Source organism: Adiantum capillus-veneris, chromosome 19, assembly GCF_014529385.1.
Source record: "Adiantum capillus-veneris isolate H3 chromosome 19, ASM1452938v2, whole genome shotgun sequence".
NCBI classification, from domain to species: domain Eukaryota; kingdom Viridiplantae; phylum Streptophyta; class Polypodiopsida; order Polypodiales; family Pteridaceae; genus Adiantum; species Adiantum capillus-veneris.
The window spans coordinates 97,746,997-98,035,354 of record NC_140949.1 but is presented as its reverse complement, the minus strand read 5'-3'; the positions used below and the strand labels follow the sequence as shown (position 1 = coordinate 98,035,354).

Genomic DNA, 288,358 nt, shown 5'->3' with positions numbered 1-288,358 from the left:
ACCTTTTTCTCCTTAAGGACATAGGGTGGCAACTTGTAACCCTATGGCCCAAGGTCCATACGATACCACCTTAATGGTCTGTTTAAATTCAATGAGTACTCCTGACCCGTCTTTGACGGGGAAGAATTAGGGCCTTGACACACATATACATGCATGTACACGTGCATGCTCACACACACACACACAAAGAGAGGCTAGGCAAGTCGTCTTGAAAGCTAAGTTAGAGCCATATATATCCATATATATATATATATATATAGATGTGTGTGTGTGTGTGTGTGTGTGTCTGTGTGTGTGTATATGTGTGTGTGTATGTATGTGTGTGTGTGTGTGTATATGTGTGTGTGTGTGTGTGTGTGTGTGTGTGTGTGTGTGTGTGTGTGTGTGTGTGTGTGTGTGTGTGTGTGTGTGTGTGTGTGTGTATATGTGTGTGTATATATATATGTGTGTGTGTGTGTGTGTGTGTGTATATATATATATGTGTGTGTGTGTATATATATAAATGTGTGTATATGTATATACATATGTGTGTGTGTGTGTGTGTGTGTGTGTGTGTGTGTGTGTAGCAGTTTTAAATCTATATACATATACGCAAACGAACACTAGCTGTTCACAGACCATAAATTCTAGAAAAGTACAGTGGCATTGCACAATAATTTATTTGCAGTTGAAAATAAATTTTGTACAAGGTAATGAAGATAACAAGATATAGTTCAAGAATCCATAAACCCAAAGTCTGGGATAATTTGCGTCACATTAAGATATCCTCCATTTGTTAAGAACTGGAAAATTTAATCAAGGAAGGTAGCCCTCACCTGCACCCATAGCCACAAGAAAACAATTCGTTAGCACGTGACTGTACGCAGGTGATGCAGGGCATCCCAGTTTTTATCCATGTCACCTTAAAAACACATATCGTTCTTAACAAGTATAGTGTTTAGTTTTGAAATAAACCATTCTTTGGCAATTTTGCCAATCTGAAAAAGGAACTTGCACACCCATAAAGTAGCTATGTATCTGTTTATTCCTCAATTTAATATATATATATATATATCTCTTTTTTTTGAAACATCTTTTGCTACACTAAGTTTTTTGGAGAAACGAAAAACTTCCTTTTTTATCTGATAGGAGAGAATTTCACTCATTTGTGGTAGGTAAAGTTAATCTCAAGCCAAAAACACAGCTCAATTAAGGACAACCTCATCCTTGTGGTTTGAGAACATTTAGAACAGATCCTACTATAAGGAATGATTTTTAAAAACACCTTGAGATATCTTTAAAAAGGATCTTTAAAGATTTTTACACATTTATAAATCTGAGTACACTCCCCCTGTTAAGATTTATATATTTTTTTTTATAAAAAGACTATATTTCTCAAGAAATATTAATGCTTATCATGTCATGTCTGTTATATTGTATCAGTAGCTAGAAATAGACTGTTGTTTTAATTAAAAAATATAAAGCCCTAGGTGAGTCAGTCCTTCGATCAGACTCGAACCTGGTCCGAGACAGATATGACATAAGAAAAACCAAAAAAGATCAGTACAAAAGGGATTTTATACGACTTTCCATAAAACCGAGGTCTTTATAACCTACTCCTAGAAGCACTATTGTATATACTGCAAGATGCTAGGTTAGAGTCAGCTCCTATATATTTTTTTAGTGTTTTTTTTAAAACCAACAAATGAAGACCAACAATTTTTATAGAATAGCCGAGGTTCCAACCCAGCCAAGCCATATAGAACTCAATTTCCCTATTGAAGTAAAGGTAATTCACCGAACAATATAAAAAAGAACATCATCTTATGTGAAAAAACCGTATCTTGGAACCAGCTTTAATAAATCCAGTATGTGCTGCCATACTTTAGCTCCATATACAAACCGAGTATGTATTGCCACTCATATTCAATACCGGATGTGTAGCAACTCTTAGCATTATCACGAATAAGAAAAAGAGCAATAAGAGAAGTCAGGACGCCTTGACAGAAACCTATATTAAGTGCCCTCAAACAGGTGTACCGCAGATCTAATGCAATAGGAACCCAAACAAGAGAGTAAATTTATCAAGTGACTATCATTTTACACAAAGGACAACAGTAAATTAGTGAAGCCATAAACCAAAATATCAAATCAACAGCTCATTTTTTTGTGAATTTCTGGTTTTTTTTAATTTTACAAGAGTTCATTTCATCTATTGAGCAGTTTTTTACCGAATCATAACATCATCGCCCCAATATACAATTCCATTCTAAAAAGTACCATACAGTACACTTTCCTCAGTAGCAAAAACGGCCTCTTACCTGTTTCCCCCTTTTTTTTTAAAACCGAATTTTCATCAGAGAACCAGTTTTACAGCACTGTATACGGCAACCATGCATACTACTCCCATCATTCACAAGAATCCAGGCAGTACTTAGTTTAACTGAGCCATTCACTCAGTTTCCAGAACCAGGTTACAACTTAATTTTTTGTTTATTTTACGACAACGACCATCCTTAGTCATAGATTTATATAAATTCCAAACTGTCACATAGCAAAGATATACCCACGCATACATTAACTCCCAAAGACCTGTAAGTAAAGTATCCGGAACAAGTTTCCATTTCTCATAACTCTATATTACTGGTTTTTTTTAAAAAAAACCATTCACATCTTTTTATCAACAAAGCTTCAGAATGACATATTGGCTTTAGGTTTAATATCCGGAAACAGAATAACTGGTTTTTTTTTTAAAAACATCCAAAAAACAGTTACAGCGAAGCTACACAGAGATTCCCAAATGCAAGACAAAGAATTTTTTATAAAACCTGTAGATTGGGAGACGACGAAGCGTCCATAGTCTCCTTCACATTCTTTTTCGGCATGATTGAGCACACAGTAGAAAGTATCTACTCACCCACACAGTATAGAATGCACACAAGTGAGTACAGCACGATGCCAAGTGAGTAAGAGTACTCACAATTTTAGGGGGCATTTATACTTTGCTGAAGCAAATCGAGAGCAGATCCGCCACTGTCACGGTCCAGCTACAGAGTTACATACGGGCCAGATACTCACGGATAGTCCCAGCTGAAGATCCGGTCTGACCTTACATCAAATTTTTCAACTACACTCACATGCCACCTCAACCCTAGCGCAGGCACAAACGTGTTGCAGGCAGCCCGACACAACAGAGAGTCAGTAAAAATGCGCTACAAAGTGTAAATGGAGAGAGAGATGCTATTTACCTTAAAGCAAGGTCACATCATAAAATATCTAGTCTTATAATGTATACCAACTAGACACACCAATGCCATCGATACCCGGTTCAAATCGACAATCGAGATTTTTTAACCTGGCTCAAGTTTAGTCACACATCCCAATACAAAATCCACACACCCCAATCCTTGGCATATGTCATGCACCCAGCAACTGGGTACAGTATATAGAGATGTTTATTTACCTTAAAGCAAGGTCAAATCAAATAAAGTCGATACCCGGTTCGAATCGACTATCGAGCTTTTCTCAACCAGGCTCAGGTTTATCTCACACATCCCAAGAATCCACAAACCATTATACTCGGCTTAAGTCAAGCATCCAATAACTGGGGTACAGTATACCAGCAAGGAACTAAACAATGTACGATATATTGCATATTAACAACACATTTTTGTGATTAATTTTGACTTCCAATTCTAATTCAAAGTCAAAAAGTGAGTCTATAAAAGCCAGAAGACATTAAAATATAAACCAATCCAAGGTAGCAGTAAGGAGTAACTGTACAAAAGTAATATTCATATCCGCATGTTTGCATATCAGGAGTGCTAAACAAATGGCCTACAATCAAGAACTGGTTTTTTCCATAGCAAAAGCACACCTTTATCAATCAGGTGACTCTACACAGAGAGCAACATTACTCCGTTATGAACTATATCTATTCCCACAATTAGGAACCTCACTATCCCAGACTAAATGGTGGTCATACAAAAGTCGAGTGACTAGTGTAACCCTTTGGGGTCGTGAGCATTTTAGGAACAATATCAGATTGGCTATGGTTACAGAGGCTCTGGGCCTAGGGCCACAGTATTATTACGTAGAACATTCAATGAAGCCAGGTTTTTCAGAGCGGTTATACCTGCTAGCCCAATTCCTTCCATCTCAAAAGATCTATTTGTATTGAAGTTATGGTCATCAATTAACAGGTTATTTTAATTGTACTCCGCGCACACGGGAGTATGGGATGGTCTTGGCAACTCGTATCTTGCCTTTAATAGAGCGCCCAAACACCTGCTATTACTGCGATAGCTGTTTGTGTGATCACGTAATGGGCGGTTTAATAGAGATGTAGATGAGGTGCACCAAAAATACTTATTAGCCCTGCTTCTTTTTGTCCCTTATGAGTCAGAAGAAAGAACTCAAGCTATTTTGTGTGTGTGTGTGTGTGTGTGTGTGTGTGTGTGTGTGTGTGTGTGTGTGTGTGTGTGTGTGTGTGTGTGTGTGTGTGTGTGTGTGTGTGTGTGTGTGTATATATACAGAGAGAGAGAGAGAGCATACCTATATTGACCTTCCAAGTCCCCATCTTTACTCTACGCTTCCAAAAGGTCAGCTTCCTCCTCTCTTCTATCTTGCTCTCTTTCTCTGCTAGTCCTAACAGTTTGGCCAAGTGTATATGCTTTTATATCTCTAAGATCCTTTTTATTTATAGTTTCAAACTTTGAGAGGAAAGAGAGAGAGAGAGAGAGAGAGAGAGAGAGAGAGAGAGAGAGCGATTGACTTGCAAGAACTTGACTCTATAGATAGTATTTTATATGTATATATATATAGTATATATGTAGAGAAAGGATTAGAAAGAAATTACCAAAAACTTTATACAAAATTCATTTGATACATAGTTGCACCTTTCTAAAAAACTCTCCTATGATATAATCATTTACAAACAAACATCTTTTACATAAATGTCAATCTACGTCTTGTCCTATTAATATAAATTGCTCTATAATGAACCCGAAAGACCCATGGTCCATCGTGACAAACATGCGGCTCGTCAGGATGCACGTTTACCAAAATAAACATTCAGAGTCTCCAAGTTTTATACAAAAAACCAAGCAAACCTATTGCATTGATTGAGCGTTGTTGCACAATTGAGCGCACTCTAACTTTTGCCTCATCACGATCAAATGTGATCACATAGTAATCCAAGATACAGGTAAAAAAAAGTAGGATTGTAAAGGGCCATCAATAAATTTGAAGGATAGTAATGATGGTTATAATCAAAAATTTTAATCAAAATTTAAAAGAGGAAAGATTTATACCTTATAATTGTAATCAAAAAATACAAAAATTTAATTACCTGATGACTTCAAAGTCCTCAATAATATGTATAACTTCATTTGCACTCATAGGTCCTCTCTAAATACTAGATCTATGCACCAAAAACCTACAATTAGGACTTATAAATTTACACAAATAAGATCATTATCCTTTTACAAGTATTAAATTGCATACCATAGACAAGTGCTAGAGCTCTATGAAGTACACCGTTGAACGACTCTCTATACCTTTGATTGTGAAGAAATGATTAGTATATTTACAAAGTCTTACTAATATAGAGGATTATGTTTGTGTATGTGTTTAATGTATGTTTGTGTGTGTGTGTGTGTGTGTGTGTGTGTGTGAGAGAGAGAGAGAGAGAGAGAGAGAGAGAGAGAGAGAGAGAGAGAGAGAGAGAGAGAATGTGTGTATATAAATTGCATGTGTGTCTTTATGCATGAGAGTAAAAGTGAGAGAATTTTCCAGTGCTTGTAAAGAGAGGAGAAGGATATAGAGAGTTTGGTGAGAGAAGAGAAGAGAGGATATAGGATATTTTTATCTGAATTAGACGTAGAAGACATGGCATTGGCACTTAAGTACTCCCTTGATTGATCAAGCATATAGCTTAAAGCCAAATTATTTACATATTCATTTCTTGGTGCAAGCTGTTGACCGCCGGGTCAACAACACAACATAACCCAAGTTTCGTATCAAAGTCTTATCTTTTGCGAGTTATGAAATGCTACGGATTATGGCTATAAACGTCATTTGTAATGAGTAGTTATTCTAGTTTCAGAAGCTGAGGTGCAATGGCACTTCCAGATTGTAAATACAAAGCCATTTGACCCTTTCAACCCCATTTTTGGTTAAACCTACGGTAGCCTTAGTATATAAGGTACCTAGATCATTTTGTAAAAGGGAGAAAGACTTTTAATCATAATCAAAACTTTAGCTCTGCCGTCTACTGTGTGTGAGAGAGAAAGAGAGTGAGCGTGAGCTCTATCCTCTAGCTACTCCCAGCTCGCTCAACACATTGGAGATTCGACTGTACCATTGTTGTAGGCTCGAGGAGAGCTACACGACAATGCCAAGCATTCCACGTGGGACGAAGCGCACACGCCGACGCATCTACGAGCTATTTGTGGTCGTAGTATATCAAACGATGTTTGTTTTCTGCGTGCTAGTAGTCTATAAAATTGTGGAGACATAAGCTACACATAGGTACTCATAAATTTCAGTTTCGGGCACTTTCAAAATTCTGCTCTGTCATCCTACGCGTTTTTCGCAGATGGGTTTAGAGGGAGGGTTTTGAGTGTAGAAGCTTAGGGACAGGTGTATCCTAGTGAGGGTATGGTGTTCCTTAAGTTTTGTATGAATCTGGCATGATAGCTATGCCTTTGGTATACGCTCTTATTGGAGTTGAGCAGTTGAACGTGAAGTACATGTTCATGAAAGGTGAGTGCTTGGGTGAAACACGGAAAGAGTGCCTGATGCAAGTGCCAATTATGGGACACTCTATATTCATATGAGAAATTTGTCAACAAAAGCATGCAATGTGAAAGAAGGAAATGATGGGTGTTTCGAGGAATAAATGTAGCACATGTGACATCAAAAGATGTCTCAATAGCTTCCACCTTTCCAAGAAGGGTTTTCGATGTAGAAGTTTCTCCACTCCTATCCCATTGTGCTCAGTACGTGAGTGTCTTTTGGACCTTCTCCTTAAATTCACCAGACTTAAGTACTTAGACTTCGACTCTTTTGCTCACCTATACCATCATGAGCGACACAACGTAAATATGCCCAACTCTTCCAGCTTGAGCAGTACCTAGAATAGCTAAGACGCTTAGACCACAGAGAATATTACTTGAAGCTTTTGGACTAACACCTCACTCATTTTGTGGCTTAGCTACTCGACTCTGACTTGTATGACTTGTCGGTTGCATGTTGACACTGCTTTGTGACAAGTTCTTCGGCTGTTGTAGTGGCTGTTGAGACATACTTCATGAAGTTTCATCATTTCCCTGTACCTTCTTCTTTTTGTAGTGCTCAGGCCTCTCGTCAGTCTTTTCTTCATGTAGATTATGGATTATTTTATTTTTTCTTAATAATAAACAAAGAAAATCTTTAAAAAAACTCAACAAAAGAAAAATCATTCAAATAGAAATCTAAATGCTATGTACACCATACACATGTCCCTAGGGCTCATATATGGATTTTGTCCCCATACTCCTCTGTAACACTATTATGAGGGCATATACTCTAAATTTCGTCAAAAAATTATCACAATAAAACGCAAAAAACAATGCATCTCACAAAACATTGCCCTCTAATATTCATAATATTAGGTCCGCATTCAGAATGCCTCCCCCCTTCCTATTTGGAGTCATCCTTTATGACAGGGTATCTCAAAGGGTATGTGTTGTGCTTGGGCAATTAAAAGTTGTGCCTATGCAGGCCTTGTAATGTAGCCCTATTATGCATACACAGTCAATGCATGGAAAAGATTTATGTTGTGCAAGATGTGGGTATAAGCAATTTGCTTATTGGCATTTGTTGGTGAGGCTTCCTATGCTAAGGAATGTAATGGTCTTTGAAGATCCTGTATCGTTTCTTGATTGAAGCAACTTCCTCTCTTCTAACTGTACTGTAATCATAGGAAGAATTGTAAGAATTCAAGCGGCGATGCACTGACGGCAGTTTTGTTGTTCTTCTTTGGGACCCATTTCTTTGCGATTATTGGCTGTTTTGTTGCTGACGCTCGTTTGGGAACCCATACTTGCCCGTGCTTCGTTTGTGTTTGAAGAGACTTCTTTGGGATCCACCTTTTTGTTGTGTGAGTCTACAGTGGTCTTTGCTTCAGCCCTTGTACGCTTGGTTGGGGACGGGATTCAGGCTTGGAAGTTGATACTATGGTTGTTTTGGAATCCAAATGAATTCCTGACTTTTTTGTGCTAGGATCAACTTCGTTGGAGCCCAAACCTGAGTTGTAAAAGCTTGCGACTTTGTGATATTCTTACCCGTTCGTACACGCTTTCCTTGTTTTTGTTTTGGTGTTGGATCTTGTGATTTGTCATTAGAGATCTTTGTCTTCTTGATCCATATCTGTTTTTGGCCGATCTGGCTTTTTGGTATCCAGATTTGTCGAGCTTTTGGGCTTTCACTGGTTGTCCTGTTCTTTTGACTTGTCATGGTTGTTGCTGAAGGGGTTGGTGATAGTGATGGCCTGAGTTGATGATAGGGGATGTCGTAAGATTCATCACTATCGCTACTATCCTCAGCAAGGTTGACTTCTTGTCCTTTCCCTTGATTTTTTGGCTAGTAGTGGAAAGTTACTGTCTGTTTGTCGTGGGTGGTAGTTTCTTGGAGGACTTTTCTAGCCCATTTATTAGAGCATTGTTAGCTCGTTGCTCTGGTCGTATTCCTCCTAGCTGAGTCTTTGCATCCTTATTAGGAGCCATGTATGAGGATGCTTGTGGTGGTTGTGTCTTCACCGAGGACTTTGGAATCCACTTTTTGTGCACTTTATTCGTGTAGCGATGACATTGATTCCCGGGTCGTTGATCTTCTTGAAGCTCGAAGTGTTCTACAGAGTCATAGAACTCGTCGTCTTCTTCATCTTTTGATTCTCCACATTTCTTTGTTTGCTCCTTATTTCGAGAGCTTGTTGATGTCTGGTTCTCTTCGTTTTCCTGGATTACACTCCCTGCAAAATAAGGAACGACATCATAGCCATTTTCATCACAAAACTTTGTTGTGGGAGCATCCTCCACGGCGCACACGTCCAGAGTAGCCAAGATGTGTTCCCATCCAAAAGGGTCTAACTCTTCTTCAAGAAATGGTTCTGGGATATAGTCCCTATCCTCTATAACCCGCTCTAGGATACATTCCTCACGTTTCAAGCTACCACATTGTGAAGCTCCACACATCCACAGTTCTTTAGGCTTACCTAACCAAGCTGGAAATTGTGATCCTGCTACTGTGGCGGAATCAAACACATCTACCGGTGTTCTCGTCACATCCCTATATCTATGGTCCCTCAAGTTTATCTTTGTTATGGTTTCTATATGTCTCAGGTATATATGGTCATAACCCCAATCTTGGACCATTTTCAATTGTCGCATGAATGGTCTTCCCAGAATGATGTCATAGTTGTTCTTCTTGCCAAAGTCAACAACAGCAAAAGTGTGTTCATATTCAATGCCACAAGAAGTAACAAGTACTTTTTCTAGTAGTCGTAGGGGCTTTTCCTTGTGTCCGTCTGCAAGCTGCAGGGTCATTCGTGTGGATATTAAGGCAGGTTTTCCCCATTTTTTCCAAACCTCTTTGGTTGCAATGGCCACACCAGCTCCACTGTCAAGGATTGCCATGGTTTTTACATTATTGAATTCCACAGGAAAGGTGGTGTTTCCCTCTTCTCCCTCGTAATACTCCCCTACCTTGTTTAATGGCACTGGCCTAGTATTTGGTTGAGGCATTTCAAGCTCTTTGATGCCTTCCTCGATTTGAGTCATTGGGGTTTTTACACCAAATTTCTCTAGACATTTACCCACATTAGCCCACATGTTTGGTCTTATTCTGAGAAACTCGGCTAACATTATTGTACAGGTGACTGGGGTAGATAGAATATCTACTAGCCCTTTTGAATCGATGGCCTTGTTAGGAGACAATCTCTGTGATGGGACTGCAACCACATCTGACTTGGTCTCGTACTCTCCCATGTGGGACGGTAGTGTTCTTAGAGAATGGGGTTGACTATCCATAGATTGTACAGATCCTTTGTCGCCCCAATACGATCGCACATCTAGATTCATTTGAGATCCAGTCTCAAATTCCTCTATTGGTGGTAAAAACACTCCTCGTTCATCACCAGTCTTGTCTACTCGTCTTCTTAGGTCATCGTCTTCTTTGGCCTCTCTGACTTGTTTCCACAATTCCTCAAGACCATCTATCTCTTTACAATCCTCAGGTATAGCTTGGTGAAATCCCTCGGAAGAGTTATCCGTGGTATTCAATACTATCCTTGGTTCTAATGCTGGGTGTTTGAGGTTTGGTCTGTGCTCATGACTAGAATATTGCTCTTTTAGTTCCTGGTTTGGTGGGATTACTTGTGTAGGCATGACACGGATCACATCCTCAGGTTTTGCAATTGGTCGTTCTAGTAAAGCTTGGTCTGTTTGAATCATTTTCTGGCACATTTCAAACCTTTTCTTTTCTAGTTCTGCATAGGGATATGTCATCCACCTGTGTTCTTGGGTTTGGTTGTTTTTGAGCCTTTCATCATAGGCCTTCAAGAGGGCATCTAATGTCTCATTAACCTTCTCTGCCAACACAGATCCTCCTGAACTAGCACTTCTCGATTTCTCATTCGTGGATGGTTCTTCTAGAGGTTTAACCATCTGTGTAAGAGAAGGTGCCTCCTTTTCCTCATGTTGTTTTATCTTCTCCTCAGCTTCGGTAAGTTCTCAGCTAGGGATTTTTGCTCTCGTTCCCTGCGTGCTTTCATCCTAGTCTTTCTAGCTTTCCAACTATTTCGTTTGCTCTTGGTTTTCTAACTAGGTGTGTCTTTGGTCCATCATCTGTCTTTGGACTCATGTCACTTTCCGTGTTCTTTGTCTCTGGATTCTCATCAGGTTTCTTTTGAGCTTGTGCTCTCGTAACCACTTGAACTGGTACGATATTTTTCATTTTCTGAGCTACTAGGTAGCTGAACAATCCCTAATACATTTGTCGTGATGTTCCTTATTTGGTTTGGTTTTTTCGGGCAATCAGGGATCAAGTGAGTGATGCCACACTCAAGACAATAGGCATTTATTTCAGTGATCTCCGTATGAGGACATTGTATGAGGACATTGTTTGACCAAGTGGTTGTCGCGACTTTTGTGACAATCTGTCTCTGGTTGAGGAGATTCTTTTAGCATTTCCGCTTGGCTATAAGCAATCTTTGACCTAGATAAGCCGCTATTTGCAATGAATCGCAATGTCCTTTCATCCATTTCATACCTTCTTTCTTTCGACTGAAACCCAGGAGGTGAAGGTTGTACCGGCCTCACCACTCCATGTGTTTCTCTCACATTTTGTTGCTCCGAAGGGTAGTGCTCACTTTGGTTTCTATACCACATTGTAGCTGGTACTGGCGTTGGTTTATTTGATGCTTCCATCATTGGCATGTATCTCATGTCTACCGGCATTCTAACACCTTGCAACGGAGTTTGTTGTCCTAAGACAAGTTGTGGCCTTAAAACTCTTACTGGTCCTGGTGCATTCCTCGTAATGTATCTAGGTGGAGTAGGTGCTTCTGGAACAGGTTGTACATACCTCTCCCTAGCATTTTCCATGCTATAATAGCACTCTTCCCCCGTATGGTTCGTCCATTTTCTCTCAATTTCACACCACTTCGGATCTCCTGAATTAGACCTTACAAGAGGAATCAACCTTTTGACCAAGTCATCGATAAACTTTTCTTGATCAATAGGTGCTAGAAAGAAAGACTAGGATGAAAGCACGCAGGGAACGAGAGCAAAAATCCCTAGCTGAGAACTTACCGAAGCTGAGGAGAAGATAAAACAACATGAGGAAAAGGAGGCACCTTCTCTTACACAGATGGTTAAACCTCTAGAAGAACCATCCACGGATGAGAAACCGAGAAGTGCTAGTTCAGGAGGATCTGTGTTGGCAGAGAAGGTTAATGAGACATTAGATGCCCTCTTGAAAGCCTATGATGAAAGGCTCAAAAACAACCAAACCCAAGAACACAGGTGGATGACATATCCCTATGCGGAACTAGAAAAGCAAAGGTTTGAAATGTGCCAAAAAATGATTCAAACAGCCCAAGTTTTACTAGAACCACCAGTGCCAAAACCTGAGGATGTGATCCCTGTCATGCCTACACAAGTAATCCCACCAAACCAAGAACTAAAAGAGCCAGATTCTAATCATGAGAATAGACCGAACCTCAAAGACCCAGCATTAGAACCAAGGATAGTACTGAATACCACGGATAACTCTTCCGAGGGACTTCACCAAGCTATACCTGAAGATTGTAAAGAGATAGATGGTCTTGACGAATTCTGGAAACAAGTCAGAGAGGCCAAAGAAGCTGATGACCTAAGAAGACGAGTAGACAAGACTGGTGATGAACGAGGAGTGTTTCTACCACCAATAGAGGAATTTAAGACTGGATCTCAAATGAATCTAGATGTGCGATCGTATTGGGGCGACAAAGGATCTGTACAATCTATGGATAGTCAACCCCATTCGCCAAGAACACTACCGTCCTACATGGGACAGTACGAGACCAAGTCAGATGTGGTTGCAGTCCCATCACAGAGATTGTCTCCCAACAAGGCCATCGATTTGTACAATAATGTTAGCCGAGTTTCTCAGAATAAGACCAAACATGTGGGCTAATGTGGGTAAATGTCTAGAGAAATTTGGTGTAAAAACCCCAATGACTCAAATCGAGGAAGGCATCAAAGAGCTTGAAATGCCTCAACTAAATACTAGGCCAGTGCCATTAAACAAGGTAGGGGAGTATTACAAGGGAGAAGATGGAAACACCACCCTTCCTATGGAATTCAATAATGTAAAAACCATGGCAATCCTTGACGGTGGAGCTGGTGTGGCCATTGCAACCAAAGAGGTTTGGAAAAAATGGGGAAAACCTGCCTTGGTATCCACACAAATGGTCCAAGATTGGGGTTATGACCATATATACCTGAGACATATGGAAACCATAACAAAGATAAACTTGAGGGACCATAGCTATAGGGATGTGATGAGAACACCGGTTGAGGAGTTTAATTCCGCCACAGTAGCAAGATCAAAATTTCCAGCTTGGTTAGGTAAGCCTAAAGAACTGTGGATGTGTGGAGCTTCACAATGTGGTAGATTGAAACGTGAGGAATGTATCCTAGAACGGGTTATAGAGGATAGGGACTATATCCCAGAACCATTTCCTAAAGAAGAGTTAGAGCCTTTTGGATGGGAACACATCTTGACTACTCTGGACGTGTGTGTTGTGGAGGATGCTCCCACAACAAAGTTTTGTGATGAAAATGGCTATGATGTCGTTCCTTATTTTGCAGTGAGTGTAATCCAGGAAAACGAAGAGAATCGGACATCAACAAGCTCTCGAAATAAGGAGCAAACAAAGAAATGTGGAGAATCAAAAGATGAAGAAGACGACGATTCTATGACTCTGTAGAACACTTCGAGCTTCAAGAATATCAACGACCTGGGAATCAATGTCATCGCTACACGAATAAAGTGCACAAAAAGTGGATTCCAAAGTCCTCGGTGAAGACACAGCCACCACAAGCATCCTCATACATGGCTCCTAATAAGGATGCAAAGACTCAGCTAGGAGGAATACGACCAGAGCAACTAGCTAACAATGCTCTAATCAATGGGCTAGAAAAGTCCTCCAAGAAACTACCACCCACGAGCAAACAGACAGTAACTTTCCACTACCAGCCAAAAAATCAGGGAAAGTACAAGAAGTCAACCTTGCTGAGGATAGTAGCGATAGTGATGAATCTTACGACATCCCCTATCATCAACTCAGGCCATCACTATCACCAACCCCTTCAGCAACAACCATGACAGGTCAAAAGAACAGGACAACAAGTCAAAGCCCAAAAGCTCGACAAATCTGGATACCAAAAAGCCAGATCGGCCAAAAACAGATATGGATCAAGAAGACAAAGATCTCTAATGACAAATCAGAAGATCCAACACCAAAACAAAAACAAGGAAAGCGTGCACGAACGGGTAAGAATATCACAAAGTCGCAAGCTTTTACAACTCAGGTTTGGGCTCCAACGAAGTTGATCCAAGCACAAAAAAGTCAGGAATTCATTTGGATTCCAAAACAACCATAGTATCAACTTCCAAGCCTGAATCCCGTCCCCAACCAAGCGTACAAGGGCTGAAGCAAAGACCATTGTAGACTCACACAACAAAAAGGTGGATCCCAAAGAAGTCTCTTCAAACACAAACGAAGCACGGGCAAGTATGGGTTCCCAAACGAGCGTCAGCAACAAAACAGCCAATAATCGCAAAGAAATGGGTCCCAAAGAAGAACAACAAAACTGATGTCAGTGCATCGCCGCTTGAATTCTTACAATTCTTCCTATGATTACAGTACAGTTAGAAGAGATCAAGTTGCGTTTGAGGCAAGCTTTTCCATGCATGGGAACCCCCCATATATTTTTTTTCTCTTTTACCAAAAATATTTCGTTATATAAGTTACTTTTGATTTTTCTTCCCTTTTTCACAAAAGTTTTAGCCTTTATTAAATAAATAAGACTTATGCTAATCAATCATGATGTAGCATAAATAAGTAAGCTTTCTTTGTTGATATCTCTTTTGACCTTAAATATTAAATATATATATTCTAAATTACATTATATAGTTTAGTATTTTCTAATGTATTTTTCATGTATATATATTATTCCACCCTACCAAATATTTTATTCACTAGTTTTCATTTTCAAACCTCAACCCCACTTTCAAATTTCAATAATACCTCCATCTAGATGATTGCCAATCTTTTCAAAACTCTAGGTCATGTTTTCATACAGATGAAGGAGCTTACACTTGAAGGCAAGAGAGAAATCCACTCAAAGGGGACCACGAAGAGACCTTTGCAGCCACAAATAATACATTATTTGGCTGAATTTTTTTAAGTAGAGAAGAACCCCGAATCTGAAGGAGCGTTCAACATGAAAGATGTATCTCGTGATCTCAACTTTTAGCTCAATTTTTTTCAGAATTTTTGGAGTTATGAACACGGAGATATGATTTTTGTAGTGGACCCAAGTTTTCTCGTGTAATGGTGACACAAGCCATCCCCAATTTTCTTCCCTCTAGAATGGCTATGGTTCTACAAGTCTTCAAGCATGATTACAAGAGACAAGGCTCTTTTAATGAGGTCTTGGCTAGTCTAGAGTGATTCTATCACCATTTTTGGAGGATCCATCCTCATCAACAATTATCCACCTTCGACAACCTCTCTTATAATTTTCTTACCTCTCTCTTCTCTCCCTAATAAGCTTATGTCTAGCCAAAGCTAGACTATTGTAAATATCTCCTATCCTCTACATCCTACCCACATTCTCTCATCTTCTCTCTCTATTGACTCTGGTATTTTAAATAATGAGGAAACAAGATGGGAGCCACAGTCACATGCACCCCATTTTCCTAGTCACCATACACACACACCTATCCATATACACTCTTGTGCTACATGCTTGTAGCATAAACCCTAACCACATAATCACAACACCATCATCATCACCATGCACAAAAGATGAGCACCACACCTCCACACCACTTGTAATTAAGGGTTGAAAGCACAATTTCAAGAAGAACAAGGGTGGACACACTCATGATATTCCTCGCCATCAACTCCCATCTCTCCATTATGCCTCCTACGATCTTGTCCCCTTCTCATTTTCCTGCCATACGCTACCTATTGTATTCATCTTTTGCAAGCAATCAACACACTCCATCTTGGTGCCATACTTTGTGTTGCTTTGGATACATCTCATTGTGAGTATGCTATATGCTTGTTCCTTGCCTTTTTTTCTGCTTATGTAAAGGTGTGCGGATTCGCCACCATACACATACACTCTCTCTCTCTCCCTCTCATATTCCTATCTTCTTGCTACTTCCATCTTGAGGTGTGCGGATTCGCCACCTCTTGTATGATAAGTGAGCATACTCGAAAGTTTCCCCTACCTCATTATCTTCCTTACTAACATGCACGAGTAGCAAGCCCATTCTCACTCATTCACCACTCCTCTCACCTTATTCTCCGACCACCCCATTCCACATTTGGGTGTGGATCTTGAAATTGTTTTCCATGGCATGCTTCATTGTGTATATGTATGCGACCTAGCCGCATATCTTGCTAGGTGGTGCCCCTATTGTGTATCCCCCATGATGAGGCCATTGTGCATAGTCTTGGTGTAGAGGCCACCGGGTCTATTTTTCACTTCCGCCTCTCACTTCAATCAAGCAACGATACAGGAGCTTCAAAGACCATTACATTGCTTAGCATAGGAAGCCTCGCCAACAAATGCCAATAAGCAAATTGCTTATACCCACATCTTGCACAACATAAATCTTTTCCATGCATTGATTGTGTATGCATAATAGGGCTACATTACAAGGCCTGCATAGGCACAACTTTTAATTGCACAAGCACAACACATACCCTTTGAGATACCCTGTCGTAAAGGATGACTCCAAATAGGAAGGGGGGACGCATTCTGAATGCGGACCTAATATTATGACTATTAGAAGGCAATGTTTTGTGAGATGCATTGTTTTTTGCATTTTATTGTGATAATTTTTTGACGAAATTTAGAGTATATGCCCTCATAGAAGTGTTACAGAGGAGTATGGGGACAAAATCCATATATGAGCCCCTAGGGACATGTGTATAGTGTACATAGCATTTAGATTTCTATTTGAATGATTTTTCTTTTGTTAAGTTTTTTTTGAGATTTTCTTTGTTTATTATTAAGAAAAAATAAAAAATCCATAATCCACATGAAGAAAAGACTGACGAGAGGCCTGAGCACTACAACGAAAAGAAGGTACAGGGAAACAATGAAACTTCACGAGGCATGTCTCAGCAGCCACTACAACAGCCGAAGAACTTGTCACAAAGCAGTGTCAACATGCAACCGACAAGTCATACAAGTCAAAGTCGAGTAGCTAAGCCACAAAATGAGTGAGGTGTTAGTCCTAAAGCTTTAAGTAATATTCTATGTGGTCTAAGCGTCTTAGCTATTCTAGGTACTGCTCAAGTTGGAAGAGTTGAGCATATTTACGTTGTGTCGCTCATGCTGGTATAGGTGAGCAAAAGAGTCGAAGTCTAGTTTAGGTATATAAACCTTCTCACATTATGATACAATGAGTCAATCCCATGTCATGTGTTAGTTTCATTCTATTTTTGTGACTAGTGTCTAGATGCATCCACTGATGTGCCTCTTGAAGGTGGGTAGTGCTTTGGTGACACTTTTTGCAGTGATGATGAAGGATAGATGGTTTTCGGATGCAACTATGTGCACGATCCATCGGATTCCCAGGTGTACTTCTTCCCTTTGTTTTGGCCTTCCACATTTTTTGTGTTGTTGCATGATTTTCATTGTAGTATGCTAGGAATGCATTGCAATTATGGTGTTGTTACTTGTTGTCAATCTAGATGCTCTTAGGTTTTTAGACCTCTAGTACCTTCTATGCTTCACCACCTCGAATTTTATTTTATTAGTCTGGCTTAAGTAGGTGTCATGACCTTAGGCTACACTTGGTAACTTTATTTGCTGGTTGTAATTGGTAAATTTTTTATTAATGGTAGTGTCCCTTGTGGTGTTTTTGGTTATGAGTTTCTAGTTTATCTCTAGCAAATGTCACATCATTGGTGCATTAAAGGAAATGAAAGTAGTGATGCCTGAGCTTTATGCTTAAGTTGGTACTCAAGAGCTTGAGTCTCCCAGCTACTTTTGGCACATTTACTCACTTAGCACGACCGTTGTTCTATTTTCCAAGCTGGTATGAATACTACAACGTCACAAAAAGAAAGAGTCTTGTGCTCCCAGCTATCTTGTGGGTGCTCCCATACGAGCTTACCCCTGGCAAATATGTCCATAAAACAAATTACACTTCACTCAAATGCCAAAATTGAGTCGTGGATGGATGCCAAGAGTTGGCACGGTTACTATGGTTTTGTATTGCTTATGTGCTGCCGAAATGCTGTCAAAGATTTCCATGGGGAAAACATGTGTTCATTTAGTTGAATGGTAGAGACCCTGCATGGATGCTTTGATGACTTGATGATATTGGTTGTGCATTGGGTTATGTTTTCATTATGTACACATTCTTATGGTTCTTATGACAGCTTCTCTCCGAGAAGGGTGACCTACGTGGCAACTTGGTAGGGGGTCGATGGCCTATACCATTTGTACATAGGGGGTCATGCCTAGTCTCATATGAATAAGGGCTCACTAGTGGCTAGTCGTAGGGGGTCATCGCGACCTACGGCCTACCCATGGTCTTGCCTTGGGCCCAACGCATAGGGGGATATACATATCCTACATGGCTTGTCCAAAACACCCGATCGACGTACTGACTGAAGGAGAAGCGTACTCTTCTCAAACCGGTATGGTTGGTGTTGATATCCTACCACCTGCTAGTATTTTGGAATCCAATTGGAGCTCCGGCTCATGGAGGGCCGCAAAGGTCTGTGGAGACGTCAAGTTGGACCCTGTTGAAGTGAGATTCTCTTCAATCTGTAGTAGGAGCGGATGGGATGGGTGGACCTGGAGAGAGCCCACATCAGGTCCGAGTGCTTCTACAAATGCAAAGTGTTTTGGTAGTTGAGTTATGATTTTTTTTATCATCATCAATACAATGGAATGACTCATATTTACGTGGGGGGTTGTAATTGTATCATTCTCTCTCTCTCTCTCTCTCTCTCTCTCTCTCTCTCTCTCTCTCTCTCTCTCTCTCTCTCTCTCTCTCTCTCTCTCTCTCTCTCTCTCTCTCTCTCTCTCTCTCTCTCTCTCTCTCTCTCTCTCTCTCTCTCTCAGCCATAACTTAGACCTACACACTTTCCTCTCCCAGCCAAAGTGTGGGCTCTCCATTGCGACTCTCATCACTACAATTTTGGAGCATCGAGAGTCACTCATCAGCCATACACATACTACATCACATGTAACTTTGGTCCCATAGGTCATATTTGACCTCCGAGGACGATAATAAAATCTATCTATCTATCTATCTATCTATCTCTCTCTCTCTCTCTCTCTCTCTCTCTCTCTCTCTCTCTCTCTCTCTCTCTCTCTCTCTCTCTCTCTCTCTCTCTCTCTCTCTCTCTCTCTCTCTCTCTTTCTCCTTCTTGTGTCTCAGCATCACTCATTCAGGGGTGGCACTAGACGTTAGGTGCCTCTGGGTGCAGTCAGGCTCATGGATTAAATACCATGCTATGTCAGGCGCAAGAATCCTCCTCCCCAATCATTTTATTTTATTGCTTCCGCACTCTGATGTAATATTGTAAAGAATATGTTGAAAAGGCTCAAGAATTGTACATTTTGTATGGGCCCTTGGGGAGGGGATCTCTCACTTATGATCATTTGATTTTAGCATACCAATCACAATCTCATTAGCTTGTTAGGCATCCTCATGTCTGGAATCATCCACGGATCCTACTTTCTTTTGGAGTATTTAATTTCATAAGTTTTATACAAGTTTTCTCAGTTATTGTTATGTTGAGCAATTACATTTGCCAACGGTTGTATGTGGCTGATCACCCTTACTTTTCTTGATTTATTTTAATCAATTGAGGACAATTGCTCCTCCACTTTGGGGCACGTTATGAAATTATGTATTTTGTGGATTAATTAATTGATTTTCTATTTGCCGTATGATAGTGACTTGTTGAACACACACCTGGACAACACTGGTCGCATCATACCTAGCAGATGGGATGAAGATAATATTATTGTGATTTATGGTGCAGCGGATCAATGACCAAAATAACGAGAGTAGCAGAAGGCATGCAAAACCACAAGACGCATCATGAGTCGATGCGATACACAATTTATCTATTGTAGTGGGATTTGCCAATTTTGTACAAATTGTACACAAAGCGTGAATTAATTCAAGATTATGGTTATCAAAGTAGTTGAAAAGAAATGATTGAAAGCATTGTGGTTAAAAAGGAATGGTTGAAACCCAACGTGGATTGTACACCGCTATTTTTGAGCACACAAGAACTAAATCCATAAGTACGTGCATTACGTGCATGTGGGAGGTGCTCACACATGCACGGGGGGAGATTGCACCCAATCGCATTGTCTCTCTCTCTTTTTCTATTTTTGTGCATGTATTCTATTAATTTTTCCTATCTCTGCTCTCTTCAGCGTGCCCGACCAATTCTGCAACAGTTCTATTTTCATGCGCACGCGTGTGTCTGCACATTGCACACTACGATCCCATCACAGTGGTACCTCTTGATCTATTCCCAAGCATTGAGTGAGCAACCTATATCCCTAAAACAAAACATATATCACAATTAATGATGATTGTCAAGTGCATTTTGATGTTTGCATCTCAGACAATAAATTGTTGCTGCAATTATAGATAGCAGCACTGTGGTTGATAATCTTTGTGGTTAAATGTATTGCCAAAAATCTGTGTATTAAGCCTTTGCAAGGGTCGTGTGAGGTTTTTTGAAGGTGGCTAGTACCGAGGGTGCATACAAATTTGGTGGATTAGGTATTGGAGGGTTCCTTTGACATCCCCATTATTGACTACAAGCTTAGAATGTATGTTATGTGGATAGTATGATGATCATTAGATGTATTTGGAGGTCAAAAAGAGGACCTTGTAAGAAAAAAGGAATTTGTAACATTCTCTCTCCAAAAAAAATATGAAAAGAGTCACAAAAATGCCCTTTTCCATGGAATAAAAAAGTATTCTTCACTAGCCAATTGAGCACGTAACATCTTAACTACCTGCACTGGATAACAACAACATGAAATTGAACATTTGAAAATCTGAAATCCCTTGCCACAAGTTGCTCCCGCTCTCCTTTTCAATGGCTCTCTACTTAGCTTTTCTCATTGCAAGATACACAACTTGTTCTCTATACGCAATGCCAAACTCCCATGTGTCTGTGAGCAATGCCAAGCATCATCTTCACATTGACCTTGAAGCTTATCATGCTCCAGCACAAAAACAACGTGGTGGTCACCTTATATCAACAACTCAAAGGAATGCCCTTAGATGTTGTGGAGCAAAGAATGTAGACATATGGTGTGATGGATCCATCTACCCTCAGGATCCTCAAACCTGCAGTCATCCACCATTCTCAAGCCCAACTTCTCTTCTAAAATTTGTTGGAGATGGCCATACAGGTTTGTTGGGCTACTGCAAATCAATATCAGCACCCCACCAGTTGATGTAGGAATAGCCAATGCACAAAACACCCAAATCCCTCGCTTAATAGACCTATGCAAGGAGCAAGAAGCCAAGATTAAGCAACAAGAACAGGAGATTAAGGGGCTACAATAGCAAGTGAAATAATATAGAAAGAAGGAAACAACTCTTGGACCTCGTCAAAGGAAGCAAAAGTTGCGGAACGTAGAGGATGTTAAGGTTGGTTCAAGAGCCCTCAAGAAAAGGATCAAAGCAATATAGTAAGCTTTTTTGAACTTAAGTACCTTGTCCCATTGTCCTTAAGTACCTTTAGTAATGTTGATTCTTTGTAATTTGGGGTCCTGGTGTAGGGTTGTATTGCAACCTGATAAGGAGAACATCAACTCAAATAGTAACCCAACAAAGCAGATAAAACCTTTGGTTAGCTCGAAGGTTGCAAAAGAACTATTGCAGGAGCAGAAGTTCAAGGTTTTTCAGAAAGATGTGGTAGATCAATTTATTAGCTAGAACACCATATCCATTGAGAATGTAAAGAGTGCTATGGATGAATTTGGCATTAGCCAGAAAGGATATGCCTTCTTGCAGAAGACAGTGATAACTACAATCAAGGCTAAAGGTATCACTCCAAAACTATCGCCAACTACAACAGATGTTTGGAGGCTTCGACATAGACTTAACAAGAAGCAAAATGACTATGTGGGATCCCCATACCACAATACAAACAAATACAAAGGGAAACAATGTACTGTCAAGTATGGTGAACATAAACAACATCTTCATGGACTTGGAGCCTATTATAGAGACGGATAGTGGAGTTCTACAATATCACCCATGCCAAAACAAAGGGTGTTTTGAACTTTGTTTTAAAGATGGATGACTGTGAGATCCTCAATGAGAAGAAGATGGAAAGGGTAGCCATAACTTTAATGGACAGAGCAATGGATAACATGTCGAAGTATGATCTTCTTTATTTTTTTGAACAGTCTGAGATGAATCATTGGTGGCTTGGGTGCTTTCTTGTATGTTCTTTTATCTCTTGTATGTCATATGTGCATCCTGTTACAATAACATCATCTATTATCAGTCTTATTACTCTTGTTTTGGTGTAGGTTTTAAAAGAAGACCATGATATCTTGCACTAGATATTTCAGTAAACTCCCATTCTTGATCATTTATAAGTGGGCAGAGGGGAGGGAAAATAAATCTTGATGTTGGAGATAGCGGCACCTTCTAGGTTGTCTGGCACTTGGCATCTGACTTGAAGACACTAAAGTGTTTGTGCAATTGCAACAAAGGAGCCATGACCTTACCATGCTTGTACTGCATGGAACCATCCAAAATCATTAACCGCAAGTGGTGGACCAAGCTGCCAAACTGGCATTTGCTGGATAAGAGCTTCCAACCTATTTTTGTTATACCACTGACTAATGTTACATTTGCACTTTGCATGCTTTGTGTCGAGTCATAGATAAATTGATCAACCTCTACGTGGGTTTTTTATGGAAGATAAAAAACACGATAGAATGTAGTGATGGGATTATAGCTATTGAGAGGATGTTGTCAAACATGCAGCTTCATGGAGGAAATGTTTAAATTCAGCAGGACCAAAAGCTCTCAACCAATGAGAAGGATCTACGAAGAGAAGTTAAAGTAGGTGGTGTGAAGTCAAGCCGTTTTTTGTCATGCCCAATAAGCAAAACAATCAATAAGCAAAGAACCAATCACATAAGTAGGATAGTATGAGCAATGGAGGAAACTTCACAATACAATTAAGGACCATGAGGCTAAATCTAGAAATGTAAAAGAGGAGGTGTGGCATGCAGTGGACAATATCTTTGAAATGTGAGACAAGGAGTCATGGACAACTGCCGATTGTAAAAAGTTTCAATCACACCTTTAACAATGCAAAAAACACTTTGAAGCAGCTTGGATAGACAACAACATAACACAGTACATGGTACACTACCAAACATGGCATTCATCATGGTATACAAAATGTGTGTATAAGAATTGTTATTGTTCTATGGCAGCACATCATCTATCACCATGTACCATTCTTTATACAAAAGTATGGTGATCCAAGCATATGGAGGACACAAGGTATGGAGAAGTCGCATTATATGAAACGCAATGCATACTTCAGACATACTCAACATGGTGGTGGTAGCCACAAAGGAAATAGCTTTTGTGAACTCTACGATCATCAAAGATAATGCAAGCAATAAGGGAAGTCCAATCAAACACGGAAAAGAAGACTCAAGCATTTAGAAACTCAAATGCTCTTCAAGCACAACAAAGATGGAGAGAGGGACGCCACTTCATTAACCATCGGTGGGTGAAGGAATCATAGAGGGATGCACTATAATAGAGGGAGGCATCATAGAGGGTGAACATGTTCTTTCTTTCTAAGAGGCAAACTAGGCTAGAAGTAGCCACACCCTCACAGACTAGCAATTTTGATGGGGAATAAATTGGCAAACTATTAAAGCCAGTAACTTGATCCAACACCTCCCTAATGCTACACGATATTGCATCTGGATCCAAAAAATCAGTCGGTCCAAGTATAGGACGATGCTTGTCAAGGGGGACCAGTGCATCCTTGTACAAGAAAGATGAAATGCTTGGTGCATGTGGTGGAAAAGTACTAGGCATCAGTGCTTATAGGGGAAGTGGCATTTCTATATGTATGCCACTATCCTTATTTGTATGAGGATTTTCCTCTGCCGATGGTGTTGTGAAATCTATTAAGCGTTTCTTGGATACTCAAGCAAAAATTGCCTGTGTTGATACGCTCGCGATTTTCAATCTCCCAGCAGTACTAAGCTCAGGGTCCACAGAGACTACTTTTTTCCTAGAGCGCCTAAGACCTGCCAAAACATTTCTTGGTGTACGTGTCATAAAAAAAGTGTGCTCTTTGATGCGTATTGGCTTCATATGGGATCAAGAAATTTATAATGCGTGTTGAAGACCAAAGCTAAAAAATAGTATTATCCCGAGCTCAAATAGAGAGCTCCATTGTACGCCTTGACGCGTATCAAATTGTTTTTTTATTAACCGCAGCTTAATGCACGTCAAAGAGTAGAGTTCAATTAATTTGAAGCTCATTGTGAAATTAAAGCCTTACTCATTCCAAAATGAACCTCATTACCAAAGCAGAGCCTTTTTTTATTGATAAATTTTGAACCACATTACAAATGCAGACTCTTGCAGATTACAAAATGAAAAGAGAGGCCAATGTTTTATCTAGCTAGTCACCAGACCATTTGTCCTGTAGGTGCGAATGTTTTATCTAGCTAGTCACCAGACCGTCTGTCGTGTAGGTGTCAATACAGATACGCACTTGTATCTCTTATCTCAATTGCTCTGAGATCGCTCTTTGACAATTTACCATTTTCTATCTGTGCACTGAACATCATGTTGACTCCTTCGGCATAGTCCATGTTGTCTTCTATGCCATAGTTTTTAAAATAGTCTGTTAACCACCTTGGCTTCGTCTCTAAGTAGGTTGAAATGTTAAATGATGGCTGCTTCTCCTCCTCTAGATCTGCTTTTTTCTCTTGCTTGTCTTCTTTAACCTCTTCGTCTTCTCCCCTATCCTCTTCTTCCTCCTCCTCTTTCTTTACTTTTTCTTTCACTAGTTTGTTATTTGAAAAGCCCCCATCTCCAACATGTCTATCTCTATTACCCATAGCTCTCAATGAAATGCATAAATATGTTCCTTTGATCTTTAAATAGCCACAAGTGACTAAAAATATCAAGGCCACAGTTGTATTTTATTGAACAATGTATTTTATTTAAACACAAGTTGTCATCACGATCGCCTATGTTAGAAAATATGTGATGTCTTGTCAACCCAGATGTACTTTAAGGTATCAAGTGGACACAAATGTACTAGAAACAACAAAAGAAATTTCAAACAATTTCTATTGTTCAGAACAGTAACCTCACAAATAGAAAAGAACCACTTCAAGGGCTATTGTACATCAAGATAGGTAAACTATCTTATCATCACTAGGGACATTTATATTTATTTATTCATATATACATATTTATTTATATATACATATAGATATATATACATATACGTGTGCACACACACACACACACGCACACACACATATACATATTCATATACTCAAATATATATATATATATATATATATATATATAAGGAGGAAATCACTTGTGTGACTTGACGCCCAGAGGCTTGTTATCGTTTGAGAATCGTTCCGGTGCACGTCAAGGTGCACAACTACAAGCAAAATTGGGGCTGGCCAGCAGCAAAGTGGTTTCTTTTAGACTTATATTTAACTGCCTCAAAACACTTTCAAATGAACTTAAAATGCGGTGAATGTAATACCTTTTGAACTCGATGGTGCAATCGTCTCCCCTGTATGCATGTCTTCTTCCTCCATCTTTGTGTGGAAGCTGTCTCCCGCTTCTATCTTTAAAACTCTCTCTCTCTCTCTCTCTCTCTCTCTCTCTCTCTCTCTCTCTCTCTCTCTCTCTCTCTCAGCCGTTTTTTGACCTAGTAGGCAGCAGTTCACTCTTTTGACCATAACTTGCTCATCCGAACTCCGATTTAGGTGATCTATAGCCTCAATCGAAGAGCACGAAGCCCTCTACGCATTGATGTAAAGACAGAATTTTTCTGTGTAATGGAAGGCTTTGCTGTAACAGCATCTCAGAACTGAAAAAACTGTCAAAACTTTGCGTTTTTGTTGCCGACTTGAAGGCAATGTCAGACAAAACTCGCAAGGGTGGAAAAGCCACACTCGCCATGGAGAATGATGCAAAATCTCCAAGGAATTTGGATGCTAATCCAACCACATCGTCTACAACAACGGAAGCAATGATCATGGCTTACTTGATCTCGTTACAAGAAACCGTCAACAAGCAAGGTGAAGAGTTGCGCGCACTTGCAATGGAGAATGGTACTTTAAGAGTTCTCGTTGTGGAGAATGAGCACCTCAAGAAGGTTCTTGAAATGCAAACAACACGCTTGATGCATCTTGAGAATGAAGTTCAAGAATGTAAACGCTCTCTTGTGGACATGAATGTAGTGAAAGAGCGCTTGAGCAAAGTTGAGAGTGATCATGTATTGAAAGAGAAAACGATAGATACAATACGACATGATGTATGTGAGATGAGAAATGCATCCAAATCATGGGCTGATATATGTAAGGATAATGTGGTTTCTACATCTCCTATCACGCAAGCCGTTGTCCAAGCAAAGAATGTAGAGAATGTGGACACTCAAGAATTGCAAGAACGACAAAAACGCTCAAAGAACATCGTCATTCGTGGAATCAAGGAGGAAAGCATGGAAACACCCCAATCTCTTGCGGTTGCTATTGAAGAGTTTTTTGCTACACACTTTGGCATGTCAGGAATCATGGCTTATGGTGCACATCGAGTTGGAAAACAAGGAGTCCCTCGCTCGGGAGAAAGACCTATTGTATGTACCATGGCTGATGAGGTAAAGAGAAAGATCATCCTTGACAATGGTTGGATCTACCTCAAAGGAACGGGTTGTAATGTATATGAGGATCGCACTCTTATGCAACAAAATGTACGTCGCAAAGCATACGAGGAAAGAAGCAAGAAGGTTAAGGTATCATCTCAAGAAGAAAAGTCACTTGAGGAGGATGCAAGTCCACCCAACAAATAGGGACACATGATCTATGAGACCAACTCACGCTTGCGAATAAGCTTTTGGAATTGTAACGGGTATCCATGGAATGCGGGAATTGGCATTGATGAGCTTACCAATGACTCCGATGTGATACTTCTTGTCGAAACATGGGAGCATGATGCGCAACGAATTCTTGGATTTGACAAATACGATGTACATTCTTTGATGTGGGCCAAAAATGCAAAGCAACGAAGAGGCCAAGGAGGCGTAGCATGTATGACCAAAAAGGGTTTGAAAGATGTTTCCATTGTCAAAGAAGATAAGTATAAACGCTACTTATGGCTGAAAATCAACCCACCAAATGGTCAAGTCATGTTTGTGGCCGGCTGCTACATTCCTCACTATGACTCCAACTTTTATGCTGGCTTGAATATGGATAGAGATCAGCCCTTTGTTGAACTAGAGGAAGACATTGCTCATTACAAGGATCAAGGTGAAGTCATTGTTTTTGGAGACATGAATGCTCGCACAAATATGTTACAACACAACACACAACAAGTCGACATGCCGCATGTATCAAGAAGAGTGGATGACTCATACATGTATAATCGAAGTTCTAATGATGCAAAAGAAGTGGATCACTATGGAAAGTCACTTCTACATATGTGCAATAGTACCGGAATGCTCATTGCAAATGGTGTATCTCTATGGCAAGGCACCAATGACTTTACATGTAGAAAGCACAATGGTGCTAGCGTGATTGACTATATGTTGTTCTCAGAAGCCACTCTAGAATGCATACAAAGCTTTACACTTGGTGAATGGAATCCGGAATCGGATCATAGGATGTTATGTATTGACCTCAAGTGTGGTAAACGGCCCGAGCATGTAGCCTCCAATCATGATGTGAATCATTTGTACCTACGTCTAGACTTCAAACGAGCACTTATATATGCTGATATGGTGGACCAAATGTTAAGCATGATAGAGCATCAAGGGAGCCCAACATTAGAATGCAAGTGGAAAGTTTTCAAAGAAGTAATTTTCTCTTGTGCGAAGGAATGCTTTTCGGTGAAACACATGTCTTGCAAAAGGTCTAAGAAGGGTAGCACCAAGAAGAAATGGTTTGACATGGAATGTAGTCAAGCCCGAAAACACTTGCTAAGATTGGATGCAATCAAAGACAAGGAAGTTTACTTGGAATGTTCACACACATACAAAGCACTTGTTCAAAAGAAGAGGAGAAGGTGGGAAGTCGAAAAACAACTTCTTTTAGCACAAGAGAAAGCACATGCATGTGGCAAGTTTTGGCAAAATCTAAAAGGCAAGCGCGTTGAGAGCTTTGGTGACTTGACTCTTGAGTATATGTATATGCATTGTAAGAACCTCTATGAGCAACCCAATGTTGATAAGATGGAGGGTTGTAGCTCCCTTCCATTTATGTCTCCCTTCTTTACCATTGAAGATGTATGCCGCGCGCTTGAGAAACTTGCTACTCGCAAGGCAGGTGACCTTCAAGGTGTCAAGGCTGAAATGATTAAATGGACAAGCAAGAAAACACGGTATTGGATATGCGATATGTTTAACCTTGCACTTCAGTATGGCATGCCTCATGATTGGAGTGCAAATTGGATCAAACCTTTGCACAAAGGAGGAGATGTAAACAATGTGAACAACTATCGCACTATAATGGTTGGTTCTTTGATGGCAAAGTTATTTGGATGTATCATGGAGATGAAGATAAGTGAATGGGCTGAAAAGAATGGCAAACGTGCGCTTGGCCAAGCAGATTTTCGAAAGCATCATAGCACTATTGATCACCTTGTCACTCTTCGAGTTCTTATGGAAGCGTCTCGATTGAAAGGAAAAAAGTTGTATTGTTGCTTTGTGGATTTCAAGAAAGCTTTTGACATGGTACCGCGAGGAAATCTTTGGAGACGTATGCAAAGCCTTCAAGTGCCGAGAGAATTTATGCATGCAGTCTTTCGCATCTACCAAAAAGTGATATGTCGATTACGTATGGGAGATGGAATTTCAGAATTTTTTGCAAGCACTATTGGTGTCAAACAAGGATGCCCACTTTCCCCAACCCTCTTTGGGCTACTCATTGATGAATTGGAATACATGGTTCTTGATTTTATGCAACAAGAAGGCATAGAAGAGGTTAAGATTGGAAATGCGGTGATCATGATTTTGCTTTATGCCGATGATGTAGTGCTCTTGGCACATACCTTAGAAGATGCACAAAAGCTTATGAGTGTCTTGGAACGCTTTTGCCTACATAGCGGGCTGATCGTGAATGGATCCAAAACCAAGGTTATGCTTGTAAAGACCCTCAATGACGAAAATCCATGCATTGTATACAACAATGAGAAACTTGAAGTGGTAGATCACTTCAAGTACCTTGGCCTTGAGGTTCCATCCAATCATAAATGGAAGGATTGTGCAATGCGTCGCTTGGAAGCCGGAAAGAGGGCTTATTATGCATTTGAGAACATGTGCAATGCAGGAGAGATCAAGTGTTGGGCTCTCAAAAAGTACCTCTTTGACACATTGGTGACACCGGTGCTTCTTTATGGAGTGGAGGTGTGGGGTGGAAGCATCGGGAAGTCTACTTGGAAAGAGTTTGAGAATGTCCAAAAGCGTTTTCTCACCAACTTTCTCCAAGTCAAGACACAAACACCCTACATGCTCTTACTTCTTGAGTCCGGATCGCTTCCCATTGAGGTCTTGGGCATGGAAAGGGTTGTGGAGTACATGCGTAAGACACAACGTAGCCCTTTGCATCGACTTCCTAGAATCGCATATGAAGCAAGTCAAAAGGTTCAAAAGACATGCAAGAGCAAAATACTAAGTTCGGGGTGGATGCTTGATATCAAGAAATGGTTTGGAAGATGGGATGCATGTCACTTGGTCAAGGATGCATCGATCGACTCCCAAGTTAATGAGGCCTTCTTACAACGCCAATGTATCATGGCTTGGGAGAAATCCGGAGGTTCTCGCTTCAGCCATTACACCACACACGTTGCCCCAAACTACAAATCTCTCTTCTTCTCGGAACGAGGTAACCGAACCCATTCCTACATCCTTGAGCCCATCCCGTTGAGTGCGATCCGCACCATTGCCTCCATTCGTCTTAGCTCCCATTCTCTACGCTGCGAGACAGGACGTTGGGGCACTGGCAAGGAGTGTCATCGACTTTGCACCTTATGCCCTCGTCAAGTGCGAGAGAGTGAGTACCACACACTACTTGAGTGCTCAGCTTTTGACCACATTAGGTCCTCTTTTCCCCATATATTCAGCCATGAGCTCTCCCTACATACCTTCCTCTCCCAACCACGATGTGGACTCTCTATTGCGACGCTCATTTCAGCCATTTTTGAGCATCGAGAGTCACTTATGAACTCCACTCACACCACGTGACATGTTCATTTGGTCCCATAGGTCATATTTGACCTCCCAGGACGATAATAGAACTATCTATCTATCTATCTCTCTCTCTCTCTCTCTCTCTCTCTCTCTCTCTCTCTCTCTCTCTCTCTCTCTCTCTCTCTCTCTCTCTCTCTCTCGATCTCTCGATCTCTAGTTTCTACACAATAAATAAGTTTTTTCTCTCTCTTCTACACAAACACTAACCTTGCATTTTAATTATGTGTTTTTATCGTATGGAAATGTGGCATCATAAGAGGCATTAAATGCAAAAGTGACCCAAATGCATGCAAAATAAGAGTATTTTTGTGTGCACTACTTTTTTGTGTGCAAGCAAGTCGTGACTAACGGAGAGGGAGAGCAAAGTTTGACTGCGCATTTTGCGGGCAAGCGAGTCGCGAGGACTGAGAGAGAGAGAGAGAGAGAGAGAGAGAGAGAGAGAGAGAGAGAGAGAGAGAGAGAGAGAGAGAGAGAGAGAGAGAGCAAAGTTCAACTGCACGTGGAGCACTGTCACGGTAACATCCCCCCCCCTGCTCTCTCTCTCTCTCTCTCTCTCTCTCTCTCTCTCTCTCTCTCTCTCTCTCTCTCTCTCTCTCTCATACACACACACACACACACACACACATCTCTCTCACCGTCTTCTTCAACATATGCTAGGGATGGCAAGTGTTCCTTGGGATGATGATGGAGTGAAAAATATTGTAGCATCACTCGTGGACAAGGGTTTCAAAGAAGATGCTTTGAAACAAATATCAGCATCTGATCAAATTTTGTCAGTCATAGGTGTTCATCATCCTATCGAAGCAGTCAATCTTGTTGGATCCCTCGAAAAAGTTCAAGATCAAAGATCTGTGCTTAATCTCTATTCACAATACCATAAATATGTTGGAAAGGTTCATGCTGAATTTACAGAAATCAAACAGGAAAGTTATGCTACCGGCATCCTTGTACGTGCCGATGGGCTAACAATTACATGTTTGCATGTGGTCAAAACTGATGGTGACCTCAAAAGAAGGAAAGTTGGTCCCCCAACCATCAAGGTGGCCTATCCGTTTGGTTGCACTCGGCTCCGTCGGGATGGGACAGTGGTGTCCTCTCCAATAGAGTTTTATGCAGAGGTTGTCTTTACAGATGAAGACAATGATATGGCACTCCTCTTACCAAGCCCACCTACATGATTCAAAGATCTTGATTTCTTTTAGTGGTGGAGTTTTGGAAATCCTCTTCACACTGATACAATCCTATTGATCTCTTATCCAGGCCTCTTAAAAGAGGAGTACCTTAAGGACAAGGGAACTAAGGCAAGAGACACGCCTAGTTCTTGCATGGGCTTTGCAACTTATGTGAATCCTTCACAATTGGTGTCATCATATACAACCTTGGTTGGATCCTCTGGTGGGTTAGTACTTAATGTGGCTGAGTATAAAGGACACCATGGTATCGGCGTTCACTTGGGTGCCATGTGTGATTTCAAGCCACTGCAAAAGTGGGACCCCAACCAACTTGGTGCCCTCAACCAAAATTTGGAAAACAAAGCTCATCTTGGGATAACAGCAAGAGACGTACCTTCATTTTTACATGCCTTTCGAACTCGTACAAGCATGGCAAAACGAATGGGTCCAAAGGTATAAAACCATTCAAGAAACTTTTGTTGCTATTTCTAGGTCCTTAAGTTTAAGCTAATTGGTTTCTTTCTTTGACAGGCAACAATGACCATAAAGGGTGCAAGGAGTAAGGTAAAATAAGACATTCTATTTTTTTTGGTTATTACGTAATTTTCATTCTCATTTTCTCTTTCCATTAGTAGGATCTTTTTACTTCAAGCAAGAAGAAGAGAAATGAATTTAAAGGGGAGGACAAATTCTCTCTCCTTGGTCAACAACACGTATGTTTTCTACACTAAGTATATCCTTTATTTGCGAGTAAAAAACATGATCGATGTTGTCTTTAATAAGAATGTCAATTTAGCTCCCGTGTTTGTAAGGAGATAAGAGGTAAGGAAAAAATATGATCGATTTTCTCTTTAATAAGAATATCAATTTAGCTCTCGTGTTTGTAAGAAGGAGATAGAGATAAGGAAAGAGTTACTAATTTAATTTTTTTGTAGAACAAAAAATCTCAGGGGAATGATCAAAATTCTTTCGAAAGGAGTGTGGTAGGAGTCATCTAATATATGAGCTATACTTATCACTCATTGAATTGTTCATGCCAACAACGGTTGTAATCACTATTTTATCATATTTTCATGTCATGTTTCATGTCAATAGAGGCCTCTTGGTGTAAGCAACGGGAAGTTGGAACAAAGAAAAGTGGATGAATTACCTCTTTTTGGTCCATGGCCAGTAAGTTCCTCAAGTAGTAGAAAATACTAAAAGTTTAAGCTTAATAAGTATTTCAATTTTCATTTTGTTTTTATTCACAGGGAGATGATGGATATGTTACCGAGTAGGAGAGTGTGTATGTTTCTGTATGTATCTCAAGCTTGCGTTTCTCGATTTACAATGTTCTTTATTATAAATGATTTGCATTTGCATCTGTCCGTCTCTTGTAATGTACAAAGAAGTGTAACTGATTTCATTGTAAATGCTACAAGGATCTTTTGGACTGGATTTCATCTTAGTGTATGGCTAGAATTCAAAGAGTTGATTCTCTTCTTCTCTCTCAGTTTTGGAGAACGGAACTATTACAGGCGAATGTTGTAGCTTAGTAGATAAAGCCATCAAAATCAGTTTTGATTCAATCCCAGAACCAAGAAGAGATATGTTCTTGGATGTGGCCTTGATTTGCATTCCAATGATCTGAGACATTGTATGCATGGTTCATGTGTTTTAGAATGAGTTTCTTGAAATTTGACCTTAATCTTCCTAGTGATGTGGTACTACTGAGTGCCATCTGCAAAGAAGAGAAGGATGAACATGAAATCAGAACGACTCTTAGTGCCAAAAAATCAAGTAGCAGTTTCAAAAATGTTTGCCTTGAAGATCGCCTGATTTGCTGTTGTGTAGTTGATACGGTTGGCATATGATGGTCTCTTGAATTTTTAAAATCTCAAAGTTCATGTGCATGGCTTGTTGTATAAAGACCATTCTGATTGAGAAGCAGCTGTTTTTGTTTCTTTAAAAACAAATCTCTTGTATGTGAAATGTGCAGAGGTAAAGAGGTGTACGTTGGATACATGAAAGTGATTGTCCACCACAAGGGATCTTAATAGTCCCATCATGTGATGAATGGGTAATGCTACAGATAGATAACATGAGGAGTATTATGGTTGGAATTGATGATTGAAGGTGTGTGTTCTCTGATCTTTGGATTCTTGTGGTCAATTCACCTTCTTATGTGCTGGTACTTGTAGAAATTAATTGCATCCAGTCAATCAATTCACCTGACAAACTTGCGTGCCATGTGCCCACCGTAAGAGAGTGGCGCATGCAAGGAGCAAGAAGCGAATTGATGGGCGATGGGCTATTGCGAAGAGGGGGCACCTTCTTCTAGTAGGTGGAAGAGGGCAGCCGTGTGATGGCTTCATGGGCGCAACCTTTGCGTGTGAGGTGGTCCGTCACATGAGTACTTGAAGTGAGCCATCAGATGGGAGCTTTTAGGACAGCCAGAGGTGCTTCTTTCTAGAGAGAGAGAGAGAGAGCAAGAAGATCTATGAAGAGAGAGAGAGAAGGGCAAGCAACGATGGGCTGGTAGCCTTGTTTGCAGATGCATTGGTGGGCGTGCAGACTGGTGGGATTGTGTGTCTGTGTGTGTGAGCATCACCAACAAACAACTGAGAGTGCCTGTGGCGCACAAGTCTGGGCAGAGTGTACCCAAACTTTGTGTGCATGTAAGCAAGAGACAGACGAGTGTGCGGCTAAGTGGAGCAAAGCTAAGCACGTACTTGATGGAGTGAAGAGCATTGCAAGCGAGCTGTGATTGGTTATTCTCCAAGGGCTGCAGTTGTACCTTCTAGAGGGCTGCAACTTTGAGGTATGTTGGTGGACAAAACAGAGCATAGAATATGGTGTTCATGTGTGCTTGAATGCGGATTCACAGCAAGCATGCTAAATTAGATGAAGTGCTCAAGGCGCCTTGGTTCCTGGACAGTCATGAGGATGGTTCTCCTTCTAGTTCCCAAGTGTGGGGAGTGTGTGTGTGTGTGTGTGTGTGCTCGTTCAATGAGCATGCATACAAGTGGGCTTGGGAAGGGGTTCAAATCTATTATGGGCTGCGGCATTCTTCTCTTGGCGACAGATAACCACACATAGATTGGTCTTGCAGATGTGTGTCTTATCTGCAAGGAGAGTGCCTTTAGAGTAGGGTGTGACTGTGGGCAGCGACAAATTAATATATGCAATTGAACTGCAAGCTATGGCGGGTTTGCATGAATGAGGAAACGTCCGATGTATGCGTGCAAGTGTTGCTCGTGTGAGCTGCCTTGTGTTGAAGCTATGCAAGATGTTCGACATTAGGGTAGCATGTGAAGGTCATGTGCTAATTGTGGGCTTTGGTGGGATCGTTTAGACATGCCCAAACTACTACTTCCAATGCATCACACCAGAAAATCATAAACGCTTTGAGGTTTCCAAGCTTCTTGGAATCACGAGAAGTAAAGCTTCAACGAGACACGGAACCCCACTGACATCACATTTTCCTCAACCCAAAATCTCAAAATATAGGACAAAAATGCCATGGAAACTCAATTTGACATTGCCCATAGCAACAAACATGAAGTCGAGGGGTGCAAGGGCAAGCATGCCCATCCAATCCAGCAAGGCAGGGCCAAGCAAAGGTGTTGTAGCAATCCATAAGCTAGCAACTTATGAACCCAAAGTGCATTCTTTATCCACACTTCTCTCAATCTGTTACAAGAGTAATCACTAAGAAAATGTAGCTGATTGGAGCAATTGTTGAAATCCCCTAGCTTTAGCAAGCATGGGACCTCATCAAAGCTTCATAGAATTGTTCTTTGATGACATAAGAGTATGACCACAATACCTACAATAGATCTTCATTTGTGAGCTTGCTTTGATGGAAAAACATGTTATGATTCACATCCAATCCAAACTAGAAGAAAGAGAGAGTAAATGTGTTTACAAGCCAAGAATGGCTTGCGTTATGTTGTGCAATCTATAAAGTCCCCATATGTACACTTGCAATGTACTAGTTTCATACACCTTGCCTCAAACCTAGGAGCTGGATGTACCAACCAGGAACTTTTCATGCATGTTAACCTTAATAACATTGTGCCCCTCAATTTGAGCTTCCATTGAAAGAGGAGATGCTCACAAGAATATCTCGCAAGGACAAGCTGCATATGAAAAATTCATGCGTGATCAAGAAGGGGAATCAAACCCTAGCGAAGGCCCCCTCCAGCCAAGTCACGGAGATGTATACAGCGAAGGCTCCCTCCTGCCAAGTCAAGGAGACAATGAAGAATGCTTTTATCTACCCAACCTAATTGAAGATCGTCCCAACTTGCATGTAACAGATGTGGAAGATGCAGACTTGCTACGTCTCACCTCAAGCATTTGGCCTCAAAACTTCCTTGGCAATTGGGACCTTCTATTTGTTGCGGATTCTCATGCAAATCACACTCCCAACTTGAAGCAAAACATGCCCAAACCCTGTTTCAACATGAAGACATAGTTTCTTAATGTGCACCTTCTGAAGTGCTTCCTTGATCCTGCAGGATACACTTCTATCTTGTTTCTTTACCTCACTTGAGGGGGAGTAATCGTGCTCAAGTTCAATCAAAGTATCAACATGCAGACGTGAATGTGAAGAAAAGGAGAACAAAGAGAAGAAGGATGATGAACGTGTAGCAGATGAAGACAATGCTACTCTTCTACCAAGGATATCATCGACCGTAGATAGCATTATTGTGCATATCATGTTCTTTATGTTCTCAAAGTTCAAAGCATATAGCTTAGGTTCACAATCCTTGTGACCTGAAAAAAATGAGCACACATTTAAGCTTAGATTCATATATCACTATAGCACTCTTAGGAACACACTTGAATCGTATGCAATCACTGTAATGATGTTTGCTCACAATTCCCTGACACGAATATTTTTATTATGGGGGAGTGTTGAGTATAACAAAAATGCCCGATTATAATGTGCGGACACGCGATGTGAAACAACACGCCACACAACCTATAAAACTATTGTAAGAGTCACAATGAGTCACAGCGACTAATAATCAATAAACAGTGAAAAAATTGTATGTGTGAGAAAGAGAGAGCACGCTATGTGGGGCCATGTTTCTATTTTCTATACCTGGCATCCTAGCCCCTAAGAGGTAGGGAGGGAAGCTCACCCTCCCCTCTTCGGCTAAGACACCTGGTGCCCCAACCCCTATCTCTTAGGGGAGGAGCTCCCCTTCCTACCCCTTAGGGGAGGAGCTCCCTAGCCCCTACCCCTTAGGGGAAGAGATCCCCTTCCTACCCCTTAGAGAGGGGAGCTAAGCGCCCCTCCCCTCAACCCATGGGGGGTAGGGATGGAAGCTCTCCCTCCCCTCCCTTCCCCCCCATAGGCTGGGCCGCCAGGTGCCCCAAACCCCAAGGTGTAGGGGTTGGGGAGCTCCTTACGGAGGGGTAGGGGTTGGAGCGCTAGGCGCCTTAGCCCAAGAGGGGCAAAGAGGGGAGGGAGAGCTCCCCTCCCTACCCCTCGGACTGGCACGCCAGGTGCCGCAACCCATGGGGGGTAGGGGCACACTTAGCGCCCCAACCCCTAAGGGGTATGGAGGGAAGTTCTCCCTCCCCTGCCTTATCCCCATAGACTGGGGCGCCAGGCGCCCTAGCCCCTAAGGATGGGAGGGAGAGCTCCCCTCCCTACCCGTCTTGGGCTAGTGCACCAAGCGCCCCAACCCATGGGGGGTAGGGAGGGGAGGGGAGGGGCGCTTAGCGCCCCAACCCCTAAGGGGTAGGGAGGGAAGCTCTCCCTCCCCTCCCTTCCCCCCCATAGGTTGGGGTGCCCCTAAGGGGTAGGGGTAGGGGTTGGGGCGCCAGGCACCTCAACCCAAGAGGGGCAAAGAGGGGAGGGAGAACTTAGAAACCCTCAACGAATGATTCCTTAATCAACATGCAGTAACCCACTCACCATTAGATTCATCACCTTGTGCATTGTGATACAAAACTTCACAAAGAGCATCACATTACACCCACAGCATACTAGAAGGCCACGCCTTCTTCAACCAATATGCACATAGTACCAAGAAAGCCCACCAACAAGAGTACTGCCCATAACAAGATACATCACCCTCGTGATAATATCCATTAAGACTACAAGTACCCCTGCTGCGCACAACCTCTAAGATAAGCAATCTCAGAACCACGTGGATGTGGTCCGCAACTCGAAGAGCAAGCTGCCCCCGGCTCACCTCCCTCATCATTATGCACACACAATACTAGCCATGCTAGTCACTTGTATAGATGCATGCACCAAGCATACGTTACTGATCCAACATGGCATCACCTCCGTACACCACATCAGCCAGTCAACTTTTAGGACCTGTAAAGAAGATGTCGAGGCTACCACGCGGGTGTGGACCCGTTGAATGATGCGTTGTCCAACCTCAGCATCCTTCGAATCAGCCCCGCATTGTCCTTCCTGCTGGTCACTTCATGGTACGGACAATACACCATGCATTGTCCTTCCTGCTGATCACTTCATGGTACAGACAATACACCGCACCCATTGCCCAAACCCGTAACTCTTCTGGAAACCTGCTCATAAACATTACATGACAAGTTTTGCAAAGCTTAGACCAAGCACATGCTCTTGTACATACTTGCCCTTGCTTGTGCGTACACATTCTTTTTGGGCGAGTCGTCGCCACATAACATGGCCACCAATATCCTGTCAAGAACGGGCAACACAACTACATGCTCTTCTAAATTAGAACAAGCCCACAATTAGCACACTACCTTCACATGCTACCCTGATGTCGAACATCCTGCATAGCTTCAACACAAGGCAGCTCACACGAGCAACACTTTCACGCCATACATCGGATTGTTCCTCCATAGCTTGCAATTCACTTGCATATATTAATTTGTACCTGCCCATAGTCACACACCCTACTCTAAAGACACTCTCCTTGCAGATAAGACACACATCTGCATGACCAATCTATACGTGGCTATCCATCGCCAAGAGAAGACTACCGCAGCCCATAATAGATTGAACCCCTGTCCAAGCCCTCTTATTTGCATGCTCACTGAACGAGCACACACACACACTCTACCCACACTTGGAAACTAGAAGCAGAACCATCCTCATGAATTTCCAGGGACCAAGGCACCTTGAGCACTTCATCTAATTTAGCATGCATGCTGTGAATCCGCATTCAAGAAAACATGAACACCATATTCTATGCTCTATTTTGTCCACCAACATACCTCAAAGTTGCAGCCCTCTAGAAGGTACAACCGCAGCCCTTGGAGAAGAACCAATCAAAACTTGCTTGCAATGCTCTTCACTCCATCAAGTACGTGCTCGGCTTTGCTCCACTCAGCCGCACACTCATCGATCTCTTGCTTACATGTCACAAAGTTTGGGTACACTTTGCCCAGACCTGTGCGCCACAGGCACTCTCAGTTGTCTATTGTTGATGCTCAGACACGCACACGCAATCCCACCAGTCTGCACGCCCACCAATGCATCTGCAAACAAGGCTACCAACCCATCGTTGCTTGCCCTTCTCTCTCTCTTCAGAGACTGCCTTGCTCTTTCTCTCTTTAGAAAGAAGCACCTCTAACTGTCCTACAAGCTTCCATCTGATGGATCACTTCAAGCACTCATGTGGCGGAGCACCTCATGCGCAAAGGTTGCGCCCATGAAGCCATCACACGGCTGCCCTCTGCCACCTACTAGAAGAAGGTGCCCCCTCTTCGCAACAACCCATCACCCATCAATCCACCTCTTGCTCCCTACATGCGCCACTCTCTTACGGTGGGCACATGGCACGCAACTCTGTCACGTGAATTGATTAATTGGATGCAATTAATTTCTACAAGTACCAGCACACAAGAAGGTGAATTGACCACAAGAATCCAAAGATCAGAGAACACACACACCTTCAATCATCAATTCCAACCATAATACTCCTCATGTTATCTATCTGTAGCATTACCCATTCATCACATGATGGGACTATTAAGATCCCTTGTGGTGGACAATCACTTTCATGTATCCAACGTACACCTCTGCACATTTCACATACAATAGATTTGTTTTTAAAGAAACAAAAACAACTGCTTCTCAATCAGCAAGGCCTTTATACAACAAGCCATGCACATGAACTTTGAGATTTTTAAAATTCAAGAGGCCATCATATGCCAACCGTATCAACTACACAGCAACAAATCAGGTGATCTTCAAGGCAAACATTTTTGAAACTGCTACTTGAGTTTTTGGCACTAACAGTCGTTTTGATTTCATGTCCATCCTTCTCTTCTTTGCAAATGGCACTCAGTAGTACCACATCACTAGGAAGATTAAGGTCAAATTTCAAGAAACTCATCCAAAAACACATGAACCATGCATACAATGTCTCATATCATTGGAATGCAAATCAAGGCCACATCCAGGAACATATCTCTTCTTGGTTCTGGGATTGAATCAAAACGGATTTTGATGGCTTTATCTACTAAGCTACAGCATTCGCCCGTAATAGTTCCATTCTCCAAAACTGAGAGAGAAGAAGAGAATCAACTCTCTGTATTCTAGCCATACACTAAGATGAAATCCAGTCCAAAAGATCCCTGTAGCATTTACAATGAAATCAATTACACTTCTCTGTACATTAGGAGAGACGGACAGATGCAAATGCAAATCATTTATAATAAAGAATGTTGTGAATCGAGAAACGCAAGCTTGAGATACATATAGAAACATACACACTCTCCTACTCAGTAAGGTATCCATCATCTCCCTGTCAATAAATAAAAAATAAAAATTGAAATACTTATTAAGCTTAAAATTTTAGTATTTTCTACTACTTGAGGAACTTACTGGCCATGGAACAAAAAGAGGTAATTCATCCACTTTTCTTTGTTCCAACTCCCCCTTGCTTGCACCAAGAGGCCTCTATTGACATGAAACATGACATGAAAATATGATAAAATAGTGATTACAACCCTTCTTGGCATGAACAATTCAATGAGTGATAAGTATAGCTCATATATTAGACGACTCCTACCACACTCCTTTCGAAAGAATCTTGATCATTCCCCTGTGACTTTTTGTTTTACAAAAAAATTAAATTAGTAACTCGTCCCTTATCTCTATCTCCTTCTTACAAACACGAGAGCTAAATTGATATTCTTATTAAAGAGAAAATCGATCATATTTTTTCCTTACCTCTTATCTCCTTACAAACACGGGAGCTAAATTGACATTCTTATTAAAGACAACATCGATCATGTTTTTTACTCACAAATAAAGGATATACTTAGTGTAGAAAACATACGTGTTGTTGACCAAGGAGAGAGAATTTGTCCTCCCCTTCAAATTCCTTTCTCTTCTTCTTGCTTAAACTAAAGAGCTCCTACTAAAGGAAAGAGAAAATGAGAATGAAAATTACGTAATAACTCAAAAAATAGAATGTCTTATTTTACCTTACTCTTTGCACCCTTTATGGTCATTGTTGCCTGTCAAAGAAAGAAACCAATTAGCTTAAACTTAAGGACCTAGAAATAGCGACGAAAGTGTCTTGAATGGTTTTATACCTTTCGACCCATTTGTTTTGCCATGCTCCTACGAGTTCGAAAGGCATGTAAAAATGAAGGTACGTCTCTTGCTGTTATCCCAAGATGAGCTTTGTTTTCCAAATTTTGGTTGAGGGCACCTAGTTGGTTGGGGTCCCACTTTTTCAGTGGCTTGAAATCACACATGGCACCCAAGTGAACGCCAATACCATGGTGTCCTTTATACTCAGCCACATTAAGTACTAACCCACCAGAGGATCCAGCCAAGGTTGTATATGATGCCACCAATTGTGAAGGATTCACATAAGTTGCAGAGCCGATGCAAGAACTAGGCATGTCTCCTGCAGATGCTTGGATAAGAGATCAGTAGGATTGTATCGGTGTGAAGAGGATTACCAACACTCCACCAGTAATCTTTGAATCGTGTAGGTGGGCTTGGTAAGAGGAGTGCCATATCATTGTCTTCATCTATAAAGACAACCTCCGCATAAAACTCTATTGGAGAGCACCACTGTCCCATCCCGACGGAGCCGAGTGCAACCAAACGGATAGGCCACCTTGATGGTTGGGGGACCAACTTTCCTTCTTTTGAGGTCACCATCACTTTTGACCACATGCAAACATGTAATTGTTAGCCCATCGGCACGTACAAGGATGCCGGTAGCATAACTTTCCTGTTTGATTTCTGTATCTTTCCAACATATTTATGGTATTGTGAATAGAGATCAAGCACGGATCTCTACTCTTGAACTTTTTTGAGGGATCCAACAAGATTGACTGCTTCGACAAGATGATAAACACCTATGACTGACAAAATTCAATCTACTGATATTTGTTTCAAAGCATCTTCTTTGAAACCCTTGTCCATGAGTGATGCTACAATAGCTTTCACTCCATCATCATCCCAAGGAACACTTGCCATCCCTAGCATATGTTGAAGAAGACGGTGGAAGAGATGTGTGTGTGTGTGTATATAAGAGAGAAAGAGAGAGAGGGGGGGGGGGGGGGGGGGGGGGGAGAATCTTATCGGTCATGACAGTGCTCCACGTGCAGTCGAACTTTGCTCTCTCTCTCTCTCTCTCTCTCTCTCTCTCTCTCTCTCTCTCTCTCTCTCTCTCTCTCTCTCTCTCTCTCTCTCTCTCTCTCTCTCTCTCTCTCTCTCTCTCTCTCTCTCTCTCTCTCTCTTCCCCTCCGTTAGTCGCGACTTGCTTGCACGCAAAACGCGCAGTTGAACTTTGCTTTCCCTCTCCGTTAGTCGCGACTTGCTTGCATGCCAAAAAGTAGTGCACACAAAAATACTCTTATTTTGCATGCATTTGGGTCACTTTTGCATTTAATGCCTCTTATGATGCCACATTTCCATACGGTAAAAACACGTAATTAAAGTGCGAGGTTAGTATTTGAGTAGAAGAGAGAGAAAAACTTATTAATTGTGTAGAAACTAGAGATCAAGGAGAGAGAGAGAGAGAGAGAGAGAGAGAGAGAGATTAATTGTGTAGAAACTAGAGAGAGAGAAACTTAATAGTTGCCTAGAGATAGATAGAGAGAGAGGAGAGACAGAGAGAGAAGGAAATAGTTGGGAGGGAGAGGGAAAGAGAAAGAGAGAGAAAGAAATAGCTGGGAGGGAGAGGGAAAGAGAAAGAGAGGCCGCTTTTTTCTCCGGAAGAAGAGAGTGAGGAGTAAAGTCAGAGCCATTGTGTTTGGGAGAGAGAAAGCGAGAGAGTGACAGAGCCATCTTTGTTGAGAGAGATAGAAAGAGAGAGAGAGAAAGAGAGAGAGAGAGAGAGAGAGAGAGAGAGAGAGAGAGAGAGAGAGAGACATTGTGTTTGAGAAAGAGAAAGCGAGAGAGTGACAGAGCCATCTTTGTTGAGAGAGAGAGAGAGAGAGAGAGAGAGAGAGAGAGTTTTGAAGATAGATGCGGGAGACAGCTTGCACACAAAGATGGAGGAAAAAGATAAGCCTCATATAGAGGAGACGATTGCATCGCCGAGTTCAAAAGGTATTACATTCACCGCATTTTAAGTTCATTTGAAAGTGTTTTGAGGCAGTTAAATATAAGTCTAAAAGAAACTACTTTGCTGCTGGCCAGCCCCAATTCTGCTTGTAGTTGTATGCGTTGACGCGCACCGGAACGATTCTCAAACAATAACAAGCCTCTGGCGTCAAGTCACACAAGTGATTGCATCCTTAAATATATTTATTTATTTATTTATTTATTTATTTATTTATTTATTTATTTATTTATTTATTTATTTATTTATTTACTTACTTATTTATTTCTTTCTTTCTTTCTTTCTTTATTTATTTATTTATTTATTTATGGGTGTGTGTGTGTGTGCGCGTGTGCATGTGTAAATAAAGATTATGTTTAATATATATGTATATATAATTTTTTTTTCTTTTTGAGTATATGAATATGTATACTTGTGTGTGTGTGCGCGCACGTATATGTATATATATCTATATGGATATATAAATAAATATGTATATATGAATAAATAAATATAAATGTCCCTAGTGATGATAAGATAGTTTACCTATCTTGAGGTACAATGGCCCTTCAAGTGGTTCTTTTCTATTTGTGAGGTTACTGTTCTGAACGGTAGAAATTGTTTGAAATTTCTTTTGTTGTTTCTAGTACATTTGTGTCCACTTGATACCTTAAAGTACATCTGGGTTGACAAGACAGCACATATTTTCTAACATAGGCGATCGTAATGACAGCTTGTGTTTAAATAAAATACATTGTTCAATAAAATACAATTGTGGCCTTGATATTTTTAGTCACTTGTGCCTATTTAAAGATCAAAGGAAACATATATCCGCATTTCATTGAGAGCTATGGGTAATAGAGATAGACATGTTGGAGATGGGGGCTCTTCAAATAACAAACTAGTGAAAGAAGAAGTAAAGAAAGAGGAGGAGGAAGAAGAGGATAGGGGAGAAGACGAAGAGGTTAAAGAGGACAAGCAAGAGAAACAAGCGGATGTAGAGGATTAGAAGCAGCCATCATTTAACATTTCAACCTACTTAGAGCAGAAGCCAAGGTGGTTACCATACTATTTTAAAAACTATGGCAAAGAACACGGCATGGACTATGCCGAAGGAGTCAACATGATGTTCAGTGCACATATAGAAAATGATATATTGTCAAAGAGCAATCTCAGAGCAATTGAGATAAGAGATACAGCTGAGTATCTGTATTGAGACCTACAGGACAGATGGTCTAGTGACTAGCTACATAAAACATTCGGACCTACAGGACAGATGGTCTGGTGACTACTAGCTAGATAACACATTGGCCTCTCTTTTCATTTTGTAACCTGCAAGAGTCTGCATTTGTAATGTGGTTCAAAATTAATCAATAAAAAAAGGCTCTGCTTTGGTAATGAGGTTCATTTTGGAATGCGTAAGGCTTTGATTTCACTTTGACACGCATTAAGCTGCGGTTAATAAAAAAACAATCTGATACGCGTCAAGGCGCACAATTGAGCTCTCTATTTGAGCTCGGGACAATACTATTTTTTAGCTTTGGTCTTCAATGCGCATTATAAATTTCATGATCCCATATGAAGCCAATACACATCAAAGAGCACACTTTTTTGCTGACATGTACACCAAGAATTGTTTTGGCAGGTCTCAGGCGCTCTAGGAAAAAAGTAGTCTCTATGGACCCTGAGCTTATTGCGGCTGGGAGATTGAAAATCGCGACCGTATCAACACAGGAAATTTTTGCTTGAATATCCAAGAAACGCTTAATAGATTTCACAACGCCATCTGCAAAGGAAAATCCTCATACAAATAAGGCTAGTGGCATACAGATAGAAATGCCACTTCCCCTGCAAGCACTGATACCTGGTACTTTTCCACCACTTGCACGAAGCACTTCATCTTTCTCTCACAAGGATGCACTGGTGAGCATCGTTCTTTACTTGGACCGACTGATTTTTTGGATCCAAGAGGCAATATCGCGTAGCATTAGGAAGGTGTTGGATCAAGTTACTAGCTTTAATAGTTTGCCAATTTATTCCCCATTGAAATTGCCAAACTGTGAGGGTGCGGCTACTTCTAGCCTAGAACAAAAGAACATGTTCACCCTCTATGATGCCTCCCTCTATTATAGTGCATCCCTCTATGATGCCTTCACCCACCCATGGTTAATGAAGTGGCGTCCCTCTCTCCATCTTTGTTGTGCTTGAAGAGCATTTGAGTTTCTAAATGCTTGAATCTTCTTTTCCCTCTTTGATTGGACTTCCCGTATTGCTTGCATTATCTTTGTTTATCGTAGAGTTCACAAAAGCTCTTTCCTTTGTGGCTAGCACCACCATGTTGAGTATGTCTAAAGTATGCATTGCGTTCCATATAATGCGACTTCTCCATACCTTGTGTGCTCCATATGCTTGGATCGCCGTACTTTTGTATAAAGAATGGTACATGGTTATAGATTATGTGCTGCCATAGAACAATAACAATTCTTATACACACATTTTGTATACCATGATGAATGCCAAGTTTGGTAGTGTACCATGTAGTGTGTCATGTTGTTGTCTATCCAAGCTGCTTCGAAGTGTTTTTTGAATCGGCAGTTGTCCATGACTCCTTGTCACTCATTTCAAAGATATTGTCCACTGCATGCCACACCTCCTCTTTTGCATTTCTAGATTTAGCCTCATGGTCCTTAATTGTATTGTGAAGTTTCCTCCATTGCTCATACTCTATCCTGCTTATGTGATTGGTTCTTTTCTTATTGATTGTTTTGCTGATTGGGCATGACAAAAAACGCCTTGCCTTCACACCACCTACTTTAACTTCTCTTGGTAGATCCTTCTCATTGGTTGAGAGATTTTGGTCCTGCTGAATTTAAACATTTCCTCCATGAAGCTGCATGTTTGACAACATCCTCTCAATAGCTGCAATCCCATCACTACATTCTATCTTGTCTTTTATCTTCCATACAAAACCCACCTAGAGGTTGATCAAATTTACCTATGACTCGACTACAAAGCATGGAAAGTGCAAATGTGAACATTAGTCAGTGGTATAGCAAAAATAGGTTGGAAGCTCTTATCCAGCAAATGCGAGTTTGGCTCTTGGTCCACCACTTGCGGTCAAGGGTTTTGGATGGTTCCATGCAGTACAAGCATGGTAAGGTCATGGCTCCTTTGTTGCAATTGTACAAACACTTTAGTGTCTTCAAGTCAGATGCCAAGTGCCAGACAACCTAGAAGGTGTCTCTATCTCCAACATCAAGAGTTATTTGCCCATCCGTCTGCCCACTTATAATATCAAGAATGGGAGTTTACTAAAATATCCAATGCAAGATATCATGGTCTTCTTTTAAAACCTGCACCAAAACAAGACTAATAAGATTGATAATAGATGATATTATTGTAACAGGATGCACATATGACATACAAGAGATAAAAGGACATACGAGAAAGCACCCAAGCCACCAACGATTCATCTCAGACTATACAAAAAAATAAAGAGGATCATCCTTCGACATGTTAGCCATTGCTCTGTCCATTAAAGTTATGGCTACCCTTTCCATCTTCTTCTCATTGAGGATCTCACACTCATCCATCTTTAAAACAAAGTTCAAAACACCCTTTGTTTTAGCATGGGTGATATTGTAGAACTCCGCCATCCGTCTCTCTGTAACAGGCTCCAAGTCCATGAAGATGTTGTTATGTTCATCATACTTGACAGTACATTGTTTCCTTTTGTATTTGTTTGTAATGTGGTATGGGGATCCCACATAGTCATTTTGCTTCTTGTTAAGTCTATGTCAAAGCCTCCAAACATCTGTAGTAGCTGGCAATAGTTTTGGAGTGATACCTTTAGCCTTGAGTGTAGTCCTCACTGTCTTCTACGAGAAGGCATATCCTTTACGGCTAATGCCACACTCATCCATAGCACTCTGTACATTCTCAATGGATATGGTGTTCTAGCTAATAAGTTGATCCACCACATCTCTCTGCACAACCTTGAACTTCTTCTCCTGTAGTAGTTCTTTTGCAACCTTCGACCTAACCAAAGGTTTTATCTGCTTTGATGGGTTACTGTTTGGGTTGATGTTCTCCTTATCATGTTTCAATACAACCCTACACCAAGACCCCAAATTACAAAGAATCAAGATTGCTAAAGGTACTTAAGGAGAATGGGACAATGGGACAAGGTACTTAAGTACAAAAAAGCTTACTATATTGCTTTGATTCTTTTCTTGATGCCTCTTGAACCAACCTTAACATCCTCTACGTTCCGCAACGTTTGCTTCCTTTGACGAGGTCCAAGAGTTGTTTCCTTTTTTCTATATTGTTTCACTTGCTATTGTAGCCCCTTAATCTCCTGTTCTTGTTGCTTAATCTTGGCTTCTTGCTCGTTGCATAGGTCTATTAGGCGAGGGATTTGGGTGTTTTGTGCATTCACTATTCCTATAGCAGCTGTGGGGGGTGCTGAAATTGATTTGCAGTAGCCCAACAAACCTGCATGGCCATCTCCAAAAAATTTAGAAGAGAAATTGGGCTTGAGAATGGTGGATGACTGCAGGTTTGAGGATCCTGAGGGTAGATGGATCCATCACACCATATGTCTACATTCTTTTCTCCACAACATCTAAGGGCATTCCTTTGAGTTGTTGATATAAGGTGACCACCACATTGTTTTTGTGTTGGAGCATAATAGGCTTCAAGGTCAATGTGAAGATGATGCTTGGCGTTGCTCACAGACACGTGGGAGTTTGGCATTGCGTATAGAGAACAAGTTGTATAGCTTGCAATGAGAAAAGCTTAAGGTGTATGCTTCCAAGTGTAGCCTAAGGTCATGACACCTACTTAAGCCAGAGTAATAAAACAAAACTCGAGGTGGTGAAGCATAGAAGGTACTAGAGGTCTAAAAACGTGAGAGCATCTAGATTGGCAACAAGTAACAACACCATAATTGCATTGCATTCCTAGCATACTACAACGACAATCATGCAACAGCACAAAAAATGTGGAAGGCCAAAAGAAAAAGAAGAAGTACACCTGGGAGTCCGATGGATCGCGCACATAGCTGCATCCGAAAACCATCTGTCCTCCATCATCACTGCAAAATGTGTCACCAAAGCACTACCCACCTCCAAGAGGCACATCAGTGGATGCATCTAGACACTAGTCACAAAAATAGAACGAAACTTACACATGACATAGGTTGTTGTTTCAGGGCACATGATGTGACACATGGGAGGTCAGGTCAGTGATTTAGACTGGTAGGGTGCACTCTGATTGAAGAAGTACTCTTACTCTTTTACTGTTTTGTTTTTTGTTTTGTTTCAACTCAAATGGAGGATTTAGTATACGCTATACAGATACAATCCCGCGAACCAGAAAGTTCAAAGGTCAGGGAAGGAAGATGTAGAGAGTAGCAATCGAATGACAAAGAAGCATTCCCCCCTTTCGTGGGTAGGTCATACCTTTTGAAAAGATGTCTCACTCGTTGAAACCAATTGGGCCAATTGGGAACAAGTGGTGAATGGGGCAACAATGTTGGAATTACGCTAGGTGAAACATCAAGTTGCAACGGTGGTAAGGTACTCTTTCAAGAACAAATATGAGATGGTGAATCAAATAGTGGGAAATGTACAGTGGGCGACGTAGGTGGCACTAAGTTTTCTGAAGAATGTACAATGGTCAAAAGTGATGGTGTAGAAGCTTCGACATCAAATGATGAACTTAATGAAGAACTCGAAGCTTTGGATGATTCCCCTCTTTCGGAGCACGAGAGATATGAGGAAGGGCTGGCAAGTATCGAGATAGACTCCAAGTCTAATGTATCATTTTCAAAAAAATTCTCCTTAGCCCGATCATCCACAAGAATTAGTAGTGTAGGAGTGGATGGCCGATCTCTCACAGATGATGGTGAATGATTTAAGCAAGGTTTAGGAACCCAAATTTGACAATTTCCATCATAGTAGCCCTGGGCTTCTAACAACACTTTAGGTATCCAACACAAGCTAATGCGAAGATTGCAATTGTGGTTGCGCTTGCTATGAGTTTTCCTCCTTGAACTAGGTGGAGAAGGAATCAGAGGAACCTTGGGAACCCATTCATACGTAACTGGTTGCACAATAGGAGCAACCCTTGGGGAAACACTAGTGGTGTCATTTGTAGAGGTTGAATGTGTAGAACCAGCAATATCAATGGAGTTTGATTTAAGCACTTGTGGTTGTGGAGTGTCAACCGTTTGTAGAGGCACAATAATTGATAGCTCGGGCTTTGTCTCTAGAGCAGGAAGGCTCAGAGTTGGCTTTTTCTTTGTGATACATCGAGTCTCCCAATCAATGATACACTTGGTGGCTGACATCCACACGCACCCTAGGCTAATGCTCCCTTCCATAGTACCAACAGGCATGACCAAAAAGTCGTGCACCATTACCCCATTCTCATAAGCGACAGGCATATTCAAGATGCCCAACACTTTAGTCATTTTTTTAGTGATACCCTTGACTGATAAGGTCGGCTTTCCTAATTGACACCACACACCATACGATAATAGAAGGCATTAATGCAGGAGGTTGGTTCATCCAGGCAGTAGTGGGCGGTCGATTTTCCAACATGCGTTTAAGAACTAGGCAATCCTTATATTGATGCCCATACTTACCACATGTATTGCAATACCCCTTAAACTTTGCTCTAAATGTCAGACACTCACTGGAACTATGTGGGATTTACATTCAAGGTCCACCACTTGTCCAACCTATTATCCCTAGTTGCATGAGTGGCTTGATCTCAAGATTCACCACTTGTCCACTCTATGTCATTATATTAATAAGAATTGGGTGTTAAGGTCCACCACTTGTCCAACCTGTAAGGTTATATCTTAAATGGTGTTCTTTTTCACCACTTGGAATACCCGTGATATGCTTTACATGGGGGTTTCATTCCAAGGTCCACCACTTGTCCAAGCTAACTCTTTTGAAACATAGAGAGAAGCAAAGGTCCACCACTTGTCCAAGCTAGGCTCAAATACGCCTCAATTTTAGCACATGCACTGGTAGATTCCGGAGCACATTTGAACACTATCAGTTGGAATGTTTATCAAAAAATACCCGGATTAACTCTACAACCTAGGGAAAGAACATTTATAGGCTTCAATGGCACTGTCAGTATAGCTTCAAGCTATGTAGAACTAATGGATTATGTCAAGGGATTGCCTTGTCCACACAATTTTTTTGTATTACCACCAAATTCTCCTGACAACCAAATCATTTTGGGTACACCATGGCAACGTAAGTATAAAGCTTACTTACATTGGGCAGAAAATCATGTCATTTTTACATCTGGAAAGCAGGTGCGAGCTATTGATTTTTCTTCCCTAGGGGACACATTATATATGTTACCAACAGATAATCAACATCAACCTGATGACTCCATCAACCATCTAGCTGAGCAATTACCACATGATAATTCAGTTGTGGTGATCGAGCTCCCTTCAGTACAAGTCCTCGGGACAAATATACCAATTTCTTGCCCAAAATTCAGTAAAACGTCACCTGATGAATCTACAAGTTCAACAACCCACAAGGTTCTATCGTAGCCCAACAAACAAAAAATCTGGCAACCAAAGAATATCACAACGCCAACAACTCCTCTCATGGAGCCACTTAAAGCAGATACCAAGTCTGTCAAAGCCACTTCATCAAGGGAATTCTTTCAAAACCAAACCAGGAACACAACACCTAGAACGCCACCACGGGGTGCCAAGTCTAAACACAGACGCCATATTTGGGTTCCCAACAACACTATCCGTGTCAATGATTCTTATATATGGGTTCCCAAAGCAGCCCTCTTCATTGAAAAAATTACAAAACAGCACCAAGAAAAGCGTACAACCTCACAAGTCACAACCTAAGACCAACCCACCGCCCGTCATCCGAAAACCATATCTATCTTACAGATGGGTGCCAAAAACATCACTAACAAACAAGGTGGAGACTTCAGCACCACTAATTGTTCAACCTGTGCCACCAATGGTAACACTAACTCCGACGTTACCACCACCACCACCAACCATCCAACAATGTGCGACCATGCTTCAACGGTTACTTCATGGCGTACGCTCACTTACTTCACAACACTTATCCTCATCAGCGAATGCCCTTAAGCATATGGATTAAGACATGCCTCTCCCACAACATTAATTTTTTCCATGCATTGATTGTGTATGCATATGTGCATATGACTAGGGCCCATTACATGGCCTTGCATAGACACAACTTATTTTTCCATGCACATTGCACCCTTGGACAACAGCCGTTCAGGAGGACTCCTACTTGGGGGGGGGGGGGGGGGGGGGGGGGGGGGGGCAGGGGGAGGGCGGCCTAAAGGCTGCTGAGACCCAAGAAATTCTGGAAGAAGAGTCGCTTGCTGCTATAAGGGTCAAGGTCAAGGATGATCTTGCTGCAAAACTATCTGGCCCCGAGCTCGCTGCAGCAGTAGAAGAGGAGATGCTAACATTTGTGGAGCAATGGCAAGAGGCTCTTGATAAATTGGAAGATGAAATTAGCCTTTTACACGAGAGGCTCGATTATGTGGAACCAACAAAGGCATCATTAGTATAGGGTGGTGTTTGCAATTGAAATTTGGGAATATTTCACATTTGATTTTTTGAATCTTACCCATTTCCATTTTTTCCGCCATAAATGAGCCCTTAGGTGTGAGTACACTAGTATATGTGTAAATAATGGATATTTTTAGCTATTTTAACTATTTTTTCTCATTTACTGTGATTTTTTGAGTAAATTGAAAAAAAAAACACAAGGACAAGAAACTCTTCTATTCGAGTCCAAGATTTTATAGGAATCACAAAAAGCAAAAACGGACTTCAAACGCTCAAGCTATGGCCAAAAATGGTTAAAAGCGGAAACCGTCTTTTTTAACCACGGAGACCAAGTTTTGCAAAAGTGATGGATTTTGGTCATACGATGTCCCTTTTCAGAGTTTTTTTGACTCGTTGGTCATCTAACATATGAGGTAGGACTAACGGTGGTCTTGTCAAAAAGTGGTTCGGGGGCCCAAGATATGTATAGTCAAGGACCCTCTTAGAGTCTCATTTGTGTGTGTGTGTGTGTGTGTGTGTGTGTGTGTGTGTGTGTGAGAGAGAGAGAGAGAGAGAGAGAGATACTTTGGAGCCGCCATTCGCATGATTAGTACGCCCTGCATGGTCCACCTCTCTTCACTAGACATGAGAGGTAAGTTCCCTATCTACAACACTTCGTTTCAACACCAATGCATGCGGGAATGGGTGGGTAGAAAGCTAGGCCAGCTAGGTCAGGTAAATCACAAAATGATTGTCCATAATGATTGTCCATGCTCTCTTGGGTGACCCAAACTTGACCAAAACTTGCAGGCAGTTGGCCCTAGGATAGGCTAACATGACCTTAACTTCCAAAGGCCCAAGAAAGACGGCCACTACAAAAAATTCGTGTTTTCTGCATTGCGCCAGGCAATGGCCGACACAACAGTTCCAAGTCAGAGTTGCTTTCAGAGCGTAAAATGATCACATACCACTTCTGACAACCCAATCAATGACACGACATCAAAATGTTCATAGGGAGCACATAGATGTGTATATCTAGATTTAAGTTCATTTTATGCTATAGAGTAGGAAATCGCGATTCTTACACTACTACCCTATACTTGCACACAAGAAGTTTTGGACAAATTCTCACAATAATTCCCACATTGTGACTTACCTCAACATCAGGAGCTTCTGTGAGGGAGGCACCTCATACCTAGCTAGGTATGCGGTGCCTCTCGAGCAGAAGCTCATGATGTTATTATTGTATGAAAAGACTCCGTTTTCCTACATGAGAAAATTTCTAAATCTTCTTGTGAATTGGGGCCAGAGGAGTTCAAGTTTTCTAGAGGATTACCACAGTGTGAAGACTTTATCCCTCAAGTTTCATGGCAAATGGATATTTGCATATGTGATGGGATAACCATGAGACCTAGACAGAGACAGAGAAAAATGGCTCAAGTCACATCCTGATTATCAAGGCCAAATATAGTAGGCCCAACATTATCAAAGCAGCATAGCAAACATGTTCCCCAAGTCTCATGATCATCCAAGTGAAAAAAAGGCTGGGAAGTGATTTTTTCTCAACTCCCACATGATTAGCCAGTTGTAAAACTACAGTCCTCAAGGTTGGATAGAAAACTCAGTTCATTTAGGTGCCCAAGTACCAGAATCAGGTCTGACAAGTGATGGAAAATGACCCAACAGGGACTCCATAACCCCAAATTCAGCTACAGGTGGGTACAGCATCCTATTTCAGTGTTGTTCACATGCACAAAAGGTGTCAATGCTAACAGAGTCCAAAAAGACATAGTGATGTGGAAATTGCAATTTCCACAACAGAGAGCAAACAAGGGCCCAACAGAAATTTTGGAGCACATGTCTAGGATCACCTAAGCCTGTAGGGCATACCTACCAAGTCAGAATGAAGAAATTCCAAAAAAATTGATGAACAGGAGCCAGGGAAGCAGATACAGCTGACAGAAATTGATCCCCTGATCACTCCAGAAGTCCAAAAATTCTCAACTTTGGTCCAGAGGCCTATTTTACAGTGTATATCAAGGGACTGAAGTCCAACTCTGAAAAAAGATGCAAATTCTGAAGTCCTACCTAGGTGGAAATCGCGATATCCTACCCTGTGTGCATGAATTAATCTTTTTCCCACATGTGAAACTTCTACATGTTTTATGTAACTGTTTGGAGTCTACTAAAGTATTTGGAAATCAATAGACTCAGGAAATGGCACTAATATATGAAAAAATGCTTCAAAAGTCACTAAAAATGCTCTACTCTGATTTGAATCTACAGGAGCTATGAAGGCTGATAAGACGCCACCCAAGAGGTGGAGCAAGAAAAAGAAGTTAGATTTCATGCCGGAGTATGTGGTCCCCAAAGACTCAATCAAGGAGTCAATCGCCTACCTGGAAAAGGATGAGATGGAGCTAGAAGGAGCAACCATATATGAGGGTCTGTACAGAGACCCAGCTGGAAATGCTGTAGCAGTTCCTATGACACCACAAGAGGTATACAGAATGATGAACAAGATGGAGATTGAAGCTGCTCTGGAGACGGTGGATCTCCTCAACTATTTCAAAAAGAATCCATGTGGTATCGACATCAGAAGAGCCCATGAATTGTATACCGGCATTAAAGAGGATGGCACAGCAGAGATTTCAAATTTGCCCGCATCTGGGGAGGAACCAAAGCAAAAGATGGTCGTAATGATCACACAGGAAATCATTGTTGAAGCGCTAAGCTTGTCAAAGGAAGGAACAACTCTGAAGACTAAGAAGGACTTGACCACCGAATTCTTCACCAAAAAAGGAGTTGTTGCTACTTTTTCAGATATGGTTTGCAGGGCGAGAGAGACTCCTACCTGCTTATTTATGCATTTTTTCTATTTTGATGAGAAACGCCCATCTAGATTCACCACTCCTAACCATACAGTAGCTATCAATTATACATGGGCAATTGAGCAACCTAACCCAGTTACTTTCAACCATGTTGAATACCTGTTGGAACTGCTGAACAAGGAAGAAGAGAAAAGACACAATCAGCTACCTTGGAGCACCTGAAGTACTGACACGCATAGCATACCAAGCAATTGGTATGACACACAGGTTTCCTGAAGCTCCCACTCAGGAGGAATGGCTCTCTTTTGCAGAACAAGAAGATTTAGAAGTTGTCAAAGCCTAAGAAACAAGGACTAGAGGCAAACGAAAGCTAGAAATGGAAACTAAAGAACAAGGCGATGAAAATGACAAGAAGGTCAAGAAGCCGATGGGATTCCAAGAAGCCAGCTAAGGAAGAGAGAGCCCAGAGAGAGGCTAGATTTGAAAGACTAGCAGAGGAATTCAAGAAAAGAAGAGTGGACTCAGGAGACTTAGAAGAAAAATGGTTTCTAGAAGGGCTAAAGAGAGCATTCCGCGCTAAGAACCCAATGCTATCTGCTACCACACAAGAAGATCTAGACAGATTATATGCATAGATAGAGCAAGAGACAGAGATTGAGGATGCAAGAAAGGCAACCAAGAAGTCTGAAGATGATGAGTCGGAAAGTTTTGAGAAAGAAACAGAGGAAGATACTACCACATCATCGGATGATGATGATAAAGGGGACGACAACAAGGTCGACCACAAACCTACATCTACATCCTCTTCACCTAAATATTTTGCACCACCTTCTACATCCCAACCTGAATAGCCACCCAAAGAAGAAGCCAAGCCTATTGCTGAAAAGACTGAGCAAAAGAAGGAAGGTAAGTCAGAGAAAGAGCAACTTGCTGAAGAAAATGTTGATGGGGATAAACTAGCTGAGGGATTGTCAGCTGAAGAAAAGCAAAGTGATAAAGTGCCTGTTTCAGAAGAAGTCCCTACTCAAACCAAAAATCCAATTGAAGAATAGCTGCCAAGAGATGACACGATCATGGAAGAGCATCCCCAGGAGGTCCAACACGACGACAAAGGCAAGCAAGTGGAGGTAGTCCAAACCCAAGTATGGATACCAATTGAAGGAACCAGTGTCTTTGTTCCTCGATGGCCTATTATGGAAGACCGTTGTTAGCAGCTGCAAAGAATGGTCAGGGATATGTACATCATAGCTGCTCAGAGCCATGATCAAGATGAGCTTAGTCTCATAGTAATGCTCTATGAACTCTCAAAAGCTTATGCATTGCAACAAGAATTGGACAAAGAGGTAGAAGTTGCCAGGATTGAGGCTCAATTGGCAAAACAAGACCTGTTTCAACTACATAGAGAGGTGGTGCCCCTGAAATATGAGCTCAACAAGGCCGTCCTCAATCATCAAGCTGACATGGACTTCATTGTGACTCAAAGTGAACTCATCAATGATGTGGTGGCTCACTCAGATGAAGTGGAAGGAAATCTAGCAATAGCAGAAGCTGAGCTAGAAAATAGAGAAGATGAGATTGCAACTCAGAAGAGATTCATTGAGTGCATAAAGGCTAATCCGAAGGTGGCTAAGTTGTCTGAAGGAGCCAGAACCTCCGCGAATGCCGACAAAAAGATTAAAGAGCTTGAAACGACCTTGAAAATTGAACAGAGCATGTGCAAAGATGACACTGTAATACCCATAAACCTAGAAGAAGCTCTAGAGAAAGAAAATGAAGTCTTAAAGAAGGAAAACGAGGATTTGAAGGCATTTGTCACCTCTTTACAATTGCAATTAGCATGCCGACCTCCTCTAGCTTCCCAACCTGATCCAGACAACCAAGACGGGGATGGTGATGCTGGCAACCCAAAATATCAACCACCTGCAAGCAAACAGAAAACCTGACCACCAACACTAACACAGCAGAGAGCTCTCAAGCGCCACAAGGAAGGAACCCTTCTTCACAACCCACTGAGTCTGAACAAACCACAAAAACTGAGGATGGAAGCAAAGACAAGAAAAAAGTGGTGGAAGGATATGAAGTTGACCCAATAAAGACACTCTGGGAGAATACGCATAGGTTGACAGATCCATTGATTGAAGAACTCAAGGCAAACATCGACATCAAAGATGAAGTCCATTGGCAGAAGGCTATGGAATGGGAAGTGCGGATCCTACATTCACTCAATGTCCAGATCCTTAGGCCCACACAACTCAATGAAGAATGGTATGCCTGCCAACTTCCACTTCCCTTAATTAGATATGAATGTCTCAGGTCGAAAGCGGCAATTACAAAGGAAATGGATGATGCTCCTCCACCAGCTCCGACTTGGCGGAATTGGCAAATTGCATGGCTGAAACATCATCCCCAATATCACATTCACATGCTGAGGGCACCTACACAAACGAGGGACTGTGTCTGTTTTTTCCCAGTAGCACGAGTCAAAACCTGGTAGCTCATGAAGCTCTTCATAAGAAGCACAAAAATTGGCTCAACTACCCTAGCACTGCCAGCACCACTATTAGCTGAGAGAATTGATGAGAAATACATGTTGAAGACTCTCAAAGAAGCAATCACCTTGTTTGAAGGACTGCCATACTTGTCATGCCAAATGCTAAGAAATATTTGCAAAATGATGGTAGCATGTATCACAATGTATCACATGCCTAAAGTGACAAACACTCCTTGGATGTCCTATCTTGAGGGCAACAAAGGATTGGTCTATGATCTAAGTAGGCAACCAGATGAGAAGATAATACATAGGTTCTTCGCCAAATTAATGTTCATGCCTTCCTATTTCATGAACACTTTTGAACAGGCATTTTATACAGGGTTTTTTACATTGAACACAAAGATATTTGGTCCGGAAATCACTGATATGAGAGCACGGTTTGTCAGCTACCATGCCATGGAGCTACAACACTAACTCTATGCCCAAATTTCTTCAAGCGTAGACAAGGAGACCACCAAAGAATACCAGCAAGGGCTTTAACTACTCGCGTCTCGGAGACCCATGTTAGGGACGACATGATTTAGGAGGGGGAAAGTGGTTCAAGATGCCACAGCAGCCACGCTTCAGATGCTGTGATGAGTCTAAGTCCAAGAGTTAAAGCCTTTGTAACATCACGATGTATAAAATTGGATTTGATAAATATTTAGTTTTGTTTCATATTTTTGCCAACCGTATTACGGGGCCAAGTGCTTCCAAATTGTATCTGTCAAATCACATTTTTAGATAGCTTGGTTTACACCAAGTTTGAGCTATATTTTCCCCATGTACATTGAGACCCTTAGCCAGTGTATAAAAGGCAATTATTGTAAAGTTTAACCTAAGTTTTGAAGTTTGGAGATAAGAGAGTTAAGACCTAAAAGAGTACGGGTACGTTGTCTACTTCCCTCTCCCCCTCTTACCTTTACCCTCTTGCATCGCACCGCACCGCACCGCACCCACATTATAGAACCAAGAGCACCATCCACGTAGCCACAACAAGAGCTAAGGGTGGATAGCAACCTTGCAAGCGTCACGTGAAGAACCGAGCGCCGACTCCTACGACCTTCGAGGTGAGTTTTCTCCTCAACCGAGTGTTGAAATGCAATTCCGCCTGTTGTAGATTCTCGACACTTAGGAGCACCCTTAGGTTGTGATTTTCACTGATTTCAGTCACCTGTAAATTGTGTCTGCAAAAAATTGCATTTTTTGCGTGCATGCAATTTTAGGGTTTGGTGTCATGGATGTGTTCTAGATCACCTTAGGATTATGTCTACTAATTTTGAAGAGATTTGGAGTTGGTTTTCTTGTTGTTTTGGATAAGATTGTGAGAGCGGTCAAGGAGGAAAGATTACGTTTTTGGATGAGAGATAGTGGATTTTGTCTAGTGGATTGATTTTGTGTTCAGACAAGAGGTTGAAACCCTCTTGTCATGCCTATTCCCTAGCCAAAGTCACGCCTTCCGCGGTTGACATTTTGCCGTAGGTTCCGTCTTGTCTTCGGATGTGATAGGTAGAGTTGTGGAAGTCACAAACAATAGTTACAAAGATGTGAATAGAACACTGGTAGAAGGAAAGATTATTTGATGATTTGGATTACATCCCAGAACCCTTTCCAAAAGAGAGTATGGAACCCATAGAGTGGACCCAAACATTGGCCACCTTGGATGTGTGTGTCAATGAGGTCACCCCTAAAAATTTGCGATGAAAATGGTCTCGACATAGTTCCAATTTGCATGGTAAATGGATTGCAAGGACAAGACAATCAAGAAACAGAAATGGATGAGAGGTTAGCTCAAGAATTAGAGGAGAGCATGCAGTGTCTACACGTGTAAACAAGATGAGATTTCTATTAGGGATCTAGACACTTGTGCTAAAATGATGGAATCACTCGATGAGAGTGAGGAACCAAATGATGAAAGTTTTTATGATGCAATCAACATAATAGAAGACCTAAACTTGAATGCGGATGACGAAAGGTATGATGATCAAGATAATGAGTCTGAGCCAATGATGGAGAAATTTTTTGATTTCCCTAATCAAAGGCCCAGACGACAAAGGCATTATCAAAATAAATGAATCAAAAAAGAGGTAAGAGAAAAGCCAATGCCACAGCTCAAGGGTTAAACTTCGTATTTGATGCTAGTAGACACCCATGATTGCATAAAGGACATGGTATCGAGTAAATTTTCAAGAATTCCTCAAGAGACTTTAATGTGAAACGCAAGAAGCAAAGGGCCTCTAAGCCACCCGATGAAATAGTAAATCCTAGTGAGATCTTGAAAGAACCTAAATACACAAGGGTTGAACAAAGAAAGAAATATGAGGAGTTGGAAAAGACCTTGAAAGAGGTTTGGACAACTGAAATGGAAAGTGATGAGGAGAGTGAGTCTCGAAAATCCTCTTCCAATCACAGATCATGTACTTGAAAGAGTGGTAGGAAAGAAAGTATTAAGCTTCTTGGATGGATTTTCAAGTTATAACCAATTGGAAATTAGGCTTGAAGATAAATACAAGACTACTTTTGCTACAGAATGGGGAATATATGCATTTTGAGTGATGCCTTGTGGGTTTACGAATGCGCCCGTCACTTTTCAGAGACTAATGTCCCATGCTTTCAAGGACTATCTACGTAAATTTTTGGAAATATACATGGATGATTTGTGTGTATATTCCTTATTTCGTGAGGATCGCATCAAACACCTCCAAAAAGTCTTCAAGAAATACCACACTTATAGGATTTGTCTTAACCCAGAGAAATGTGTCTTCATTGTTAGACTACAAAAAATCTTGGGGCATATTGTATCAAAAAATGTAATATCTATGGATATGGAGAAGATTAAAGTGATTGTGGAACTGCCATGTCTAATAATTGCTAGACATGTTCAGTCTTTTATGGGGCATTGTGGGTATTATCAAAAGCTTATCTACATGTATGTTGTAATTGTTAAACCTCTATATGGATTGATATTAGTATTTGTTTGGACCGATGACTACGAGGAGTCGTTTCAAAAATTGAAACAAGCATTGGTTTCAACACCTCTACTTAAAGTGCCAGATTAGAACAAAATTTTCCATGTGTATGTTGATGCCTCTGCGTTTGCTATAGGATGCATATTGTCACAGCCTGGTGAGAGCAATATGGATTTTCCAATTTGCTATGTCAATTTCTAGCTAAATGTTGTTGAAAAGAATTACACGACCATGAAAAGAGAAGGATTGGGAATGATTGATGTTGTGAAGAAATTCAGGCATTATCTACTAGCCAATCAATTCACTTTCTTTGTGGATCATCAAGCGTTGTTGTATTTGGTGAACAAACCATGCAGCACAGTAATAATTGTTAGATGGTTCTTGTTGGAATTTGACTTCACAGAGGTGGTAAAGTGTGCGCATTTGTCGCACTTGTCGGAGCTGGGGACTTGTCGAGCACTATGTGTGAGCCTTATAGAGCTACAAGCACACAACTGGGTGCCAGCAAGCTCATAGGGAGCGGGGGGTGTGTCACTCACCTCTCGTAGCTACCATCATGGAGGATTCCTTGCCGCAAATAAGTAGGATTTTCCACCGTGCTCAACCGCCTTGCCACTGCAGTGCTGCCGCACAATGCTCTCTCTCTCTCTCTCTCTCTCTCTCTCTCTCTCTCTCTCTCTCTCTCTCTCTCTCTCTCTCTCTCTCTCTCTCTCTCTCTCTCATAAGTACACATTGTAGAGAAGGAGATGGAGACAGACATAAGCAAGAGCACTCTTGATTGTACTATGAGAGAATGCCTGGTTTTTAGGTCTAGGTGACTTTTATATGGGATCGCCCGTTCACACTTGGTCACCCACATTCGGCCAACCTAACCCAAATCATATATATTCTAGTTCCTGGTGCGCCTCTCATTGGCGATCACCCTTATCTTATTCCTACAGGACCGACAAGCCCGACCAATGACTAAACACATAAAATAGTAGCGGGTCCGACAAGCCCGGCCCATGGCTACGTGGAAGTAGAAGTGATTGCCTGGTGGTTAACGTGCTTCCCTTCCTAAAGTAGATTTTGTCCTCCAAAGATATGAATTGGCATTGTAGGAGTCCATGGTAAGAGGTCCTACAACACAAGAAAATTAAACATTGTGAAAGCACAAGGACAACTTGTGATGAAGTGCATTATGTGTGTGTATACATGGTAATCCAGGATGTGCAGAAAAGAATGATTTGCAACATTGCCAATTTAAAACAATTAAGTAGTACCTGCAATGAGTCTATAACTCGAGTTATGGTCTATTAGAGTGGCGTCAAGAGAAGTAAATAGGAGCTAGGGTTAAACTAAGGACTACATTGACCAACATTATATGAAAAATGTTGATTAAGAAGTATCCATTCCTAGGAATACTCATAGGGTTCTGAAGACTAGTGATTGTGTTGCTTAACCCACATAAGTGTGAAAAACATGAAGTTAAAGGAAGTATGTATACGTGTTTTTCTTTTTTAATATTTGTAAATGCTGTGGTCATATTTGCTAGGGATAAGCTCTTTGTGGGAGCACCCAAAGATAGCTAGGAGTTCAAGACTCTGACTTTTTAGCTTTACCAGTTTGGCAAATAGAATTGTGTCATGTAAAGTGAATAAATATGCCACAAGTAGCTAGGAGGCTCGAGGTCTCGAATACCAACTGAAGCATAGAGCTCAGGCACGTGGACTTCCAATGGACTTAGTCACAACTTAGGTGTGATAAGAAAAAGAGAACTATAGCCTCATAGCCTAAAGCATTACTAAGGTCACTACTATTGATCAACCATGTAGCAATTAATGTCAGCAATTAAGTAACTTGGTTTAACCTAAGGTCCTGATACCTACTTAAAGCCAACTAATATGACTAAACTCGAGTGAAGTAACAAGCTATTATTTTATTTTCAAAGAGATAGTGTACAGAAGAGAACTCAAGCTTGTGGCTATGGAGATGGAGATGGGGAGTCACACATGTATCTTCTTGGCTTGAGATTATGAAGTTGAGTCCTCTTCTTTTTCCTCTTGCCTCTCTTATGTTAACTCTTTTGTTAATTGATGTAATTAATTGCTAATTATTTTGTGTGTTAGATTAGCTAATTAGTAATTAGTCTTCTTGGAGCTTCTATGTTCTCCCTCTTGTGTGTATGCTTCATGGAGGGTGTGCACGTGCATGCTACAAGCGCTTCTCTCTATGTGTGCATTCAATTGGTGTAGATTAAGTTGCAATGCTCTCTTCCATTTGCCCCTTGAGTGCTAATTAGTGTGTGTGCTTGTGAGATTAGCTGAGTAGGCTAATTTGCATGTGAATTGATTAGTAGCCACGCTCTTAAAAATGTGTGCATCTTCCGCACTTGTCGAAGCTGGGGACTTGCCGAGCACCATGTGCAAGTCACACAAGGCTACAAGCACACGGTTCTTGGAAAGTCCCCAACTCTAACAAGTGCGACATAGAGCACACTTTTGGCATCATTTCTAGGAAGGATTCCACTCCACAAAGAAGTAAGAGCCACCTCCACACTCAACCGCCTCGCCACCACACGATGCTCGATCACTCTCTCTCTCTCTCTCTCTCTCTCTCTCTCTCCCTCTCTCTCTCTCTCTCTCTCTCTCTCTCTCTCTCTCTCACACACACACACACACACACACACACACACACATACACACACTCTCACAAGTACACATTGTAGATAAGGAGATGGAGACAGACATAAGCAAGAGCACTCTTGATTGCACTATGAGAGAATGACTGGTTTTTGGGTCTAGGTGACTTTTATATGGGCTCTCCCATTCACAGTTGGGTGCCTACATTTGGCCAACCTAACCCAAATCATATATGTTCTAGTTCCTGGTGCACCTCTCATCAGCGATCGATCACCCTTATCTTATTCCTACAGGACCAACAAGACCGGCCAATGACTAAACACATAAATAGTAGCGGGTCCAACAAGCCTGACCCATGGCTACGTGGAAGTAGAAGTGATCGCCTGCTGGTTAACATGCTCCCCTTCTTGAAGTAGATTCCGTCCTTGGAAGATATGTCTATTAGAGTGGTGTCAAGAGAAGTAAACAAGAGCTAGGGTTAAACTAAGGACTAGATTGACCAACATTAATTGAAAAAAGTTTATTAAGAAGTAGTCATTCCTAGGAATACTCATCGGGTTCTGGAGACTAGTGACCGTGTTGTTTAACCCACATAAGTGTGAAAAACATGAAGTTCAAGGAAGTATGTGTATGTGTTGTTTAAGGCCGGATGTTCTGCATGTTCAATAATCTCTGAGTTAGGTTGTTGAGTCCAATACTTCCTAAGTTTTCCCACGTTAACTGGTTTGGTAACTTCAAACCTTGTAGGTCTTTGAGTTTTGTTGATCCATTTTTGTAGAGTCTGAAAAGTTCATATGGGCCAAACCAGCGAGTGGTTAGATTCCTTTTCTTTGTGTCCAATTTTCCTGGGAACCAAAACACCAGTTCCCCCTCCTTGAATTTCCTCTCCTTTATTCGTAGGTCATGATAGGCTTTCGTCTTCCTCTGAGCCACCTCCTGCTCCCATAAAGCCCTCTAGCATTGCTCATCCATCCTTTCCAACTCAATCAATCTTTCATGGAGGTTCTCTTCCAGGTCTAACTAGTGGTCTACTGAGGTACGAAGAGCTAGGAGTGTGAATTCAAATGGTATTATGGCCTCTTGGCCAAATGCTAACCTGAATGGTGTCTGCTTGGTGGTGACTTTGAAGGCCGTTTTGTATGCCCAGAGTGCTTAATTCAAGTGCATATCCAACGACCCTTTCCTGGTTTGTAACATCTTAGTCAGAATCTTTTTCAAAATTTTGTTTGTGCTCTCCGCCTGACCATTGCATCTAGGATAGTGAGTGGTTGATTTCGATGCCTGATGTTGAATACCTCAGTCAGAGCTTCTATGATTTCATTCAAGAAGTGGATGCCCTGATTACTGACTAACAACCATATCTGGTTATTATATTTTCAAAGAGAAATCCAGATGTCTTCTTAACTATATTGTCACTGAGAACCTTTGCTTCTACCCACTTGGTAACGTAGTTTATAGCAGCAATTGTGTACTTGTACTTTTCCATGTTCTTGAATGGCCCCATGAAATCTATCCCCCACTTCATAAATGGTTCCAGTGTGGCTGGACTGGTTGCAGAGGTCCCATGTTGTTGGGCAACGGTCTCCCCAGCCTTTGACACGCGTCGCAACTCTTGGCCCATTTCTGAGAATCTTTGAAGAGACTCTCTCACCAGTACCCACCCTGTAGAAGCTTCTTGGTTGTGACTTCCCCGCCATATGCCCTCCTGCTTCCCTCAAATGAGCCTCCTTGAGGAGTTTCAACCTCTCCCCAACTCATACCCATATCCTCAGTACTCCATCCTTCCTAACTGGTATAATGCCCCTACTGCCCATGTAAAATTTTTGGCTGTCATAATCAGGGCTCGTTTCTGTTTCATGGTCCATCCCACAGGCAATTGCCCGATTCTCAGATATGCTAAAATCTCTAAATGTTAGAGATCACCTTCTATTCTGAACAAGACTGCATCTAGAAGCTCATCATTAATGTTGGTCGTTTCTTCCGCTAGTGTTCCTCTGTCGTCTACGTGTGGATTTGGAGCAAGCACAGAAACAGCGTGAAAATCTTCGTGTCGCTTGTGGATCTGCAGAGGCTCAAATCTATGTTGATCTGGATAGAGGACAAAGCGAAGAAAGACAACAAGCAGAAAGAGAAGCCAATGTTAACCATCCTCCGATGCATGCTCCCGGAGGAGGAGGAAGCGGCGATGGTAAAAGTGGTGATGGTGGAAACAGTAGCAAAAATAGTGGTGGAAGAGGTGCACATGATGATAATCTGCGAGAACCAGATGTAAGTGAAGATGAAAGTGGAATTGAAAGACATAGGAATTGAAGGAGATGACGAGATGATTCAAATGAGGATGTTGAGAAAGCAGATTTGAAGCAGGTGTTCAAGAAAGCTAAAGTCAACGAATTTGATGGTGTTGATAAGACTGGTGAAGATTTGGAAGCCTGAATTGAAGAACTAGAGGACTAATTTGCTCTGAAGAAGTTCCCTAAACAAGCAAAGGTAAAAGTTACCATTGTCCATCTACATAATATTGCAAAACTATGGTGGAAGAGGTACATGAAGCAAAGAACCAAGGTCGAACTTGTTGCATGGAAAGAATTCAAAGCTCAAGCATATAAGCGGTATTCTTCTACACATTATGAGATGGACAAAAATATGGAATTCTATAAGTTTGAACAAGCAATGAGTTGAAATCTATCGAACGATACAACAAACGGCAACAAAAAAAAAAAAAAAAAAACGTTTTCTTTTCTCTTCTTTTGTTATTTACTTTGAATAATATTGATTATCTAGGATAAAAATATGCTTTGGCATTGAGGACAAAGCATCAAAAGATTTTAGTGAGTTGCAATCTGAGTTTCCTTCTGTCCAACTTTGAGGACAAAGTTTTTTTAAGTAGGGAAGAATGTAATAGGTTGGTTTTCTATGATGATAATTTTTGAGTTGTACATGGACATAGTATTTTATCATTTGTCTTAAATCATTTTGAGTCACTTGAAAAGGTTTGGTTTTGATCGAAATTTGTGAGTTTCTCTCAATTGACTAGCAGATTGGTTTGCAGGCAACTTCTGACCACTTAAATGATAGATTTAGGAAAGATTTTGTACTAACCCTAATATATTTTTATGGTTTAGTTTAGTTTTAAATACATGAAAAAGCTTAAAAGGGGTTGGAAAAGTCATGGGGATCCAAAAATATGTTATTTTTTATGCTCAAGCTAAAAATTATGAGGAGACATGCAAAAGTTATGAGCAGAACAAGTTGAAGATAGCCTCAGGATCCCCACAGCTTCTACACATGCAAACCTCCTGAAGACTGCTAATGCTTAAAAGGATGAAGGTGATTGAAGGTGGCTTTCATCGAGATTGAGAGTGAGAGTGCGAGTGCGAGTGCGAGTGTGATACATTTCTATATGCAAGCAAAGAGAAGCGCGAGGGTGGACGGGTGGTACGAGCTCCTTCATCACAGGAGTGTGTCCTAATTGTATACAGAGATTGTGATTTGCTGCATAATAAAGAAGCCGATTCTCGAGATTTTGTGTCTATTCTGTCTTCTCTATCTTCTTGTCTATTGCAAGTATTTGTGATTGTGCGATTCCTGTGACAAAGATGTAGATCTGGAGTACCAGGATATACTTTCCTCCTATACAGACATGCAAGGATTTTATATTCACTTGTTCACAACTTATATGTTGTTAATAACACATGTGAATATGTTAATTACATGTTAAATCCTTTTTGTGTTCTCAAGATAATAGGTTGCAGCTTACGTGGTAATCGACCAAAACCCCACCGGGATTTTGCAAAAATCCGGAGGGCCAGCTGGATTTATAAAAGCCTGGAGGGACGCAGTTTTGTATATATAAGGGGCCCAATGGGCCCCTTGGGATTTCATTCCTGATCCTCCTCTCACTCACAGGTGCTGCACTTGTGTGTGGGTGTGAGTGATTGTGTGTGTACTCGTGCGAGCAACTGCTCACAGTCACAGTGCATGGCTAGATGTGGGCAGTCCGTTGCACGAGGGGTGTGTGCGTATGTAAGGCCATTCTTTGTAATGGTACTTATCGTGGAGCACTTGGTCCCTAACACGAATTTATAGTATCCTATGGTAAGTATGTCACGTCGGAGTGGTAGTAGCCGGTAATGCGGTAATCATAGTATCATTATGTGCGTGATTCGGGCGATACTTGGATGGCAACGTGGCGTGAGTATTTCTTGGATCATAGTTTAATTCATATTATGTCTATTTGTCTTAATGTCTCTCTCAAAATATAAAATAACTCTCAAAAAGTCATTGTCTTTCTTTCACATAAAGTAATTAAAAGATCATTCAAAATGCTACCCTTTCTCTCGAAATGTAGTGCAACTCTCTAGCTCTCTCCCTCTCTTAAAATATAAAACAATTCCAAACATTACTTTTCTCCATCTTTAAGAATTTAGAAAATCATTCACAAATCACAATGTTGCCTAATGTCCTCTCTCTCTCTCTCTCTCTCTCTCTCTCTCTCTCTCTCTCTCTCTCTCTCTCTCTCTCTCTCTCTCTCTCTCACACACACACACACACACACACACACACACACACACTCTCAATGTAGTGTAACTCTCTCACACACACACACTCTCAATGTAGTGTAACTCTCTATCTCTCTGGAAATGTAGTGCAACTCTCTAGCTCTCTCCCTCTCTTAAAATATAAAGCAATTTCAAACATTGCTACCTAATCTCTCTCTCTCTCTCTCTCTCTCTCTCTCTCTCTCTCTCTCTCTCTCTCTCTATCTATCTATCTATCTATCTATGTAGTGTAACTCTCAATCTCTCTCAAAATGTAGTGCAACTCTCTAGCTCTCTCACTCTCTTAAAATATAAAACAATTTCAAACATTACTACCTAATGTCCTCTCTCTCTCTCTCTCTCTCTCTCTCTCTCTCTCTCTCTCTCTCAGGTGGTGTCAAACACCCGTCGTCCTCGAGGATTGATAGACACAACTTTCCTCCATGGACTGTGAGAATCTCGGGTAGTATAGAAAAAATCTTGCTCACGGTGTGCCGGTAATATGTATGGTTCCTTTGTTTTTCATAATGGCTTTGAAGAGTCGACTGACCAAAACCTAGAGGGCTCGTCTCATTGTGGCTCCAGCCCCTTTGTACTCAACCCAGAACCCGTCAACCTTCAACACAACCTGTTAATATACATAGAAGGAAGTATGAAACATAGATTGTCAACATACTATTGTTGTAAGAAATTACCCTCTTGCAAATATGATAGCCGAGCTCATAAATACCAACTACGGTTTCCACATAGCCGAGCTCCTCTTCAATAAGATTTGTGTCTCATGCGCTTGCACATGATTGTTGGCTAAAAGACGATATAATGCAAGAATCTTGGGTCAAACGTAGTGTATCAATTCTGTTGACTCAAAGATGGTGACCATATGCCCACATATTGTTGTACCCGTGTACCTAGAGGTGCAAGAATGAAATATGTAAACTTTAAGCTACACCACTAACATTACATAAAACTCAATATAGATACATGAAAGAAAGACATCTTATCTCTCCATCGCAACTGAATCCAATCTCTCTCTGCTCATCACTCATATCTTCCCCTTCCATGAGTCCACCTCTAATACGGTGGGACAACCATGAAATAATTGAGGGAGGCTCTGTCTTGCAAGATTTTTGACCTCCTCGTCTTCTTTGTGCAATGCAAGTTATTTCACGGTACTCTTCAAAAAATGTAGACATGTTTGTACGTTCCTCGTGTGAGACCTTGAAAGGAATGCCCTTACCACATAATACCTCGTCTGATAGTGTAGTGGGCTCATCCACTGTCCATCTGCGAGGAGCATCCTCATCAACACGCTGAAGGTACTCAGCAAGGTAATACATGCACTCTCCGAGCACCCATTCATCTGATATTGAGCCCTTTGGTTGAGCGCTCTGGCGAACAAGCCCCTTCAGGACTCCCATGAACCTCTCTACTCAAAACATCGAGCGAGTACTAACAACACTTGCAATCTCTATCTCATTCACCAAATGAATTAGTACATGGACTTGAATGTCAAAAAAAGAAGTTGGTAGCTCCTTCTCCATCAGGAAAAGGAGATCAATTTACTCCCTTTTCTTTTGTGCTATTGACAAAACATCTATCTCCTTAGATGTGTTCCATCTAAAAAAATAGACAAACATTAAGTTGAATCCCATTCCAAGCATAGATATAGACATGCACAAAGTACATGCATACCTTGTGAGCTTCCCTAAGCGGTAGATCGTTGCGAACAACATTCATCAGACAACCATCAATGACAAGAGGGAGGACATGCTGCATAAGTCCGTTTTATAATAAAGTTAGACGACTTGCTAGAATAACAACGAGCTACGATAAAAAAGGTCAGATTTACCTTGATGAAATTATGCCAGTCATGTGTTTTCAAGTTGGAAAGACTCGCATAATCCATAGTACATATGTTTTGCAATGATCCACCATATCATGTGGGTGTTTTCAATAGACCGTATCTGCCAATTAATTGTTGAGATCTTCGTGTTTTGTGTTGTAATAATTGTAGCTCTTGCTTTATTTGCGACCACCATGATTTCCACCGACGAGCAAAAGGTCGTTCTTTGTGCCATTCACACAAAGATAATCATTACTGTATCGCAAAATGAAGATGTGACCATCAAGAAAATCAATGAGTTAGATATCTTGATGTGAGACCTCGTTGAGCAGATTTGGGAGAATGCACTGCGTAATCTCCGAAGAGAAGACAACACAGAACTATGCTTCTCCACCACCAAATGCTCTAATTTTTTAGGACACTCCAAACTCCTTTGAACAGTCCACCATTACATCCATACTTTCCCAAGATTGGGCACCCTCTGGTCAAGATTGCGTATGGTATTCATAACTGGCATCATTATATGATACGCATCCATCACACTACTCCACCAATCTCTTTTCATAAGCGATGCCTTCAAGACTTTGATTTTCTTTTTCACTTTTGCAGTCTGAGTGCTCTCCTAGCTATTAAATGCCATACATGTAAATGTAGTTATGAATGCATCTTTGTTTCGCAAAAGAGACTCAAAAGTTTAAAAGTGAGTTCAAAATCTAGTCTTTGCAGGTAGTTTTAACATAGCTGACATGCGAGGTCGAAAAATGTATAATACTCTTTGTCTTTTAAGCAAAAATATCACAAGCTTGTGAGCAGTATCGACAATAGAGACAAACCACTTTGTATCGTCACTTTTATACCAATTTTTTAATACAAGATTCAATGTGTATTGCAACTAGAAGGAAAAACATGTGGGTACCGTTGCTTCAAAATTTTGTTGGCATTCTTGCAGTTCTTTGCATTGTCCATCACAATTTGGACTACTTTTTTGGCATCTACTTCCTCTATCGTAGAGGCAATTACTTTAGCAATATACGAACCAGTCTTAATTGAACCATGCGAATCCATAGTACGAAAAAATGTCTCCCCTCTCGATGAAACAATCATGACATTAATTAGTGGTTTACTTTGTACATTGGACCAGTCGTCGCTAACTATACTACATCCAAAAAGCTCTACATTGCTAAGAATTACTCTTTGCACACGTTCTTTTACTTGTGCATAACATTTCTCTAATAGATCATTCTACATAGCATGCTATGTGGGTGGTGAAAACCATGGTCCAAACTCACCAATTTTCTTCCATGCTCTCTTCCAATGCTCACTATCCACCATCGTCATAGCAATCCCTGAAAAGTAAATCGCCTCAGGAAGAGCGATTTTTGCATCATCGAGCAGACAGTTGTGCAAAATTTCTTGCAATGAATTTTGATGCCTAGACACCTTTCCCAAGTCAAAATGATGCTTCGATGAAGATGCATTGGGTAGAGTTCTTTCTGACTACACATTAGGATTCGGAGTGCAAGCCGACGATGCTTCTGGAGTCTGTTGAGTGGAGATATGAATTTTTGGCATCCTTGAAACATTGACAAAAGATGTGTAGTGTTTACTTGATTCTTTCTTTTGAATTTCTTCCCTCAAGCGTTTGGCCACTACAGTTGCACCAAGGTGGGTACATGCAAAAGGTTTCTTGGGACCACCTAGAAAATGTAACTGATTTTGTTGCCTGGCATAGCTTACACTGCCAATCTATAAATCGATCACCGATGTTAATTGAATATTGCCACTCTATCCCAAATGCCTTCTTTTTTCTACTATTCTGAATTTGGGCTTTATTGCAAGTATCACTAGGTCCAATGCTTTTTTCCATCTGAAATAACCTATTAGAATAATCAAATTATCAATATATAACTAAAGTAACAACAAAGACACTCACGTATTAAAAAAACATACATCTTAACATAAACACGCACTAATTTTGATGATTTCAAGCCTTCTAAAAAGATAAAATGTAGCCATACACAATTTTAAATCTATTAAAAAAATGTAAGTATGTTGTTTATTGTTTCTACTTTAACAAAGAATAGCAACCATGAAAACTCCTGCTAAATCCAAATAATGGCTCAGGATTCAAAGTTCTTAGACTATGATGGATTTTTCTTTTCAACATACTTTACATGTATATCGAAAAATATTGACCTACTTGATTGACAGCTTTGATCTGCCCTCTAAAATGTGTAAAGATATCATTCTTTATGAAACCTCAAGCATCATGGCATGATGAATGTAAGTACTCTTTAAACCACATAAATGTGTGTTTTGAAATTAAGATGCATGTAATTGAAAGCATACATACAATGCACATTGCACACCCAATGAAGGATGCCTTTCGTACCCCATTACAAATACATTACACAAATCAAACCAAGGATCTATGTTTGTTCAATACTCTAGTATAAGACAATAGACCCTTGTCTAGTGTGGATCACATCAAATATCAAGAACCAATACTAGCCCCTAAGTAGGAATCTTGGCTCCATCAAATCGTTTTTATAACAACATAGGAGAGTGAGCACAATATAAATTACTTGTGTTGCTCAAATTCAAGTTGAAGTGACTCCAACTTTGTCCCTAAATCTCCACAATTATTAGCTATGAACCACACTCTATCCCCAATTCAAAGAATTGAGGACTAGTGGCTCACTAGCCTTAGGAGATCCTATAAGGAAAGATAATCATCCCAAATAAGAAAGTTCTTCCCCAAAGGACACTCCTAGCCAACCGGGAGTTCAACAAACACTTTTGGGAAATTTTGTAGGAAAGACGTTACGCCTTGAACAAGGACAATCTTCCCAAAAAGCAAAAAATCCGGATAATCACCCTGCTTTTATAGATAAGACAGTAGCCTGCCGGGTTTTCCAATTTCCCAATGGGATCGCGAGGATTCACAAAGATCTTGGCAGGCCTTGTCGGGGAATTGAGAAGCCTAGCGGGTTTACAGGCAAAGTAGGTTTCAACCGGTTGTTTCTAGAGCTTTGTGAATATTAAATGTGATAACAACAAAAATTATCTTATTAACCTAAGTTATTAACACGTTTACACATTTGTGAACACGCTAATGAAATCCATGCAGACATGGAAAGAGTATCAATGAGATAATATTGTCTGTTATCCTCTATTATGGTAGTTGTACGTAGGCTCTAGCAGTATCTCCTACCTCCAATTCTTCGGTGTTAGCCAAAATAGAATTTGTACCAACAACGCCATCAAACCGCAAATGTGTGTGTCTCTCAATGTGAATGAGCTAGGGGTGGCCTACTACAGAGCTCAGGGGATGTGTCTACTGTGAGGTTATCGAGAATAAGTGTAAGCAACTTTTAAGGTAGCAATCCAAATGATTAGGGGTGTAGAAGAGGAACTACACTACCATCCAAGAAAAGCATCGGGTGACTCTGGATGTAGTCGTATGATGCTTGATATCGTGCATCTTGTGGGTAAACTCCCCAAGAGAGTCCAAAGCACTGAAGTCCCACTACAGTCAATGAACCTTTCTAAGAAGAGATCCAAGATCAAGGAAATGAACATATCTAAGAAGAGATCCAAGATCCTCTCCCTAAATCCATGTAGATGCTCCTGTGTAAGCAAGTGATCTAACATGTTGAGCTTAAGCGGTAAGTGTTTGTCCATCCAAGATGGTGATGTTTTCTCTAGGAATGTTGTGATCCCATATGTTAGTAGCATGGCCATATCTTGTGTGTCCTCCTCTGATGAGTGCATAGGTGTGCCCAAAACAATCCACAAGTCACCACCCCCTTTGGAGTGCGCAACCATCGAAGAATGGCTTGAGTGAATGGATCTCCCAAGGATTGTACTCTTGTAGATGGTCTATGTCTGTAGAGAATAGGAAGTAGTGGAAGCTTGAGTCTTAAGAGAGTCAATTTATTTTCTACTATAGCCATGAAAGCAGGAAGAAGTCAATGTTTTGATTCTGCAGCAATAGAATTTGCATAAGCAAGGGAAGTAGAAGAATCCGGGACGGTCACATTCAATTTCTTTTGTTCTAGAAGATCCAGAGGGAATCCAATGGGACCTGGATTCCATGTGTGCTGGCACAAAGGAATCTGTAGCAGCAGCAAAGAAATTTTATTGCAAGTAGAGCTAGAGGAAAGTAGAGAGATCTGTGAGGGTACAGATCAAGGGCAAGGTCTGCTATTGTATAGGTGTTGTTGGAGTATGCTCCATGAATCTACATGTATAGCAAGTGTAGAAGGAATAGCGGACTTGCATATCTGAAGGTAGCTAGAACAACGAATAATAGCCACAGTGAATTTGGAGGTGTGCAACAATGCTTGGAAGGGAAGTGGATGCATGAGTAGTAATCAAGTCAAATCTACAGTGTATGTTGATTTGAGAATCAATTGTAGCAGGGAAGCAAGCCCGTGTAGAAATTGGAGAAGACCGATTGGGTCAGGCAGCCTAAACCATCATCGGAGTAGCCCATACTGGCTAGCCGGTGAGCTAATTGCTAGCACCATATGTTAATATCCCCTCGGCAGTAGCATCTACACACATGCGTCAGTAGTCCGAGATCTCTCAATGTCTGCATCTCTGTGTAAATGTGAAGGCCCTATTGCTAGCACACAGGTGTAATGAACCCACACCCACCCCCAATTAATTAAACATAGGCAATCTTACTTAGAATTTTCCTAGAACCTTGATTTTATTTTCTCCCAATTAAAAATTTTGAATTTTGTCAAGATCAAAATACTTAGGCCTCCTTCCCATGGTTCACGCGATCGTAGATTTGTAGTGTGGGGACACACTAGTTTTCATTACTACCCATGCACTTGACTAAATTGGATCAGCGAACTCTCGTGGTGTATGTTCAATCAAGCTTTTCATGAGGGCAATATTTGACCTCTTGGCAGCCCTCGCACCCAACACGTAGCCAGGTTTGGCACTACGATAGTTGGATTACAGGTTTCGCAATATTGGAAAGGTTTAGATGGCATGGTGGTCCATCCAAGAAAGCCTGGCTAACCCGGAGGAGCCCACTAAAACCGTTGTCAAGCATTGGAGTCCACGCTTTACAAGAGCTAGGAGAAATATTCTGGGCAAGTATGTAAGCGCCCGATGGGTAGGAGCACATAGTCCATTACATAGTGTTGCATATTGTCTTCACCCTGAATATTGGCATATGGATGTGAATAACCTTGATGAAGAGGTTATTGACGATTTCTATGATGTAGTGGAGCGTTTCTATGAAGATCCAGATAAACATGCAGTAACGGTGACCGAGTTGACCAAATATAAATTAAAAGAAGACAGATTTGCTATGGAGTTTGTACAAAAACTTGCCAAGGAACAGCCTGCTTGGAAATGGTGGATACTAAATGGAGGCAACGTTCCAATATTACGACGATTAGGTGTGAAGGTGCTTGCTCAATGTGCTTCAAACTCAAGTTCGGAACGTAATTGGAGCAATTACAAGTACGTGCATTCTACAAGCAGAAATCGTTTATTAGGCAGTAGAGCTGAGAAGTTGGTGTACATGTACTGCAACGATAAATTGGTGAGGACAATTGAATTAGATGACTATAACAAAGAGATGCCTAAGTGGACATATGACATTACTCGAGAATAGTATTGTATGAAAGAGAATATATATGTTGAAGTAGATGTCCCTCACATGGTTGATAATGGTTGTTCTACGAAAGAGATAGAACAGAACTTGCAGCCCAAACATGGTGTTAGTAAGGCCACTCGCAGATGGTCCTCACAATTAGTGGAATGTCAGTTTTGTGAAGCAGTTCAAAGATACGCTGACCTTGTTGAGTAAATGCCTTTGTATGGCAATGGATGTTCAGATCAAGTGAAGAGAGAGAGAGAGAGTGAGAGAGAGAGAGTATTGAAGTGGATGTTACCATATAAGAGAGAGAGAGAGAGAGAGAGAGAGAGAGAGTTTTGTTGTCAATGCTAACATGTAAGAGAGAGGGAGAGTGAGAGAGATTGTGTTAAATTTTGTCGTTTATATGCTCATGTATACCAAGTTTAAATGATTTTGTAGGATGCCAGTGTGTGGGCTATCTGAAATTGGTGTGTTTTTTTTTAAGAGAGAGAGAGAGAGATGGAGAGAGTTTGTGTTACTTTTGCCATCAATTTTGAGTCAATATGTGTGTGTGTCACACACACACACACACACACACACACACACAAATTGTGTTAAATTTTGTCGTTTGTATGCTCATGTATACCAAGTTCAAATGGTTTAGTAAGGATGCTAGTGTGTGGCCTTTCTAAAATTGGTGTGTGTGTGTGTGCGAGAGAGATTGAGAGAGTTTGCATTTATTTTGTCATCAATTCTGAGCCAATATGTGTGTGCGTCACACACACACACACACACACAGATTGTGTTAAATTTTGTTGTTTTTATGCTTAGTATACCAAGTTCAAATGGTTTTGTAAGGCCTTTCTGAAATTGGTGTGTGCCTGTGATGAGCGAGAGAGAGAGAGAGAGAGAGAGAGAGAGAGAGAGAGAGAGAGAGAGAGAGAGAGAGAGAGAGAGAGAGAGAGAGAGAGAGAGAGAGAGAGAGAGAGAGAGAGAGAGAGAGAGAGAGAGAGAGAGAATTTTGTTGACTCATGAATTATGCTAGCATGGAAGAGAGAGGGAGAGAGAGACAGATAATGTTAAATTTGAGTGAGTGAGAGAGAGAGAGAGAATTTGTGTGCATCATAGAGAGAGGGAGAGAGACCCACACCGTCGATCAAGTGCAAATGTCCATGTTACATTGAGTAAAATACTGTATAACATCTATCAGAGTCCTCAGCACTGTCCTATTGTCATTGCGCGGTCAAACGATCGTGTGCTGCATCAAACATGTCAGGTGATACATGTGCCCGGCCGGAGGACTATGCGTGGAAGAAATAATAACAAATCGGGCATGGCCCGCCCTCAGGACTATATGACACGGGCATGGGGGCATGGGATCTATGGTGAGAGCATCGAGCGCCGTAGATCTTGTCGGCACCGCAAAAAGTAATCTCGGGTATAAAAAGTAATCTCGGGTACCCGAGATTACTTTTGGTCACATTTGGTATAAGAGTAATCTCGGGCCCATACCATCACAATAAACACGCGGGTGCTCGTGGTTAGGGCATGGGAGTCGCAAAGGTGAGGTCAAGGGTTCGAGGGTCGGCCGTGAAGTAATCTCGAGTGCGAAGTAATCTCGGGTGCAAAGTAATCTCGGGTACCCGAGATTACTTTTTCGTGCCCAAGATTACTTTGCCACGATCTACGGCTCTCCTTCATCCCACCATAGATCCCACCCCCTCAATGCCCGTGTTAGATAATCCCCAGGATGGCCCGCTAGTATCGTGCCCGTGTGGAGGTGGTTGCTCCAAACTATTTGGATGCTCGAATGCAGTCAAAGGGGAGCTTTCCTGCCCTTGCCCCTCTAGCTCTGCCAAGTGTCTCCTCAATAGTTTCGCCTCTCTTTGCTTAGCTCTAGCAGAAGAACTATTTGGTGCTTGCCTGCTCTCAGTTGCTTGCTTTGCTTGTTGAGTGCCATGAGTGCTATGCATGCCTCTCACACAAGAAGTATTCTCACGATAATTGCCGCATTGTGACTTACCTCAACATCATGAGCTTCTGTGAGGGAGGCACCGCATGCCTAGCTAGGTACGATTGGGGGCAGGGGATCGCCGGCCCGGGGGGGGGGGGGACGGCGGTCCCTTGCCCCCAATCGTACCTAGCTAGGTATGCGGTGCCTTCGAGCAGAAGCTCATGATGTTATTCATTGTATGAAAAACATTGGAAAAGACTCCGATTTCCTACATGAGAAAATTTCTAAATCTTCTTGTAGATAATCTGCTCAATCTGAGTTTGCAGCTCTTCGACCTTCTGATGGATTGGAAGATCTAGCAATGGCCAGTTGCAACTCGTCCGTTGGCATAGTGATTGATTCGCTACGTAAGTCCTCCACAAAATAGGAAACCGATTAATTGCTCACACAGTGATCAATTACAAAGGGATTTTTCAATAGCTATAGAAATCGGGGTGCCATCTGAGCCATCTCATTAAATTGATCAGGTGATATTTCCAAATTCTTCAGCTGCTCATCAAATTCTAGGATGGTTTTCCTATCTTCCTTCGCGTCCGTCATGTAAGTTGTCGTCCACTCCTTGATCAGGTTTGTATTGATCAAAGGTGCTCCTCCTTCTTGCTCAGTGACTTGTCGGTCCAACTCTTTGCAAGCTCTCTTGCTCAGGACCGTTTGGGTGTCTATGGATGTCGTCCACTCCTTGATCAGGTTTGTATTGATCAAAGGTGCTACTCCTTCTTGCTCAGTGACTTTCCGCCTTCACTCATCTTTTGACTTTCCACCTTCATCTATCTTTTCATTCACTCTTCACTTATGCACTTAATATGTTTTGAAAGAATTTTTATTTTTTTGAGATTGGGGAGACCTAATAGCTTCTTCCATCGATTTGAATCTATAATGGAATTGGCCTATTTAACTTGAGAGTAGCAAAAATTAATGAGAGTACTTTTGATAAATGACTTTGTGAGCATAGCGGGTGAACATAATTGAAGATAGCAACATAATCATTGGCATGAACAATACTTTTTCAAGAGAGAGAATTTAGAGAACATGACAACAATTGAGGACCGGATTTATGTGGAGCCGGTCCCCCCTCCAATAGGCATTTGTATTATGATTTCTCCCATTAAGAGAGACTTGTTACAATACAATCTTTGTGTTCCTTGTGACCTAGGTGATGCAATGAAGATGGAAAGCTTCATGCATCACAAGCATAACATAAACTTGAAGAAAGCTTTAACTATCTCAAGCCTCAGTCCCAAGACCTCAAACACCTTCGAAGGTGGAGAGAGCTAGCAGGGAATGAGGGTAGGGAAAAGGAAGAAGAAACATTTCATAGGAGAAAGAATTAGTATCAAAACTCTTGTTGCTAGCATACAAAATAGCATAGTAATGAAGAAGACGGAGATGGCAAGCTTAAGCATTGAAGCATGGCTCTTGGTTGGATTTGCACTCCATAGCCAAGAGTGTTGGTGTAGGCTCTCAGCCTCTACTTGCTTGGAGAAGGAGAGGGAGCTCTTGCACTTTGCATAGCACACAAGGAGAGTGTTTGTGAGTGTGTATACCCCCTAATCAACCCCCTAGCTTGCTTGGGTTGACCCCCCCTTGTAGCTCATGCTTGAAGCTCATTGGACCCCTCCAGGCCTAGCCAATCACAAGCAGGAGGCATTACAAGCAACAAGGGTAGCCTTGGGACAAGTGTCCCCCTTTCCCCTTTGAGAGAGAGGACTTGATAAATGCAAAATCAATTAATTAAATATCCTAAATTATCATTGGACCCCTTGGGTGGCCAACCAATAGGCTTCAGGCACACCATCAGGGCAACATGAGGAGGAACTTGACAAGTGTCCCTTCTGCTTTCTTTGTACCATGCATGCCTTGTGTGAGTGTGTGGGTGTTCTCTCATCTCCCCTCATGTAGGGCTCGCCCCCTCCTTGTAGGAATTGAATATTTGACTTTTTGACACTTCAAGCCTCTCATCCATAGGCCCAGTTCCCACCACAAGCTTGGCCCTTAAGCACTTTAAGCTTGGGCTGGGTTCTCACCTCAAGTGCAACCCTAGCATCTCAAGTATGTCAAGCACCTCAAGCATCTCAATCATCAAGCACCTCAAGCATCTCAAGCACCTCAATCATCAAGCACCTCAAACACCTCAATCATCAAGCATGACAAGCAGGACTAGCACCTCGAGCTGGGTCGGGTTCCCGTCTCAAGCTCAGCCCTAGCTTACCTAAGGTCAAAGGACTTTTACACACATTATTGGAGGTCTTCAATGAAGCTAACCCTAAGGTCTTATGCTCCATTGGTTAGCCTTGCTCTTTGATAGACCATCTCTCATTTGGACCCCTTTACCATTGGCCCCGTGTTGAGATAGATCTATAAGCACATGTCTATATCTTAACACTTGTTCCCGTTTATTCTCCCACATTAAGTGATCAATTTAATATGAAAAAATCATTCGGGTTGGTTAGATATTAGATATTAGATTTTATGACATTACCTGTCTCTTGAAATCATAGTCGTCCTCGACTATGAGGTAGAAGAGATAAAGCCTTAGTCATTAGTCAATTTTACTTAGTGGGTAGAGAATCCCTTTTTATCCTACGACATCTTTCTAAGATGGATGACTAATCCATTTGGTGCTTGGGAGACATAGCTGTCGCAAGCATGTCTGCTCTTTAGTCCATTTCATTCTCCCAAAGTAGAGTGACAAATTCTACTTGGTGTTTGAGAGACGTCGTCATCACAAACATGATTCTAAGCATGCATACTAGTTAAATTTGTGCACAATTAAAAAGAGGACTAGTCTTATAAGACAAAAACATGAGTCATTTAAAAGAAATTTGTACATTTCCTTACTCTAATGTAGCATTGTAAGCATTGACAAGGTTCATACTATCCTTAAGTTGTATTCCTTGCATCCCTCTAGCATCTTCAAAAGGATAATTTTTGAATTTAATAAGATACCGTCGGATAATCTTACCATATCGTAGTACCTTGTCTTCATGCCGAAGGATAGCTTCGGGTTGTAGCACCTCTTCTTGGTCTTCAACTTCGGGAGGGTCTTCAATAATTGGTTCAGTTGGTGGCTCTCCTTTGTAGGGCTTAAGTAGGCTTACATGAAAGGCATTGTGTATGAGCCAATGGTTGGGCAACTTGAGTTGATAAGCCGTCTCATTGATGGGCTTCAAGATTTGGAAAGGACCATAGTATCTTTTTGCTAGTTTAGCATAATACTTTTGATGGCCCGTAGTATTTTTGCCCGTCGTTTGCCTTAATCGAGCCTTAGGAAACTTGAGTAAGACCCAATCATTTTCTTTGAACATTAAGGCTCTTCTGTGCTTATCAGCAGCAGCTTTTTGCCTTTGTTGAGAGATGGATATAGCCTCCTTAATCTTTTGAAAAGATTCTTGTAGGTCACGGCTATACTCATCGGCGGTGAAGATCTTCCCATGTACTTTGAGTAGCAAGGGACTTTTAGGTCTTCCATCAATGATCTCAAAAGGTGCTTTTCCCGTAGAAGTATGTACAGTATTATTGTAGGCATACTCAGAGGTAAATACTTTTCCCATTGTGAGCGTTGATCTACTTCAGTAACATAAGTCTTGAGTAGATCGAGTATCCTAAGATTGGCTATCTCACTTTGGCCATCCGTTTGAGGGTGATAGGCCGAAGAGAAATCCAATCTTGTTCCTAGATTTTCAAAGGGACCTTTCCAGAAATTACTGGTCATTCTAGGATCTCTATTTGACACGATGGATGTGGGTAATCCATGGTGCTTGAAAATCTGAGATATGAAGAGAGTTGCCATTTGATGTGCCTTAATAGTCTTCTTGACAGGAATAAAATGTGCTTGCTTGCTAAACCTGTCGACTATTGTCTATATTTCTATATTTCCATGGATAGACTTGGGTAATCCAAAAATGAAATCCATGGATATACTCTCCCATGGTGAATTTGGGATAGGCAATGGCTGGAGTAATCCAGGTTGCTTCCCTCTATCATACTTGGTCTTTTGGCATCCTACACATTTTGAAACATACTCTTGTATGTCCACTTTCATGGTAAGCCAATAGAAGTACGTCTCTACTCCTCGGAGAGTAGGTTGAATACCTCTATGCCCCGCATATGGAGGATCATGGGATTCATACATAACTTTCTTACGAAGGGAATGGGTAACACGTAGCCTATTGCCGTGGAGAAGATAACCATCCTGCAAGGTGAATGGTTCCTCTTTCTTTCCCAAAGCAAGGGCTGACATTATGTCTCTAAAGTCAGGGTCAGTAGCATACTCATCTATCATAGAGGATGGATCATTGTGAGTAGCTATAGACACCGCATTAACTTTTGGTTGTCGTGAAAGTGCATCGGCCACTTGATTGTGCTTACCAGCTATGTGAGCAATATGGAAATTAAATTGCCAAAGAAAATTTGCCCACCTCATGAAATACTTGAGACTTTGGTGGCCGGTTGGTAGGATAAATAAAGTCCCCAATAGGTAGTGCTTCCATGTGTCTAGGACATGTAGAACAGCTAAAAGCTCTTTCTCATAAATGCCCAAGACTCATTCATCAGTATTGAGCCTTCGGCTCTCATATGCTATGGCAAGCCCTTCTTGAAGAAAAACTGCTCCAAGGCAATCACCACAAGCATCACATTGGACCTCAAATGGCTTTGAGAGATCCGGAAGCACGAGGACTAGTTCAGAAGTAAGCTTCTCTTTGAGCTTTTCAAAAGCATTTTGCTCCTTAGTAGTCCATACATGATTAACTTTCTTCTTAGTTAAGTCGTGTAGTGGTCCTGCTACTTGAGAGAATTTTTCTATGAAGCGTCTATAGTATGCGCACATACCAATAAAGCTTCTTAGCTCATGTAGATTTCTTGGGTTAGGCCATGATTTTATTACCTCTAACTTTGATGGATCCATATGGATACCATCGTGAGAGATAATATGACCTAGGTATTGAATCTCTTGAAGGAAGAATTCACTTTTCTTTTGGTTGAGAAAAAGCTTGCTCTCCCTCAATGCTTGAAAAATCACTTGGAGATGTTTCTTATGTTCCTCCAAAGACTTGGAGTAGATGATGATATCATCAAAGAACACTCCAGTGAATTTGCGATAAGGTCTAAAAATTTTCTCTATTAGACAATTGAAGGTAGTTGGTGCATTAGTCAAGCCAAAAGGCATGACTAGATATTCATAAAGACCAAATGTTGTGCGAAACGCGGTCTTTAGGATATCTTCATCCACTATCCCTATTTGATGATAGCCACTCTTAAGGTCAATCCTACTGAAGTAGGTAGAGACTTGTAGCTTATCAAATAGATCTTCTACCCGAGGCACGAGAAATCTGTTTTTGATAGTGATATGGTTTAGTGTTCGATAGTCCACACACATACAGTATGTACCATCTTTCTTTTGCACTAAAAGGAGTGGAGAACAAAAGGAGAGGAACTAGGCCTCACCATCCCTTTGTCTACCAATTCCTGCACTTGCCTCATGATCTCCTCTTGTTGAGCATGTGAGACTCGATAAGGAGGTTTGTTAGGCGGTGAGCTTCCTGGAAGGAGCTCAATGTGATGGTCATCATCCCCTCGTGTTGGAGGTAAGTCCATAGGGATATCATCGATGAACACATCTTGGAATCCTTTTAGAAAATTAAACAAGTTTTACTCTTCTTGATTCCTACCATTTACATTTGATGAAACATTAGTATCTTTTAGAGACTCTTTGACAAAAATCATGTACGCAGAAACTGAGCTCTTCATTGACTTATCAAAAGTAAGAGGATTTACAAGTGGAACAGTGCGACCACGCTCACTAGCATCTATATACATATTCTTTCCCCTGTAGGTGAAGTAGATTCTCCTTTCATGGAACTTCATGTTGGCAGCCATGTGATCAAACCATGGTGCCCCTAGGATAGTATCCTCATGTTGGAGAGGAGAGATGAAGAAGTCTTCTTTGTCGACATAGCTTTGGACATGAAGCCTCAACTTCCCAATCAAGGGAGTAACGGAGGCTTGCTGTCCCTTGAAAGCTGTGTCAGCCATTACCATATCTCCCATCTCAAAAGCTTGAATGCCCAACTTGGTGGCCAACTCCATTGATATGAAGTTTAGAATAGAGCCAGGGTCAAACAAGATGAAGGCATCATGCTCTCTTACCTTTCCCCAAGCATAGGAAAGTGATGATCTTTTGCAATGAGCATCCTCTTTTGGAGCTTCAATGGTGGAAGCCCTAGGAGTCTCATTGCGTGTATTCTTCTTGGGGCAAGAACGATAGCCATGTCCTTGCTCCCCACACTTGAAACACTTATGGTCCTTGCGAAAAGCTTCAAGCTCTTCAGGAGAGAGTTTGTTTTTACCTTTGTAAACTCCCTTCTCCTTGGACCGATTGTTGTTGTTGTTGTTGGAAGTGACTTGGAAAGTATTTTGAACATTGGTTTTCCAATTTGCATCATTTTTTCCATGGGCTTGACATTACGTCTAGTCCCTTGATGTAAATTGATGCGTAAAGCAACCATGGTGTGATGGATTACTTCGCTAATAGTACCAGGCCATTGAGAGTTGATGTATTCAGCCATCTCTTCATGTAATCCCGCACAGAATTGCTGCCTTTGGTCGGCAAAGTCTATCTTTTGAAAGACAGTAGCTTTGAGATGTAAATCCCAAAACTTGTCTACGTACTTGTGGATAGACGCATGAGAGAGAAGCTTCAAGTTGCGCCATTCGGTAAGAACTTTGTCCTTTGCATCGCTTGCAAGGAATTGCTTCATGATGGAAACTCATAGAGTTTTCCATGTCTTTGGGGCTTCACCATTGCCACGAAGGCTAGCCCACCATTGACGAGCTGATTTTTGGAAGTGCATAGCTACATGGCATAGCTTGGAGGACTCTGTGAAGCCCTCGTCTCCAAAGGCCGCATCAAATTGCTGGATGAAGGCCAACACTTTGTAACCAAAGGTGCCATCATAGGTGACAAAAGAGATACTCTTTCCTCCCTCCTTGAACTTCTTTAGCTTTTGTGACCTTCTCCATGCAGGAAATGATTTGCAATGTCCTCCCCTCTTGTATGCTCTAGGAGAATAGCCATAACTTTCGTCAGAAGAGGAGGAAGGTGAAGAAGAAGGAGAAGAGGATGACCTCTTCCTAGCCCTTTTCTTTCTTTGTTTCCTCTCTTGCCTTTCAGAGTGATGAGGAGAAGGACTATGTGATGATATTTTCCTCTTGGGAGGAGTGGGCGATCGTCTAGACCGCCGTCTTCGTGGAGCCACATCTTCAAAGGAACTTAAACTTTCATTGCTTTCTTGCTCTTTGGATTCCTCCTCTCGAATGGGAGAGAGTCTTCTTTTGGGGGTCTCTTTAAGAGGCCTCCTAAGCTCTCTCTCCTCTTGGAGAGGAAGGGAAATTCCATCAGCACGAAGTTGTTGAGTAACTTCGGCTTGCAAAGCAGGGTTGCCCATAGCTTGCTGCAACCTAGTGACAAGATAATTCACAAACATGGGAGCATCATCATTAGCATCTTCATGTGCAAAATCAAAGCTATCAATGTTCATTCTACTCTCTTGATTATTGTCAGCCATGTTAACAAAATTTATGTATGTACTTAGTGTATGCTTTGGCAATTCAAAACCTTAGTTGCCAATCCTCTTAGCCTTTGAAAATCGGCTCTTAAGTATCTACACCCACGGCTCAAAGTGGTTAATTATAAAGAGTACAGGAGTAGGTCTTGAAGGAGTACGAGCGGAAGTGCGACGCGAGAGAGAGTGCGAGAAGAAGATCACAACGATATGGTGAACTCGCTCTACTGTAATGTGTAGAGCATAGTGAGTTCTTATTAGGTTTTAACAAAAGAATATGTGTACATACCTGGCGGCCCGCCCACTTAACTGGGCGACCACATTGGGCTTTATATCCCAACAACCTCCCACTTAAAGTCCAATGTGGTACTTTAAGTGTGAGAGAAGCTACTATACAAGCTAATATACAAGAGATGTAGAGAAGTGATGTACTACCCTACACCTAACTGCTTGCGAAAATGCGCAAAGCTCTCTGAGGGAAGTCCTTTTGTAAGTAGATCAGCAGGATTTTCTGTGGTGTGAACTTTGACAAGCTGAAGTTGCTTATCCTCGAGCATTTCCCTGATGAAATGATACTTCACATCCACATGCTTTGTCTTTGAGTGATAAACTGGATTGCGAGCCGATTGTATAGCACTTTCACTATCACAATATAACATAGGCATCTCTTCTTTGATTCCCAAATCTGTTACTAGTCGATTAAGCCAAATTGATTCTTTGCATGCCTCTGATGCTGCAACATATTCAGCCTCTGTAGTAGACTGAGTAACACAATCTTGTAATTTAGAACGCCATGATACTGTTCCACCAGCCAATGTAAAGACATACCCTGACGTAGACCTTCGGTTGTCTAAGTCACCTGCATAATCTGAGTCTGTAAAACCCTTTACACTTAGCTCCTAACTCCCATAGCATATACGCATACTCTTTGTAGCTTTCAGGTATCTCAATATTCCTTTCACTGCCTCCCAATGTTTCTTGCCTGGGTTTGACATGTATCGACTTATTACTCCCACTGCAAATGCAATGTCTGGGCGAGTAGCAATCATTGCATACATCAAACTACCCACTACAGACGCATATGGAATCTTATCCATTTCAGCCTATTCTTCCTCAGACACAGGACAATCTTGTTTGCTAAGTTTCACATATGGTGGCAATGGAACACTCAGTGCCTTTCCCTTCTCCATATTGAAACGTTGCAAAACCTTGTCAATATACTCTGTTTGAGATAACCAAATCAACTTCTTTGATCTGTCTCTCTCAATGCGCATACCAAGTATATGACTTGCCTCACCCATGTCTTTCATGTCAAACGATTTTGCCATCTTTGACTTCAAAGCTGAAATTTCTTCCAAGTGCTTGCCAGCAATCAACATGTCATCCACATACAAAATAAGGATCAGCCAACTACCATCCTTAGCCTTCTTTGTATATAGACAGTGATCGAACTCACTACGTTTGTAGCCTTGAGAAAGCATAAACTTGTGGAATTTATGGTACCATGCCCTCGGTGATTGTTTTAAGCCATAAAGACTCTTTAACAACTGGCATACCCAATCTTCCTTGCCTTTCTCAACAAACCCTTCTGGCTGCTGCATGTAAATTTCCACATCTAAATCACCATGCAAGAACGTTGTCTTGACATCCATTTGGTGCAACACCAAATCTAATATGGCAACCAATGGAAGAAAGCATCTCAATGTAGTCATCTTGACCACCGGAGAGAAGACTTCATCAAAGTCAATGCCTTGTTCTTGCTTAAAGCCCTTGGCAACAAGCCGTGCTTTGTACTTTGGCTGACTATCATGAGCGATGATCTTATACCTTTAAACCCATTTACAGGGTAGAGCCTTTTTGCCCCGTGGTAATTTAACTAGCTTCCATGTCTGGTTTTTATGCAGAGCTGTCATCTCTGACTGCATGGCCAATTGCCAATTCCCGGAGTCCTTCATTTGCACTGCTTCCTTGTAACATGAAGGCTCATTGCAATCAGCCAACATGACATAATTCATAGATGGAACAAACCTATCAGGAGGTCGCGTGACACGTCCAAATCTACGCACAATAGGTGGCTCAGGCTCAGCCACAACCTGTGGTTCCACTCTATCCTGTCCTTGCTCCTCTTGAGCCCTGACCTTTTGTCTTGCACGTGCAGGTCCATCTTCTTGGAAGACAACTCTTCTAATCTCCTCAACCCTCTCTGGTTTAGAATGATATTTGGATTCATTAAAGTGAACATCATTGCTGCAGACAACCTTTCGGGATTCGGGATCCCAAAGTCCGTACCCCATCTCACCAGAATTACCATAGCCTAGAAAGATGCACTTTCTACTCTTTGGCTCAAGTTTGTTCCTAAATTCCTTTGCAACATGAGTATATGCCTCACAGCCAAAGACTCTGAGATGCTTGTATGAGGGCACCTTGCCTGACCATACCATCTCTGGCACTGAATCCTTCTGCAAAACCTTGCTAGGAGATCTATTTACAAGATGAACAACTGTTGATACAGCTTCAGCCCAAAACCCATTTGGCAGTTGTGCATTAGACAACATACTTCTGACCTTCTCTTGTATGGTCCTATTCATCCTCTCAGCAACACCATTTTGAGGAGGATTGTAAGGAGCAGTAAGTTCACGTTTTATACCTTTTGACTCACAAAAGTCCTGAAAGGCCTTTGAAACATACTCTCCACCATTGTCAGTGCGTAAGAATTTAAGCTTCTTGCCACTCTGATTCTCCACAAGTGTCACAAACGTTTTGAAAACACTAAACGCTTCATCCTTGTGCTTGAGAAAGTAAACCCATACTTTCCTCGAGTAATCATCTATAAATGTCATAAAGTAAGAAGCTCCCCCTAGAGATAGGTTAGGCATAGGTCCACACAAATCACTATGAACAAGTGCCAACTGTGTATCTCTTCTACTGCTTCTATGCTTATGTGGCTCCTGTGTTTGCTTACCATACAGACAATGTTCACAAAATTCAAAATCATTAAATGAAAAGCCAGGCAAATAACCAAAACGAGACAAGATTTCCATTCCCTTCTTGGAAATATGTCCTAACCGGCTATGCCACAAAGAAACGTTCGGCTGCTCGGTTACATTGATTACATTTTTAGAGACATTTGATACATAAATCATGTAAAGTCCTCCAGACTTTACTCCATGTGCTACTGTCATAGAACCCTTGGATATCTTCCACATGTTCTGTCCAAAAGTGGTGACGTAGCCAGCATCATCAAGTAAACCTGTGCTGATCAAGCTCTTTGTAATTTCGGGAACATGTCTCACATTCTTCAGCGTGAAAGAAGAGCCATTCTGAAACTTCAATTGAACATCTCCAACACCTAAGATCTCACATGTCTGCCCATTGCATAGCCGAACATGATCTTTAGTGGTCACATAAGAGGTAAACCACTCCTTGTTTGGAGACACATGAAGTGATGCCCCTGAGTCTATAACCCAGTCACTCAGTGCATTTCCATCAGATGCTGTAAGAAGAGCTGAGTCCATTGTATTCTTCAAGAAGTAGATGTCTCCTGACACTAGACTATCATCCTCTACAACAGTGTTTGTCACATTTATTTCTTGAATCTTCACTGAGGACTTGTTCTTCTCACCATGGTCTTCAGCTTTCTCTTTGCCTTTTTCTGCTTTCCATTCTCTGCAGTCTCTTTTCATGTGACCCTTCTTGCCGCAATGGTAGCATTCTATGTCACTCTTGCCTTTAGCACTACGGGACTTGCTACAAGACTGATTCCTCTTTCCACCTTTGTACTTTTCTTTGGTCCTTCCCCTGACAACTAAAGTTGTTCCTTTGCCTTTGTCCATTGTCTTTCTATTGGTTTCTTCAGTAAGCAGACTTCCTTCTACACCTGCTATGTTCAAACCATCTGGAGGTGCAGAATTACTCAAAGTTGTGCGAAAAGTGTCCCAACTTTCCGGCAATGTGATCAACAGGAACATAGCTCTAACAGGTTCATCAAACTTGACACCTTGAGCTGACAACTGACTGTAGATTGTGTTGAATTCATTCAGATGATTGGACATAGTTGTCCCTTCTTTCATCTTCAAATCAACAAGCTTCTTAAGCCAGTATACCTGTGAAGCTGCACTCTGCTTCTCATAAAGATCACTCAGCTTTAACCATGCTTGATAAGCCGACATCTCGTCTGCTACATTGAAGTAAACGCTTTCTGCCAAAGTCAGCATAATGGTAGAAAGTGCCAATTCATCCATTTCGCTCCATTCATCTTCGTCCATATCTTCTGGTTTTATCCCCTTGAGCTTTATAGGTTTTATCTGCTTCTTTTGTACCAACTGGTGCCAAATCTGCTTCTTCCACAATGGGAAATTGGTTCCATCCAACTTCTTGATATTGTAAAGAGCAGTGTCCTGTGATCCAGCCATAGCTACACTTCACAGTGGTTTACTTTCCTGGGAAAAATTCGACAGAGTTTCTCCTGTAAACTGACCTCTGAACCAATATCAACCTATCAAATGAACCAAGAAAGCTTCAGATTCTGCATAAATTTCGGCAGAGTCTCCTTTGTAAAATGGCTCTGGTGTACTCAAAAACAGCTCAAAAAACACTATCTCTCTGACACTGTAAGTTGCGGGTAAACCTGTCCTGCACCTGTACTGTCTCTCGCTGTCCTGTCACTGTCCTGTAAGCATAGACTGTGACAATGCCTCAACGGCAGTAAAGCAAAGATGCAATCCCAACTGTCTAACTCACAGTCAATACATCCTAGCTGCCTATCTAAGGGTGCTCGAGGGATCGCTCCAAGACCTGTATCACCGAAAGGATCTCAACATTCGAGAATCCCCCAGCTCAATAAAACCTCACTCGACCCTTAACAAAGGCTGCAGTAAATCTGACAGTACATAGACTTCCCACAAAGTCATACATCCACAAATTTCCCACTGTATGTTGTAACCGCTGCGGCGGTTGTTTGCTGCGTGACTCACAGCCAGCAAACCCTCAACAGACATACATCATCTCTGACAATACATCCCATGTGGAAATACCTGCAATGTCAGGATGAAATCTGGAATATCAAGCAGCAAACACAAGCTACCTGATGAACTAGTGGATGTCGCCTACAGTCTGTGTGTAGATACGTCCGTGTCGTATGTGACACGCCTCCAACAATTGTGAGCCGTCCTTCGATGTGTAGACAGCCACAAATCAACACTCTGGGAGTGTCGATGTCCTCAGCACCTGCAGTCGTAGGCCGAAAACCCAAATTTGCAGAGTTGGATCTGCAACCGTCGAGACCACGTAGTCGAAAATGGCCTGCGCAGACCTTTGTCGAAGCCGAACGGTGGCCGAGATGACCTCAGAACGAGATTTGGGCCGTGTCTTCGCCTGTCGAATTTCACTCCAATCTGAGTTGGTGACTCTAGCCTCCTGTAGTGCTGCCCCGAGCCTCGATCTGAGCTCTGATACCAATTGAAGGAGTACGAGCAGAAGTGCGACGCGAGAGAGAGTGCAAAAAGAAGAGCACGACGATATGGTGAACTCGCTCTACTGTAATGTGTAGAGCATAGTGAGTTCTTATTAGGTTTTAACAAAAGAATATGTGTACATACCTGGCGGCCCGCCCACTTACCTGGGTGACCACATTGGGCTTTATACCCCAACAGGTCTAACATAGCAGAGTTGCCGAGGGCTAGCTCCTTTCGGACTTCTTATGGATCAATAATGGTAAAGCCATAGGCAAGTCTAAAAAGACTCCATTATAAAGTTCAAAGCTCCCGAGGTGTGCACCATGCCCACATAGTGGGCTCAACAAAACTGATAATAGATCCCACTTCCACTTACCCTAATATAATTAACAACATCAACCATTTATAGGCTACTTAAGGACCTCTCTTCTTAAGCAAGAAAAGGCAAACCAAATGCTCTGATATCAATGTAATGAAATAGGCCTATTTAACTTGAGAGTAGCGGAAATTAATGAGAGTACTTTTGAGAAATGACTTTGTGAGCATAGTGAGTGAACATAATTGAAGATAGCAAAATAATCATAACAATTAGTTAACTTGGCATGAACAATACTTTTGCAAGAGAGAGAATTTAGAGAACATGACAACAACTGAGGACCGGATTTATGTGGAGCTGGTCCCCCCTCCAATAGGCATTTGTATTATGATTTCTCCCATTAAGAGAGACTTGCTACAATACAATCTTTGTGTTCCTTGTGACCTAGGTGATGCAATGAAGATGGAAAGCTTCATGCATCACAAGCATAACATAAACTTGAAGAAAGATTTAACTATCCCAAACCTCAGTCCCAAGACCTCAAACACCTTCGAAGGTGGAGAGAGCTAGCAGGGAATGAGGGTAGGGAAGAAGAAGAAGAAACATTTTATAGGAGAAAGAATTAGTTTCTCACCTATCATAACTCTTGTTGCTAGCATACATAATAGCATAGTAATGAAGAAGACAGAGATGGCAAGCTTAAGAATTGAAGCATGGCTCTTGGTTGGATTTGCACTCCATAGCCAAGAGTGTTGGTGTAGGCTCTCAACCTCTACTTGCTTGGAGAAGGAGAGGGAGCTCTTGCACTTTGCATAGCACACAATGAGAGTGTTTGTGAGTGTGTATACCCCCTAATCAACCCCCTAGCTTGCTTGGGTTGACCCCCCCTTGTAGCTCATGCTTGAAGCTCATTGGACCCCTCCAGGCCTAGCCAATCACAAGCAAGAGGCATTACAAGCAACAAGGGTAGCCTTGGGACAAGTGTCCCCCTTTCCCCTTTGAGAGAGAGGACTTGATAAATGCAAAATCAATTAATTAAATATCCTAAATTATCATTGGATCCCTTGGGTGGCCAACCAATAGGCGTTAGGCACACCATGAGGGCAACATGAGGAGGAACTTGACAAGTGTTCCTTCTGCTTTCTTTGTACCATGCATGCCTTATGTGAGTGTGGGTGTTCTCTCTCATCCCCCCTCATGTAGGGCTCGCCCCCTCCTTGTAGGGATTGAATATTTGACTTTGTGACACCTCAAGCCCCTCATCCATAGGCCCAGCTCCCACCACAAGCTTGGCCCTTAAGCACTTTAAGCTTAGGCTGGGTTCTCACCTCAAGTGCAACCCTAACATCTCAAGCATGTCAAGCACCTCAAGCATCTCAATCATCAAGCATCTCAAGCACCTCAATCATCAAGCACCTCAGTCATCAAGCATGACAAGCAGGACTAGCACCTCGAGCTGGGTCGGGTTCCCGCCTCAAGCTCACCTAAGGTCAAAGGACTTTTATACACATTATTGGAGGTCTTCAATGAAGCTAACCCTAAGGTCTTATGCTCCATTGGTTAGCCTTGCTCTTTGATAGACCATCTCTCATTTGTGCCCCTTTACCATTGGCCCCATGTTGAGATAGATCTATAAGCACATGTCTATATCTTAACACTTGTTCCCGTTTATTCTCCCACATTAAGTGATCAATTTAATATGAGAAAATCATTTGGGTTGGTTAGATATTAGATATTAGATTTTATGACAGAAACTGAAACGACACTCTCAATATGACTAGGCGATAGTAGCAAATGAGTTGTACCACCTTGCTACGAATGGCTTTCTTGATTTCAGGGGTAAGAGAAAGCGTTGCCATAAATCTACACAAAATATTTGACAATACAACATTTACAAACACGAGCATCATATTTTAAAGTAAACAAGTTAGATGTTCAAGCTTCAAATAAAATCTTTACAAACACAAACATCTAATTTGAAGCAAGCAAGACCGTGCCATAAGATTGAAAACAATAGGGTGATGCGATGTATTCCAATGACAGACCTGGTCAGTTTACCGACCATCAAGCATGTCTACCCATGCCCAAAAACATGCTCGCAAATAAGAAAATTTCATAACAAAAGGCAAAGCGGCACATGTAGGTAGGTCCTCAGAGAAGGCTTCCAACAAGGACCCTCATGGAATGGCATGGATAGGAGTATGATTCACCCTAGATCTTCAACAATAGAACATTTTTCAATCCATATCACGATGGAGTGGGAGATGCATAGGTATAAAAGTATCTACAGGCTACCCTTACTTGGTGATACAACTACAAATTGACTGATTACCTTCTTGAAGGAAAGATAATCGTCTCTTAGGACCTGCTCAAACTGAGAATCATTGATACCATCCCTAAGAAGCAAATTCCAATTTTCCTCAATACATTTCCCTAGAATAGGAGGACTCACATTACTTGAATATTGTTATTTGTTTTGATCTGCGATCTATTAGAGTTTATACACCACTCTACTGCTTCACATAGGTCTAGGGCATACATGTACGACTAGTATGTCTTTGGGCTGGCCACCCATCACATATCACATAGGCTGCATTGTCCGACATCTGGGCCCGGCCGCGTCACTATAACAATGGCAACCAAGCTTTCAGAAGTAACATAACAATTAGCATCTCCGTGAGTACACTTCAACCCGAGATGTATGGAGAACTCATCAGTCCTCTGATACCAGGCCCATGAAGCATGCTTTAGGCCATAAAGTGCCTTGTATAGTCGACAAACCCAATCCTCATAGCCGGCTTCCGGCAGATGCTCAACACAAACCTCATGTGTAAGAGTGTCATTGAGGAATGCACTCTTGACATCCATCTAAAAGATAGGCCAACCAAAATGGGCTGCTAATGAGATCAACATCTGTATAGTCATCATGCGAGCGGTCAAAGCGAAAGTCTAGTCAAAGTCAACACCAAGGCGATGTGCATAGACCTTAGCCACAAGTGTTGCCTTGTGCTTCTCGATGGAACCATCGACTTTGAACTTCATCTTGAAGATCCAACATGTCCCAATAATCTTCCGCTTCTTAGGCCAAGGAATAAGCTTCCAAGTAGGATATGACCTTTGTCTTCCAAACACTGTAGTTGGAGTTATTCAGCTTGGCGGTCTCTAAGAAGACCGTAAATCCATATGACGCCTGACCGACCATAGTACTCCGTGCGGAATCGTATGCCACAAGATCTCATATGATCAAGTCATTGTCGGATGACCAAAGCTGCAGCAATCCAAGATAACCTCTCAGACAACCACCGGATGGTGTTCTGACAAGCAATGGGATAATCTACCATGCATGGAACACAAGTTCAGCTTGTTGTCCACCGAAGAAAACACTGCAAAGGGTCTGAAAATGCTGTTGTAATAGAGATTCAGTGAGCCTCTATGCCATCGGTAGGAACGGGAGCATTGCAAAAGTTGATATTGAGTAATCTTGGTCTTTCTTAGACGTGGAGTGGCCAAAAACAAAGAAAAAATAGCAAGTAACAAGTGCATGGGAAGAGCGTTGATAGAGGAAGATACTTGTGGAAGGCAAGGATGCCTAGAGGTAATAGAGGGGGTACCTGGTAAAGACAAGACCAATGAATCCTCACATCGTGTGTTGAGAAAATGCAACAGACCTGGAAAAATGTAGCAAGCAAAGTCGAGCCACGCCCCAGAGGAGGTAATTGCCTTACCGGAGGTGTAGGCAATGAGGGCAGAGAATAGGAAATGAAGACACAGGAAGTTTTGGACACATTCTCACAATAATTCTCACATTGTGACTTACCTCAACATCATGACCTTCTGTGAGGGAGGCACTGCATACCTAGCTAGGTACGATTGGGGGCAAGGGACCGCCAGCCCGGTGGGGGGGCTGGGGGTCCCCTGGCCCCAATCGTACCTAGCTAGGTATGTGGTGCCTCCCGAGCATAAGCTCATGATGTTATGCATTGTATGAAAAACAATGAAAAAGACTCCATTTTCCTACATGAGAAAATCTATAAATCTTCTTGTGAGAGGGAATGTTGTGAGTAGCCAATGGTTCTCTCCACTACCAATTAACGCAAGCACCGTAGATCACTAAGCCAAGGGAAAAAAGCTGGATGTTCTCCCTGTAAAAACACAGCCAACCCCCTCTGAAACGCTAGAAGGATCAAAACACTGTATGTTGCAAGCTGGAAAAACACTGCCATGCAGGGAGGGGTTGATCGCTGGCACCTGTGGGCAAGTTTCCCACGATGAAACTATGCCAAAGGCTGTCTGAGGCAAAAACGCTGGGCCTAGATGCTCCCCAATCTTAGTGCCAGAGGATGAATGCTGCAATCCCTTATCTTGTACAAGTAAACCACGTCGACATTCTATTATTATAGCTATTTCCCTCTTTGCATGGTCCTGTTCATTGCTGCAAAAATTTTTGAGATCAAGGCTACGTTTCCTCTTCCTTCTCTTGGTAGTATAACTCGTATCAGTAAAATTGCTATTGCTATCCTAACCATCACTGTGATTTTCATAACCATCACTACTGCTACTTGTGCTAAGACCATAGCTACCCCTAGCTTCACATTTCATCTTCTTTTCTTCTTTTGGGAATGATATCACCATTCAAATCCTGTCAATAACATCAGACAAGCAAATTAGTATGAGACGATATTGCATGGAAGATGACAGCAAAGTTTACCCATAAAAAGGGTGACCAATCTAAAATAGAATCAAGACTTTGGAATCATGTCCCACACTCCTTGTTATGTTTTTAAAAAAATGGTGGATAGATCACATCAAGTGCATAAAATACTGAGGTTCTACTCCTCTTGTTATGATGTGGTCTAACAACAATCAAATAGTACAATGAGCCTTTTCTTGAGCAATTAAAAAAGCTCATTGACCTTCTCATTTGTATTGAGCAAATCTCTCACCTTCACAGCCATAAACCAGTCCACATACATCAACGCCTATCGTGCAAGGCTCCACTTCTTGCCTAGGAGCAGGGATTGGGGGCCTTCCACAGTGCAAGAACAAGTACAGCATCCTTCTCAACCAACTATTTATTACTATATTGTGCCCTTCTTAGGTGGAAAAAACCTTTTTAAATTCTCCATTAGCTGTGGTAATTGGTGCTTTTATTACACTTTGCTTGAAAAGGAAACCAAGCCACACCTGTTTCTCTCAATTTTGAACATACAGATATACATGCAAATATACTGGCCCATTGCAACTGCCTCCATTCACCTCCTCATGGCATAGACGACCAACATGCTCCTCTCTAGGCTCTCCCAATCTCAATCTCTAACAGGCATACATAGAGATATCTTTCTGTATACATATGTCTACATTAACAAAAGAAAATGAACAAACACAAAAATACCTAACATGCATACATAGAGATATCTTTCTTTTCCTGACTCATAAATAGCTGATATAGATCCTGCTCTAGCTGAGATAGATAAGCCCTCTTCTTAAGTTGCACTAGGTGGTGGCAAAAGATAATCCGCGACTGTCTATGTGTGGTAATACCCATGAGAACCTCACTCTATAGTCTGATCCTAGTCTCTCTACGCTCCTCATCATACCAGCTACTTTGGGCATGCTCCCAAATTGTCTCCGCGTAGGCTAACTATGGGGATATGCCTCTGATGCTGCATCATGGAGTGTCTCTGTCAGTATCTGAGTGAGCTCATTTAGTGGAGATTCTTGCTCTTGAGTGCATAGATGCTTGTATATCTTATCAATGTATACGGAATCCGTCTCCCTCATGAAGGTATTATACCGAGTGTATGTGGAGACTTCTCCTAATGGAGTTATGATGACTGAAATGTGAGAGTCAGTGGAGTTGGACCACGAGAAGACATTCCCAACTTAGACATCGTGGATGCGACATCATGAGCTACTATGAAAGCCGGGGATTTTAGACGCAGGCGGCAGTGTGTGTGTGGGGGGGGGGGGGGGGGCGATCGCAAAGAGCTAGACATCGGATACAAAATGAGCTCTCAGTGCTAACACATGTAAGAATACAGTGTTGAGGTGAAGAATCCGGGTCCATTTATATGCACCAAAATATCTAGAGCTAACCTAAGGTAGAGGTAAGGAGCCAGGTACCATGGACTCGAGCTCATCTCTCTTCTGACGGTGCCCAAAAGAAGTGGCCTCTAAGGGCGGGTTTAGATAGGGCGGCAGCAGGAAGGGCGAGCGCCTGCCCGCGTATCAAAAATCGCCGTCTGGGGCGCATCGAGTTCAGATAGGGCGGCGGAAGCACGCTGCTCAGGCTGCCACGTCGTGGAACAAAAACGGGTCGTTTGTGCCGACCCCGGCCCCCCCTCCACACTATCTCGCACGAGCATGCTCAAATGGGATCGACGCCCATCACTTCTTCCACCCTCCACGTTGGATTGCAGGACCCACTCACTACCCAACACATTTTCTAACGTACCCATTGCCCAAAACCCCCTCCCTTCAATTTCCTATGTAAAGAGGCTACCCTTCAAAGGCTTCAATGTTTCACAAAATCACAATGGCAAGCCCTAAGTGCCCAACTTCCAAGGCGACAGTGTGAAGCAAATAGTCTAATAGGCAGTACACACTATGGAGAAGGAGATGGAGAGAAAGCCCACGACACTAAGTGACACATAACATTAAAGAGGGGGGGTAAGGGGATCGACGGCGCGGAAGTGGATGCGGGGAGACCGAGGTAGATTAAACCCGAACGCGCGGCAAATCAACGCGAAAAAGAACCCGGGCGGCGACTTGATTTGAACCCAGGGCCTCGTCGCTCAAATTGTGACGCATGGGGTAACCATCCCACCCGCGCGCACATGTTGTAGCCATGGCCCGGGTTTTTGGGGTTTTATTATTAAAACATAGGCGTTGCCCGGGTTTAATCTGTGGCCGGGTTTAGTCTGTGGCCGGGTTTAGTTTTTAAGTGCCCATCTACGGCTGCAACCTCTCCGATTTTCGTACGCGCACTTCTCTGCCCTCGATCCCCTTACCCCCCCCCCCCCCTCTTTAATACTATGTGTTATTTAGTCCTGAGGAGACAAAGCTAAAGCAAGAGCACTCTTGATTGCACTATGAGAGAATGAATAGTTTTTAGGGCTAGGTGACTTTTATACGCTCGCTCCTTCTCACTTGGGCGCCCACATTTGGCCGACCTAACCCAAATCGTTATCTGTTGAGTTCATGGTGCACCTCTCATTGGCAATCACCCTTATCTTATTCTTATAGGACCGACAAGCCTGGCCAATGACTAATTACATGAAATAGTAGTGGGCGGCCCTATAAGCCCGGTCCATGGCTACGTGGAAGTGAAAGTGATCGCCTTATTGTTAACATGTCCCCCTTCCTGAAGTAGATTCCATCCTCGAAATATGACTTGATATCGTAGGAGTCCATGGTCAAAGGGTCTGCAGCACAAGAAAAGAAAACATTGTGAAAGCACAAGGACAGCGTGTGAGGAAGTGCATTATGTTATGTGCATACATTGTAATCCAGGAAATGCAAAAAAGAATGAAGTGCGACATTGCCAATTTAGAACAATTAGGTAGTACCTCCAAGGAGTCTGTAACTCGAGTTAAGATCTATTAGAGTGCTCCAAGAGGAAGTAAACAGGAGCTAGGATTAAACTAAGGATTAGATTGACCAACTATAATTGAAAAAAGTCAATTAAGAAGTAGTCATCCCTAGGAATACTCGTCGGGTGTTGAAGACTAGTGATCTTGTTGCATAACCCACATAAGTATAAAAAACAGGAAGTTCAAGGAAGTATGTGTGTAAGTGTTTTTTTTTTTTAAGGTCATATTTGCCAGGGGTAAGCTCTTTGTGGGAGCACCCAAAGATAGCTGGGAGTTCATGACTCTATCTTTTTAGCTTTACGCATGTTTAACCAGCTTGGCAAATAGAATTGTGTCGTGCAGAGTGAATAAATGTGCCACAAGTAGTTGGGAGACTCGAAGTTTCAAATACCAACTTAAGCATACAGCTTAGGTACGTGGACTTCCAAGGGTCTTAGCCACAACTTCGGTGGGAGAAGCTAGAGAGAAATAGAGCCTCATATCCTAAAGCATTACTGAGGGCACTACTATTAATAAACAATTTAGCAATTGAGATCAGAAATTAAGTCACCTGGTTTAGCCTAAGGTCTTGATACTAACTTAAAGACAACTAATATGACTAAACTCGAGTGAATTAACAAGGTACAAGAAGTCTAAAAATTTGTAAACATCTAGATTGACAATGTAACAACATCATAATTTTAATGCATTCCTAGCAAGTTAAATGACAACATGCACAACATGTAAATGTGGAAAGCGGAGATAATAGGATGTAGTACACTTGAGAATAGATAGATCTCCATCATCGCTGTCGTTAGAAGCCATTTCAATGTATCCACAAGTTGCACAAGAGTCACAACCAGATATTCCACCTCCATGAGGCACATCAGTGGGAAAAAGAAATGAAGAGAACACTTCTAAGCACTAGACTCAAAATAGACACAACCTAGAATACTAACGTACCTACTAGTCATCACTCGAGCAATGAGGATCAAGGTAAGAGGATGTTGTAGAGAACGGCCATTAGCCCTAAAGCTAAACCGTCATCCTCATCATCAAGGTAAAGAAAATCATCCTCAGTGAGACCATGAGTCTCATCCGTCCAATCGTCTAAATCTTCCTCATCAACATTCGCACAATATAGCACTAAGAATGGCACGATGCATGCATACTCATCGAGTGCATAAGGAAAACCCTGGTCAATTGGGGAAATGGACTCGCCGGAGTAGGGATCACTCACGACCAAGAGACGTATCAGCCACTCTAACTCCTCAAAATTTCACTCGCATGCGAGGGTTTCGATCAGATCCCATGCAAAGGAAAATGTCGGGTAGCACATGTAACACACTTGAGACAAGGGAAGACAATAGATCTCATCAAGATGAAAGGGAATGAAGTGTTTGACTCTAGTGGATAGGCCATATCTGCAAACATAGAAGGAGGTTGGTTAGGTTTCCTAGTGACAAATTCTATCATTTTTAGTGCACATGATGTGACTCGTGTAGGTGTGGGCCGTTGATTGGGACTAGTAGGGTGTACTCTCATTGCTAATCTCTCCTGCTCTTTTACTATTTTGTTTTTTGTTTTGTTTTAAATTAGGGTGGTTAGTTACTATAAAGTTATATATATACAGTCCCGAAAATTGGAAGGTTCAAAGGGTAGGGAAGGAAAGTTAAGAGAGAAGTAATTCAACAAACCGATGTGAATGAGGACTCCCCCCTTCCTTGGGTAGATCATAGCAATTTTCTCCTAAGTGCTACATACACTACACTCTATTGCAAATCTTATCCAAATGTAACAAACTTCAAAGACAACATAACGATACAATACTTGACACTTTCCCTACCTCACATCTAAAAATCTACAAATGGAAATAATCGCGATTATTATCTATAGTAGATTTTTAAGGTTGTCGGTTTTAGTGCCAGATGGGCTTAATAAACTCGTCTAGGGGTCAGTATACCTCTCCTATGAGCTATATTGTGTTTTTGATGCTAAATCGGGAGAAAACTTATTCGAAAGCTTGTGGAAAGACTCCCTCAAATCATCGGCAAAAGCTCATGATGTGATGTCTATGCTACAAGCTCGATGCCACTATCGTAATGGTGCGATAAAAATTGAAATGCAAGAACCATGCATGAAGTAGTGAGAAGTCTGTATGGTCTCTCTACTCACATCTTTGCACAAAACGTCGACCTCTTCAATTATCCAAAACTTGATGTGACTTTACAAAAAACATTGACCTTTATACTTCCTAAGCTCAAATGTACAAGTGAGGTTTGAGAGCTCAAATTTAAGACATACATCCAAGGTTTAGAGATCCTCTTTACAAATTGGAAATCCCAAGCCCCACAATTCTGTAATTCCTATTTATTTACAAAGGCTTGTTTTCAAAAGTTGGGAAAACTTGAATGGTAAGTGTTGACTTTGCCGTGGGTAGCTCCTTGAGCTAACACAAGGCTGGAGAAAAGCTAGCACCACAACTGAGCATTGCCAATCCACAAGTAGAGGATGCTGAGAAAAGACTGCAAAAACAAGGGAAATCATAGAGAGAAATAAAAGATGATCCCCTTGTAGCAAAGTTGTCAGGCAATGATGTAGCATATTAATCCTTAAAAAAGAAGAACGAAGCAATGACAAAAACGCTAAAGATGGAAGTTAGATAGAGAGAAGACCTTGCAAGTCTCTACATGCTCAGAGAAGAGAAGTTTGAGAAGAAGATTGAGGACCTTGAGAAAGAAGTAAAGAGACTAAAAGTGGAGCTGCAAAAGAAAAATCAGTAGCTCCAGGATGTGGCATTGCCACCTCTAGCTCTAATGAAAGATCAATAAGCAAGGCCTCATGTGGAGTTTTTGGAAGAGACGAAGGAATCTGGAAACCATTTGAACATCCAATGCCTTGGGAAACACCTGAAGAAGATCCACAATTGTAAGTAGATACGAGTAAAGAAATTTTGAGTGTAGAAGAGGAGAACCTCATAGCCACACATTTGAAAGAGGAAAATGACAAGGAATGGAAAAAGGCAACGGAGTGGTAAGGGAAGATCGTTCACATGGTGAATGTGGCACTTCGTACTCCCGAGAAGATGGTAGAACAGTGGCATAATAATCTCTTCCTTCTGAATTTCAAAGCTAAAAGAAAGGATAGAGAAAGAAATGTCTGACTCTCTCTATGATGTTATTGTTTTAGATGAATCTTCCAAGAAAAATATTATTGATGAGAACCCAATATGGAGACAAGGATGACTCAAGAAGCATCCAGAATATGTTTATCCCCTTGTTGAAGCACCTAAAGATATAAAAAAGAATGTGACCTTCTGTCCAATTCGAAGGATGAGGTCCAGTTCCAAGAATGAGAATCTCAGAAGACTACAATGTAGTTATCAAAGGGAACCCTACTTGGTTGAACTACCCTGGTCTACTACCACCAAAGGCAATGGAAACTGCTGATTAAACATACATGGTAAGAATCTTGTCAAAGGTGGTGCAAAGGGTTGTCTAACCTCTCGTGTGTAATGCTTGCCAAAATATGCAAGATGCTCTTGACATGCATACTGATATTCCATGTAGTAGAGTGCTCAAATACACCATGGATGTCATTCTTGGAAGGCACCAAACAGTTGACATACAACTATAATCAACAACCAAGTGAAGATGTGTTGTGGGGGTTTTTATGCAAGAGCCATGTTCTTACCATCCTACTATGTGCAAATATTAGAAGAAGCATTTTATATAGGCTTCTTCACCTTCAAGAAAACAATATTGGGGCCAATTGTCAGGGATCTAAGGGGCAAGTTCGTGGGCTACCATGCCATGGAAAGGAAGAATCAAATTTCTTCCTAGAAAATGGACAAAGAAGAACAAGATAGAAAGAAGCTCTAACAAGCATGTTATTGATGTGACCCTGCAAACTATGAGAAGTCATGTCGAGGACGACATGAATTGGGGGGGGGGGGGGGGGGGGGGGGGGGGGGGGGGGGGGGGGGTGTTAACACCCAGAGTTAACCACGTGGATAACAGTACTTCAACTACAAAATTTTCCATAATTTTTTTGTAAAAAGAGACCCTTTGTGTATGAGTAAGGGCTTGAAGCTTCCAATTTGTAAAGTCAAAAGTAGTAAATTTTTCTTAAAACTCCAGATTGAAACCTCTCAAACTCCTCGTGTACATTGTTTAGCCCTGACCTAAGGTGTAAAGATCAAACTTTGTAAGTTTTTAGGGATCTTTAAATAATAGAAGAGAAGGCATCATGTTGCAGTTTGTGTGTACTCACTATGTCAAGCTTTATCCACACATATCATCGTGTGCACTCCTTGTATGTTAAAACCGATTGCATCTGCATGTTAGCATTGACAAGCACTTTGCATAGACGTAAACATCACAAGGTATCACTAACAATTTGAGGGCATCTTCCCACGAGCTTTTGGGTGAGTTATCTCATGTTTTAGCACATAAATTGCAAAATTGTTCATGGAAATGGTATTTAGACCCCTAAACAGTGTTGGGGTCAGCCCAACTTGGGGGGACAATTGTGTATGAACTCTTATAAATGCCTAAGGCTTATGAAAATTCTAATAGAACTCTCTTACATTTTGTACAATTAGTGCGTGTACTTCATCTACTCCTCTCCTCTCTTGTCTGCTCTCTCTCTCTCTCTCTCTCTCTCTCTCTCTCTCTCTCTCTCTCTCGTCATGTCCATAAGAGAAGCTATCTGCTTCCTTACAATTGGTATCAGAGCTTCCATTTGTTGAATCTAAAGCTTAGAGAAGGAGTAGCTCTCGGATGCCACTAGCAGCAATTATTTTTTGGATGATTTCTTGATTGATGGGAAAACAATAGGTTTTTTGTGCCATGGGGTGTGTTGCAATTGGTGATTCAAGAACTTCTTTAATGGCTGGCCCAAATGGTATTGTCATAGCTATCAATCAGGTCATTGGAGCAATAGGTGTGATGAGCCAGTAGTGTAAAGCTGTTGGGAGCTAGTATGGAGATGTTATGATTAACATGATAATAAAACAAATGAGTCGATAGAAATCTGTTCTCAAATCGGCATGCGCGCCCAAAGGGCAGAAAGCAAGCCCTCAAGCATCTGCGACCTTGCTGTCAAGGATGGTAAAGGAAACGATGTGAGTGTGGAAACTTGAAAAGGAAATATTTTGCTGATTGTTAACGTGGTATCACAGCATGGGCTGACCACAAGAAATTGCATTGAGCTTTCTGAATTGTGCAGCAGATGCATAGATCAAGGATTGGAGATTCTTGTTTTTACTTGCAACCAGTTTGTTGGGCAAGAGCCAAGTGCCAATGAAGAGATTGAACAATTGGATTGCGCCAGGTTCAAACCTGAATATCCAATTTGTGATAAGGTGGAGGCAAAAGGAAGAAATGAAATGAATGATGGGATTTATGGCAGCTGTGGCGACTCTGCTGCTAAGCATATTTGTAGTGAATGCATGTAGGAGAAGCTTCGATCGCGAGAGATGAGCATTAATGAGTCAGAAGACTGTATCAAGCATTGTGTGTGGCTCTTGGATAGCTGTGTTGGACACCAGGTATTCGAGGAATCCATATCGTACGTAGTATCCGTTGATGACAAGTGAGCAGAAGAGAAGACAATGAGGTAGCACTAGCAAAATTGATGCGAGCAGGGGGTAGAAGAGGGAGGCCAAGGGGTCCTCCCCAAGTGCTCACACACAGCCAATAGGCAGCCATATTGTACATAGTAGTGTCAATGACAAGTAAGCAGCAGAGAAGATAATGAGGTAGCACCTGCAAAATCGATGCGAGCATGGAGTAGATGAGGGAGGCCAAGGGTCCTTCCCAAGTGCCCAAACACACACAGCCAATCAGTTGCCCACACTCAGGGCGGTGATAAGCCTTAAATGTGGTCAACATGGGATAAGGCAGCCCACGTCGGTTTTATTTTGTTATTATTATTATTATCCAAGTTTCCTTTAAACCCTTTCATAGCCTTTTAACCTCAAGCGGTTGTTCACACGAGTAGCGGTGGTGTCTGCTTGGTGTAGTTGGTGATGGCGAATTCCGAATCTGCAAACAATGGAGAGCTTGAAAATAGCCGCAAGTAGGAGCAGGGCAATGGCTTGTTCACATCAGCCCTGACATCGACCAACCCACATTGCCGCCATGTAAATGCCATTTGACCATTTGAGTCTACATGTTGTGTATGCCAGAGGATGTTCGACCAAGCCCCACACCCCTTAATCTTGACAATTACATTGTAACGAGGTTTAGACACTGCCTCAACAAGTAAACTAGCACTGGCAATAAGACCGCCTCTTGTCTAGATCCATGCCCCTCTTGTTGACTATGCAATTTGTTGCTAGAAGCCTATCGTTTGTTGGTCTTATGTTGGATGACAGACAACCATCATGTTGTTGTAGCATATGGCTACTTATGGTGGTGTGTAGTAGACAACAACTTGTGTTGTGCACTTATGGTCTTGTGTAGTAGACGACTACTTGTGTTGTGTAGCAGATGACTACTTGAGTATGCCTTAGTTCGGGGGGCGTTGTGATGAACATTATGCCCAATTTGGCTGAAGGGATGATTGTTGGGGTCAGCCCAACTTGACCGGACAACTGTGTGTGAACTCTTGTAAATGCCTTTATAAGGCTTATGAAAATTCTAATAAAACTCTCTTACATTTTGTACAGTTAGTGTGTGTACTTCATCTATATCCTCTCCTCTCTTGTTTGCTCTCTCTCTCTCTCTCTCTCTCTCTCTCTCTCTCTCTCTCTCTAGTCTGATAATGTGGCACAAATAAATCTATCAAACAAAGGACAAGAATTCAAGGGTGTAATCTTGAACGAAGGATCCGGAGTCAGTGTGATTTCTAAACAGGGAGCAAGAGCACTGAAGCTTAATCTAGAGCCCATTTCATTCAATATAATAATGGTGGATAATAGAAGAGTAATCCCCAAAGGTTTGGTCCTCAATGTCAAAGCAACCATTGGAGGCATGGATTTTTTGTTACACCTTGTGGTTATCCCCATCCAAAAGGGAGAAGCTACTGGATATCAATTGTTGTTGGGAAGACCCTAGTAAAGAGATGCCAAAGTAAAGCACGATTCGAACAAAGATAGAATCTCAGTGAGAAAAGGGAAGAAGAAGGTGTACATTCACTTTGGAAGCAACAAGGAAGTCAGGGAGCTGTCCATGACCCTCGTGCATGTTGAAACTTACAACATGGCTGAGGGATTAGATGATGAGGAAAAAGAAGCATTATTATAGCAAAACGCAGACTTGGTGCTATTATTTTCAGTTCATATAGATCAATTGTTGAAGAAGGCTAGTAGAAAAGGAAAATCTGAAGCACAAAGTCCAAAGGACTTGATGTGAGATGTAGAATCAATGGAAGAGCTGGACCTAGTAGAAAAGGAATAAGCTGAACAGGAGTTGAAGGCATGGATGGATGATTAAGCAACTAGGGAAGCACGACCAACTATGCAGGTAAAACCCAACCAGCTATAAGAAGTGAATATAGACACACCCAAGGATGTGAGAAATGTGCAGAACTTGATGATGAATTTAGAGAAGAGCTCCTCAAGTTGCTGAGGGAATACAAAGATGTGTTTGGTTGGCCATACACGGACATGGAGGGCATAGACCCAAAATTTTATGAGCATAGAATCAACTTGAAGGAAGGCGCAGTCCCTATCAAACAACAAAGGCACAAGATGAATCCAAATTACGCCAAAGAAGTGAAGGAGGAGATTGATCAACTATTGAGAGCGTGTTTTAGGCTAAAAGCAGGTATTGCTGTTACAAAATGTGGTCTCTTTGAAAGTGCCTTTGATAGTACCTTTGACAAATCTTTGTGATGCAATTTATCCAAGTCACAAAAGAGATTACTTATCATATTGTATATCACTGGATACATCTTTAAAAGAACATAAAAATACAATGTCCGACAAATTTTGACACAAACTACAAAAACATTACCGGTCCCCACTTTTTCAGTGGTACCAATTAGGTGGAAAATAAATTGGTCCTTTTGTTGTACCACCAATACCTGCTTTTAGCCATTTATATACTTGGTGGAAAAAGCCACATGAATATCACCCATAGTGGTAGTGCCAAAGAAGAACATGAAGATCAGAGTGTGTGTGGACTATAGAAGGCTAAATGCAGCAACTATCTCGCATCCATGTCCCCTACCATTCACGGACTCCTTGTTAGATGAAGTGGCTGGGAAGGAGATGTACACTTTTCTTGACGGATTAAGTGGCTATAACCAAGTGAAAATGGTGCTGAAAGATAGAGACAACATAGCATTCATCACAGAGTGGGGAGTATTTGTGGCTACAGTCATGATGTTTGGGTTGAAAAATGCACAGGCCATATTTTAGAGAATGGTGCAAGAGATATTCTATGACTATCTAACTGATTTCATGAAAGTGTTCGTGGATGATTTTAGTGTGTCTGGCGACAAAGCCAAGCACTTATTCCACTTAATATTGTGCATGCAGAGGTGTAGAGATACACACCTCAAGCTTAACCTAAAGAAATGTGCATTTGCAATCAAATCTAGAGTTCTTTGGGACACATTGTGTCAAAATAGGGAATCACAATCAACCTTGATAAAGTGAAGGCCGTTGTGGAGATGAGTCCACCAGAAACAACAAAACAATTGGAAAGGTTCCTAGGTAAAGTGAAGTGGCATTCTAGGTTTGTGAAATACATAGCTCATGTGTCTTGCCCACTGTATTCACTAATGAGGAAGGATGTGCATGTTGTGTGATCCTTTGGTTGCCAACGTGCTTTTGATCTCCTAAAGAAAATTCTCACTACTACAGATGTGTTGGTAAGTCCAGATTGGTCCAAGCCATTTCATGTGTATACAAATGCTTCAGATAAAGCTCTAGGGGGAGCACTCCTACAAAATGGATGAATTGGGATATCAACAACCCATCTACTACATCAGCAAAAGCTTGACTAAGCCAGGAAATAATTATAACACTATGGAGAAAGAAGCATTAGCGATGTTGTTTGCAGTGACAAAATTCAGGCATTATCTATTGGAAAGCCAAGTGATTTTGCATGTGGACCATCAGGCTTCAGTATATATAGTCAACAAAGCCTCGTTAGTGGGAAAAATGGCCAAATGGATGTTGGTTCTTCAAGAATTTGATTTTACCATTCAACACACACCTAGGAACTAGAATGCAATGGCGGACTTCCTATCCCGACTAGAGGAGCAAGGGCCAGACATTGAGGTCGGAGAATTACCAGATGTTGCACTGTTCACGATAACTCATGAAGAAGAAGGGGACTGGTATGATAACCTGAGAAGATTTTTTCTTGATTTCAGCTTCCCCAAAGGGTGGAGCAGAGACCGGAGATGCCAATCGGCACTCCAAAGCAGGGACTTTATGATGATAGCTGGTCAACTGTATAAGAAAGATGTGGATCAGATACTCCGGAGATGTATGTCTCAACATGAGCAAGAAGGGATGTTGAAGGAAGCACAGCAAGGCATATCCAGAGGGCACAAAGGAAAAGAAATAACAAAGAGAAAAAATTTGTAGGCCACTTGTCAAGGGATGCATATCTATTCACCGAGCAATGTGATGTATGCCAAAGGCTGGGACAACCACTGGACCAAGATAGAATGCCAATCAATCCCATTCTACCATTACAACCTTTCATGAAGTGGGAATTGGATTTTGTGGGACCAATCAAGCCCAAATCTCAGCAAACACAATGTGAATACATCATAGTTGCCACATACTACCTGACAAAGTAGCCAAAAGCCAAGGCGCTAAGGCGGAGCACTGCAGATGAAGTGGAAAAATTTATGTGTCATCAAGTCATAACAAGGTTTGGATGCCCAGTGGAGTTGGTCAGTGATCAAGGGAAACACTTTCTCAATGATGTGATGAAGGAACTGACCACTAATCATATGATAATACATAAAAAGTCCACAGTATATCACCCACAGTGCAATGGGCAGGCAGAGTCTACATCCTCAAGAAGATAGTGGACGCTAACAAGAAAGATTGGGACCGGAAACTGGATAGTGCATTATGGGTTTTTCGGACGTCATACAAAGTGGCCACACAAATGACTCCTTTCAAGATGGCATTCATGTTGCCTGCTCTTTTTCTTTTGCCGCCAAAGTAGTAGTGCCGATGGAATTTATGATACCCTCACTCCGGGCTAATCGACTACATATGGATCAGCCTCAGGAGGAAAAGATACAACAACCTCTGGATTTGGAAAAGAAAGGCAGAAATCCACATTGATGGCAGAAGCCATTCAAAAGAGAAGGAAGGCATGGGCACACCAACATAGTAAGCACAAAACATTCACCAAAGGAGATCAAGTCCTTGTGTACAATTCCAGAGCCAGAAAATTTCCGAGTAAGCTAAAGCTCAGATGGATTGGACCATTCACGGTCTGGGAGGAAGAGACTCTAAGAGCAATTAATTTAGTTAAACTTGATGGGATAATTCACCCATAATTAATAAATGGACATAGGTTAAAACCGTATTTTGGGTCACCTACCCAAGTAAATAATCATATCGCAGGCTCAAAGAGCACATAAGAATAAGAAATAAATGTAGGTCGAGGCAGTCACACAAAAGCCTCTCATAAATCTAACACCTGCTGTGAGTCCTGACTTGTCAAAGGATGCACACAGAACATGGGCTGACGCAGTCAGCTTCACCACAATAGTGGCACGAGCTCACCAACCCTGAAGGTGCCTCAGATATCATCAAGACCTTTTGTGAAACGAACATAGTAGTGGTCTGGGGGCGGGAACCACTGGCGGTTGACCCAACGCTAGCCAAACAAGGTGAGGGATCACGAGGGCCTGCCCACAATGATATTTTTTCCATGTATTTGCAACTCTTCTTCATTAGCATGGCAGGGATGGACATATACTGGAGATGGGTATATACCACCCACCTTAGTCGTGGGGAATGCATATTTCTTCATTAGCATGGCAGGGATGGACATATACTGGAGATGGGTATATACCACCCACCTTAGTCGTGGGGAATGCATATTTCTTTACTTCTGTCGGCGTCATCATGTTCCTAGCAATTCAATGAGTTTTCACAACAATTTCTCACATTTCTCAGAAGGAAAATCTCTGCCAAAAGAAAGCTTGCACAACACATCATCAAAGGCATTGTTATGATTGAACTTTTGAACGTGTATTTCTCTCACAATGAAGGGATGGAAGGCATATATATAATGATAAGAGCCCGAAGTACGAGGCTTTGATTCATTACAAAGCATTGATAGATTGCTAAGCATGTGTTTTTATATCCTTTCGACTATACATTACAGGGAAGAGAGCATATGCTGCAAGACACCCATGACAGATATCATCTTTGTGTTCCTAAAGAATGGGGTAGGTTGAGAGTGTTCTTCACATTATTCTTGTCAAATGCTCGTCCAAACCCCACCAAATTTCATCATATTATCGTCCAATGAGGCACAAGTAATGGTTCGATTGAACCTGAAGTGTTAGCCTTGGGAAAAACACCTACAAACTTTACAGTAGCCAATTGCAGCGCTATAAAACTTGAGGATAAGCCTCTTTCCATCTATGTGAAAAGCTGACATTTGCTATACATGATGAATTCCAATTGGAACTCTCGTATTTACATTTTCTATACATTAACTCCAATGGAACTCTCATATTTACAGAAAATTGCTACGCCAATGATTCGGTCACCTCCCCCTCGCTTGTCCCAACAATGCCTTTTAGGGCAGTGGAGAAATCCTTATAAAACTGCAAGAAAAATCTCAATTAATAATCATAACTTAAGGTGAATCCACAATGAGCCACATGAGCACAGAAGACCAACCTTGCAGGCTTCCAATGTGTCTTCCCCAAAAATGATTCTTTTGAATTTGGCATTTTCCTTGAGTTGCAGAACAAAGACAATATCACCTGAGAGTATCGGGCTGCCGGAAAAAACAGTTATAGAGTTTGAGCTCCAACCGTGTCAAAGTAGATTGATAACCTTGCATATAAGGGCACCTACCGCCTCATCTGCTTCTCCTGGAAATGTGATTTTTTGCCCATGTTGCATGCCTTTCTCTACATGCACTTCCATCATTTTCTTGTCCTGTACCATTTTTTCACCTTTGCATTGTGTACACTTGTCCTTCTCACTTATAGTTTCACTTGCACCAGCACATATTGGTCAGCAGTCCAATTCTTTTTCCTCGAAATTTCAAAAAGGCGTAACCCAGAAGACCATACCTGAACCTTTACAGCCAGGACAACATGTTGCATCTGTTGAATCATACCAGGGCCAAGCTGTCTTATAGAAACCTTCATACGAGACCCTTGACAGACAACACATTTCATGGAGACTCCACTTTTTGAGCCTTTCCTGCAACACGGAATAACCATAGGCATTCTTTCACGTTGAGCAAATACAAAGACCACGTAAAAGTGACAGCTGGGTACCATACCCTTTGCACTTTGGACAAAGGACATTTCTTGACAAAGATAGTTTCTTAGATGTGCCATTGTACAAGTCCTCAAGAGAGACCTTCAGAGGGTGGACAACATCCTCTCCACGCCTTTGACGTCTATTGCCTCGGCTGCTACCACATACTCAAGATTCAATACAATTTGGTAACCCATTTACAAATTTATAACAACTCATCATACTAGCTACAATAATTCATATTAAAAAGTAGTAGCATTAAAATTAAACTCAAACAATTCCTGGCACTACTTCACATCCTTCTAATTGTAGAATAGCTTGCACAAACCTCCAAAAAGACTGCACCACCAAAGAAGGACTCGAAAATGTCAAAAGGATTGTGGCCACCTCCTCCACCCATTCCCTCCTTAAGTGCATCCTCACCATACTGGTCATATATTTCTCTTTTCTCTGGATCACTTAGCACCTCATAGGCTTGTGCTTGCTCCTTGAACTGAACGACAAAATGAGTTCATTAATGCAGCAATAAGCAAGGTACACTCATGAGAAATCCAAAGGAAAAGGTAATAGTTTCTCTCTCTTTCTCTCATGTAGGTGCGCACCATGATCTCTCTCTCTCTCGCTCTCTCTTTTTTTTTTGAGAAACAAAACAAATATCTAAAATTGACATTACAAGCTCTTCAACCTAATGCAGACTGAAGAGATGACTAGCCATTTTTGCGTCCAGATAAGCCACAACAAGACACGGAACACCATATCAACAAAAACTGCAAAACAACAGCCATTCCAGCATGCTGCTTGAACTCCGCCAGGACTATCAAAACATTCAGTTCCGAATCTGATTACACTCAATCCGTAGGAGATACATTAGCTCTAAACAGAAGCACTTTCCTGTTAATACTTGACTTCCTTCAAGGAGTGGAGTACAGGAAAGTGGGATCAGTTGCCCCATCCTTGTAGTATGCAAACACAATAGAAGCATCGTCCTTCATTGTACAACAAGAGGATAAGGAGGGTCTAGCCCAAATGCAATTGGCAGCTCGTGAGTAGAATAGAGGAAAGTGATACCTGTAGGGGGATACCAAGGAGCAGACAACATTGTTGCAGGGACTTGACAGCGCTCTAATGCAAGAACCAAGGCTGCATGCTAAAAGAGGCCATGAGCAGTGATAGACGCTGAGAGCACCCAAATTGGGGGAACAAGGATGCCTCTTTACAGGTTCAAGTGGGATCATCTCTTATCAAAAATGTAAAAGAGCACATCAGCCTGGTGTTTATGAATTACGTATGCAGATGTACGTGGTATGGCCTTTGTCAAGTATGGTTGGTGAGTGTTGTCATATCATGCCGTGTGATCGATTTGTCCTTGTGGAGCTTGGGGTGGACCTGATCTTGTAAATCCCCATGGCCAAGAGCCCCTACAAAGAACTGCAAGTCTTTCAGCATGCTCAAAATCCATTTCACAGCAGCCTCAACATTCTTCTTGAAATTGTCTTTCTGATCATCGGGTATCACCTTAGTCAAGTTCTTGATGTACTTCTTAATGAATGCTAGGAAAGTTTTTTTGTCGAAGGATGGTTGCTCTTGAAGCCTAAAGGTATCAACAATATCCATGACTTTGATGGCTTCGTCGCTCACACCCTCATCATCTTCACCCCCCTCAACAGAGGGATTTGCACCGATGTCTACATCAACAGCACCTTTTACAACCCACTTGCCCTCTAGCTCCCACAAGATCCCATTCTGGATCTCCTTGTAAGGAAAGGAGTCGGAGAGGAGCTCATCACCTGAGAGCAGATCCTGATAGACAAGCATGGTTGCAGACGAAGAGACTACTCTACGGGAAACCGGGATTGCAACCGCAGCGACAAGAGTTGCTCCTCTCCGGTGAAAAAGCAGGAGGAAGTGCGATCCAAAGAGATGATCTCTCTCTCTCTCTCTCTCTCTCTCTCTCTCTCTCTCTCTCTCTCTTTGAGGCAATCGAGGGTTTGCACAGGAAGGTAAGGAGGAAGGTACACAGCCACGTCACTACACAGTCTCTCTCTCTCTCTCACACACACACAGGCAATTGAGGATCTGTCTCTCTCTCAGGCAATCGAGGATCTGCAGGCGCTGACCAGCCCGTCTTCTGCGTTCCACCTCGCGACTCCCCAAGTTTCGCACCCCTTCTCACCTCAAAAAGTGTTGGCCGTCCACGTGGACGCCATCTGTGAAAGGACGCCTTAGCTAGCCCAACACTAAGGCCTTTCTTTAGCAGGCCAAAAAGCTTTGGGACTCCCTGATGCAACACTTAGCCCAATAAAGTTTACCCCATCACAAACAAAGTTCCCAAAAGAGGCTCTATGCACCAAATCAAAGATGTGGCTGACACAAACAGAAGGGCACAAATGGGTTTCTCCTGAATGTCATGTTCATGGCAAAAACAGACGGCATGTCGGCTAAGAACTACAGTCAATTGAAAGCTACAGAGCAAGGAGAGAAGATCAACCAGGCAGCCGATAACTTGAAGAAGTGAGCACACATTTCGATGCAAGCCGATGGCAACACCGTGATTCGCACCCACCTACGAGCACTGGCACTAGCACTCAAAGGCGGGAGGAGCACTGCAACTCATAGCGGAACCAGCTCTTGGAGAATATTCTGTGGTTGACAAAGAAAAAGGGAAGAGGCCCATCCTAGCTATTCGTCAACCTGCTGTTGGTAACCAGGAGAAAGTGCTGGGAAAACTTTTGAAGAGAAGTTCAGGGATGGTGTCAGTGAGAGAATCGAATGCTGCGTCTATCCCATCACCAGACATGGCCAAGGGTGCAATACTCTCATCTGAGCGGGAACATGAGAAATTCCAGGCTCTCTCCATAGAAAGACCGGGGAAGATGGGGGCCTACAAAGCTCTTGGAAGATTTTTAGATCTTGCTCCCAGAGAATCGGACACTGCATCTATAGGGTTGAACACAACTGTGTCAGCAGCACCTGCAATTCTAGAGTAAGGCCAGGCTGTGTGTGCAACAACCACATCAGATGTGCTTGACATCCCAGATGACTCACCAAGAGCATTCTCTACAAAAGATAGCATGGGGCAAGCCACGGACAAGATGATGACTATTGCCAACAAATTGCAAAACTCTGGTGTCTTATGCGAACAACTAGCCCAAGTATTGACACAAGTAAGGGCTACCACAACTAGTTTTTTCCCTTCTGCTCATCGCAGGCAGTTTTTGATCTCAAGGATGATTTCCTAGCATGCAAGAATCATGTTTACAGGGGAAAGTATGTGGCACTCTCACACTCCCTGTGTGATCTTCTAAAAGGGAGGATTCTCGTCTATCACAGCACATTCAGATAGTAAGGTGTATTGGCAAGTTTTGTCTTCAAGACACTGTCAAAGTTCATAGGTGGCATGATTGTATCACAGACATACGACAAAGTGGCCTTAGTGGAGAAAATGGTCGCCCTCAACTGTTTTCGATACCAACCAGGGCACCATGGTTCTCGTTGGACTTACTTTTATACGTACACAACCAATGCACTTGCTTTGGGAATTGAAGGCCCAGAACAGCTCCTTGACTATGGAAAGAGCCTGCTGCTAAGATATAAGAGACCAATTTATATAGACACAGACCAGAAAACGCTTGAGTTTTAAAGTGGATGATTTACAAAACTTTGGGTACAAATCTCATCAGTAAGTCATCCCCTTTTGATCCAGTGGTGATCTTCAAATATCATATTCTCTCTCCACCTTCTTTGTCCTTCAATAGCTCTTGATTTTCTGCATGCTGCTATGTGATTGTTACGTTGAATCTCCTTTAAGAGTTGTGCCATCTTTGACTCGTCTAATACATTCTTTTGATGTAGACGCTGCAAGATCCTTCGATATAACCATTGAAAAAGTTATTTCAAATTGTTTGCCTTATTGTGTGTGCCGCCATGTTGTGTGTGGCAAAAGTATGCATTGTGTGCCATGTAGTGCGATTTCTCCAAACCTTGTGTGTTCCATATGCTAGGGCTGCCATGTTTAGCAATGAAAAGCAGAAAGTGGTTGTGAATAATACGTTGCAACAATGAGATTAGTAAGTGACTCAAACAATTCTAGTTGTAGAAGGTAGCACCATGGACCTTACCATATAATGAGTAATGTTTTCGTCTGTCCAGGTTGTATGAAATGCTTTCTTGAATAAGTGCAAATAATCTTTTAAGAGTCATTTTTCCTTGTCAAACCATGTACTTTGCTCGCATAACTGGAATATTGTGTCGATGGACTTCCATACATCTACCTTAGCGTTTCGAGAAGCTTCTTCATGATCTTTCACAACTAGATGTACTTTCTTCCACAATTGGTATTCAATAAAAATGTTGTGTGCATTTGTGTAGTGTTTCCCTAATTTAGTGAGTTTTGTATGGTACATTACTTGTGGCTTTGACAAAAACCTGCGAGCTTTAACACCCCCCATCGATGGCTTGTTGGGGACATCTTTCTCTTTGGTGGATATCTTTGTGTCTGTCTGGATTTGAACATTGCCTCCATGAAGACCCATGTCAAAGAGCACACATTGCAATGCATCCAATGCTACGTGTTTCTCTACTTTATTTGTAATTTTTCATGTAAAATAAATATAAAGATACACAAGCTTTTCAATGATTCGGCACAAATCATGTAACGTACATATGTGCACATTCACAAGAGGTATGTTGAACACGGGATGAAAGTGGTCATCCAAGAGGTGCCTATTTGGTGGGTGCTTCCACCACTTGTTGTTTAGTACTTTGGTACAAGTTTTTCATACAGTATATCCACATTAAAAACAATACAAGCCATGTAACTGGCAAACCAAACAATTTACGATTTTTTTTCGTTGCGTTATCAACCAAATGCCGTAATATGGAAAAAGTACAACATGCACTAGCAAACGACACCATTTTGTTGCGTTACCAATAAGGTGCCGTTTGAATCTAAGGGAATAGGAATTGGATACATACATAACTTAATCGCGTTATCGACCTTATGTCCTTATTTAATAAAGAGAAGGGAAGGTGACATCGTCGTAATGATACTATGATTGCCACATTACCAACTAGTACCACTATAGCGTGTCATACTTACCATAGGACACTCCTCAGCCGCGTTAACAACCAAGTTCCCCATGATAAGCACCACTTCAAAGAATGGCCTTACAGATGCGCACACCCTTCGTGTAGCGGATTGCTCACATCTAGTTGCGCACTGCAATTGTGAGCAACTGCTCGCATGAGTACACATCCAATTACTCACACCAAGGTCAGTACCTGAGAGTGGAAGGATCAAAGTGATTTCCCAAGGGGCCCCTATGTATAGAAATATATATCCCGCCGAGTTGTGTGACGACCCCGACGGGCCCGTCGGGGTATAGAGAAATCCCGATAGGATTTTGGCTAGCTCCCAAGTCATCTGCAACCTACAAGGTTGAGAACATGCAAGCATGGTAACATTTGATTAACATGTTCACACCTATTATTAACAAAAAAAAAGTTGTGCATATGTGAGTATGAAATCCCTGAGTCTAGTTCCATTGTATAGTGCTAGACCGTAGCTGGGAAAAAGGGTGTGTGTGTTTATGTTGAAACCCCAAATATAGATTGATAATCTATTGAACTATACAATGGACAAGACCATAGACAATTCAACTTACAATATACAATACCATTTTCATTATGAAAAAATACAAGTCGTTATTATGGTTACAAACTAGATTTACAATTAGTTAACATCTAAGATTAAAGAAACTATCCAATGTTGATCCTTCAGAGGCAGTATGAGCCTGTTGACGTCCATATGGTTCTGGTGCTACATCTGTAGTACCTATAGTAATCTCAAGGAATAGACCTATTACTTGCTACCATCCAAGAAACACACAAGACATCAGTATTCTTCTTAGCATTTACTTGGAAAGACAGGTGTCAATTACCTTCCCCTTGTTATCAGTGTCAAGATTAATAAAATACTAACAACATGCATGCAAGAGATAATCTAAAAGGCTTTATGTCATAATAATCAATATCTAATTCTCCTAAATGATTTTCTCATGTTAAACTGATCATTTAATATGGGGAAGTGCCAGGGGAGAAAAAGCTAGAATATTGGTTAAGCTAGCAGACCAGCCACAGTAGGGATCCAAAGGAGGGAAAATAGGGATCCAAAGGGGGGGGCCCATCTGCAAAAGAACCATGTGCAACAATGGGCTAAAAAGACCCTAAGGTTCAGCCCATTAAGACTTCCAAAATGCTAAGGTTCCAAAATTCAAAGGTTGTGTCCAAAGGTTAACCTTAAGGGAATTGGATGCTTTGTGTGTGACCAAAAAAGTCTTTGAATATCCCTACATAGGAGGGGGCGAGCCTAGCAAGTAGGGGATGAGAGAGAAGGCCACACACACACACACACAAGCTCCCTTTACACAAAGGGAATGAGGGACACATGTCCTCCCTAGGCCAGATGCCCACAAGGTGTACCCAATTCCTATTGGATGACCCTTGAAGTGGACCAATGAGAATTAGTCTAGAGTAAATTTAGCCTAATTAATTTTAAAACACTTAATAAAAAGAACCAATGAAAATTAAGTCTCGTGGATGATTATTGGACAGCCCGTGAAGGGGTCCAATAGGAATTGAGCAGCCCAATGGGCTACTTAATTCCTATTGGTCAGAATGGGGAAAGGTCCAATGGGGATTTAATTCATTTAAATCAATTAAGTTTAATTGATTAAGCTCTCACAAAAGGAGAAAGGGAGACACATGTCAGAAGGCTATCACTTATGCTGCTTAATAGCCATTGGCTTGACTTGGGGAGGTCCAATGGGGAGCCTACAAGAGCAAATAGCAAGAGGGCTCACCCAAGAGAGAGAGGGGGCTGATTTTTGCAAGGCATTAACACACACACACACTCACACAATCTCATGTGTGAAGAAAAAGAAGACTATTTCTTCCCAAGCTTTAATGGAGAGCTCATCACCTACTCCAAGCTTGTGAGATAGAAGCCTACATCGACACACTCTTGGCTTGTGGATGCAAATCCAACCAAGAGACAAGCTTCAATGCATGCTCATCTCCTCTATCAAGCTAACTACTAAGCTAAAGCTATGCTAATATGAGTGATTATGTGAGGAGATGTACATCTTTCTCGTAAGATACTCCTTCTTCCTCTCAATCTACTCTCACCATCTTCGAAGGTGTGTGAGGTCTTGGGTCTGAGAACGGGGATAATTAAAGTTGTGTTTACTAAGTGTTTTTCTTAGTGCATGAAGCTTTCATCTTCATTGCACTAGCTAGCCTTGAAGGAACACAAAGAATAGTATTGTACAATGTCTCTCCTGATGGGAGAAACCATAATACAAAGCCTTTTGGAGGGGGGATCGGCTCCATGCAAATCCGGTCCTCAACTATTGTCAATAGCTTAATTTCTCTCTCTTTTGAAAGTATTGTTGATGCTATCTAACTAGGTGTTATGCTTTTTTTTGCTCTCTCCACCCAAGCACTCTTGTAATTCTCATTAGGAATCTATTCTAATGAAATGCCCACTACGTTCATGCTAGTTTCCGCTACACACAAGTTTTTAGGCCATTAAATGTTACATTGGTATCAGAGCATAAGGTTTCTCTTTTCTTGCTCAAGAAGGGAGGTCCTCAAGCTAGCTATAAATGGTTGGTATTATTAATTGCCTGTGAGTAAGTAGAATAGGGATTTTTCAGCCTTGCAGTGCGCCTGCCTTTGTGCAGTTAACGGGGCATCACCGTCGAGAGCTATGGTCTTAATAGTGGAGTCCTACGGGGCTTGCCTATGGCTTAACCACTATTGAGCTATTAGAAGCTTGACAGGAGCCGGTGCTGTTTTGGTGTTGAAAGACCCTCTCTTCTATTCCTTGCAATTAATGGTATTCGAGCCGCGGGTACAGTAGCTTGAGTGATTTTTCTAAAAGGGTAAAGAGGAGTAGCAACTAGGGCTTGAAGTGCCAAAGTACACCTAAAAGTTGTTAGAATGGCTGACAATAGTAAAGAGAGTGAAATTAATGTTGATAACTTTGATTTTGCTCATGAGCAAGCTACTAATGATGCTTCAATGCTTGTTAACTATCTTGTTTCTAGACTTCAACAAGCCATGGGCAATCCATCTCTCCAAAGTGAAGTGCAACGGCAGCTCCGTGCTCACGGGATTCTCCAAGCTCATCACCATGACGAGAGAACACCTAGGAAGCCTCCTTGTGAGACTCCCAAAAGAGGTCTCTCTCCGATTCGGGAAGAAGAAGAGAATCCATACGAAGGGCTCAAGAATTTACTTCTTGATGATGCATCTCTTTCCCAAAGGAGAACTCAAGAGCCTCCACCGAAGGAACGAGAAAGAAGTGAGTCTCCTACCACCTCGGCGGAGATGGCTCCACGAAGACGGCGGGCTAAACGCTCTCCATCACCACCAAAGCGGAGAAGACCATCACACTCTTCTCCACGCCATAATTCAAAGAGGGATGATAAAAAGCAAGAGAAGAAAAAGGCGAGAAAGAGGACACCCTCTTCTCCATCTTCTTCATCCTCTTCCTCTTATGAAAGTTATGGTAAAGACGACGAAGATCAAGACAAGAAAAAGGCGAGAAAGAGGTCACCCTCTTCTCCACCTTCTTCAAATTCTTCACCTTCTGAAGAAAGTGATGGTGCAACCTTTGAACCATCAAAAAGAAGAGGCCATAAGAAATCCTATGCCGCATGGAAGAGGTCATCCAAGCTGAAGAAGTTCAAAGAGGGAGGGAAGAGCATCTCTTTCCTTACCTATGATGGCACCTTTGGTGCTACGGACAAAGTCTTGGCCTTTATCCAGCAATTTGATGCGGCGTTTGGAGATGAGGGCTTCATGGAGTCCTCTAAGATACGCCATGTAGCTATGCACTTTCAAAAGTCTGCCAGGCAATGGTGGTCTAGCCTACGAGCCAACGGTGAAGCTCCACGAACATGGAAAGCTTTAAGAGCTTCCATTATGAAGCAGTTTTTGGCCACAGATGCCAAAGACAAAGTACTCACCGAATGGAGAAGCTTAAAGCTCTCTTCCAATGAATCCATCCACAAATATGTAGACAAGTTTTGGGACCTACAACTCAAAGCCACTGTCTTTAAAAAGTTGGATTTTGGAGAGCAAAAGCAACAATTTTGTGCGGGCTTAACCGAAGAAATGGCGGAGTATGTCAACTCCCAAAGGCCACGTACCATATCGGCGGTAATACACCATCCTATGGTGGCCCCACGAATCAATTTCCAAACGGGGGCTAAAAGAAATAATAAGCCCCCGGAAAACAAGGGTTCCAATGAGCCTAAGGGGAAGGTCAATGTCCAAAAGTCTCATAAGGGCAACTCCAACAAAGCTAAAGAGAAGGGAGTTTACAAAGGTAAGAACAAACTCTCTCCTGAAGAGCTTGAGCGTTATCGCAAGGATAACCGGTGTTTCAAGTGCGGCGAACAAGGGCATACGTACCGCGCTTGTCCCCAAAAGAACAACCGCCAAGATCCTCCTAGAGCTTCCTTGGTTGAAATCCAAGAAGAGGAGACTCACCAAACTCATCACAAAGGATCTCCTCTATGCCATGCTTGGGGAAAGGTAAGAGAACATGATGCTTTTATTCTCTTTGACCCTGGTTCTACTCACAATTTTATATCTATAGAGTTGGCCACCAAGCTAGGCATACAATCCTACGAGATGGGAGATGTCCTACCCGCAGACAGTGCCTTCAAGGGGCAAGAAGCTTCAGTCACTCCCTTAATCGGGAAATTGAGGCTTCATGTCCAAGGCTATGTGGACAAAGAGGATTTCTTTCTCTCTCCTCTCAAGCATGAGGATGTAATCCTAGGGGCACCATGGTTTGACCGCCTGGCTGCCGATGTTAAATTTCCTGAAAGGAGAATCTCCTTTAAGTTCAGGGAAAAAGAAATGTATATAGATGCTAAGGAAATGGGTAACACTATCCCCATTGTACATACACCAGCTTTCAACAAGTCAATAAAGAGCTCTATTTCCGTGTACATGATTTTTGTTAAAGATTCTCAAAATGAACCTAATGCTTTAACAAAAGAAAATAAAAGCAACCAAAAGGAATTAGAGTTATCCAATTTTCTCAAGGGGTTTCAAGATGTTTTTATTGACGACATCCCTTGTGAGCTACCTCCTAAACGAGGTAATGATGACCATGCAATTGAACTTCTTCCAGGAAGTTCACCGCCTAACAAACCTCCTTATAGAGTTTCTCAAGCTCAACAAGAGGAGATTATGCGGCAAGTGCATGAGTTAGTTGAGAAGGGCATGGTTAAGCCTAGCTCATCTCCGTTTTGCTCACCTGTGCTATTAGTGCAAAAGAAAGACGGCACATATCGTATGTGTGTCGACTATAGAGCACTAAATAGGATCACTATCAAGAATAGGTTTCCCGTTCCACAAGTAGAAGACCTATTTGATAAGCTACAAGGATCGACCTACTTCAGTAGGATTGACCTAAAAAGTGGCTATCATCAAATAAGGATAGTTGATCAAGACATTGTAAAGACCGCATTTCGTACCACATTTGGTCTTTACGAATACATTGTCATGCCTTTTGGCTTGACCAATACACCAGCCACATTCAATCGCTTGATGGAGAAGCTGTTCGGGCCTCATCGAACCTTCACTGGAGTGTTCTTTGATGATATTATCATCTACTCTAATTCATTAGACGAACACAAGCAACACCTCCAGGTAATATTGCAAGTTTTGAGAGAGAATAAACTTTATGTTAATCGAAAGAAAAGTGAATTTTTCTTGCAAGAGATTCAGTATTTAGGTCATATTATCTCTCAAGATGGCATCCAAATGGATCCATCAAAGTTAGAGGTAATAAAAGGATGGCCTAAACCAAGGAATCTTCATGAACTAAGAAGCTTTATAGGTATGTGTGCATACTATAAACGCTTCATAGAAAAGTTCTCACAAATGGCGGGACCATTACATGACCTAACAAAGAAAAGCGTTAGGTATACATGGTCTGCTAAGGAGAACAATGCTTTCGAAAAGCTTAAAGAAAAGCTTATCTCTCAACCTGTGCTTACACTACCGGATCTCTCAAAACCATTTGAGGTCCAATGTGATGCTTGTGGTGATTGCCTTGGAGCTGTTTTGCTCCAAGAAGGGCACGCCATAGGCTATGAGAGTCGAAGGCTCGACCCTGTTGAGCAAGCTCTAGGCATATACGAAAAGGAACTCCTTGTAGTTCTACATGCCTTAGACTCATGGAAGCACTATTTATTGGGGACTCCTTTCATTCTGCGAACGGATCACCAAAGTCTTAAGTACTTCATGACGCAGACCAAGCTCTCCGACAAACAAATGAGGTGGGCAAATTTTCTTTCGCAATTTCATTTTCATATTGCTCACATTGCTGGCAAGCATAATCAAGTAACTGATGCACTCTCAAGACGGCCGAGAGTGAATGCGGTTTCCATAGCAACTCACAATGATCTATCTTCAATGATAGATGAGTACGCTATTGATCCCGATTTTAGAGATGTGATTTCAGCCCTTGCATTAGGGAAGAAAGAAGAACCATTTACTTTACAAGATGGTTATCTTCTCTATGGCAATAGACTATGCGTTACTAACTCACTACGTGAGAAAGTAATGTTTGAATCTCATGCTCCACCGTATGCAGGGCATAGAGGGATTCAGTCTACCTTAAAGGGAATTGAAACATATTTCTATTGGCCTACCATGAAAGTGAACATACAAGAGTATGTTTCTAAATGTGTGGTTTGCCAAAAGAAAAAATTTGATAGAGGGAAGCAACTTGGATTGCTTCAACCCTTGCCAATTCCTAATTCACCATGGGAGAGCATATCCATGGATTTTATCTTTGGATTGCCTAAGTCTATCCATGGGAATACTGGAATATGGATGATAGTAGACAGGTTCAGTAAACAAGCTCATTTTATACCTGTCAAAAAGACTATCAAAGCCCATCAAATGGCAACCCTCTTCACTTCACAAATTTTCAAGTACCATGGCTTGCCAATGTCTATAGTGTCGGATAGAGATCCGAGAATGACCAGTAATTTTTGGACGGGTCTCTTTGAGAATTTAGGAACAAGGCTAAACTTCTCTTTGGCCTATCATCCACAAACGGATGGCGAAAGTGAAATAGCTAACCTAACAATTCTCAATCTACTAAAAGCCTATGTAACGGAAGTAGATCAAAGATCCCAATGGGAGAAGTACTTACCCTTAGTGGAGTATGCTTACAAAAACACTGTACATACTTCCACGGGAAAAGCACCTTTCGAGGTAATTGAGGGAAGATCAAAAAGTCCCTTGCTACTTAAGGTACATGGGAAGATCTTCGCTGCAGATGAGTATAGCCGAGACCTACAAGAATCTTTTCAAAAGATTAAGGATGCTATCTCTATCTCACAGCAAAGGCAAAAGGCTGCTGCTGACAAGCACAAAAGAGCCCAAGCCTTTAAAGAAAACGATTGGGTTTTGTTAAAGTTTCCCAAGGCTCGATTAAGACACACGACGGGCAAGAATCCTACGGGCCACCAAAAGTACTATGCTAAACTAGCAAAAAGATTCTATGGCCCCTTCCAGATTCTTAGGCCAATCAATGAGATGGCCTATCAACTCAAGTTGCCCAATCATTGGTTGATACACAATGCTTTCCATGTGAGCCTATTAAAGCCTTACAAAGGAGAGCCACCTCAAGAACCAACTATTGAAGACCCACCGGAGATCGAGGACCAAGAGGAGGTGTTGCAGCCCGAGTCCATTCTCCGACATGAAGACAAGGTATTAAGAGGCGGTAAGACTATCTGATGATATCTTATTAAGTTTAAGAATTATCCTTTTGAAGATGCTAGATGGACGCTAGACATACAATTAAAGGATAACCTAAACCTTGTCAATGCTTACAATGCTTCCCAAGAGTAAGCAAATATACAAAATGTTAAAAATGAACAAACTTTTTTGTCTTATAAGACTCTCTTTTTCTTTATTGTGCACAAAAATGAAGTAGTATGCATGCTTAGATCAAGTTTGCGGAGACGACGTCTCCCAAACACCAAGTAGAGCTTGTCACTCTATTATGGAAGACTGATAGGACTAATGTGTAGCCATGCTTGCGGCAACCTCAGGCTCTCAAGCGCTAGATGGACTAGTCATCCATTGTGGAATGATGTCGTAGGGTAACATAGGGATCCTCTACCCGCTAAGAAAAGGACTCATGAATATGCTTTATCTTCTCTACACCATAGTCATGGACGACTATGATTTCAAGAGAGAGGTAATGTCATAATAATCAATATCTTATTCTCCTAAATGATTTTCTCATGTTAAACTGATCATTTAATATGGGGAAGTGCCAGGGGAGAAAAAGCTAGAATATTGGTTAAGCTAGCAGACCGGCCACAGTAGGGATCCAAAGGAGGGAAAATAGGGATCCAAAGGGGGGGGGGCCATCTGCAAAAGAACCATGTGCAACAATGGGCTAAAAAGACCCTAAGGTTCAGCCCATTAAGACTTCCAAAATGCTAAGGTTCCAAAATTCAAAGGTTGTGTCCAAAGGTTAACCTTAAGGGAATTGGATGCTTTGTGTGTGACCAAAAAAGTCTTTGAATATCCCTACATAGGAGGGGGCGAGCCTAGCAAGTAGGGGATGAGAGAGAAGGCCACACACACACACACAAGCTCCCTTTACACAAAGGGAATGAGGGACACATGTCAGCTCCCTAGGCCAGATGCCCACAAGGTGTACCCAATTCCTATTGGATGACCCTTGAAGTGGACCAATGAGAATTAGTCTAGAGTAAATTTAGCCTAATTAATTTTAAAACACTTAATAAAAAGAACCAATGAAAATTAAGTCTCGTGGATGATTATTGGACAGCCCGTGAAGGGGTCCAATAGGAATTGAGCAGCCCAATGGGCTACTTAATTCCTATTGGTCAGAATGGGGAAAGGTCCAATGGGGATTTAATTCATTTAAATCAATTAAGTTTAATTGATTAAGCTCTCACAAAAGGAGAAAGGGAGACACATGTCAGAAGGCTATCACTTATGCTGCTTAATAGCCATTGGCTTGACTTGGGGAGGTCCAATGGGGAGCCTACAAGAGCAAATAGCAAGAGGGCTCACCCAAGAGAGAGAGGGGGCTGATTTTTGCAAGGCATTAACACACACACACTCACACAATCTCATGTGTGAAGAAAGAGAAGACTATCTCTTCCCAAGCTTTAATGGAGAGCTCATCACCTACTCCAAGCTTGTGAGATAGAAGCCTACATCGACACACTCTTGGCTTGTGGATGCAAATCCAACCAAGAGCCAAGCTTCAATGCATGCTCATCTCCTCTATCAAGCTAATTACTAAGCTAAAGCTATGCTAATATGAGTGATTATGTGAGGAGATGTACATCTTTCTCGTAAGATACTCCTTCTTCCTCTCAATCTACTCTCACCATCTTCGAAGGTGTGTGAGGTCTTGGGTCTGAGAACGGGGATAATTAAAGTCGTGTTTACAAAGTGTTTTGCTTGGTGCATGAAGCTTTCATCTTCATTGCACTAGCTAGCCTTGAAGGAACACAAAGAATTGTATTGTACAATGTCTCTCTTAATGGGATAAACCATAATACAAAGCCTTTTGGAGGGGGGACCGGCTCCATGAAAATCCGGTCCTCAACTGTTGTCAATAGCTTAATTTCTCTCTGTTTTGAAAGTATTGTTGATTCTATCTAACTAGGTGTTATGGTTTTTGTTGCTCTCTCCACCCAAGCACTCTTGTAATTCTCATTAGGAATCTATTCTAATGAAATGCCCACTATGTTCATACTAATTTCCGCTACACACAAGTTTTTAGGCCATTAAATGTTACACTTTATGTCGCAAAAATAACATCTTGTTAACCCAAACCCTCGCTACTAGTTGTTACTCAAAAGAAAGAAGAGAGCCAAAAGTAAACATTCCAAGAGCATCCGAGTGAAGAAAACTAGTATGAGAGCATGTGTGTATGTGAAGTGACTACCTACTTATGCGACTAGTGTTGCCAAAGTATTTAGCCGAGTTTCGTTTGTAAATCGCTAATATTTTCAAAAAAACCAAAATCTCTCTCCCGTATTAAATGATCAATTCAATAAGAGAGAATCGTTTGGAATTGTTAGATATTAGTTTTTATGACATTACCTCGCCCTTGAAATCATAGTCGTCCTTGACTATGAGGCATATATAGTAAAGCATATTCATAAGTCCATGTTGCATAGCGGGTAGAGGAACCCTTGTTACCCTACGACATCATTCCAGAATGGATGACTAATCCATTTGGTGCTTGAGAGACTTAGCTGCCGCCGCAAGCATGTCTAGCCATTAGTCCATATCATACTTTCAAAGTAAAATGACAAGTTTTACTAGGTGTTTGGGCACAAACATGATCCTAAGCATGCATACTTTCTACTTTGTGCACAATAATAGTGAAAGAGAGTCTTATAAGAAAAAACTTTATTTATTCACATTGCATTTACATATGCTTATTCCATGGAGTCATTGTAAGCATTGACAAGGTCCATGTTATCCTTAAGTTGTACTCGGACTTGCATCCACTTAGCGTCTTCAAAAGGATAATTTTTAAATTTGATAAGATATCGTCGAATAGTCTTACCACTTCTTAATACCTTGTCTTCATGTGGTAGGATGGATTCTGGTTCGAGTATCTCTTCTTGGTATTCAATCTTGGGAGGATCTTCTATGACATCTTCTCTTGGTAGGTCTCCTTTGAAAGGCTTCAGTAGGCTCACATGAAAAGCATTGTGAATGAGCCAATGGTTGGATAACTTTAATTTATAAGCCGTTTCATTGATTGGCTTAAGAATTTGAAATGGACCATAGTATCTTTTTGCTAATTTAGCACAATACTTTTGGTGTCCATTCTTACCCGTAGTTTGCCTTAAGCGAGCCTTGGGAAACTTAAGTAAGACCCATTCATTTTCTTTAAAGGTTGAGGCTCTTCTATGCTTGTTAACAACAGCCTTTTGCCTTTGTTGTGAGATGGATACAGCTTCCTTAATCTTTTGAAACGATTCTTATAGGTCTCGACTATATTCATCAGCAGCGAAGATCTTTCCATGTACCTTGAGTAGCAAGGGACTTTTTGGTCTTCCTTCTATTACCTCAAATGGCGCCTTTCCTGTAGAAGTATGCACAGTATTATTGTATGCATACTCTACAAGGGGTAGATACTTTTCCCATTGGGAGCGTTGATCTACTTCCATAACATAGGCTTTTAGTAGATTAAGAATAGTTAGGTTAGCTATTTCACTTTGGCCATCCGTTTGTGTGTGATAAGCCGAAGAGAAATTTAGCTTTGTACCTAAATTGTCAAATAGACCCTTCCAAAAATTACTGGTCATTTTAGGATCTCTATCCGACACAATAGATGTTGGCAAGCCATGGTACTTGAATATTTGAGATATGAAGTGGGTTGCCATTTGGTGTTCCTTAATAGTCTTTTTGACAGATATAAAATGTTCTTGTTGCTAAACGTGTCGATTATTGTCCATATACCTGTATTCCCATGGACAGACTTGGGCAATCTAAAGATAAAATCCATGGATATGCTCTCCCATGGTGAATTAGGGATTGGCAAAGGCTGGAGTAATCCAGGTTGTTTCCCTCTATCAAACTTTGTCTTTTGGCATACTATACACTTTGAAACATATTCTTGAATGTTTTCTTTCATGATAGGCCAATAAAAGTACATTTCTGCTCCTCGAAAAGTAGGTAGCCCAAAAACCCTTGCTTCCAGCTCATCAGCAGGCTTTCATTGCACGCACTACTTCCACTCTAAAAACCATCACTTTCACTCATGGAAGACCAAAAAATTAAATAAATAAGTTTTATTTTTCGTTAGCGAAAAAGAAAGTATGATGGACGTAACACTGTTGGTCTCTTTGGTTTTATTTAATTAACAAATAAAACATATTAAACTTATTTATTTAATTTTTTTGGAGGTAACAGTGTTGGTCTCGTTAGTTACCTCCATCATGCTTTGGGCCTTGCATTGGGTAGGCCTTTAGAGAAAAAAAAAGTTTTGCATTGCCTACTCTAGAGCTTTCCATAAGCTCTTCTTCCTACACGTGTTTAGAGAGGAAGTGCGTAGTGGTCCTGCTTGCTACGAAATTGCCAGCGTAACTCCAGACGAGAGGAGAAGAAGAAGAAGAAGTCGCAGACAGAGAGAGAGAGAGAGCTGGTTTACTCGTTTGCTCAAACAACGTGGTAGCTGCAAAAGTTCATTGTATATTTTGCTTGTTTTTAAGTAGCTGCTAAAGTTCGTTTGACATCTCTGCTGCTTGAAAGTTTCCGTCAGGAAGAGCCCCAGCTCGACTGTTGTTGCTGGACAAAGCTTCCTAGAACCTGCAACACGAGGGTTACTGTCGCCATCTTCAAAGGAAATGAAGGTGGCAGCATTAAATTCTTCGTGTGCCTGTAAAGCTTGTTTGTCGAATCATCTTGCGGCTAGAAGCTCGGTTCTCTTAACTTGGCGACGGGTGAAATGCAACTCACGCATTGTCTGTCTGCAAAAGGACAGCTTTGGCCTTGAGAATGTCTCACAAGCTCTGCAACAGATTGGCGATCGCATCACAAAGAATGAAAACGTCGTCCGACTTGGCGAGTTTTTAAAGCATGATGGAGGTAATAGTGTTGGTCTCTTTGATGGCTTGCAAAGCTCTACAACTCTTTCTCATGCTCGTTTTTGTTTCTGTTTTTTGCACGAAAAAAAGGCTGTATTCTATGACTCATTTCAAAGACTATCAACGTGGATATGTGTTGGTAGCATGCCTAAATGGTATCATGCCTAAATGGTGCTAATCTCAAGAGGCAAGTACAAAGCTTTGTTACATAGCAGGCCCACAGGCAGATAACTAGAAATGCTGATACAACTAGGCCACAAAACTGAAAATCTGAAAAAGCTGATACAACTGAAAATAAAAAAAAACCTCTTCTAAAGAGAGTAATAATTGCCTTGGCCACCTGACAGATAGGCACCTTAAGAGTTGCGCAAGTTGCTCATAAGGTTGACATATGAAGCCAGTAGTCTGGGAGAGCCCTTTGAAGAAACCACTATTGGGCATTGACGATGTGAGTGGGGATGCCATAGTATCTAGTCAATAGTTTGCATGATGGAGCATCGTCTTGTGGATAACTAACATGAGTCTACCTTTTAGTTTCCTTTAAAGGAAAGTATGGGCTTCTCGTGGATTCATCTAGCTATATGTTCACTATTTGGGTGAAAAGCTGCTATTATGAGGAATGGTACTTGGTCATTGTGTGACTTGCCTCCTAGCAAAAAGGCAATCGGCACTCAGCGGATTGTAAGCTGAAATGTAAGCCTCATGGTAGTGTTTTATCGATAGAGGCTAGACTTGTTTAAAAAGGTTATGCTCAAGAAAAGGGCATTGATTTTGATGACACTTTTGCTCAGCAAGGGATGAGGAGAGGAAAGGGGTGAGTTGGGGCAAGTGCGGGGAGGCAAGATGGTGAGCATGAGCAAGGGGGTGAGCTGGGAGCGAAGAAGACGTTAGGGAGGCGATGTTGGAAGTGGCAGCAGAAGATGTCCGAATATGGTTGAAAATAGTGACAACATGTGCACAACCTCTTGTAATGGTGGAAAGTAGCAACCTCCAAATTTTGAACCTCCAAGAGCAACGTCGTCGTGATGATCTCCTAGATTCTAATAACGCCGTAGTTTGAGTCGCCTAGGGCAGGTTAGAGCATACAAGGAAAGGGATCCACAAAAATGCTACACAGAGAGAGAGGTTGATTTGGAGAAAACGCGAGAGGAAATGTTGCTAGAGAGAGAAAATGTTGGGGGGAGAGAGAGAGAGAGAGAGAGAGAGAGAGAGAGAGAGAGAGAGAGAGAGAGCTGGCTAACATTGCAATGCATAGTAATTGTTGATACAACCGATAACCAAGGGGTGGGCACCCCTGCCCCCTATTAGGGAGGTTGAGAGGTTGCATGATTTTCCCCAAACCCACGATCCCAAAATGAGGAAAAACTGGAAAAAATTGAGGAATTGAGTCCGCGTGGAATCCATTGGTACAAGGAAAAACAATGGTGGAAACAAGCCGAAAATGAGAAAATTTGCCTCACATAGGCTGGGCATAGCCCCACAAAACAACCTACTCCCTATGATCAGCCCATGGGAGATGCTGAGGGCTGTCACAAGTTTGTGATGTGGCATGCCCAACTAAAAGGACTGGACAAGGGGACAAGGGGTTAGAGTTCAAAACTCTAACCTAGAACTTGCGAAGCATGGCCGAGGGGCCTAACATAAGGGGTTAGGATTTTTGATAGAAACTTAACCTAGACGAACTTGAAGAGCACCGACCAAGGGGCCTAAACCCTAACTTATAAAAGCGTAAGGGCTGAGCTGCAAAATTTTGTAAATTGTGCTGGCTGCTGATGTGGCACTATTGTATGGAGAGGGCCAGGCTTTGGAGGGCATATGGACGCAGAGTCTCGGAGAGAGCTGGACTCTCTGGGAGTTGTACCTTCGTGAAACAATAATAAAGAAATACCAAAATGGGCACTTGTCTTTGGGGCGAGTGCATGTGGGGATGGAACTCTGTTGTTTCGTGTCGACTCTCCTCTTTTCTCTCTCTCTCTATTCAAGTTTAGTTATGTGTAGATTTTGTTCGCGTGTTGCTATTGATCTTTGGCTTGGAGTGTCCAATCCTATAACAGTGGTATCAAAGCTCAGAACGATTCTTCTTCTATGGAGGATCCGATCCTTTCTACTGTAGACATGGGCTCTCGCGGAGAATCCGACAATGACGACATCCTTGCAACTGTTAGTGTGCGAAGAGATAAAGAAAAGCTAAATCCTTGCAAGGGAACAAAGAAAACCAACGGAGATTCCCAAATGGCCGCAATCATGGTAGCTTCCCAAATGGCATAGCTATCTCCATTCAATTGCCGATCCGAGGGACAAGTAGGATGGGTAGGTACCTTGATTGGTCAATCGCCTACGCCGGAGTAGAACTGGACCAATGTCCCCACTCCTCGTTGACGGTTGGTTCACCACCGCTGGTCTCATCCTCATGATGTACTTCGTCATCATGGGCTGAACTTGTTTGGGAGTCATCACTCTTCTCCATTGTGTTGGAGAACTTAGGCATATGATAAGGCTAGGTCGAGGTATAAGAGAAAATCTGCAAATCTGCCGACTATAGCTGAAATCAGCCCCGAAAGGGTGAAAAACGCAGAAAAAACAGCACCAACATCTCTTTTCGTCGCTGAAAAATCAGCACCAAAAACTCGCACAAATCACCGATCCGATTCAAGAGCGCGCCGTGGCTCTGATACCATGTCAAAGGTGCAGTGGAAAAGGGTGAATCAAGTGATGAACTTGTCTGCAACTGCGAACAAACCTCCTCTCCGAACCGGGCAGTCAATAGATCTCGGATCTATCGCCATGGATCTCCTTGTCGTCAAGCTCCTAGCGCTTACCGAGTTGTCGGTCGAGTATTTTGATTTGTTGTTGGTGTTTTTCCTATAGTAAACTCTAGCTTTCCTTTCATAAGCTTGTAGTCGACCGCGGCATGGTCCATAAGCGCTTGCATTGTCGATACTTGTCTAGAAAGACAATATTCTTGTAAGGGTGATGGTAGTCCAATGGTATATGGCTTGCATTGGTCCTAAAACAATTAGCTTGAAGAAAGACACTGGAAGGTAGACATTGAGGAACCTTTGGTTGTAGTCTTCCGTGTTTTTCGTGGCAAGCATTTTCAAGTTTCCCCATGCGGACAAGATCTGGACTTCGAACAAGGAGGTCATATAACTTCGGGCAAAAATAGTCTTGAAAGCTTGCCAAGTCCTTGGATCATGCGGTTAGCTCGTGATTGAACTCCACCATTGCATAGCATTATTTTTGAGAAATCCCGCAGCTCGAGAAATCTTTGGGTTTAGTTCCCCAAAGTATAGATGTTGTGGAATTATTGTAAGATCTGCAAGGCTTTCTTTTGATCTTGCACTCTAGAAAAAGAAAAAAATTCAATGTTGTCCCACCATCCTTGAAATCCTTTGTAGGGATATCCATACGGGCTCCAACCATTGTACCCGGGTGGGGGAGGTGGTGGCAACGACGGTGGCAAAGGCGGTTGCACTGGATCAAGGTCAGACAACTATACCATGTCCCTAAAAACTTCATTAGGATAGAATGGTGAGTAGGTTGCCGGTTGGAAGCTCTTGTACTTTCTGGTGCCGGAGGAGGTGTACCACCTGGGGCATAAGCGGGGGCAACATGTCGTTCAGGAACTGCTGAAAACTTTGCAACATGGGGAGATGCTACTGAGGATGCTGCGAAAGTATGTCGCGAAGCTCGTCGAGAAGGAACTGCAGGTACTGTGTAGAATCTAGAAATGCCATGATGCTCTGTCTGTTCTTGGTAGGACCCGTATGCTTTCACAAAAGCATACGATAGGAGCTTTGATACCAGAGTAACGGGAGGGCACCACGTGCCAACGGAAAAGAACAGATTGAGCATACTTTAAACACTTAAAAACAGTTGAATTGAAAGCGATGCACGACGCATGAGACACGGAATGGCGGAGTTTTACCCTAAGAGAGCACTGGCTCAAACGATGGCATCCCTTTCGTTATTTCTTTATATTGCTTCAACATAGTACAACATCCGTGGCTCTGCTCTGCATCTGCTCCCGCGAGAATACCAGAGAGAGAGAGAGAGAGAGCCCACAATTCATATTTAAAGACCCCATGCCTTTTAAAAGCAGTTTACATGAAAAGCATTGAACCTAAAAGCATATGGGTCAAAAGCTGGCATTGAAAAGCAGCCAACACAAAATCCGGAAATTTGTACAGCTACTATGTTAGGAATGCAATTTGTAGAAGTTCGTACAGTTTGCCACGTCAGTATGTCAACGTGAAATTTGGGTGTTCGTACAGCAGGTTGCCACGTCATCAATTTGTACGCAAAGTTTTTCTGCGTGAGTGTGACTACTTGATTTTAGGCCCGATTGGATGGGGGTCCCATAAGTTGGTTGGGGTTTAGGATTTTAATCCTAACCCTTCTTTGATAATTGGGCCACTCTAGTAAAGACTTCTTCTTCTTCTGCTTCTGCTAGGGCTTAGGCCCCTCGGTTGGGATCTGCAAGTTGGCTAGGGTTAGGCGCGGAGAGTCCCGACTCCTAACCCGTTGGGTCTTCAGTGACTTGACACGTCGACAATTTGTGACATGCAAACTTGTCATCCATAGGATCTCGACAAATCTGTTGTCGAACATCAAGAAAACCACCCATAAAAGGTTGCAAACCTATCCAACAATTGGTACCGACAAGCTCGCAAAAGGGCAAAGGAATGACCAAATTTGTAGGGCCACACTACCATTAGGGAAGAGAGAACATGGAGATAGGAGTAATCCACACTCAACAAAAACCTTCTCGAATTGTTGTCATTGTCGGCTAAGCATCTGGCACCACATGCTCCACCTCTAACCTCATCCACTGAAGTCGGTGATTAGACAAGAAGTGGTTTTGGAGGTAGAAGTATCCCCCTCTGCCTCTCAAAGCCAAGTTCAACACATGCACTTGATTTGTTGGATACCGGATGAGCAAGAGACTACCAAAGATGGAACTTGAACTTTCCATCCTCGGATGGAAAAGAATATCTCAAAGAACATCCTCTGCTTCAAGAAGGAAAGAGATCCCTCTGTGTCATTCATAATCCACAACGTGGTACAAAAGTGCAACTGAATCATCAACCCGCTACCCATCGGAGAGGTAGCTCTGTTGACAATTCCAAGAAAGACGTGCATTTGCAAAAGGCACAACAAATATGCCAATCCATCTCCTCAAAGAACAATCCAGCAATGCCACACATCTTGAAACCTCCACCGGGTTCCCCTTGGTGAAGAGAGGTTGGGGTAATCAAGGGTAAAGATGGGGAAGTCGGAGATGGGGATGCAAGGCCCTTCATATACCCAAATCTTCTCCAAACTGGGAAAAAACCAGGAAAAAACAGCAAGCTTCTTCTCTCTCAATCAAGTGCAAAACGGAACCGGATCAGCCAAATCCGAGCATCCAAGGTGGCCGTGTCACCTAGGGCTCCGATACATGTCAAAGGTGGCAGTGGAAGTTGCAATGAAGACAAGAACTGACTTGTGATCCGGTAGACACCTCGATCTTGATCTAGGACACGTGCAATGCCTCACACATGGTACCTGTGGAGAAGAGAGAAGAGAGATCATTGAGGTAGAAAGAGTTAGGATGAGAGAGAGAGAGAGAGAGAGAGAGAGAGAGAGAGAGAGAGAGAGAGAGAGAGATGAAATGATATATTAACGTCTACAAAAGGCCAAAATGACCTATGAGACCAACTAGTTACAAACTGGTGAATGTAATACAAAGTCTGTGTGTTGAAAGAAAGACTAACATCCTAAGCAAAATGTTGTAGTGAAAGTGAAAGTGGGGGCAAGACTAGAGACTCTCTAGTCAATACAAAAGTACAAAATAATGAGGGATGCAATAAACTTAAGCTACTAAGAAGGGGGTAATCCTCCAATTCAGAGTAAATCTAGCATCGCTCGGTGTCGGATCTCCTTGATGTCCTCCATGGTCAAAAACCTGACTGGGAATTGTGCGTGGTGCGCCAAATTAATCCGAATCCTCCTTTGTAGTCTCCGTCTATGCTGGGATGCCCTCCTGTGTAATCGTGGACGCGTGGATCTCCCTAGGTCCATCGCACGGTCATCAGTGTGTCTCTAGTGGAGGTGGGATGCGAACTCTGCTGCAGAACTTGTTTGTCTAGCTGTCTAGTGGTAATGGCGGGCCTGAAATAGTTCGTAACTTGCCGCTGAGTCTGTTTTTCTGGTCGCCTCAACAAGCAATCTCTATGTCTCCTCAACTCAAGCAAGAACAGACCCAAGCATCTCTGATCCTGGTATCCCATAACTTTGGAAAGTGGTCCAAAACCCTCCTTGAATAAGCAACGGAATCACCCGCGAATCTCATAGTATGCGGAGCAATGACATTTGTAATGCAGCTCTATCTTTGGAGCCCTATGGCATACACGACATACCTTGACCTCAACCGGAACTCCTCTATGTCTGTCAGTCTCAATGTCAAGCTGGTGCGAGGATGTGCGTATTTGGCCAATAGCACACCGCACCCCATATGATAAATGTGTATCCGTATAGCTGGGCCTGACTACAAAGCCATCTGCCATGAGTTGGAGAAAATGTCCTCTGTAAAAAGCCTCTTTGTGCCCAACTCCCGAGTAGGCTCTATCCAGGTCCTCCTGGTGTCCTTCTGTCTGAATCAAGTCCTGGCGGATAAGTCTAGTAATCTCTGTCCGTGTCACAGTGAGAGAGGGGGCCTCCAAATAGTACTGGAAGGGAGGCAGTCTGTCCATGCTAAAAACATGCATCTGGAACCAAGAAGTCGTCTGTCCATACCAACACCGGAGCGGCAGCTAGCTCTCCTCTAATAATCTCAAGAGGTGTTGAGGCCTTGGCTCTAATCATCCGAGAAATCATAGATATCGAGGGCCTTCTGTGACAACCAATCGAGGGCCCCCAAATTTGCACCCCATACATCATAGTTGAGGTCACCAAAGTATCAAAAAGCCAAAGTTTGGTTCAAGGTTCTTGAAACTGAACGTGCAAACACATCCTCTCAAGTTTGCCCAAGGTTGCATAGGCTTTGGTTAATCTAGTCTTTGCTGCTTTTCTGAGCGAAAAACTGGCCCACTGAAAACTACCCTCAGATAAGTATATTCATATGTATACTCCACAATCTCGTGCCCATAGCTAAATGTGGGAGCTGACCTTTTGACCCATTGCGGTGTGGTGTTAAACCCCATAAGCTTGATTTTACCAAGGTTGACAGACAATCCACTATCCTCCACAAACACATGTAATGCATACGAATGGCGCTGCATTCCCTTTGGGGAGTCAAAAATCAGCACATCATCATCAGCATATAACAGAAGTGGGATCCATAACAAAAGTGGGATCCATGGCCCCGTTAGCTGTGCTCCTCTATCCCCTAGTCTCGTAATGTAATCAAAGGCCTCATCTACATACATACCAAACAAAGTAGGAGATAGCGGGTATCCCTGCTTCACTCCAATAGTGGAGTGAACTAGGGTAGAAATCCCCTCGGGAGTGCGTACCTACCCCGCAACAACTGAGTTGTGTAAAGCCATAATGCCCCAAATGAGCTCTGTGGGTACCCCCATGACTTGCAGTCCCCGCATCTATCTAGCTTCGAGTACTGTATCAAAAGCTTTGCGGAAGCCACAAAGCTACATGTCACGTGCACATCTAACCCTATGTGCATGTGGACAAGCTACTTCAGGTCTAGGGTTCAGGTCAGCTTAGGAAGTGTTCTGGCACCTTTGTGAGCCTGCGCGCAGGCCGTGCATGTCCAGGCACTTAAGAGTAGTTGCATTATCCTCTGGTTGCACACAACATGATCATCAGCATTACAGTCTGTAGCCATAATGAGCATTTTACAGTGCATAGAACCCATTTTTCCTATTTTAGCCATTTTTCACTTATTATCAATAAGTGACTTTGTTGGGAAACTGGGTAGGGCATTTTTGGTAAGATAGTATATAAGAAAGCTAGCGCTAGCACTATCTGGCAGAAGAGGCAGAGGAAGTACCACACTTGCAGTGCACCTTCTCAGCAAGACCGGCAAGATAACCTAGCGTTTTTCAGCCATCAAGACCCATCAGCGTTTTCTGCATCAAATCAGCCCTAGCGTTTTTGCAGATCAAAGAGCAGCCCAACGTTTTTGCAACTTGCAGATCAGTCTAGCGTTTTGTAGATTCCCGACGATAGATCAACCCATAGCATACAACGTTTTCCCTTTTCAGCATTTAGACTCCGCTGCAGCAGCCTAAACCTCCCAGATCTCACCTTCCCGCAGAAGATCCTAGATCAGCCAGTGTTTTCAGTTTCAGCCCGTTGCAGATCAGTCTAGCGTTTTGTAGATTCCCGACGATAGATCAACCCATAGCATACAACGTTTTCCCTTTTCAGCATTTAGACTCCGCTGCAGCAGCCTAAACCTCCCAGATCTCACCTTCCCGCAGAAGATCCTAGATCAGCCAGTGTTTTCAGTTTCAGCCCGCTGCTTGCAAATTTCAGCATCCGCGTTTTCAGCGCATTGTCGTCGCGTCGTCGTCATCACCGTCCTCGCCGACACAGTGTCAGAGTTTAGTAGATAGCAGATTTGGAGATTTCAGCCCGTCTCGTCGCCGTCATCATTGTCGTCGACATCGTCGGCAAGTCCATTGCATCTAGACCATTGTACTAGATTTGTGCAATCAATAGCATAGATCTCTCTCGCCATAGAGAGTGGGGCCCTTGGAGGAGGGTTTGACAACATTTTGGTGTCGTATTCTTCTCTCTCTCTCTCTCTCTCTCTCTCTCTCTCTCTCTCTCTCAGTCTTAGCACCTTCATTCACACTGTCATTCACTTTGTTTGTGATCATTTGCACTCTCTCATTAAAGGAACGAAAGGTTCTCCCTTCCGTAAGTAAAAGGAACCCTTGAGCACAGTTTGTGGCACTCATCTTGAGCAAAGTTCAACATTCACTACCGCTGCACCTTACATTGGTAATAGAGCTTTGGTAGTGTTCTGTATCACTCAAGGAAAGAACCACATAATTTTTTTTTGCTTGTTGCGGTCGCACGTAACCCAAGTCCACTTGGGCGTGTCGATTCCTAATCGTGTTTTTGAAGAGTGACAGGTAACCCAAGAAAGAAGGGCTTGTCCGGCCTCCCCTTGTTCCTCTTTTCACTCATTGAGAGCGGACCGTGCACTTAGCGGCTGGCCACTTGACGTGAGGTGGAAAAAAGCAACCTTGGTGTGAGCGCAAGGCCGCCAAGGGGTGCGTCCGCAAGGAAGAGTAGAGCTCAGGTAAGAGAAAAACCTTCTCTAACACAGATTGCAAGCTAAAGAAAGACCTCAAGAACCTCAAGAACTCAAGAACCTCAAGGACCTCAAGGACCCAAGAACCACAAGAACCCAAGTTCCTCGTGAACTTAAGGACCCAAGATCTTAGTGTATGGTCATCACCCGAAGCGGAATGGATACTTTGCGTGAAGGTGATGAGCATGGAGGTGGTGAAGAAGAATTTTCCCCACCATGAGGTTTTTCCGACCCTCCCTCTTCCCCATCTACGCCAGGGTTTACACCAAATCCGATGGAGGCTTTGGTCAAGTCGATGATGGATATGATGCTACAACAAGAGGCGCAACGCGCTACCTTGGAGCGATAGCGCGACGAACGAAGGTTAGCCTTTGAGCGTGAGCGTGAGCAAGCGCGCTTGGTGGCCGAAGAAAGACAAGCGGCCTTGTAGTTAGAGCATGAGGCGCAGAGAGACCAAGGCATGCAAGAGTTGGTCCTACAGGTACTTACCTCGAAGCCTGAGCCGGTCAAAGATGTTGGTTATTCATCAAGTAGCTCAAACAGAGATTTGGACTCCAACAACCCCGTCACTGAGAAGTTGACGTTCAGTAAGTATGACGGTAAGATGGATTCTACTATTATTCATTCTTGGTTGCATCAATTTAATGCTTACTTTGCGACAACTAAGAAGACAAGAAATAGCAAGGTTTTGACGACAGCCATGTACCTTGTTGGTGATGCCATTAATTGGTACCACGCATGGCAAGAGGCACAATTGACCACGCACCTAGAGGAAATCGAGAAAGGCGTCCCTCTTTCCTTCAATTTAGCTGACTTCCAAGACAAGCTCAAGACGCGGTTTATGCCACCATAGTACCTAGCATGGTTGAAAGACGATTGGCGCAGTCTAAAGCAAAATGGTATGCTAGTTATATCTTTCTCTAATCGTGTTTTGCAGCTCGGCACCCAATTTCGCAAATCGAATGATGAGCGCAAGGAGGCATTTCTTTATGGATGGACGAGTATATTAAGTATGATGTTGAGGTACTCGATCCCATCCATCTCAACAAGGCAGCAACGATTGCTCTCGCACAAGAGATGAAGCACAATAAAGGAAAGCCTAAGGAGAGTAAGTCTTCTCAAAGTACCTCTTAGACTCCTCAAAACCCTCAGAATGGTAAGAACGGTAAGAATGGCAACTCTTCTAGCCAATCTTCCTCTAATCCTTTGGAAAAGAACTCACAAAATGAATCTAAGGGTAAAGCTAAAACACCTGCTAAACCTTAGCTAACCCCGGATGAAAAAACCGCAAAAGGAATTATAGGAGGCTACATAACGGTAGAAGAACAAGTCATTTATGCTAAGGAAGCTCATTGTTATCAATATCACGTCAAGGGTCACATTAAAGCGGCTTGTCCTAAGACAACCCCACCTAAGGAACCTAATGCACCAACAGCTACCACAAGCACTCTAATGAACCAATCTGAATCTTCACATGTTTCTGACACACATTGATGAGTCTCTCTTTAAGTGTTATGGTCATGTGAAGGGTGAACGTTTTGTCATATTGTTTGATTCATGCAGTATGCATGATGTGATTAGTGCCTCTCTTGTAAAGAGAGCCCGCCTAGAGGTTAGTCAGGCATCTCCTCTCGAGGTGTCGGGCTTCGGTCCCGGTATGGACTCTCTTATCACGCAAGAGTGCCTTGATGTGTTGTTTACAGTTCAACAAGCTTCCTTCCGTAGGAAATTTGTCGTGTCTCCTCTCTCAGGATGTGATATGCTTTTCGGCATTAGATGGTTTCGTGAGCATAACCTCTCATTGATTGGGCTGACAATACTCACTCTAAATGCCAAAAGTGACTCTCCCATGATCATTCGTGGTGAGGAGGGTCTGCATTCTTTGCCTCTCATCTCTCATGTGCAGGCAAAGCCTGAATTACGAAGAGGAGCACCAACGGCATTCATCTATGTGTAACAGACTTGGACACTCCAAGTCAAGAATCTCCCGCCACACCACAAATAATCACTTCAAACAGTTCACAGTTCACAATTGATTCGACAATGGCCTGGCAGAGTCCCGTGCCTAGAGATATTGGCCCCAAAGACTGGCGCCCCTTTCGGTATTTCTTTTTTTGTTAATCTGAGTTCAAAGTACAAGAGTGTGGGTAGGCGCTCACACTCAGACTCTGCGTCCAGATGCTTTGAGTTGTGAGAGGCCTGCTCACATGTTTAAAGGTACAAGGGTTGCTAAAAGCTGAGCCCCAAAAGCTGAAAATCAAAAGCTTTCCCATAAAGCAAAGGCTCTTTCTTTCTCCTGCTTATAAAAATAAAGCAAGTGCCAAAAAGCTGTCCATTTTTAGCTTTTAAAAATAAAGCAGAAAAAGTCTCTCTCTCTCTCTCTCTCTCTCTCTCTCTCTCTCTCTCTCTTTCTCCCAACTTGTGTGGAAAAAGAAAGTCCAGCTTTCCGTAAATCACGCTGGTGTTCGTACAGCAGGCCACGTGTCCGCCCGCCACATCAGCAAATCGGGGTTAGGGTTTCAACAGAATTAGGGTTTTTGATTTTAGGGTTAGGGTTTTAGCAAAATTAGGGTTTCGGATTATAGGATTAGGGTTTCAGATTTTAGGGTTAGGGTTTCAGCAGAATTAGGGTTTTGGGCAGCCACGTCATCACTTTGTGACATATCCCCCTCTTGAAAGCATTGTAATCGCCCTCGATTACGCTTGCAAAACAGACAGAGGCCATAAACCGTCTTAGCAGACACTGACTGTTAGTACCTACGTACTAGGAACACACATCTAGCACATGTGCCAATTGACAGTCACATCACACGACATCACATGACATTCGACATTTATTCGGATCTTAGACCATGATTTATCGGCAATGTAGTTAGCAATTGCATCTAGATCCAGTAGGGACCTCATCGATGTCCGATTGACTAACCCCTATTGCAACCATGTCTATTCGAGATCAATTAGACCAAATTGTTGCAGTCATTTCGTCTATCAGTTCCTGCACTTAAACAAGTCAAGAACAAGTGAGTTTCATATTCAGGAATTCCATTTCATAAAGTCATCCAGCAGAATACTTTCAGCTCTCAGTATCCGTGAAGCTCAAAGAGACATCAGTGACTCTAGTATTCGAAAATCGAGGCATCTGTTGACAAAGGAGCGGAGTAACTCCCCTCTTGTGCAAACCCAATGCACCAGATCTCCGGCCAAGCTGAATCCTCCACCAGATCTCTGGGTTCCATTTGGAATAGAGTATGCTAAACCAAAAGCTTCAAGGTAAAGATTCACATTCCGAGGAATATCTTCTAGGTCTTCCTCCTCCATTCGCTTCGCATCCAATGCGAAGTAGGTCTTGAATTTAACCAAGAACCGTCAGTTCGCTTTACCTTCTTACTTTCTTTTTGTGCCAATGTTTGTTCTGGAACGAGTATTTGCTCGTTTTTGTCCATTGCGGGTTGTTCATAATAAAACCGGCCTGTACAACGGAGAGGGCGGTACTATTTCAATTACCTGCTAACTTTACATAGAGCACTGAGAAGGAAAGAGAACACAGTTGCGTCCAGCGACTAGAATGTCACTACACACACGAGACCGACACCCTGTAGGCCCCAAAGACTGGCGCCCCTTTCGGTATTTCTTTATTAATTCAAGGTAGACGATCCGACCACTTAGTACAAGCTTTCACAAAGCTGTCCAAACCTGGCGAGGGCTGAATACGCAGGTTTTCGACCTGATTTCGGTAGCATAACGGCGCAAAAACCCTTGTAGGTCAAAAGTACCTATCTAGGGCGGATTCCCTCGCTATTTGGAAGCTTTCTGGTGAGCTGTCACAGAAATTCAGCGGGCTGTAATTCTCTGTTTTTAATTGTCGGGTGCTCAAAAGCCTGTACACGCATCCCAAGGCTCTCACGAGGCTCCCCTGGTGTTCCCTTGCAGTTTAGGTGCGAAACCCTAAACCTGCAGAAAAACACAGCAGGCTGTAATTCCCTGTTTCGGATCGTTTTTAGCGGAGCGAACACGCCTATGTGTGTCCCAAGGGCTCCCGCACACAATGGGACAGTTCCCCTGTGAATTGCACGAGTTTTCACGCGAGAAAACTCTCCAAACTCGCAATCTTTCGCGATGGAATTGTGCGTACCTGTGGGGTATTAGCAATTAGCTAATCCGGTTCCTGTTCAGAAGGCTCTTGCCTTGGCAAACGCGCATAAACCCCCAGAATGGTACATATTCATCTGAGTAGCCCAACTAGTGGGGCATTACCCTATGTGTCAAAGGGGAGAGAGAGATGCACGAGAGCAAGTCATCGCGCTACATGAGATAGAGGAGAAGGCAAGCTTTCCATTAAAGATGTAGACCTGCACCCACTACTAACACACACACTGTAGGTCACTTCTAGTCAAAAATTAGTCTCCTCTCTCAAATTGGGCGCCCGCTCTTCATGCTAGATCTTGCAAATCTACCAGGAGCAGCCATGTGTCCAGTTTGCCCCTTTTGAGTTAATTCTCTAGTTCCCACTGACTTATAAAGTTATAAGTGACTTTCCGAGTGGCCCGGACTTCATTTGGTGCACACAGGCTTCCATACTCATCAGAATTCAGTGCTGACTGGCCCGACCAGTCCCAGACTGACCGACCCAGACTCTCGATGTGAGAAACCTATTCGGCCGCAGTCGTTTCACACTGGCTATGCAATGTCCACTTGCACCTTTTCAAGGGTTCCGGGAAAAACAAGTAATAATATATAAAAATATCTAGTACTGCAAGCGACCTCGCTCGTATGCCAATAATACATGCGGATATCTCTTGATATCACATATATTCTATGATGGGAATCCAAGATATACATGCTTCCGAAAATGTAGTGTTGGACGATTAAACAATCCGACCAACCTGGCTACGACACATGTATCAAGCATAGAAGTCTTCTAGTGTACTTTTGAGCACAAACTTCTCTAGCTAAATTTTGTATGGAAAGAGAAGATACAATTGCTTAACTACTCTGTTGAGCATCATGAACCATGCTCTTGCCTTGCTCCAAAAAGGCTGCATCAAGTCACTGTGGGTTCCATCTGAAGGCTTGAAGATACAATTGCAATAGCTGAGGTGAATCAACCAATTCAGACTCTTCCATCCATTTGGCATCCAACGATGGATAGTTCTTGAACTTCACCAAATAGCGTCTTGCAACCTTTCCTCTAAGTTTCTAACCTTCCTTTCTTTATGTGCCAATATCTGTTCAGGAACAAGGATTTCATCCAATTCTTCCACTTTGGGTTGTTCCTCATCAAGCATATTCTCTGGCACATCACCAACAAAAGGTCTTAGAAGGCCGACATGAAAAGCATTATGTATTTTCCAACCTTCTGGTAGCTTCAACCTGTAAGCTACATCGCTGATCTTTTTCGAAATCTGAAAAGGACCATAATATCGCATACTGAGCTTAGAAACAAACGTTCCTTGCCTTTCCTTTTCCTTAACCTGGCCTTTTCAAAGCGCAAAAGCATCCAATCACCAAGTGAAAATATAAGTTCGCGACGGTGACGATCAACAGCTTTCTTTTGCTTAGCCTGAGTCTTCTCAAGAGCAATCTTTATCTTCCTGTATGTTTCATCCACATCTTGTACATACTTGTCTGCCTCAAATATCTTGTTCTTAGTCTGCAAAATGGGCAGGACTTTCTTCCCTCCTTCCACTATCTCAAATGGTGCCTTACCTGTTGACGTATGCACAGTGTTCCCGTTCCTTGCCTTTCCTTTTCCTTAACCTGGCCTTTTCAAAGCGCAAAAGCATCCAATCACCAAGTGAAAATATAAGTTCACGACGGTGACGATCAACAGCTTTCTTTTGCTTAGCCTGAGTCTTCTCAAGAGCAATCTTTATCTTCCTGTATGTTTCATCCACATCTTGTACATACTTGTCTGCCTCAAATATCTTGTCCTTAGTCTGCAAAATGGGCAGGACTTTCTTCCCTCCTTCCACTATTTCAAATGGTGCCTTACCTGTTGACGTATGCACAGTGTTATTGTAAGCATATTCAACCAATGGGAGATGGTGTTCCCAAGTTGCCTTGTGCTTTGACACATAACATTTGAGCAGATCCAGAACATTAGAATTTGCCTCTTCTGACTGTCCATCAGTTTGCGGATGAAACGAAGAAGAGAACTTTAGCGTAGTGCCCATGTTCTCAAACAATGCCTTCCAGAAAAGACTCGTCATTCGTGGATCCCTGTCACTTACAGTTGACTTAGGCATCCCGTGGTATTTAAAGATATTGCTCATAAATATCTTGACCATGTGTTCTGGCTTTATCTTCTTCCTAACAGGAATGAAATGGGCCTGCTTACTGAACCTGCAAATGATAGTCCAAATCCCATCATTGCCTGTTTGCGTTCTTGGAAGATCAAAGATAAAGTCCATTGCTATGCTTTCCCATGGCCTCAGGAATTGGCAATGGCTGCAACAATCTCGGTTGCTTTTGTCTGTCAAATTTGACTTTTTGGCAAACTAAGCATGATCTTACAAATGTGTCAACATCTTGACGCAAAGCTGTCCATTAGAAACATGCCTCAACCCCTTTCACTGTCGCATCAATTCTACGATGCCCAGCATAAGGTGGAGCATGACTTTTGATCAAAATCTTTGGCCGTAACTGTTTAGTAACGCATAACTTTCCATGCATCATGAGAAAGTCATTCTTAAGCATATAGTGCTCATGATGTTGCCCATCAACAAGCTGGTCATAGATCCTTGCAAAATCTGAATCTTCAGTATATTGTGTCTTCATTTCGTCTAGTTCACAATGGTACGGAATTGACACTGTTGAAATTTGGGGCTTTCGTGACAACGCATCAGCCACCACGTTCTTTTTCCCTTGCACATGCACAATCTGAAAATGGAACATTGACAAGATGTTTGCCCATCGCATGTGCTTCTCAGACAACTTCGTCTGCGTGAGAAAATATCGCAAGGTTTGATGATCCGTTTGGACAACAAAATCAGCCCCTAGTTGATAGTGTTTCCAACTAGTGAGAGCATGAATTACTGCCAACAATTCTTTCTCATAGACTTGCAAGTTCCTTTCAGTCTTCAAAGGAATTCTGCTGTCATATGCGACTACTCGGCCATTTTGCATTAGAATTGCACCCAGACTATGGCCACATGCATCACACTGAACCACAAAAGGTTTCGAAAGATCTGGCAAAATGATTACCGGATCTGAAGTGAGCTTCTCTTTTAAGTGTTTGAAGGCTAAAATTTCTTGGCTGTCCACTTGAAAGTAACTCCTTTTCCTTGTAATGCATGGAGTGGAGAAGCAACCTCAGCAAAATTTCGGATGAACCTCTTGTAGTAGGAACATAAGCCTAGAAAGCTTCGAATGTCATGTACGGACTTTAAGTCTGGCCATGATCTAATTGCTTCCACTTTGGTGGGATCCATGTGTACCCCATCCTTTGAAACAATGTGTCCAAGGAAGTGAATCTCTTCCAAAAAGAATTCACTCTTCTTCGCATTGATGAGTAGCCTGTTCTTACGTAGCTCATTGAAAACTCTGGTTAAGTGATCCCTATGCTCCTCTTTAGACTTTGAGTAGACAATCATGTCATCAAAGAAGGTACCCATGAAGTTTCTATGTGGTCTAAAAATTGTGTCCATCATTCTATTAAACGTGGCAGGAGCATTTGTGAGACCAAATGGCATGACAAGAAACTCATAGAGACCAATTGTTGTCCTGAACTAGTCTTATGGACATCTTCTGGCCTAATGCGTATCTGATGGTAGCCACTCTTTAGGTCTATCCTTGTAAACAATGACGCTCCCTCAAGCCGATCAAGAATGTCATCTATCCTTGGTATGGGGAACCTGTTCTTGATGGTATTCTTATTCAAGGCGCGATAGTCAATGCACATGCGCCATGAACCATCCTTCTTCTGTTAAGTGTACAGGCGAACAAAAAGGGGATGAATTGGGCTGAATCATCCCCTTCTCTAAAAGCTCGTTGACCTGACTCATAATCTCTTTCTATCGAGCTGCACTAACCCTGTATGGTGGTCTATTCGGTGGACTAGAACCTGGCACAAGATCTATGGTATGATCCTCAGGTCTCTCAGGAGGTAACTCCCCTGGCAAAGAGTCCGAAAAACAATCATTGAAACCACTCAAAAAAGTTGACCTGTCTTTATCTAAGGTAGACAAATTAGATACAACTTGAGGTACTTCTTTTGCAAAGATCAAGTACGCAGAAAGATGATTTTTTATTATAGATGAAATAGTAGAAGCAGAAAAAATTGGAACTTGACTCGCCTTTAAGCTTTACATCGAGGACATGAGTCTTTCCTCTATGTACAAGGGGAATCTTTTTGTTGTAAGTATCCACCATAGCATGCAACCTGTAACACCATGGGATACCCAGTACAACATCACAGCCCTTAAGTGGCATAATATAAAATTCTTCCGCATTGACATAGCTCTGAATGTGCAGACGAAGCTTCCCCAAAATGGGAGTACAGGCTCTGAATGACCAGGGCATGCCAAACCTGCTTCCCCTGTCATACCAATCTCCTCTGCACGAATGGCCAACTTTGATGCCAATTCTGGTGATATGAAATTTGCACGGGCTCCTGGATCAAAGAAAACCAGCACTGTGTGGTCTCTAACTTTGCCCCAAGCTCTGTACAGCTCCGTGGCATCTGTGTTTGGCTGGTCTCCAACCAAATCTGGGACAAGTCCTGCACTCGGCTTTGGCTTCTTGCCTTTATGGTCTGACTTGTCAGCCTTATCCTGTGACTTCTTCTGTGGGCATTCATTTGCAAAATGTCCTTGTTCACAAATGTAGCATTTCTTGGCCTCTCTAATAGCTTTCCTTTCTTCAAAGGTTTTACCAGAAAAATGTCTTTTTTGTCCTTGTCCTCGTCCCGAAGAAGATTTAGACTGCTTCTTGGACGTCTCAGTTTCTTCATTGGAGGGCTTCTTTGTGGGAGGCTCAGAAGGCTTTGCTGCAACATTGCCCTTGGCTGAAACTGGGACCCTTTCTTGTGGTTATTAAATCCATCGGAATCTCCCTTCAACAGATTGTTGGCCACTCTTGCATTCTCTATCAACTGAAACTTATTCATGATAGTAGTCTTTGTGCAGTAGTCCCTGATTTTCTTGGGCAATCTGCAACAATACTTCTCAATCTGTTTTGACAATGGCACAAACCTGTAAGAGGTGACTGGCAACAGTGCGGCCCAAAACCGTTTATTGTACTCTTTCAGATTCTCACACTGTTTAGCATTCAACTCGTGCCATTCTGTCATCACATCCACTTCAAAAGTGTTTGTCAACCATGCAGGCGCAAAAAGCTGTTTGAATTGGACCCACGTTGTTGGGGCTTGACCTTGGTTCAACAATGCGGTCCACCATTGAAGCGCATTCCCTTTCAAGAAAGTGGCAGCCTTGCGTATCTTTGAAGATTCCATGAAGTTTCCTCCCGCATAAGCTGCATTGAACTGCTGTATGAAGGTCAAAGCCTTCAATTGGTCCTCAGTTCCTCTGAAAGTTTCAAACTTCACTCCCTGCCCACCTTCCTTGTAATCCTTAGGCTGACTCAACGGAGCCACATTATCATAAACAGGTTTCTGTAACAGTGGTGCTCCATGATTGTTCATTCTAGCTCTCGCATCAACTGTTTTACCTGTGGTATCTGCATTTTGCACGAATGGCTGCGAAAAACCAGCCATACCAAATTGTGTTCTAGGCACTTGAAACTGGCCATAGGCACTCGGAAAACTTGGTTGAACACCCATGTTTGTGTACATAGGGTTACCCATGCCTGTTTGCATTGTCCCGAACACATTCCTAGCATATAACCTGTAGAAGGTCCAGCCATAGCTTGAAACACTGAACCACCTCCAAAATAACCAGGATAAGTATTAGGTAATGGAAGGGTCTGACGCATAGCCTGTTCATTACTCCCTTGACCATTCACAAACGGTTCCTGTGCAGCTAAAGCAAGTTGCTTTGGATCATTGGACACCGCTAGTTGCTCAACCGCTTTCCCACGAGCATCATGAGTCCTCTGCACATTGGAAATCTCCTTTTCCTGCAACGGCTCAATCATGCCCTGTGTAGGAGGCTAAAAACCCTGTGTTAGAACCTGTAAGAACTCCTGCATCCTTGCATTGCTAGCCAACTGTTGAAACATGTCCATGCAGCAACACAGTTGAGCTCTAAACAACCTGTCCTCTTCTTGAAGAGTTGAAGGAACTTGCTCTGTGCCATGTGAGGAAGATCCCTCTTCAGGTACTTGGTCTCTCTTCTCTGCCATAACGACAAGCTATGTGTTTTGCTTTCACCCACAACAATCTACGTTGTGCTTTTTGAAGAAAAAGTGACTATCCCGTCGATGGAACCATAAAACCGGCCTGTACAACGTAGAGGGTGGTACTATTTCAATTACCTGCTAACTTTACACAGAGCACTGAGAAGGAAAGAGAACATAGTTGCGTTCAGCGACTAGAATGTCACTGCGCACACGAGACCGACACCCTGTAGGCCCCAAAGACTGGCGCCCCCTTCGGTATTTCTTTATTAATTCAAGATAGACGATCCGACCACTTAGTACAAGTTTTCACAAAGCTGTCCAAACCTGGCGAGGGCTGAAAAACGCAGGTTTTCGACCTGATTTCGGCAGCATAACGGCGCAAAAACCCCTGTAGGTCAAAAGTACCTGTCTAGGGCGGATTCCCTCGCTATTTGGAAGCTTTCTGGTGAGCTGTCACAGAAATTCAGCGGGCTGTAATTCTCTGTTTTTCACTGTCGGGTGCCGAATGCCTGTACACGCAACCCAAGGCTCTCACAACGCTCCCCTGGTGTTCCCTTGTAGTTTAGGTGCAAAACTCTAAACCTGCAGAAAAACAAAGCAAGCTGTAATTTCTTGTTTCGGATCGTTTTTAGTGGAGCGAACACGCCTACGCGTGTCCCAAGGGCTCCCGCACACAATGGGACAGCTCCCCCGTGAATTGGACAAGTTTTCATGCGAGAAAACTCTCCAAACTCGCAATCTTTTTCGCGATGGAACTGTGCGTACCTATGGGGGATTAGCAATTAGCTAATCCAGTTCCTGTTTAGAAGGCTCTTGCCTTTGCAAACGCGCATAAACCCCCAGAACTGTACATATTCATCTGAGTAGCCCAACTAGTGGGGCATTACCATATGTGTCAAAGGGGAGAGAGAGATGCACGAGAGCAAGTCATCGCGCTACATGAGACAGTCGAGAAGGCAAGCTTTCCATTAAAGCTGTAGACCTGCACCCACTACTCTCACACACACACTGTAGGTCACTTCCAGTCAAAAATCAGCCTCCTATCTCAAATTGGGTGCCCCCTCTTCAAGTTGGATCTGGCAAATCTACCAGGAGCCGCCATGTGTCCAGTTTGTTCCTTTTGAGTTAGTTCTCTAGTTCCCACTGACTTATAAAGTTATAAGTGACTTTCCGAGTGGCCCAGACTTCATTTGGCGCACATAGGCTTCCGTACTCATCAGAATTCAGTTCTAACTGGCCCGACCAGTCCTAGACTGACTGACCCAGACTCCCGATGTGAGAAACCTATTCGGCCGCAGCCATTTCACACTGGCCATGCAATGTCCATTTGCACCTTTTCAAGGGTTCCGGGAAAAACAAGTAAAAATAAATAAAAATACCTAGTACTTATTTACAGAAGGCAACATGAAAAATACACCTCTTGGTGACACATAATCAGGCACATCGCCTTCAAAAGGCTTCAAGAGACTCACATGAAAAACATTGTGAATCCTCCAAGTATTCTTGCAGCTTAGTCCAAAGGAGATATCATTCATCTTTTCGGAAAACCTGGAAAGGTCCACACTATGTCATGCTACGCTTACAAAGAAGCCGCTCCTTTCCCTTTTTTTCTTTCTCGGGCGTGCCTTCGTATAATGTAAGCCCCAATCATTCTCCTTCAATTTCAAATCGCGACAATGGCGATCTGCTGCCTTTTTCGGTCTTTCCTGAAAATTTCTGCAAAGCCTTCTGGACCAAGTCCCTCGTGAATTGGTCAGCTTCAAAGAAAAATCTTATCTTTCACGCTAAGGAAGGGTAGAACCTTCGTAGCAAATTCAAAAATCTCAAATGGCATCTTCCCCATCAAAGAGTCAAACGTTTTTCTGTAGGCATATTCGACCAAAAGTAAAAACCTTTCCCGAGTAGTCTTCTGATCCAACCAAGAAGACTTCAACAAAGCTAGTACCACTGAATTAGCAATCTCTGATTGCCCGTCAGTCTGCGGGTGGAACGATGACGAGAATTGCAACCACGTGCCTATGTTCTCCCAAATAGCCGTCCGAAACAAACTCGTGAACTTGGGGTCCCTGTCGGATACAATCGTCTCAGGCATGCCATGTAAATTGAAGACCTGGGCAATAAACAGTCGTGCCCACGTTGTGTTCTCGGGAGATGAAATCCATTGCAATACTTTCCCAGGGGCGGGTGGGTATGGGTAAAAGGCTGTAACAATCCCTGTGCTTTATGCCTGTCAAACTTGACCTTCTGGCATACCAAGCAACTGCGCACAATGTAAGGTAGAGCGGAATGAATGTTGTATTTTCTCAAGATTAGTGATCTTTATTGCTCAAGGTTCCTTTTAGTTCTTAGGGAAGGAGAGAGCCTTCCGTCTTATGGAGAGTGCAATGATCACGAACAAAGTGAGTGGATATTGTGCGTGCAAGTGAATGAGACTGAGAGAGGGAGAGAGAAGAGATACAACACCCGAGAGGTTGTAAAACCCTCCTCCGAAGGCGAGAGTGGTCTACTTCGATTGCACAAAGGTGTACAATGCGTATGCAATGGACTGATGCAATGGGACTATGCCGATGACGACGACGGTGATTACGACGACGACTTAGGCTGAAAACTGTGGATCTTCTCTATGCTGAATTTCTTGGACTGTTTCGGGGCTGAATTTGGTTGCTTTTCTGTGGTCCTTATGGCTGGAAATCCCTGGTTTGGCGAGGAAACTTAGGGCTGAATAAAAACGCTGAACTGATGCAAAGCTGGCTTCGTTTCATGGGCTGTTGTCGTAGGCTAAAAACGCTGATCCTGCAGGTTTGTCATTGCTGAAAAAACGCTGAAGGGGCAGTGTTTTCCATGCTAGAAAAACGCTGAATTGACCAGCAGGTCCAACGTTAGTATTTGGCTAGAAAAACGTTGAGCTTTTGATGCTTGAGGGCGATAGGCTGATGTGGGGAAACGCCAAGGTGATGGCTCTGCTGCTAGAGAAGGAAAACGCTAGGGAGATCTGGGGGTATGGCGAGGTTGAAGGTGCAAAAACGCCAAGGTGCTGAGGTACTGCTGAGAAGTTGCCTGTTGAGCGGGAAGCTCCTGCTGCCTCTTCTGCCAGAAAGTGCTAACTTGGGTTTGTTTATATATTAACTTAGCAAAATTGCCCTATACCTACTTTTGTTGGAAAGTCACTTCAAAATAATAAGTGAAAATAACCAAAAATAGGAAAATAGGCTAAATGCATTGGACAATTCCCCTAACTGATGCTAATGGATTCTAATGGGAATTCCGATGATCATGCTGTGTGCTACCGGAGGATATGCATCTATGCTAAGTGACTGGGCATGCGCGGTCTATGAATAGAGTCACAAAAGTGCCAGATCACTGCTAATCTAGACTTGACTGAACTGACTGAACCCTGCTGTGGTGTAGCTTGTCCACGGACACATAGGGTTGGGATGTGTCACGTGACACACAATCTCGTCCACATCCTTCTTGAGTCTCGGCAAAACAAAAGTATCTCTCTACCTCTTTCAAGGTGGTAGCAGTGCATCGGCGACCCGTAAAAGGCGGACAGTGGCATTCGGTTAGAACCTTTTCCCTTCAACGGCTGTGTTACGCACAAGATGGTTTTCTTCATCAAGTAGCCATCCCGAATGGAATAATCCGCTACTATCTCCCCTTTCTGTATTCAACTGAATACATCTGCAAAATCTGTTCTGTGGCGTACTGAGCAACCATGTCCTCGAAGTTCATATGATGTATCGCGGAAATAGCTAGAACCAACGGCTTTCAGGACAAAGTATTTGCCACCAATTTCTTCTGTCCCTGCACATGGACAATCCGGAAGCAAATCGTGACAAGATGTTTGCCCACCGCATCTGCTTTTCCCGATAGTTGCTTCCGTGACAAGTAGCGTAAACTCGCATCACCTGTGAAAACCGTAAAATCGGCTTTGAGTAGGTAAATGTCGCCACTGAATAAGAGCATGGATAGCCGCCAAAAGCTCTTTCTCACAAATCTGTGCTGTCAATTCTGGCCTTGAGAACAATCGGCTCTCGTAGGCAATGACATTAGCCTTCTTGCATTAAGACCGCATCCAGACTACGACCACAACTATCACAATATACTACAAACGACTTTTGCAAGTCCGGCAAAGTCAAAACTGGTCCCGTAGTCAATTTCTCTTTCAAAGTTTGAAAGGTAGTCACCTCTGTGGGTCCCCACGAGAAAGGGACTCCTTTCTATGTCAAGATATGCAAAGGGAAAGCAACCTCTACAAACTTTCGAATGAACCGCCTGTAGTACGAACACAATCCCAAGAAGCTTCTAACTTTATGGACATTCTTCAAATCGGGCCAATCACGGATAGTCTCTATCTTGTCCAGATCCATTTGCACTCTTGCTGCTTAATGCTCGAAAGACCTGAAGCAGATGATCTCTATGTTCTGCCTCATTCTTGGAGAAAACAATGATATCGTCAAAGAAAGTGCCAACAAATAGCCTGCACTCTCGAGAAATCCTGTCCATCATCCGGTTAAATGTCGCAGGAGCATTGGTTAAGCCAAAAGGCATCACCAAAAATTCAAATAACCCAAAAGTCATCCGAAAGGCCATCTTGTAGACGTCTTCCGGCGTGATTCGATCTGATGATATCCACTCTTCAAATCAATCTTGCTAAAACACGAGGATCCCTGTAATCTGTCGAGTATATCATTGATCCTAGGAATCAAAAATCTGTTCTTGATGGTGATTTTGTTGAGAGCTCTATAATCAATGCACATTCTCCAAGATCCGTCTTTCTTCAAAACCAACAACACTGGAGAGCAAAACGGTGAAGTACTAGGCTGGACAAGACCCTTTTCCAAGAGGCCTTTCACTCGGTTCATAATCTCTTTGTTCTGGGCTTGGCTCACACGGTAAGGTGGCCGGTTCGGTGGTGTGCTTCTTGGCATCAATATAATCCTCAGGACGAGCGGGTGGTAACTCGCCTGACAGGCCCTCTGAAAAGCAATTGGCATGAGTGTCGAGAAAATCTTGGCGTTCTTTTGTTCAGGTCCAAAACATATTCGACCTTCATCCATCGTTCAGTTCTCTCCCAAAAAGAATGAGTAAAGAAACTGAAGTTCATCAAGTACAATCTCTGAGCCCTTCATTTGTCAAAGTTGCTTTCTTGGCTCGGTAGTCAATCACGGTGTTGTTATTGTGGTACCAAGGGATTTCGAGTAGAACGTCACAACCTTCCAAGGCAAATACGTAAAACTCCTTGTGCCCTAAACACCCCTATCATTGCAAACAAAGTTTGCCAATGCTTGGTGTAATGGCAACATCCCGTCCGGGTGCCACTCGAACTACCTCCGCCTGTGGTCCCAACCGATCGGGCGTAATTCCAAATCAAGTGGCCAATTCCAAGTGAAAAGAGGTTGGCATTGGCTCCTTCAAAAGAGCTCCCTGATCTTTCACTTTGCCCTAAAAGCGGCAAAGTTTGTACTTTCATTCATTTGATTCGGTTCAGGCCCCACGCAATGTGGTACCAGTTCTGCTTTTTATCTGCCTTTTCTGCCACGTCTCTCAGTTGCATTAGAACTTTCTGGCCTTTCTTCATCTTGTTCATTCGGTGCCTTGTTAGGGCACTTCGCGGAGATATGCCCAGTTTCCCCGCATTCAAAGCACTTCCCCTCCTTTATGTAGCGAGTTCTCTCCTGAGCAGTAAGCTTGGGTTGTGCATCCTTCTTTTCAGGGTTGCTCTTCCACTTTTTACTTTCATTCGTTGAAGTCTGTTCGGCTCTTTGTGTCATGATCTCATCGGTGGGGTAGGTCAAACTGCCAGAGTGAATGGGAAAACCCCGTTTCGCATGACTCATCAACTCCTGAATGGAAGTTGACTTCTGTTCCAAGCAGTGATCTCGGATCTCTGTAAGTAGACCCAAGGTAAACCGATCAATCTGTTCCTTGAATGAGATCTTCTTAAATGAAGAGGCGGGTAGAAAAGAGCTCCAGAATCTCTCCCAATAGGGGTCCACTGTATCGTTCTTGGTCATCCGAAGATGGTTCCAAGCAGTTCGTATATCGCGTTGATACTCTCGAGTCAGCCAAGAAGAAATAAAAAGCTTCTTAAATTTCAGCCATTGAACTGGCGCAATCTTGTTTAAAAGAAGCGTGGACCACCAAGTTCAAGCATTCGCCTTAAGGTAAGAGGCAGCTCTCCGAATCTTAAGAGTGCTCTAAGTAACGCCCTCCAGAGAAGGCGATGTCAAACTGCTGTATAAAAGACAAAGCCTTCGAAGCATCTCTATAACCATAAAACGTGTCAAATTTAATTGGCTGTCCACCTTCCTTAAACTCTCGGACTTGCTTGCTTTTGTCTTCCAGAAAGTCATACTGGTTGGCTTTGTAAAAATTCTTCTTCTTTGCATAAAAGTTGCTGTCGTTAGAGACGAGTCCTTTGTAGAACTGTCACTCACGGGGCGAGATTTAGACTTCTTTGCCTTTTTCTTGCCCTTCCTGAAGCTTTGCTTTTTGCTTCGCTTTTTGCCTTTTCTAAAGTAGATTGGCGACCCAAATAACCCGGGAAGTTAGTGCCTTTCTTCTGCTTTTTGCCGTGCTTTTTAGCTATGTTCTGCGTGTGAAAAAGCTGAGCAATTCATGTATCAACCACCTCTTCTAATTCCTTCTCTGTATATTTCTTGTGAGTAGAAGGTTTCTTGAGAGCGGGTTTTGGGGGTGGTGGTGTGGTTTTCTGCCACTGCGCGTGCACTTCCTGGAAAGAAGTCTCGCTCATATATTCTGCAAATTTTGGGTCCTTCGCAAAATTGAGCATCATCTTTGTTGCATCGTCGATCAATTGACGACGCTCCATCTCTCGACGCTCCGTCTGAGTAGGCCGAGGCGGGCCATACTCCTTGCCGGAATCTTCGTTGTGATCCCTTCCCGCATGTCCGAATGCAGAGGGAGTCGACTGATCCTTGCCTGAAACCATAGGTGCCGCGAAAAAAAAAAAAGGGATCAGATTTCCCATAGAAGAGAAATCGGCCGTGCTATGATACCACTGTAACAGACTTGGACACTCCAAGTCAAGAATCTACCGTGACACCACAAATAATCACTTCAAATAGTTCACAATTCACAATTGATTCGACACTGGCCTGGTGGAGTTCCGTGCCTAGAGATATTGGCCCCAAAGACTGGCGCCCCTTTCGGTATTTCTTTTTTTATTAATCTGATTTCAAAGTACAAGAGTGCGGGCAGGCGCTCACACTTAGACTCTGCGTCCAGATGCTTTGAGTTGTGAGAGGCTGCCCACATATTTATAGGTACAAGGGTTGCTAAAAGCAAAGCCCCAAAAGCTGAAAATCAAAAGCTTAGCAAAGGCTCTTTCTCTCTCTTGCTTATTAAAATAAAGCAAGTGCCAAAAAGCTGTCCATTTTTAGCTTTTAAAAATAAAGCAGAAAAAGTCTCTCTCTCTCTCTCTCTCTCTCTCTCTCTCTCTCTCTCTCTCTCTCTCTCTCCCAACTTGCGTGGAAAAAACAAGTCTAGCTTTCCGTAAATCACGTTGGTGTTCGCACAGCAGGCCACGTGTCAGCCCGTCGGCCACATCAACAAATCAGGGTTAGGGTTAGGGTTAGGGTTTCAACATAATTAGGGTTTCTGATTTTAGGGTTAGGGTTTTAGCAGAATTAGGGTTTCGGATTTTAGGGTTAGGGTTTCAATAGAATTAGGGTTTTGGATTTTAGGGTTAGGGTTTCAGCAGAATTAGGTTTCAGACAGCCACGTCATCACTTTGTGACACTATGCTTCTCCAATTACCCAAAGCATTTAGGCTCCAGAGAGGTATTGAGCTTTGTTTACCAAGTTTAAGCATCTCTTTTTGCAGGATGATCTCCCACCCCGTCTCCCACCCGAACCGCCGGAGGACCATCGCATCGAGCTTATGGAGGGGGCACAGCCTGTCATTAAGGCTCCCTTTTGAACAAGACTCAGGAAGAAGAGTTAGAGCAGCAACTCACGGAGTTTGTGACCAAAGGATTCATACGTCCTAGTGTAAGTCCTTTTGTTGCTCCTATTTTGTTTGTCCGGACGATGGACTAGCGTACCCTAACTGCGTAGAAAATCTTCGTCTCCTTGTATCACCCAAGTGCCTCAAGCAGCGTGCACCATTACCTGTTGCCCCACCGTCGAATCTCTGGCCATTGTTGTAGGATCTGACCGCTATGCGAGCTCTGTCCTGTGCTGCCTTTAGCCTTCCTTGCTACGTGCGCTCTGCCCAGGCTTGCCAGCCACCTGCTCGCAGCACCTCTAACCAACTGACTCAAGCAGCGTGCACCATCACCTTCACTTTCGGGGGGGGGGGAGAGAGAGAGAGAGGCTCTCCATGGGTTGCCTGCTTGGTGGATTCAAAACGCAAGCCCCCTCAGGTGTCACATGCACATCTAACCAACCCTATGTGTACGTGGACAAGCTACTTCATGTCTAGGGTTGGTTCAGTTCAGCTTAGGAAGTGTTCTGGCACCATTGTGAGCTTGTGCGCAGGCCGTGCATGTCCAGGCACCTAGCGTAGTTGCATACCCTCTGGTTGCACATCCAGAGCATGACATGACCCATTTAGCCTCAAGCATAGCATTCAGTTCCCAAGCAGAGCCATCAGAACCATTTGCCAAGTCACTGAACCGTTGTCTGTGTGAACAAGCCTTATAAGTTAAGTGACTTAAGTCAGTTAAATAAACTTAAAAGCTTGTAAATAAAGAAATCGTGGAGTTTTACATAAAGTTGCTCGACCAGCATGGCTGCACTTATAAAGGAAAGGCCCAGCGCTCACTTGGAAGGCAGATCGTAGAAGAGAGAAAAGCAGTCTTCTAGCGTTTCTCCTTAGCTGGCATTTGCAGATTGTTGCAGCAGCCAGCGATTCAGATTCAGCCAGCGTTGGAATTCAGCCATCGCTAGCATGCTATTCAGCAAGACACAAGTCCAGCCAGCGTTTGGGGATTTCAGCCCGTCTCGCCAGCTTAGCAGAATTCAGCCCAAGCGATCGTCCTTTGCCTCGACGGAACCATCGTGAAGAAGAACCCGGTAAGCCCTTGTGTTTGCATTTCTTGCAGTTCTGCTAGCGTTTTCAGTTTTCCGCCATTAGCCTCTACGACCCGCAACAATCCCGTAGCAGATCCTCACCGCGAGAACTTGCCAAGGCGTGGTTTGCAACGGAACAGATTTCAGCCATCACGACAGCCCATTCATTTCCAGATATAGCCTCAGTTCAGCCCAGCGACTTTGCATGCATTTACCGGCCTTGGCATCCGTAGCAAATCAGCCCCGTCTTGGTGCGACAGTTGCAGATTCGCAGCATTCAGTTTTCAGCCTTAGCATCGTCATCGTCGTCCTCACCGTCGACATCGTCATAGCATCATTTAGTACTCACAGCATCAGCAACTTGTATCAGATTTGTGCAATCAATAGCATAGACTTCTCTTGCCATCGAGAGAGGGGCCCTTGGAGGAGTGTTTTGACAACATTCTGGTGTCGTATTCTTCTCTCTCTATCTCTCAGTCTCAGCACCTTCATTCACAGTATTTATCCACTTTGTTTGTGATCACTTGCACTCTCTCACTAAAGGAACGGAAGGCTCTCCCTTCCGTAAGTAAAAGGAACCCTTGAGCACATTTCGGAGCACTCATCTCGAGCGAAGTTCAACGATCACTTCCGCTGCACCTTACATCAGGACACCCAAGGGAGGGCGCACCCCCCCCCCCGGGGGGCTGATATGCAATGCCTAAAGGGGTCCCCCCTTGCTCACCTATATACCTCTGCTCGAAAGCTACCGACCCAGATATCAGTCCCCACAACCTGCCCAAAAACCCCAAAAAAGGGATAAAATAGCAATGAAGGGGCCGCTGGCCACTAGAGCCCTGGGAAGCCACTGGATTGCAAGGGGGAAAAATACCCTATTGCACAAGGAGCCTACATGGCTATGGAACTGAGCCAAAACCCTAAGCTAACATGGCTAGACAAATCGTGACATGAGAAATGAACCTCACACTAGCTGGGCACAGCCCTCACTACCTAGTACCTGTTCCTTGGAGAAACTAGGACTGACTGGACGACTCTTGAGAGATGCCTAAACTCTAACAAGAGCTTGTTTGGCCATGGTATGGCCGATCATGATGGTCGTGTAGTTTCCTAGGCCTAGGGTGTCACTAGACTTGTGAATAGGAACGATAGTGTGCCTAGTTCACTCCGTTGGAAAGCCCTCCAACATAGCCCGGTCGAAGATGTGCGTGATCAACGTGGCTACGGTGTCGGCTGCGTATATGAGGTGCTCACTCTGTAGGCCAGCATGATTAGTAGATTTGCGGAGGTATAATCGAAGGATGGCTTTCGCCACCATATCTGCAACAAAAAAGGTGGAGCTGGTAGGTTGTGGCTCAGGAGGCTCTGGGATTGGAGGCTGTCCTAGTAACTCATATAATCTCTCTATGTAATCATGCCATCCTCAACGATTGCAGTTGGGCAGGGCTCTTTGAGAGGATGCCATGGTGTTGCACTATCTAGGCTCATGAATAGATGATATAAGTCGAGCTCCTATACCTCCTCAAAAGCTCGCCGTTTACTGTGTGTGAGGGTCTTCATTTGTTGACCGCCCTCCCGCTCTGTGGTCTCTCCACGGGCTCTCTATGCTTGTAGGCTGTGGTATAGCTCTCTGCACTCATCATCATACCCTCGATTATGGGCCATATCCCAAGGGAGGGGCGATACGTCCGGCGTGAATGATGTGTGGGAAAGAGCTTGGTCCATTTCTCTTGCTCCTCCTTCCAACCCTCCTCTTTCTCCCTCTCATCTTCTCTTTCTTTCACTCCTTATTCAAGGCCTCCATCTTCTGCTTGAGCTTGGATTAACGGTTGATAATGGCGTTGAGTGTGGAATCCACTGTCTTCTTGTTTCCTTGACAGTGTTATTGAGCTTGTCTTCCACCATGGTGATTTTGTCCTTCATTACGTTCTTGGTCATGCTTCCTCCCACGATAGTCACCGTGTCTGCTAATCCCCTCAATGTATGTACGAGAAAGAGAAAGAAAGAAAGGTTTATTAACATCCTTAGGCCGAAGTTGACCCATAGGAGTAAACAGACGTGTCATTAGTTACATTCCACCATGGCATGATCAAAAGAAAAGGGCCTGGTTAAAGAGGGATTCAAAAGAAAGAAAGTTGGGCAATGTGCTTCAAGCTTGCAGTCAAAGCCAAAATGTTAAAAAAGTAGCTTCCTCTACGTGTTTCAGAAAAATAGGTAAAGTAGCAGGGTGGAACTAAGATTATTGCAAAAAGAAGGATTAGTTTTTCAAGCTAGATAAAGTAGCCCGTTACACATTTGGTAAGGACTATGCATGATAGAGCTCATGGTTGTGGATGATCTTGGAAGTTGTGTCTGAGTGTTGTAGCATTTTTCAGTTTTGGCATCATTTTTAGTCTAGCTAAGCTTTTTGAATTTATTGACTTCATTTATTTTCTGGCCTTCTGGATTAGCCTTGGGGCATGTTTTCAAAGTTTGACTGACTTTGTTTCTTCTGAAAATGTGGTTCATAGTAGACGTCTCGTTGTTGATGTGGGTGACAGAGAAGAAGCAGCAATCACAAAGAGTGTTGGAAAAAGGAAATGTACCTGCAGAAGGTTCAGAATTTCCATTTCCAAAAAGCAGGAAAAATAAGGACTCAGATGAAGAACATGGAGAAAAGGAAGGTGAACTGGAGTTGCCATATGTTTCTGATCGGACGTTTGATGCCTTTACTCCAAATGGAGAGCTATGTGCCGCTACTATTAGTTGCATTGAGCAATTCAGCAGGTAAGAGGTTGTTGGTTTAGTTTTAGGCTTTTCCTATGCTGTCTATTCCTTCTTCAAGCATTTGAGGTTAAATAAAGCTAAGTTAGAAGCTGCTGCCTAGCGAGTTACAATAATACACATTTGGTTTAGTATAAAGCTTCTCTTATAATTCCTGTTCACTTCTTCAACCATATGAGGGTAAGGTAAAGTGAAGGTATGAGCTGCAAGAAGAGCGAGTTAAGGTCCGTGGCAATACTCAAAAGGGAGAGCTTTCTGTGCTGCTATTAACTGCGTCGAGCAATGCAGCCCTTAGAAAGTTGTTGGTTTAGGTTTGACGCTTTTCCTATGGTGTCCGTTCATCTTTTTCAAGTGTTTTGAGGGTACAGTATAGCAAAGTTATGAGCTGTAAGTTTAACACGGAGTGACCAACTGTAGTTTTTGGCACATTGGTGCAGGCTGAGCACTTGGCTTTTATACCTTTATCTCAGTCCCACTCTTTTTTCATTATGCCTCAATAAAAACACCAAACTCTCCTTTGTTTGATAAGAGCTAACCATGTATGTAATTATTTAATCCATTTGTGGACATTTTCAATGTTTGTTGTCTGTTTTTTAAAACCTTGTCAACGTTTGACCAGATTAAGTGGATACGAGGGGAGCCGAATGATACGAGAATTTGATTCACAGTGTACAGATTCTTTTCAGAAGGAAGCAAGACATTTGGTGGAGTATTGTTGCTTTAAATATCTTGCAGGGTGTAGTAAAGATATTCACCCGCAGTTGAAGGTAAGGATATCTGATTGGTTTCTCCATCTTGTTCTGGTGTCTCTGTGGTGGGTTTACACTAGGCATCATTTTGTACGGATAAGGTCTCACACCTTCGTATTTTTCAATGAGACTGGGTGATCTGCATGCACTTCTTGTAATCGTCTCCAATCGGAGTCTTTCCATAGGAAAGTAACAATACTTTCTGACTTTGGTGTGTCCTCTTGAGGTACTTGCTAGAACAATCACTGCTTGTTTTGTTTGTCTACTTTTAGGTTTGGAATTGCAATTAGTTTTTCCAACATCAAGGTATCTTTTGATACAAGGGGCTGTTAGTGCTCCCCTTGGATCCATCCTGCACACATGCAATGACACGAGATATACGTGCACATAAATCTTTTTAAAAGAGAGACTTCTGACTCACCTCCCAACGATAGAGCCTAACTAGCTTGCCCTTGAGGTATGCAACACCTCAAGGATTGGTGTTCCATACCATCAGCCCGACTGTACCAAGGGTGATCACACAAGATATCTCACAAAGGAGCGTAGTCAGCCAAATCAAAAGCCACTAACCGTGAGCGGCAAGCCCTAAGAGGCCTAAAACAGCCAAAGTGCAAAACTACCCCAGGCTCATCTTTCACGTAGTGAGAGAAACATAGTGCTCCGACAGGATCTTTGGTAGGTATATATCAGATAGATTTGGATCACATCTCCCCTTCAGTGAAAGATGTCTCACTACAGAGATAATTTCCTTACCATACTCGAGGACAGTGTAGCAGGGCTACAGTGTCATTAGCATAGGACGACAGTTAGCTACAGTTGGTCGGGAGTTCACACTAGACGGACTCTTGCCTGGGCAGTGACACGTGGCAAGTATACAGGTGGTGGTCTAGCCGATGCGGGGCCAGACCACCACGGCCACAGTTTGGAGATAGACTTAGCTGATTGGATATTTGTGAGCCGTTGGTGGCTCTTTATGGTTGGATATATCCGTAGCTGTTTGGGGTTATCGCTATCATCATCTTCTTCTTATAGGGTCTAGCGTCTTCGTTTGGAGTCTCGAGTCCATACATTGCACGTATGCACCATCCTTGCACATCTGAGCCTCGACACCCCCATTGTACCCATGAGTTGTGGTTTGGAGCTGAGTCTGCTGCAAGGTAGGATCCGTACGTACGTACGGATCTGTACGGTACGGTACGCCTGTACCGTACGGATTCGTACTGTACGTTTTTTTTTTTCCTCTTGGGTTTGGGGGCTGCAGTGCTGTGGGTAATATGTGGAAATAAACCCTATTGTGGCAGGAATTTTTGGTTTGCCCTTCTTTAGCCTTATCCCAACACCTAGTTTTGTAGACATTTCGACACAACTTGCATTTATAGAGCACACACGAACGTCATTGCGGTGGTGAATATAGGAGGGCAAGCACGATCAGGAACTCGTATGAAAGCTTTGCCTTGGTTTATAGAATAGTGAACTAACATCCTTGGAGTGATACTTATGAATTTTTTATCAAGTATAGACCGTATTGTAGGTTTTTGGAATTAAAAAAAAAAAACCTACGAATTTTACGTACCTAACAACTCTATCCATTCGGTAATACGTACAGGTCGTACCGAATACGTACCGTACCTTACGTACCTTACCACCTTGGTCTGCTGCCATGCCAGTGTCTGTATTCGTTTCTTTGAGTTAGTCGATGTTCACACTGTTCAGGTTTCACTACTGAGTCCTGCTATTGTTGTTTTGTTCTTCATTGAATTTTGTGTTTTTGTTCTCTTGGAGTGAGATGTCACGCACATTGCACTGAGGAGCACCCACTGTAGAGAGCACGACACATTATATCTGCTACAGGTGCTCTCATTTTTGGCACGCCCGGTGGGACCTCAATTGAAGTCTCACTCTGTCGTCGAGTCGAGGTAGTCAGGTTGAGGACCTACCTGGTTTCAGCTCTGTGGTATCAGTCGGTTTGTTTGCACAGGTCTGGGCCTGCTTCAGCCTGGTCGCGTCTAGTTTTCCCTCGACTTGCTTAGTTTTCAACCTGCTCGTCTAGACCTGCTTGTCTAGTCTCTCGTCCTGGTCTAGTAGTCTCTCGGCTCGGTCTAGTCCTCTCTCGTCCAGGTCTAGCCAAGAGGTCTAGTCACTCGCCTTGGTCTAGTGTAGTCTGGACCAGTGTTCAATAAGTTAAAGGTCTTCGTGCCCAAAGCTTGGGTGGGCATCTGGTTACTGCATGCATAGTGGTCTCGTACGATCCCGTACGTTTTGTACGTGTACGATGATGTGCGGTACTAAACGAACTAAAAGAATTTATGATGTACGATGACGTTATGTACGTTCAAATTAAAAAAAACAAATAATTCTCAAGTCTAAGGCTTAGGCCTTAAAGAAACTTGACATTTGTATGGATTACGAGTTACAATACTACAATGTAAAGAGTCAAGACTCAAAGACTAAAGAGAATGAGCATTACATAAACCAAAATGAGCATTGAAATTTGATAAGTAGAGAGTCAAGACTCAAGATGATACAAAAAAGTGGGGGGACCAAGTGGCAAGGGCTACAAAATACTCAAAAAGTGGCACACCATAATAGAGAGACTAAATAGTAAAGTCTAAAGTAACTAGTCTAAGAGCTTCTAGAATCTAGTCACTAGTCACTAGTGCTCTCATCATCTTCCTCATCTTCCTCTTCTGAGCCTTGCTCATCAACATCATCCTCTTCCTCACAAGAGTCGAAGGATGACGGCTCATAATCTCCATCACTAATGAGGTTGCCTTCATCATCATACTCTGGCTCTCGAGGCTCTCTATCCTCCATAGTGATGGCCGCCACACAAAAGCCGCTTCCGGAGCCTCGGCGCACATAGGTCCTAGGAGCCTCCGTGGGTGTTGTTGATGCTCTGCCTCTACCTCTTGTAGCCCTGGCACCTCTGTCTCTTGTAGCCGATGTAACTCCGTGGATGACGACCTTCTTGCGTGATCGTGTGCGAGAAACCCGGTGATCAATCTCCTCAAGCTCCAAGTAGAGCTCACGAAATATCATTTGCTCCTCAGGGTCTTGCTCCTCTCTCTCTGCGCGCTGCCCATCCCCAGCTGTAGCAGTGCGCGGCACAGCCGCTGCTGCAGCCCCACCTGCCACTGTCGCCCCTTGCTGCCCTGCGTGTCCGCGCGCTGCCCACCCCCAGCTATAGCAGTTCGCGGCACAGCCGCTGCTGCAGCCCCACCCGCCACTGCCGCCCCTGCAGCCGCTGCCATTCGCTGCCGACTCCCCCTGTTGCGTCGCTCCCGCCATTGCCCCCGCATGCTGCCGCCTGCCCCCCCCCCCCCCCCCCCCCCCCCCAAGCCTCCTCCTCACGCAGCCCCTCCTCTCTCCCGATCACACGGCCATCTCTCTCTCTCTCTCTCTCTCTCTCTCACACACACACACACACACACACACACACACGGATACATACCCACACACACACTACACACATACACGCATACATACACGTACTCCCCTTCTCCCCTCTTCTTCACAATATGAAGAGAGGGTAGCTCCGAATACAACTATGTCTTCCCCCATCATCAAGACGCCGAAATCGACAATGAAGACAACCTTCATGCTCACGAACAAGAGGCTTGCACAATTGGAGAAGGACATGAAAGAATGGTGGATGGAGAGAGAGATATGGAGGGAGGAGAAAGCCACCTTCATCAAGCTATGGAACGAAGAAAAAGAGGACATGAGAGCGGAAATCCAAAACCTCAAAGAGGAGAAGGAGAGAAGGGCACGGGAGAACGAGAAGGAGAGGGAGAGATGGAGGAAAGAGCAAGAAGAGATGAAGGCACAAATCGACCTCCTTCATGCTTCCATCACATCCCTCACCCCCGAGGAAGGAGAGATTAAAGAGGAGGCTAAGGAAGCCCTCAAGGAGGAGATCACCAAAGCCCTCACCGCAAGCATTGAGGACAAATTAGAAGCCACCAAAGAAGGATGGGTCGAAGTGGTCAAAAAGAATATCAAGAAGGTAGCAAGAGAGGAAGCCCAAAAAGATGAGGTACTCATCGTACACACAACCATCGAGGAGGAGAAAATGCGACAAGCTCGCCGTCTCAATGTGCGAGTGACCGGCATCAAAGAAGAAGAAGGGTCCACACCCGAGAGCGATGGGAAAGCCTTATGCAAGAAAGTGGGATACAAGGAAGAAGAGATCCCTTTCTCCAAAGTTTGGAGAGCCGGCAAAGATCCAAAGAAGAGAGCTCTCATCCTCCAATTCGCCTCCGAGGAGTCTCGAACTTCTTTTCTCCGAAAGAGGGTCATCTTGAGAGGACTAGAAGGCCCCCCGATTTATCTTGATGATGACCTCACAAAGATGCAACAAGATCACCGCCGCACGTGCATGCCTAGAGTCCACCAGGCCCGCAAAGAAGGGAAGAAGGCTGTATATCGAGATGGTAGGGTTATCATTGATGGCAAGACCATCGCATAGGGACTCGCGGCCTGTGGGACACACGAGGAGATTCATGTCACGGTTTGGAATTGCAATGGAGACCTATGGACACACCCAGAGAGACTTGAGGAGGTGATGAGAGGTCGAGACATCATTCTACTTACAGAGACACACGAGAGCCCAGAGAGAGGGTTACCACGGATACATGGTTTCCAATGGGAGTCTCTACATCGGGGATGTATGCGCCAGCACACCACTCGCGGTTCAGGAGGAGTGGCTATACTTTTTAGACAGGGGCTTCACAGCAGACTACAGATTGTTGCCCGGGACCCACAGGCCCGATACATGTGGATTCGCCTCGAGCTCTCACGAGACAGGATCGTCTACATTGCCCTTTGCTACTTTGCTCCCACAGGCTCCAGATTCGCCCCTATTGAGCAGGAGTCACCGTACGCATGCCTCACGGAGGAGATTATGGAGTACTCCACACTGGGTGAAGTCTTCCTTATGGGAGACTTCAATGCTCGTACGCGCAGTGAGCAGTGTGAGACATATGACCACGAGGACCCAGAGGCACTACACACTCTAGATGAGGAGGCTACTATGAGAGATACAGCAGACAGAGCTCCAGTCACAGCCTACGGACGACACCTACTTCGACTTGGCTCCCAGCACCGTCTCGTTATTTATAACGGGATGGCCCAGTGGCCCACCTCAGGGGGCCTGACTTGTATGCCACATGGAGTTACAGAGGGAGGGGGGAGTACAGTCGACTATATTCTGGGACCCAGGGAGGCTACACACCTTATCACATCCTTCACCATTCCACCCATACCCATCGGAGCCGACCACACATACCTCTCTTTCTCCATCACCGGAGATACCATCCCACATAGCTCCACAGCACACACTCCACACACCACCATCCATTTCACACATGAGCTAGCCTCTCTTTACTCAGCCGAGGTCGAGCATGGCCTATGCCTCCTCCACCCATCCACACCACTCTCAGTTCTCACATCACATATCTCTTCCGTTCTCCACACTTCAGCTATTAGCTCTTTTCCACACACCACTCACACAGGACGCACTCCCCCCCCCCCCCCCCCCCCCTGGGACTATGCCTCAGAACCGCTGGTATGATGATGAGTGCAGAGAGTTATACCGACGCCTCCGTGCACGGCGAGCCTTAGGAGAGATCACAGAGAGAGAGGCCAGACGAGATATGAAGACGCTGACACGCCAAAAGCGGCGAGCATTCGAAGAGGCACAGGAGCTTGAGCTATACCGCCTATTCATGAGCATAGATAGCGCAACGGCATGGCGCACCCTGCGCGAGCCACGTCCGACCACAGCTATTGAGGAGGATCCACAGATATGGCATGATTATGCAGAGCGCCTCTATGAGGTGCCAGGGCAGCCTCCTATCCCACAGCCACATGAGCCACGCCCCACGTGCTCCTCCTTCTTTACAGCAGAGATGGTAGAGAGGGCCATACGCCGCATGCAGCACAGACGATCAGCTGACCACACTGGATTACAGAGTGAGCACATCATTTATGCGGCCTCCACTATAGCCCCGTTGATTGCACATGTCTTCAACCGGGCTATAGGGGAGGGCTTCCCAGAGGAGTGGACACAGCACACCATAGTGCCTATCCACAAATCTGGCGACACCCTGGACCCAGGGAACTACAGGACTATCATGATTGGCCACACGATGGCCAAGCTATATGGAGCAGTACTTGAGGCACAGCTTAGCTGCTACGCAGAGACCGAGGGTTTACGAGCTCCAGGCCAGGCAGGTTTCAGACGAGCTTTCTCCACCACTGACCACATCTTCGTTCTGCGCTGCCTCATTGATGGGGCAAAGGCGCGGAAGAAGAGGCTTTACTGCTGCTTTGTGGATTTCCGCAAGGCCTTTGACACAGTCCCACGCGAGAGACTCTTCCAGCGCCTTCACAGCATTGGGGTACCGACAGAGATGATTTGGGCCATATATACTCTCTACGAGAGGGTGACGGGTCGAGTTCGTTGCCCAGGCGGCTTTTCAGAGACCATTGCTAGCACCATTGGTGTTAAGCAAGGATGCCCACTCTCCCCGACACTCTTTGGGCTCTACATCGACGAGATCTCCGACTACATACTACGAGCAGGGGGAGAGGGGAGCGACTTGGCAGGTACTCCGGTCCACATCATGTTATATGCTGATGATATTGTGTTGATTTCAGAGTCACCCGAGGGCTTGCAACGCCATCTTGAGGCCTTGGACGAATTCAGCACACACAAGGGGTTGACTGTGAACCTTGGCAAAACCAAGGTCATGATCTTTCACACATCCAGTGCAGTGAGGAGCGCTGCCACCTTCACAGCAGCAGGAGGACAGGTTGATGTAGTCACCTCCTATGTCTATCTTGGCATCACATTCACCAGCCTACCAGGACCCTTCACTATGAGGCAGGCTGCTGCTGACAGGCTCACCCGAGGATATGCAGCTCTGACCATGCTAGAACGGAGATGCCACCAGGCACACTTTCAGGAGCCCCGCACGAAGGGTTGGCTTTTTGACACCTTAGTCACCCCGGCCCTGATGTACTCGGCGGCAGTATGGGCACCAGGATTGACAGATGACCAGTGGACACAGCTTGAGAGGCCACAGGTATGTATGATCTCACGCTTGCTCCGCAGCAAGAAGACAGTGCCACATGACATTATTAGAGCCGAGCTCGCCACACCACCTATGGTTGTAGAGGCATTATCCCAGACAGTCTGCTTCATCCAGAGGATGAGAGAGCTACCTCCTGACAGACTTACTCGTAGAGCATTTGAGGCAGCTATACAGCTATCAGAGAGTGGGCATGCGAGAGCTTGGTACTCACAGGTCAGAGCATGGTTTGAGGGACACGGTCTTGACATGGAGAGCCTACCACCATTCCAGTACGACCCCCACTCACCATCTGTTCACCTCTCTCGCAGTGAGAGAAACTTGGTATTGAGACAGGATCTGTGGCAGCTATACACTAGGAGAGTCTGGGAGTCACCTGGCTTGGGGACGAGGATGTCAGATTACAGAGACCAGTTTCTCACCATATTGTCTGGGGGGTTCATACAGAGACCACGCTATATGGACACATATATGCCACATAGCTCACGGGTGGCGATTGGTCAGCTGAGAGTGGCTTCACACAGGTTAGAGATTGAGATCGGGAGACATACTGGTGTTCCCAGGGAGGAGCGAGTCTGCAGAGCCTGCACAGAGGAGGTGGAGAGTGAGGAGCACTTTGTATGTAGATGCAGAGCATACACTGAGATCAGAGGCAGGTATGAGGCCTTATTCAGAGGACAGCCCACTCTCCGAGAGATCATGGACTCTCGAGATCAGAGACAGCTCGGACGTTTCTTACTAGAGATACAGAGCCATCGGGACACACTACTACAGCCACGCACAGCTACACAGACAGAGGGGAGACAGTCGCAGCTCACAGACTTCTTTCAGAGGATTGCCACCCCTACCTCACCAGATACTCAGAGAGGAGTGACACTCCCACAGGCGGAGGTGAACCGAGCTAGACGACGACCACGAGTCACAGGCTACAGGGGCGTGAGCTCCCACCACCGACAGATCGAGGAGATCCGAGCCCGGGAGCGCCGTGCCACTGAGGAGCGAGTAGCTCAGATGAGGGCCGACCCGACAGCTTTCATCCGGGTAGCCTTAGCACCAGCCCCGCCCATGTACCACGTCTTACATCCCCCCATTTGTACAGGATGGAGCTAGAGAGCTTGATGCATTCTCATGATTGTACTACCTTGAGCATATAGACATGCATATACCCCTAGAGATAGAGCCCCATCCCTCCTCAGATACTCCATTACCACATTCAGTTCAGTTTTGTATCAGTTTTGTTTCATTTGTCTTTCCGATAGACGGATGACATACACGCCATGTACATTTGATTTGTCTCATAGGCCGATTTCGGCCTGACATAGACGTTAAAAATCTTTCTTTCTTTCTTTCTTTCTATGTTGACACTCTTTAGAGTGTCAATCGTAAGTGTAAGCTCATCCACGTTGACCTATTTGACACTTACAACATTGGACAATGAAAACATAATTAGTATATTCAAACTAATTAAAGACTAGAGTATAGAAAATGGAGTGAGTCGTGATTATAATTTATAATTTATACCTGTCGAGCCATAGGCATCTCATGCATAGAGCGCAACATGCATAAATTGGAGCGAAAATAGATAAGTCGCTCTAATTGCTTCATTGAGAGCTTGTTTCGGATTTTGGTGTGGATGAGGGAGTATGCGGATCAATTACACTCACATGCTCCCGATGAGCAATCCTAAAACACATCAAGAGAGCCATAAGCTATAAGAGACTATAGTTGAAGAGATTCAGCACAAAATGTAAAAGTTTAAGGATTGTCGCTTACTTGGCCAAGAACCCTCAAAGCAAGTCGTTTGAGAGTGGGCAATTGATAGCCAAAGCTCTCCCACCAAAATAGAGGCTTCACCAAGGATTGCCGCTTCCAACACAAGTTGGAAGTAAATGTGGTGCCTCGTTGGTCGCTATAGTTGATTACCTCTTGGAGAAATGCTCCAATGTCCTCTTCTTTTAGCATCTAAAGAGGTAATTGTTGCGCTCCTCAATAGGATCTTGATTTGCAAAGAGTTCGGGCTTCTTGTAAGCCGGATGCAAGAGAGTCGCAAAGTAATGGATAGGTCTCTTCATCCAATCCCACCGCTTTGTGATTAGGAGGAGAATGTCATCTCTCTTGGGAGAGTCCTCGAGGTAATCACTACAAGAAGAGAGAGGAAATGTACTAAGCAGAGAAACAAACATGTAGAATCTAGATATATAGAGAATGTATTATGTAATATAAATATGTAGTTATACCGTGTTCCATCGGGAGCCCCATCTAGGATTGTAGACTTCTCAATCTCCTTGTAAGCCTCCTCCATGAAGTGCCATAGAAGCCCAATAGTTGCCCCTTCCATGTCGGTCATGCGGAGAGCCTTGTATAAGGGCAAGATTGCAATGACAAGACCCTTAATTTCTTGCCAAAACTCCTCCCACAAGCAAAGCCGTTGGATGGATTTTGCATCTTGTTGTGAAGCGGCGGACTCTCCATTCATCCACTCCTTAAACTCATCGGAGACCATGGTCTTTCGTATTTTGTTTTGCACATCATAGAGCCGCTCTAGAAGTAGCCACATGGCCGGCAAAGCGAGTGGCCGATGGCTTCTTCAACTCAAGGTCGGAGTAGGTGCGGTAAATGGCAACCACCCTCACTTTGCCATTGATGAAATTGATGATGGAGAGTGCTTGGTTGAGGATATCTTTCACCCAACTTAGCTCCCCTATGTCTTCAAAGAGAAGGTCAAGGCAATGAGAGGCACATGGAGTCCATACTATGGATGGAAATTCCTTCTCTAGCCTCTTACTCATTGCCTTGCAATTTGAAGCATTGTCGGTAATCACTTGCACGACATGCTCTGCACCAACCTACACAAGAGGCATTTGTGACAAAAAGAGTTACACTTAAAAGTTAAAACATAGGACTCATTGGCAATTGCTCAAGACATAAAGGCTCGATTTACGGTTTTACCTCAAGAATGGCTTGGCGGATGTGCTTCCAAATGAATGCCCCGGTCACTTTCTTCCCTCTCGAATTCGCATCCACCGCCCGCAAGAAGTACATGCCAAGAGGACAAGAAACAAGAATGTTGATGATGCCCCTCTTCTTGCGGTCGCTCCATCCGTCGGAGAGAATAGAGCATCCATACTTTGCCCAACCCGCACGTACGGGCTCAAGTGACTTGTCAATCCTTGCCCTCTCTTCATCAAGCTTCTTTGTTCTCATGTCGTGGTATGACACACCCGTCCACCCTTCACATGGACCAACCGCCGCAATTGCTATGATCATCCTCTTCCATAGCTCCAACCGAAGAATGTTGAAGGAGAGATTGCATTCAATCACCATGCGGGCAATCTCTATTTCCGCGATTCTTTGTCTCTCCTTGAGGAAAGACAAGGGGCCGGAGCATCCACCCACCGATTTCGCCAGAGAAGCTTGCTTTGCCATCTTCGGAGGCCGGCCACCATCACTTGAAGACCCCTTGGACTTCTTGGACTTCTTGGAGGAGGCACCACCATCACATGAGGCCACGGTGGCACCGGTAGCCATGGACATAGTTGGAGAGGCCTCTTCCTTCGAATCGGAGCTATCAACATCCGGCGACACTAACTCATCCGAGGTGACTCTACCCTTGCGTGTCTTCAATGGAAGATATTTTCTCTTGCATTCCGCAAGGATATCTTCGGGGATATTAGGACATGGGCCCGCTTGTCCTCCCATCTTTGTCAAGTGGATGATGAGACAGGTGACGGAAGAGGTCATACCTTTTGGGCAATATTTGCACCACCACTTGCAAGCGTTTTGCTTGCCCTCCACCCCCTCAAAATATCGGCAATGCTTCTCAAAGGCTTCATGAAGAGGAGGCGGCATTATGTAGTATGTAGCTAGTAGCTACTAGTATGATGTATGATGTATCAATGGATGGATGGATGAGAGAGAGAGAGAGAGAGAGAGAGAGAGAGAGAGAGAGAGAGAGAGAGAGAGAGAGAGAGAGAGAGAGAGGGGGGGGGGCACTTGGAAGTTGGAAGGATGGGGTGGGGGTGGGAGAAGGAGAGACCCAAGGGAGCTTGAGGGAGAGAGACCCAAGGGAGCTTGAGGGAGAGAGACCCAAGGGAGAGAAGATGGAGACTCGAGAGCTTCAATGGAAGCACATGGATGATGAGAGGCTAGAGCATTGAGAGGCTTAGGGCTAGAGCTTGTACAATGTAGCTTGTAGTTGTAGGTTGTGTTGGATAACAAAGGGGAAGAGTTGCTTAAATAGGAAGAGGAAGAGCATGTGAGAGTGTGAGCAATGAGCATGGCAATGGCCCATGGGCCATGAGCATTGGAATTGGCTTCAAAACGGCTACAAAATGGACGCCTGCAAACGGTCACAAATTGCCAACGATCATAAACTGCCGGGAAAAAAAAACACCATACGGAACGTACTAGACAGACGGAACGGGACGGGTCCGATCGAACGGAACGGAACGTTCCGTACGACGTACGAAAACTAGCCTGACTGCATGACACATACAAGGTAGTCAAAAGAGCGACAAGGCCCACTACTAAGTCCTTTGAAGTACTACCACAGGAAGCGTCAACCCTTCGTGCCAAGCAGAAGTCCACCAGCCCCATTACCCCTACCTTCCCCCTCAACCAGTTCTATACCTCTCCAGTCACCCCCGTCAATAAAGTTCTCATCCCCTGTGTTATAGCAAGCTCCAGTGCAACAAGCTCTTGCACAGACAGCCATGGAGGAGCTCACAAGCGTTCTAGCTAAGGTGAATATTAAGTTTTCCGACTTTCAAGGGTCTCTCCATAGAGGATGCCGATGACCATGCCTTGAGGTTTGTTTCGCTCTGCAGAGGTCGTGGTGTCAACCGAGAAGACGCCTACTTAGAACTCTTCCCATCCACCTTGGATGGCTTAGCAGACAAGTGGTACAGTCAGTTTGAGGAAAACCACTTTACTACTTGGTTCACATTAAGACGACAATTCTGTGAAGCTTTTAGACCAGGGGACTTCCAATAGAAGGTTCTTGATGAGTTGGCCAACTTGATGCTTCAGCCCAAAGAGACTTTTGTAGAGCTCATGACTAGAACAAAGTCTTTGGTTGCAAAGCTTCCCCAACAACCATGTGAATTTATGGTGAAGAAGTGGGTAGAGAAGGCTCTTCCTAAGAGTTCTCAACAAAAACTCAGAGAGTTTCTGACCTGAAGCCACTCTCGAGGAGTTTGTTGCTTCCCCTTTGAGGATCGAAGGGGCTAGGAAGTTGTTCACCGACTCCTCTCAGGCACCTCAGTCTTTTTGGAAAGTCCTTTTGATCCTTTGACTTCTTTACGCAGGGAACTCGAAGCCCTGAAGTTACAACGAGCCCTTTAAGAAGAGGGACCCTTATCACTTCGACAGGAGAAGTGTCTACATCACGAAGCCTTGGATCAGATCAGGCTCGAACTAGAGGAACTCAGGTCTCAGTAGGAGAGTAAGGCTATGGTTTGGTGTAGCTCATGGCGCTCTCCAGGGCACCCTCCACATGAATGCCCCCTTTGGGCTTATTGCCATTTATGTGAAAAGTCGGGACATGAGGACAAGGATTTCTATTTACCTCAAGGGACTACGACAAATACAACAAAGCCTTTGTCCTACTCTTCAACAAGGGACAACACCTGCAACCAACATGGTTTCCCCCTATGGCCATTCAAACCACATACCACCTTTGCTGACAGCTCTTCCTATGCAAGGTATGCTAAGTACTTTTCCCTCTTAGAGCTTTTATCATGCCCATGCTCCCTCATCCCCTCAAAGCTTCTACGTCTCCACATCCAACTCCATGCACCAGGAGCAAGGACCACCTTGCCTTTCGACTCGCCTATTGAATCGGCCCATTTTGTGTTACAGATGCGGGGAATATGGACAGTACCAAAGCAAATGTCCCCTGCCAGAAGGGTCCCCTCCCTGCCGTCATTGCCGTGAAGCGAAGGAACGCTACAGTAAAGATTGTCCCAAACTTCGTGCATCCACGGCTTTGAGCCCAAGTCAAAGCCAAAAAGAGTTTACCTTTCCCAAGGTCAATCTGATAGCAGTTAGCACCGTCCCTCAACCGTCACCTTCTACTCATGTTGTGGCCCCTAATAACAAGTTCAAGTAGGTACAGGAGCCCACCGGTGTTCTCACTCGGGCCCTGAGGGCATCCTTGGGTCTTAGCCTTCCAACCAATTCCCCTCTTCCGCCCACGTTCCCACCCATGGATACCCGGCTTCTAGCTGTGAACAAGCCCTCCCCTGGTGCCAAGCAAGGATCCTCATCTCTACTCTCAGATATTGATGAAGCTTTCTTAGAAGCAGTAGCCGAACTACAATAGATTAAGGTGCCTTCGAAACCACTTGTAGAAAAAGAAAAGCTTACAACAAAGACAATCTTGAACAATACCTTCCAACAAGTGTCGCTCTATGACATGCTGCGGCTACATGCGAGTTTTAGAAGTGACTTGTAAGTTGTACAAACTTGGACACCCCAAGTCAAGATTCTACCGCGACACAATAGAGATTCACTTCAAAACAGTTCACAAAGATGACATGGCCCGGCGTAGTTCTCTGCCGAGAAGTATTGGCCCCACCGACTCTCGCCCCTTTTGGTATTTCTTTTTCATATTAATGTGTGTTCAAAGTACAAGAGAGTTGGCGGGTGCTCACTCTCAGACTCTGTGTCCAGATGCTCTGAGAAGTGAGGCCCAACCAACTTATTAAAAAGGGATGCCCCAAAAGCAGAGCCCCAAAATCATTAACTTAAAAAGCTTTCAACTCAAAAGCAATGGGCCCAAAAGCTGCCATAAAAATCAGCCAGCGTTATTTCCACTAATCCGTACGGAATGCCACGTCAACACTGTCAGTGTTTTCTACGTCGGGAATTCCGGAGGTTCTGTACAATCTACCATGTGTCAGCCTGTCGGCGCATAATGCGGGCTATTGCCATGTCATCTGTTGCAGGTGCGTCCGGGGGCCAGCCACATCATCAGTTTGTGACATACCCCCTCTTGAAAGAATTGTAATCGCCATGGATTACGCCTGTAAAACGGACAGAGGCCATAAACTGTCTTAGTAGACACTGACTGGTAGTACTCACAGACTAGGCACAACACATCTAGCACATGTACCAATCGACAGTCACATCACCGGACATCACAGGACATCAATTGACATCATAGGACATCACATGACAAATCAAATTCAACTTCATTCCAAATCTCAAACCATGATTAATCGGCAACGTATTTAGTAATCGCATCTAGATCCAATCGGGACCTCACAGATGCCCAATTAACTAATCCATATTGCAATCATGTCTATAGAGATTTATGAGACCAAAGTGCTGTAGTTATTTCGCCTTTCAGTTCCTGCACTCAAACAAGTCAAGTACAAATCAATCAGTTTCATTTTTATTTTCGGGAATTCTAGTTCATAAAGTCATACAACAGAATACTGTCAGCCCAGCAGTATTCTTGAAACATAAAGGGACATCAGTGATCCTATATCAAAAATCGGGGTAATCTGTTGACAAAGGAGCGGAGTGACTCCCCTCTTGTGCAAGCCCGTTGCACTAGATTCACCCATGCTGAAATCGGGGTTCTATCGGAGTAGACTATGCTAAACCGAATGCTTCAAGGTAAAGTTCCAAAATCGGAGGAGTATCTGCTAGGTCCTCCTCCTCCATCCACTTCGCATCCAATGCAGGATAGTTCTTGAATTTAACCAAGAACGGCCTAATCACTTTACCTTTAATCTTTCTATCTTTATGTGCCAATATCTGTTTTGGAACGAGGATCTCCTCGCTTTCCTCCACTTCAGGTTGCTCATATGGCTCCCCATCATCGGGCACATCGCCTTTAAAAGGCTTCACGAGACTCACATGAAAAGCATTGTGAATTCTCCAAGTATCGGGCAACTTCAGTCTAAAGGAGAAAAGATACGACTCAGACTACGACCACAAGCATCACAATATACTTCGAATGACTTTTTGCAAATCCGGCAAAGTCAAAACTAGTCCCGTAGTCAATTTCTCTTTCAAAGTTTGAAAGGTAGACTACCTTTGTGGGTCCCGACGAGAAAGGGACTCCTTTCTATGTTAGAATATGCAAAGGGGAAGCGCCCTTTGCAAACTTTCTAATGAACCGCCGGTAGTAAGAACATAAGCCCAAGAAGCTTCTAACTTCATGAACATTCTTCAAATCGGGCCAATCACGTATAGTGCCAATCTTGGCCGGGTCCATCTGTACTCCTGCTGTTGACACGATGTGTCCCAAAAAGTGTATCTCCAGTAAGAAAAATTCACTCTTCTTGGCATTGATTACTAACTTGTGATCTCGCAATGTGTGAAAGACCTATAGCAGATGGTGTCTATGTTCTACCTCATCCTTGGAGGAGACTATAATGTCATCAAAGAAAGTGCCAACAAAAGATTTGTACTCTTTGAAAATCCTATCCATCATTCGGTTGAAAGTCGCTGAAGCATTAGTAAGGCCAAAAGGCATCACCAAAAATTCATGTAAACCGAAGCGAAAAGCTATCTTATAGACATCTCCCCGCGCAATTCAGATCTGATGATATCCGCTTTTCAAATTGATCCTGTTGAAACAAGAGGATTCCTGGAGTCGGTCAAGAATATCATCGATCCTCGGAATCGGAAATTTGTTCTTGATGGTGATTTTATTGAGAGCTCTATAATCAATGCACATTCTCCAAGATCCGTCTTTCTTTAAAACCAACAACATTGGAGAGCAGTAGGGTGAAGTTGTTGGCTTGATAAGACCCTTTTCCAAGAGGTCTTTCACTTGGTTCATAATCTCTTCATTTTGGGCTCAGCTCACACGGCAAGGTGGCCAGTTTGGTGGAGTGATTCCAGGTATTAGATCAATGGTATGATCCCCAGGACGAGATGGTGGCAACTCGCCTGGCAGGCCCTCAGAAAAGCAATCGGCATGAGTGTGGAGAAAATCTTGGCACTCTTTATCAAGTTCAGGCATATTCGTTCTATGTTCATCATTTAACTCTTTCAAATAGGTCAAGTAAACAAACAGGTTGGATTTCATTAATTTGGAAACGGCCGAAGCCGATACAATAGGGACAGACTCGCCCTTCAGTTTCACATCAAGTACAATTTTTTGGCCCTTTTCATTTGTCAAAGTCGCTTTCTTCGTCCGATAATCGGCCATGGCGTTGTTCTTATGGTACCAAGGGACTCCAAGGAGGACGTCACAACCTTCCAAGGGCATTATGTAAAAGTCCTCGTGCCCCAAATACCCATGACAATGCAGCCGAAGTTTGCCAATGACAGGGGTAATGGCTATGTCCCATCCGGGTGCCACTAGAACTGTCTCTGCTGGTGGTCCCATCCGATCGGGTGTAATCTCGAGCCCCGCCGCCAATTCAGGTGAAATGAAGTTGGCCTTGGTTCCTCCTTCAAAGAAAATAAGGGCTTCTTGATCTTTCACTTTGCCCCAAGCTCGGCAAAGTTTTGTACTTTCATCAATCGTGCTTGGGTCAGTACCCATGCAATCTGGAACCAGTCCTGCTTTCATCTTGCCTTTTCTGCCACGTTCCTTAGCTGCTCTTGAACTCTCTGGCCTGTCTTCATTCTGTTCTTCCTGTGCCTCTTTAGGGCACTTCGCGGAGACGTGCCCATGTTCCTTGCATCCAAAACACTTCCCTTCTTTGATGTAACTGGTCCTCTCTCGAAGAGTGAGTCGGGGTCGTGTATCCTTGTCTTTCTTTTCTTGGGAACTCTCTCTTTCTACTTTCATTGTTAGAAGTCTGTTGGGTTTTCTGAGTCAAGATCTCATCAGTGGGGTAAGTCAGATTTCCTGAATGTATCGCAAAACCCCGTTTCGCATGACCCATCAATTCTTGAATAGAATTTGACTTTTGTTCCAAGTAGTAGTCTCGTATCTCTGTAGGAAGTCCGCAGCAGAACCACTCAATCTGTTCCTTAATGAGACCTTCTTAAATGAAGAGGTTGGTAGAAAAGAGTTCCAAAATCTCTCGCAATAAGCGTCCAGAGAATCTCCCTTGGTCATCCGAAGATGATTCCAAGTGGTTCGTATATCTTGTTCGTACTCCCGAGTCAGACAAGAAGAAAATAAAGAGCCTTTTGAATTTCAACCATTTAACTGGAGCTTCCTTCCTCAGAAGAAGAGTGGACCACCAAGTTCGAGCATTTCCCTTGAAGAACGATGTAGCCCTCCTAATCTTGGAGTGCTCTATGTAATGCCCTCCAGAGAAAGCTATATCAAACTGCTGAATGAAGGCTAAAGCCCTCGGAGCATCTCGGAATCCAGAAAAAGAGGCAAACTTAATCGACTGTCCACCTTCTTTGAATTCGTTTACTTTCTTGCTTTTATCTTCGAGGAAGTCATATTGGTTGGCTCTGTAAAAATGCTTCTTCTTTGCATAAAACATGTGATCGTCGGAGTCCGAACTGTGTGAGGATGACTCCTCTGTAGAACTGTCAGAAACTGGGTGAAATTTAGGTTTTATTTGCCCTTTCCAAAGCTTTTCTTTTTGCTTCGCTTTTTGCCTTTTCTGTCTTCTTCGCTCGAGTCAGAAGAGCTAGAAGAACTGTTAGAAGAAGAAGAAGAAGAAGAAGAAGAAGAAGAAGAAGAAGAACTGGGTAGTCCTTCAAATCGTACACGCTTCTTCTGCTTTCTTGCCGATGCAAAAGAAGACTGACAACCCAAATAACCTGGGAAGTCAGTCCCTTTCTTGTGCTTTTTGGATTTGTTGTTTGCGTCCAAAAGCCGGCTGATCTGTGTCTGAACCACCTCTTGTAATTCTTGGTCTGTAAACATCCTCTGAGAAGGAGGTTTCTTGATTGCCGGTTTGATGGGTGGTTTTGTGGCTTTCTGCCTCTAGGTGTGCACTTTTACGATGGATTGCTGAGACAAAAAAATTGCAAATTTCGGATCCTTCGCGATTTTAATCATGTGCTTTGTAACCAATTGTCGACGTTCCATCTCTTCAATCTCGAACTGAGTAGGCCGAGGTGGGACGTAGTCTTCCTCTGATTGATCGTGAAAATCCTCTTCGTGATCTCCTCCCGCATTCGCGCAGATGGAGAAGAAGTCGACTGATTCTTGTTGGAATCCATAAGTGCTGCAAGAAAAGGATCGGATTTCCCGGTAGAAGAGAAATTGACCGCGCTCTGATACCACTGTAACAAACTTGGACACCCCAACTCAAGATTCTACCGCGACAACATAGATTCACTTCAAAGCAGTTCACAAAGATGACATGGCCCGGCGTAATTCCGTGCCCAGAGGTATTGGCCCCAAAGACCCGCGCCCCTTTGGGTATTTCTTTTTTATATTAATCTGTGTTCAAAGTACAAGAGAGTTGGCGGGTGCTCACTCTCAAACTCTATGTCCAGATGCTCTGAGAAGTGAGGCCCAACCAACTTATTTATTGGTACAAGGGATGCCCCAAAGGCAGAACCCCAAAATCATTAACTTAAAAAGCTTTTAACTCAAAAGCAATGGGCCCAAAAGCTGCGATAAAAATCAGCCAGTGTAATTTCTGTTGATCCGTACGGAATGCCACGTCAGCACTGTCAGCGTTTTTTGCTCCGGGAATTCCGGAGGTTCCGTACAATCTGCTACGTGTCAGCCTGTCGGTGCATAATGCAGGCTGCTGCCATGTCATCTGTTGCAGGTGCGACCGAGGGCCAGCCACGTGATCAGTTTGTGACAGACACCCTTGCAGTTATTCAGTCACTTTACCTTGGTGCAGGTCTTAGTGGCGGGCACCTCCCAATGCAACCATCAGAGTCTTATATGATATCCTATCCCACTGCTCCCCTCACGGATTATAGAAGCCCTCCTCTCACCGTGTCCGTCTTGGGGCAGCAATTCTTTGGAGTAATTGTGGATGATGAATCTGGCATCAACATGATGCTTGAGTTCATTATGTTGGCTTTGGGCATGTTGCCTACTCGTCTTGCTCCCTTCACAGTAACATTGGCCGACGAGAGGACAGTCTACCCTATGGGCATAGTGGAAAAGGTGCCTCTACAGGTACAAGATTTCACCTTTAGTTTGGATTTTGTTGTGGTTCGTCTTCCACAGGTTGAGGGAGGATTTCCCCTGCTCATCGGTAGACCATGGTTGCGGCACACTAAAGCATTGCATGATTGGGGCAATGACTCAATGTGGATACATACTCCTCGCTCCCCAATGAAACCCATTAAACTTGAAGGAGGTGTGGATACAGTGGTGCACCATAATTCCTTGTCAATAGAATCCAATCCTGAACTAAATTAGCCTACTCTACCTAACGGGTAAGAAGAAGATTTGTTGGATTGGTTGGAAGCTACCAAGTCTATGCCTTGTTATGGGGTCTCTATACAACCTTTGCCAAAGGATGCAGTAGGTGTGGAGGTCACAGAGTCTGATGAACTACCCTTCAACAAGCTTCCGCACAACAGGTTCCAAGCACAAGGGTATATTTGGATATTCTTCCGTTTCTGCTGCTGTTTCTGCCTTCTGACAGTCTATTGCTGGTGTTTCTGCCTACTGATAGTCTATTCCTTTGTGGCCTTCCCTCGCCCCTCTTCCCCCCCTACACCCTACCCACCCCCTAGACCTCGCCCCTACCCACTCCCTACACATCCTACCCTCGTCCCTACCCACCCCCTCTCTCTCCCTCGCCCCTACCTACCCCACCCTCCCCCCTACCCACCCCCTACCCCCTAGACCTCGCCCCTACCCAATACCTACACATCCTACCCTCGCCCCTATCCACCCCCTCTCTCTATCCCTCGCCCCTACGTACCCTACCCTCGCCCCTACCCACTTTACCCTCGCCCCTACCCATCCCCTCTCTCTCCCTTACCCCTACCTACCCTACCCTCGCCCCCTACCCCTAGCCCTTGCCCCTACCTACCCCTTCTCACCCTCCTAGCCCCTACCCACCCCTTGCCCCCTAGCTCGGCTTGCTTGAGCCCCTACACCTCTTCTTGCAAGTCTTGCCGCGGCTCTGCTCCTAGTTTTCCAAGTTCGAGCTTACGTATGACATGCCTGGGCAATGGTTTCAGCTAAACCTAGTTGATCCACTCGCTTTTCGCAGCGACATGTATCAGACTGTAGTTTTTCATGGTTCCCCGCAGTTTTCAGTGTATTCTCTCACCGAGACGGTGAGTAGTTTTGTGGCGGGCAACCTGTAGCAAGGCTACAATGTCATTAGCATAGGACGACAGTTAGCTACAGTTTCTCAGGATTTCACACTGGACGGACTTTTGCCTGGCAGTGACATGTGGCAGGTATACGGGTGGTGGTCTAGCCGACGCGGGGCTAGACCACCACGACCACTGTGTGGAGATAGACTTAGCTGATTGGATATTTGTGAGCGGTTGGTGGTTCTTTATGGTTGGATATATCCGTAGCTGTTTGGGGTTATCGTTATCGTCATCTTCTTCTTATAGGGTCCAGCGTCTTCGTCTGGAGTCTTGAGTCCATACATTGCACGTATGCACCATCCTTGCACATCTGAGCCTCGACACCCCCATTGTACCCATGAGTTCTGGGTGGAGCTGAGTGTGCTGCCATGCCAGTGTCTGTATTGGTTTCTTTGAGTTAGTGGACGTTCACACTGCTCAGGTTTTACTACTGAGTCTTGCTATTGTTGTTCTGTTCTTCATTGACTTCTGTGTTTTCTTTCTGTTGGAGTGAGATGTCACGCACATTGCACTGAGGAGCACCCATTGTAGAGAGCACGACACATTATCTCCGCTACAGAAGGAAAGTAATGTGTTATTGCAGAAGATAACTAGTATAATTATTGCTTTTTACAGGATGCTTCTTTCAGAAAATTGCTTTTTATCACAATGCTTTCCTGGCAACAACCTTATAATAGTGCTGAGGACAATCGCTCTGAACATGAAAAGGTGCTATACTGTGGCGTTAATGTTCTTTTCCATGACCCCCCTCCCTACTATTTTATCTCGTTCATAAGGCGATTGACATGTATGTTATTTTTCGGACTATATATCAGTCTTTTTATTGGTAATAACATTTTGTACATTCATGCTGTTGTTTTTGAGGCAGATGGTTGGAAAAGGGGCTTTTGTGCGAATTGCACCAGCAGTTGCAGGAATAGCTGACAGACCAACTGCACTCCATCTTTATGAGATCCTCTCAGAAAGCAGGGAGGGACTTTCATACATTGTTTGGGATACCTATATTTTGGAGCTTTTAAGGTAACTCTTTTGCTTAGTCCAAATAAACGATTGCTCTACAAAGGAGCTTTCCATGTGCTTTGTAGAAACCAAATGTTGATATTTAATTCTAGAGTTCACGAAGAACGGATGCAACACAAACTGGACGAAGGCTCAAATTTAAGCCTTGATGCTGATGAAACTGTCCTCTGTGTGGGTGCAAGCAAGCGACAACCTGTGCAAATGTGGAATTCCAACAACATCCCTTGGCCAGGAAGGTTGACATTGACGGAGAGAGCGCTCTATTTTGAGGTCTGCATCTGTATGTGGGCTTGTACGCCATTTGATTCACCATGAAGGCTTGCAAACTGCAATACATATAGGCAAGCAAAGTAACGTTCTTTTCATTAGCGTCTTAACCTTCTTTGAATGAGAAGGTTGTATGGATTTTCTGTGCGTGCAAATATTATGCATGTGAACTCTGAGATTTGTAATTTGTTAAGGTTTCTGTTATTTCAGTTTGCATGAATTAACTTTAATGATTTGAGAACTTTTTTGTATGTTTTTATCTTTGTAGCTCTGTGTGATATTGATGTAAGAACTGGAGTGCCATGCTTGATGTGGGGAAGTTAACTTGATTCTCACATTCAACACAACTGTTTTCTTCTGTTACTATGCGTAACCCTACTTTTTTTAATATACTTTTGACATGTTCGCACAAGTTTGTCTACCCTGTGTGCCATTCAAGTCATTCAATACGCGAATCAACTTGTAGTGTGTGTGACATTAATGGAAGCAAACTGCTCTCGTCCTTATGCATGGCGGTTCAGACTCGCCGGTTCTTCTGCGCATACCAGTGTGAGAAGCCCTATTATTCTGCAAAACTTGATATTATGTGCATGTTAGCGCTGCTAGTAGGTCGAAATGGGCAAGAAGCTGCTGGAGCTGCTGTCATAGTTGTGCTGCAGGCCTCGAGTACCACGACCAGTGCTTCTCAATGATTCCTGCGGGCAGCAAAGAAGCAAGCATTTTAGTCCGTTGGTGCAGCTCAAACAAAACAGGTGGCGAAGGCTATTAGCAAAAGGTATAAACAGCATGCAAATACTATCGGCAAAGGGTGCAAATGTTTGTTCAAGAGGCTAGCAGATTAAGGTTGAGAAGTAGAGGGGCTTTTTGAAGTGGATAAGCTGGGGGGACTACCTACTTTACATACATAAGGTACATAAGGGTGCTGCTTGTACGGAGAAGCAGGGGGGCTAGGTACTCCAATGGATGAATCTCCAAGCTAAGTAGAGGTTGGGAGGCGCTCGTTGCTGCTGCTGTACGCGCTCGCCATCGCTCCCCCTTTTCCAGCTCCCCATCGCGCTACCCTCCGCCTGCCAGCCTCTGTCCCTCCTCTCCCCCCCACTCGTGCTGCCCTGAGCTGGTCTCTGCCATGTGCTGCCCGCCAGGCATGCTGCCCTGTGCTTTGCAGAGTGAGCCCCCTTGGGTTCATTATAAAGGTTACAAAGGATGCTGAAAGCAGAGCCCCAAAAGCTTCAAACTCAAAAGCAATAGTTCCCAAAAGAAACTGTTTCAAAAATCTGCAGTAAAAGCAGTCAAAATCAGCCAGCGTAATTTTTCGAAATCCGTACGCTGCCACGGCAGCATGTCAACGGAAATTGTGGAGCTCCACACGGCCTGCCATGTCAGCTTGTCGGCACGTTTTCAGGGACTTGCTGCCACGTCAGCTTGTCGGCTCATTACCCGCTGGCCTGCCACATCAGCAGTGTGTGTCCGGGGCCTGCTGCCACGTCACCAGTTTGACATGGAGCAAGGCCCTCCACTTGTGTCTGCTGCTGTGATGGCGAGCGAAAGAGGATCGAAGGTGTCGAAGAGAGCGAAATGAGACGACAGGCTGAATTGATGCCACTGGGAAACACCACCAAGGGCGAGCTCGGGAGAGCAACCCAGAGAGCAAGCGGGAAGGGGGGGGGGGGGGGGGGTGTGAGAACGCGGCGAGAGGAGCGGATGGGCATGGGCAGGCTGCGGGCATCTGGACGAAGAGTCCGAGAGCGAGCACCCGCGGGAGTTGTACTTTGCTCAAAGATTAATATAAAAACAAATACCGAAAGGGGCGCCAGTCTTTGGGGCCAATACCTCTTGGCACGGAACTACACCGGGTCGTGTCTTCTTTTATGAACTGTTTTAAAGTGAATCTCTGTTGTGTCGCAGTAGAATCTAGACTTGGGATGTCCAAGTTTGTTGCAGTGGTATCAGAACACAGAAAGATTCTTCTTCTACGGAGGATCCGATCCTTTTTTGAAGCGCACACAGCTTTTGTGAAAGAATCTTCGTGTCCTGACCCTGGACTTATTAGCCACTGCCAGCCTTCATACATGGCGCATCGGGCACGCTCCCGTCTTCATCGCTCTGTCTTACAGGGCATAAAGCCATAAAGAATCCTAGACACATGGGTTCTCGTGAAGAATCTGACGGAGATGACACCTCTCAGTGGGAAGGCAAAGAAAAGTTGAAAATCCGGCGCAAGAACTGAAGAAAAGAATGAAGATTTGGGCAATTTTTTTTTCGGACAAGTTTACCAGAACGGAGTACAAACATCAACTGCAGATTGGCATATGTGTGAACAGATTGATTAAGTACTCTAGGGACCTAAGATTGGTGAGACACCTGAAGAATTATCCGATTGATAAGATTTACTCGAGATGGCATGTAGCCATTGCTTCTCCTCTCAGGTAGGGAGGAAAGCCAAAAGGACAGGCGAGTGCAAAAAAGTAGAACCTGTACTTGCGAAAGACATGGATAAGAACTCTTGAAAAGAAGATGAACCAAAGAACCACCAGAAGATAAATTTGAGAGTTACAAAGCAGCAGTCGAGTGTGGAAGAAAAGGAAAGATGAAAATAGAACTGGAACCACATTGCGTGGGGCCTAAACCGAATCAGATGAACGAAAGTACAAAACTTTGCCGCTCTTGAGGCAAAGTGAAAGATAAAGAAGCCCACATTTTCTTTGATGGAGGAGCCAAGGCCAACTTCTTTTCACTTGAATTGGTGGCTCAACTTGAAATTACGCCCGACAGGCTGAGGCCACAGGCGGAGGTAGTTCTAGCGGCACCCGGACGGGATGTTGCCATTACACCGATCATTGGCAATCTTCGTTTGCAATGTAAGGTGTGTTTAGGGCACGAGGACTTCTACCTAATTCCCTTGGAAGGTTGTGACGTCCTCCTAGGAATCCCTTGGTACCACAAGAACAACGCCGTGGTTGACTATCGAGGTAAGAAAGCGACTTTTGACAAATGCAGGGTAAGAGAGATTGTACTTGACGAAATTCAGTTTCTTTACTCAATTTTGCTTGAGAGAATTGGATGATGATTGAAGGTCGAATATGTTTGACCTCGAAAAGAAACGACAAGATTTTTCAGCAATAGAGGCTGAGTGTTTCTCTGAAGGCGTACAAAAGCGAGTTACCTTCTTTACGTCGTGAAGATCACATGATTGATTCGTGGTAGTACACCACCGAACTGGCCACCTTACAGAGTTTGTCGAGGCCAAGATAAAGAAACAATGAACCAGAACAGATTTCCACATTACGAGGATCGATGATGTACTCGACAGACTTCAGAATTCTACTTGCCGAATTGACATGAAGAAGTGATTATCATCAAATCTGTATTGCTTCTGGAGACGCCTACAAGACAGCTTTCAAGAGGACTTTTTGGATTTTCAGAGAATACCAATCATTTGTGGGTTTTCTAGACACTGAGGAAGCATAAATTACTTATACAAAGCATCTGCCACCAAGTTCTTTTGTCCCTGTACATGGACAATCTGGAAGTGAAACTGTGACAAGATGTTAGCCCACCGCATCTTCTTTTCCGAAAGCTGTTTCTATGACAACTAGCGTAAAATCTGATGATCAGTTAAGACCGTAAAATTGGCTTCGAGTATGTAATGTCGCCACTGAGTAAGAGCATGGATCGCTGCCAAAAGCTCTTTCTCATAAATTTGTGCTGTCAATTCTGGACTTGAAAACAATCGACTTTCATAGGCAATCACATGGCCTTCTTGCATTAAGACCGTTCCCAAACTACGACCACAAGCATTACAATATACTTCGAATGGCTTTTGCAAGTCCGACAAAGCAAACATTGGTCCAATAGTCAATTTATCTTTCATGTCTGACAGGTAGTCACCTCTGTGGGTCGCCGCTAGAAAGGGACTCCTTTTTGTGTCAGAATGTGCAAAGGGGAAGCTACCTTTGCAAACTTTCGAATGAACCACCGGTAGTAAGAACACAAGCCCAAGAAGCTTCTAATTTCATGAACATTCTTCAAGTCAGGCCAATCGCGAGTAGTGTCATTTTTGGCCAGATCTATCTGTACTCTTTCTGTTGAGACAATGTGTCCCAAGAAATGTATCTCAAGCAAGAAAAACTCGCTCTTTTTCTACGAGGGACTTGGACACTGCTTTTGCCATGGTCCGGAAGGCTTTAGAGAAATCTCAAGAAAGACATAAGAAAGTAGCAGATCGACATTGTCGCGATTTGAAATTAAAGGAGGACGATTAGGTGCTCTTATGTTTCGAGAAGGCACGCCTAAGAAAACGAAAAGGAAAGGAGAATCTTTTTCCAAAGCTTGGCATGAGGTATTATGGCCCTTTCCAGATAAAAGAAAAGATAAATAATGTCTCCTTTAAACTGAAGCTGCCTGATACTTGGAAGATTCACACTGCTTTTCATGTGAGTCTCTTGAAGCCTTTTAAAGGCGATGTGCCCGATGATGGGGAGCCAAATGATCAACCCGAAGTGGAGGAAAGCAAGGAGTTACTCGTTCTAGAACAGAACAAGGATAGAAAGATTAAAGGTAAAGTGATCAGGCGGTTCTTGGTTAAATTCGAGAACTATCCTGCATTGGATGCGAAGTGGATGGAGGAGGACCTAGCAGATACTCCTCAGATTTTGGACCTTTACCTTGAAGCATTTGGTTTAGCACAGTCTACTCCGATAGAACTCCGATTTTAGCATGGGTGAATCTAGTGCAGCGGGCTTGCACAAGAGGGGAGTCACTCCGCTCCTTTGTCAACGGATTACCCCGATTTTGATATAGAGTCACTGATGTCCCTTTGGGTTTCATGGATACTGCTGGGCTGACAGTATTCTACTGTATGACTTTATGAATTGGAATTTCCAAAAATGATAGTGATTGATTTGTACTTGACTAGATTGAGTGCAAGAATTGAAAGACGAAATGACTGTAGCATTTCGGTCTCATAAATCTCTATAGACATGATTGCAATGAGGATTAGTTAATCGGGCATCTGTGAGGTCCCGACTGGATCTAGATGCGATTACTAAATATGTTGATGTCTTGTGATGTCCGGTGATGTGACTGTCGATTTGTAGAAGTGCTAGATGTGTTGTGTCTAGTGCGTCGGTTGGTACTAACAGTCAATGTCTACTAAGACAATTTATGGCCTTTGTTTGTTTTGCAGGCGTAATCGAGGGCGATTACAATGTTTTCAAGAGGGGGGTATGTCACAAACTGGTGACGTGGCAGTAGGCCGCGGACACACTGCTGACGTGGCAAGCCAGCGGGTAATGCGCCAACAGGCTGACGTGGCAGCAAGTCTTGGAAAACGCACCGACAGGTTGACATGGAAGGCCGTACGAAGCCCCGCAATTTCCGCTGACATGCTGATGTGGCAGCGTACGGATTTCCGAAAATTACGTTGGTTGATTTTGATTGCTTTTATTGCAGATTTTTGAAACAGTTGCTTTTGGGAACTATTGCTTTTGAGTTTGGAGCTTTTGAGGCTCTGTTTTCAGCATCCCTTTTAACCTTTATAATGTACCCAAGGGGGCTCACTCTACAGAGCATCTGGACGCAGAGTCTGAGAGCGAGCACCCGTGGGAGTTGTACTTTGCTCGAAGATTAATATAAAAAGAAGTACCGAAAGGGGCGTCAGTCTTTGGGGCCAATACCTCTTGGCACGGATCTACGTCAGGCTGTGTCGTCTTTTGTGAACTGTTTTAAAGTGAATCTCTGCTGTGTCGTAGAATGTAGACTTGGGGTTACACTCCGCCTCAGAGGGACTCGACGGAAGCCCCCTCGCCCTACCCCGCAGAACCCACCATCCAACTTGCTCTTTCGTCGACAGAGCAAGTGAGCTTAGAGGCAGAGGTGGCTCGCCTTCATGCCACCTCCGTTATCTTCAAGATTATCGGCACCAGACCTAGTAGAGGGAAGGTGCGAGATCTCGGCCCCTCGGAACGACTTTATAAGCAAAGTGGACACAGGGCAGTAGGAGAGCAACTTGCAGGCCAACACACACATCCAAAAGCCTAATCCCAAGAGGGGGTGCCCAAATTTGAGGGGCGCGAAGGATTACTTCATTGAGTTTGTTTTAAATGGTGACGGCTCGTTGCTGCTGTCGCCCCTCGCCACCGCTATCCATCCCCCCCTCACGTAGCTGCGCCCCTGCCTTGCAGCACGCATCCTGTGCTTGCCAGCCCGTTGCCTTTGCTTGTCCTCGCGCGCCAACCCGCTCCCCCCCCATCCCGCTACACGCGCCAGCCCGCTCCCCCCTCTCCACCCCGTTGCCCTCGCTGCCCATACCCATCTCCGCAAGCCTGCTCCCCCCCCATTTCGCTGCCGTAGCCCCCCCCTTTTTTTCTCCATACGCCCCTCCCCCCCCCCTTTTTTGTTGCGCCTCCCCCCGTCCCGAAGGCCTCACTTGTCCAGCCCTGCAGTCGAGCTGTTGTTGAGACTTTACTCGCCGAGCTCTCAGGTGCTTGTCTTCTCGCCCCCCTCTTTCCTACACAGCAGCAAACACATATGGAGGCTCATGCTCCGCCCCAGAGGGACTCCTCAGAAGCCCCCTCGCCCTACCCTGCAGAGCCCACCATCAGACTTGCTCTTTCACTGACAGAGCAAGCGAGCCTCATAGCTGAGGTAAGGCGCCTCCAGGTGACCTCCGTCATCTGCAAGATTCTCGGCACCAGACCCAGCAAAGGAGAGCTGCGCAATCTTCTCTAGGCCCGCCTTCTCGTAGACGTGGGCAAGATCTTGGACGTTCAGATCCTCGGACGAGGCTACTATCCGATCGAGTTTGAGACCTCCGAGATGGCGTGCAAGGTCATTGCCATGAGCCCTTTGACCATCGGAGCAGCTCGAGCCCACTTTCGACAGTGGAGACATGGTTTTGACCTTGCTTCAGATGTTCTGTTAGAGGAGGCAGACATTCCCATCTCTGTCTGCTTTCTTGGTTTGCGGAGGGAGTACCTACCACTTTTGTCCAGGATAGGCTCAGCAATTGGGACTTGTCCTTGAGACACCTCGCACGGCAGCCTCAGTAGCTGCCAAGGCGGTCGGCATTCCCTCAGTTCGCGTTCTGGTTAGGGACACTCACACTCTTCCGAAGGTCATCCTCCTTCCTCGGGTGAGTGGGGGTTGGTTTAGACACAGCGTGGAGTATTCGGGCCTCCCGAATCAGTGCTTCATATGTCGACAGATGGGCCATCTCGCGAAGGCTTGTTCACGGAGGAGGCCCCGACCTACATCATAGGCTCCAGCCCCAGCCTGCACGAGCTGGCCAGCAGTCACAGGCAGACACACAAAGCACACAGGAAGAACCACCCTCCGAGCCTGGGGCTCCAGCGGAGGAGGGATGGCGGCAGGTTCGCGGTCAGCGATGACAGGGGCCACAGCGACAGCCTGGCACTCAGAGTGGTCCTCAGGCGCCTTCCCAGCAGCAGTGGGTTTCCACGGGGAATCGATTCGGTCCTCTTGAGCAGTACGAGGTCCTTGCTCCAGCCTCCACCTCAGCTTCACCCGGGACAGCCCCCTCTCCCCCCGAGTTCCCCCCCTTCTCATCCACCCTCCCCCCGCCTCTTGCTCCCGCTGCCTCGCCCCTCTACCTTTGTCGATCCCCCTCGCCCCTCTTCTCCCCCACCTCCCCCTCTCCCATCTCCCCCTGCTTCCCCCCCATCCCGCTCTAGTTCTATTGTCGACCAAGGGGCCACGGCTATCTCCTGCTGCTAGGAGATCTCTTGGCAATGAATTTGCCACCAGTAGCTTGGCGAGAGAGGGACAACCTTTCTTGCGACCCGTCTACAGGTACAGACGTCTCCCTTTGTAGCAGTCCGTCAGGGTTAGAGGAGCTTCGCTGATGGGACTTCTTTGCCTACGACTTTACACACTTTCTCGGCGATTCCTCATTAGACCTTGAGCCAGCCTGCTTCAGGGTTCATGTTCTGTTCCTTGGAGCTAGGGGGATAGAGGCCTTGGACACAACGGTAGGCTTCTCTTTTCCCCTTTGCGGCAGGGATCAGACTGAGTGGACTCTTGACTTAGTGTTGGAGTGGCTCCATACACAGGCCCTAGAGTTCTCTCAGCACATGGGAGACCTAGTGTAGCGCGGATAATGTGTCGTGCTCTCTACAGTGTGGGTGTCCCCCGGTGCAATATGCGTGACAATCTCACTCAACAAACAGAAACTCTCTCAACAGAATGAAATACAAGAAACAATGGATAATAACAGAGACACAGCAGTAGACCAGAACATGTGGACTCGACTAACTCAAAGGACCTTGTACAGACTCTGGAGTGGCAGCACACTCAGCTCCAGCCCAGGACTCACAGGTACAAGATGGGGTGTCGAGGCTCAGATGTGCATGGATGGTGTAGCAGTGCTCTGTGTAAGACTCTCTAGACGACTACGTGCAAGATAAGCCCCAACTCCCCCAAAACGACTACTGATATGTACAACCATAAGAGCCACCAACGGCCCATAAATGTCCAGCCAGCTAAGTCTATCTCCAAACTGAGTGGTGGTGGTGACCTGGCCACGACGTCCACTAGACCACCGTAGGTACCCTGCCACGTGTCACTCCCAGCCAAAGGGTCCGTCCAGTGTGAACCAGACCAACTGTAGCTAACTGTCCAACTGCCTGTCCTGTGAAGTGACACTGTAGCAGGCTACAGGTTGCCCGCCACAAGATTGGTCACCGTCTCGGTGAGCCAAAACTGAATGAAACTGCAAAAGTAACTATATGTACCATGAAAGATGAGGTAAGAGCACAGTCCTGTCAGCCAATGGAAAGGGTCGTCCCCACTGCTGCTCCAGAAGCTTCCGGATCGGGAGGAGCCATCAGATCAATAGTGTAACCATGCGGTTGCTGTCCTGTGCTTTGCATACCTTGATTTCCTGTGGTTGTAGCAGCCATCTGCTGCACAGCGGATGGGAGTACCTGCCCTGAAGTGAACTCCGGACGCCTAGTAACGCAACCATGGCGGTGTGCACCAGTAACACCGTCACAGCAAGGAACACTCTGGCTCTGCATGTGTGGCATCTGGATCTGAGACTCTTGCTGAGTGAAGTACTGGACCTGGGGCTGTGGGTAGTGTCCCATGAACTGCTGAGAGTGCTGAGAGGGACCTGCTGGGTAGTGTCCCATGAACTGCTGAGAGGGCTGAGAGGGACCTGCTGGCGCTGCAAAGGTAGCTGGACTCTGGACCTGTATCCCTGGCCTAGTCCATCCATATCCCACAGTAGCCTGGGTAGGCCTGTTATCATACATAAGCATTTCTTGAAATCCTTGCACCTGTGCTTTGAAGTCATCAATAATTCTCGACTTTATCTTCAATGCCTGCTGTAGTGCAAAAATCGTTGCATCTCGATCTGCGATGGCACTCTCGGCAACTCGGAGGGATCCCTCCATAGCTGCGTATGTGGCGGAGTGATGCTGGTGGGTTGCAGCTAGCTGCTCCACGCCTAGCTCGATGGTGGCAATAGCAGCTCTGGAGTCCTGAAGCAACTTCTCTGAAAGCTGAAACAGAGAAGTGGAGTCGGTCCTACCTGAAGATCCCTCATATGGATGTGATGCTGGAGGGCGCACATGTGGCACTGTCGGCGAGCTAAAAGTAGGTGCAGATGGTGGCACAACCGGCGAGCTAGAAGTAGGGACACTCGGTGTAGAAGGTGCCTCAGAGATTGTTGTTGTAGGTGCAGCGAGTGATATGTTGACCGGTGTATGAGTGAAGATGGGAGAAGAAGGAAGAGGATCCTGTAAGGGTGAAGTGACCATCCTGTCCTGAGGAGCGGCAGTAGACACTGGTGTCGGCACAGTAGAACCAGGTGTAGCAGTAGACGTATGACGCTGAAGATGTACCCTAGTCTGCTGTCTCTCAGAAACTGGCAAGGAGAGTAGAGACTTCACTGTATCCTTCATCACTTTCGCCTTGATCTTCTTTTTCTTGGTGACTGTGGGGTCTACTTGCATGCTCATGGGTTTCCTTTTCCCTTTCGAGGTTCCCTGTTCCTCATCCACTTCATTTATGTTAATAGGTATGTTTATGATCCATGCCAAGAGAGGCGCCGCAAAACATCTAAAAGTTAATTGCACAGACTGCACTTGGGCCCGAAATCTTTTAGCCCTAGACTGCAGAGAGCTGAAGAGAATTTGGTGGAATCCACATGGGATGGTGTGGATTAAAGAGTATAGCCCGTCGCAGTGGGAGAATGTAGTGAGAATATCTGTTTGTACCTTGTCTTCTTTGGCATCCCGAGCCAGAAAGTAATACCTGAAGATTGCGAGAAGCCGTCTGTTTCGCTCATAATTTGGGTGATCCGAGCTCAATAGCTCTTTACATGCTTGAATTGTCGCGTCCTTGGACAACAAAGAGAAAGTGCGAGTAGTAGACTTCACAGCTGGAAAGTTGGTCATACCCATGGCATGGCCAAGCCTTGTAGCTGTTAGCTTGTGGCCCCGGACCTTTGGAAAGTTTTTCAGCAGTTGATGTATCAGTTCTGCTAGAATAGTATCAGGTAAATTTGCATCAGCCAATTCTGTGAGGCCCAGAGTCCGTAGCTGAGCAGTCGACAGCACCTCGCTGAGAGATGGTCGAGGTTGCTGCATATGAAAATGCTGTGCGATTTTTTGAAGAAGCAAGCCTCTTGATTTCATGAGTATTTGCTGCTTTTCTTTTTTCTGAGCCACCTTTGAGTGTTCCTCTTGATCACTGGATGCACTTGACTCGGAATTGACATCGGAATCATCAGATGCTGTTGAGTCTGCTTTGTAGCTCTCATCACTTGGGTCACTGGAGGTAAAGTTCTCTATGTCATGGCTGCTGCTGCTTGCAGATACTTCATCTGCTTCGCTCTCTGATGCAACCAGAGCTTTCCTCCTCTTCAACTCTACCTTTTTCTTGCTACTTCCTTCTTGCTGTTTCTCCTGTTGCTTGCTACCCCTTGCCATGTTGAGGTCGGATGACAAACCGAGCCTCTGAGTAGTCAAGTGATGGAAAAGCACTCAGATATAGGCCAGGTTGGATTTTCTTCTGCAAAATGATTTAGGCTGGCAATGGAAAAGCACGTGATGCTTTAGTTTTGCTGCAAAACACAATTTAGGGCAGCAAATTCGAACTAGTAGGGCGAACCAGTAGGGCAAGTAGAGGGCAGGGCGAGAGGGGTGCTGAGAGAGAGTAGGGGCGAGAGTGGGAGGTTATGGCGAGAGGGGACGGTTAGGGGCGAGGGTTGCTGTGAGAGGGTAGGCGAGAGGGTGTGGGAGAGGGTAGGGGCGAGAGGGGAGGATAGGGGCGAGAGGGGGTGCGGGAGAGGGTAGGGGCGAGAGGGGAGGATAGGGGCGAGAGTATAGGGTAGGGGCGAGAGGGGGTGTGGGAGAGGGTAGGGGGCGAGAGAGGAGGGTAGGGGAGGATAGGGTCGAGAGTTTAGGATAGGGGGCGAGAGGGGAGGATAGGGGCGAGAGGGGTTGTGGGAGAGGGTAGGGCCGATGATCACACTCGGTACTCGGTACAAAGTGATAGCAGAAGCAAATAGAAGGTACAAAGTGCTAATTTTTTTAGCAGCTACAATTTTCGAGCAGATAAAAGGGAGGGTAATTTTGACTCATTGGGAGATTAAGGTTCCTGCAGTAAAGCCTATATTCTTCCCATAGACAGTATGGCATTGGGAGTCCCATCAAGCCAAGTCCTTGATTACACCTTGCTCATTATCCCAATTGCCATCTAAGCAGAGTCCCCACTAGTCCCCAAGCAGATTCCAGTTGTCAGACTGAACAAAGTCACGCAAGAAGCTTGACTGAAAGCAGTTTGGAAGGATCTTAATACTTAACTGCAAATAACACTGAGGATAGAAACCATTAGAGGAATTAGAAGAGTGAGTGATTATAGGAGGAGTCCAGTGAGGAGGAGTGACTCTTGCAGAAGTTCCCGATAATACCCAATTACCATCCTCTTAGTGGAGAAAAGATATCTTAGAGGAAAGGCGGAAACTTACAAACATAGCAAAAACTGAGACAGTAACAGAACATCTATTCTGGTGGAAAGCTCGAGGGGAGGAGAGAGATGGGCCATAGAACCTACAGATGGCGGAAAGTTGCATACCCTTTACTCAGAGGAGTAATAGCACTTGATTCTGGAGCCATTTACCAGTGGCAAAGGGACGCCTTCCAAAGTGACTAACTGGATAGCCCCCTGTGGCAAAACCTCTTGTACTCTAAAGGGCCCTTGCCAAGCTGGAACCAGCTTCTTTGCTTTTTTCAAAAACTTGGCCTGATAAAGTAGCACCAGTGCTCCTTGTGTTATTTGCGGCTTCCTGAGATGGCGATCATGCCAGGCTTTACGACGAAGCTGCTCTGCTTCTAGAGCCAGTGAAGCCAAACCTCGGCTTTCCTCCAAAATGAAAAGACGAGAGACTGCTGCCGACCCCAAATTTCCATTGGCACGAAGACTTCCCACTCGCGGGGACCCTGAGTTGAATTCGAAAGGTGCTATCGCTTCCAACCCGAACGCCAATTGAAATGGAGTGTGATTGGTTGTGGCTTTGAAAGAAGTTCGATATGCCCAAAGTGTACCGTGGATAGCTTGAGCCCAAGTTGATGGATGAAGATGACATGCTTTCCGCAGGAGTGCTATCAGAACCTTATTAGTGCTCTCTGCCTGCCCATTTGCTCTAGGGTAATAAGAACAAGATTTTCTGTGAAAAATCTTGTAGTTGGCCAGCAAGGTAGAAATTGTTTCATTCACAAAGTGACTACCCCTGTCACTGGTGATTTCCAATGGACATCCAAACCTGCACAAAATATTTTCATAGAGAAACTTGGCTACTGTAGTGCCAGTGCAGTCCGTTGTGGCAAGTACCTCTGCCCACTTTGTTGCGTAGTCGGTAGCCACCAAGAGATACTTCCTATTGCCGGCTTGGGCAGAGGGAGTAATTGGGCCTACAAAATCTATGCCCCACCTCTCAAAGGGTTGCCATGCCATAGAGACCTGCAGAGGACGGTTTGACTGTTTACTTGGTTTAGGGCCACAACGCTGACATACATCGCATACCTTTACATAGGCGATTGCATCGCGGAAAATATAGGGCCACCACAAGCCACACTGGAGAATCTTTTGTGTAGTAATATGGCCAGGGTAATGGCCACCAGCGGGACCACTATGGGCATCCTCTAAAATATACTCGACTTCGTGAGGGGAGACACACCGCCTCAGAATACCATCTTGCCCTGATTTGTATAACTAGCCCCCAATGAGAGTGAAAGGTCTAGACTTTAGCAACAGGCGTCTCTTCTGTAGGGGAGAAGCATTCTCAAGGTAAAGGCCCCTAGAAAGCAGATGCAAAACATCGCCGTACCATTCCGGTGTGGTATCCACCTTAAAAAGACTGCTGTCCGGAAAGTCGTCAGCAACCCCTGTTGCTTCTTCACCAGTGTAAACGCGAGAAAGATGGTCGGCGAGGACATGATGTTTGCCGGGCCTGAGTACCACTTCGAAGTCGAACTCTTGAAATAAGAGTAGCCATCGCTATACTCTACCTGCAACCTGCGGCTTGTTGAGCAGATATTTGAGGGCATGGTGATCAGTAATAACTGTGAAGTGGACCCCTAATAAGTAGTGCCGGAATTTTTGCAGAGCATACACAATGGCTAAACCTTCCCTTTCTATGGTGCTATAGTTACACTCTGCCTTGGTGAGTAGGCGACTTGCATAGTGAACAGGGCGATCCAGGTTATACTCCTTACTAGGCTGAGTCAGCACCGCACCCACAGCCAGTTGACTGGCACCTGTATGCACATGAAAGGTGAGAGACCAATCGGGAGCTACTAAGATAGGCGCCTCTGTGAGGCGTTTTTTAAGGTATGCAAAAGCTTCTGACTCTGCCTTTGACCATTGAAAGGGAACAGCAACACTGGTTAGACAGGTCAGGGGTTGAGCCACCTGTGCATACATGCGTATAAACCTGCGATGATACCCTGTGTGGCCTACAAAGCTCTGTACCCCTTTTGGGTTGATGGGAGGTGGTAACTTTAAGATTGCCACAATCTTCTCTGGGTCAGGAGCTAAACCTTTAGCCGACACCACATGGCCTAGAAGTGTTCCTTCAGTAACCAAAAAATGACATTTGTTAGGATTTAGCTTTAGACGCGTCTCTCTGCACCTGAGGAAGACAGCAGAGAGCTGAGAGAGGTGTTCCTCTAGGTTTTCCACTGGGGTTGAACATTGAGCACCTGAGAAGGTCGAAAAATTGTCCATGAAGATGCGAAGATGATCCGTAAGCAGAGGACAAAAGATGAGATATACCGCCCTATTGAAAGAAGGTGGAGCATTTTTCAACCCAAAAGACATTCGAGTGTACATAAAAATACCCCAAGGAGTCACAAAAGCCGTTTTCAGTTGATCACCTGGATGGATGCCCAACTGATTGTATCCACTAAACCCATCCATGAAACTGTACAATACATGCCCTGCTACATCTTCGAGCACACGCTCGGTGAAAGGTGTTGGGAACCCATCTGGGATAGTTACCTTATTTAGAGCACGGTAATCGATGCACACACGGATTTTGTTGGATTGCTTCTTCGGCGCTATCACCATGGGTGATAACCACTCAGAGTGCTCCACAGGTACTATGATCCCTGCCTCTTGCATTTTTTCTAACTCTGCCTTGACCGCCTCAGCATACTTCGGGTTGAGCTTGTAAGCTCGGCCTCTTACAGGCTTAGCCCCTTCGACCAGAGGTATAGTGTGGACACCCAATGCTGGTGGAATCCCTTCTAAATCCTTGTAGGACCAAGCGAAAACATCTTTAAAAGAGTGAATGAAAGAGACGACCTGATTGAGTAATGCGGGATGCTCCCATAACCAAGCTGCTATCAGTACGTGCTGAGGGTTGTCAGGATCTCCCAGGTTGACTTCTCTGACCGGGTCTGGGGTTGTAGCAGGAGAGGGTGCTTCTGAAGATGAGAGGTGAGCTGCCTCCTGGAGCTTCAAGACATCATGAGCAGGGGTTTGATCGATTGGAAACTCTGCATACTCTTCTTGTAGCCATCCCTGTGGGAGCTCCTCGAAGGGCAAGTCTTCCGATAGAGACAACCTGACAGAGTGCTTTTGCATGGGGTCCAACTTGGGAGATGCTCTAGAAAGAGGGAAATCTTTGGCTAGTGCATGCAGAGGAGATTTCTTCCCCCTTCGGTGATGTGTGATAGGTTCCCCAAGACCGAGGGCTTCCATCGGCGGTTCATTCGACGCATGAGAATGTGGGGCTGACACACTTACTTCTTCGACTGTTGTACTGTCTGCTGTAGGACTTTGGACATCGGTGTCCTCCTGAGGATTTTGAAGAGAGAGTGTAACTGGCGGCACAAGTAAATTTTGAGTAGAGACCATGTAACATGGCATTGAAGTGGTAGCTTCCAACCACTGTAGCAGGTCCTCGTCAGACCCGTCAGGTGCGATGGGCTGCTCAGGGTCAGGGTTGGACTGTACTGTCAGTGAGCTGTGCTGGGCCACTGGATCCATCCCTCCTTCAAGCCGGATTGGTTGCATTTGGGAGCCGGGAGTGGATATCCACATGGCGTCGTTTCCCCAATCATGAAGTGCCTTAGTATGCCGTAACCAGGGTCTACCTATCAACAACGGAAATCCTCCCTCCACCTGAGGAAGACTGACCACCACAAAATCCAAGCTAAAGGTGAAGTCTTGTACCTTCAATGGTACCTTCTCTATTATGCCCACATGATAGACTGTCCGCTGGTCTGCCAATGTAACAGTGAACGGAGCAGGGCGAGTAGGCTGCAGACCTAAGGCTGACATGGTAAATTCAGGCATTAGGTTGATTCCAGACTCACCATCCACTATGACGCTTGAGAACGACTTCCCTAGAATAGATACAGTATGACGTGGACTTTTATAGTCGGTGAGGGGAGCAGCCGGATAGGAAATCAAATAGGACTCTGAGGGCTGTACAGGGAGGTGTCCGCCACTAGGCCCAGCCCCCGGGTACAGAGACTGAATGACTGACAGGGTGTCACTTCTAAGTGTTGCGTCGAGCCTTAGCATGTCGTATAGTGACACCTGCTGAAAAGTATTTTTCAAGATGGCTTCTGCTGTGGGCTTGGCACCTTCGAACTGGGCTCCTTTTGTGACCTTAATCTGTTCCAAGTCAGCCACTGCTTCTAAGAAGGCTCCATCAATGTCAGATAACAAGGAAGTTGGTTTGCTCTGAGCAATTTGGAAGGACTTGTCCTTTGGGTCAGGTAGACCAGAGTGAGGAAGTGGAGACTGGCGAGGTGGACCTGTGGGTAGACTAAGACCAAGAGCTGCTCTTTGTGCCCGAGTAAGGACACCAGTAGGCTTCTCCACTTGCAGAGGCTTAACCACATGAGTAGCAGGTGAAGGTTGAGGCACGGTGTTCACAGTAATCAAATTTATCTTCGGAAAGGTGAATTCGGGCTGGTTCTGAGTCGAGCCTGAAGACGTGGATGCCCTTTGCTTAGGACAATCCTTACTGTAGTGATCCTTCGAATCAGGGCAATGATGACAAGGAGGGGACCCCTCGGGTAAAGGACACTTGCTCTGATAATGCCCATATTCTCCGCATGTGTAGCAGAGTATGGGCCGATTGGAAGGACGAAACGGGGGACGAGGTGGTTGCTGCATGGAATTGGAGGCTGAGGTGTAGAAACTTTGGGGAACTGAGGGAGTACTAGCATGATAAAAATTGTGGGGTGCAAAATTGTTGTGCATACCTTGCTGCATAGGGGGTGTTGTCAGCAGAGGAGGCAACTGGTTTTGATGGCCGTAGGGTGAGACCATGTTGGATACAGGTGCTAGCCCTTGTTGGAGAGAAGGACCAAGATTTTGCTGTATTTGACGCAATCCCTTGAGGTAGTAACACTCTTTATCCTCATGTCCAGATTTTTCACAGAAGTGGCAGTAAACGCGAAGGGGGCATTCCTGTGGGGGGTGCCCCGGAGAGCGGCATGAGCTACACCAAACCATAGCCTTAGTCTCTTGCTGACACTTGAGCTCTTCTAACTCGCGCTTAATCTGTTCCAATGCCTCATTATGTGTAGGCTTCTCTTCTCTAAGAGAGAAGGACCTCTCCTCTTGAAGAGCTCGTTGTAGCTTTAGGGCTTCCGGTTCCCTGCGTAAAGAAGTTAAAGGATCAGTAGGACTACCTTCTGAGAACAGAGAGGGAGTATCTATTTGAAGAGAGTGGTTGAAGAGCTTCCTAGCTCCCTCTATTCTAGTAGCAGCTGCGATGAACTCGTCGAGAGTGGCGTCGGGTCGGAGACTCTCTCGGAGTTTTTGCTGAGAAGTTTTGGGAAGCGCCTTCTCCACCCACTTTTTAACCATGAATTCACCGGGTTATTGGGGAAGCTTGGCCACCAATGACTTAGTTTTAGTCATAAGCTCCGCAAAAGTCTCCTCAGGCTTGAGCACCATGTTGGCCAACTCATCCAACACTTTCTCCTGGTAGTCACCTAGCCTGAAGGCTGCACAGAACTGCTGTCTTAAGGCTGCCCAAGTTGCAAAATGGTTCTCTGCAAATTGGCTGTACCATTTATCTGCTAGGCCATCCAGGGTGGATGGAAATAGTACCAAGTAAGCATCTTCTCTGCTCAGCCCACGTCCCCTACAGAGAGATACAAATCTTCTTGCATGGTCGTCAGCATCTTCTGAGGACAGCCCTTTGAAGGTAGGGAACTTGATGTTCACCTTGGCCAAAACACTAGCTAGTGGCTCCATGATTCCTTGCTGAGAGCAAGTCTGTTGCACAATAACTTGCTGTAGCAGAATAGGAGAGAGCTTTTCTGGAGAAGGTGATCGCGAAGATGGGGAACCTGATGACGAAGGAACGGGTGATGTGATATGTGGAGGTATAGGTGATGAGGTTGAAGGATTTCTACACGGCGTCAAAGGTTTTCTTCTGTGATAGTACTTCAGAGGGCTCAGTAGTGGGCTTTGACGCTCAACTGACCTCCTTGTATGTGTCATGCAGTGACCTCCAATCCAACCAAGCTTAGGGTAAGAGAACCTTGAACTGGCTGAAGATTGGTCTAGACTCTACTAGACCAGACGAGTGACTAGACCAGCTGGACCAGGGACGAGGGACGAGGAGGACTAGACCAGGGTCGAGGGGTCTAGACCAGAGACGAGGCAAGTTGGACCAGGGCGAGAGGGGACCAGGCCAGCAAGGCAAGAGACTAGACCAGCTAGATTAAGCTATCAAGGGTGAAACTGGACCAGACCAACAGGCTACACAGGCGAAGCAAAGAACCCAGCTACTCAACAGAGTGAGACTTCAGTTGAGATCCCATCGTGGTCGCCAAAATGAGAGCACGTGTAGCGCGGATAATGTGTCGTGCTCTCTATAGTGTGGGTGTCCCCCAGTGCAATGTGCGTGACAATCTCACTCAACAAACAGAAACTCTCTCAACAGAATGAAATACAAGAAACAATGGATAATAACAGAGACACAGCATTAGACCAGAACATGTGGACTCGACTAACTCAAAGGACCTTGTACAGACTCTGGAGTGGCAGCACACTCAGCTCCAGCCCAAGACTCATAGGTACAAGATGGGGTGTCGAGGCTCAGATGTGCATGGATGGTGTAGCAGTACTCTATGTAAGACTCTCTAGACGACTACGTGCAAGATAAGCCCCAACTCCCCCAAAACGACTACTGATATGTACAACCATAAGAGCCACCAACGGCCCATAAATGTCCAGCCAGCTAAGTCTATCTCCAAACTGAGTGGTGGTGGTGACCTGGCCACGACGTCCACTAGACCACCGTAGGCACCCTGCCACGTGTCACTCCCAGCCAAAGGGTCCGTCCAGTGTGAACCAGACCAACTGTAGCTAACTGTCCAACTGCCTGTCCTGTGAAGTGACACTGTAGCAGGCTACACCTAGGAGTTACAGACATGCTTCAGACTCTGTGGCCGTTGGCCAAGTTTGTTGTGACCCCTCCAGATACAGCAGGATGTAGACACATTGTGGTTCATTTCTTTGGTGATACGCAGTGCCCGCCATGCTATGTACACATTCATGAGGACTCCTGAATAGAGGAGGTTGCTCTACGCACGGCTCGGTCTACTTGGGCTTGGGCCAGGCACTCTTTGCAGTCACGCCTATCTAGAGGACTCTCGGATGCGGATTACTTCCCATCCAAACCAGCCTCGAAGATAGCACGTTTAGCTACTGCGGCAGCATCTGTTCTCTCTCGCTCCCCATGAGAATCGTCTCATGGAACGTGCAGGGATTAGGTGGGCCCCAGTTCGAGCGTCAGAGGGGTCGACTGTGTCAGGAGCTTCAGCGTTGCCTTGTGGGAGGAGAGATTGATCTCCTTATGCTACAAGAGCATCATCTGTGTGAGAGCCGCATTAGACGATGTGGTCAGCTCTTGCGTGGACGATATGATACTTTTTGGTCAGCTGCTTTTGGACCTGGAGGCATCGAGGGTGGGGTATGTATGACTATTGTGGATTCCTTGTAGCAGGCCATTGTGGGCAGAGGGATTATCGTGCTAGGCAGGGCTCAGTGGATCACTATGGAGGTTCAGGGTTGCCTTGTGGGCTTCTTGAACATATATGCACCCAACGTGGCGAATGCACGAGCAGAGTTTTGGTCACAGATTGTTGAGTCTCTGCCGCCGCAGGCAGAGCAGTGGTGCATAGGGGGTGACTTCAACATGTTGGAGGACCCTTTGACAGGATTGGTGGTAGCCATGCTACTGTGCATGGAGTTGATCTGGCAGCTTGGGAGAGGTTTTGTATGACGAAGGGTTTTGGATGTGTGGCAGCACTCTAGCTTTGTGAGGCCCTAGACAGCCTGGCCTTCTCTCGTTCAGACCGCAAAGTGGGAGGAGGGAATCTATCGCGTATAGATCGCTTCTACACTAGTGACAAGTTCTGTGACTTGGGTGGGACAATTGGCATTCTGGCAGGGACTTCCTTCTCGGACCATGCAACAGTGATCCTCACAGAGGCAGATAGGCAGAGAAGGGGGAGCACGATGCTTCGCATTCCTGAGAGGGTCTTGTTGGACTCTGCGAGATCAGAGAGCGAGTGGAGGCTCTTTGGACAGAGAGCTTGGACATGCAGGATTCTCTTGTTGACAGAGTGGCCTCAGGACTAGCTCAGCTCAGTTGCTTCTTTCTCCAAGAGTCTTTGGCACGTCTGGTTGCAGCGAGAGAGGAGGAGCAACGTCTCAAACGGGGTGTTACTTCCTTGCAGAGGATGCAGGAGCAGCATCCAGACAATCCTTGGTTAGAGGAGCAGTTACAGCAGGCTCGGCAAGAGCTTGTTAGTACAGAGGAGCGGCGCCATGAGTTTGCTTTTCATCGACATGCATCTCAGTCGATGCAGGTGGGTGACAGAGTGTCTGGTGCTTTCTTCGAGGCAGTGGGACCTCAGCATACGCATGCCAAGGTCAGTCAGTTGAGAAGGCCCGACGGGTCAGTTGCTTCTGAGCCCGAGGACATGCGTGCAGGTGCTATTGACTTCTACCTGGAGTTATTGTCAGTAGAGCCTCAGTCAAAGCGTCAGGATGCATGCAGGGAGGAGGTGTGGGCACAGATGCCTTGTCTTGTGACTGAGGAGATGCGTCAGAGGCTTGAGTTGCCACTTCAGCTTCAAGAGTTTCACACGGCTCTTAGTGCACTCCCCTGTGGTAGTTGTCCAGGTGAGGATGGCTTGACTCCCAGTGTTTTCTTGGAGTACTGAGACTTGCTTGGCCCAGATCTCTGTAGTGCTTTTCAGTTCATCTTGCACATAGGAGAGATGCCTGACAGCATGAGTGAGGGTTTGATCTACCTCATTCCCAAGGAGGACGGCTCCTTGGATGAGATTCGACAGTGGCGCCCCATCACCATCCTCAACTCAGGCTACAAAATTATTGCCAAGGCTCTGAGTTTGAGGATCCAGCCACTTCTCTAGAGCCTTATACATGGGACTCAGACAGGTTTTGTCAAGGAGCGCAGTATCCTTGACATCTTTCCTTTTTGGGAGGCTTTTGCCCTAGCGCGGCTCCGTGGTGAGGATGTGCTGATTCTTCTTCTCGATTTTGAGAAGGGCTACGACAGAGTTGATTGGGACTTTCTGGAGGGCACTCTACACAGGATGGGCTTCTCAGATGCTTGGATCAGAGGGGTTTTAGCTTTGTACAGACGGGCTCACAGTCAGGTACTTTTGTTAGGAGGTAGAGGTGATCGCTTCATGCTCACACGTTCGGTCAAACAGGGCTGCCCTCTAGCCCCCTTCCTCTTTCTGTTCTATGCTGAGGTGATGAGCAGGTTTTTGTTCTCGCAGCAATTATTCGGGGAGATGAGCTTCTGGACGCTGAGTTCGTTGACGACTCAGCCTCGTACTTGGATGGTTAGGAGGCCAACCTTCACAGGTGTGAGCAGGCTCTTGAGAACTTCTGTTGTGCATTTGGCGTACTGATGAACTGGAGAAAGATAGTGGCTTTCTCGGTAGGTAGTGCTGTTGTGTCTGATTGGATGCCAGGTGAGGGTTTCAGGTGGATTCCCCCAAGGACTGCAGTTCTGTACTTGGGCTGTCAGGTTGGTTTGGACTTGTCTCCCGAGGAGCAGATTGCTTCCCTCCTCCTGTCTATCAGGAGGAAGTTGCTACATTCGAGCTCTGCACGACTTTCTTTGGCTGACAGAGTTGTTGTGGCCAACCAGGTGTTGTTGGCTACTATGTGGTACACTTCTTGTTGGATCTTCTCAAGTTCTTGTGTCAGCCAGGTAGAGAGGCTGATCAGGAACTTCCTTTGGTCAGGGCGTGACACACAGATAGCCCGGGCCAAAGTGGCTTGCAGGTCATCACTCTTCCTTGTTCACAGGGAGGGCTTGGGATCATAGACCCAACACAGTAGAGTAGAGCCCTTCTTGGGAAGTTCATCGTCAGAGGACTTCTTCCAGGTGAGGAGCCCTGGAAGGAGTTCTTGCTACAACGGCTTCGTGCTAGGGTGCCTCAGGCAAGAGGCCCTTGGCGACCTTCGACCATATGGATATTCACAGAGATGCGCAAAGTTGATTTGAGCAAGAGATTGGAGGACCGCTTCGTTGTGAGCTTGCTTCGATCTTGGGAGCATTTGCTACGAGGCCTGGAGCAGCGGTAGCCTACTTGCATGGAGGAGTGCCTGCGAGCGACAGCCCCTCGTTTGGAACCCCATGGTTAGCACTCAGAGAGGCCACTTGGTTGGTAGTCGGCCTCATGTTTCCTAGGGTCCCATGGCAGCGAGTCCAACACGCTCTTTAGGTGACTGGTTTCAGTTTTCAGGCTTGTCAGAGGAGCTGCAGGGCTTTCAGCTACAGGGCATGAGAGGGGTACAAAGCATGTGCAAGGACATCTCAAAGGCAGTACCAGCTGAGTGGCTCACACCTCTCGAGCCAGTAGCGCCCAGATGGATGGGAGCCTTCACGCGACTGGAGGTTCTCATCTCAGTTGGGGCTTGCTCAGAGATTGTTCCCTCCCTGTTTTTCAAGTTACAGGGTGAGGGACGCTTACAGCGAGTTACTGTAGAGGCCTCGCAGGTGGCAGAGTGCTGTTTTCAGAGGATCCGAGTGGTGGGCATCTGTGGGAGGACTTGTGTCATTGACGGTGACCCGACAGCTCTTGTGTTATGTCCCGCTCATAGGAGAGGGGATCTATCCCAGATGCCATCGGGATGGGCGTCCAATGTCCGGGCGGACGTAGTGTGAATACGGCCAATGTGGCCGGCCATTATTATAAAAGGGAGGCCATGGCCTCATTTGTTGTTATCGACCCCCACTGGCAGAGTGCCAGTGGTTAGCCCCAGAGGCTAGGAGTGCACGAGGTCACCTTGAGGAGGTGAGGCCGGGTGGTATGGGACGCCGGGTCTTACAGGTGTACGCCTACGTCCTCAGACGTTGGCCCCAGCACGGAGGAGCTGCCGGATGGTGGCTATGGTCGGGTGGTTCGTCTGACGCGTGTCTGTAGGAGGTTTGTGTAGCCGGGAGGTCCACTCTCCTCTTTCGTTTCATGGTATCAGAGCCGGCTTGGCTACGGAATGGACCGTGTGCACACCTGCGGATCCGTTTGAGTCGGGGAACCTCAATTTCATGTAATTGTTAGTGATTAATTTGCTGAAATTACTTACTTTTCTTCTCGAAACCATGTTTGCAGGTAAGAAAATAATGTTTGGTTTCGGATTTTTGACAAAAATCAGCAAATTAGTAGGTGAAAGTGCTGAAAATCACAGGATTTTTATCATTTTCTGATGAAAATCAGCGTATTTCTGTTAGTTTTGACTTAAAGCCAGCATATAATAGCTTTGAAAAAAACTCTTTGTAATCTCTTTCTCTGTGCGAGGCGCACGCGCGTGCGCGCGCGCACACACACACACACACACACACACACACAGAGAGAGAGAGAGAGAGAGAGAGAGAGAGAGAGAGAGAGAGAGAGAGAGAGAGAGAGAGAGAGAGAGAGAGAGAGAGAGAGAGAGAGAGAGTTACCTCTCTCCATCTACTGTGTGTGGGGAAAGCTTTGCTGTATGCTCAGAGAGGGAGCGACTGCAAAGTGAGGGCTGGCTGCTGGCGTGGAAAAGATGTGCAGCACTGGCTCCAAACTGAGTTTTATTAAAACTCACTTACAGAGACTTCTAAGTTGGCAAAAAATTGAGTTTTTGAACTCTCTTGCTCCTCTCTCCAGCCTGTTCTCTCTCACCCGCTCACGCTCCCGGGCTCCCAAACATCACCTGCTCGCCTTCGAACGCTTGCGCCGACACGAAGAGCTCTTCGAAGTTCAACTTTTTGCGACCGAAAAGTGCAGAAAAAGCCCAGTTTCGCGTGAAACTTCCAATTTTTCATGCACTTTGCCATGGATTCCTCCAGCTCGGATGTGCAGCGTGACGACGCGCCAGGTAATGTTCAAATTCCATTCACGCATGCTCTCTACACATGGATTACAAGTACTTTCCAGAGCTTCGACCAGCGTGTTACAGCTCTGGAAAACGCGAACGTTCAGACGAACATTCGCTTGGCCTCTCTTGAAGGGGTCGTGCAAGGGCTTAGTTCCTGACTTACTGCTTTAGAAAATACGGCTCAGTCGACGATTGCACGTATTTTCGAGGGCGAAACCCATCTCCAGCAATTGCGAACGCAGATTGCTGCTTTTGGGCGTTCACATGGTGATCCGACTGCCACGATTCCGTACAAAACTACAGATTTTTCAGGGGAAGAGGAGTGTACGGAACTGGCCGTAAATAACTGGCTGCAGCAGTGGACCACGTATTTGATCTCCATGGGGAGCATGATGAACGGAGGATTCAGACGATTCCTCTCTATGTGCGCAGTAAGGCGCTTACGTGGTGGCGCGACATGACTGAGAAGCCTACGACGTGGGCTGATTTTTGTGTGAAATTCAAGAGGGATTTCGCCAAAATGGATCCTTTGAAAGCCTATGCCAAACTGCAGAGTCTTTCGATGAAAACTCTGTCTTTTGATAAGTATATGACAGCTTTCAAAGAGGCGCTCACCTTCTGCAAGGTGGATTCTATGCACGCTGTGCACATGTACCTACTAGGATTACATGAAGATTACCGTTGGGCCTTATTCAAGGACAAAGCCCCGACTGATGTCGAGGATGTTGTGGCAAAGGCCAGGATGTTCCATTTCATAAATGGAGCGAACTATGAGAAGAAAAGAACTGCAGACCATCAATCCGGTGAGGGTGCTTCGAGGAGGCGACCCCGATTCCAGCATAAGTCCAAATCACCGCGTACTGTGCACCAAAGTGTTTGATAAGCACGATCTTCTCCGTTTCCCCGAGAAGATCAATGGTCACGACGTGACCGTACTCCTTGATAATGGAAGCTCGTGGCGAGGATATGGATGTATGGAATCGGATGGTTCCAGACTTGGTCGCTCGAGTTGGTTGATTACAAAGAGAACCTGGATTTCCACATCATGCGCCTGGACAGAGAAGATGTAATTTTAGGAATTCCATGGTTTTATGATAAACAAGACTCATTGTATATAGACTATGTACATCACTCTTTTGTTTTTGTTAAGCAGGACATGCCTCATGTATCTGTGTCGCTTTGTAATCAGAAGTCTGTAAATAATGGTTTTGCAATACCAGTTGTTACTGCTTTGGAAATGTATAAAGAAATGAAGTCTTCTGATGTTGACTTTTATCAATGTGTACCATCTGCTTGGTTTGATTCATTAGTGCTTGGTACTTCTGTCGCTGAATTTCGCAAAAATGTTTCATGTTTCTCTGTTGAACTTCGGGATTCCGATGAATCCAACCTTATCTGAGAAATCATGACTGATTTCAAGGATGTTTTTCCTGATGATATAAATCCTGGCTTGCCGCCTTCGAGAGGAGTCGATCATGGCATTGAGTTGGTGGCTGATAGTTAGCCCTTCTCAAAGCAACCCTATCGGTTTAGTAAAACCGAAGAGGACGAGATTCAACGGCAGCTGAAAGATTATCTCGACAGGGGTTTTGTTCGACCAAGTCCCTGTGGGGAGCGCCAGTGTTACTTTCTCGAAAGAAGGATAACACTATGCACTTCTGCGTGGATTACAAGGGGTTGAATAAGCTCACTGTCAAGAACGAGTATCCGCTCCCGTGCATGGACGATCTGATAGATCGGCTCCATGGAGCGTTGTATTTTACGAAGGTAGACATGCGATCTGGCTATCATCATATACGGATCAAATTGGAAGATATTCCTAAGACAAGTTTCCATACGCGTTATGGTCACTACGAGTTTTTGGTCTTGCCTTTTGATTTGACCAATGCTCCAGCTACGTTTCAACACATGATGAATGATCTGCTGAGACCATTTTTAGGTAACTTCGTTGTTGTATTTCTCGATGATATCTTGATCTACAGCCGAAGTTTGTTTGAGCACATAGCGCATATACGCACTGTTCTCGAAGTACTGAGAACTGAGAAGCTTTACGCTAAGGCTTCTAAGTGTGAATTCTTTAGGAAAGAGCTTCTGTACTTGGGTCACACCATTACTCGCAATGGAGTTCGCGTTGACCCTGAAAAGTTGGATAAAGTGCGAAATTGGCCCATTCTGAAGAATGTACACCAAGTAAAGTCCTTTTTAGGCTTTACTGGATTCTTTCGCAAGTTTATCAAGGATTACTCTAAAGTTGCTGCTCCCCTTACGCAACTTTTAAAAGGAGGGGTGAAAAGGCCAAAGACTTCGGGTCCTCATCGTAAAGGTAATCCCCCTGTTGTCTGGAATGAGCGTCTCGACGAGAGCTTTCGGACACTAAAGCACTTGGTGACTACTGTGCCAATATTGCACATTGTGGATCCTAGCAAACCGTTTGTGGTTGAAACGGATGCTAGTGATTATGCTATTGGTGCGGCATTATACCAGGATGGACGTCTTGTTGCGTTTGAAAGTAAGAAGCTTGCTGACGCTGAAATGTGTTATCCAACGTACGAAAAGGAGCTTTACGCCGTAGTCCACGCCTTGAGGAAATGGCGGCACTACTTGTATGGCTCTACGTTTGTTGCATGGACAGATCATCACTCCTTGCGCTATGTTTGTGATTAGGGTGATCTTAGAGGCCGGAAGGCTATATGGGTTGAGCTTATGCAAGTGTTTGACTTTGAGATCCATTATAGAAAAGGATCTAGCAATCGAGTTGCCGATGCGCTCAGCAGGATTCCTGAGGTTAATGCCTTGTATATGGCTGAAATCTCGACGGATTTCTATCTCTCTCTCCGAGGGCTATGTCGTTCCGATGGCCATTTTGGCAAGATATGGAACGAGGTCGAAGCGGGGCACGACTCGCATACAGGCTTGGGTGGTCCGGAGACCCAAGTGAGTCGTGCTGAAGAGACGAGACAACGACAATATTCCATTAGAGGTGGACTATTGTTCAGAAATGGTAAAGTTTGCGTGCCGGAAATCGATGAGGTTCGACAAAGGATTTTGTGCGAATGCCACAATGTTCCTAGCGCTCAGCACCCAGGCATCCAGTGAACTTTGGCTTTGGTCAAGCGATATTTCTATTGGCCAAGAATGCGCTCTTACATAGAGAGCTATGTGAAGAGATGCGCTCAGTGTCAGGTCAGTAAGGCAGAGCGCCTTAGGAAAGCTGGCCTGCTACATCCATTGGAAATCCCAAATGCCAAGTGGTAGAGTATTTCCATGGAGTTTATCGTTGGTTTTCCAAATACTAGTCGGGGCAATGCCGCTATTTGGGTTGTAGTCGATATACTCACAAAAATGGCGAAGTTTATACCAACGAAGTCGACAATAAAAAGCCATGAGTTGGCGGTTTTATTTGTCGATTAGCTTTATAAGCTGTATGGTCTACAAGAGGATATCATCAGTGATCGAGATACTAAGTTCATTGGCCGATTTTGACGAGATGTGTTTGCTCATCTTCAGACGAAGCTGAGTATGTCGTCTTCTGACCATCCTGAGTTCGATGGACAAACTGAGAGGATGAATCATACATTAGAGGAATGTTAAGAGCCTATGTCTCTCACAGGCAGTCTGATTGGGAAAAGATATCTTCCACAGTTAGAGTTTGCCTACAATAGTAGCAAGCATTCTGCTACTGGATTTAGCCCGTTCATGCTGATGTATGGATTTGAGCCTAAATCCCCAATTGCTATTGGCTTAGAGAAAGTCAAGGAACGCCAAGCTCGTGATTTCCTGTATGACATGCAAGAAATGCTCGAATTGGCTAAGGATAGTATAAGAACGGCTCGTGATCGAGTCACTACTTATGCTAATCAAAAGAGATCTCCAAGGACTCTAGATGTGGGACAATGGGTCTATCTGAAGATACCCAAAGATTCCAAGACTATGCGAACAGGAAAGCATTATAAGCTTTCAGCCAGATATTGTGGTCCATTTTTTATCACAAAAAAAATTGGCCAAGTTGCCTACAAACTGGGTCTTCCTTCGGATGTTAGTGTACATCCAGTGTTTCATGTCAGCCGCCTGAAAGTGAAATTGGGCGAAGCCGACGTTGTCGTGCCTATCGAGGAAAATGTATGGCAAGATATGCAAACCGAGTATGTTCCGCGAGAACCAGAAGCAGTTTTAGATCATCGTACCCGTCATTCACGTCAAAAGTCTTATGACGAGTACTATGATGAGTACTTAATTGAATGGAAGGGTCAATCTGAAAGGTTTGCTACTTGGGAACCCGTTAGAGCTTTGAAGGCTCAATATCCCCACTTCATTGATGAGGACATCAATGGTTCTTAAGGGGGGAAGTATGTTATGTCCCGCTCACAGGAGACGGGATCTAGCCCAGATGTCGTCGGGATGGGCGTCCAATGTCCAGGCGGACGTAGTGTGAACACGGCCAATGTGGCCGGCCATTATTATAAAAGGGAGGCCAAGGCCTCATTTGCAGTTATCGACCCCCACTGGCAGAGTGCTAGTGGTTAGCCCGAGAGGCTAGGAGTGTGCGAGGTCACCTTGAGGAGGTGAGGCTGGGTGGTATGGGACGCCGGGTCTTATAGGTGCACGCCTACGTCCTCGGACGCTGGCCCCAGCATGGGGGAGCTGGTGGATGGTGGCTATGGTCGGGTTGTTCGTCCGACGCGTGTCTGTAGGAGGTCTATGTAGCCGGGAGGTCCACTCTCCTCTTTCGTTTCATCTTGAGACGGGTTACTGGAGACTATGGGCTTGGGAGTGCTATCCATTGGCACGAGTACAATGGGATCCTGGAGAGTGGCTTTGGAGGGATCCTTTCTCTTCTGTAGACCACCCAGGTGTCCCTTTCTTTCAGTACATTGTTCGTCTGGGGCGTCACATCCTGGCAGCATAGAGAGAGGCTCGCCCTGCTGCTGCAGCACCTCATTGGCAGGAGGAGGGTCTCACAGTTGAGTTCTTGGCAGCTTTTTGGGAGAGGTTGTGACTCCAGACAACCGAGGCGAGTCACTTTGTTTCAGTGGCTGGTCGCACATAGAGCCACAGCAGTTGGGAGCTGGCTTGTGCATAGTGGTCTCTCGGCCGCACGTGCAGCTTGTGACCATCTTGTGGAGAGTCAGCGACAATGTCTTTGGGACTGTCCTTTGACACAACAGGTGTGGCTTCGTGTTCTTCGACTGATGCCTACTCTTTCCACGGCTCGGCAGTACACTTTGGGGGCAGCTGCTTGGTCCACTCTCATGGGCCCGGCACTTCAGTTTGAGCTATCTTCCACCAGCAGGATGATAGTGATGCAGGGAGGACGTCCTACACTCCAGTGTGCCACAAAGCTTACTCCACAGGAGTGGTGCAATGAGAGAGAGGAGTGCTGGCCCCTGGGAGCTCATCACTGGTCCGACACTTTGGTTTATCTGGCGGGCTCGTTGCTTCCGCATCTTTGAGGCTCGCCTTGTACCACCAGTAGAGACTGTTTGCGATTTTTAGCTAGAGCTGATCCACACTCTCAAAGGACAGCTCGAGAGACTCTAGGGCAGCTCCGACCGCATGTGGGAGCGCAGAGAGGCTTTACTTCGACTCTGGCATCCTGGGCCTTTCTTTACCATGGTCCAGGGTGTACTCAGATGGCACTACCGTCCACCTGTGTGGCTTTTCCCTCCTCCCATTTCGTGATTTAGCCTCATTGTACATATGTTGTTTTTACATTGGGAGTCTCCCCATCATGGTTGTTGTAGCCCTCTCTCGAAGTGGTGGTTGTAGCCCTATGGGCAGTTTCATTAACTAATAGAAGGATCTTTTTTCGGAAAAATAAATAAATTTGAGGGGCGCTGATTTTTACTCATTGTGCTCTACAATGTGTGTGAGTAGTGGGTGCAGGTGATCACAACTTTAATGGAAAGCTTGCGTAGGCAACATATGGCAGAATTGCAAGCCGCTCTTACTCAGCCAGAAGTGCAGAAAGTGCTTAAGGCCCTTAAAAAAGGGAAAGCAAAGATGGTGGCAAAGCCACCTCAGAATTCCCTAGTGCAAACTCAAGGAATACCTCAGACTCGGGCTCCAACATAGCCCGAGGGGGATCCTGTAGTGCGAAATTCCCGACAGCATGAAGAAGGTTCAATCTGTTTACCGAAATACTCGCCAAATTACTCTTTTATGAAGATTGCGGATAATATCATTCCTGATGAGGATCTCCAGTTGCATCCAGACAAGGCTGTAGAACAACCATTGGAAGCAGAATAGCAAGACGAGGATCAAAGGAAGAGCCAGCATAGAATTCCGGTGCACAAAGATTCCAAAGCTATCTCCAAGAAGCAGTCCCAACACCACAAGAAGAAGAAGAAATTCAAAGCTGGAGATAAGGACGTCAATTTCGAATGCTATAATGGAAGCAGAGTTGTTACTAAGGCCTTCGCTTCAATTCGACAATTCGAGGTGGCCTTTGCAGAATGTAACTACTTCTCAGAATGCTCGAAATTGCGCCATGTTAGCAAGTATCTCTGAAGGATACAACTAGCAATTGGTGGCTTATTACAATTCTTGAAAAACGAAAACCCAAAGAGGAGTTCGAAAAGGAGTTCTATGTCAGTTCCTTCCCCTTGACTTTGACACAAGAATGGGATTGGTTCTTCCAAAAAGAGAATGAACCCGTCTCTAACTACGTCGACAAATTCTAGGAGGTCCTCAAGGTCACTCCTTTTATGAAAGTTTCTGATGAAGAGAAGATGTACAAGTTTGAAGCTAGACTTCAGTCGATACTTCAAAAAAGCATGAAGTTGTACCCTCGAAACACTCTTCAAATTAAGATGTAATCCACCCTGGTAGCCGATAACTTGCATTTGAAAGAAATGCCTCGCAAGCATGAGTTTAGTACCTTTCATGCAAAACCAATGGCTCTCTCTACTAACACAGATACCCCCACACGAAAGCGGCCTTCAGATCAGTCCAAAGGCCCAGAAAAGAAGCAAGAGGGGGCTAAGGTAAATTCCTCACTCCCTCTCAGTTGAAGGCCTACATGGAAGAGGGCAAATGTTTCTATTGTGGCGAGAAAGGCCACAGGAAACCAGATTGCCCACAACTTAAGAAAGGTTCTCCTCCTCTTGCGTCAAATTCAGTACTCGACGTACAGGCTAACACCGTGAAGGAGAAAGCAAAAATTCAGATACTCAAAGGGTGGGGCAACTTGAATGGACAGAGAGTATTGATCTTATTTGATCCAGGCTCAATCGACAATTTTATTCCATTGGATACCTCAGAATCTCTTGGACCTTAAACTCCGAGAGATTGGGAACTCCAATCAGTTCAGGATCATCCTTTGAAGGGTTGACTACGAATTCCACTCTAGTGCAAGGGCATTTGAACCTGAAGATTCGAAAGTACTTTGATCAAGAGTCTTTCCTAGCTGCTCCAATACAAGGATGCGATGTTATTTTGGGAATGCCTTGGCATTACAAAATTTATCCTATCCCAGATTATGTAAATAAGAAATTGTCCTTTTCTTTCAAAGGGTAGCAATATGATGTAGATGCAAGTGCTAGTGATTGGTCTATACCCATGGTCAGTCACATGAGTGCTAAAAGAGAAATAAAAAAGCGTCTTTTTGCTTACTTGATTTTGTCAACAAGAGGGAGATGAGTGGTGAAAATGTTTTGTCAAAATTAGATAAAGATCTCCCAACTTTCTTAATCAGTATTAGGATTGCTTTACTGACACTCTCCCATATGAATTACCTCCTGAAAGCCCGGAAGATCATCGTATCGATCTAATTCCGAGCAGTTCACCTCCAAATCAGCCACCTTATAGAGTCAGTTTACTACAACAAGAAGAAATTCTTAAACAAGTAAATGAAATTTTGGAGAAGGGTTTTGTTCGACCCGGTACTTCTCCTTATTGTTCACCAGTTTTGCTTGTTCAGAAGAAAGATGGCACTTTTTGAATGTGCATCGATTATCGTTCTCTAAACAAGATTACGATTAAGAATAGATTTCCCATTCCTCGAATCGATGATATCTTAGACAAGCTACAAGGAGCATGAATTTTCAGCCGTATAGATCTCAAGACCGGCTATCATCAGATTCATATTGCTTCAGAAGACATACATAAGACTGCGTTCCGTACAACCTTCGGATTGTAGGAGTTTCTAGTAATGCCAAAAGTTAGACTATTTAATTACGGGTGAAAGTCAAAGTTTTACCTCCCTTTAGTAAGGCTATAGGCCAGTTTCAGCTCCTCTGGCACCAAATCCTTCGGTACATGCCCCTTGAAAGGTCGAAGAAGACTCGCGTGAAAGGCATTGTGAATGCTCCAATGATCTTGCAACTTCAGTTTGAAGGATACATGTGGTTTATGGTCGCCTTCTAGATGATTTCACTCCTGCCTCCAGCTTTTCTCACTGCATTCATGCCCTTGGTTGTGGGCTGGCCACCTTTTCATCCTCCTAGTAGGGACTCTAGGCACCAAGCATAATTCCCCTTTTATATTTTTGCCCAGTTTTGTGGGTTTCTGTCCTAAGTATTGTTAAAGGTTTTGCTTGACCTAGAGTTGACTCACTATATCAATGCAGCCCTAGTCCGCTCTCTAGTCATCTTGTATCATTTGCCTCTCGAGTTGCTGAGTTGCTCTCTCTCTCTCTCTCTCTCTCTCTCTCTCTCTCTCTCTCTCTTTCTCATGTTCGTGCTTCTCTTCCGCTACACACTTTGACAACATCATCAATCTTTTGCAAGATTTATAAAGGTCCATAGTACCGCATACTTAGCTTTGGAAAAAGCCTCTCCTTTTCCTTCATCTTTCTCAATTTGGACTTCGAACTTGTAAAGCACGTTTGTGTTTCTCTTCCGCTACACACTCTGACAACATTATCAATCTTCTGCAAGATCGATAAAGGTCCATAGTTTCGCATAGTTAACTTCGGGAAAGCCTCCCCTTTTCCTTCATCTTTCTCACTTTGGACTTCTAACTTGTGAAGCACCCAAGCTCCTTCTGTTAATTGGAAGTTGCATCTATGTTTATCTGCTGCTCTCTTATGCGTGCCTTGAGACTTCTACAATGCCTCCTTAACCTTGGCAAATGACGTAGCTAGATCCTCAACAAAACGATGGATGTGAAAGATGTTGTCCTTGGTGCACAAGATAAGCAGAATCTTCTTGCCACCCTCGATTATCTCAAAAGGTGCCTTTTCAGTAGACATGTGAATCGTCTTATTGTAGGCAAACTCCACGAATGGAAAATACTTGTCCCCTTGGACTTGCGATCAAAGACATAGCACTTGTGATCAGAGATGTAGTCCAAAACCATCGAATCGGTAGTCTTTGATTGTCCTTATGTGTGTGGATGAAATGACGAAGAGAACTTGAATGCCATACCCAAATTCTCACACATTGTCCTCACTGACAATCCAAATTATGTATGTAATTAGTCGGTTTTTGGACTGCTCATCTTTGTTGGTGTTTATTGCACGTGCTGCTGTTGGCGAGCGCCGAGCGGTCCTTGAAGGCAATATATGGACCATTGTTGCTCTCCTACGGTGTACCAAGCCAAGCCGTTTGGACAAATTGTTAGGCCTTTCTTTGGCGCCTGAATTTAGGGCTTTTGAGCCCTTAAGTGGGACTTTTTCCTGTATTGCAAGAATAGAATGGCGCCCGAACTCGAGACTTTTGGGCCCTTAACTAGGACTTTCTTTTATCTTGCAAGAAGAGCAACTACCACTACACAAACACCAAAAAAAATCATCTACTTTTCTAGAAAATCTCGACATTTCTAAAGTTGAATCTACGATAAATGTGCCGAGTATATTATACCATACTACTAGACATTCTATGTCTATATTCCAACTTACTGGACCTTTCACCATTCTAGACATTCTATAGTCCAACATACGATAAATATGCCCATATGATAATTTGGCCGTTGGAAGATGCTTTTTCTTTCTTTGCTGAACATGCCACCTATATGTGAACATGCATATCTCATTTTCTGGGAGAGTCTGGAGTTCCGGTGCACATCCTCAAATTGGAGCCTTGGTGGGATAACTGTGCTAGGTTCGCTTGTCAAGACTCCATAATCACGAGGCAACTAGAGGAGCAGAGGATTATGGCTTAACGAACAAGAGTGTTAAGACTAGAGATACCTAGGGCTCTCGCACTTGGAGCTCAAGAATTTTCAATTATTATTATTATTATCAGTTTTTTTTACGGGGGGGGGGTGGGGGGGTGGGGGGGGATTTGCAGATGGGTTTGTGCTTAGCTGACGGAATGTTGGGTTTGAAGATGCAATTTGGGCTATGCATTGATATCGCGAGAAGATGCTATCTCAAAACTTAAATCTTCCTTGATTTGCTCTGACTGCTATTATAAACTTTTGCATGATAAATTTTGAACAGGTCTCAAGAGTCTTGCGTCCCAGGAATTGTTAGATATCTAGCTTGAGGTCTTCCTTGTTCTTGGGATTAGTATCTGACCTGTTTGTGATCATGATTGTCAGTAGTGTATGCACAAAACTTATCATTTGGTCTTTCTGGTATACTACAAGGCTCAATTATATTGCCGCTTTCTTACTAATGTAGTGACATTGGAGATTCTGGATATCTTAAAATTGTATTTCTGCGTTTTTTTTTTTGTTTGTGCAGAATCTGAAGTTTTAGTGAGGGTCCTCATATTTTTTGAAGGGACCATTATTTGAGACATTGAATTGCTTTTTTGAACATGGACTTTTGTGGATATGTTTAGCTCTAATGTGCTTTTTTAGTTACCTGTTCGAACATACAAACGCTTAGTAGCATGCTTTAATTTTTGACATGGTGTGTAATCTGCTTTTGTTTTGTGATATGGTTCTCAGGAACTCTTTCTTGATGTACTTTGTGGCAGCCCAATGGGATTTTTCAACATCAAAAAGCAATGAAATTAGATCTGACTGGGGGTCAGGGCACTGTGGAAAGAAAAAAAGTTGGACCTCTAGGTGCTCCCTTATATGATTCTGCAATCGCAGTCAGTTCTGATTCTAAGTAAGTAGGCATTTTTTTCTGCCATATGTGTTGTATTTAAGTTTAAGTTGAACTTCACCACTATGAATGTGCTTTCTTTATTCACTATGAAGAAATTTGATGAGCTTGGAACGATTTTCACCAAGTGATCCACTGCAGCCCAACTGCACCAGTTCCCAGAACATGAGGCCTGCCTTACAAGTTATCAGGTCGATTGCAGGGTGTGATTGTTTATTTGCCACTAGACAGTGGATCATGTGTTGCCATTGTACTTGAAGATACTCTGCACAAATAATCGTGCCATATGATCTGGGTTTATCTTATGAAAGGGGCCTTTGGGCTAGTTGGGATCAGGGGCGAGCATCTTCGCTATTGCACATTTCCTAGATTCGCCCATATTTTATGTGATTTGGAGGGATGTTGTCACTCCCATTGCAAAAATTGACGATGCCATCCTGGTTGATGTTTGCCCCCTATTCCAAAAAGTCAAACGATTTGGTATCTTCCTTTGAGCGTACAGTCTCCCTTGATTGTCATGTCCCTTTCGTCACTAGTATCATCAGCCTACTCACTTGAGAGTTTGTCTTCATGAGACGTTGTCACACGCTTTTTCCATCAGAGTTTCTTTTTTAACAAGAAAAGGATCCTTCCATTAGTTAATAAACTGCTCAAAGGGCTACAACCGACCTCTGCTAGAGAGGGCTACATCATAAACATGGGGAGACGCTCCGAGTGAGAAGACAAAGTATGTACAATGGGGGCTAAATCACGGAAACAACCACAGTGGTGCCATCTAGACTCGCCCAGAACCATGGGGAAGAAAGGCCTTGGGCGCCAAAGTCGCAAGAAAGCCTCGCGGTGCTCCCGCATGCGGTCGGAGCTGTCCTGAAGTCTCTCAAACTAGCCCTGAGTGTATGGATCAGCTCCCCCAACACAACTCTCTATCACTGCACCACTCATGAGGCATGAGCTCTGTGGCAAGCTGAAGTGTAGGTCGGCAGACCCCCCCTGAATCACAATCATCTTGCTGGTGAAAGCCATCTCAAAACAGAGCACAAGGCCCGTGAGTGTGGACCAGGCTGCAGCACCCCAAGTGTACTGTCAGTCTATTAAAAGCACAAAGCCTGCATGCTGCCAAACATCTGAAATCCTCAAGGTCATACATAATTGCTCCCAAGCAGCCAACTCAGCCTGTGCACAGAAGCATGGTTGCCTCCAATCCTATCTGAAGGGTCCTCCAACATATTGAAGTCCCCCCCAACACACCACTGCTTTGCATGAGGCAAAGACTCACTATGTGTAACCAAAACTCTGCTTGTGCACTCGCATGGTTGGGCGCATAGATGTTCAGGAAGCCTATGAGGCTACTGTGAACCTGCATAGTAACCCACTGGGCCCTACCTGGCACAATAATACCTCTGCCCACAATGTTGTGCTGCCATGAGTCCATAATAGTCATACATACACCTCCCTTGATGCCTCTGGCCCTCTAGGCCCAAAAGCAGCAGACCAAAAGGTCTCATAGTGGCCACGCATAATCTGACCACATTGCGGAATGCGGCTCTCACAAAGATGTTGCTCTTGAAGCATAAGCATATCAATCATACCACCCACAAGGCATCTCTGAAGCCCACAAGGCATCTCTGAAGCTCCTGACGCAAGCGACCCCTCTGACGTTGAAACTGGGATCCACCGAAACCCTGCACATTCCACGAGACAATACTCATGGGATGAGTGAGAAAAGACCAATGCTGCAATAGCAGCCAACCTTGCTATCTTCGAAGTTCGAGGCTTGCTTGGATGGGGAGCAATCCGCATACGAGCGACCCCGAGATAGGTGTGTTTGAAGTGATTGTCCCACCCAAGCCCAAGTTGAATGTGCAGTCCGTAGGGCTACATCCTCTGTCCAAGAATCCTCATGTACATACATATATATATATATATATATATATATATATATATATATAGCAAGGGGAACTCTAAGTGTCAGCAAAAAAGTGAACCACAATGTGCCTACATCCAAATGCATCCAGTGGTGTCACATTGAACTTGGCTAGCGGCCAAAGTGTCTGTATCAAATCTGTCACCCCCAGGTCCCCTGTGTGGTGTGAGAACTCTAAAGCCTGTACCTGAAGCCAGTCAAGGACTATGTGCAAAGTCCACTCTGTGTGATCCTTGCCACAAATGGAAAGGAGAAGAAGGAAAGAAACTAACTTAACAGAAACACTACTAGAGTTGTAAAAGGTGGGTAGCAAGACCTTAAGAGGTACATATACAAAAAGTGGGGGTGTATCTCAGAGAATAGATACAAAATGGTGGATAGTGTATCAGAATCTGGAAATGGCTCGCAACCATCGCTATATGATTCTGTCGATGTCCTCCATGGTGAGAGTTTGCATAGGGCATCTCCCATGTCTTCCACATCTCTCTCAAAATCGTTAGTTTGAATGTAAGGATTGTAGATACTAATCCTTAATTAAGTACTTAAACTCATGATTAAGACTTAAGGAACTTGAATTGAACTTAGAAACAAGACTCAGAAGACTCTGTGTTTGATTGATTGAATGAATGCTTGAAAATTGAGTACAATAGGCTCCTTATATAGGAGATGAAGAGTCACAAATGAAAAGGTATGACCCTGCCCGAAGAGACACATCCTTTAAGCGAATAGACATGTCTTTAGGCGAATGGATACATCCATTGGACGAAGAGTCGCAACCGTAGAGTGAAGGGGTGTGACCAGTCGTCAAAGGAGTGTGTCTTTTGGCGAAGAGGCACGTCTCTTGAGCGAAGGGTCATGACCATCCAAGCATAGGGGTTGTCCTTGGCATGTCGCTTCTCGTATCTGCAACTAGGACAAGATGTAATACTGCAACATAGTCACAATCGTGACATTCCCTCCCTCTTTTAAAATAAAACCCACGGTAGTTGAAGAAACTCCGGGAGGAGGAAATGTATTGTTGTTGTGCTGCTGTATCCAAAGCTTAAGTCCCATATCATGGCACTGTTATTGACCATGACTATTTTGCCAAACTGAAGACTGATCATATCTGCAACTTGATAAGTGCCTTTGTCAAAGTCATTTGTAACTTCGAGCTTTGTCCAAGAAAAGATTAATTCTTTATGTGTTTCAAGTGAAATTATTGGTAAACTGACTTGAATTTTTTGTTGAGTGATGACCATTGGTTGAAATTCTGCAAGGTACTCCATTGGTTTGTTTGGAACAGTAAGATCCTCCTAAAGGGATGTCGTAGACTGAGGCTGAATAGTATTTGGAGATACATCCATCTGTAAAGGTTGATCTGTGGAACAAGTTGTGTCCAAAGATTCAATTGCAGCGACTGAAGTCATGGTGCAAGAATCTGCATCTGTTTTATCCTTTGTACCGCTGAAGGGAAGGTCTGGAATCTTCAAGTTTGAAAAATTATCATTCACCACAACATCTGGTATCTGTTCAGAGACAAAGACTTTGTTTTGCAAGGGTGGTGATGAGGCGACTTTTTTTGTCTTGATCATGGCCAAAGAAAGGGATTTTGTGCTTGTTGGTTGTCACACAAGAACCGGAATCTTTTGAATCTTCAGCTTTCTCAGTGGGTATTAAGGCTTCCAATTGAGAAGGGGGAGGTTGAGGTAGCTGTTGCCTCTTAGACCTCTGAAGAATCCTCTTGCACAAGAAAAGGATCAATAAATCTTTCGTTTGACTTAAATGTAGGGCATAGCTCGCGAGGGGGAACTTGTCCAGCGTCGCGGCATTCACGACCGAGTACTCGACTAGGGTCGGATATATGTGCCACTAAGTAAGCCCATCTTGATATCGTTGATGATCCTTTGGAAGCTTCATATTGCTGCTTCTGTTGCCTTATGATTCCGATAAGAAGTTGGTTGCTTAGAACTGTAGCATTTCCAAGAATATTCATGCTGAGACTTTTGCTGCTCGCACGAAGGTACTTTGTGTCTAGTCATCTCTGAGAAACCATGCTTTGGGTGAGAAGATTTGAGTTTCGAAGCCTTTAGTTTGAGTGGTTCTTCCTTGTCGACCACTGAAACGTCGGAAGAAGATGGCAGATAAGCAGCATGTGTAGTTTGAGAAGTAGTAGAATGACTTTGGGAAGAGGTTTGGGTCTGCATCTACTCCAAGCGAATGTGAATTGATGTGAGACTTGTCGAAATTGCTGCCATCTGCTTTTTGAGAATTGCTATCGGATTTTCGGGTGGAATAGAGTTGTTGCCATCTTGTGATTCAACCATGTTGGCTGCTTAGAGAAAGTAATTGTCTTGGGAACTGGTTTGTATTTCGTCTTGAGGATTGGTTCTAGAATCGAGACAACATTTGTGTGCGGGGAATCGAAAATCACGATAATTTTCGGTTCTTGAAAATTTGTTATAATTATCACTTTGGCTCGAGCAGGAGGATCTAGAATCACGATCACTTTGTGTGTAGGGGAATTCTCCGGCAGAAGGGGAATTCGTTTGCAGAAGGGGGTTTTTCCGGCAAGAGTTCCTCTTGAACTTCATCTATGTACGAGATGTAGGGAGCGGGTGCAGGAAATCTTTCATTAGCCATGGTGGTGAAGTCTTATGCACGCACACCAAGCGAGAGCAGATTTGTGCGTAAACTCAAAACGCTGGCTGGTACTCAGTTTTGTTTTTCAGCGCAAGTGTAATTCAAGTGCTTCCACATGAGGGGTTTAATTTTGGGGTTGGCCGGCCACTTAAGGTTTAAAAAATTTGGGGTTTTCACATTGGAAGTAAGTGAAGGGCTGACGGGTCACTTTAATTCATTAGAATTGAAGGTATGCGTTAAAAAAAACCTCCAGCCAGTGTAGCGTTTCGATAATCGTGGGCAGATTTTCAGCACGCACCTATACTCGGCAGCTTGCAAACTTCAGCGCAAGGCAGATTCGGCAGCATGTGGGAAGGGGTACCACCAAGTGGCACACCCTATGTGAGGGGGTGCCACGGAAGGGCTTTGAATTCAGCATGTCAGAGTCTTGAGAGGAGGGAGGCTCCCTGCTGAATTTTGAATTGTAACTTGTTTCTGCTCAATTTTGATGTCAGCTTGCTGAATTTTAACGCTCCAACATCTAGGGGGTGTATGTGCACGTGTCCCTTGGACCCTTGGAGGGGTGCGAACTCATGCACGAAAGGGCACAATCCGATGAAGAGGCACACGAAGGTCACCATCAGAGGGTTTACAAAAATTCATCGGGTACGCCACACACATCTGTGTTTCTATCCTATATTTATGTAATTGGAACAGAAAAATTCATCACGATTGTTTGTGTGTGTGTACCACCTTTCTTCTGCTTCAATGGAACTCCGGGAGAGGGGAGAGAGGGTAGCGGCGAGGGTGAGAGGCTCACAACCTTCGGGTGCCGGGAAAAAGAATTTGCTCTGATACCACTGTAACGATTCTAGATACTGATCCTTAATTAAGTACTTAAACTCATGATTAAGACTTAAGAAACTTGAACTGAGCTCAGAAACAAAACTCAGAAGACTTTGTGTTTGATTGATTGAATGAATGCTTGAAAACTGAGTACAATAGGCTCCTTATATAGGAGATGAAGAGTCACAAATGAAAAGGTATGACCCTTCACGAAGAGACACATCCTTTAGGAGAATAGACATGTCTTTAGGCGAATAGACACATCCATTGGAGGAAGAGTCGCAACCGTAGAGCGAAGGGGTGTGACCCGTTGTCGACCAGTTGTCGAAGGAGTGTGGCTTTTGGCAAAGATGCACGTCTCTTGAGCGAAGGGTCGTGACCATCCCAAGTGTGGGGGTTCTCCTTGGCATGTCACTTCTCGTATCTGCAACTAGGACAAGATGTAATACTGCAACATAGTCACAATCGTGACATTGAAATCAGTTGTATTGGGTGTCTCCCATGTCGTGCTAGAATTGTCACGTGCACATCTAACCCTATGTGCATGTGGACAAGCTACTTCATGACAAGGGTTCAGTTAGCTTAGGAAGTGTTCTGGCACCTTTGTGAGTCTGTTCGTAGGCCGTGTATGTCCAGGCACTTAGAGTAGATGCATATCCTGTGGTTGCACATAGCATGATCATCAACATTATCATCAGAATCCATCAAGAGCATTTTACAGTGCAGAGAACCTATTTTCCCTATTTTAGCCATTTTTCACTTATTGTTAATAAGTGACTTTGTTGGAAAACTGGGGAGGGCAATTTCGATAAGTGACTTTATAAGAAAAGCTAGCGCTAGCACTTTCTGGCAGAAGAGGCAGGAGGTACCAAGTGTCTGGTAGTGCACCTTCTCAGCAAGACCCCCAGAAGAAAAAACCTAGCGTTTTCAGCCATCGAGAACAGCCTAGCGTTTTCAGCATTTGCAGATCGGCCCCAGCGTTTTGCAAGTTGCAAATCAGCCTTGCGTCAGCAGTTTCCCTAGCGTTTTGCAGTTCCTTGGCAACAGTTCAACCCATAGCATCAGCATTTTGCATTTTCAGTAGTTAGACTCCGTACCGCAGCCCCCAAACCTCGCAGATCTCACCTTCTCGCAACAGATCCTCGCCGCACGGCCAGATCAGCCTGCGTTTGCAGATTCAGCCGCTGTTCGTCCGTCGATGTCATGGTCACCCCCGTAGACGTGGGCATCTAGCTCTCTTGAGAGAGAGAGAGAGAGAGAGAGAGAGAGAGAGAGAGAGAGAGAGAGAGAGAGAGAGAAAGAAAGCTTTATTTACGTCTACTAAAGGCCGAAGTCGGCCTATGAGACAAATCAATGTACATCTAGTGGTAGTCCGGGTGTCCGGAAAAGAAAATACTGAAAATAAAATGCTGAAATGAAAGCTAATCTAGAACCGGGATGTGCAGTGTGGTGGTATGATGGTAATGTGTGGAGAGAGAGAGAGAGAGAGAGAGAGAGAGAGAGAGAGAGAGAGAGAGAGAGAGAAATGAAATGAAATGTTATATTAACGTCTTCAAAAGGCCAAAGTGACCTATGAGACCAGAAAGTTACAATGCGGTGTATCTGATACAAAGTCAGATTAACAAAATAACAAATTAAATACATTAAACTAGGATAACAAAATATAAATACTGCGGAATCCTAAACTAAGCTGATAGGTGTGAAAGGTGAAAGGCGTGAAATGTGTGAACTAAGTAGTAGAGTGTGTAGACAATATGGGAGGGAAGTAGAGATCCATCTTCATCTGCGCTCTGGACGACGAAAAAGTATGGCTCAAATCCTTTGCTGTAGCCTCCTGAGAGAGAGAGAGAGAGAGAGAGAGAGAGAGAGAGAGAGAGAGAGAGAGAGAGAGGGATGAAATGAACTGAAATCTTATATTAACCTTTTGAATATTGCTGAAAACAGATCCAACGCGTGGGTAATAGAATTTGTCAATTTCTCTGGGGATGGAAGGCGGGAGGTTTGGTTTGCTTTCATAGATGAGCTGCTTTCAGCTTATGCATTCATATCTGAATATGGTCCTGCTGTTGATGATCCGGTTCTTTGTCATATACAAGGGTCTCAGCATGGCAACAGGAAGGTAATTGCATCTGCGATTAATGGGATTGCAAGAGTTCAGGCTGCACAGTCTACTTTGGGCAGGTTGATTGAATCTCCAGGAAGGCTTCTCCAGTTTTCACGCATCAATGATAATTCAGTTGGTGACCTTGTAAAACAAGCTTTGGCTGTGAATCTGTGGGGTGGAAAATTTGATGTAGATTACAAGGACTCCAAGAAGATTGCAGGAGACAATGCAAGTATTGGTGATGCTTTTAGTTCAGGCCTTCATATAACCAATATAGATGGAAGTGTCTACCTTCAAAGATGGATGAAGTCTCCAACTTGGCAAAGCCCAAGATCGTCATCATTTTGGAAGCACAAAGCTGGAGTTAAGGGGTTAATACTTGGGAAAGATCTTGTGGTAGGTGATCTGGCGTTTTTGGAAAGGGCTGTGAAGGTCTTTAAAGATCAAAGCCAAATGTTAGAGAGGACCAAAGCCACGATTGATGGAGCCCTTGTCAAAGGTATTCCAAGTAACATTGACCTACTCAAGGTAAGGGTTCTGATTTTTCCTATTTGATGCTTCTTTTAGTGCTAGGCTTCATCATGGCCGACTCTGCCCTGCATCTCTAGAGTTATGAAAGAAACTCAGTACGCAGATCATTGAATTGATGTATGCTCGTGGGTGTGCATGTGTGTGTGGTGTGGGTGCGTGGGAGCATATATTGGTACGTAGTTCTATACCCACTATTGGGCACTGACGACGATAGCGGGGATGTCGCAGTCAATACTATGCATCATGGAGCTTATGGTTATATTGTCTTGTGGGTGACTACCATGAGTCTATACCTTGCACTTTCCGTTAAGGGTGAATCTGGGCTTATCCTGGATTCATCTATATAATATGGTTATCACAAGAAAATTCATCATCATTTCGCTACTCAAATGAAATCATCACATTTTTTCTCCAATCGATGTTGTGTGCTACAGGCAAGCAATAACTACTACATCATGTCTCGACAACGCCTGCAAAAACTCGCTAAAGCTTTGATATATATTTTTCATAAAGCGGAGAAAATTTTAAGCTTTAATCTGCAGTGAAGTGTAATTTTATCTGATTACTGATGTAACTATTCAACAACATGCTAAATTGAGCGTGCTTCACAAAAACAGCATATGCCTTCATTGGAAAAAGTACTTAGCAATTATGTCAATTGTAGAGCCTGCTAGGCTCCCACGAGCACCAAAAAAAGGGGGAATTTGAACAAATAAGCATTGCAATTGCATGGTTCTTAGTGAACCTTTTCATTCAAAGCAGAAAGGTCCAGTTGTTGCTTCCTCTCTGATGATGTGCAGTCAATAGTATTTTATGTTTTAACAAAATTAGATCCTCTCAACACAAATTTCCTCTTCAAGAAAACCCGATTCTGCTGCCATTGGTTTTGCAGGAATTGATGCTGCCTTTTACCATAATGTTCATCAATTTAAGGAAGCTACAAAGGTGGCAAAACCCTCAAGCCACAGTGATTTTCCTTGGTACATGTTTATTGGTCTTGTACAAGTAAGTGAGATGCAACGCATCTTGCAGTTGTCTTTCCTGGATTGTTTCGCTATCTCTCTCTCATGTGCATTATCCTCTCCTACCTGTTGTTTAACCCCTTCTTACTTAAGCTTTAGCTTCAGTTGCCAGTTGTCCTTTTTTTTTTGTCTCGTAGGCCTAGAACACATTCTCTCTCTCTCTCTCTCTCTCTCTCTCTCTCTCTCTCTCTCTCTCTCATTCGAGCCATACTTTTTTGTCGTCTAGAGTCCAGACGAAGATGGATCTCTACTTTCATCCCATATTGTCTACACACTGTAGTGCTTAGTTCACACATTTCACGCCTTTCACCTATCACACCTATCAGCTTAGTTTAGGATTCCGCAATATTTATATTTTGTTATCCTAGTTTAATTTATTTTGTTAATCTGACTTTGTATCAGATACACCGCATTGTAACTTTCTGGTTTCATAGGTCACTTTGGCCTTTTGAAGACGTTAATATAACATTTCATTTCATTTCTCTCTCTCTCTCTCTCTCTCTCTCTCTCTCTCTCTCTCTCTCTCTCTCTCTCTCTGATTTGGGGGCCCTCAGTGGATCACCAGGGCAGATCTGGTAGCACTAATGGATGGAGATGTATGGAGAGGCCTCTAGTCTCTATGATATCTCGGATGATTCGGGCTAAGGCCTCAGTGCCACATGAGATTATTTGGGCTGAGCTAGCTGCCCCTCCTCTCGTAGTGAGGCCCTTACTAAATCAGTCTCCTTCATGCATAATTTATGGGACCTTCCCAGAGACAGATTTTCTCGGCTAGCACTTGAGTCATCCCGACAACTAACGTGATGAGAAAGGAAGGCCCAAGGAAAGAGCACTCATTCTACGTTTCGCTACGTTGGAAGCTAGGAAGGAATTCCTGAAGAAGATACCAACACTCAAGCAAACTGGGATATTTTTGGATGATGACCTCACTCTTAACACAAGTAGCACACATGCAAGAGTTGATGCCAGAGATCAAGGGAGCGAGGGAGAAAGGAAAAATTGCTTTCTACAGTGGAGGGAGAGTAGTGGTGTTAGAAAAACGCACCTCATGACGGTGCAAGACCTATGGAACCAATCTTAAAATGGGAGCGTCGCACTGTAATGGATCAATGAAGCTAGATGTAGGTGCATTTGATCCTAGCTTTAAGGGAAGAGACATTATTTTTTACTCGGAAACGCATCAGGCTTCTGCAGCACGTTACCTCGAGTGATAAGATATCATTGGGAGACTACTTGTAGGCAAGATTTGAGATCAACGTATAGAGGATGGGGGTCAAGAGGTGTGGCAATCTTATTCAAAGAGGAGCTTCAACCCCTCGTATTGTTCAAAGAGATGAGCCAGAGTGAGAGCGGAGACAGGGACGCCACTCTACATTACAATATGCTATTTTGCCCCCAACACATCTCATTATGCATCGCCTAGGGGGAAGTCACCCTACATGATATTGGATGAGGATATAGGGGAGTTTCCCATATCTCTAGGGATGGAGATGTCTTCTGAGAGACTTTAATGCCAAGACGGTCCAATCTCAGAGAGCTTTCTACAATACCTCAGAGGACATGTTGAGAGAATTGGATAGTGATATGGGATTGGCTTGGGTATTCGTAGGGTGAAGAGCACAGTGGATATGGGGGATATCTGATAGATTTGGGGACTGCACATGGACTGACCATCTTGAATGGCCTCTAGAGATTTCCAGCGTCGAATGGATTCACTTGTTTTCCTCATAGACATGGGGCTAGCACAGTGGATTATGTTTTGGCTCAACCCAGTTTCATGCCCTCTATTCAAGACTTTATAGTTGGGCCCATGCCTATTGGGGTAGCAGTAGATCATACCCTCCTCACGTTTACCGTCTCATTCCACTTTAACACAGCTCGAGTGGCACAGATGTCTATACATATCCAATACAGTTTTACTTCGGAGACTGATTCTGCCTACATAGATGGTATCTACAAACGCTTATGTACAAAGGATTTTGGGACACCTCTAAGAAAGCTCACATATATATTGACAGAGACACTACAGAATGCAGCAAAGGCATACCCACACACTGAGCCTTGGCAGTGATGACATTCTGGGAGCATACCCTAGAATAGCTGGTATGAAGGAGTGCAGAGAGACTAGAGCCTGACTACGGAGGGAGGTACTTCTAGGAGTCATTACTCATAGGCAATCACAGATTGCTTCTCGTCGTTTGGTATGGCGGAAGAAGAGGGCGTTTCTAGCTCGACTAGAGCAAGATTTATATCAGTTGTTTTTGAGCCGGGAATTAGGCGAGGCATGGCGACTCTTCCATGGGCATTCTCCCCCACCAGTCATCACTTCTACGGGGGTATGGGATCAATATGCATCATCTCTCTACATAGTCTCGAGGCAGCCACTTCTTCCATATCTGCGACAGCCATGCCCACACACATGTGCTTTCTTTACCGCTGAGATGGTAAGGAAAGCCATTAACAGGATGAAGACTACGAGAGCAGATGATCACGATGGCTTGGTAGCAGAGCATTTTATACATGCCAAAGATCTGCTTGCAGAGCTTCTAGCAGTGATTTTCAACCGTGCCATGTGCGAGGGCCTACTTGATACTTGGAGTTTTTCCACTATCTTCAAGTCACGGGACCCTATGGAGCTTGGGAATTACCGCACTATCATGATTGGACACATATTGACACAGTTGTACGCATCCATCCTTGAGCAGCAGTTGAGTAGATGGGCAGAGAGAGAGGGTGCAAAAGAGGTTTCTCTACTCTTGATCATATTTTGACACTTAGAGCCATTACTGAGGAGGAGAGATCACGTGGGAGACAGCTCTATTGTCACTTTGTGGATTTCCGCAAAGCCTTCGATACAGTGCCCAAAGCTAGATTGATGTGTAGACTGCAGGAGATTGGGATACCCAAAGAGTTGATTTGGAGGATCATGCCTCTATATAGGTCAGTAGTGGGGCATGCACGCACTCCAAAGGGGATTTCTGATTTGGTTCACTCCACTATTGGGGTGAAACAGGCCTGCCCGCTATCTTCTACACTATCTGCCATGTATGTGGATGAGACTGCTGACTACATTGAGAGGGATGGTGATAGAGGAGCACAGTTGGCAAGAACATGGATCCCACTATTGTTATATGCTGATGTTACTGTGTTGATTTTTGACTCCCCAGAGGGGATGCAACATCATTTAGATGCTTTGTACACATTTGCCCACGATAGTGGATTGTTTGTTAACCTGGGGAAAACCGCGGTTATGGTGTTTAACACCACACCACAGTGGGCCAGGAGGTCAGCACTCACTTTCACATATGGCCAGGAGACGGTGGAGTATACAGATGCATATGCCTATATTGGGGTAGTCTTCGGTGGACCAATGTTTTCATTAAAGAGAGCAGCAGAGACTAGATTGACTAGAGCTTATGCAACCTTCGGTGGATTGGAGAAGATGTGTTCGTAGGTTCAGTTTCAGGAACCTCGAACAAAGCTGTGGCTTTTTGACACTCTAGTGGCTTCAACTATGCTTTATGGGGTTCAGATTTAGGGACCCTTAGTGGACCACCATGGAAGATGTGGTAGCACTGATGGATGGAAATTTATGGAGAGGCCTCTAGTCTCTATGATCTCTTGGTTGATTCGTGCTAAGGCCTCAGTGCCACATGAGATTATTCGAGCCGAGCTAGCTGCCCCCCTCTCGTAGTTGAGGCCCTTACTAGATCAATTTCCTTCATGCATAATTTAAGGGACGTGCTTAAAGATAGCGATATGCTCGGCTAGCCCTTAAGTCATCTCGATAGCTAGCGCTACAGGGGGAGACAGCATGTTGGTATGGGCAGATGACATCATGGTTTCAGTCACATGACTTCAGCATGGATAGACTGCCCCCATTCCAATGCTCCTTGGGTGCATCCTCCCTTTCTCTTACATAGACAGAGATCACTAGACTTATACGTCCGGATTTGATTCAACTAGATACTAGAAGCACATGGATATAGCCGGTACAAGAGTTGGACACGAAGATGGCCTTGTATAGAGAGCATCTTCTCCAACTAACACAGGATGGATATGTGATCAGACCGGCCTATATGGACAGTCATTTATCCTATGGGTGACCACGACATCGACGAAGGCTCCATCTGAGGATTAGGACTATTCTAGCATGATATGGGAGACGTCGAGTACGACTATTTACAGAGGTGGAGATTGACAAAGCTCTTGAGTGACCAATTCAATACTTTCTCGGACAACGCCCGATGTCGAGCATCCTTGGCCATTGATGATGATGAAGATGATTTCAGTTTGACGATGTTAGTCTTTTAGTTTAGTCTCACTTTACTCCTTTTTCTTTTGTACCCAGACATTGGATTAGATGCACAAGGATTGTATCGGTTTGGTCTCATAGGTCATTTTGGCCTTTTGAAGACGTTTATATAACATTTCATTTCATTTTATTTCTCATAGATAGAGCTACATAGATTAGCAGATCTAGACGGCCAGAACTCCTTGGTTGATCACATCGATGTCATATGTTTCATCATTAGATCCAACCCATCATTGAGAGGCATAGAGCAGCTCCTACCAGGTTTGTCACAAAGGAGGAGATTGAGGCCATGAGACATAGGCCTACACTAGACTTCATCTGACGTCATTGTTCTGTAGGTTGTTGATATTCTGTTTAGTCTTTTTCGTGCTGGGATATGGACCATATGATCATGATGATGTAACCTTCTTTGGTCTCATAGGCCTTTTAGGCCCTTTGCAGACGTTAATATACATCTCTCTCAAGGATTGACTGATGCAGAGACTACAGGAGATGGGAGTACCCACAAAGCTGATTTGGGGAATCATGGCTTTGTACAAGGCAGTTGTGGGGCAGGTTCGTACCCCCCGAGGGGTTGGCTGAGCATATTCACTCCACTGTTGGAGTGAAACAGGGATGCCCACTCTCCCCTACATTGTTTTGTTTGTATGTAGATAAGGTTGTGGATTACATTGAGAGGGGAGGCCACAGAGGAGCACAGCTAGTAGGACCTAGATCTCATTACTACTATACACAGATGATATTGTGTTGATCTCAGATTCGCCAAAGAGGATGCAGCGACACTTGGATGCATTGCACACTTTTGCTAATGATAGCGGCTTGTGGGTGAACCTTGGCAAGACCAAAGTTATGGTGTTCAACACCACAGCACAATGGGCTAGGCGATCTGCACCGACCTTCGATATGGTCAGCAGATGGTTGAATATACAGACGCATACACTTACCTCTTGGGAGTGGTCTTCAGTGGTCCAAAGTTCTCCTTCAGAAGAGCATCAGAGACTAGACTGGCGAGAGCATATGCAGCTTCGGGGAGCATGGAGAGGATGTCTTTGCAGTTTCAGGAACCTCGAAAATAGATATGGCTTTTCTGACACTTTGAGAACCTCAGTTATCCTTTATGGGGTGCAGATACCGGGACCATCATGAGATAATCATAGTGGAGCTGGCAGTACTGATGGATAGAGATGTATGGAGAAGCCTTTGGTCTCTATGATTTCCAGGATGATCAGGGCCAAGGGCACGAGATTATTCGTGCAGCCCTGTTGGAATTAGGGTTGCAGAGAAACACACACAGCTTGGAGAAGACGAAGGAAGCTCAAGGCACACAATAGAGAGTGTATTCCTTAGTGTGCAATGGAAAGATAGATAGCCCTAGAGTGATGGGCGTATATACAATGCACGGGGGAAAAAACCTCCTAAAGAGGGAAAAAATGCCCCGGCGGTCCTAGTGTGTTCACACACATCACTACCACATGTATATGGTAACAAATCCCCCCTGGAGTGATGCGGTGAACGAGAGCTGGCACATGAGTAAAGGGAAGTGCCATGCCCTGAGGATCAGTCCACAAAGGGGAGTAAGCCCAAAGCTTTGCGGAAAGCTTCAAGCTTCTCACGAGACAATGCCTTTGTGAAAAGATCTGCAAGGTTGTCCTGTGTTGGCACATAAGCCAAGCTGATCTCTCCTGCTGAGAGCCTCTCCCTGACATAGTGGTAATGCACCTCAATGTGCTTTGTGCGAGCATGAAAAACTGGGTTCCTCGCAACTGCCAATGCGCTCTGACTGTCAGTGTAGATAGTGTTGGCAGTGTCCTGTCCAACACCCAAGTCAGCCATAAGGCGTCTGAGCCATACACACTCAACCGTAGCTGTGAAGACTGCCCTGTACTCAGCCTCACAACTCGAAGTGGCCACAGTAGGTTGCTTCTTGCTCAACCATGATATACATGAACTGCCAAGCATGAAACTTAAACCACTTGTGGACACTCGCGTGTCAAAACAACCAGCCCAATCTGAGTCCGAAAAAGCATGTAAGTCTGGCGGCAATGATCCCCCCTTGGGATAAAACAAGCCAAGATGTAAAGTGCCACTAAGGTAGCGGAAAATCCTCTTGACAGCCTGCCAATGCTTAGACCCTGGGCTATGCATAAATCTGCTGACCTGCGAGACTGCAAACTGAATATCTGGCCTCGTGTTGCATACATAAACGAGGCAGCCAACAGCAGTTTGGTAAAGAGTGACATCAGCAGGATCGCCAGCATCATGTAGACTCAACTTCAAACCTGTTTCCATGGGAGTGGCAATAGGTTTGCAATCCTCAAGTCCAAACTTACATAGCAATGTCTCTATGTAACTTTTCTGACACAAGGCAATACCACCATCACACTGCTTAAACTGTATACCCAAGTAATGATGCAACAGCCCCAAATCTTTCATCTTGAAAGTAGCATTCAAATCAGCCTTAAATTCAGCAATATGTCTCTCATTTGGTCCAGTGATCAGCAAATCATCAACATAAAGAACCACAATGAGAAATACATCATCCTCACGCTTTACATACAATGTGCTTTCTGTTGGACTGTTACGAAAGCCTCGTTTAACCAAATGAGTGTCAGCTTTCTCATACCAAGCACGAGGAGATTGCTTCAACCCATACAAAGCCTTCTTACATTTGCACACTTTGTCCTCTTGTCCTTTTATGACAAAACCGCGAGGCTGCGTTACATAAACTTCCTCAAATATGTCACCATTCAAGAAAGCAGTAACAATGTCTGATTGATGTACATCCCAACCAAAATGAGCTGCCAATGCACATAGCAAACGCACAGTAGTCGTACGACAAGTGGGAGCAAAAGTCTCTTCATAATCTATGTCTTTTTGTTGTGCATAACCCTTTGCAACAAGTCGAGCCTTATGGCGATCGATCTCACCATCCGGCTTGCGTTTCAACTTGTAAACCCACTTCGTACCAATGGCCTTTTTGCCAGGAGGCAAATCACATAAAGTCCATGTGTCATTCTCTATAAGTGCATCATATTCTGATTTCATGGCAGCAATCCAATTTTCTGAATTCTGTGCTTCATCAAAAGACAGAGGCTCCTCAACATCATGTAAACTAGACACAGCCAAAGCATAACAATCTGATGCATAAGATGCATGGCGAGAGCCTGAACGAGTACGACTAGATAAAGGTGCATCCAATTTACTGTCACGCAAAGTGTGCACCAGCCATTTTGGCATACCTCTAGCCTGCTCATTTTCAGCCCTTTCCTCATCAAGTACATCATGTACATCTGCATCAGTAATAGGCTGTTCTAAAACATTTTCAGAAACCCCCATAGGTTGTACATTTGCCTCATTGGAACTTACATTCGTATTTCCACCACTGAAAAGAGGCAACAAAGTGTCATAAATGTCCTGTGAGCTTACATTACTGTCTCTAGTACATGACAGCAAGGGTTGAACAGAATCTTCCACAAACACTACATCCCGTGAAACCAAAATACGTTTTGTTTGCGGATGATACAACCTGTAACCTTTGCTTTCAACACTATAACCAACAAAAATACATTTGACAGCCTTATCATCCAATTTTCTGCGCTGCACTTGTGGCACCAAAGCATATGCCAAACAGCCAAAAACACGCATGTGCTCAATAGAAGGTTTTCTATCATGCCATGCTTCATATGGAGTAATAGACTGCAAAGCTTTCGTAGGACACCTGTTAAGTACATAAGTGGCACACATGATGGCCTCAAGCCAAAAAGAATGCGGCAAAGCTTGACTTTTGACCATACATCGTGCCATTTCCATTAGTGACCTGTTTTTCCTCTCAGCAACACCATTTTGCTGAGGTGTATAAGGCACTGTACATTGGTGTTTTATCCCACGACTAGCCAGAAATGCATTAAATTCATGAGACATATACTCCCCCCCTCGATCGGAACGGAGGGTGCCCATAGTACATTTTGAGACATTTTCAGCCATAGCCAAAAATTGTTTGAAGCACATAAAAACTTCGGACTTCGCTTTAAGCGGAAATACCCACGCATGCCTGGAGTAATCATCAATGAAAGTCACGAAGTACAGGTAATTGCCCAAGGACGGAGTTTGCATGGGCCCACAAACGTCACTATGCACAAGCTGCAACCTGCATGTGGCCCTAACTGAACCATCCTTTGGAAACTTAGAACGCTGCATTTTACCCAGAATACAGCCTTCACAAACATGTTTGATAGGTGCTTCAAGAGGTGGCAAAGAAGCAACCATATCAGATTTCTGCAAACGCAGCAAACTGGCAAAATTCAGATGACCAAAACGTGCATGCCAAAGTTTTGCATCTGAAATAGCCCTTGAATCTGCAACAGCATTTGCAAAATTTTGTCCACACTTGTCATACAAAGTGAGCTTATACAGCCCACGGCACAAAAGCCCAGATGCAACAATTTCATCACCAAAACTGAGATCATGAACTGTACATCTGTCATCCACAAATTTGACTACAAGTCCAAGTCTAGCAAGTGCGGATACAGACAAGAGATTCTTCTTGATCCCAGGTACATAAAGTGCATCAACAAGTGTGAAGGAGCTGCCATTAGCAGCAGTGAGCACAATCTTTCCAACTCCCTGAACTGGATAAGAGGCGTTGTTGGCACAAGTGACTGAATTCCCATGAGGGACAGACTCGAGAGAGGTAAACAATTCACGATGTGAGGTAATGTGCTTTGTAGCACCACTGTCGAAATACCACACATGTGAATCTGCAGCAACTGACAAGCATGCATCATGGACAGCAGGATTGTAAGTGCACTCTGCGCTAAAAGCCCATTCTGCATCAACATCAGCATCACAATCTCCTTTCACAGAAGACTCAACAATGGCTGCATTTGTAGTGGAACCAGCATTTGCAATGGAACCACCCTCTTTCTTCTTAGCCTCTTTGGCCTTCAACTTAGGACACGACTTGATCAAGTGATCATTGGCTTTACAATAATGGCAACGCATCTTCTTTTTGCCCTTATCACCAGAATTGCCAGACGAAGTGCTGCCAGCAGAAGCATTAGGAACAGAATTTTTGCCACTCGCAGCAGAACCATAAGAAGTGGCTGCATTACTGTTACCACCCTTTCTTTGAGAAGCAATAAAAGCCTGTTCAACTGCACGCTGTCTAGTCCTGTTTTTTCTAGAAAGTGACTCTTGCAACAGCAATGTGCATAATGCATCAAACTTGACAACTTCAGGATTTCCTTGGGTCATCAGTCTCCAAGTACTAGCAAAAGTCTGGTAGGAATCTGGTAAGGCATCAAGAACAGTCTGCACAAGGGAACTGTCAGAAATGACTTCACCTGCAGAAATGAGTTGCTCATTGATATCCTTGACACTAGCAAGGAAAGTGTCCATATCATCTTCCTCATGCATAATCTTCGACTCTAGCTCTTTACGCAGCAAAGCAATTTTAGCCTCATTGCGGCTTGCATAAAGACCTGCTAGAATATCCCAAGCCTGTTTTGCAGATTTTGCTGAACGGATGTGAGGAATAATGGTGCGCTTCACAGACAACGCAATCAATGCATGAGCCTGCGCATCCTTAACATCCCAACGAGCTTGTTCTGCTGTAGGCAAAACAACTCTAACAGCTGCAATCCTTGCAGCAAGACCTGCAACATCCTCAATATCGCCTACATCTTCAGAACCAGGACGTACATCAATGCCCTGCACAATGTTCTAGACACCTTTTGACACAAGAACGTGTTGCATCATATAAGCCCACATAGGGTAGTTGTCCCCATCCAACCTGTCCTCAGCAGCAAACATCTTGAACACATCTGTGTTGTTGTTGTCAGCCATGGTAAATGCTGCACCTGATGTGAAAACTGCCCGAAAATAGGAGAAATGGAGCGGGAACAACTTGTGCTATATAGCACAAACCGTAGAAGACTATAAGGCACCTGTTATGCAGAAAACGGCACTGACAGAAAATCTGCACAAAATGACGAAATAACCTGTGCAGTACTGCCCGTAGTGGAAACGGAGGCCGAAATGAGCCCAAATCAAAATTCTGAGCAGACCGAGCTCTTCGAGCTCGCCCAAAATATTTGTCGACCTGCGAACGCTTGCCAAAGCTCACTGAAATCGGAGAAAGTGAGCAGGCGTGTGCTGGAGCAGCTGGCGACTAAGCCCGGGAGGACGTGACCTGCTCTGATACCAATTGTTGGAATTAGGGTTGCAGAGAAACACACACAGCTTGGAGAAGACGAAGGAAGCTCAAGGCACACAATAGAGAGTGTATTCCTTAGTGTGCAATGGAAAGATAGATAGCACTAGAGTGATGGGCGTATATACAATGCACGGGGGAAAAAACCTCCTAAAGAGGGAAAAAATGCCCCGGCGGTCCTAGTGTGTTCACACACATCACTACCACATGTATATGGTAACAAGCCCATTGGTCATAGATGCACTTACTAGATCCGTCTCTTTTTTCATAGTATTTGCGATCTCCTCATAGATAAATATGCTTGCCTAGCCTTGGAGTCTTCTCGACAGCTGGCCTCACATGGAGACACATCTTGTTGGTATACAATAATGAAATCATGGTTTCAGCTACATGGTTTTAGTATGGACAGACTACCCCCTTTCCAGTACTCGATGGATGCACCCTCCTTGTCCCTCACATGGACTGAGATTACCAACCTCATCAAATAGAATTTGATTCAGCGAGACACCAGGAGGACATGGATAGAGCCGACATGAGAGCTTGGCACAAAGATGTCTTTCTACAAAGAACATCCTCTCCAGCTCACAGAGGATGGATATGTGATCAGACCTGCCTATATAGACACTCATTTATCCCATGGGATACGAGGTGTCATTGGTGAGATGTGCACATCATCGCATAAGCTAGAGATTGAGACTGACAGATTTAGGAGAGTACCAATAGAGGACAGGATTTGCGAGTTGTGTCATATAGAGCCAGAGACAAGAGTTACATCACATATGTCATTGTTTGGTATACTATTAGATACGAGCCGGCTTTCACTGTATATTCAGAAAGGGCTTTGGACCAATGGCTGGAGTCTTGAGATATTAGGGTCAGAGATGCCTCGGGTTGTTTTTGCTAGAGCTGCGCAGACACAGAGAGAGTCTCTTGAGGAGATCAGGCAGTGGGAGACATTCATAGAGGGAGATCGCTAACTTCTTTAGAGCAGAGACTCGGCACTCAAATGAGCAAAGCTTTACAGCAGACTTTAGAGCCCCTATACCAGAGGTATACTAATTGACAGAGCCATTGAGCTTGGGAGAGCTAGATGCACACGTCTACGAGGGCCACCACGACATCGACGGACACTCCATTAGAGGATCAGGACTATTCTAGCACAACATGGGAGACGTCGAGTATGACTATTTACAAAGGTGGACATTGACGATGCTCTTTAGCAACCGATGCAATACATTCTTGGACAACACCTCAAGCCGGGCATCCTTGGACATTGATGATGATCATCATCATCATCACTTACTTCAATTTTTTATTTTTTTTTGTACCCAGACATTGTATTAGATCCACCAAGATTGTATCAATTTGGTCTCATATGTCATTTTGGCCTTTTGAAGACGTTTTATATAGCATTTCATTTCATTTCTCTCTTCTTCTTCTTCTTCTTTTGTCACAGAGTGATGACGTGGCTACCGACAGCAGAAACCTAATTTCTGCCAGAAACCCTAAAAATCCTGCAAACCCTAATTTCTGGAAACCCGAACCCTAACTGCTGGCTGAAACCCTAAGTGGCTGAAAAACCCTAAGATGCTTTAGAGAGGCTTTCTTACCCTAAGATGCTTTAGAGAGGCTTTCTTACCCTAGGAGTGATTATTGAGGAGGGTGCATTCTCAGGGAAGCAGATATTTGCTACTTGTGGATCATTTCATTTATGAGATGGTAATTGGCAGAGTGAGGACTTCTGAAGGTGAAGCATAGATGTTTGTTATTGCCTAGATATGCTGTAGTATTGTCTATTGTGGGATTTGAGGGAGATACCATTGCCTTTTGCGTGAAGGCTTTAGACCAGTGTGTCAGATCATGTGCTTTGAGGATTAGAGGTGTCTTGCATCCTTTATAATTGGAGCTTAGTCATCACATATAGAATCGCTTGAGGGACAAGAGAGTGGTGAGCCTCATGCTGCCAACACAGAGAGCGCGTACAAAAACTTTTAGTGGTAGTACTTGCTCCAACAGGTTCTACATCCTATCAGTAGATTCGAGCCTTCATTGTCCGCCATCCAAGGAGTACTGCCCGAAGACATAACGATCTTTTCATCTTGAGGCAACCCTTCATGAGCAGTCTACAGCATCAAATCTTTAAAGAGATTTTTCAATTTTAATTTCAGCTAGGGATTCAGTTAGGATTATGCTTCCTTTTTTGTGACACTTCATGATGAGAGATATCATCATTAATTGTACCTTATTCTGGTCTCTAGGCCATTTTGGCTTTTTAAGAGACTTCAATATATATTTCTCTCTTTTGTGCCAGTGGAGGTTTGAAGTCGAAGAACTTTTTTGGCCTGTTTTTTGATCGCTTACAAAGCATGAGGGTCTATTGTTCCCTTGTCTTTTCTTGATTCTTTTTAAACGAGGAGGGTTAGCTACATTGGAAAGACATGTTTGCATGGTGCAGTCTACAAGTTCTTGTGTGTGGGAGGAGGTAGTTTTTATTCTAATGTTCCTGCAGAAAGCATGGGGAATGATCTAGCATGATTCAATTGCTCTCTTTTTTCTTTGGCTTGATTTGGTTATGTTTGTAACGTAGGGGCTGGCTGAGATATTCTGTGCCTGTTATGCTCCTCACAGCAGCTGTTCTTGTTTTCACTCTACATAACTTAAAGTCCCGAGGTAGGCTGGGAGATGGTTTTGGTAGAGTAGTTATCAGGGAGCAACCACCATCAAATACCTTGCAAAAGATACTGGCCTTGAAAGAAGCTCTAGCAGAGATGGAGATTCAAATTCAAAAGGCAAATATAGCCCTTTTGAAGCTGCGCAATCTTGCTTTAGCTGGGCATCCTCAGGTATTCCTTGTATTCCCGTTCTTAATATGTCAAAAGTATCAACAAGTCTGGCTGTCACGTGCAGATTGTTATTGCTTGCATTGATCACATCCAGCATCATTTTATATGCTTAAATGATCAACAAATTTCAATTGAAGTCAAACATCTTAAGGCTCCCGATGTAGTCAGTTTTTGAATTGACCAGGTTAAGTACATGAACTCAACCTGTTTGCGTATATTTGTATTAATCCAACTGTTTTCCAGTCCTCGGCAGAATTTTTTTCCACTATGGTATTAGTCATTATTCTATGTGTCCATGCCTCAGTTAGCATATCAAAGTTGACTTTTACCGCTATTGATCCAATGTCCTCGAATGCTTTTAGTGACTTATAGGTGATCAACAACCTTTACAGGAAGAGTGTTCCATCTCTTCTGTCTTTATGATCCTATTGTGTTCTTACTATCGTGTGACGTTTTCTACAATGTGCAAAGCATCAAAGGTCTCACACACTGTTCGGAGTCTTGTGCGTGATCCGGTCACCTTGTCAAGGTTTATCAAGCTCTCGCAGCTGCTCTTTTTGTGCAGGTGTGGGTGTGTATCTTCACTTGTGTGGTTTTGGTGGCTTACGCACAGGCTTGGGTTCCCTTGCATTGTCTGTGTGGCTTGTGGCACCTCCATCTATACCATCAGAAGAGGGTAAACAGTTGAAATTTGCTAGCCTCTGGAGCATTTTTACATGGTGCATCTATTGGATGTCCTGTTGGTCTACTCATGGACTTCGATGTCAGCATTTTGGTTACAGCTATGCTTGTGGGGGGGGGGGGGGGGGGACTCTCTTGAAGAGAGTAAGAAGTGCCCCGGCAAACTAAATTCAAGAGACAGGGAGAATTTCAGGTAGCTTTTGATGATAAACGCTTGACGCCAGCAGAATAGGCACTCAGTGGTTCAAAACTGAGGCCTAAAATGTAGAATTTTTTGGTCACTAACATGATCTACCAAGAGGTAGGTGCGAGCTGTTTTGGTTCTAGACTCTGGTAAGCCGTATTCGTGCGGGTATGGCGAATCCACTGGGTCACCTGCATCAGTTTCTTGGTATCGCTCATTGAAGATGAGTTTTTTCTTCATCATGGATTCTAATGGGTTGTCCATTGGAATCAGACTATCGGCAGATACACGTAGCTCCCTTCACAGTTCAATGGCTACATTAGAGACAGGAGAAACAGAGGAGCTCTGAATCAAAAGGCCAGCTGCTGTGCTTTTGGAAAAATACATGTGTGAGCTTTGAGAAAGAGTGTGAGACCCACTACTCAATGTTTCTGTTTATAGAGATAGGATCAACTGTTACTCATAGTGGCCTACATATACATAAGACTATGCTTAGGTAATGCCCCTTTTACAAAAAGAAAAAAGGAAACGAGGTTTGCCATCATTTAACTTGCCATGTGGCACTAATCTAGAACATTTATTCAACTGTCAACAATTGATCCCAAGAGTTGGATGCTTTAGTAAGGCCTTATGCAGGCCAAAAAGGACATAATGAGGGATGAAAGTGGGAAGGTGGGGTAGGGGAGACACATAGAAGCCACTCTCGCACACTTAACTCAGGCCCACACCTACACATCCATAAACAAAAAGGATGAAAGGAGGTAGAGACCTAATCAGGCCACTCTCACACACTATGGCTCTCACATCAATATCCATAAACACACAAGAAATAAAGAGCATAAACAAGGACAATCACAGCAACACTCAAAAATAGGGCTGCAGACCTGCACTCCCACCCTCACAGCCACACACACCCAAGACAGAGTCTAGAAAAGAGCCACCATCAATTGGATAAGGTCCTCTCTCTCTCTCTCTCTCTCTCTCTCGCATGGGTTTGGATTCTATCACTGTTTTTAGGGTTTTGTCACCTCTTTTTTGCTGTTTTTAGGTTTCGTCATTATTTTTTTATGATTTGAGGGTTTCGAAACTGTTTTTTTGCTGTTTTTTAGGGTTTTGCCACTGTATTTTTCTGTGTTTTAGGGTTTCGTCACTGTTTCTTGCTATATTTTAGGGTTTTGAAACTGTTTTTTGCCGTTTTTAGGGTTTCAAATATATGTTTTGCTGTTTTTAAAAGTTTCGAAGCTGATTTTCTCTGTTTTTAAAAGGTTTCTCAAGTGTTTCTTGCTATTTTTTAGAGTTTCTTGCATTTTTCGGTTGTTTTAGTCTTTCTCTATCTCTCATGGTCTCCCTCCATTGGGCTACACATTGACCCCCTTTCACATGGCCTCTCTAGTGGCTATAGCCCGCCTCCCTCTCAACATGAAGTTCTCGATTACCAACAAGCGGATATCAACACTTGAAGTTGAAGTGAAGGAGTGGAAGAAAGAGATGGAGGCAACCTTTCTTCAAAAGATGGAGGAATGGAAAGAGGAGAAGAAGAAGCTATGCGAAAGGATTTCTCGTGTCGAAGAGCAAGCGGCTTCACAAGAAGCCACAATCCGAACTCTCCAAGGTGAACTTCTTGCAGCAAAAAGTGGGCGGCTCGAAGAAGGCAAAATTCAGCCATCCATGATGAAAGAATTGAATACCATGAGAAAAGAAATACAAATTATCAAGGAAGATGAGGAGAAGTATTAAGGAAGATGAGAAGAAGAAGTCATGGGCCGCGGTCATCTCCGCAACACAAATGGATTGAGGTCACCAAGAAAGGGAAAGGTAAGGAAGCTCCTTATACACCCACTCTTATTAACATGACCCTCGAAGAGGAACAAAGGAGGAGGATGCGGCATAGTCACAAGGGACGCATTCCGGGACGGGGGGACGGGGCTCAAATGGATTTTTAGTGTAAAAAAGAGGGCGTCCTCTGTTACTATGGGATGCGGGCTCTACATGTAAGGGAAACCGGCCTTAAGGACATAAACAATGTGGAAAAAGAGGTCACAATCCTCACATCCATGATGGGGGTGGATAAGCCTTCACACACAAAGGCATGGAGAGTGGGCAAGAAGAGTGGTGGCCCGAGAGAATCTTCAAAAGAGAGAGCTCTCATACTACGCTTCCCCTCCTTGGAAGAGAAGAAGAAATTCCTGAAAAAGAGGGCTACTCTCAAGAAGACGGGTATTTTCCTCGGTGATGATCTCACTCTCTCACAGCTTGCGTATATGAGAGAGGTAATGCAAGAGATTACGGCGGCAAGGGAGAAGGGATGATGGCCATTTACAGAGATGGTTGGGTGGTGATTGTAGAGCGGCACTCTACATGACGGTGTGAGACCTATGGAACCACACTGAAGATGGCTCCTTGGAATTGTAATGGATCTATGAGGTTGGATGTTGGTGCCTTTGAGGAGTGTTTCAGAGAGAGACATTTTTTCTTCTCAGAGACTCATCAAGCCCTTGGACAGCTTATGCCACATGTGGTGGGATACAGATGGGAGACAGCCTACAGGATTATCGCGAGATCTGAGCATGGGAGTAGAGGTTCAGGAGGAGTAGCAGTGCTATTTAGGGAGGAGTTACAACCACTACTACATATTGTACGGAGAGATGATCTTGCTAGATACCTGTGGGTGAGGCTGAGAGCTAAGACAGACCGATTTTTATACATTGCCATATGTTACTTCCCCCCAGTACGTCAGTAAGTGTTGCACCCAGAGGACAGTCGCCTTTCTCTATACTAGATGATGATATATGGGAATTTTCTAGGGATGGTGATATCATCCTCCTAGGAGACTTCAATGCCCGAACGGGCAACTCTCAGATAGTGTTCTACGACACTCCAGATGAGATGCTTAGAGAGCTGGATGTGGGTGACTTGGGGCTTGACAGATGCTCACATGATAGAGAGCAGACGGAGTATGGGAGATACCTCACGGAGATGATGACCACACATGGGTTAGCCATACTTAATGGCTTACAACGATTTCCTGGAGCAGCTTGTTTCACATGCTTTCCACACAGACACGGGGCCAGTACAGTGGACTATGTTATGGCACAGCCGAGCTTTATTCCTTGTATTCAGGATTTCATAGTGGGAGCCAGACAAGTGGGTGCAGCGATGGATCATGCTCTTTTGACATTGTACATTTCATTTCAGTATAGTACAGTCCAGATATCAGGAGGCAGGTCACATACCCGTTATACATTTACACCAAAGACTGACTTGGTTTATACAAAGGAGATCTATAGCCTTCTATGCACAGCTAGTCTTGGTCTCTCAGTGGAGGAGTGCACCACTTTACTGACTGAGACATTGCATGGTGCAGCATCAGAGGCATACCCACACACTCAGCCGGGTCGGAGGCGACATTCTGGGAGCATGCCCCGAAATAGTTGGTTTGATGAGTAGTGCAGAGAGATGAGAGCCCAGCTCCAGAGAGATCTTCTTTTAGGAGTCATCACTTATAGACAGTCTCGGATTGCTTCCCGACACCTTGTGCGACGGAAGAAACGAGCTTACTTGGCCCAGATGGAGTGAGACTTGTATCGGCTGTTCTTGAGTAGAGACTCAGGAGAGGCATGGCGATTCTTTCATGAGCACTCCCCTCCCCCAATGATTACTTCTCTTGATGTGTGGGGCCAGTATGCAACATCGTTATATACAATTCGTGGATAGGAACCCCTTCCAAATCCTACAGAGCCATGCCCACCTACCAGCACCTTCTTTACTAGTGAGATGGTAAAGAGAGCCATTGACAGGATGAGGACCAACAAGGCATATGATCATGATGGTCTAGTAGCAGAGCACTTTATACATGCTAGAAATATGTTGGTAGAGGTTCTTGCAATGTTGTTCAATCGTGCCATGTGTGAAGGGTTACCTGAGACTTCAAGGTTGTCTACTATTGTGCCTATCTTCAAGGTAGGTGATCCTACAGAGCCTAGGAATTACTGCACTATTATGGTTGGGCACACATTGGCACGGTTGTATGCATCCATTCTTGAGCAGTACTTGAGTAATTGGGCAGAGGGTGAGGGTGTACGAGCAAAGGGTTAGGCCGGTTTTGGGAGGGGTTTCTCCACTCTTGATCATAGTCTAACACTCAGAGCCATCATTGAGGAGGGTAGGTCACATGGGAGACGGATTTATTGTAGCTTTGTGGATTTCCACAAAGCATTTGACATGATACCCAGAGCTCTATTGATGCACAGACTGCAGGAGATGGGGGTGCCCATAGTGTTGATTTGGGGGATTATGGCTCTATACAGAACTTTATGGGACATGTACGCACCTCGGAGGGGATATCTGAATTAGTTCACTCCACCATTGGGGTGAAACAGGGTTGCCCATTGTCTCCTACTCTATTTGGTATGTATGTTGAGGGTGCCCAGCTGGCAGGGACGTGGATCCCATTGTTGTTATATGCTGATGATATTGTGTTGATCTCTGAATCACCAGAAGGTATGCAGCGATAGTTGGATGCATTACACAATTTTGCAGAGGATAGTGGAATGTCTGTAAACCTTGGTAAAACCAAGGTTATGGTGTTTAACACCACACCACAGTGGATCAGGAGATCAGCACCGACTTTCACATATGGTCAGGAGATTGTAGAGTATATAGATGCATACACTTACCTTGGGGTCGTCTTCACTCAGCCGAGGTTTTCTTTGGGAAGAGTAGCAGAGACTAGACTGACTAGAGCTTATGCGGCCTTGGGAGGCTTGGAGAGGATGTGTTCGCAGGTTCAGTATGGTCTCATAGGTCATTTTGGCCTTTTGAAGACGTTAATATAACATTTCATTTCATTTTGAGATGCCCGGGTGGATTATCTGACACCCTTGTGAGCACCATTGGTGTGAAACAAGGTTGCCCCCTATCACCTACACTCTTTGGTCTATATATTGACGAGATTGTAGACTTCATCTTGCACAGGGGTGGAGAGGGTGTGGATATTGCAGGGACTACTGTACACATACTCTTATATGCAGATGATATTGTCCTGATGTCAGAGATGGCAGAGGGACTACAACTACATTTGTAGGCCCTGGATGATTTCTGCTCACAGAGAGGACTCACGGTGAACCTTGGCAAGACCAAGGTTCTCATATTTCATACATCGGCTCAGATTCGCCGACAGAGTAGATTTACAGTAGCTGGAGGGGATATAGAGGTGACAGGCTCATATGTATATTTGGGGGTTACATTCTCCATGACACGGACAGCCAGAGATAGACTTACCAGAGGATACGCATCACTAGCTCTGATGGAGAGACAGTGCCACCAGGCCCACTTCCAGGAGCCCCGAACGAAGGGGTGGCTCTTTGACACACTGGTCACACCTGCACTCATGTATGCCTCGGCCATTTGGGGACCAGGACTGGCAGACTCAGTATGGACGCAGATAGAGAGGCCACAGATTATTATGATCTCCAGGATGATTCGCAGCAAGCCATCAGTTCCACACGACATTATTAGAGCTGAGCTGGCTGCACCACCGATGTTGGTAGAGGCACTCTTTCAGACTGTTTGCCTTCTTCACAGATTCAAAGATATGGATCCAGATAGGATCTCTCATAGAGCCTTCATTGCATCTAGAGAGATGGCACAGGCAGGGGACACTAGCTCATGGTATGCCCAGACAAGAGATTGGCTAGCTCAACACGGTTTTGATATCGATAGACTACCACCACTCCAGTATGACACCCAGGCCCCGACCTATTCCCTCTCACGCTCTGAGCGGAATAGGGTCATCAGACAGGAGATATGGCATACATATCTTCAGAGGACATGGCGCAGGCCCACAGACACCTTACCTCCTAAAATGCTATATTACTATGAGCATTTTCTGAGGTTCTCAGAGCAGGGATTCATTGAGATTCCATTATACATGCAGGAGTACATGCCACACCGACTTCGGGTCAGCATTGGCCAGCTACGAGTGTCATCACATCAGCTAGAGATTGAGAGTGGCAGAGCCAGAGGCATACCACGAGAGGAGCGTACCTGCCGGATCTGCCAGACGGAGGTGGAGAGTGAGGAGCATTTTGTCATGAGATGCCCAGCATATACAGAGCTGAGAGAGAGATATGGCATTGGAGACTCATTACAACAGCATATGATAGGCCGAGAGCAGAGGAGGTTTGGCCAGTTCCTGGTTGCGGCTTTAGAGGTCCGAGAGCAGTTGTTACAGCCACGCCAGAGTCAGGATAGCAGGACACAGACTACCATCACACAATTTTTCCGACGAGCAGGGCCAGACCCCCCCACACTACCTACACAGAGTAGAGGGCTTACCCTTCTGCAGGCAGAGTCTTAGAGGGCACGTCGGAGACCGAGGCTCCCATGGGTGTCACCAGAGGGAGATCTCGAGGATACTAGCTCTACACCATCAGTATCTAGAGCAGAGTCATGTACCAGCACCAGGGGATCCAGCATTCCAGAGATACCTGAGCAGGCCACCACCGATGTACCACATTCTCTACCCTACATATGTTGCTTGTTTTTAGATACCCTCCCTATCATCTCATGGTGGTATCACCTTGCAGCCCCTAGTTGAGCCTGATGATGCGTGAGCACACCTCGACACGAGGACCCACACTATACATTGTACACCACATGCACCACCCTACCACACCCTTTTGCATAGTATAGGCTCATTTCAGTTTGTACCTTTTTTTATTTTCCGATGCCTAGAGCATCAACACATGTATATGATATTGTCTCATAGGTCGAGTTCGGCCTTTCGAAGACGTTAATAAAGCTTTCTTTCTTTCTCTCTCGCTCTCTCTCTGTGGCTCTGTGGATAGTTTCCTACAATGTTAAAATTTTCTTTCTCGGGTGTGTGGGTGTGCTAATAAGAAGAGGAAAATAGTATAACCTTTCTATCACCCAAGTGTTGTAGATTGGTTATTGGTTATGCCATTTCCCTCTTGAATAATTGTTCTTGAGTTTAACTCTCCTCGTCGGATAGATCTTTAAGGTCTCTTGGGATAGTTTCTTGTGACGTTAAAATTCTCTTCTTCTTCTTCTTGATATCCAGAGTATAGATGAGGATGGATTTATCACCCATTGTATCAGTGATCACACATACCACCAATAGCACTTCTAGATTCATTTTAGTATCTCCTTTCTTGTACCCAGACATGGTATCAGATTCACCAGTTTGTGATGGATTCGTCTCATCGGTCATTTTGGCCTTTTGCAAATGTTAGTATATCATTTCATTTCTCTCTCTCTTCGCTGGCGATGGCAAGGCTTTCCTCTTTTTCTGAGTACCAGATAATCAATTGTCTCTATTTGATGTGAGAGCTACTTATCTGGAAGTTCTTTACTATTGATTCTGATAGTTGCAGTGTTTCTATGGACATGCAGGGAAGAAATATGGTTGCTTTTGCCCTTCTGGCAGCCTCTTTGGTCCTTACGTTGGTGCCATTCCGCTATGTATGTGTCTTCGTGCTCCTTGATCAGTTTACATGTGAGTTGGAATTCCGAAGAGGAATGGTGCTCAAGCTGGCAAGGCAATTGGAAGATTGGTGGGGAGCTTTACCTGCTGCCCCTGTCGTGGTTCTTCCTTATGAGAAGCCTCAGGACAAGGATAGTAGCAGCATAGATTCTGAAATGTATAGTTCCAGCCCTATGAAAGGTGAGGCCATTGCTGAAGCTGTTCGAGAATGGGTAGCAGAGAGCTTCTAATAATAATCTCTCTCTCTCTCTCTCTCTCTCTCTCTCTCTCTCTCTCTCTTCTCTCTCTCTCTCTCTCTCTCTCTCTCTCTCTCTCTCTCTCTCTCACACACACACACACACACACACACATATCGTGCGCACGCGCACACAGGGGAGCTAGCATGTCTAGAGCTTTGTATATGTTAAAAGGAGTCAAGACTTACACTGAAAATGGGTGTACATATGCCAAATCAATTGGTTATGCTAATTTGTAGAACAAGGGTCATTTTTGAAGGGGAAATTATGAGCTACCCTTCAGCTGCTTAAAGATTTTTTAAAATCTTCCCCATGAAATTTTTTTATCCGTTCTCTGAAGATGAAAGGTACCTTTGAAGGATATCAATGCGTTTCTTAGCCAGCATTGTAAATAATTCCAGCAAAATATAAGTAAAAGCATCTAAGATGGGTGCTTTTCCCACAATTCATCCTAATATGGGACAAACCTTCATACACATGAAACACCAGAACCTAAGAGCTGAGGGCGAAACCTTAGTTTCAAATTTTCGAGGAACAAACTGTCAAATGGCAAACCTCAAAAGTCTACAATACCATGATCTAGATCAATGACAGGAAAACCTTTCGATCATTCAATACACTTTTTACAATGAGGATGTGAGAAAAGAAAAAAAGCCTACTTTGGCACTCGCTTGCCACTTCCAACATGAATTATAGTATATGCCCAAACTTGTGGCTATTCCATGGCGCCCTATATAAGTGGTTCTTGATTTTATATAAGAAAGCTTAAAGAATAGGAACAGACACACAAACACTATTCAATTGTTGATTATGAAAAGCTATGTTACATTAAAAAAATATACATATCTACTAAATTGTGCTTAAATGTTAATAAAATCACAATCATGAGCACAAATGTGAATTGTGGAATAAATGCTTTCTATAGGTGCCGTAGTAAAGTAACTAGATATGTTCGTGGGTTGTCAAGCGCAAAAAGCAAATGATGAATACTTTTTCGATTACCTCACCAAAATTTTGGATACCATCAAATAGTGCAAATGATCCTCTTGCATTAAAATACCACCACCTCTAGTATCAGTTAAACAAAGGGCTTCGAAAGTCAATAAATTTGAAAGAAGAGCATATATGAGGGCATGTTAAAATTACGCTATATAACACTTATTTTGTTGATTTACTCTAATTGAAAGCATATGTTCTTTTCAGAATTTTTACGAGTGACAATACATGGCCAAGGCTTGGGTCATTCATTATACCTTTTAGTACTTTTTGAAACACAGTACTAACACCACCAAAAGCAATGTGGAAGAAAAATCGGAATATTCAGTAAAGTTAAGTTCGTACAAGATGTTGCCTCAACCAAAATATAGAAGATATATTGCATCTTCTACTAAGATGCAATATATCGCCAAAGAAAGTCATTACATTATCTTAATGCTTCAAAAAGATGCATTCATCATGCATGAATAGATGAAAGTGCATTTCTTGCAAAGAGGAATTCATTATGACCCAATTTTGTGCAAAATATACCTCACTTTCTATTGTATTCAAAATCTCTTACAAAATTACCACATCATAAACATGTAATCCCTAAATGTAGATGGAGGGTTGTTAAACAAAAATGCGTTGATGTGATGGAATCTCTTGTGGATGGTTACATGGTCATGGCATATGTTTTTCAAGGTTCTCTATCATTTAGTACTAATACCACAAAGGAAAGATAAGAGGGAACAAAATGTATGAGTAATTGAGAGGATAGCAATAGCTCTAGCCTAGTTATATGCCATCACTTTTGAGTGAGATTTGATACAAAATGAAGCCAAAGAGCAAGGCATATATAACCTTCACACCAAGGAAGCCAAAATCCAAAATAGGATACTAATGAAAAAAAATATATATGATAAAAAAATGACAATCTAATAATGCAATTTAGGGAAAACTAAGGACAACCAAGGATCTATACCCTAAGAGATAGATATAGAACCAATTAAGCATAAAAAAGACTTGGTAAGACTAGAATGCCTATGGAAAGCTCAAATGGCTAATATAAGATGCAAGGCAACCTAAATGCATTATTTCTTCCTTGTGCAAGCATGCAATGCAACCCAAGTGCAAGCTTGTACAAAGCTCAAATGGCTAATATAAGATGCAAGGCAACCTAAATGCATTATTTCTTCCTTGTGCAAGCATGCAATGCAACCCAAGTGCAAGCTTGTACAAAGCTCAAATGGCTAATACAAGCATACAATGAACCAAGGTGCCACATTTCAATGATGACACAATTACCAATTTGTTCACTTTCTACTATACTTAACATAGAAAAACACAAGTGAGTAGGGGAAGAACTTTGTGTGGAAAACTATTGAATAGTTTCCATATTTTAGATGTATGTATCAAAAACAAAAACAAAAAATAATAAAAATGAGATAAGAAACAAAAGAGTGCACAAACAAATTGGCTTGTATCAAAGCATTAAAGCAAGCAAGTGTGATTGATCTTTACAACCATGTTTGAAATGAGCAAGATTTATGGAGGACATAATCGTTAAACTCAATTTAGGGCCAGCTAAGGAAGTAACATCGATCACATGTTTATGCTCCCCTAGGCACAAAATCAGAAAAGAAGTTCTATCAACTACTATGAATTTCAATGGTACATTAACATGGAGTTCACATTTTATCCATCATAGACAAATTCTCTAACAAAAAGGAAATTGAAATGTTTGATAGATTTGTGAATATGAAGATGTTCATTCTAGCAGAGTTGACTGCAAGATATGGAAGATGTTGTAGCTACACAGAGAAGAAAAGACTGGGACACCATTTTGGGGAATGTTTGAAAAATATATGATGAAGTTTACTTTGGAAAAAATGCACTTTCCCGCTTGAAAGTGGTGGATATAAAGGGTGTTGGTGCCACTTGATTAAAGTGAAACACAAAAATGAAAATTTTCAAAGTTTCTTTGAAACTTTTGTCAAGCATTGTTTTCTTTAAAAATGTGACTAGTTGGTCTCCAATCTCACGTTGACACCATCATTTTTGTAGTCTCACTTGTCTAGATCCTTATCTCAACCTTCATCTTTTTCTACTCCTCCTTAATATGAACCTAATTTTCTTTCTTTCACCATCGAGATTGCGAGGCAGTGTACCGTCTTCTCTCACACCATGTGTGCATCAAATCAAATTGGCTACTTATAAAAAGAAAAGAACATCCTTCTGATATTATCCTTTGTGCCCTTACCTTAATCCCTCCATATGGGCAAACTTTATATCAAATCCCTTGGGTATAATGAGTCACCATCTTTCTTCCTCCATGTATGAATTTCCACCTTCATTACAATCAATGAGATAAAACAATCGATGGAATGTCTCAACATCATATCCTCATGGATTGTTGATTGAGATGGATCATAGAGGTGGTATCTCTATTGAAAAATACCTAGCAAGGATAGTTGATACTTTCATGTCTCTTCACTATGCATTGCACAAAGCCTAGCATTAATAGTGTGGATGCACCAATAGATAAGGGAGATGTGAAAACTGTATACAGCGATGGACAACAAGGTCTTCAACATGACAAAGGTCTAACATTGCCGCTCTTGACAACCACCAACCTACTAACCAACCTACCATTATACAGAGAGTAGTTAACATGCTTAATGCTCATTTTTTCCTATCATATAGAGAAAACAAGCCAAGATTGTCACCATTAATCCTCTCCAATGAGGTTGGACGCATTCTAAGAATTTCCATTCAAATCAAAAGTAAATAAACAATCTCCAAGTTTTTTATTTTTAAAACGTGACACAAATCTTCATTAGGTCTAATAAGAACCCAAGCAAAATGCTCTCATTTTACAACCATACAAGAGCAGTTCAATCCTTGATGCCAATGTATGCTAGATCAAGAGGATACAACATCTACATTCCATCAAATGTCATCCCCTTTAGCCAGTAAGGTCAGAAAGTCCAATATAAAACTGTATCTAAGTAGTGCGCAGCCTAGAAAACCAAAAAGTCAAACGAGAGGATGTTGCACAATTGAATCGTAGTTGTCGAATCATAAGTTAAGTGTCTAGCCCCTTGAACAATATTATGATTGGTCAAGGAATACTATGACCAGAGTTTTTAGGCGTCCCAAACCATTAAAAGAGGAAACCAAGTCAAGTATAAGTGTCAAATCTACTGATGTTTTGCTTTCCCCCATTAACATAGTCTGAAGACTATTACAAGTTTTTAGTAGAGCAAGAAGTAAGAAAGGATTATAAACCATTACAACAAGTAGAACATCCAATGCCTCCATTTACAAACCAACAAAGCCAGTGAGACCAATTCCTAGGTTTGCCAAGGTGAATAGCAACCAAATAACCAAAAAGTCAAAAGAGAAAAGGTAGCCTAATCTTGTCCTAGAGGAAAAACTATAACGAGTAAAAAAACTAGTCAAGCATTATCATGACGACAATACTCATGCTCCCCAATCTAGTCAAAGAGTTCATCAAGACAAATGCAAGTGTCAAAACATATTCAAGCTTTGCTTTCGAGCATTGTTTCACAACACTTTAGAGCAAAAAATTCATTACAGAGTTTTTTAAGAATAAGGAGTCATCTAAACAGAATTCTAACAAAAACATAGCAATTATATTAGTTTCTAAGGAAAAACCTATGGGAAATAAATTTTTTCCACAATCTACATGTGGATAAGAGAGCCTTGCCAACTTAAGACCTTGCATATGGCTATATCCAGCTTGATCAAGGATTGATTTTGAAAGAAAATAGCAATTGGCTAGCATACCTTCAAATGTATGGGAGTAAGGGTAAGAGAGAAGATGCACAAGGAATACACCATACGACGAGAGCCAGGGTAACATTTCAAGTGGAAGCGTAACACTTGACGCGTTGTTTCTAGCCATGGACTATCCAGGAATATGTGAGCTACAACAAGAGATATTACTTCTAAGCACAAGGCAGTAAAGACTTCAAGAGACAAACAGTACCCTGCATACCTCAGCTTCAAAGAGAGAAGTTCATCAACAACAAGTGATGTTACATGTCCATAGGGTAAGGCAAGAGAAGGTCTGTCGTGAGATGTAATCACACTATAGAGTGATAGGGAGGATGGTAGTGTGTAGGTCATCGAGATGAGGTACAAGGCAGTTAATGCCTCCTCACCATCCTATAATGGGTAGGTGGCAAAAGAGGGGGGGAAACATGAGGTATCCCACCCTTGTGAAGCAACTCTAACAAGAGCTAGGAAGGTAGCACTAAGGGAAATACCCAGTAGGACACGATCCCCATGGGGATGTTTTCAAGGAGACAATGTCTAAAGCGTATAAGACCATCAAAGGGTTTTTTCAAGATGTAGTTTTGAGCATGTCTACTTTCCCAAGGGGCCATTTCAAGGGTAACATTAGTGAAAGAATAAGAGTGGGTTCAAGTTGCATGGAGAGAAGCCTTCCATCCCAAAGTTGGTTGACGGGATATACTCTTAAATCATGAGTATTTCATGATTTGAGCCAGGAGGAAAAGTGTAAAGTTACAAGCATAGGGGAAAAATTATTATTATAAAATACCAAAATTAGGCAAACTCAAGATCCAAGGGTTGTTAGGCCTTGAAATGTAGGTTTAAAAAATGTATTAGCATGTGTATGTGTGTTTGAGTAAAGCTAAAGACTTATGAAATAGTCTTCAATTTGCAAAGGGATGGGAATTGTTAACCCTCGTGGCTCACGAACACCCTATCGCCTACGACGGACACTGTAACCGTATTATTTATTTAAGTAGAGCCAGGCACCAGGCTTGTCGGTCCAATAGGGAAAGGTAGAGTGATCGCCGATGAGAGGCGCACTCTAACACGAACATGCTAGGGTTAGTTGGCTAAGCATGGGCGCCCAAGTGTGAATGGGGTGAGCTCACATAAAAGCCAATTAAACCTAAAATTGAGTCATTCTCTCATTGTGCAATAGAAGCTGCTCTTGCTCCATCTCCACCTTCTCCTTCACCATCTCCTTGTGTGTGTGCGTGTGAGAGAGAGAGAGAGTGTGTGAGAGTGTGTGTGCGATCGAGCGTTGCGGCGGCACGACGGCGGCGAGGCGGTTGAGCACGGCGTAGCGGCGTCTCCCTCTTCTTCGCGGCGAGGAATCCTCTACGGCAGGAGCATAAGGCGGTGAGTGACACACCATTGCCCTCTTTGAGCTTACTAGTTAAACTAGTTGTGTGCTTCGAGCCGTCTGCGGCTCGTACACGGTGTATCGGCAAATCCCTTGCTTCGACAGTGCGGCAAGGAGCGCACATTTTTGGCGCCGCTGCCGGGGAATAGCCCTGCACTAAACCCAAGAGGCACTTTGTGCTTCTTGTATGAGTGGTTTGCAGTAGGAAAGAAGAGGGAGAGGAAGGCGTTATTTTTCTGCAAGTTGTTAATTCTGTTTTTCTGTTGCGCACAGCTTGCATTTTCTGTTTTTCTGCTGCGTACATTCAGTATTAGTTAGACAGTTAGCAAAATTCTGTTTGCACACAGTTAGCATTAGTCACACAGTTAGCATTTCTTGCGTTTTTTTTGCATTTTCTGTGTTTTCACTGCACAGTTTTGTCAAGTTTCAATTTCTGCATTTTCTGTGTTTTCTGGTTTGTGCACAGTTAGGCGCACAGTTAGTTAATTAAGTAGGTTAGTAATTAGGTGAACCATTGATTAGCAGGTCAGTAGGTAGGTGGGACAGTAAATAGTTAGGTGAGGTCAACGCGCACCAAAACGCGTACCAAATAATATCTCTTTTATTAAAAAAAAATGAAAAAAAAATATTTAAAAAAAGTCGAAAAATAAAAACGTGAGCGAGGGGGAGGTTAGATTTTTGAAAATAAAAAACGTGAGTTATAAAAACAGACGCGTTGGTTTGTATAAAAGTTAGATCAGGATCGGGATCATTTCCCCAAGCCCAAGCCCAGGCCCAGGCCTCAGTCCTCAGTCCTATGATATATACTAGACTCACTCTTATGTATATACCCTACCTCCTCAAGAGGGAATGAGAGCATGTGGGACAAGTCCTCCACTCTCCTCCCTTCTCTTCCCACTTGCACCTTTAGACTTGCTATTGGGAGCCTAGTTCCCCAGCTAGGAAAGAGACTGTTTCGGGCTTTTCTGGAGCAAAATAGAACCAAACGGCGGGCTGTAAAGCACAGCGCGTCCCCCTAGCGATACGTTCATTTCGAGCTATCACACGGCCCATTCCACGACACGCTCTAAAAAACCTAGCAAAAAAACAAACAAAAAACACGCTAAGAAATAGTCACAAGGCCTCCTAGAGCAGCTTTTTGACACCTTAGGGTATCAAAAGCACATGCACTTACGCTCTGGGCGGGTGCTAGAACACGAGCATATTGAGGGTGCCTCTGTTCATACGGACACCCATTACCCATCTACGATAGGCTCTAGACCCTCAGCGGGGACACAAGGTAGCACCACCCAAGACCCTAAAATAGCCGCTAGTGATTCCTTCTCCGACTCAGAAATCATGGAAGCATACCCTACCCAAAACACTGAGAGAGAAGGCCATGCACCTCCCGAAGCTCCACAGCCTAGTACTAGTATGTTTAGCCGTTTCATGGAAACATTAGGTAGAGCTACTCGCTCGGAACCTGATGCAAATGAAGCACACGAAGGGGGTGGGGAAGTGGACTCTCCTTTCACATCGCACGTGGACCCCACACCCCCAAAGAGTGTCCATGTGGATATCCTGCCAACTTCTTACCAAGAAGGCCCTGTTGAGCTGCCTCCTTCAGAAGTTCCCTCTAGAGTACCGTTGGTGACAAGTAAAACCACGGGGAGCAACATTGCTTCTACCTCACAAGAAACCGTTAACACGTCGACTCTAGAAGGATTGTTCATTAATGATCATTGGACATACGACCTCCACACTGAGGTGTTACAGATCTACACTCTGGCCACGCCTACCATGCAGGATGGATAGAGATTGTACAATCCACCTCTAGTGCCACGAGCATCAAAGATCAACAGAAAATGATCTGTAATGTTATCCATGGCATTATTCAATCAGAAAGGCAAAACTGAGGGGTAAATATACTCTCAACTGGCCCCATGAGATTTCTGGATACGAGCAAGGCTCAACAGCCTACTCTATCACAAATGGAGACTCCTCTAATGAGCCCCATGGAGCCATCTTACGTCATTTCACCTGGGGTCTCTATGCAATCTGAGCCTCCGAGCGACAACTTTAGCTTCCCTAACTTGGCTCAACCCTGTATTAAGGAAAACACAGTGCTCACTCCAGGGATAAGCCTGACAGAGAATGTACCGATGACATCTACGGTTAGCGCAGTGCCACTACCTAGTGTCGTAGTACCTAATATGGGGCCTCGACCGTATGTGCCTCTAGCCCCTTATGCACACATGGCCCCCACACCTCCAATTGTACCACTTGTTTATGCTCCTCGAGTGCCGCTCCCTAGCCCTTATCCGAGTGGACCTATGCCCGGTTATGTTCCATATCCTGCATCATCCACACATATGCCAAGACCGGTACCTGTCCCTCTCCCACATATGATTCCAAGAGTAGCTCCACCGGCCCTACCTCCTCACATAGGTGACTTGGCAGCGTTTGCTCAAACCATAGGTCGATCTATCGCGGAAAATATGCGTCATGCATCTGATAGAGAGCCTAGAAGTAAGGCAGTACAAATTGCCAAACTCACGCAAAAATTCAATGGGGACGAAGATGCTAGGAAACACATTGAAGTGTTTGAACAAGTATGTGATTCCTTAGGGGAACGCAACGAACTACATAAGTGCAATGCCTTAAGCTTGACATTAAGTGGGAAGGCTGGAGATTGGTATAGGACCCTAAGGGTGGACGAGAAAACAATCTACCCTACCCTTCGAAGGTTGTTTCTAAAGGAGTACATACGAGAAGGTGTGCTTTGGGGTGTAGCATCTCAGCTACAGAAGGCCGAACGTAAGGAAGGAGAGTCAGTAAGGGACTTCATTAGTCGTCTAAAGCACTTAAACTCTCGCTGCCCTGTAAATGAGCGCTTCAACAATAACCAACTGCTTGATCGATTCATTCGAGGGTTGAGGAATGAAGGAATCTATAATGGACTAGTGATTAGAGGTATCACAACCTGGGAAGATGTCACTGCCAATGCAATCCAATTAGAGGACAACTTGATGATAGCAGGCATGAGGGTGTCTACTGACACGAGATCCACTAGCTCACAAGCCATTGAGTATGAACCCATGACTGCAAAGCCCATTGCCAATGAGCCAAAGGTATTTGAGACATTCTTGACAGACCTCACCAAGGCAATCCAAGAGTCTCTTAAGGATAATCGACCCCCTCAAAATAGTCACATGTATTCAAGAAGGGAGCAACAATGGTGTTCCATTTGCTTAGGTCCACATAGCACTAGTGAGTGCCCTACGTTTAGAGTAAAATTTAATGGAACTTGCAACGCATGTGGTAGGTATGGTCACCAAGCTAAGGATTGTTTAATGATCAAACGTATGATGGCAAATAGACCACCTGTAGCCTGGACGGATGCACCTCGAGCTCCTGTATTGATGCCTGCTCCACCTGTTGAGCAACTACCGCAACACATGGTCCCTAGATCTCAAAATGTTGTACAAGCTACACCGCTACCACCTCCTGTGCTAGGACCGCAGCCCCCGCATCCAAGAGTCGCCCCTATGAACCAAGTGGGTTGCGAGCCATCAAATGCTTATGCAGATGGCTGTGAGGAGGAAATAGACACTAGTATTGCCTACGGACTTGATACATTGGAAGAGTGTCCTATATACTACATGGAAGATTGTTGGGGGCAAGTCAAGCCGGTTTATCAAGCTGCTGCTCTCGCATCTAGAGGTCAAAATATCAACACCCAGGCTAGGAGGCCACCTCTTCAATGCTACGAGTGTGGTGGACCACATCGGGCAGCGGAGTGCCCTATTAGGCTGCAAAAGAATGTTGCACAGATGCAAATGAATCAAGGGAGCACATCTGCAATGCCAATACTCACATGTAATCGTTGTGGCATAGATCACTTGATTGCCCAATGCCCCTATAACCCAAATGCGCCTAAAATCACACCCCTAAATTTGGTCGAAGTTGCTAGTGTGATTTCGCCAATACCACCCGTCGCACCCGCTTATGCGATTACACGGTCCATGCTTCAAGGGCCAGGCCATATCCTCGAAGAGAGAGATGCCGCGTCAGTTATCCAAGCAAAGAAAAAGAAGACACGAAGGAAGAGGTCGCAAAATACGGGAAATTCAAAGCCAAGTTCCAAAACAAACATAGGAACAGGAGATGACCCCGTGTATATGAATGACTTCGAGGATGATTCAGATTAAATCGAGACAATGGAGACTAGAACCAATACCACAAAGGGAAAGACCGACAAAGAAAACCGTAACATGGAACCAAATGAAAACCGAATAAGAGAAAACCATAAAGAGCCTCTGAAAACACCACAAGTGTTTCCAAATCCAATCCAAGACCCCCAAGATAAACCGCAGGGGCAAAAAGGGAAGAATCGTAAAAAGAAGATTGGGACGTATCCAAACCCAGTAGACGAGATTGAGCAGGTGAAACATCTAAGAGGTTTAGTGGAGGAGACTCAAAGGAAACTAGAACCAGAACCCATGCATGTCAAAATTCATGACACAGTGTTTCCCACGCAAGTTCATCCACCCCACATGAACCATAGACCGTTAGCCATATCTAGTATCATCCAAGAAGGGAGTGAGGACGGGGCATCAGAAAGTGAGCATACACCTTTCTTGTTGGAAAGGATGTTTAACGAAGGAATACCTGATCCCATTGAGGAATATGAGATTCCATCCTCACCAGTTCCTAGTCAAGGACCTACACCCTGCAAAATGCCAATGAATGTTGCCAAACTAGTGGACTTCATGTCTTCTGAGGTCCGAACCACGATCATAGCAAAGCTGTATGGAGATCCTGAGTTATTCCTTGCACTTCGAGCATTCCTTAACGGAGAGCTACGAACGGGATTACCGCAGTTTGTGCAACCAAATAGGCCTGACTCGATTATGATTGATGAGGAAAATCATGTGCAATCACTTGACTTAGATGGACACGAGTCTGTGATCGAGGTACCCATTAACGAATTAGGGCAGTATTTTGAAGGCGACGAGTCTAATGCGACCCTACCCATCACTACCAAGGGATTAACTATAAAGGGAATTCTTGATGGTGGTGCGGGAGTTAGCATCGTTACAAAAGATTGTTGGGAATCCATGGGAAAACCCCACCTCAGTGTTACTAACATTGTGGTAAAGATGGAAAATGGTACCATAGCCAAACCTATGGGGATGCTCAAGGATCTTAAGATCAAAGTTCTAGGACACAAGGTACGACATACGTTCATTGTAATGGATTTCTCTAAACACCTTATGTCATATGAAATGATTTTAGGATGACCATTCATGAGGGAAGCACAAATGGTTCATGATTGGTCTAAAAATCATGTCTATTTGCAATTCCAAGACTCTGTCCTTAGAGTGGATTTGGTGACTGGTAAGGTACACCCCTTAGGGAGTAAAACCATTATTGATCATCGCTCTGACACCACAGTTCACTCGGCCCCACTACAATATTGTTACACTTGTAAGAAGAATACAGACATTGGCCAAGATTCTCCTTACATGGATGTGTTACCGGGTATGACGGAATCAGACAACGTAGACTGGGTACACCTAGCTGCAACCATAGATACCTGGGGAAATAGAGGAACCACTTGGGTTACACCAGAGGGGGAAGAGGTACCACAAATTGCACCTCTGAACATGATAAGTGCCATACATGCATCTTCTAAGGGCAAGGCACTTGTGGACCAATCTGACAGTGACACCGATAGCTCAATAGAAGACTTTGACCAACACGACTTGGACACTGACTCCCAGAGTGAAACGGATTCTGAATCTCATGAATTAGAAAGTGGAGCAAGTTCAGAGTCAAAACATTCGGAAGGACCGAGCACATCAACCGATGATAGCTCCCCCGAGAGTGAAGAGGACACCAACGAGGACTCCTTTAGTGAGCCAGATCTAAATGCAAATCAAAAGCAGGTCTCAAATAAGAAAAAGAAAAACCTTAAGAGGCGTCGATATCGAGCCAATGTACGTGCTAGGATAAAAAAGAAGAGATCCTCAGCAGAATGGCTCAATTGTATAGGGGCATGTGATGCTCATCGAAAATTGGTAGACAATTGGGGTGAATATCTCCAAAATGTTATGTGGTGTAGACCACGACCCCATGACATAGCCCAATTACAGATCATAGACAAGCCAAAGTTGAGCCGCACTGCAAGGAGGCGTCAAAACCAAGAGTTAGCTCGACAACACAAGAAAGCAGAAATGGAAGCACAAACCAAAGCACAACCAGAATCCACAGACTTGCATCCTGCACCAGAACATTTCAAATCTTACACCACAGGGGAAGCAAAGGTTGTGTACACAAAAGCCCAAAGAATACCTATCGATGGGAATAATGGAATCTATGATGGTCTGGCAATAGTTAAAGAAATAGAATTAGCTGACCCCGATGAAGAATCAAAACCTGTTTTTATTGCCCAAGACCTCACAGAAGTTGAAGAGGCGGTCCTCAAAGAGCTTCTCAAGGAATTCAAGGACGTATTCACTTGGACATACCATGATATGAAAGGTGTTCCACCTTCTGTGGTCCAACATGCAATCCCTATGATTAGCACTGCGAAGCCCGTACAACAAAGATCCTACCCGATGAATCCTAAGTACGCAAAGATCATTCAAGAAGAACTAGAAAAGCTTATCAAATGTGGGTTTATATATCCTATTGAACACTCTGAATGGGTGTCTCCAATAGTTATCGTGCCAAAAAAGAATGGGAAACTCAGGGTGTGCGTGGACCTCAAAAAAGTTAATGCAGCTACTAGACGAGACCATTACCCCCTACCATATTCCGAACATGTACTCGAAAGAGTTGCAGGCAAGGAAGCTTATAGCTTTCTAGATGGGTACTCAGGCTACAACCAAATCACGATAGCGCTAGAGGACCAAGCTAAAACTGCCTTCATCACAGAATTTGGCGTGTTTGCATTTCGTGTGATGGCTTTTGGCTTAACAAATGCCCCTGCTACATTCCAACGATTAATAAACACTGCTTTTAAAGAATATTTGAGAGAGTTTTGTGAAGCTTTCTTAGACGACCTTTGTGTTTACTCTTCTTGGAAAGAACATCTATCATGTTTGTGGAAGGTGTTTGAAAAGTGTAGGTTATATCGTATCTCATTGAACCCGTTCAAATGCCAATTTTGGGTCAAGCATGGAGTTATTTTAGGGCATATAGTATCCAAGAATGGTATCTCAACCGATGAGAGCAAAATTAAAGTGATTCTAGAGTTACCACCACCAACCAATTACAAGGGAGTTCAAATGCCAATTTTGGGTCAAGCATGGAGTTATTTTAGGGCATATAGTATCCAAGAATGGTATCTCAACCGATGAGAGCAAAATTAAAGTGATTCTAGAGTTACCACCACCAACCAATTACAAGGGAGTTCAAAGGTTCATGGGACACGTGGGTTATTATCGACGGTTTATTTTATTTTTCGCTGAGATAGCACGTCCTTTGTACAAGCTTCTCATTGAATTTAAATGGACTGAAGAGTGACCACGCCTATGAACAATTGAAGAAAATACTAGCAAGTGCTCCGATTTTAAGGACACCTAACTGGGATGTCATTTTCCATGTGCATATTGATGCATCAAACTTTGCTATTGGGTGTGTTCTCATTCAACCAGGAGAACATAAATTGGACTATCCCATTAGCTTTGCAAGCCGTCAATTGAACGATGCTGAAAGGAACTACACCACTACAGAGCGAGAAGGTTTGGCAATGGTTTATGCAGTAAAGAAATTTCGCTACTACCTTCTGGCAAACAAGTTTGTATTTTATGTGGACCATCAAGCGTTGCTGTATCTGGTAAACAAGCCATGCTCCACAGGAAGAATCACACGATGGTTGTTAATTCTTCTGGAGTTTGATTTCACGATTTTAGTGAGACCCGGTAAAAGGCACGTCATGGCTGATCATTTGTCTCGCATACCCAATGGTGAAGCCCCTACAGGAGTTGATGATGAATTACCCGATACTTCCCTATTCATAGTTGAGACTATGCCTGAATGGAGTGAGAACATTGTTAACTTTTTAGTTAATGGTTTTCCACCCAAGGAACTTCGTAAGGATATCGCTCGAAGGCTAGTAAACGAATGTGAACCCTATTGTTTGATTTCCGGAACTCTGTATAGATTAGGCAAGGATGATATTCTTAGGCGTTGTGCCCGCGAGGATGAATATTTGTATATCTTGCAAGAAGCACATATGGGCATAGCAGGAGGAAATTTTTCAGGAGACCTGACTGCTAGAAAGGTGCTGCAATCACGCTATTGGTGGCCAACTTTATTTAAGGATGCATCACTTTTTGCAAAAGGGTGTGATGAGTGCCAACGTTACAAGACCACACAGCGCAAAGACAGAATGCCCTTACATCCTATTAAAGTAACCCAACCATTTGAAAAATGGGGCTTAGACTTTGTAGGTCCAATTAGTCCCGCAGCTCGCAACACTCAATCTCGATATATTCTAGTTGCTACGGACTATGTAACAAAGTGGGCTGAAGCTAAGGCTTCACAAAAAGCTGACGCGAGGACAACATCTAAGTTTCTTTTTTAGAACATTATCACAAGATTTGGTTGCCCTTTTGAAATTGTTAGTGATAATGGTACCCATTTTATAAATGAGGTAATAAGAGAGCTTACCACGACCTTTATGATATCCCACCATAAGTCTACACCTTATTACCCGCAAGCTAATGGACAAGCCGAGAGCACCAACAAGACTCTAATCTCTATTTTAACCAAGACGGTAGAAGCTCATCGCACTGATTGGGATTTGAAGTTGACATCTGCTCTATGGGCTTATCGTACTGCTTATAAAGTGGCTATTAATTGTACGCCATTCAAAATGGTATACGGCCAAGAAGCGGTTATGCCTTGGGAGTTTGTCATTCCTAGTCTTAGGGTAGCTTCGCAAGAAGGATGGAATGGTAACCCCTTAACCGAGCGTTTGTATATCTTAGAAAAACTAGACGAAGAGAGACAGTTGGCTGTGCAAAATGCTCTTGTGGAAAAGGATAGGAGAAAGAAGTGGTTTGATCGCCATGTGAAGGACAAGGACATCAAAGTTGGTGATAAAGTCCTTATGTATGGAGTACGTAAAGAGAAGAAAAAGTTGAAATATGCTGGTAAAGGACCATATAGAGTATGTGAAATTACCCCACAAGGTACCCTTCGTGTGGAAACTCTTGATGGAGTTGAAACCATTGGATTCCTCAATGGGAGTAAATTCAAAAGATATTATGATCCTTTAAGCCAAGAAGAACTGCGGGCCATTCATCAAAAGAAGGCCGCCAAAGCACAAACCGAGTTAAACAAGATACAAGCTCAAGCTGAGGCTAAGGAGCGACAACAACGTATAAGACAAAAACGAAAGGCTAACCTTGGAGTCACAAATGCATTCCACGTGGAAATCGAAGAGGATGGTTTGGACTCTGACAAACCTCTACGATACCCTATTGAGTTAAATAGTGCCTATGGAAAAGTGCTATATAACGCCTTATTGGACACGGGTGCTAAATATAATCTGCTATCCTATGGGGTGTGGTGTCAGTTAGGGAAGCCACCTCTATCTGAGAGTATTATCCAAGTCAAGGGTGTCAACAAGAAAAAAACTACGGTTTTTGGAATCTGGCACACTTCTGTCAGTTATGACAATGGGATTGTAGCTCAAGACTTTTTGGTCATGCCTACTGGAACTATGGAGGGTAATATAAACCTAGGCCGCACGTGGATGATAGCCACCAAATGCACTATTGATTGGGGGACTGGGGGTGTTACAACGCAAAAACCAACTCTTAGCCCTACCACTCAAGCCATAGTCCCTGAGATATTGCCTAAGGAAATAAAACCCAAGACATTGCATGTCCAGGAGGTTGAACCATACGTCCCCATAGCCCAACTCTCTAGAGCTTCAACTGATGTAGTTGAAAGAAAGCTTGAGACACACAAGAACCATCCTAATATAACAGAGAAAACATACAAGTGGGTCCCTAAAGCCTCTGTAGTGAGCATGGTTGATGCAAAAAAACGGAAACCTAGTAAGAACCGTCCCACTCACTCCAAGAAATGTAAAGAAACGTTGCGTTGGATTCCTAAACGACTATTGGAAGCCCAAGGATACTATGAAGGAAATGATCAAATCTGGGTGCCCAAACGTAAAGTGTACTCTTACCTGTCACCTGGCCCATGTAAACCCAATCCTGTGGCTCCAAAACAAATTGAAAATCGCGGAAAGGAAAAAATCATGGAATGTTACACACCCGATCTAGAGCTAGTTTGGGTACCAAAGAAAGAACGATTTGTTCCACCTAGCTCAGGAACAGGGAAATCAAATGAAGCTTCTTCCTCTTCATGTAGTTCCTATACGCAAATAGAAGCTTCGACACAACCTCCACCTACCACTGTACATATCCATACAAGCACGAAAGAGTTTGCACCTCCCGGGGTAAGTTCACCACCTACAACAACGTTGCAAATAAAATCATGGGAGAGTACCTTACCACCCTTGCAACTAGATGAAACGCATAGGGCGGTCGAAAACTATTGGTTAAAACCTTCACCCATAACAACTTGGAACAATTGGTTTCAAAAGGTGATGACCTCATTCCAAAAGGTATGATCTACCCAAGGAAGGGGGGAGTGTTTGCTAACACCAATCATTCACTCGCTCCCCTCTCAACCTTCCTCCCTGACCTCTCAATTCCAATCTTAGGGAATGTATATATATAGCCTTATACTCACAAAAAACAAAAATAGTAAAGAGCAAGAGCAACTAGCAACGAGAGAGCACCCTATCAGATCTTACATATAAGTCCAAATTCACCGTGTCAATTCAAGCAACACACAAAAACAACTCTTATGTTTTAAAGGCCTAACCAAATCTATCTGTCTTGTCAGAAATGGCTACTTCACCAGAGGCATGCACTTCTATTTTTTATGAAAGGTACCCTTTGTCTTTTCCTCAAGTGTTCTACGTATGCTACCCTATACTTTCTTGCGAATGGGATTTGATAGAGAGCCTTGCATGTGAGAGAAATTTTGAGGAGTTAGAATGGCTGATATGTCTATGGCTAACTAGTGATCCCTACCCAGTAGCGAATGTGTCTCCAATGGCACATGCTTATTCTTTTGCACAAGATGAGTATCCACGCATCGCGAGGTTCTTGATTAGCATGCTTGCACAAGAGGATGATGAAGAGGAACTAATAGAGACCGAGGAAGACTATGGCCTCACGGACAACGATTTTATTTATCTAGATGATGAGGATAGAGGCCTAGCCTTAGGGTGGCCACCCGGTTTATATAATATCCTCTTTCCTTGATTCTAAAAGGGGTGACAGATAGGTAGGTTAGGGGTCTAGATTGTGTTTTGAGTTTGTTTTTTAGGAGTTTTAATTTTTCACACTGACATGCCTCCTAGAGGTATAGTGCCTGTTTTTGGATGTGTTAGGTAGGACTTATATGGATCTCCATCCACATGGCTGAGGACATCTGCTTCAACGAAATGAGCCACTCCATACCTCCAGGTGTACTACTTTCCATGATTCATGTTGGTGGATATGTGTAATTGCTAATAATGATTTTTCATTCTTTGTTTGAGTGCAATAGTTATGATTGTTATCTGCCATTATAGATGTATAAATTTGTCTTTGCATAAGTTGATTGAACTCCAGTTTAATCTTATGGATGAGCCTGGAGATTAGGAGACCGTGACTTTAGGTTAACTCATTTACTTGACCACTAGGCCTAGCTAATAAAATTATCCGAGTATTTGAGACCTTAGGAATGTTTTAGGCAGAGAAAGGCTTGCTCACTCAAACAACAAAAAACACTAGTGCGAATACCAAGGAAATGGAAGCAAAAAAAAAAACATAAGTGCCACAAATGAAAAATCTTACGCTAGAAGAGAAATCCTGGCTTGAATTGGTACTTCACTCACATGTATTGTCTATGGTACTAGAGCCCTAGAGGTTCCCAGTGTGGGCGCTTTTCCTTGAGAAGCAAAAAACCCCGGACATACAAAATAAGCACACACGTCACATGATTGTGACCCAAAGTAAAAAAGTATTAAAAAAAATAATTAAAAAAAAATTAAAAGACTTCCATTGAGCTTACAGTTAACATTTCAAGCTTTTGTTTGCAGTTGTGAGAGCGAGTTGGTTAATCAAAGCTGAAAAGCATAATTAGGGAATCTTGCATTTAGATAATCTTCTTAGCTTAGCTAGTACTAGAGTAGTTGTTTTAACCTTAGTCATAGCTAACTAATTGATAGACTCACCCATAAGCACAAAACTCTTGATTAATTAATTTACTCAAAGTGCAATTTATTTGTCCTTAATGGTAGTCTAACATTTCATAAATCTTGCATTCACTCATTTCCACATGTACTTTACATTCCCCTCATGATTTATAGCAATATAATTCCGCTTGCTAAAACAGTGACTTTGCCTTGCAGATTCAAATCTAGATGCTCTACAACATGGACATACCAAGCTTCAACTCAATAGCTTCCGAGGACGGAATCTACATCAGGAAGGGGGGCAATGTTAACCCTCGTGGCTCACGGACACCCTATCGCCTACGACGGACACTATAACCGTATTATTTATTTAAGTAGAGTCAGGCACCGGGCTTGTCGGTCCAATAGGGAAAGGTAGAGTGATCGCCGATGAGAGGCGCACTCTAACACGAACATGCTAGGGTTAGTTGGCTAAGCATGGGCGCCCAAGTGTGAATGGGGTGAGCTCACATAAAAGCCAATTAAACCTAAAATTGAGTCACTCTCTCATTGTGCAATAGAAGTTGCTCTTGCTCCATCTCCACCTTCTCCTTCACCATCTCCTTGTGTGTGTGCGTGAGAGAGAGAGAGAGAGAGTGTGAGAGTGTGTGTGCGATCGAGCGTTGCAGCGGCACGACGGTGGCGAGGCGGTTGAGCGCGGCGTAGCGGCGTCTCCCTCTTCTTCGCGGCAAGGAATCCTCTACGGCAGGAGCATAAGGCGGTGAGTGACACACCATTGCCCTCTTTGAGCTTACTAGTTAAACTAGTTGTGTGCTTGGAGCCGTCTTCGGCTTGTACACGGTGTATCGGCAAATCCCTTGCTTCGACAGTGCGGCAAGGAGCGCACAGGAATGTAAAAAGGGAAACAATAATAGATAGTTCACCAAGGGTATTAATTAATCTAAATACCAAAGAATTACAACCATACTATTTTTTTACGACAATGTATATAGAAGGTAATTCAAAGTGAAAATGCATTCACCATAGATCAAGGAGTGTCCCTACTACTTTCCACCATCACACAACAACCCAAACAAGTTAGATTGTTAATGTGGAAGACACCCATACACAAAACATTGTTGATATTGAGATCCACCCTATGTGGAAGGCATAGACTAAGAAAAACCTAGGTATGTTGCTTCGTTCCTAGCCTGGAAGATGTTGTATAGGCCCCAAGGATCTTATCTGTGAGCTTGCAGGTCCACACTATCTTTAAATAGTAATGCTTTAATTTTGTCATTTTTTAATATCAACTCTTATGCCGCCATGTTTATGCAATAAGGTGGGTTTTAGGAAAAAGGATTTGGTTATAGGATAAGTGGGTACATGATCAAAGATTTGGCGATTGGACCAAAAGCATCCGTCGAGGACCAGATGTAGTCTAAATGTGTATGCATGGGTGGCCAACCTGGGAGACATACTTGCCATGTAAAGATGCCTAAAACCATCGTGAAGTAGGAGAGTAATGTTGAACAAACCTGTAGAAGCAGAAGATGTGAGGCCTCAAATGACGATGTCTACTATGAAGCAATAGTCTGGGACTCCAACCGCCAAGTAATCTTCAAGTAGATTCCATCACACGAATTGTTGTGATGCACTGCTACAAAGTAAGTGTATTTCTCCAAGAAAGATGTCCCAAACTATGTGTGAAAAAAACTATTCAAGATAACCCGCAATCACCTTTGTATATGGCACATAGTAGAGCTTATCTGCAATAGTCATTGTTTTGTCACAAAACTAGCTTCTTTCAAAAAAATTAACATCACACACAAAAATAGATGCAATGTTCAACTACCTAAAACACTCATGGGAGTGCTGAAAGACATGCAAATATCCAAGCCTGGCAAAGATGATATGTGGTCACTCATCTAAAGAAAAGAGGAAGCAACTGCAATCCAACATGGCTAAGCACCCAATCCACAAAAATTCTAAGATGCGCAGACTAGGAATTCTACACATCAAAACTTGACAATACTCTATAGTCAATCACCATAGACCATATTGACCACCATTTGAGTAGGTAGTGTCCTCAAAGGTACAGAGAGCCCAAAAAATAAGTCAACTTGTAATCATCTTCCAAGCGAGACTATGAAATCTCTACGATGCTCGTCCTTTGAGAAGAGGGATAAACAGACCAAGATTTCTATGTCGTAGTCATCCTTTGAGAAGAGGAGTAGCCAAACTCGGCAGTCTACGCTATCAAGATCCTGTGAGACGAGGGGTTCCTAAACCAAAATGTTTGAGCCAAAATCCTATTTCTTCCACCTCTAGCCCTCACAATGTCAACCAAGGCACCATGCACACAAAAAATGGCACGAGCACGGAAGTCAGTGTGACTAGCCTCCTGCCGATAGGGAGATCACATATGCCTAGGTCAAGAGATGTGTATTTTTTAAGGTTACGGAGGGTGAGTATAGACAAATATGAAGCTAAGAATCAAATGATCAAAAGAGAAGGAAGAAAACATATTGCCCATCAATGCCATCACAACCTCTATGTTTCTCTGCATCTCGCAAGTAAACTCCCAAGGAAGTCCAAAGCATTGAAGCTATATTTTAGTCTGTTGATCAAAGATCAATAAGTCTTTTGGAAAATATAACTATCATACCAAGTTCCAATGAAAGCTTTGTCCACCAAAAAATGATGGTGTCTTCTCTAGGAAGTTGACACTCCCATATGTCATAAACACGACAATATCTCTTGTAAAATCACGCATATGGTATGTACCAATCAAACCATAAGTCCTACCCTCTCTCGAGTCATAATTGTCAATGTCAAACTAGAACAAAAAGTCCCCCATAGATCTAATGCTCAAAAGAAATGATCAAGCTAATGTTAAGGATATCGCAAGTTGGAGTAGTATGTGATGGACACCATGGACCACCACCGAATGGTGTGTTGTCAGTGGGTAACCGTAGAAGGCAAAGTGGAAACTTGCAGCATGCTATCTACCCAAAAGCACACCTGTCAAAGGCTAAAAATACCGTCATCCAAACAAAATCAATGTACTCTGACAATCCAAAGCATTGTAGACGTCCAAATAGGGTAGATCTCTAAGTCAAAATCCAAGAAGGCTGAAAATATATGTTCATATGAAGTCTGATTCTATTCCTTCCATCTAATATGATATGTGTGTTGGAATTAGGGTTACAGAGAAACGCACACAGCTTGGAGAAGATGAAGGAAGCTCAAGGCACACAATAGAGAGTGTATAACTTAGTGTGCAATGGAGAAGATAGATAGCCCTAGAGTGATGGGCGTATATACAATGCACGGGGGAAAAAACCTCCTAAAGAGGGAAAAAATGCCCCGGCGGTCCTAGTGTGTTCACACACATCACTACCACATGTATATGGTAACAAATCCCCCCTGGAGTGATGCGGTGAACGAGAGCTGGCACATGAGTAAAGGGAAGTGCCATGCCCTGAGGACACGATCAGTCCACAAAGGGGAGTAAGCCCAAAGCTTTGTGGAAAGCTTCAAGCTTCTCACGATACAATGCCTTTGTGAAAAGATCTGCAAGGTTGTCCTGTGTTGGCACATAGCCAAGCTGATCTCTCCTGCTGAGAGCCTCTCCCTGACATAGTGGTAATGCACCTCAATGTGCTTTGTGCGAGCATGAAAAACTGGGTTCCTCGCACAACTGCCAATGCGCTCTGACTGTCAGTGTAGATAGTGTTGGCAGTGTCCTGTCCAACACCCAAATCAGCCATAAGGCATCTGAGCCATACACACTCAACCGTAGCTGTGAAGACTGCCCTGTACTCAGCCTCACAACTCGAAGTGGCCACAGTAGGTTGCTTCTTGTTGAACCATGATATACATGAACTGCCAAGCATGAAACAAAAACCACTTGTGGACACTCGCGTGTCAAAACAACTAGCCCAATCTGAGTCCGAAAAAGCATGTAAGTCTGGCGGCAATGATCCCCCCTTGGGATAAAACAAGCCAAGATGTAAAGTGCCACTAAGGTAGCGGAAAATCCTCTTGACAGTCTGCCAATGCTTAGACCCTGGGCTATGCATAAATCTACTGACCTGTGAGATTGCAAACTGAATATCCGGCCTCGTGTTGCATACATAAATGAGGCAGCCAACAGCAGTTTGGTAAAGAGTGACATCAGCAGGATCGCCAGCATCATGTAGACTCAACTTCAAACCTGTTTCCATGGGAGTGGCAATAGGTTTGCAATCCTCAAGTCCAAACTTACATAGCAATGTCTCTATGTAACTTTTTTGACACAAGGCAATACCACCATCACACTACTTAAACTGTATACCCAAGTAATGATGCAACATCCCCAAATCTTTCATCTTGAAAGTAGCATTCAAATCATCCTTAAATTCAGCAATGTGTCTCTCATTTGGTCCAGTGATCAGCAAATCGTCAACATAAAGAACCACAATGAGAAGTACATCACCTTCACGCTTTACAAACAATGTGCTTTTTGTTGGACTGTTACGAAAGCCTTGTTTGATCAAATGAGTGTCAGATTTCTCATACCAAGCACGAGGAGATTGCTTCAACCCATACAAAGACTTGTTACATTTGCACACTTTGTCCTCTTGTCCTTTTATGACAAAACCTCGAGGCTGCGTTACATAAACTTCCTCAAATATGTCACCATTCAAGAAAGCAGTAACAATGTCTGATTGATGTACATCCCAACCAAAATGAGTTGCCAATGCACATAGAAAACGCACAATAGTCATACGACAAGTGGGAGCAAAAGTCTCTTCATAATCTATGCCTTTTTGCTGTGCATAACCCTTTGCAACAAGTCGAGCCTTATGGCGATCGATCTCACCATCCGGCTTGCGTTTCAACTTGTAAACCCACTTCGTACCAATGGCCTTTTTGCCAGGAGACAAATCACATAAAGTCCATGTGTCATTTTCTATAAGTGCATCATATTCTGATTGCATGGCAGCCATCCAATTTTATGAATTTTGTGCTTCATCAAAAGTCAGAGGCTCCTCAACATCATGTAAGCTAGACACAGCCAAAGCATAACAATCTGATGCATAAGATGCATGGCGAGAGCTTGAACGAGTACGACTAGACAAAGGTGCATCCAATTTATTGTCACGCAAAGTGTGCACCAGCCATTTTGGCATACCTCTAGCCTGCTCATTTTCAGCCCTCTCCTCATCAAGTACATCATGTACATCTGCATGAGTAATAGGCTGATCTAAAACATTTTCAGAAACCCCCATAGGCTGTACATTTTCCTCATTGGAACTTACATTCGTATTTCCACCACTGAAAAGAGGCAACAAAGTGTCATAAATGTCTTGTGAGCTTACATTATTGTCTCTAGTAGATGACAGCAAGGGCTGAACAGAATCTTCCACAAACACTACATCCCGAGAAACCAGAATACGTTTTTTTTGCGAATGATACAACCTGTAACCTTTGCTTTCAGCACTATAACCAACAAAAATACATTTGACATCCTTATCATCCAATTTTCTGCGCTGCACTTGTGGCACCAAAGCATATGCCAAACAGCCAAAAACACGCATGTGCTCAATAGAAGGCTTTCTATCATGCCATGCTTCATATGGAGTAATAGACTGCAAAGCTTTCGTAGGACACCTGTTAAGTACATAAGTGGCACACATGATGGCCTCAAGCCAAAAAGAATGCGGCAAAGCTTGACTTTTGACCATACATCGTGCCATTTTCGTCAGTGACCTGTTTTTCCTCTCAGCAACACCATTTTTCTGAGGTGTATAAGACACTGTACATTGGTGTTTTATTCCACGACTAGCCAGAAATGCATTAAATTCATGAGACATATACTCCCCCCCTCGATCGGAACAGAGGGTGCCCATAGTACATTTCGAGACATTTTCAACCATAGCCAAAAATTGTTTGAAGCACATAAAAACTTCGGACTTCGCTTTAAGAGGAAATACCCATGCATGCCTGGAGTAATCATCAATGAAAGTCACGAAGTACAGGTAATTGCCCAAGGACGGAGTTTGCATGGCAAACATCACTATGCACAAGCTACAACCTGCATGTGGCCCGAACTAAACCATCCTTTGGAAACTTAGAACGCTGCATCTTACCCAAAATACAGCCTTCACAAACATGTTTGACAGGTGCTTCAAGAGGCGGCAAAGAAGCAACCATATCAGATTTCTGCAAACGCAGTAAACTGGCAAAATTCAGATGACCAAAACGTGCATGCCAAAGTTTTTCATCTGAAATAGCCCTTGAATCTGCAACAGCATTTGCAAAGTTTTGTCCACACTTTTCATACAAAGTGAGCTTATACAGCCCACGGCACAAAAGGCCAGATGCAACAATTTCATCACCAAAACTGAGATCATGAATTGTACATCTGTCATCCACAAATTTGACTACAAGTCCAAGTCTAGCAAGTGCGGATACAGACAAGAGATTCTTCTTGATCCCAAGTACATAAAGTGCATCAACAAGTGTGAAGGAACTGCCATTAGCAGCAGTGAGCACAATCTTTTCAACTCCCTGAACTAGATAAGAGGCGTTGTTGGCACAAGTGACTGAATTCCCATGAGGGACAGACTCAAGAGAGGTAAACAATTCACGATGTGAGGTAATGTGCTTTGTAGCACCACTGTCGAAATACCACACATGTGAATCTGTAGCAACTGACAAGCATGCATCATGGACAACAGGATTGTAAGTGCACTCTGTGCTAAAAGCCCGTTCTGCATCAACATCAGCATCACATTCTCCTTTCACAGAAGACTCGACAATGGCTGCATTTGTAGTGAAACCAGCATTTGCAGTGGAACCACCCTCTTTCTTCTTAGCCTCTTTGGCCTTCAACTTAGGACACGACTTGATCAAGTGATCATTGGCTTTACAATAATGGCAACGCATCTTCTTTTTGCCCTTATCACCAGAATTGCCAGACGAAGTACTGCCAGCAGAAGCATTAGGAACATAATTTTTGCCACTCAAAGCAGAACCATAAGAAGTGGTTGCATTACTGTTACCACCCTTTCTTTGAGAAGCAATAAAAGCCTGTTCAACTGCACGCTGCCTAGTCCTGTTTTTTCTAGAAAGTGACTCTTGCAACAGCAATGTGCATAATGCATCAAACTTGACAACTTCAGGATTTCCTTGGGTCATCAGTCTCCAAGTACTAGCAAAAGTCTGGTAGGAATCTGGTAAGGCATCAAGAACAGTCTGCACAAGGGAACTGTCTGAAATGACTTCAGCTGCAGAAATAAGCTGCTCATTGATATCCTTGACACTAGCAAGGAAAGTGTCCATATCATCTTCCTCATGCATAATCTTCGACTCCAGCTTTTTACACAGCAAAGCAATTTTAGCCTCATTGCGGCTTGCATAAAGACCTGCTAAAATATCCCAAGCCTGTTTTGCAGATTTTGTTGAACGGATGTGAGGAACAATGGTGCGCTTCACAGACAACGTAATCAATGCATGGGCCTGCGCATCCTTAATATCCCAACGAGCTTGTTCTGTAGTAGGCAAAACAACTCTAATAGCTGCAATCCTTGAAGCAAGACCTGCAACATCCTCAACATCGCCTACATCCTCAGAACCAAGACGTACATCAATGCCCTGCACAATGTTCCAGACACCCTTTGACACAAGAACATGTTGCATCATATAAGCCCACATAGGGTAGTTGTCCCCATCCAACCTGTCCTCAGCAGCAAACATCTTGAACACATCTATGTTGTTGTTGTCAGCCATGGTAAATGATGCACCTGATGTGAAAACTACCCGAAAATAGGAGAAACGGAGCGGGAAAAACCTGTGCTATATAGCACAAACCGTAGAAGACTATAAGGCACCTGTTATACAGAAAACGGCAATGACAGAAATTTTGCACAAAATGACGAAATAGCCTGTGCAGTACTGCCTGTAGTGGAAACGGAGGCCGAAATGAGCCCAAATCAAATTTTTGAGCAGACCTAGCTCTTCAAGTCTCCCCAAAGTATTTGTTGACCTGCGAACGCTTGCCAAAGCTCACAGAAATCGGAGAAAGTGAGTAGGCGTGTGCTAGAACAGCTGGCGACTAAGCCCGGGAGGACGTGACCTGCTCTGATACCAATTGTTGGAATTAGGGTTGCAGAGAAATGCACACAGCTTGGAGAAGACGAAGGAATCTCAAGGCACACAATAGAGAGTGTATAACTTAGTGTGCAATGGAGAAGATAGATAGCCCTAGAGTGATGGGCGTATATACAATGCACGGGGGAAAAAACCTCCTAAAGAGGGAAAAAATGCCCCGGTGGTCCTAGTGTGTTCACACACATCACTACCACATGTATATGGTAACAATGTGACATTGTCTCTAAAGTTCTAAACCTAGAATAGCTGCCAAATGACCAAGTCGTTCCAATTTGGTGATCATAGTGGTGAGCTAAATCCCTTGACAGAGCCCAATCTCCTACTTAGAATTCATAGGCAGTCAACTATTCGTCGCAATGCCACTACCTCGTCAGCGAGAGAAAGGAGACCTACTAAAGTGTTTTCTAAGGACCAAGAACACATCAACACAATTGCTAAAGAATCAGAGCAATACTCAAATCGAGAACCATGCTCTCAAAGTGAGGAAACTGATACCAATCCAGGGAGAAGAGGGAATGAGGAACATCGAGCTTCTCAACAGTTAGTACATTAGAGAAGATTCCATTCAGAGAGAACTGAGAGATGTTCTCATTCACATGGGCCTCGGTATTCAGATCAAAGAGGAAAAGTGAAGGTTCACACGGGTATGAGTGATGCTAGCAGGCATAGTAAACAAGAAACACAAATCTTGGTCAAAGGAATGAGCTTGGCACGGTTACAAAAATTGATGATAAATAGAATGACACATGGGAGGCAAGCACGGATCATTATAGCAAGCATAAACATCAGGAGAGGAAATGAGATCACAAGGAGAAGTCCAAACATAGGGAAAAAGAATCGCATCATCATAGATCCAAACATGGTGAAACGTTCCAGTTATTTGAAAATCGTGTTTTTGACTTTCAAATGTAGCAAAAAGGATAATCTAGATGCCCATACACAAGCCTTTTGCTAAGTTGCAGCCCACTCAATTTTCTCTATGCTAAGAGGTCAACCTCAGTCTTTTTTGAGAAAGGCCCTAATCGGCTTATTAAAACGATGATTCATGAAGCATTCATAGGTCAACAATTATTTAATAGCCCAATTTGGACTACAACAAATCATACAAACAATTTTTCTATTTAAAAACATTCCAAATGTTGATGCAACAACAAATTTAGTAATCATTAATAAGTCTCTCTTAGATACAATGACAGATTATTACTAGGAAAAAAGTACCTACAATATCGAGGTCTTAAGCATCTAAGCCCCTTTAGTCATGTGTTGTAGCAAGCAAACAACTAGTAGCAAGACAAATTAATAGACAAGAAAGCTCTCCGACCACCTTTTACGTTCATACAAAACCACAAAGATCGATTAGCCAAAAGATCCCCCCAACGGATACGATAGCATACCAAGGGGGTCGTTACCACCACCATGAGCTAGCCAGCATGTAGCCCACCGATCCAAATGTCAAAGACCAAAAAGGTTCCAAAGGAGTTATCATGAGCCATACATTTAAGGGATGGTTATAAATGTCCATAGTGAGACCCATATCTGCAAATTGTATGAGCATATAGAAGATGATCTACGATGCATTGTTCCTCAAGGAGAAAACCCCTTTTTGTTTTAATAAATAGACCAATCTCAAGAATAGCCTCTCCAACAATTTATGAGCCAAGAAGAGTAGAAATAACTCAGCACCATGAAGTTCCTTCCTATGTGTGTAGTTATCATGAGCCATACATTTAAGGGATGGTTATAAATGTCCATAGTGAGACCCATATCTGCAAATTGTATGAGCATATAGAAGATGATCTACGATGCATTGTTCCTCAAGGAGAAAACCCCTTTTCATTTTAATAAATCTCAAGAATAGCCTCTCCAACAATTTATGAGCCAAGAAGAGTAGAAATAACTCAACACCATGAAGTTCCTTCCTCTCTGTGTGTTTGTGTAGCCCATTTTAAACAAATTAACCCTACATACAAATATTGTGGAGGTAGCTACCCAGAATCAGGTTTGGTGTGACAACAACTAAACGACCGTGTGTGTGTGTGTGTGTGTGTGTGTGTGTGTGTGTGTGTGTGTGTGTGTGTGTGTGTGTGTGTGTGTGTGTGTGTGTGTGTGTGTGTGTGTGTGCAGCATCGCGTGCATGCACACACGCACTATATATGCCCTTGGTTAGGAGAACAAAAGGTATAGAATCTGCACACAAAAAAAAAACCCTTGTGAATAAAATACTTTTTCTTGCATTAAACTATCATACACCATCAAAAAGAATAGACATTATTCAAGAAGACTATTAGTGTCTCCAAAGACAAATTTCATTAATATTATGTAAAACCAATACAAGAATAACATGAATAATAAGCTAAATATGGAGTCATTTTGTAGGGTTATCATCGATGTGTAGTTAAGCTCAACACACTTCACAAAGAAGTGCTAAGTAGGTAATTTTTGCAACCTAATCACCAACCAACCATGAGGTACTAGAGCTTCATACATAAAACCCACCAAGGGAGTCTATATCTCTATATACACAATTGGTTAAGAGAACAAGAGCTATTATCTCCCTATTATCTCTTGAAAAATTCCCTTGTGAATAAAGTCTGTGGTCTTATTTTATTTCTCAAATAATATCACAAAGAGAAACACTTTGTTCGAGAACACTAATAGCTCCCTCAAAGACCAAATGTATGTATAGCATTCTTACATTTGAAATTTGTACAATAAATTCAATAAATACATCATTACATCCATAGTGTACAACAAGGTTTCATTGCTAAAGTAAATAATCATCTTTCATAGTCTAGTTTTCTTCTTGTAGGGAATCACACACCAAGAGAAAGGTAGTTCCTATTGCGTGCATCCATCAATAGAGAAAATCACATTATTAGTTAGTAGTTAATATTGCAAGTGTCAAAGGAATCCCCACATGTTATAAATGTCACACGAGAGTGTTCATCATTAGGCCTTTTTATCAAATTCGGTTGCCTTATTTTAAAACAATCACAGCTTAACAATTTCAATAACAAAAATTGTCTTTAATTTAAGCTCTTTTGAAAGCCTCTTAGTGATAGGCAATGTCAATTAGACTAGCCTTTAGCTTCACCTTATCGAGTCCTTTGGTGCTCAAATCAAGCACTCATATCTTAGTGTAAAGCAAAGGCCCTTTCTTTTCTATATGTAAAAATATACGTATGTGTGTGTGTGTGTGTGTTTAAGATTGATTTGATTTCACAAACTATTGAACCATACAATGGGACTAAAGGTTAGATAGTGTGTATATGTAGACATATGAATGCTTATAGTAGATAAACACAAGATTTTAAAATTGACATAGATAAGAATGTACCATTGACAAAATTTAAACTAGATCCTTTGATACAAATTGTATCACTTGTATGTATAACTATCCAAATAAGTGTTTACAAGGACTATCTATAAATCATACATAACATAATCAAACGATGGTTGATCTCTTGCTATTACTGCAATTGTTGTCGTAATCCCAAAGAAGGAACTTCTTACTTGTCACCATCTAAGAAACACAAACACATAAGTAGTGACATTACTTAGAAAGTCAAGTATCAATGGCACATTCCCCTTGTTATCGGTGTCAAAAATTACAACAAAACTAAAAACTAAGGAGAGACAGAGAAAACATAATAATCAATTTCTCAAACTTCCATTTGAAAAAGCTGGGCAACATGTCGTTTGTATTTCAACCAAAATTTCCATCACTTGTACGCCAATTTCAATGTTCAATTTGCTTCTATTTCATGTCATAGTCATACGACAAAAGTGCAATGGCTAGATTTTAGTATTTTTGTGTTACCTAAGTTATAACGGCATTAATATGTCAAAGAAGCCGTAAAAGGAAAGTTAAAAGGAAGCAATACAAACCGGTCAAAGTGATTATTCAAGTACGGACAAGAGATTGCCAAACAGATGGAAAGTTATTGATTTAGTCATATTAAAATGATTGTATTGCCTAGTATTTATCGGGAGTATTATATCACCAAAGACACAGGATCAATAGAATCGCCTATGTTATACTACAAATGCAAAACCATGAATCAAATGTCCTTAGCTAAAGTCAAATGTAAAAACCAAACCATTATACATAGCCCTTGCAAACCCTCAATAGCATTTTCATTTTGCAGGTACTAACAGGACAAAAAAAAGAGAGAGCCAAAAAAACCTATTACTCACTAGCTGCATAAACACATATCTGAAACAAAATGTTTCCAATTCGAAATAATGGTTGATCAACTTTCTCCAAAGGATTTTTGAGTGGTTAGGTTGCCAAAGGCCAGAACAAGGCATTACAATAATCTGATGTCGACCCAGACTCCTCATAGTGGATGGGTGTATGGGAGCTGATAAGAGAGAGCTTGTGCAGAACTGCTTAAACATTCGTACGCTGCAACAGAGGGATACGGGGAGATTGCATACCTGTGGGAAGCATGGGCGATAGCTTTTATGCTGAGAGGGAGAAAGATGGTTCGCATGTGAGAGAGCAGGATAGTGTATGTGTGTTTGTGTGTGAGAGAGCGAAGATGATGAGTAGGGCACTCTTTATCGACACCTCTCTGTCAAGATTGAAGGGTGTTGTGTGCTCCATAGAGCTTAAGCTATGTCTGCACGATGTTGGGAGCATTCTAAGGTTGTAGAGAGAGAGAGAGAGAGAGAGAGAGAGAGAGTAGCTAGCTCCACTTGCTAATTGAAAACGCCAGCAGCCAAAGCCAATGCTCTGATGAGGAAGGGCATGTAGAAGCTCACCCAACAAGACAGTGAACTAAGAACCCAAAATAGCTTCTGCAAAGCCTGTGTGCGAAAACGGACTCCTTCTCCTACAAGGCTGTGCGTGTCGCAGAAAAGGAGGAAACCAGACAGGGCGTAGCTGGGGTAGAGGAGGAGCAGCCAGGGTAGGCGTAATAGGTGCAGGAGGAGGAGGCAAAGCTAGTGCGGGCTTAACAGGTGGAGGTCCAGAGAAGCTAGCAGCCAAAGAGCGCAGATGCATGCACGGGCAGGGCAATGAATGCAAGCTCGCTAAGGCATGCAGCGTTGCAGGGAACGCAATGAGCCGGTTTAGGGTTGTTAAGGATAAGAGGGTGATTCTTTGGGATCTTTCTAAAAAGGAACTTTAATAAGGCTGCGTTCAGACTTAACCGGCGGAAGAAACAAGCTTTCCAAAATCTTCCCCCGCCTGGTGTGAACAGTGTGGAGGAGGAAAAGTGAAAAAGTGAAGGGGGTTGAGAGAGGCCATCAACTCTTGGGGGGGGGGGGGGGGGGGTCGGAAGAAAAATGGAGGGGCCGGCGGAAGAGTGCCTCAAACTCCAACCACTTAAATTTCGCCAAGGAAGATCGATGCTCCTTTCCATTTTTCTTCCGCTGCCTAGTCTGAACCCACCCTAAGGTCGGACGAAACGCTTTGGGAATATGTGAAGTTTTGGGTGAAATTCAATGATGTAAAAATATGCTTTCCATGATTCAACTCAGATGTGTGTATATTGGCTTGAGTGTCTTTTACCTATTCTAGCCAATCAAAAAATTGGGCATTTTTTTCAATAACTTTCCTTTTTCATTAGCAAAAAGGGAAAGCGTCACTAAGACCTGGCCCCTTTGGAACATGCCAAAAATCGTGTTTATACACTACCATACGAAGAGTTTTACTATAAAATTGTGATTTATGTTTATCCAGAAAGAGAAGGTCAAGGGTAAAAATTTCTTGTGGTGGTACCATTTAGCGGCCCATAAAGTCCCTACATGTTCAGTTAAGTTAGAGAGTGACCCACCAATCCCAAGTGGTACCATTTAGCGGCCCATAAAGTCCCTACATGTTCAGTTAAGTTAGAGAGTGATCCACCAATCCCAAGTGGTTGAACCTCCTTTAGGTAGAATGCCTCTACTCCTTAGGGAGTGTGCTCACCAAAAGTATTTTTCCCAACTAGTGAGAAAAAAATAGTAGTAAATACGAGTATTTTTTACAATCACCAAGTGTTGAAGACTCAAGAGACCTCACCCATTCTCTATGTGTGTGTATTGTATGCCCACGGGTAGCATATGGATAGATAGATCGTGAGTGAACGAGAGGATGAAGGCCCTCCATGACCTTCATTAAGTATGCATCCCTCAGTAGTGATGCCCAGTGTGGTGATTGCATGTGAGTTTTATGATAGGTGTTTGTTGTTGTTTTTGTTTTTGTTGTTGTTGTTGTTGTTGTTGTTGTTGTTGTTGTTGTTGTGTGTGTGTGTGTGTGTGTGTGTGTGTGTGTGTGTGTGTGTGTGTGTGTGTGTGTGTGTAGAACAAGGGAGGGAGAGTATAGCTTAGGGAGCTTCAAGATTGTCACCCTGGTCACAGAGCCCTATGTAGCGAGAGATGAATATATGCACAATTGAGAGCGACGGCCTATCTTGTGAGCTAAACAGAGTAAGAAAGTGTTGAAGATCTAAAACGATGTAGATCAAAAGCGAGAGAGATCATTCAGGCTTATATGAGCTGGTGATTGGCATACATGTGCGCCGATGTGTGAGAGTGAGAGAGAGGGAAACATGTGTGTGTCATACCATGCTTTCATATGGTAGCATTGAAGTTGTGGAGCTACCACATGTATATATGGGGTATCATTCAATTGCATCGGGAAGAATACCGCCAAAATCCAAAAATAGTAAAAAAATATCAATAGAGTTTCTCCATTCCAACAATATCTCTAAGAATACAACCCACAAGTGGATGATGTTTTAGTGATCAATGTTGTTGAGACCATATATCAGGTCTGACATAGGAAGAGTATATTTTTTTCAATTTTTAAAGTTTTCGTTAGACACCTAGGTACACGGACAATCCCTAATCCATTATATTCAAATCATGTAAACTAAGTAGGTAAGGATTGTTGGGGTGGTAAAGCCCAATGTGCCGTGCCTGAGTGTTGGGTGGCCAGAGACTAATCGGGAACTAACATTGACCATTCATTCTACATAAAAGATAAGGACTCATATTCCTAACACTATTTTGTTTGGAGTCCACCCAAACCTGTGTCTCATCTCTTCTCCTCTCTTCTCCATTGCTACACACACGCACACGCTCTCGCATGTGCACTTCAACTAGTATCAGAGCTCAGGATTGGGAGCACCATTGGAGCTCCACTTCAACTGGTATCAGAGCTCAAGATTGGGAGCACCATTGGAGCTCAGCGGGGAGCCAGGCGAAGAAGCAGCAAAAACTCCAGCATGTTTTTGCATATGTGTTTTGGCCTAACAAAACGTCTTCATTCAAGCCGATTCCCTTACCACATAACTGGTTTTTGTCCTCTTCAACTTTGCAGAAGAAAGTTTTCTCAAAATCTTCACCAATTTTGAGATACATCACTCAAACTGCTTGTAGGTCGTGACTTAGAAGCTGCAGATTTTAGTAGATATGCTTATTTCATGTCCATTCCCTTCCACCCCAACCATTTTTGCGTGGTCTACAACTTTGCAGAAGAAAGTTTCTGCAAATTTTGCACAGTTTGAGAGATACTCAGACAGTAGGGTGGTCTACCATTAGGAAATTTCGGAGGTCATTTGGAGGGCCATATGAAGAGAGAGAAAAATAGAGCGTGTCCAATGAGCACGAAGGCTACGTTATGTAGGAAAGTACGTGGAAAGACTCAAAAAATAGAAAAATAGCATAAAACTTTCACGAATCTAGGATTGTGGCATCGTAATTTCCTTCCTTTTACCGAGCTGTTAGGTGCTTGCTAGTGGTCCCACTTCTGATATTCTCTTATGGTCATTAACGTACTGGAGGGTGACCATTAAGCCCGCACAATATATTGGAATTATAAAACACTTTCCCTCCATTAGAATGCTTTCAAAGTGAATCTCCCTCCACTAAAGCTTTTCTCTGAGAGCTATGGCTTCCACGTCTTCTCGCCCAAGAAGCTCCAGGTGTTTATTGTCTCTCACACCAACAACCAATAGCTGCACTTTTCCTAGAAGGCCAAGTAGTAGCATATCCTCAATTACAATATCAACTTCAATAAGTGCCGAGAACCAATGGGTTGGACAAAGGATAAACAAAGGTTCATGGGTCCTCATGCAACCAAGAAGACCCAAGAGGTCTAGTGGTATCAACGTTTACCGTCGGCATGGAAGGCCAGAGTGTTGGATTTCAAAGTTGAAATCGGCAAAAGATCTGTAAAGGAAGTTCTTGTTCAGCATGTGTTTACCCATCCAGACGTGATAGCAAACGGTGGAAATGTATCAGATATACATCAACCATGTTGCAATTGTAAGTACTCTTGACATCTGAACTTCATTTGATCTGTAAGTACTCTTGACATCTGAACTTACTGATACTCTCATTATAACTTTTCTTATATATTTTGCAATGTTTCTCCCTCTTCTTATGAGCAATGTCTCCATTCTTCACAGCTCAATTACATTAGATTTGCCATTTTTACTTATTGATACTCTTAGTTTAACTCTTCTTATATATATTGCAGATGTTTATCCCTCTTCTTATGAGCAATGGGAGCCTGTGGAGTGCATAATAGGCCTCTTCCTTGTTGTTCATGCCCACATTGGTTCTCTACAGTATTCAGGGAGGAGCAGCAAAAGCCTGGCTGATGAAGGAATATTTTTTATGACCACTTCTACCAACTCAGCTCAGGGAATAAGAATGGCATGTTGGTGAAAGTGCCTCTACCAACCGATTGGAACACTATGGACTGGCCAGTTCCCGAGGAAACAATGGTGGAGGCAATGCGAAGTAAGCTCTACAAGGATATACAGAGGTCTCTACGTAGCTCTATTCCCACCAAACTAGTTAGAATTGCAAACTTTTGTCCTGCTGCACTCTTCATAGAGTTGTTTCATAGCTACAACATCCGTGTTACGAAAACTATGTTCATGTGCAAGTCATTTCAGCAGTCATCTTGTGACAAACTTCTTGACAGAGGATGGTATGTAAAGGAAGAGATTGGCTTACGGTGCGAGGTCGCGCTTGATACTCTAGTTGTCAAGTACATGATTGCAAGCCAATCACTATTACTCTTGTTTTGGTATATGCGATCACAAATGCTCAATGGTAAGTACATTCCTATGGACTAGGTTTCTGCAGGTTTGGAAGATAATCTTGCTGTGGATGTGGAAGTGATTGATAAAGAGCATGGCCTACTGTTCGTGGTTACAATAAGGGAGCTATGCAGTCTTCACCAGTTGCGGCATGACATAATTGAAGAGTCAATGGACAGGGACCTATCAGATTTTTCCTTTTTCCTAGCTGGCCATAAGGTGATGCGGCGAAGGGAAAAATATATTTTGTGCAAAGAGTTGGATGGTCGGGTTGAAGTAGTGTCAATGTAACAGATATTCTTGTGAACCCAAGTGTATACAAATGACTTTCAATACCTGAAGTTTTTGAGCTCATTTGTCAATTGTGCCCTGTGAATAAGTGTGCTTGAAATACATTTCTTTACCATGTCAAATCTCTCTCTCTCTCTCTCTCTCTCTCTCTCTCTCTCTCTCTCTCTCTCAATGTTAGACAAGACAAAGACATGATAGAAGAGTCATCTTAATTCATTAGAAAGTACAAACTCGTCCGTGAACAATGGACTGGGATACAATTTCTGTAAGTATGGAATCAGAATGTCTTCAAGGTAAAAATCTAAGGAATGCCCCTCGAAAGAAGGTGGTGAGATAGTTGTTCCCGGCGGATTTAGTTCTCCCTTTTCAGGAGTATCATCAATCAGTTGTGTATTAGTTGCATCAAAGGGTACACCGATTTGGCTAAACGGTTTGTACAAAAGAGGTAAGTGTGGTTTTTTAGGGTGGTAGTGGCCCTCGACGGTAACGCATTTTCTTTGATCATACAAAAAGGCAAAATCTGACGTGTGAGCGTCGCATACACTGCAAACTATTGTAACTAGTGGCGACAAGTTTTGCCTTTGCATTGAAGACCATATGGCAACTCTAAAGCGCAGAAGAAGAAACTGAATAAATTCCTTGGTTCCTGGACGACGAACCACGAGTCGACAAGTTCCCATCCGAAACGTTTGCAAATCCTCAAAGGGTTCTGTGTCACCGAGAGGCACGCGCATCAACAGCAATCCATTGAGGTCCAAGATAATCAACCTCTGTAAAAGTTGACAAGTACATATAAGTAGTTAGAAGCTGAATATATTTTTCCATACTTGAATAGACATTACTGGAACAATTGTATCTACAGGTAGCAAGGGTCCATATTGGGTCTCTGTAGTGTTGATGTCGTTGTTGCTCTCCTCTGCTTTAGCTTCATCATTCACATCTTCATAGTCATCATTCACATCTTCATCAGGTGTCTCCCCCATGGCTCTTTCTACCTCATTCAAGGTTTCCTCCAAGGTCTTTTCCTCTGCCTCGGTTGACTGGCTTGCCTCATACATCCTTGCCTCATCCATCCTTGCCTGATCCATATCAGTTTGCTCATCCCTAGGCCTGCTTTCCTCATCCATATCCTTTTGCTCATCTATAGGCCTGCTTTCCTCATCTTGGGTTTCATCCATAGGCTCTTTTGGCTCCTCCACTGGCTGACTTGGCTCTTTTGGCTTCTGCACTGACTGACTTGGCTCTTTCATTGTCTCCTCTGGTTGTACACTAGCACCTTCCATATGCTCATTTGACCTTTCCATATGCTCATTTGACCTTTCCTCATCCTCGGCTCTTTCATCTACTGCTGATATGACCCCCTCGGCCCGTTGTCGTGGTGGCACGTCATGTATTGTCATATCAATAGTGCGGTCATCCAAGCCGCTATCTTCAGGCTCTCTGGGGCTAGACATAGTAAGCAGGTGTTGTATTAAACTTACCCGGTATCTTTGCAAATAATCATATGTGTAGTTTTTTAAAGCACTCTACAAAATTGAAAGACCACATGGTGAGAATTCTTCTAAAACTAAACCAAAACTGACTGAATGCATTGCCAAATGGTTACCTTAGTCATGACAGGTTTTAATGCAAAGTAGCTTTGCAAGACATATTCTGCATGGAGAAGACATCTCTAGCCGCAAGAATTTCCATCGGTTTGATTTGGGACAGGTACATCTTTGATTGGGGCCTTGTATAGTTCATACCTTCCACATAGCTTGCCATAGGCAAGCAACAACCTCTTTATACAACTGCACAAAGCAGTATCAAGATGTTAGCTTGAGGCTTCAAATTTACATGGATATCTATAAGAAACACTTTCTGATACATAACACTTACAGCCTAATTTCAGGGTGGGTTCCTTTTATTGAATTGAACACCCACACTGCTGGTTGGTCAACATCAAGGCATATGAGACTCCAGTGATGGTTGTTCTCATATGGAAAGATGATGACAGTAACTTCCAGCATAGCACAGTGGAGAAACCAACTCTCAAAGATCCCAGATGGACTGTTCTTCTTTCTAATAATCACTGACATTTGTGGATCAAGAAGAAACACCTCCGTGTGGGTGTGCAGTGGGAGTGACTTTTGATCAAGCTGCAGAGAGTATACCTGAGTTAGCAAACCTATTATCTGAGTTTTCAAAGCTAGCAAGATAGTAACACTTACTTAAGACAAGCATAGATAATTGTGTATGAAATCTGAGCATATGGATTCTGCAATAAATTAATGTCCACTTTTTCCAGAGCTAGCTTTCTGGCTCCATCTACAAATGGTATCTCTGCAAGCAAACCATCCTTCATTGAAAGTAGAGTTTCTTGATTGCTTGCCTCTATGGATAGGGTCACATTGCATTCTGTTTGCCTCTGGGACTCCACTGCTACTTTTTCTTTCTCCTTAAGCTCTGCTTCCCTCATGTCCTCTGTTTAGCAAGAAATAGTCTCTGCCCTTGCCCTTGTATTCACATCATGTGTGACATCTACAACTGTGAGTTGTGGCACTAGCTCAGGGGGGTATAACAAAATTTCCCTCATTTTCTTATCCCTGCAGACATTGGGGACCAGTAGTTTGTTATGCCTCCACCTTATTCTTTTCAGTGTCTCACTATCTTTGTCCATTATAGTAACCCTGTGGGCATGGGCTGCAACAATGGTGATGTCACTGAAGTACTCCAGTAGGAAGTCCTCTGTTGCTTCTTGTAGAGCCATCAATGCCACCACCTTCCACCTTTTGGTGCCCTAGGTAGCTTCTTCACATATGGACCTCACCATCCTTTGAAAGGGTAGCTTTGGTATGCATAAATCTACACATTTTTGTGCCTTTTTGATTTCTCTAAAAAGTCCCATGCAGGTTTGTAACTTCTTCACCCTTGGACCTTTCAGAATTTTATTGGGTTTTCCACGTCTCTTCTTTGGGGTTGCAGATCTGCTACTTGCCTTAGCTGCTAATCCTGGTCCCTTGCCTGCCTTCCTTGCAGTGGCTTTTGTTCTAGCCATTTCACTGTATACAAATAGAGGACTCTCTCTCTCTCTCTCTCTTTCCCCCGCCTTACATCCTCTCTCTATAACACTCACACATACACACATAAACACATACACTAGTGGATGCACAGTACTAAAGGCGCGCATAGAGACATGCACACCGGTTGTGCCTCTCTACGCGCGCCTTTAGTAGAGAGAGAGAGAGAGAGAGAGAGAGAGAGAGAGAGAGAGAGAGAGAGAGAGAGAGAGGGGCTCTGTGTGTGTGTGTGTGTCTGTATGTGTGTGTGTGTGTGTATGTTATATTTGTGTGTCTGTGTGTTTGTGAGTGTGTGTGTCTGTGTGTGTGTGTGTATGTTATATTTGTGTGTCTGTGTGTTTGTGAGTGTGTGTGTCTGTGTGTGTGTGTATGTTATATTTGTGTCTTTGTGTGTTTGTGTGTATGTTATATTTGTCTGTGTGTGTGTGTGTGTGTGTGTGTGTGTTATATTTGTGTGTCTGTGTGTTTGTGTGTGTGTGTGTATGTGTGTGTGTGTGTGTGTTATATTTGTGTGTCTGTGTGTTTGTGAGTGAGTGTGTGTCTCTGTGTGTGTCTGTCTGTGTGTGTGTATGTTATATTTGTGTCTCTGTGTGTTTGTGTGTATGTTATATTTGTCTGTTTCTGTGTGTGTGTGTGTGTGTGTGTGTGTGTGTGTGTGTGTGTTATATTTGTGTGTCTGTGTTTGTGAGTGTGTGTGTCTGTGTGTGTGTGTGTGTGTGTTGTGTTTGTGAGTGTATGTGTGTGTTGTTTGTTAAGACAGAGCTAGATATGCAATATACTCTGACAAAAACAGAGAGAGAGATAGAGGCAAAGGCAGAGGGAAATTTCAGAAGCAGAGAGGGAGAGAGAGAGAGAGGGCCAAACCTTCTAAGGACGCAGACCTTCGTTATGTCGAAGATGGGTCGGCTTGCTGCTGGAGACGCAGACGACGGCTCTTTCTCTCTCTCTCTCTCTCTCTCTCTCTCTCTCTCTCTCTCTCTCTCTCTCTCTCTCTCTCTCTCTCTCTCTCTTTCACTCACTCTCTTTCACGAGGTGTGGTTTTTCTCTCTCATGACCTCTATATATGACGTACAAAAGTATACGGTCTCAATAATGACCGCACGTGCGACAACATGCAATTATATTCTATTTTATAGTAACACGTGGGGCGCCGCCATGTGTATCCGTTATAAGTGTGATTTAGAGAGAGAGAGAGAGAGAGAGAGAGAGAGAGAGAGAGAGAGAGAGAGAGAGAGAGAGAGACAGAACCATAGAAAGAGAGAGAGAGAGACAGAGAGACAGAGAAAGAGTGAGAGATCGAGAGAGAGAGCCTCATTACTGCCAGAGAGTGATAGAGAGAGAGAGAGAGAGAGAGAGAGAGAGAGAGAGAGAGAGAGAGAGAACCATAGAAAGAGAGAGAGAGAGAGAGAGAGAGAGAGAGAGAGAGAGAGATTGAGAGAGGGACTCCTTACTGTCAGAGAGAGAGAGGGAGAGAGACAGAGTGTGTTTGACAGACAAAAAGCAATGGAGGAGACACCTCCCTTGGAGTTTCTGCAAACCCCACCAATAAAAGGTGATCTCTCACTCTTTCTCTCTGTATTTCCAGCAGTTGGTAGCAAATTGTGTGTGTGTGTGTGTGTGTGTGTGTAAACAAAGAAAAACCCATACTGTTGTTCAACACACACACACCTCAACACATACTTACATAGACACACACACACACACACACCTCAACACATACTTACATAGACACACACACACACACACACACAGCTCAACACATACTTACATAGACAGACACACACACACACACACACAGACATACACGCACTCTCTCTCTCTCACTCCCTCCCCTCTCTGTCCCCGTTACTAACGGCGCGCAGAGCCAACCAAACACTGGTTGCAGCTCTCTTCACGCGCCTATAGTACAGTTATCTCTCTCTCTCTCTCTCTCTCTCTCTCTCTCTCTCTCTCTCTCTCTCTCTCTCTCTCTCTCTCTCTCTCTCTCTCGATTGTACTTAAGGCGCGCGTAGAGAGTTGCAAAAAGTATGTTTTCGTCCTTGCGCGCCTTTAGTACAAAGACACACACACACACACACACACACACACACACACACACACACACACACACACACACACACACACAGTCTATGTGTGTTTTTTAATGTTCTTTGGAGAGAGAGAGAGAAAGAGAGGAGAGAGAGAGAGTCTATGTATGTTTTTTAATGTTCTTTGGAGAGAGAGAGAAAGAGAGAGACAGAGAGAGAGAGAGAGAGAGAGAGAGAG

At 43.6% G+C, this 288,358-nt stretch overlaps 2 protein-coding genes and 5 pseudogenes across 5 annotated transcripts; 3 read left to right on the top strand and 4 right to left on the bottom strand.

Moving 5' to 3' along the window:
• Positions 1-21,777: 21,777 nt before the first annotated feature.
• LOC147434527 (uncharacterized) lies at positions 21,778-23,083 on the top strand (annotated as a pseudogene).
• Positions 23,084-45,546: 22,463 nt separating this feature from the next.
• LOC147434526 (uncharacterized) lies at positions 45,547-49,464 on the bottom strand (annotated as a pseudogene).
• A 24,446-nt stretch (positions 49,465-73,910) lies between these two features.
• On the top strand, positions 73,911-74,549 carry LOC147434525 (uncharacterized). Its single transcript, XM_086489642.1, has one exon. It carries the CDS (start codon positions 73,911-73,913, stop codon positions 74,547-74,549), a length of 639 nt encoding a protein of 212 aa, XP_086345768.1.
• A 34,368-nt stretch (positions 74,550-108,917) lies between these two features.
• On the bottom strand, positions 108,918-110,857 carry LOC147434524 (dnaJ protein homolog 2-like; annotated as a pseudogene).
• Positions 110,858-111,164: 307 nt separating this feature from the next.
• On the bottom strand, positions 111,165-111,777 carry LOC147434523 (translationally-controlled tumor protein homolog pseudogene; annotated as a pseudogene).
• Positions 111,778-126,996: 15,219 nt separating this feature from the next.
• Positions 126,997-247,514, top strand: LOC147434521 (chromosome-partitioning protein, putative (DUF639)). Of its 4 annotated transcripts, none has more exons than XM_086490977.1 (12): positions 126,997-127,148; positions 127,230-127,565; positions 158,672-158,927; positions 159,544-159,691; positions 180,565-180,657; positions 180,818-180,969; positions 181,062-181,239; positions 216,003-216,139; positions 223,452-224,139; positions 225,035-225,147; positions 238,278-238,533; positions 246,812-247,514. In XM_086490977.1, exons 2-12 carry the CDS (start codon positions 127,325-127,327, stop codon positions 247,130-247,132), a joined length of 2,583 nt encoding a protein of 860 aa, XP_086347103.1. In that variant the 5' UTR covers positions 126,997-127,148; positions 127,230-127,324; the 3' UTR covers positions 247,133-247,514. The 4 variants fall into 4 exon arrangements, with proteins under 4 accessions (XP_086347103.1, XP_086347100.1, XP_086347102.1 ...); XM_086490974.1 differs by having other exon boundaries at positions 127,012-127,148; positions 127,240-127,565; XM_086490976.1 differs by having other exon boundaries at positions 127,022-127,148; positions 158,702-158,927.
• On the bottom strand, positions 133,300-134,973 carry LOC147434522 (uncharacterized; annotated as a pseudogene).
• Positions 247,515-288,358: the final 40,844 nt, after the last annotated feature.

Excerpts from the sequence above, each read along its gene's own strand:
- LOC147434525 (XM_086489642.1), top strand. The coding sequence starts at position 73,911 with ATGGCATGGTGGTCCATCCAAGAAAGCCTGGCTAACCCGGAGGAGCCC.
- LOC147434521 (XM_086490977.1), top strand. The coding sequence starts at position 127,325 with ATGAAGGTGGCAGCATTAAATTCTTCGTGTGCCTGTAAAGCTTGTTTG. Across the intron at positions 158,928-159,543 it reads TGCATTGAGCAATTCAGCAG|ATTAAGTGGATACGAGGGGA; the intron begins GTAAGAGGTTGT and ends ACGTTTGACCAG. Across the intron at positions 181,240-216,002 it reads AGAGAGCGCTCTATTTTGAG|CCCAATGGGATTTTTCAACA; the intron begins GTCTGCATCTGT and ends ACTTTGTGGCAG.